General features: G+C 47.8%; 2 protein-coding genes and 2 pseudogenes across 2 annotated transcripts; 1 reads left to right on the forward strand and 3 right to left on the reverse strand.

Moving 5' to 3' along the window:
• Positions 1-5,560: 5,560 nt before the first annotated feature.
• On the forward strand, positions 5,561-31,882 carry GPR26 (G protein-coupled receptor 26). The gene is made up of 3 exons (XM_065920147.1): positions 5,561-6,228; positions 16,211-16,324; positions 31,651-31,882. Exons 1-3 carry the CDS (start codon positions 5,561-5,563, stop codon positions 31,880-31,882), a joined length of 1,014 nt encoding a protein of 337 aa, XP_065776219.1.
• A 20,398-nt stretch (positions 31,883-52,280) lies between these two features.
• LOC136157302 (polypeptide N-acetylgalactosaminyltransferase 11 pseudogene) lies at positions 52,281-67,900 on the reverse strand (annotated as a pseudogene).
• Positions 67,901-82,286: 14,386 nt separating this feature from the next.
• CPXM2 (carboxypeptidase X, M14 family member 2) lies at positions 82,287-217,884 on the reverse strand. The gene is made up of 14 exons (XM_065923497.1): positions 217,506-217,884; positions 205,882-205,980; positions 185,468-185,577; positions 162,339-162,478; positions 125,835-125,919; positions 124,702-124,852; positions 116,142-116,230; positions 106,566-106,689; positions 104,794-104,990; positions 103,496-103,675; positions 96,312-96,609; positions 90,962-91,101; positions 88,996-89,095; positions 82,287-83,626 (listed from the first exon to the last, which is right to left on the reverse strand). The coding sequence occupies exons 1-14, from the start codon at positions 217,801-217,803 to the stop codon at positions 83,373-83,375; spliced, it is 2,265 nt and encodes a 754-aa protein (XP_065779569.1). The 5' UTR covers positions 217,804-217,884; the 3' UTR covers positions 82,287-83,372.
• On the reverse strand, positions 129,948-131,212 carry LOC136158355 (L-lactate dehydrogenase B chain pseudogene; annotated as a pseudogene).
• Positions 217,885-286,789: the final 68,905 nt, after the last annotated feature.

A 286,789-nucleotide genomic window follows, 5' to 3' on the forward strand; every position in this document is an offset into this window, starting at 1 on the left:
TCACACACTTTTGTCCTCCTGGAGCCCATGCAGGTTGCAAATAAAGGAGTGGCTGCCACCACGGGCAGGTTTAATGGATTTTCAAGGCAAAGTGCAAGCCTCCCTGGCTGGCTGTGTGGGCAATGATAAGTTCAGTGGGGAGAAAAGGCCCCATACCGGGGCTAGGCAGACTCTAGCCAGACTGCAACTCCTTCTGTTTTCCCAGCTGTGGGGGCAGCTCTTGGTGTAGGTGGTGGAGCCCTGAGCTAGGTAAGGTGGGGAGGGAATTGGCATTCCAATGCCACAGGCCATGAGATCTTGGGCAAGCTACTTAGCTGGAAGACCCTGTCACCCCATCTGTAAGTGGGGTGGCAGTCCCTCTCCTATGAATGGTAAGGCCTGGCCCACAGGGGACTCTCAGACATGGTTACACATATCCATTATCACTCACTGACTTCCTACACACCCCCCAGGTGGCATGCAGCCCAAGAATCCCATTTAGAAAGGGAGGTAGAGGTGGGGAGCATGGGAGTGATGGCTGATTGGGCATCACCGGGAGAGGTGGAAGCAGGGGCATTCAATCTGTGCATTAGAACAGAGTCACGGTGATTACATACATAGACGCTGAGTCAGACGGGAACCCCTCCATAGTTCTGACACCCTGGGCAGCCACTTAACCTTTTCAACCTCAATTTCCTAATCCGTATGGCAGGGATAACTGCAGTGTCTCATACAGGGCAGCAGTGGAATTTAAATGAGATTAGGTAGGCAGAGGGTCTGGATGACAACCAGCCTCTGACAGGTGACAAGCATTCCACACATCCTGTGTCCCCTCAGGCAGAGGTGGCTCCGCTCCTCCCAGGAGATTGCCAGGAGAGACTGCCAGGTAGCTGATTTCTTCCTCCCTTCCCTGGGCCCATTTCCCACCATGCCAGGTCTGTGGGGGCTAGAACAAGCTCAGGAGTGACAAAGGCCCTGCCCAGAAAGCCAGCTCCTCTGATAACCAGCAAGAGAGCCAGAGGCTGGATGATCCCCTTGGAAATACTCTGCTCAATTGATTCTGCTTGCCCAGCTGGAGGGCTGGACCCGGAGGTGTGCAAAAACAACCTACCTGGGAAAAAACCACCAGTCTGGGAGTGGGCAGCAGCTGGCAGCACAGAGACAGCTCTGGACAGTGAGGCATGGCCCTGAGCAAAGAGAGTATCTCTGGGTCACTCCTTGACCTCCCGGGGTTCTATAGGGTCACATGAGACAGCGGGTGTGTAAGTGCTTAGAAAACACAGACCCGCTGGGAGACTCAGGGATGTGTCCCTAAAGCAGTTAGAGGTTTCAGGGCCTGGAAGCTGTCATCTGAAAGGAACTGACATTTCTGTCCTTCAGTCTGGCATTGGGCTGCCCTCTATGATTCACTACCTGCCTTTTCAGCCTTTCTACAGGCCTACCTTTGCTCTAGAGCTACAAATACACACCAGGCTTCAGTCTCTGGGCTCACATTCAGACACTTCCCTCCCCCAGAACACAGGTTTCCAGGCTTCCCCTCCATTTGCAGAAACCCAGAATCCTTCATCCCCCAAAGGGATGTGTTCTCTGTGGCTACTTCAGTGAGACCTCTCTTGGGGCATTGGTGACATTTCAGTAACAGTTTGTATAAACCTTTCCTATCTGTCTAAAGATAGTCATGGAGAGGACCACTTCAGTCTCTAACATCTCATTGGTAGTTTATGAGTCATGCATGTCTGTGTTCAAGCACATGTGTGTGATAAATACAGTGGGGAGAACATGTTTTAATGTCCCATAGATGTGGATTCCAATTCACATGATGACTCTACCTTCTTAATTAGCTTATACTGCCTTATTTATGGGGCTTCTTTGGTGGCCCAGATGGTAAAGAATCCACCTGCAAGGCAGGAGACTCAGGGATGGAACCTGGGTCTGGAAGATCCCCTGGAGAAAGGAATGGGTTTTGATGCCAACTTGGCGTGACCTTGAGCAAATTAAGGACATTTCTGGGTCTCAGCTCCTTCACCTCGTCAAGTTGGGATCATGATAACTGTGATGAAGTGTTGAGGCAGGATTCCCAATAACGTGTCTGTGCAGCTACCTCCGTGTGGAACTATACTAAACCATCAGAGCGGGTGAGACTCAGCCCTGCTGAGCCCTCCCTCGGGGCCCAGCAACAGCACTTAATGACTCATGTTAACACTGTCATGAATATCCCATCACTTCTCTCCAGCTCAGAGAAGCACGACATGCAGATCTGGCCACAGTGTAGCCCCCCGGCAGGCACACTCCAGGCCCTGAAGATTCATCTCCTGGCCAGGTGGGCCCCCATTCCTGAGGAGCGATAGAAACCCCGTATCAAAGCCTGGACACAGACAGGCATCTTGCTTCCTTGGTGAGTGTGACCTCATTGCTGGTCTGCAACTGTCAGATGTGTGTTCCGTGAAGCCCAGCCTGGGGGCTGAGGACCTGATCCTTAAGGAGACCAGCCCTCCCACAGCAGCCCCACATCTGGCCCCACCCTGGGAGAAGGAAATATTGTTCACAACCAGAAGAAAAGGAGCTTCTTTTCTTTAGGAAACTGAGTTAAAATGTTCTCAGCATCTTTCTGCCATCTTAACCTTTGCTTTTAAAAATCAGAAAGCAAATGGTTTTCAAAATGATGCGTGTGTGTGTGTGTGTGTGTGTGTGTGTGTGTGTGTGTGTTCTTTGGTTTACTGGCTGCTGTGCCTGGTTACCTCATCACCAAGATCATTTTGATGTTGCAAAGTTGAGATACTTTGAAGTTCCAGACCAAGGACACCCACTTAAGAAAGTGACTGAGGACCTCTGGAGTATGCAGAAGGGGGGCAATCTATGGAGTTAGAGATGCTGGCTTCATCCCTGACCAGTTCTGTCACTTAATCTTTCTGAGTCTCAGTAGCCTCATCTCAAAAATGTGGATGAGAAGCTTTTTTTCTTGTCATTGTAGCAGGGATGAAATGAAGTGCAATAATGTTTGGACGTGTCTTATAAACTCCACTGTGCCGTAAGAGATTTGTTAACACTTCACTCTGCACTTCCTACACACGGTGGTGACCCTCCAGCAGGAACCTCCAGGCCAGAGCATCAGGCCACTGCTGGAGGATGTACCACGTGATGAGCTGGCCTCCAACCCGCCCCCCCCCCGCCCCCGACCTGACCACTTCTCTTGGAGTTAGCTCCTCAGGGCATGGTCATGAACCACCCTCATCAGAATCACCTAAACAACTCACTAAATGCAGATTTCCAGACCAACCTCAGATGTGTGACCCAGGAATCTAACTCTTAACCAGCACCCCAAGTTTCTCAGGTGATTCTGATAAACCCTGAAGTACAAGGAGAGTAGATCCAACGGTGCTCATAGCTCCGTTGTATTTAGCTCATGCATTCATTCCACAAACAGTACCTGGTCACCTGTCTCTTGTTAGGGGCTACTTGTGGGAACAACGTCTTTGGGAGCAGGGGAGATATGCAGGTGAATATCTCACTCTGATGCCAAGTATCTAATGAAGACATAGCCAACCCTGAAGTCAGAAGGCCACGTGATGGGCCAAGCGATGAGAGATGGCTGGCTTCTGGTTCATTTCCTCCTCTGGTGGGCAAAGCGCTGAGCACACCACGTCTTGTTATTTCTTACCAGAACCCTGAGAGGTAAAGAAGGACAATGAGGCTCCTTGAGGTCCAGTAACTTGCCAGGATCCTGTGACATCAGTGGTGTGTTTGTAAAGGTTCAGCCACAGGGTAAGAGCGGGGTCCTGATCCACACACCCTCCTCCGGGGATCTTTTTTTTAAGATCTATTGATTTATTTTTGCCTGCACTGGGCCTTCGGTGCTGCACGCGGGCTTTCTCTAGCTGTGCCGAGTGGGGGCCCTTCTCCAGCGGCAGGGCACCGGCCTCCCCCTGTGGTGGCCTCTCTTGTTGCAGCTGAGAGCTCTTGAGTGCAGCTTCTGTAGTTACAGTACACCAGCCCAGCTGCCCCTTGACATGTGAGATCTTCCGGGAGCAGGGTTTGAACCTGCGTCTCCTACATTGGCAGGCAGATTCTTAGCCACTGGATCACCCGGGAAGCCCTCCTCCTGGGGTCCTGACAGAAAGACAGAAGGGCCACAGTTGGTGTACGCTTTCCCGGGGAGGAGCTGGGAGCCTGCCTGCTCAGAGTTCTCGGGGTCTCCACCAAGCCACACCAGCCACCCTCCTGCCCTTTTTCTGAAGAGTTCCTGCAGGGTGTGTCATTCAGGTCCCTCACAGACTGGAAGCAGCTGCCCCAGGAGACCCAAAGCACACAGTGTGTGGGCTGGCAGACGGCCACAGGGGAGCCTGGGCTGGGAGTGCCGAGTACCAGCCACCCCAGGGCTCTGCTGAACTAGCCTTGGACAGGCAGAGCCATCCATCCACCTGTGAGCGCTCAGGGTCAGATAAAGGCCTCTCTGGTCTAGGGGATGTCTCAGCATCATCCCAGCCGGCTTGAGGATGCAGCTGAAGCCCAGGCTGAAGGGCGGCGGGAAGACAGCACCGTGAACCAAGCGCCCCCAGGAGGGTAGCAGCTGCTCCAGGGACAGGCTGGGGAGGCCCTGGGAGACATCTGGGGCCGGGGCCTTGGTCACAGAGGTTGGAGAGAGGTGTGTTTGTTCCCTTTTTGGCAAAGGGAGCCCACCTGAGCTCCCCAGGCTCAGCCCAGAGAGGGAGAAACTTCAGCGCCGCGAAGCCCCGAGGGACAGGTGGGGCAGGACCTCCCCGTCCGCATCTGGCCGGGCAGGCGCTGGGGCTCGGACGGGTAGCCCAGCGGCATGAAGGTGCCCAGGCATCCCTCCCTTTTCTCGGGCAGACTTCCTTGACTCAGGCTGTCTTTGACACACATTCGGGGAGGATTGGGGAGTGGGGGTGGGAGACAGGAAGCTACCAAGAGCCAATCACCCCGCACCGGAGCCTTCAGGGCTGGTTCATTTCTGAGTGTGTGTGTGTGTGTGTGTGTGTGTGAGTGTGTGTGTGTGTGTGCACGCGCGCGCGCGCGCCTCAGCAGGGAATTTCTGTGATAGAAGCAGCCAGATTCTGGAGTGAGCCAGACGAGAGGAGAGGGAAGAACAAGAGGGGAGGAGAAAACTGGTGAGGGGTGCGGGAGACAGACGGAGAGAACAGCAGTGGGTGAGAAAGCACAGCAGAGGGGAGAGAGAGAAAGTGGAGAGGAAGGCAGAGAGGAAGAGCGAGGAGAGGAAGCAGCAGAGACGGGAGGCAGAGAAAGCAAGGTTGCAGGAGGGGCCGCGGAGATCGAGACGGAGCGCGGAGGGATGGGGTGAGAGGCGGCCACCGGCGCCCGCAATCCGGGATCCGAGGGCGCGCAAAGCTCCGGGTTCGGCGGCGCACGGGCGCTTGCCCGGGAGGTGGCGCCGGGCTCCGGGGTGGCCGCGCGCCCTCTCCGGGGGGCGGGGAGGGGGAGCCATGGCGGCGGGGACCGGGGGGCGCGGGGCGGCGGCGCGGCCGCCGAGGGGCTGAGCCGGCTGCGGGCTGCGCCATGGCGGCGCGGGGCGGCGGGCCCTGAGCGCCGGCGGCGGGCGCGCACCATGAACTCGTGGGACGCGGGCCTGGCGGGGCTGCTGGTGGGCACGATGGGCGTCTCGCTGCTGTCCAACGCGCTGGTGCTGCTCTGCCTGCTGCATAGCGCCGACATCCGCCGCCAGGCGCCGGCGCTCTTCACCCTGAACCTCACGTGCGGCAACCTGCTGTGCACCGTGGTCAACATGCCGCTCACGCTGGCCGGCGTCGTGGCCCAGCGGCCGCCGGCCGGGGACCGCCTATGCCGCCTGGCCGCCTTCCTCGACACCTTCCTGGCCGCCAACTCCATGCTCAGCATGGCCGCGCTCAGCATCGACCGCTGGGTGGCCGTGGTCTTCCCGCTGAGCTACCGCGCCAAGATGCGCCTCCGCGACGCCGCGCTCATGGTGGCCTACACGTGGCTGCACGCGCTCACCTTCCCGGCCGCCGCGCTCGCCCTGTCCTGGCTCGGCTTCCACCAGCTCTACGCGTCCTGCACGCTCTGCAGCCGGCGGCCCGACGAGCGCCTGCGCTTCGCCGTCTTCACGGGCGTCTTCCACGCGCTCAGCTTCCTGCTCTCCTTCGTCGTGCTCTGCTGCACATATTGCAAGGTGCTCAAGGTGGCCCGCTTCCACTGCAAGCGCATCGACGTGATCACCATGCAGACGCTCGTGCTGCTGGTGGACATCCACCCCAGGTGAGGGCGCGGGCAGGGGACTCGGTGGAGGAGGGGGGGGATCTTTGCGGGGAAACAGGGTCCTTGACTCCCCCCATGCTCCATAGTGCAGCTTTGGGCAAGCCCCTTTAACACCTAGCCTCTGTGTCCTCTTTGGAAAACTGAGGTGGGGGAATGGGGCCACGTTGTGGGTCTCAAGACAGATGCTTAGAGCATCAACCAAGCAGGACCACCCAAAAGGTGGGTGAGATATGAATGCATACGTTCCATGACTCATCGGGATGGAAACCAGAGAGAATCGGAACTTTGCTGGACTTCTTATTTTACGTGTGTAGTGTTCACTTTAAGTAGCAGCATATGGGAAGGCAGTGATCTCTGTTCACTGCTGAAGGCCTTTGCACGGCTCTCATCAGGCCCTGAGAGCCTGGCCGGGATGCTTGGGGTGCTACTAAGAGCTCTTCAGACAGCAGCGTGCCGCTCTGCTGGCTCTTTCCTTTCTCCGGTGCCTGGCACTGCCTCTGTCTCCTGCTCGTGTGTGTGTGTGTGTGTGTGTGTGTGTGTGTGTGTGTGCCCGCGAGCCAGCGAGAGAGGGAGGGAGGAAGAGAGTGAGTCCTGGGCGGCCCCTTCCTCTGTGGTCCTTAAAGGGGCCTCTGAGGGGCTCTGGGGGTGGGGGTGGGGGTGGTCCTCCTGCCCCTCCCAGACAGCGCCCTCTGGTGTCCCCTGGATTTGGAGTCCCTGCAGAGGGAGGGTGTCATCCTGAGGCTCCCATGGTGAAACCTGCCTACCCACCTCCATCCTCCCCTGGCTGCTGTTTTTCAGGAAGGCAGCTCCGGCCGGGCAGTGCGGGTTGGGGTGCCTCCCCTTCCCCGACCCCAGCAAGTCCTACCATCCCCCTACCCCCGAGCCTCTCGGGGACAGAAGGCGGAAAGACTCTTAGCTGAGCTGTTCCGAGAGCACCTTGGCTTTCCTCAGCAGGAGAGGGGAGTGAGGAGGGGAGCTGCTGCTGGGTCCCTGTTCTGTAGACTCTGCTATTTTATGTCCTGATGCTCCAGACCCTCGAAGTGGGGGTTTGGTGTCAAGATGGCATGAAAAGTGAGGCAGGCAGAGAGGATCAGTGCATGGGAGGCCAGGGGCCAGGGAGGGAGCTCGGTCCCCAGGGTGCGAATGCCTCCCCGGTCGGGGAGAAGCAAGCGCCTAGGTGAGGGGAGTCAGTCTGACCAAAGGCTCGTTCAGTTCTGAGTTATTCTGCGCATGGGCAAAAAAACAAAGACCTTGAGCTTCACTCTGTCTGAACACAGAAGAGCATGTAAGCCTATGTTCACTGTTCCCCTCAGGATGGTCCTTGCAGATTACATGCTGGCCCAGAGCTTCTAGTTGCAGAATCTTCCTCCCAGAATCATGTACACCACGTCCATGTGAAAGTCACCAGGGCGTGTGAACCATGTATGAAAGCATGTGAGCTTCTCACACACAGGCTTGCATGCTCGTGTGTCAGCTGCATGTGTAACAGACCACAGGTGTGGCGCTCATGCACCAACGCAAAGCCTCGCCCTGCCTCGCGGCACGTGGCCGTGCGTGGGTCAGTGTCACTTAAGGATCGCAGCGCTGTTCCCCTTCCCATCACCCTGGGGTGAGAGACCTCACTTAAGAAGATGCATCTTCCCTGGGACACTCACAGGGAGTGCTCTAGAAGCTGTAGGCAGTGTTTAACTTCCGGAACTTGAACGAGTGAGCCCACTCGTCGAGAACCTAACAGTGGAGGAGGGAATCAGCTGGGAAAGGAATCAGTTCTTATTTAGAACTGTACAAACCCCATCGCCTCTCTCCCTTCAACTTCCAGAACAGGAGGACGGTGGCTCCTTTTCAGCCCATTTAAGATGCTACTCAGTCATGTCCAACTCTTTGTGACCCCATGGACTGTAGCCCGCCAGGCTCCTCTGTCCATGAAAATTTCCAGGCAAGAATACTGGAGTGGGTTGCTATTTCCTCCTCTAGGGGAATCTTCCCAACCCAGGGATCGAACCTGCATCTCTTGCGTCTCCTGCATTAACAGGCAGATTCTTTACCACTGCGCCACCTGGGTCGCCTCCAATCTTGCAGATGTCTCATGGACTCCAGACCAGACACCACAGAGAGAGCTCCCAGGGGAGTCAGGAGAAGAGGCCGCTGCTCTGCTGGCCTCTGGGCCTCTCTTCCATCCTCCACACCCTCCAGGGTGATGTTCACTGCTTCTGAGCCCCAGGATGCCCCAAGGAAACCCTCTTCCCAGAGCCCTGGGGTCCTGCAGGGCCAAGGAGCAAGGACAGCCTGCAGTAGGGAGAGGAAGGGCTTTCTGGGGGTTGGGGGGATTGTCTTTTCCTGATTCCAACAGGCCCCGCTGGCGGAGGCTGGCCTGAGGTTACCGAGGAGTGGGCGGGCACGACAGCACTGTCCCTTCAGCGACCACAGCCTGCCTTTTTCTATGGGGTCCACTCCCAGGGGGAGAGCATGGGCGGTGGCCACACAGGAGGGCGCCAGCTCTCGGACAGTGGATCCGCAGGCTTCTTTCTTGGAGGCTCCAAACTCTTCCTCCCCACAAGTGAGAAACGGCAGAGCTAGCTCTGGGGTAGCGGGGGAGGAGGCTGCCCCTAGGCCCCCCAACCTCTGGCACTAAGGCTTCAGGCAGCTTCCAGGGCCAGTTGGTGCTGGGAGCTGGGGGAGTCCAGTCCCGATCAGTAGAAGTCAGGCTTGCTTGTGCAGGGTGGCGGGTCAAGGTGACTTTGGAAGATTCCCTTCAGAGCCACCACTCTGCTGGCCTCCTGGGACTTAATTTTGAGTTTCCCTGAGGCCCAGGGTGGCATTTGTCAGGAAGCTCCTGAGTGATGCCGGCTCTTCCTGCGGAGCATTTGACAGGGAGGATGATGGGCTGGATTCCTCTGCTTCAGCACCACCTCAAGGTCAGGGACTCTCTGCTCTAAGTCGAATCAGGAACCCTGAGAGACCGCCTCTACTCCTGTCTTTCTGGAGTGGGCTCTCGGGTTACTGCAGTCGTGAAGGAATTGGGAATTACTAATAGTTTTTATCCATCTGGTCTCTAACCACTCCGTCTACTGGGTTCAGGTCTCCCAGATCACAACTTGGAGCCGACTATAGTCAGATCTTGTCTCTGGTGCCCCCAGTGAGGTGGACGGGGAGCCCTGGATGGGGAGCCCTGATGGGGGGCCCTACATGGGGACCCCTGGTGTTGATGCCGCAGCCCTGCTCTCCGCGTCCAGCTGAGGGCACCACTCGCCAGCACTGGTTCATGACTTCAGACTGGACCTTTGGTGAAGCACACATTCTTGTGATCAGGGGTTACAGGGTGAGAGCTGAGCCAGAGAGCGTCAGAACTGTGCAAAGCTGGACGAAGGGCCCTCCCCATGCTGTTGATCTTGTAGATGAAAGTTTCGACCCCCAGGGAAGAGGGGGCACTTGCCATATTTAACAGACCTAGATTGTGACTCCACCCAAACCTCACACCTAGGTCTGCCCCAAGGTTTATGGATTATGTGGCGATAGTGCAAATGGAGTTTCACAAGCCATCTACATGAATATTGAGAAATTCTAAATTCAACTTCAGTTCAGTTCAGTTCAGTTGCTCAGTCATGTCTGACTCTTGGCAACCCCATGGACTGCAGCACCCCAGGCCTCTCTGGCCATCACCAACTCCCAGAGTTTACTCAAACTCATGTCCATTGAGTCGATGATGCCATCCAACCATCTCATCCTCTGTTATCCCCTTCTCCTCCTACCTTCAGTCTTTCCCAGCATCAGGGTCTTTTCAAATGAGTCGGTTCTTTGCATCAGGTGTCCAAAGTATTGGAGTTTCAGCTTCAGCATCAGTCCTTCCAATGAATATTCAGGACTGATTTCTTTTAGGATGGACTGGTTGGATCCCCTTGCTGTCCAAGGGACTCTCAAGAGTCTTCTCCAACACCACAGTTCAAAAGCATCAATTCTTCGGGGCTTACAAACTGTTAAATGAAAGATGTTGTAGCCTTCTGCCTTGAGAAGTACACATTATAATGCTTTGCAAGGCTGCGTTCAAACTGAGGGTTCTCAGGCTGCTTGGATGCGGCGGGGAGAACAGAACTGGCCTTGTGCACACAGCCAGCCTGCCTCGTCTCCCAGCCTGGGTCCCCCAGCACAGAAAGAGGCCTCTGTGTACAAGGTGGACACTGCGGATTTGCGTCCATGTGTTGGTCACAGACGCCATGTCTCTGGTCTCCAGCCAAGCACAGAGGTGGCACAGTCCACCCTTAGGAGGATGAGCCCAAGGATGATGCCTGCACACCTTCTGGAAGCAGGACCAGGGCATTTGGGCAAAAAATTCCATGTCCCTAGAGCTTGGTCTGGGCTTCCCAGGTGGTACTAGTGGTAAAGAACCAGCTTGCCCATGCAGGAGACACAAGAGACTTGGGTTCGATCCCTGGGTCGGGAAGATCCCATGGAGGAGGGTATGGCAACCCACTCCAGTACTCTTGCCTCAAGAATCCCATGGACAGAGGAGTCTGGTGGGTTACTGTCCACAGAGTTGCAACTAGTGGGGCATGACTGAAGTGACTTAGCGCGCACACACACACACACACACACACACACACACACCGAGCTTGGTCTAGGATGGAGCATGTGGGCTCTGAGTGTGCGCATCCCCTTAGCCCCAAACTCTTCATTTCCTGGGAAGACCTGGGCCCCTTAGTATACAGGGCCCAGGACAGGCCCCCACTTTTCAGATCTCAGGGCAGGATTGCTCACACCAGTCCTGACCCCAAACTCGAGGCTTTTCTCCACCATCAGCCCACCTGTTTCCTAGCCTTTTGTTTCATTTTCCTAAAAGCCAGAAGGCAAATCCAGATGTCTCTCTGAGTCCTGGGCCAGCTGCTGTCCTCTGGGGGTCAGTCAGGACCCACCCCACATGTTTTAGCCACAGTCACCTCATGTGCTAACTTTTCAGATATCCCCAGGGTTATCCATCCCTCTGCCCCGTTCCTGAAGCCTCCTGGGGAACATGTCTTTGACCCCACATGTTACCATGCTGGAGAGCCCGTCTCCTTTTGGCTCAAGGGAAGGCTGTGTCTTGTCACGGCCTTTGGGACCAACTCCTCCCCCCCCCCCAACATGCACGCGCACAGACACACACACACACACTTGCAATGTGCTTGCACTCTGGGCCAATGAACCTGGCCAAGAGAGCTTCGAGCCTCTCACCCTCTGCACTGCGTGGGAGCCCACACTCAAGCTCAGACCTTACTGGCAACAGTGTCTAGTCCCAGTGCGCGCTCTCTCGTAAATGTAGGAAGAGAATTTTTCCAGTGGGAGGGAGTATGGGGCTTCAAGGTAGTGCTGGACCATAGCCATTGTTTCACAGATCTGTGCGGGATGAACAGTCCTTAGGATCCACACGGAATGAGTGCTGACTCTGAGTCGAGCCCTGTCTTAGCTCCTTCTGGGGCATTTACTTACTTAGTTTCAATAGGATCCTGCCACACAGGCACTTGCATTGTCCCCATTTTGGAAATGAAGAGGCTGGTGCTCAAAGAGCTGTGTAACTTGCCTAAAGCCACACAACAGGTCAGTGCAAGATGCACAGATTTAAGCCCAGAGGTCTGGCTCTGGTGCTACTTGTGTGTTAGTATTAACTCAGTATTAATCAGAAAGGACTCCAGGCCATGGAAGGGTTCACAGCTTGGCATCTATTGATAAGCCTTGCTTTGACTGAAAGGCTCAAGATTCTTAAGTCTCAGCTTTAAAAAAATCTGTGCTAGAGCAGATTTCTACTATCGTCTCTTTTGATAAGGTCACTTTAAAATGATTGAGTATTAATTTTCTTAAGGGTTGCTCATTAATTCAAATGGCATACTCCCGTTACGTTTTTCTGGGTACAAGATGTTGAGCTTCGTAATGTGGGAACTCAAAGAAGGAATGTGTCTGTGGGTGCGCTGTTTAATCCTTCTCTCCTACACAGAGCTTTGCAGGAACTGATAAAATGAATTCCCCACAGGTTTTTACAATGAAGAGTGCCCTTGAGCATACTAGCCTCCGAAGGGTCTGTTTTATTCCTTGGAGAGTCCCTGAGATGTTTCTGTTTATCCTTCTGAGGACCTTCAAAGCTTTAACCAACGTCTGTCTTTAAATATTCCTCAAGGCTCAGGGGCAGGATTGTCTGGTGTGGTGGGAGGAAGAGATGCTCTTCCTGGGGAGACAGTTGGGTCCTCAGGTCCTCAGCAGGAACCCACGTCCCCCCTCAGGGGTGGGGATGGGGGGCAGAGGAAGCTGCTCCCTCCTCCAGAGCTGGGTAGCAGGTGAGTCACTTCTGTCCCTGCTAAGTGGCCTCTCTAGCTGTAGTCCTGTGAAATCCACCTCCGATAAATGAGGAACCAGGTTCCGAGAGGTTGAGTGACTTCCCTGAGGCCACACAGCTGTGAGGGCACAGCTGTGACTAGGACACATAGCCAGGGCTTGTTCACTGACCAGGGTTACTCTAAAATGTCTGAGAAATGGAAAATATGGTTGGGGGTCACACCCCGGAGGAGGGCCAGCTTCCAGGGTCACCACCAGTTTCTCTGCTGCCCCTTGATGAGTCATTTACAGTATGACCTTGATCCTCACCTTCAAGGAGATGTCCAGAATCCTATACTCCTTTCAACGGGGAGTGTACTGCGATGACTTGGGACTCCCAGCTCACACCCCCACATCTCCTGCAATTCCTACATTGATTGCACCGAGTTTTGAGAGAAGGATTTCATTATTAAAACAAGCAGTCCTGTGTTGTAAAGAAGGTACCAGACACGCCGCGAGGGTGACTGTTGTCTTGATTGGCCTGGGACTGCGAGGGCTCCCAGGATGTGTAACTTTGAGCTTGAAAACCGAGACCGTCTCAGGCATAGCAAGATGTGCTGGTCACCTCACTGCACCCAGACCTCCAGAGTAGGGACCCGTGCCTTCTCTCCATGCCCACTTGTATCTGCACAAGTCACAAGAGCCAGAGGTCTTTGCAAGAAGATGCTACAGACACCCAGGTGTAACTGGAAAGTGAAGAGATTGACGATGACTCTTGCTATGTGACTTTAGGCAATATCGCCCTTCTGTCCTCTGCCTCCTTGGTTGTATGTATGCTTCAGATTTTCTGAAAGAGATGATGTACATACATCCTCAGGGAGGTGTAATGACCTCAGTGAGTTGACAGGTGACACTCAGAGTCAGATGACCTGGGTTCAACTACTGCCATCACTTAGGGAGACCAACTATTCTGGGTTGCCGGAGACAGAGACTGGTCCTCAGATGTGAGATCCTCTGTTTGAAAACCAGAGGGTCCTGTGTGTCCCATCCAGGCTGCAGGACTTCTAGTGCTAAACCTGGGACAGTCCTGATTACCCCAGGCAGGTCGGTCACCCTTCTGCCACCTTCTCCCGATCACTGTGCAATCTTGAGAAAGTTACTTTACTTCTTTGTGCCTCAGTCTCCTTATCTGAAACAGTGAAGATTACAGTTTTATCAGTCCTCATCTTGTAGGATTGGGATTCCCTGGGGGCTCAGACAGTAAAGCGTCTGCCTGCAATGCGGGAGACCTGGGTTCAGGAAGATCCCCTGGAGAAGGAAATGGCAACCCACTCCAGTATTCTTGCCTAGAAAATTCCATGGATGGAGGAGCCTGGTGGGCTACAGTCCATGGGGTTGCAAAGAGTCGTACACGACTGAGTGACTTTACTTACTATCTTATAGAGATGTGAGTATCAAATCAATGAATGCAAATGAACCCTATCACAGTATCTAAGATGGTGCATATATTAAAGATTCAAGAAATGTGGGTGGCTATTGATATGAGTTATTAGAAATTAATTCATGAGTAATAAATTTCAGCCAGTATGAAATCTGTCTGTACTGGGCCAGACTCCAGTTCTCAGCTTTCTAAATTCCTGGAAGGATACAATCAAGGGAGAAAAAAAATTCTGCAGGAATTTTAGGGGACCAGTCCAAACCAACATGGACTTGTCCATCTGTGATCAGAAATCTGATAGAGTCTTGATTAATTAGTAAGATGTTGGTTCTTGTGGAAGGAAGTGGGGGTTGCCTTGGTGTTCATGCTGCTCACGAGTCTGGCTCATGAACGTTCTCCCCACTCCTTGCTTTCATTGAACAGACTGACCTATTTTGGTGTCAGGTCACTGCAGCCTGGCTTCCCAAGAGGCTCAGTAGTAAAGAATTTTCTTGCCAATGTAGGAGACACAGGCAATGCAAGTTCAATCCCTGGATTGGGAAGATCCCCTAGAGAAGGAAATGGTATCCCACTCCAGTATTCTTGCCTGGAGTATCCCATGGACAGAGGAGCCTTGTGGGCTACAGTCCATGAGGCCGCAAAGAGTCAGACACAACTGGGAGACTGAACATGCACGCATGCACACACTGCAGCCCCGGCCTGACTTCTGCCAAGTTATCTTCACTCCTGGATAACTCTGTCCACAGTCTTCTTCCCTGTCCACTTCCGCAATCATGTCATTTATTTTAATGTATGCCTGTGGCCAATTCATACTAATGTATGGCAGAAACCATCACAATATTGTAATTATCCTCCAATTAAAATAAATCAGTATATTTTTTAATTGTGAAGAAAAATAAGCAAACAGCAGGAACACATGGCCACGTCGGGCCCTGTAATCTGGAGGACGTGACGCCTCGCTTGTGGAGATAGCCAGCCTGGCTGTTGCTTGTTCATTTTCATGAGGCTGCAGGAAAGGGGTTGCAGCTGGTCTGAGATGTCAGTTCTCGAAAGGCGGGGAGCAGAGCGGAGTCAGGAACAGGGTGTGGTTAGAGGTGCAGGTGGGCATCTTCAGAGCTGTGTCCCCGATTCTCCAGGGACTCAATGGTCTTGTATCTTCACCGAGTTTCATCTCTGAAGGAATCAGGTAACTTCTTCAGTCACCTGATAATGTGATGTCTGTAGCCCTGGGCTGTCTGGGGCTTTGGGGTGGAATAAATAGGGCTGAAGGTGTGGAGGAAAGGAAGCCCGGGCCACACTGCACGCAAGGTCCAGGCTGCCCCAGCTGGAGGGAACCTGCCTCCAGTCACCAGACACGCATTCAAATTCTGCAACTGTGGTCTTCATTGTAAAGCAGGACAAGTAACACCCACCGGGCAGGATCAAAAGATAAAGAATTAGAGACCAGAATTAGATAAGGTAAAAGGAAGAATTAGAGATACTACCCAGGGAGTGTTTATTTGCACCTGCTCGGGCACTGTGCTAATTGCTTTTTTTGCTTCAGGCATTTAATTCTCAAAGCAGCCTTTTGCAACATTTTATCTCATTTCTCTTTTTTTTTAATTGGAGAACAATTGCTTTACACTGTTGTGTCAATCCCCTCCCCCTAGCGGCTCCCTCCCAGCCCACCCCCCAGCTCACCCCCTAGGTCATCACAGAGCACCGCTGAGGTACCCCTGTTGTCCAGAAGCTTCCCACGAGCTTATCTATTTGGCACATCGTAGTGTATACCCTACCAGGACTTCCCTTGTGGCTCAGATGGTAAAGCGCCTACATGCAATGCCGGAGACCTGGGTTCGATCCCTGGGTCAGGAAGATTCCCTGGAGAAGGAAATGGCAACCTACTCCAGTACTGTTGCCTGGAAAATCCCACGGACGGAGGAGTCTGGTAGGCTACAGTCCATGGGGTCGCAAAGAGTCAGACCCGACTGAGCGACTTCACTTTCACGTCAGTGTGTATTTGTCAGTCCTAATCTCCCAGTGGGTCCCACCCTCCCCTTGGCCCTGTGTGCAGAGCTTCATTGTGTTACTGTCCATGTTTTGCAGATGATGACCCAGTGATGTCAGACAAGGTACCCCAGGTCACGTGCTCACAGCCCAGTTGAGCGCGCGTCTCTCTGGCTCCGTGGCCAGGTTCCCGCCCTCACGGCCACCACCTGCATGCGCGATAGTGAGCCCCTGTGACTGGCTGGCCCCCCCGGGACTCACCTTTCCCCCTCTTGTGTGCAGTGTGCGGGAACGCTGTCTGGAGGAGCAGAAGAGGCGGCGGCAGCGAGCCAGCAGGAAGATCAGCACCTTCATAGGCACCTTCCTCGTATGCTTTGCGCCCTACGTGATCACCAGGTGAGCTTGGCCGGCGCACCCAGAGCTTGGGGCGGGGCTCCAGAGAGCCATGCCGGCCTGTGTGGCCTTTAGCCGTGGTGGGCCTCTCTTGGCCACATGTTTTCCAGAGGGTGGATCAGAGGATGAAAATGAACTTGACAGATGAGGGAGAAGGAGGCCATATGCTTTTGCTTTTCAGACTCAGATTCTTCTGGATTAAACTTAAGACCGAAAGGTGATGAGACTCCCCACTTGATTTCAAAGCACATCATTCTGACGTTCAGTCCCCAAACCCAGGAAGCTCTAAAGGAGGAGACAAGGGAGAAGAGATGGGGGAAAACAGCCTGCAGGGGGTGGGTTCTTACTGCCCGCTGAGTGCAGGAGAGCCCTGCCTGGAATCCCCGGCCCAGACACCCTGATCGGCAGGTGCCACCTGCCCAGGGAGCAGGGCACATGCTCCGTGCCCAGCCATAGGGGCCCACCCGTCCCACGGCTCCGGGATCTGCCGCTGTGAATCCAGGTGTTGTGGCTTGTCACGTCCTCTCCCTGTCCCCACCCCCCATGCCAGTCAAGGTTGCAGTACCATGGCCTCAGGGATGTACATTCCAGAAGCCAACCTCCTCCAACTGCAGAATTTTCCTTACATGTTGTAGCCAGGAAAAAAAAAAAAAAAAGTATTACCCACTCAGTTTTGCTCACTGGAGAGGAAACACCCCTGCACACACAAATTTATATCCAAAATGGCTTAAGTATTTGGAAAGGTGAAAATATAAAAGATTTTGATGTTCTATTGGAAAGTGGATGTTGAACCTGGGCAGTAGGAGCTGTGCAGGGTTTTGTGTGCATGTGTGTGTGTGTGAGTGAGAGAGAGAGAGAGAGAGAGAGAAAGAGAGAGCCTATGGCCCATCTCCCAGCATCCCTCAGCCTCCCCTCAGCCTCCCCTCAGCCTCCCCAGAATTCCTCAGTATCCACTAGCACCTCCAGTATCCCTTAGCATCCCCTAGCATCCCCCAGCATCCCTCAGCATCCCTAGTATCCCCCAGCATCCCCAGTATCCCTCAGCAGCCCTCAGCAGCCCCCAGCTACCCCCAGCGTCCTCCTGCATCCCCCAGAATCTCTCAGCATCCCTCAACATCCCCCAGAATCCCCCAGCATCCCTCAGCATCCCCAGTATCCCCCAGCATCCCTCAGCACCCTCAGTATCACCCAGCATCTTCCTGCATCCCCAGGTGGCTGGGACCTGGAAGGGATGCCCTTCCTCGCCACCCCCCAGAGAAGGATGGTGCTCCAGGGAGGAGAGGCTCACTGCCCAGGTCCCTCTGTCTCTCCCTGTCCGTCCTCACACTGAGCTGAAACCTGGCTCCCCATAGTTCCACCCACGCTGCCAATCCTGCTTTCTGCAGTCCAGGAGGACGTCTGTCCCAGGGGCCCTGCTGATGGGCTGGCAGTGAGCCGGGCTCCCCCTCAGCAGCGCCCGTCTTCTCTTCTCCAGACAGCACAAGCCCAGAGCATCTCTCACTGTCTTTTCTGTGGTAGCCACTCCCTCTGGGGGAAGGCTAGTGGGCTTGCCTCTTACTTTAAACGTAGGATGTTAGACTGTCTGCAGGTCTCTGGACGAGTCTGTCCTGAGCAGAGCAGATCCATCAGTTCTTCCTTCTGGAACTACCCACTAGACCTCAGCACTCCTGACAGTCCGTGTTGTGGGTGGGGGTGACCTGTGCATCATGAGATGTTGGCAGCCCCTCTGTCATCTACCACTGCCCACCGGCAGCAACTCTTCCCCCTGCTCTGAGTTTTGACAACTAGAAATGTCTCCAGACACTGACAGATCTAGGCAACCTGGGGACCAGAACCACCCCTGGGTGGGAGCCCCTGGTGTAGGTCTGCCATGTCTAGCCAGGATGTCGGAACTTGCAGAGATGCGGGTTTCTGTGGGACATGAAACCCAGGCAGAACACAGGAGAGTGGGTTTCAGTTGCTCTCTGAGGGTGGGCTGCTGAGTTTGTCCGCCTGGGCTCTGGAGTTCAAATTCTAGCTCCTCTACTTCCCGCTTGCTGTGTGACCTTGGGCCAGTGATAGTGCCTCTCTGAGCTTCCAACCTGTCATCTATAAACCAGAAGTGAGCAGTGCCTGCCCCTTAGGGTTGTTGTAAGCGTTCAAGGGCTTCATGCCTGGGGAGCGAGCGTGTGTCACAGGCTTGGTCTGGATGCATCCACCCTCCCTCCCCTACACGCACCAGCCACGGTGCCTGGCCTGGGACTGGCTGGTGTGTGAACTAAAGGGGCTTAGATAGAGGGAGGAGAGATGAATCGGGAAGGGAAGGCATGTAGACACCCCTTCTCTTAGCTCCCACAGTAAAGGGGACTTGCGGGCTAATGAGGTGAACTTGAACCTTCAGAGGACAAAAAGTAATTCAACTCCAAATTTAAGCTATTGGATTTTCCCTGGCTTAATCGCATTTCCCCACAAAATTTTCCTTTTTTCTGATTATAGCTTGCTTCCCTCTAATGGTGCCCAGGAAAAAAAAAAACAAAAAACGGTTTCAGTGAAATTGACGGTCGGTTCACAACTCAATATGTTCTCTCCAAATGGACATGGTGCATTTGGACTTTAAAAAAACACTCATAAAACTGTTCATCTTTTGTGGGGACAGATGGCAACTTACAGGGGAGGAAAAGCGATGCTTAGGAAACCTCTGCGAAACCCTCCCCCGCCCCACTGCCACCACCCCATCCAGCCACTGCCTTGACTTTCCTGTGTGCAAAGGAACCATCCTAAGCCAAGCTCAGAAAACATGCAAGTTCAGTTCAGTCACCCAGTCGTGTCTGACTCTTTGCGACCCCATGGACTGCAGCACGCCAGGCCTCCCTGTCCATCATCAACTCCCAGAGCTTACTCAAACTCACGTCCATCGAGTCAGTGATGCCATCCAACCATCTCATCCTCTGCCGTCCCCTTCTCCTGCCTTCAATCTTTCCCAGCATCAGAGTCTTTTCAAATGAGTCAGTTCTTCACATCAGGTGGCCAAAGTATTGGAGTTTGAGCTTCAGCATCAGTCCTTCCAATGAATATTCAGGACTGATTTCCTTCAGGATGGACTAGTTAGATCTCCTTGCAGTCCAAGGGACTCTCAAGAGTCTCCCCCAACACCACAGTTCAAAAGTATCAATTCTTCGGCACTCAGCTTTCTTTAGAGTCCAACTCTCACATCCATACATGACCACTGGAAAAACCAAAGCATGAAAACTTACCGTCATTTCATTTTGACGCATATTTCCCCAGCACCTTCTCTGTGCGGAGCCTGAAGGAGACCCTTTAGGGGAGGCATGGCCTGGTGAGGTTCTGCAGGAGACCCCCTGTGAGGGGCATGTGACCCTGTAGATATGGCCCTCCCACCTGGATGGACCACCACGACACGGCATCTGATCCAGAAACATCTGAGACTTCTGAGACAGGAGTGAGTGAAGTGGGCGTGGCTATGCTGGGGGAAAATCCCAGCAGAAGGGACAGCGTGGGCCAGGTCTAGAGCCCCACAGGGGAGCCACCAGCCACGGGTCCCACTGAAATACTTGAGCATGACTTGTCCAAAGTGAGATGTGCTGTAGGTATGACATGCATCCTGGGTTTCCAAGAGTTAGCACGACTACACACACATATGTATATATGAGATTCCTGGTGGCTCAGCAGCCAAGAATCTGCCTGCAATGCAGGATACACAGGTTCTATCCCTGGGTTGGGAAGATCCCCTGGAGAAGGAAATGGCATCCCACTCCAGGATTCTTGCCTGAAAAATCCCATGACCAGAGGAGCCTGGTGGGCTACAGTCCACGGGGTAGCCAGAGTTGGACACAACCAGCTACTAAACCACCAATATGTGTATAATTTAAACTTTTCACATTGATTCCTTAGTGAAATCTTGAATATATTGAATTAAATAAGGTTTGTAATTAACATTAACTTCACATGTTTCTTTTCACACCTGTGGTTCACCTTCTCTTTCTGTCGGATAGTGCTGGCCTCTAGTCAGAGAATCTGGGGTCCAGGCATGCCCGTGTTCTTATTCCCAGCTCCCTCTTCCCCTTGACTTCTGAAAAAAGTGAAGTCACTCAGTCATGTCTGACTCTTTGCAACCCCAGGGACTGTAGCCCATCAGGCTCCTCCATCCGTGGAATTTTCCAGGCAAAAATACTGGAGTGGGTTGCCATTTCCTTCTCCAGGGGATCTTCCCGACCCAGGGATCGAACCCTGGTCTCCTGCATTGCAGGCAGACGCTTTACCATCTGAGCCACCAGCGAGCTTGACCTCTCTAGATTGTTCTTTTCTGAGCAGGAGCACTTTGGTTCCTGGGATGGTCCTTCTGGCTGCACTCCCAGAGCGCTCAGAACGCCCTCCCTCCCCTCCTCCCCTGTCCAGCACCCTGTTCAGTGCGGCATCTAGATGGGCAAGAATAAACAACGGCCAAATCAGTGGCTTCCTCTGTAGATCAAAGGCATCAAGGCAGGAGTCCTCCAAGGGTCTGAATGAGGGGACGTCAGGTCCCAAGACAGGGTGATGGGGAGGGACTTTGTGGCCAGCAGATCCTTGTGGCTAATCCTCTTAAAATGACATCCATCTTGAAACCACCTTCCCCTGCCCACACCCTACCCCCACTCCCCTTCCATGATTGAAGACAGAGTCCCACGAGGGGCCTGGTCTTTGCGGTAGCAAGGGCCCCAGGCACACCCCAGGGAGAAGGGCATGTGTGAACTTGCACATCACGTGCAGGGGACCTTATGGGCTCCAGGTGTGTGCTGGGTAAGTCCAGGGTCACACCCGACCTACACCTCCAATGCCAGGGTGGTGGAACTGCTAAAACAGGTGAGGTTGGGGTAGACTGGGGGTGGGGCAGAATTTGCTCTGACCCCCACCTCCAAGGAGCCGGACCCAAACTCTCCCATCGTATACACTGAGTCAGGGCTGAGAACTGCACACTTATTGTAGGGAGATGTCAGACTCTAGGAAGGAATGCATAAAATAACCCACGCAAGGCCTTCCTCATAGTGTACCCGCCACTATCCCCAGCACTGGAATCAGGACCGCTCATATTTTTGGTGACAGTTGATTCTTCTCCTATTCTTCCCAAGCTGGTTTCTGAGTGTGGACACAATCGCCTTCATCTCAGAGGCAAAGTCAAGCTCTGTTCTGGATAGGTAGTTGATAATTTAATTTCTTGTGGGAGATGATTCCCCATGGAAGACCTAGAGCCTTGGGTTATGGAAATGGTAGTTTCTCTAGCAGTCGCTCGTCCAGGGAGAGTGAGCTGGTTGCAGGCCAACTGGGATCCACTGCACGTGACAAGCCAGCACAGTTGTTGAGATGGATTCTGAGGCCAATCCTGTGAGTGACTCGGCTAGGGTTCCAGCCAGGGTCTGCCTGGAGCCAAAGCCCACACGTGGGGCCCCTTGCCCCGAATGGAGGTGTCTCCTTCCTCCCAGAGGATGTAGGAAGACATTTGCTGCCATGACCCACTCAGAACCACAAAGCTGCAGCTTCTGTGAGGATTAAGATCAAGGTGCTCGAGTGGTACTTAAACCTCTCATTGAGCCGTCAGTACAGATACTACTATTTCCGGTAACTCCCCAAGGACAACCTCCGTCTATGCAGCCTGCCTTGCTACTCCTCTCATGAGTGGAGACATGGGCAAGCCTGTGGGTTGATGTTAGATCAGCCATGTCAAACACTGGGAGCTAGCAGAATCAGAATATCAAGAAAGAGAAGGAACTTGTGCTGTGACATCTGCCCCCAATTTGAGCTGATCAGGAAGGTCCAGCTGGCGGGGAGGGGGCTCCTTCTCCTTATCCCCAGTCTGTCCACATCTGCCTGATAACTGTCTCAGATCAGGAAGCACCATTCTTGAGTTAAGAACCACTCAAGTCTTCAAATAGATTCTCAGACTTCCCTTATTGGAGGATGTGGAGTCTCTATAACCATGCATGCGTGCTAAGTCACTTCAGTCGTGTCTGATTCTTTGTGACCCTACAGATTGTAGCCCTTTGTCCATGGGACTCTCCAGGCAAGAATACTGGAGTGGGTTCGTATCTCCTATTCCAGGGGATCTTCTTGATCCAGGTATTGAACCCTTGTCTATTATGTTTCCTGCATTGACAGGCAGTTTCTTTACCATTAGCAGTCACCTGGGAAGGCCTTTCATAACCATACCTATCACTATTCAACACCTATAGTGCAGTCAGGATATACCAGCACCTACCTGATTGTACTCTGTACAGCTCGCCTTCAAGGTGAGTGCTAGAATTGCCATTTACTGAGGGTCAACGAGGTGAGATGAGTGGCCCACGGCCATAGCAGTAGCGACTGGCAGATCCAAGGGTTCAAGGCCAGTGCCAGGCCTGTTGGCAAAAATTTAGCCCTGCAACCATGTTACATCTCCAAAGCCTGGGGACCAGGCACTGAAAATATAGAAATGTTTGTCTGCGGGCTTTTGATTCAACTTCCTAGGCCCAGGTATCTTGACGTGAACCCGAACATAGTATCCAGACTCCTGTGGGTTAAAGCAGGTAGGTGGAAAAAAAAAAACAAAAAGCAGGTAGGTGAGTGAGTCCTTTCACTAGAAGCAGCAATGTTTGCATGGAGTCACCTCTGACCTCCCACCAGGCTGACAGCGGCTTGTGTGGACCTGGAGTCGGGCCCAGAGGCCATCACTGCTGGCAGCTGGAGTCAGCAGACTTGGGTGGCCCAATGCTGACCATGCATGCATACCTCTCAGATTCCCGCATTGCACCAACCAACCAAAAAGCCCCTTGCACCTGCATTTTGGGGCATGTCAGATGACAGAGGAGTGCATTGGAAACCTCTACCCTCACTCTTTTTATTTGTCTGGCTGCGTCGGGCCTTAACTGTGGCACATGGGATCTTTCGTTGCAGTATATGGACTCTCTAGATGCAATGTGTGGTCTCAGTAGGTGCGGCACATGGGCTTAGTTGCCCTAAGGCATGGCGTGTGGGATCTTGGTTCCCCAGCCAGGGATCAAACCCACGTCCCCTGCATTGGAAGGCAGATTCTTAACCACTGGACCACTGGGGAAGTCCCCCCACCCTTACTCTTAATAGGGGTCACTGCCTTCTATTCATACACTTACACCAAAAGCCCTAGTGGGCCAAGCCTGGCTCTTTGCAGAGTGTGTGAGCAGAGTGTGAGGACCTGCAACAGATTCTCATCCAGCAGCTCGAATTACACTTTCCTGAATTGGCATGCACTTTCTAGAAGCATTTGTAAGGCTATCGTCTCCCCAGTGATATATGCTTACAAGTAATTATGATTGTCCCAGATCATCGGAGTGGGGCTTCAAGGCCTTTGTGGATCTGACAGCAGCATTACTGTGGCTTTTCAGAGTCATGGAATTATGACAGCAGAGGGCTTTAATATGCCCAGTGTTAATATTCTATTAATCAAAGGCCTTTTCCATGCTAATGTCTCATGAACATTTAAAGCTCAGCTTGTTGTTTAGTCGTGTCCAACTCTTTTCCAACTCCATAGACTGTAGCCCATGAGGCTTCTCTGTCCATGGGATTTCCTAAGTAAGAGGAGTGGAGTGGGTTGCCATTTCCTTCTCCAGGGCATCTTCCGAACCCAGGGACTGGGTCTCTTGCATTGCAGGCAGATTCTTTACCAGCTGAGCCACGAGGGAAGCCTAGCTTGTTACTTACATGTCTTCACATACACAGACCATATTCCCCAGATGTCTTTGAGAGATATCGGGGTTGCTTCCCAAAGGATGTTCTGTGGCTCGTGCTGTACTGATGCACAGCGTGTGCATGTGTGTGCATGTGTGAGTGTGTGTGTGAGTGCGTGTGTGGGAGATACGATGGAGGTGTGAAGAGGGGGCGCCAATTTACCACTTTAAATTCAAGGGTTGAAAGTGAAGGCCCTTGCTGCACCTTAGTACTGATTCAAGGGGCTGGGAGGTGCCACCTGGCACCCACGGTCCAGGGTTCAATCCTGGCTCTCCCATGCCCAGGCCACATGGCCTCGGCCTGTCACTCTGCCTCAGGTCCCGCCCTGTCGTGTGAAGGGCAAAGGACACTGTCAGGGGAGCTTGGAACCCTGTTTGTGAAAGCAGCTGTCAAAGCTCTGAGCCTCTGAGGACCCAGAGGAGGAGCTGGGCCTGGGATTACTGGTGTTGCTGGTCTTGTTCTCTCCCCCAGAATTCAGTTTATTTGCAGATTACTATCGACAACCAGAGCTGAGACACTGGTTTCTCCAGGTGGGGGGAGGTTGGAGACTGCCCGGGAGTCCTGGCAAGGGTACCTCCATCCTCCTTCCGGGACTAGGGTGGCCAGGCTGCCGGGTGGGGTGAGAGGTCCCTGTGAGTGAAGGCGGAGGGGGCGGCTTCCCGACTGTGAGCCCTCTGCTGTGACAGCCAGCCCAGAGACCTCCCTGGGACCCGGATCAGAGGGCCTTGTCCTCAGAGAGGGGAGCTGCTCCCTGGAGGGGTCCGCCTGAACAAATACAGAGCAAAGAGGGTCCAGAGGTGGGGACAGGCAGGTAGGCCAGGACCACGGGTGTCTGCTCTGGGTCACCTTGAGTCAGATAAACACCCGTCTCCACACTCAGCTTCCAACTTGGCAGCAGTGACACCCTGCAGCATCTCACAGCTCCCACCCCAGCCAGGCTGTGCCCTGGTACCCCCAGGGGCTCACAGCCATCTCTGAGCCACCCGAGATGCTCAGGAAAGCGGCCTCCTCAGTCCCCAGCCTGACCGACCGCCCAGCCTGTGTGCGCTCAGCCCAAGGGCTCCTCGGGGGAGCTGTGGCAAGGTTGTCCAGGACAGGCACGTGTGCATTCAAAGCACAGAAGCGTAAATGTTCCCCCGGCACACTGCCCGATGGCAGAGGTTTCTCGGGCACACACCTCAGGCAGGACCTGGAAAGTCACCTTGGTGTTTAATGGACAGTGGGGGCAGGGGGCAGGGAGCCCTGCTTGTGGAAGGAAAAAACCCTGCTTCCTGGAGGGGAAGGAAGGGACAGTGTCCTGCTCCGGGGGCTGCTGACCTCTGCCGATCGCAGAGTTGACCCTCGGTGCCCACGGGCTCCAGGAGCTCCAAAGGGCTTGGTGCCATGCGGGTGTTATGACCAGGGGCCCATGAACAACCAGATCTGCCTAACACCCTCTGCACACACACAGGCTCCTCAGCGGACATAGGTCTGTTTCCCAGCCCTGCCGCTGTAGCCAGCTGCTGCTCTGTGAGCAACTTCAATAGTAGAACTGTGAGGCTTCAGTTAGAGGCTGGAAGTTCAGGATCAAGGGGTCGACCAGGCGGGTCCTTCCGAGGCCGCCAGGGAGGCTCTTCCAGGCCTCCCCGCCAGCCCCCTGGAGTTTCTGATGGTTTACATGCCATCTTTAGTGTAGCTTGGCTTCATAAGCATCACCCCATCTCTGCCTTCATCTTGTGGCATTCTCTCTGCATGCATCCGTGCCCGGATTCCCCCCTTTTGTAAGAACACGGTCATCACATGGGCTTAGGGGCCCACCCTTCTCCAGCAGGACTTCATCTTAACCGATTACACTTGCAAAATACCTGGTTCCAAATAAGGTTCCACTCTGAGATGTTGCTTGGAGAAGGAAATGGCAACCCACTCCAGTATTCTTACCTAGAGAATCCTATGGACAGAGGAGCCCGGTGGGCTGCCGTCTATGGGGTCTCACAGAGTCAGATGCGACTGAAGCAACTTAGCATGCATGCATGCATTGGAGAAGGAAATGGCAACCCACTCCAGTGTTCTTGCCTGGAGAATCCCAGGGATGGCGGAGCCTGGTGGGCTGCCTTCTATGGGGTCACACAGAGTTGGGCACAACTGAAGTGACTTAGCAGCAGCAGCAGCAGTTGAGGTGTTGAGAGTTATGACTTCAGCCTGTGAATTTGGGGAGACATAGTTCAACCTACAACAGAGGGCTAGGGAGAAAGGAAACCAAGTCCCCCTTAATTAACTAACACCTGAGCCAATAACCCCTAAACTCAGGGCTCTTGGGTCAGACCTGCGGGCAGGGGCAGGACAGGGGAGCTCAATAATCCATCATGTGCAGTGGCAGAGGAGAGGCAGAGCGTGGCAGGCCACTTTGAGCACACGGTGACCCTGCTCACGAGGAAACTGCGACTGATCGGAATAATAATGTCCCTTTCCTGGAGGGGAGGGTGTTCAGAGGAGGTGACTGGGCCTGGCATGGGAAGACAGGCTGGAGCATTCCCTTTCTCAAAGGTCATCTGGAGGGGACCACATGGCCATCCCCTGCCCAGATATGAAGTTAGAAAGAAGCAATTGTAGCATCACAGAAACCCCTGCCCCTGTCCAGGCCCCTAAAGCAGTAGGGACTTGGAACTGTCAGAGCTGGAACAGAACAAAGCCAGCCATGGTAGGCACATGGCAGGGGGGTCCCCATGCACAGGAAAATCAGAAAGCAGGTCAGCAGCCACATCCGGTCACAGAAAGGAGCCTCCTAGGTTCACCTGGCCCGGGGGCCCCGTGGGAGCAGTGCCCAGGCCCAGGCTGATCTGAAGCATCCCTTTGCCTGGAGGCCTTGTGAAGGCCAGATGCTGGCTTTTCGGAATAGAAGTCCTGCGCAGTGTGGACAGGGGATGACAGAAGTGCTGGGTAGCGCAGCGCAACTTCACGGAAGGGGAGTTCTCAGGGCCGGGAGGGACCCCAGAATTCACCCTGTCCAACCAGCAATGCAGAGATTTGAATCCCAGTATGGTACCCAGGCAAGACGTGGGCTGCAGTTAGATACAACTGGCCTTCCCACTGAGGAGATGCTGGCTTGTTGCACAGTCACTCTGAGCCTTGATTTCCTCATCTGTAAAGTGGGACGAATGACACACCTTCTGCAGAGGATAACTGTAGGATTAGAGAGTGTGCACATCTCCTATTTGGCCCAAAGGAGATACTCAACTGCGAGCTGTTATTATTGAGCCAGGCATGTTCAAACTGGACATAAAATCTCTGAGAAGTAAATGCAATAGAGTTTACCTCTTAATTATCTAAATGGTGAAATTTTAAATTGTCCTCAAAAATTTTATTCTGTGAAATCTACAGAATCTGCAAATAATAATTTTTATCTTGCTGGATGGTTTGATGCTATTTGACTCTTAATAAGTTCTCTTAGGAGAGCTCAAATGCTCAGACTGAATTTATCTATATGGAGAAGACTAGACATTTTGGAAAAGCAATTTGGCATCACATAGCGACAATGTGTTGGCATTCCACTATTTCATTGTTATTATTAGGTGTGACTTCTAGACTCAGGGGTTTTGGTTCCTTTATACTCATCACTTCCCAACGTAGATTTCTTTTTTTTTTTTTTTTTTTTTTTTTTTTTTTTTTTTTTAATATTATTTTATTAGTTGGAGGCCAATCACTTTACAACATTTCAGTGGGTTTTGTCATACATTGACATGAATCAGCCATATAGTTACATGTATTCCCCATCCCGATCCCCCCTCCCACTTCCCTCCCCACCCGACTCCTCAGGGTCCTCCCAGTGCACCAGGCCCGAACACCTGACTCATGTATCCCACCTGGGCTGGTGGTCCGTTTCACCATAGATAATATACATGCTGTTCTTTCAAAACATCCCACCCTCACGTTCTCCCCCAGAGTTCAAAAGTCTGTTCTGTACTTCTGTGTCTCTTTTTCTGTTTTGCATATAGGGTTATCGCCACCATCTATCTAAATTCCGTATATATGTGTTAGTATACTGTAATGTTCTTTATCTTTCTGACTTACTTCACTCTGTATAATGGGCTCCAGTTTCATCCATCTCATTAGAACTGATTCAAATGAATTCTTTTTAACGGCTGAGTAATATTCCATGGTGTATATGTACCACAGCTTCCTTATCCATTCATCTGCTGATGGGCATCTAGGTTGCTTCCATGTCCTGGCTATTATAAACAGTGCTGCGATGAACATTGGGGTGCACGTGTCTCTTTCAGATCTGGATTCCTCAGTGTGTATGCCCAGAAGTGGTATTGCTGGGTCATATGGCAGTTCTATTTCCAGTTTTTTAAGAAATCTCCACACTGTTTTCCATAGTGGCTGTACTAGTTTGCATTCCCACCAACAGTGTAAGAGGGTTCCCTTTTCTCCACACCCTCTCCAGCATTTATTGCTTGTAGACTTTTGGATAGCAGCCATCCTGACTGGCGTGTAATGGTACCTCATTGTGGTTTTGATTTGCATTTCTCTGATGATGAGTGATGTTGAGCATCTTTTCATGTGTTTGTTAGCCATCTGTATGTCTTCTTTGGAGAAATGTCTGTTTAGTTCTTTGGCCCATTTTTTGATTGGGTCGTTTATTTTTCTGGAATTGAGCTTCAGGAGTTGTTTGTATATTTTTGAGATTAATCCTTTGTCTGTTTCCTCATTTGTTATTATTTTCTCCCAATCTGAGGGCTGTCTTTTCACCTTACTTATAGTTTCCTTTGTTGTGCAAAAGCTTTTAATTTTCATTAAGTCCCATTTGTTTATTTTTGCTTTTATTTCCAATATTCTGGGAGGTGGGTCATAGAAGATCTTGCTGTGATTTATGTCGGAGAGTGTTTTGCCTATGTTCTCCTCTAGGAGTTTTATAGTTTCTGGTCTTACATTTAGATCTTTAATCCATTTTGAGTTTATTTTTGTGTATGGTGTTAGGAAGTGTTCTAGTTTCATTCTTTTACAAGTGGTTAACCAGTTTTCCCAGCACCACTTGTTAAAGAGATTGTCTTTTTTCCATTGTATATCCTTGCCTCCTTTGTCAAAGATAAGCTGTCCATAGGTTCGTGGATTTATCTCTGGGCTTTCTATTCTGTTCCATTGATCTATATTTCTGTCTTTGTGCCAGTACCATACTGTCTTGATGACTGTGGCTTTGTAGTAGAGTCTGAAGTCAGGCAGGTTGATTCCTCCAGTTCCATTCTTCTTTCTCAAGATTACTTTGGCTATTCGAGGTTTTTTGTATTTCCATACAAATTGTGAAATTATTTGTTCTAATTCTGTGAAAAATACCGTTGGTAGCTTGATAGGGATTGCATTGAATCTATAGATTGCTTTGGGTAGAATAGCCATTTTGACAATATTGATTCTTCCAATCCATGAACACGGTATGTTTCTCCAACTGTTTGTGTCCTCTTTGATTTCTTTCATCAGTGTTTTATAGTTTTCTATGTATAGGTCTTTTGTTTCTTTAGGTAGATATACTCCTAAGTATTTTATTCTTTTTGTTGCAATGGTGAATGGTATTGTTTCCTTAATTTCTCTTTCTGTTTTTTCATTGTTAGTGTATAGGAATGCAAGGGATTTCTGTGTGTTAATTTTATATCCTGCAACTTTACTATATTCATTAATTAGCTCTAGTAATTTTCTGGTAGAGTCTTTAGGGTTTTCTATGTAGAGGATCATGTCATCTGCAAACAGCGAGAGTTTCACTTCTTCTTTTCCTATCTGGATTCCTTTTATGTCTTTTTCTGCTCTGATTGCTGTGGCCAAAACTTCCAACACTATGCCCAACGTAGATTTCTTAAAAGTACAGATTTCCCAAATGCCAACAGCTCCATTTTTTCCCCATTCAGACTCCCAAGGAGAGGAGCAGAACCGTGGCCCCATTCCCCCTCGGGGTAGGAGGGCAAGGGCAGATAGCGGTGCTGGAAACAGGATGCCAGATAGAAGGGCCTCAGAATGGAGACATCAAGGACCTGTTCAAAAAGGGATCATTGCAACAGGGAATGTCACCCCATCAGTTTCCTTCCTCCTCCTTCCTTTCATGAGCTCATCCTCATGACATAAACCCAAAGAAGACTTCAGGAAAATCACTCAAGTTGGCAGCACAGGGTTGCAGCCCAAGCTGGGTGTTTTCGGTACCTGGGTTCTCACCAGGGCAGCCCTCCACGCTGAGAGCCACCCTGCCTTCCATCCTGAAGACCCCTCCCTCACCCCGCCTCCCAGGTAGGATACAGATGCCAGATCCCAGTCTGAGCAGAGTTCGTGGATCTTCCTCCATCACGGACTTGCTGTGTGATGTTGGGCAACCTCTTTCCCTCTCTTGGCCTTGATTTATTCATTTGACAGTGGGTGGGGAGAGGGTAATTTATAATTTCCAAGCTCCCTCCCAGCTCTGTGGCCTTTCGTACCTTATATTAATGCTGGTTAATGTCAAATTTTAGCCAAAGGTTCAGGATGCATTTGGGAGAAAAGACATAATGACTTGATTTGGAGGGAATTCCCTGGTGGCTCAGATGGTAAAGAATCTCCCTGAAATGTAGGAGACTTCAGTTTGATCTCTGAGTCAGGAAGATCTCCTGGAGAAGGGAATGGTTACCCCACTCCAGTATTCTTGCCTGGAGAATTCCATGGACACTCTGCTGGGCAGGTTACAGTCCACAGGGTTGAAAAGAGTCGGACACGACTGAGCGACTGAGAATTTTACTTTCTTTCCATTTACATAGAGGAAGGATGTCACTCCCTCACAGCATGACCTTAGCACTGTTGAATGGAGTTGTTGGATGGGTCTCAGAACTGAGCCCCTTTGACACAGAAGCTGCCTCTTCCCTCACCTCCTCCTAAAGAATGAGGTCACTTTAGGGCATCTCCTACTGCTGCTATTGCCAGGGGCCCCCAGATCCCAGCCCTGGGAAGAAGCCTTTCTCACCAGCAGATTCTTCCCTGCTGTGAGACATACTTTGAGCTTTGCCGAATATTTGGAAAACTGTTTTCAGCCCTTCCTCCTAGGCAACCTCCCTTGGAAGGCAGAGCTAGGATTTTCTGAAGCAAAGAATCCATCTATTCTGGCTGCAGTGATCATAGAGATGAGCTTATCTGGCTTCTCGCTTTTCATATAAAACATTCAGGCCCCAGGAACGCAAATGACTTGCCCAGGGTCACAGAACAAGTCAGCAGGAGAGTTAGAGCCAGTGGCCAGGATGCTATGAAACTCTTAGTGCGTTTCTCAGATCAGCTTGGGTTCCCGAATCAGACAGACCTGAGTCCAAATCCCGCCTTCACAGCTTACTGGCAAAGTACATAACGTCCTTGGATGTCGATTTCCTCACCTGTAGAATGGAGATGTCTAAACTTCCAGGGTTCCATGAAATCGTGTCTAATGTGTATCACTAGCACAGTACCTGGCCTAAAAGAAGTGCCTGGTGAGTGGCCACCACTGGTAATGGTTGTTACTGCTGTCGTCCTTGTCACTGGCGGAGGCAGCCTCAGAGACTCCGAAGCTCCGACCGGAAGCTGGGGTCGGGGCTCGGGCGGGGGCGCGGGCATCGCCCGGCTGTGCGGTCATAACCCAACATGCTCCCGGTGTCTGTCCACAGGCTGGTGGAGCTGTCCTCTGCAGTACCCATCAGCTCCCACTGGGGGGTGCTGTCCAAGTGCTTGGCCTACAGCAAGGCCGCGTCCGACCCCTTCGTGTACTCCCTACTGCGACACCAGTACCGCAAGAGCTGCAGAGAGATCCTGAACAGGGTCCTCCACCGGCGATCGCTCCGCTCCTCCGGCCTCACCCGGGACTCCCACAGCCAGAACATTCTGCCGGTCTCCGAGTGAAGGACGTTGCTCCGCTGGAGAGCTTGGAAGGAGGCGGCTGGTGAGAAGAAGGGAAGGGCGGGGCTCGGGGCTTGGTGGACACGGCCAGCCGCCACCACCTCCGAGCCTAGGGATGCTGGACCCCTGGCTTGGGGCGGCTCTGAAGCCTGGTTCCTGGTGCCTGCAGGGCAGACGTTGAACTGCCCGTTTATCACCAAAGGATGACCAAGGCACGTGCTGTGTGCTCTTGCTTTTCTTTCTGAGAAGCTCCTTTGAGCTCGGAGACTCAGCAGAGACTCCCCAGGAGTCGCTCCCAGAGCAGTCATGATCAAGGACACACAGTGCTGGTGGAAGGTGGGGAAGCATGGTGTCCACCTCCTTGCTCACCCCGGGACCGTCGGGCTTCATGCAGAAAAGAAGCGGTGACCTCCATGGGGCATCAGTCACCTCGAGAGCGAGGTTGGCAGTGGCCGTTTGCCCCACGTCTGGCATGGCCACATGCAGTGGTGGCTGCTTTAATCCAAATATTATTCAGCTGGTACTAACTCAGTTATGCTCAACTAGGACCTTGGGCCCCCAAGCCCAAGGGGAAAATGTTTAACAGCCAGTGTTACCCAACTGTGGCTGACAAGCTGCGTTAGACATGGTTATATTGGATTCAACTTTTCTCTCTCTCTTCCCTCCCCCTGCCCCAAAGCTAACGTGTGTGTGTGTAGACAACCTTAGCATGAAAATGGTTTTCAATAGGCAGGTACTACATGTAATAATGTTCTTTGAAGTCTGACCCAAAGTCATCTTCTTCTGATTCACATGTCGTAACTATTGGAGCCAAGAAGAGGATGGAGGAACGTGCCTGGCAGGTCCCCAAACCCTGGTCTGTGACTTGAATTCGCAGGAAGCATTTCACCTTGTCTCACGTGTCTTGTCCAGCATGTTCTTTGAGGTGATTGGAGAAGAACTGACCTCACCAGGTTTTTAGCTTGATTTTAAGGCACTTAGTTCCATTATCCCTAGGGTTCAATATCTTAGTTTCTGTAAGTCATGAACAGACAGCAGAGGCTTCCCAAGGTGATCCAGAAAGTGCCCTGGGCCCATGATCGGAGAGTGAAATTTTTACCGAAAACCATAACTCGGAAAACTATGCCGAGCCACTAGCAACCGCCATCTTTCTTTTGTAAAAACAAGATGAGTGGTCCAGGCTCTCTGCCCATTCGTCTTTTTACCATTTCGAATGATGTGTGCATGCTAAGAGCAGTTATTTTTCCATCCTTCACTCTAACAAGCGGTTCCTCCAGGGTGGAAAGGATGGGGGCAAAAGGCCCAGAGGGCTCCTTCTCCCCTTCCTTTTCTGGGCACAGCCTGACTTTGGAGACGTGGAAAGGAGGACCCCGTTCCACAGGGGCCAGCCAGGAAAAACCTGATGCTTTTCATTGCCGAGTGGCCCCAATATCAAAAAAATAGCCAAGTGTGTGCATGTTTGAAAAAATGGCGTCTTACTGACGTTAGCTCCTCATTTAGAAAACACATCACTGAGCCTGGCCTACTCCTGTCTCGTTTCTAAGTTTCCATGGAGACCGACGCAGCCTTGGAAGCCTTGATGCCTCCCTGTCGCAGCTGGAGGTATACTCACACCTGCTTAGAGGAGCCAGAGGCACACAGCCCTTCCCAATTCTGTGTTCTGGGACATCACCCTGGTAGCTTGAAATCAGCCGTGATGGGCATATTTAAACCGTGAAAGTCAGCAAAGGCTACAAACCAGGCCCTTTTCTCCCCTGAAAACTCATTGCTGAACACCTCCCAGCACATCACTGCCCATACAGACTTGGTGTGCTGCTGAGACAAAACTGCTCTGGTCCAGCGCACATTTGGCCCCTCTGGTTTGAATCACAACAGATACTCACTGTTGTTGCGCTTTCCTAGCATCAAGCAGCTGTTCCCTCTTCACTCTCCCAACCCCGAAAGCATCAGTAAGGTTGAAGACAAGCAAAGAGCCAGGAAAATATGCACCATCGAATCCGACCGTCTCTCTTTCACACAAATACTCTTTGGGCAGTGGAGGAGTAGTGACCCAGTGGCTGAGGTCAATAGTCAGATTCAAACAATCAAATAAGTTTTCGTCAATGTCAGGTTGGAGGAATAACTGTCAACTTCTCTTCCTGCTTGCTCTGTGCAAGCAACAGATTATACTCCCAGAAGCAACTTGATCCCTTTCACCTCTTCTTTAGCTAAAAAATAAGATCTGTCACCTGTAATGTCACATATCTCGAGAAGAGGCATTTTGTAATTTATACTAAACCTTAGGACTGCCAATAAACCGACAGAACCAGTTGTTTTGGCATCATCATGACAGCCCCCCAAATATGCCAGCTGATTGGGTATTTTCATTATTAATAGGACACAGGTATCAAAACCCAAGGAGAAGTGAGAAGAAAATCACTTCATTAGTGATCAACACCCACCAACTCTGCTAGGATTACCTTTAGATAAATGTTTATATTCATCTATATACAGTCTATAAAATTTCCCCAGCTTCATTATTCCCAAGATAATTATCTACCTCATTTGGTAATTTATCAAATGTCACATGGATTTCTCAGGTAAAACACTTAGGAAGGTCCAGATCAGCATCTCTGTCAAGGGTCTGGGATGACTTCCTTGACAGCAGCCCAGCGGACGGCTTGATGTTGAAGGCCTGAGTGCTGTTGGACAGCTGGGCTCGGTGTGAAAGCGTTTTAAGAAGCCGGAGAACAGAGCCTGGAATGGAGAGGATCTCAGATCCTAAACCCACATACAGGGCTCAGTTCCTAGCGCAACAAACATGCTCTGAACTTGTAGGTTCAAACTCCACCCACGATGGCTTTCTCAGTCACTCTGCAACTCCAACTTTTCTTTATGCTGCTTCTTGAAGGAGGGGATTTCAGAGCCCTGGGACCCGCTGAGGGGTGAGGGTCATGGCTTTGGGGGTTTGTGTGTCTTATGGTCAGCCGACCCCCCAAAGATGTTCCCCTGAGAGCCTGCCTGCTTTTCCGGAGACATCGCGGCAGCCAGGGAGGAGGGGGAGTTGCCTTGACTCTTCTCACACCAACTGTACCTTCCTTCTAGGACTCAGCTTAGCCTTCTGTCACCGTGAGCAATAAACCTCTGTCCTCATGTTTGTGAAATTAGTTTCCTTTCTCATGATGCCTTTCTTTCTGAGAGAGGATGGAAAGATCAGGCCGTGCCCAGGTCCTGGTTCTGTCCTTTTACATACTTAGGTGCCCATGGATGATGTCTTTGCAGGACCGTACTGTGACCCTGTGGGTTGGGGGGGACCACGGGCTGTGCATTTTTAGAATTTACCCCAATTCAGCATCCACTAATTTACCTATGATTTTAATGAGGATGTTTTATCGGGTGCCAAAAATTCCTTGCATCCGCTCATGTCCTTTGGACCACAGGCACCAGGGGGAGGACAAAGATCCTGGATGTATTTGGGGCTCCCACTACTTTCCCGAGAGATCCACAGCATCTGGAATGAAGCCCTCAATGAGCTAGCCTGACCTCTGGCCAGCTGCCTTTGCCCTGCTGGTGGAAGGAAGAAATGTAGGGACCTCAGGCTCACTCCAGCCTCTCCAGTTGAGATGCTGCCACAAAGTCAAAGCCCTCTTTCGGCCTCCTTCCACACATACAGATCGAAGGAGCAGGCCCTGGGCATTTCTGGGAACCAGCTGTCTAGGAGAGAGGAATCCCCATGAGTGGAAATGCCTGCCTTCCCAGGTAATCTGCATCAGGAGGGAAACGTGGCTAGGACACGAGGCTTCGCTCAGCTTGACCTGGACTGATCACTGTGGTCTGCGACGTCCAGGGTAGCCGAGTTCTGGAGAGGCTGGAGAGCGGCCCACGGCAGCCACGGCTTCCAGCCCAGCACTGCAGGAATGCCCGCCTCTCAGTCTGACATTTACAGAGCACCCTCCGTGTGTCCGGCCCCGGGCTGGGTCAGGCTCTGGGGAGACCGGGATTACTCTACAGGACGGAGGCTGAGGCTGCCCTCGAGGTCTATGCACGGGGCTAGAGGCACAGAGGGAGGGCTGACATGCTTGACAGTGGGGAACGAGGGTTCGGGAAGGTTCCTAGAGGTGGTGACATTGGGCCTGAACCCGCACTGGGGAAGATCATGTGACAAGACACGAGGGAGGCGTGAAGCACGTCTGGTGTGCAGTCTAGTGGGACGAGAGCTAGCTGTGTGTCCAGGAGTGAGATCAGGTGTGTGCTGAGGAGGTGGTGAGACAGAGTGCATGTGATCTGTGACCCAGGGGAGGGTGTCGAGGTCTTGAACTTGGGAGTTCCAAAATTAGAGCTCTTTTATAAAGAAGACATGGGGGGAAATCCACATGATTTAGCTGGTGAAAAAGAGAAGGAAGAAAGAGAGAGAAGAAAGGAAGGAAGGGTGGATGGGAGGGTGGGAGATGCTGAATGCATTGCATTTCTTTTGTGGAGCATCCACGTTACACAGTGAATTGGGAGGTCAAGCAAGATTCATTCTTGGGAAACCAACCTCATTGACCAGGGTGCATCCGCTGACAATACACCTGAGTGGGAATGAAGCTATGTCTTCAGAAGGGTGTGTACACATTCCATAATGACACAGGGTCCTCGTGGGCAGGACCCATGACCCCTGGGGACAACTGGAAGAATTCACAGCAGAAACAACCAGATTTGCAAAAGTTACCCTTGTGCCAAGTAACAGTTCGGCCACCCTTCCACCCTTCACACTCATACCCATCTCTGGGGGCGGGGTGGGGGGTGTTGAATTTGTTCACGTGGTGTGTCGTGTGAATGTGTGTTTAGCACTGACGTTCCAGCATTATGCATCCACTCAGTCTTAGCAATGTGATATTGTTGTTCAGTGGCTCATTCGTGCCCGACTCTTTGCGACCCCACGGACTGCGGCACACCAGGCCTCCCTGTCCTTCACCATCTCCTGGAGTTTGCTCAAACTCATGTCCATTGAGTCGGTGATGCCATCCAACCCTTTCATCCTCTGTTGCCCCTTTCTCCTCCTGCCTTCAATCTTTCCCAGCCGTGTGATAGTTTACCACATATACCCACATGTAAGGGACTTTTGAAATAATTTAAGTTTTTGACTGAAAAGACTGTGTTCATACCTTTTGGAGCACGTGCGCTCTTAGGAACACTGACTTGGGGGCATTTCCTGTGTCCTTTCTCTTGGAGGCCTAGTGACTACAGTCAGTATCTTACTCATTGGTGTGGAACAGTGGTTGCACATGTGTGTTTTTTAATGTTTATTTATTTACATATTTAATGTTCATTTATTTATTTTTGGCTGTGCTGGGTCTTCTTTGCTTTGAGGGCTTTTTTCCTCTAGCTGTGGCGAGCGGGGCTTTTCTCCAGCTGTGGTGTGCGGGCTTCTCATTGCAATAGCTCCTCTTGTTGTGGAGCATGGTCTCTAGGCACACAGGCTTCAGTACTTGCAGCACATGAGCTCGGTAGCTGTGGCTCCCAGGCTCTGCAGCACAAGCTCAGTACTTGCAGAGCACAGGCTTAGTTGCTCCACAGCTTGTGGGATCTTCCCAGATCAGGGATGGGACCCATGTATCCTGCCTTGACAGGTGGGTTCTTTACCACTGAGCCACCAGGGCAGCCTGGCTGCACGTGTTTAATAGAAACTGAAGTTCACATTTTGAAGAGTCTAAAACCTGTACTTGGAGACAGGAATCCCACGCTGATTCCTGAAAGTCAGATTAGAGTCGTCAAGGCCTCCGAAATACCCCAGATGACTCATAGGGACTGTATTTAGGGAGTATCAGATGCTACTGCGACGGTGCACAACTGACTGATTGACCTGAGCCGGTCAAATCTCCCAGTGGGCAGATCAGAGAGATGGCTCCTGCCTGCCTCAAATACCAAACAACCAGCCCCCAGAGGTGCAGTCCACCATGGCCCAGCATTCAAGCCGTGGACGCCAAATCTTTGCTTGGATTATCAGTAACCAAAGCCCATGCTGTATTCAAATGCCAAGTTCCCTTGCAGGTTGAAATCATTCCAAACCTCAACGACCCTATTTTACAAATGTGTAAACATACTTCCTCAAGTGTGGAACATCTGAAGGACATTTAAGGAGTTCAGTGTCTCGCCAGCCCCATCAGGATTTCTTCAGGGGAAACCGTGCAAGTCCAGGGACAAATAAAAGAGCTGCCTTGCCATACCCTCATTACCACACGGGCAATTTTTATAAACACTGGGATAGGCCAGTCTGTAATTTCTTAGGCTAGCTTGCGAGAAGGAATTCAGACCTTTGCCATTTGGATGTTCATTGTCGGTTGTGGTGAGGCAGCTCCTTGGAGGACATAAATCTGTCACTCTGCCGTTATGTCGTATGGAGCAGATGCCAATGGGACATTTCAGCCACCCTATTCCCCAGTGGCTCTGCCTGCAATTCAGGAGACCCAGGTTCTATCCCCAGGTGGGAAAGATCCCCTGGAGAAGGAAATGGAAGCCCACTCCAGTATTCTCGCCTGGAAAATCCCATAGACAGAGGAGCCTGATGGTCTACAGTCCATGGGGTGGCAAAGAGTTGGACATGATTTAGCAACTAAAAACCACTGCCTGGTCTGAACACCCATCCTCCCTAATGGAGCATGGCCATCTCCCACACGCAGGTTCATCCCACCCCGTGTCCAGATGGGAGCCACCACCTTCCTGCAGTAGACTGGCTAGACGCTGCCCTTTGAACCCTGGTAGCTCCAAGTTATGAGTGCACCCAAGTTGAATTCTTTTCTTTCCTTCACTTTTCATGTGTGTGTGAGTCACTCGGTCGTGTCTGACTCTGTGACCCCATGGACTGTAACCCGTCAGGCTCCCCTGTCCTTGAAATTCTCCAGGCAAGAATACTAGAGTGGGCAGCCCTTTCCTTCTCCAGGGGGCCTTCCCCACCCAGGGGTCGAACCCGGGTCTCCTGCATTGTAGGCAGATGCTTTACCAACTGAGCTACTAGACTTCTCTATTTGGGAGGAGGCGGGGGTTGTGCAGAGTGAGGGGGGGGGGGGGCTTACACTATCCATAGCTTGAGGGGGGGCGTCCAGAGAACAGAAGGGAGCCTGTACTCAGGAAACCTAAGGTAGGTGCCAGCTAGTTCAGCATTCCACATGGAAATGTACTGTATCTTTAGATGCTTCAAAAATACTTTTGGAAACTGGGATTTAGAAAAACTAAAGATATTTTATTTTAAGGGGACAGAGGGAGCTGCAAATGCCTGGCTCCTGTACGATGTTCTGTCTCTGAAGTCGGACCCACAGGAAAAGGGGTGGACATCTGTGTGCTTATGCTGGACCAAACATGCCCGTCACCGTGTGCCCACGTGACTCTGCTTCCCTGCGGGCGTGCATATGGGCAACTGTTCACCAACAGCTGCAACCCGAACATAAAACAAACGAAGCAAATTGTTACCGTCCTCTGTAGTGTTTGTCTCCATCGGAGTTTTAGCTTTATTTTCTCCTAATTTATTAAACAGAAGTTTAGCTCCATTGAGAATAATTGCCAGAAGCCCTCCCCATGTGGCGCTGTTAACCTTTCATGCGGTACTCTTGCCGACAGTTGTTTTCTGTTGCGGTGGGACTCAGGATTGGAGGCTCCAAGGCCAGTGTTGCCTGCCCTGCTTACAACGGCTTGTGTTTAGTGCATACCTAGCAAAAGCTGTAATAAATTTTTATGAGAGAATTGAGAGTTCCTACAGGGGAAAATATGTATTGAGATTCTGTCCAATAAAGCCTCCTGTTATAAAATCTCATCCACACTTTGTTGACCTGGTGTGAACATAGTTTTTATTACACACAAGTAAATTGTCAGAAATGGCGATTTCATAATTTCATGGCGGGAAATGTTTATATTTCTTTCTATTTTTCTATCTTCTATTCTGCATCCTCTTTTGTCTCCCACTGTCTGCCACCACCTCAGATGCCCCTCGCCCTCACACAGCCTCCCAGGGATAGCGCTCATCCTTTGGGACCGTTTCGTACCTGCCCAAGCCCCCAGCAGCTACCGCTCCCGGACACAGCTGCCCAGGGACTGACTGCCTGACCTTGGGAGACCTGTCCCCCAACCTCCCAAATATTCAATACCAGGCAACCTTGGCCACTTTTGACTCAGTTACTTAAGCTTTGCTTGATAACTTTTTGCTGCTCAGATTCCAGAAGGAGAGCAGGAAGGACCTCGGAAGGGAAGAAGCCCCACATCTGATGATCGCCTGCAGTGTGCTGGGCCCTGTGCCAGGCACCTGCCACACGCTGACTGTGTGTCCCCCGCCCCCCAGAATTCATGGGGGGCTTCCCTGGTAGCTCAGATGGCAAAGAATCTGCCTACAATGCAAGAGTACCCGAGTTCAATCCCTGGGTCGAGAAGACCCCCTGGAGAAGGGGATGGGTACCCACTCCAGTAGAACACCCATTCTTGCCTGGAGAGGTCCATGGACGCACAGCAGAGGGGCCAGAAGTCACATGTTGAGCCTAATCCACGGAGTGAGGCCACGAGGAGGTGATGAGGGTGCAGTCCTCTTGAATGGGATTGATACCTTTACAAATAAGACCCCAGGGGCCTCTCTTGACCCTCAGCCACTGGGGGACACTAATGTGAACTAGAAGACACTTTCTGTGAACTAGAGAAGCAAGCTGTCACCAGACACTGAATCTGTTGGTGCCTTGATCTTGGACTTCCTAGCCTCCAGAACAATGAGAGATTTTACTGTGTTTCCTAGGGCGGCGTAATTCTTACCCCTATATTTCACTTGAGGAACTGTGGTGGTTAATTTAATGTGTCCACTTGACTGGATCATATCCAGATATTTAGCTAAACATTATTTTCTGGTCAAGAAACTCCTTGCAATGTGGGAGACCCCGCTTCAATTTCTGGGTCAGGCAGATCCCCTGGAGAAGGAACTGGCAACCCACTCCAGTATTCTTGCCTGGAAAATCCCATGGACAGAGGAGCCTGGCGGACCACAGCCTGGCAAAGAGTTGGACACCACTGAGCAACTACATGATGCGATCGTTCTCTGGGTGAGCCTGAGAGTGTTTCTGGATGAAATTAACATTTGGCTGGGTGGGCTCGGTCAGTTGGTTTACCCTCCTCTGTGGGTGGGTCATCGTTCAATCCATTGAGGGTCTGGGCTCTGCTGTGCTTAGTAGCTCGGTCGTGTTTGATTCTTTGCAACCCCACGGACTGTATGTAGCCCGCCAGGCTCCTCTGTCCATGAGGATTCTCCAGGGAAGAATACTGGAGTGGGATGCCATGCCCTCCTCCAGGGGATCTTCCCAACCCAGGGATCGAACTCAGGTCTCCCGCATTGCAGGAGGATTCTTTACCATCTGAGCCATCAGGAAAGCCCATTGAGGGCCTAAATAGATCAAAAAGGAAGAAAGAGAAATTTGCTCCTTCCTGCCTGATCACTTGAGCTGAGACATGGATCTCCTCCTGCCCTCAGCACCCCCTGGTTCTCAGGACTCTGGACCTGAACTGAATTACACCGCCATTCTTCCTGCTGGCAGATAGCACAGTGTGGGGACTTTCCAGCCTCCATAATCGCAGGAGCCAATTCCTTATAATAAGTTTCCTTTCATACATAACAAAGATATGTGTGCGATTCTGTTTCTCTAGAGAATTTTTTCTCATAATGGTTGGTGGATGCCACTGTGGGCAGTGGTGATATTGCCAATGGAAAGGAAAACTTGAATAAAAATGACTATTTACACAAGTCACATTGGTCTTGACCTCTGGCTTATTTGATTTGACCTTGTACAAGGCTTTTTCCTCTCTCAGCTCTAAATTCCCAGGAGGCGCTGGTGGTGAAGAATCCCCCTGCCAATGCAGGAGATGTTAGAGATTGGAGTTCAATCCCAGTGTTGGACACAACTGAAGCGACTCAGCATGCACACACACATGGTATAAGGTTAGACATATGTCGTGGGAAAGCTTAGAGTCCAAAGATAGACCCCCATATAGATGGTCCACTGGTTCCAACAAAGGTGCTAAGAGGGATCAACAGGGAAGGGAGAGTCTTTTCATCAAATGGTGCTCAAAGATCTGAACATTCCCATGCCAAAAGAAATAATAAACTTTGACCCATACTCCATCCTGTGCACTGTGCATGCATGCAAAGTCATGTCCAACTCTTTGCGACCCCATGGACTGTAGCCTGCCAGGCTTCTCTGTCCATGGGATTCTCCAGGCAAGAATATTGGAGTTGGTTGCCATGCCCTCCTCCAGGGGATCTTCCTGAAACAGGGATTGAACTCTCATCTCTTGTCTCCCGCTTTGGCAGGCAAATTCTTTACCTCTGGCTCCACCTGGGAAGCCCTGAAACATGTTATTGACCCAAACATAAAGACTAAAAATGTAAAACTTCCAGGAGAAAATGTAGGAGAGAATCTTTGTGACTTTGGGGCCAAAGATGTCTTTGATAGAATACGAAAGGCATGACCATAAAATAAAAATCTGATGAATGGTCTGCATCAGAACACCATTAAGAAGATGAAAAGAAGCTACAGAATGGGGAAAATATTTGTAATATATGTGTCTAGCAAAAAAAAAAAAAAAATTGCATCCAGATTGTATAAGACAACCCCATAAGAAAGGGCAAAAGAGTTAGACTCCTCCAAAGAAGTCTTTCATAGCTCACAGACACAAAAAGACGTTCAACGTTATTAGCCACCAAGACAGTGCAAATTAAAACCACAATGAGATGCCAGCACACGGAATGGCTGAAATTAGACACCGAGAATACCAAGTATTGGGGAGAAGAGAAAACAAATGGGACTCCCATACCTAATTGCTGGGAACGCAAAATGATGCAAGCTCTTTGGAAAACAGTTTGGTCATTTCTTATAAAGGTAAACGTATACTTATCATATAACCCAGTAACTCCACACCTGGATTCTTTCCTAGGATAGGTGAAAACACATGTCTGCAGAAAGACAGGTACAGTAGTGTTCACAGTAAATTTGTGATAATCCAAAACTTGATACAACCACACATTCATCAACAGGCGGAGAAGCAGTTGGGGCATATGCTGTAGGATTCCACGTATGTGAAACGGTTGACTTAAAAAAGACAAAACTAGTCTGTAGTGACAAAAAGTGGATCGATATTTACTTAGGTTTGGGGCAGTGGACACAATAAAGAGGCACAAAGAAGCATTTTGGGAGAGATAAAGATGCTGTGTATTTAATTGCAGTGGCAATTCTAAAGTTTATTGTCTTAACTGATCAAACTGCATGCTTCTAATGAGTGCATTTTACATAACAACGTGAACATGTTTAACACAGCTGAACTGAACACTTAAAAATGGTTAACATGGTAATGCTTATGTTATTTGTTTTTTGCCACAATTTTTAAAAAGTGAGCACATGGTTAAAAAAGATGCATTTTATTTCATATAAATTAAAGCTGAATAATGTCAATTTAACAAGTGAAGCTGTGTATCTCTAAGATCTATTCTAGCTCCTGGAAATCTTGACAAATACTCAGAATTATTATTTTTTTAACCATAATGAGAATTCTTCACTTTTCCACAGTGCCCCATCTTCAGAGTCATCTTAAGATGTCTTCAGAAGTGGTCTTTAAAGTTTAACGTACCGTGGACTTGTTAGCAACCTGTGAACCCTGTGGGCTCTTCCAAATAACATTTTTTAAAGGGAATGAACACATAAAATTTTGAAAGAAAACAATCATATTAAAATTTTGCCAAAATGTTTTAATATATGTTTGCAGTATAGTTTTATATATGCTTTGCTATTAACACATTAAATAACAAGGAGTAGTGACAATCTCAGAATTTACTATCATTTCAAGAGATGAGCCCAAACAAGATTCGGAATATCTGTGTTGCGGTTGTTCAGTCGCTCAGTTGTGTCCGACTCTTTGCGACCCCATGGACTGCAGCACGCCAGGCTTCCCTGTCCTTCATTGTCTTCCAGGGTTTGCTCAAACTCATGTCCATCGAGTCGGTGATGCCATCCAACCACCTCGTCCTCTATTGTCCCCTTCTCTTCCTGCCTTCAATCTTTCCCAGCATTGGGATCTTTTCCAATGAGCTGACTCTTCGCATCGGGTGGCCAAAGCATTGGAGCTTCGGCTTCAGTATCAGTCCTTCCAATGAATATTCAGGGTTGATTTCCTTTGGGACTGACTGGTTTTATCTCCTTGGAATATCTGTATCAACTATAAAGTGATGTGAAGTTACCTGTGATTTCCATTGGTGATAAAGTTATAGGCTGATTAATACCCCCTATTATGTAATCCTCATTTGTAACTGAAGGTAATGCTAAAATCTTAGTGAAAACGAGGACATTTTCACCCAAATTCATAGAGTGGATTCTATCTGTGAAATGCAATTGGGGAGATGGGCAATAAGGGCGTGAGGAGGGTCCATCTAGAAGTCTCATGGAGGGCTGGTTTAACCTCCCTTCTCCTTTAAGTAGCTTCTCTGAAATGGGGTACAATGAGGGGGTCTCATGGATTCTCCCCACTCTGGAGTGCTCAGCTCCTGGAGAAACTGGCGAGCGCTGGCCGAAGGATGGGTTGGCTGAGTTCAGAGTGGTGTGAACTGGTGTCCAGGCTCTCTTGGAGGCAGGCTGAACCCACGGCAGACCCTTCCTCCCGCCTCTCACTCGCTCCAGCGCCCCCAGGTGGGTTGCATCACAATGGCAGGACAGGACCACCCCCAGAGGCCCCCCACCCCCGACAGCCGCCCCTCTGGCTCTTGCTGCCTCGAAGGTGGCCTCCACCCAGGGCCCCCAGCTTTGCCTTCAAAGTGGTTTGCTTTTTTGCCCTGAAAAATTCCCCAAGGAAAAGAAACACCAAGTGGTGGTTACCTGCTGAAATTCCTGATAGGTTTACCTGGACCGAGGCCCAGGGAGGGGAGTGGACCCAGGTTGGGTCACGCGGAAGCAGGTGAAGGGGCTGGGAGCTGATTCAGGCTCAGGCTCTTTTCTCCCCTGAGACGCGGGGTGTGAGGGAGGCCCGGCATCACACGGGGCCCCAGGTACCCTGTCTCTGACACCCAGGTGGTTAGAGGTAGGGCGGGCCTCGGAGATCACCGCATATACCTTATAGATGGGAGAAAGGGAAGGAGGAGAAAGGAGGTGGCGCCGGACTGCACTACCAGCTGGAGCTGACAAAACACTACTTTGGTCCTCGGTTAGTGGTTCCCAAGCCTGACCAGGTACCAGAATCCCCTGCAGCAATCATTCTAAACACAACTCCTGCGACCAGTCCCAAACCTCTGCCCAGGGGCCCAGCGTCTGTCTTGTTGCTAAGCAACCCAGGCTCTCCAGTGTGTGGCCAGGATCAGGGACCATAGCCCTGAGCCATTCCCCGGAGTGCCCTTGAAGGGGCAGGGCGGGACCTCTGGACCCTGCACTGGGCTCTCATGGCGTGCTGGGCAGACGGAGGGCAGGAGAATGTTCTTCCCTTGGGGCGGGAGAACAGATCTCAGATAGGTGTTAGTTCAAGGAGAACCGTAAGCCTTGAGCCAGTCTTTCCTTTTCATTGGGAAAATCCAGACCTAAGGGATGCGGGGCAAGGGAGGGGATGGCAGGGAGACTTCCTTAGGTAAAGCATCATTTTAGCTCTCCGATTCTCTCTGTTAGGTCCAAAGAAGGTCAGAGACTGCATCTTACTCATTTCTGTATCCCAAGTCCCCAGCCCAGAGCCAGGTACACAGAAGGCACTAAATAAATGCTCCTGCAATTGAATTTCCATTATCAGCTGTACTGTGTGAGAGGCGCTTTCACGACAGATTTTTTTTTCTGTCACCTCTTGAGTTTCCACAGGCACTGGGAGCTGCTCAGAATGCTGCATTCCAAGTCAAAATACTCATTATGACACATGCTGTTTGCAGTTTCCACAATCCCAGTCATTACCCCATAATGTGAGGAGGAAAACAAGCCACTCTTGGAAACGCAGCCATGTGGCCTAGGTCAGAGCCTTGCTGCCACAGGCAGTGACCTTTCTGGGCGCTTCTCTGTTGACCACGACCTGGCCACTGGATCTTCTGCCGGACAAGAGCCAGTTATGTAACTGACCTTGCCAGTTACATCTTGGGCAAGGTCAAGAAGCCCAAGGACCCCAGGGGCGAGAATCACCACCCTCTAACCCTCCATATGCTAATTGCAGCCTGTTTATTTGCAACGCTGGGGAAGCTTTCAGTCGTCAGGAGTGACATAGAAATTCCTCTCTTTGAACTTTTCCCTGTTTATCTCATTAAAAAAAAAGTAGCCGCACAGTACAGAAGTTTGCTCCTCGTCTCATTAGCTGCCTTCTTGTAATTGCAGGTTTTTAAGCAAGCTCAAGGCAGAGCCTCTGATGGAAATTAAACTCAAAGAGAAAGAGAACAAGAAAAACGCGTAGGAGTTGGATAATTGCATGCCTGTGTCTCTAGCGGTGGGCCCAGGCAAACAGAGGAGCAGATGGGGTCTAAATTGAAGGAAAAATGGAAATGAAGCTCGACTCGAATGGTGATCTGAGCAAGTCCTGAGAACTGTTCTGGGCAAGCCTCTAGCTCTCAAGCTAGAGTTCGGTTTACCTGTTGATTGATTGGCTCTGACTTTCCCCCCACCCCTGGGCCTCCTCTCTCTCCTCTTGGCTGGGAGAGGGTTCTGGCACCTGCTCCCAGGGCTGCAGGTCACCAGACACAAGCCAGGGAACACTTGGCCTGCACTTTCCCTCCCTGCCTCTCCCGTCAGCTGCACTCACTTTCATCCAATCAGCTGCAAATCTAACCAGGGCATTTGAGGGCTCCGGACTCTCATAAAGCAGGTGCTAGATTTTTTTTTTTTTTAACCTGGAATCCTGCTTAGCTTGTCCTCCAGCATGGGCAAGAGGAAAAGTCATGGACTTTGGTATCAGAATGACCCGATATGGAATCCACTCATTGCCATCTTTGGGACTTAACCCTAACCATCAGTAAAACAGTGATGACAACCCCCAAACTGTTAGAGCAAATGTGCTATCTCTGGGAAGAGATGGCACACAGTAGGCACTCCATGCATGTCAGCTTCCTTATCGTTGTTGTTCAGTAAGTCATGTCCAACTCTGCCACCCCATGGGCTGCAGCACCCCAGGCTTTCCTGTCCTTCAGTACCTCCTGGGGTTTGCTGAAACTCATGTCCATTGAGTCAGTGATGTCAGCCAACCATCTCATCTTTGTTGCTCTCTTCTCACCCTGCCCTCAGTCTTTCCCAGCATCAGGGTCTTTTCCAGTGAGTCAGTTTTTCGAATCAGGTGGCCAAAGTATTGGAGCTTCAGCCTCAGCATCAGTCCTTCTAATGAATATTCAGGGTTGATTTCCTTTAGGATTCACTGGTTTGATCTCCTTGCTGTCTAAGAGACTCTCAAGACTCTTCTCCAACACCACAGTTCAAAGCATCAATTCTTCAGGGCTCAGCCTTCTTTATGGTCCAACTCTCACATCCATACGTGACTACCAGAAAAACCGTAGCTTTGAATATATGGACCTTTCTCGGTTAAGTAATGTCTCTGCTTTTTAATACACTGCCTCCGTTTGTCACAGCTTTTCTTCTGAGGAACAAGTGTCTTTTAATTTCATGGCTACGTACTCAGCCTCCAATTTCCAAGAACTCCACAATGTCCTCTGAAGTGAAGGTCAGATTTTTGGGGAGTTTGGGAATTGCTAGCTTTTCAGGGTTGTCTCTCTGGAAGAGACAGAGTGGCTCAGTCAGAGGAGACCTGTGGGTTTGAGTCCCAGGTGACCTTGGTCATGGTCCCGATCCTTTTGGGTCTCCATCTCCCTGCTGCCATCCCAGATGTGATAACACCGTTCCAGGCCAGAACTGCTCAGCTGACAAGGCTGAGTTCCGGGGAGTTAAGGTGTAAGAACAAGCTCTATAAACTGATAAAAGGAGACCTTTACCAGTAAAGTAAATCTTTAAAGTAAATGGCATCTTTAAAGTAAAGTAAATCTTTAAAGTAGGTGGTATTTAAGTAAATCTTTACTGGTAAAAGGAGATCAAATTGGTCTTTTATGGGAACAGGCAGCTCTGGAAACCCACAGAGGAACAGAGTTCTCAAGAACTTTTATTGGAGACTCCATGTGGGCTGGTGGCATGACCTTGGTGCAGCTGGTGTGGGAAGAGCTACAGCTTCGGAGCCTGAAGAATCTCGCTGACACGCACCTGCCGTGTGACTTCAGGCACATTCCTTACCTGACAGTGGCGAACAGAAATACCTTGTGGTGATGGATGTAAACGCTCTTTATAAACTGCCAAGCACCGATCCACCTGTTAGTTGTTCTGTCTTCTTCACTCTAGCTCCAAGGATACTCAGCTCAACACCATGTACTGGTTGGTACTTAGTTTAAAATCCCAGTAGAAGGGAGGATACCCAGCCCCTCCCTGAAAGCCCATTTATGTCCAAACAGTCTTTGAAGCAATTAACCTCTACAAGATGGTATTTAACGCAGATCAGGGTCTGAGAATAATGGCTCTCTAAAGATAATCCCTGGAGCCCGTGAATATGTTACTTTATGTGGCACAAGGGACTTTGCATATATAATTGAGCTGGGGATCTTAAGACAGGAATATTATCCTGGATTACTTAGACAAGCCTAATGTAATCATAGGGTCCCTAAAAGATGGAGAGAAGTCAGAAGCGGGAGAGTCAGGAGAGGACAAAGGAAGCAGGGATCAGAGCCAGAGAGAGACTGAAAAGGCTGTGCCGCTGGCTTTGAGTGGAGGAAGGAGCCCTGGGAGGCAGGCAGCCCCGGAAAGCTGGAGAAGGCAAGTGGGTTGGTTCTCCCCTAGGACACCCAGAAAGAATGAGTGCTGCCATCTCGATTTTAGCCCATTGAGGCTCATTTTCGACTTTGCAGCAACACATCTAGAAGACAAGAACTCTGTGTTGCTTTAAGGGGCCAAATTTGTGTAACTGGTTACACCCGCAAAAAGAAAAAAATACACAGGTAAATGGAGACTTCCGCAGCTTGGATACGAAAACCCCAAAGCCCAGGCCCCACGAGGGAGAAGCCTGTCAGCAGCTTGTCTGCGGAACAGAGCGGAGTGACCAAGCGTCATCGGTGCGGCTCTGGTCACAGTGGCAGCTTTAGTGTCGAAGATTTTTATTCTTTTTGTGACCAGTAGAGTAACTGGCATGAGAGAGAGCATGTTTTACCCTCACGGAGGTCACTGGGTCACACAGAAACAGTGGGTTCATTCAGGGAAAGACAGTTCCAAGACGGCATTACAAACTGGCTTATCTCCTAACCGCGAGAGACAGCAGGCATCACGGACTTTGCTGAGGAGCAAACTGGTGCCGCTTCGCTGGGGGGCACTTTGGTGATGTGTATTAACATTTTAAATGCACTTATCTTTCATTCAAAAGAGCAATTGCATTGCTCTAAACTTATCACACAGATAACCCGTACAAAGAGGGACATGCAATGCAAGGACATTCATGGTTGTTTCGCTTGCAGTACCAAAAGATGAGAAGCTACATAGAGTCCATCAGCAGGGGACTGGTTTAATGAAATGTGGTTTTAAAAGAGTCAGGTGGGGCTTTAAATTCTGATGTGAAATCATCTCCAAAATTTATTATTAGGTTTAAGAAAAGCAAGGTGCAGAATAGTATATGTAATACTTCTGCCTAAAAGAAATAATGTGTATACTTTGCAAGTGAGTAGAATTCTCTTGAAAAGCTAGGAAGCGGTAACATGACTGTCTCTTTGGGGAGGATTCCAGAGCCTGGAGTTCTGACTTATTTGCCCTTCATCTTACTTTTATACTCTCACGTGCCTTCACAATATATTAAAGAAAAAGAAGATTAAAGGGAAGGACACAGAGGTCTCCGACACCAGCTCATGGGTGGGGCTGTTAAAAGAACTGGAATGTGTGCTCTGCGCGGAGGGCAAGGCTGAACCTGTGGAGAAGATCTGGTCTTTGAAATAAGGAAGAATTTTCCAACATCGGAGCAGCCTGAAGGAGAACCAGGTTGCCTCGGTGAGGAACGAGTTCTCTGTGGCTGCTGGGCTGAAGAAGCTCAGGCTACAGGAATCTTTCCTTTTTTAATAAAAAAATTTTTATTAATGTATTTTTGGCTGCTCTGCATCTTCACTGCTTCCTGTGGGCTTTCTCTAGTCGCGGCGAGCGGGGGCTACTGTCGTGGGGAGCGGGCTGCTCACTGCAGTAGCTTCTCTTGTGGACCACGGGCTCTAGGGCCCTCGGGCTTAGGTGTCCCGCGGCATGTGGGATCATCCCAGGCCAGGGACTGAACCCGTGTCCCCTGCACTAGCAGGCAGATTCTTAACCACTGGACCGCCGGGGAAGTCCCTGCAGGAATTTTTCTTGCGGGGCTGCAACAGGGCCTCAGGTTTTGGAAGACTTCGTATAGTGCAGGAAATTTCATCTAGTTCCATACTATTATTTTTAGTAATAAAAGCCACTTCCTTGGTGGCTCAGCTGGAAAAGAATTTGCCTGTAATGCAGGTGACCAAGGTTCAATCCCTGAGTTGGGAAGATCCCCTGGAGAAGGGAAAGGCTACCCACTCCAGGATTCTTGCCTGAAAATCCCATGGACAGCAGAGCCTGGCGGGCTACAGTCCATGGGGTTGCAAAGAGTAGGACATGACTGAGCGACTATTTATTTTAGTAATAAAAAGGATCCTTTAAATGTAGCTGGTCCTATAATTCACCAAATAATTTGTAAGAGTTAACTGCCTCTTAAATATAATCTTATAAACGATGCCTTCTGGAGTTGAAGGTAATATGGATGCTGCTGCTACTAAGACGCTTCAGTCATGTCCAACTCTGTGTGACCCCATAGACAGCAGCCTACCAGGCTCCCCCATCCCTGGGATTCTCCAGGCAAGAAGACTGGAGTGGGTTGCCATTGCCTTCTCCGAATGTGGATGCAATCTGTTTAAAATTATCTATTTAGAACATGATGATAGAAGTGAAAAAATGTCTCCTATGAAGTCTTCTAAGAAAGGAAATCATAACAATTTCTCATCAGATAAATGCCCTTCCATTATTAAAATGGATTTAAATAAAGAAGCATAAATAGATTTGAATAAGCATGTCAGTTTCCTGGGTTTTGTCCTTCTCTACAAACTTGACTCTTTATTGAGTTAAAATTGTATTCTGGTTTTCTGTCATAAGCAAAAAGGTTCCGTAACAGCAGCTCAGAAGTGACCTTAATGTTTTGGTGAAGCCTACTTCTTCACCTCCCGGTGGTCGCTCTGCGCTCCAGTCCCCAGTGTATCTGCTGTCTTGCCTCCACTAAACTTCTCAGGCACCTCTGTCCAAGGAGAACATGTGTGATGAATCCCCATTCCAGTCACCGTGTCCACTTTAACCCTCCAAATGCCACCATTGTCAGGAGATGCCAACACAGGTCGACATAGCAACACAGTATTTGTGACTCAGTGGATCAACCACTCTCAGGCACTGTCCAGCTAATACCTGGAACAGCCGATTACTCTTCCCCAAGTCAATTGCTGGGTTCCTCCTGACCCATGACACTTCATGAGCCTCTTGATGAACGTGTTTCTGCCACATCCAGGCAAGGGAGATTATTTAAAACCAATCTATGCTCTTCATTATAAATTCAGATCCGACTTGGGTCACCATAGCCACACCCCTTAAGCACTCCTAGGCCTCCCTCCTGACTTAGGCAGCGCTGGGTCACCAGACACTTACTGATCTGGAGGTGATGGAGCCTTTCTCATTGAATAGCTTTGAGCGGTTTAAGCCTTCTATTGGTAAAATTGGGTTGCAAGGGTTTAGCATGGGGCTCAGATATATGTATCTCTTGGTAAACATTATCCAAATATCATTGAAGTGATTTACAACCCAACTTCCTCCCCAGTTCAACATGCTTATTGATATTTCCAAAGCTTTTGGACCCCAGGTCAGGTCTTATGGAAAAGTACTACTTCTCATATTCATCCAGCTAAACATGAGCCAGTCTCCTCATGCATGTCACGATATCCTGACCTTCAGGAGAACTGTATGGTCGCCTTTTTCCAAACATGTGTCCAACTTTCGAGCGAGGGATGAAGAAGAGTTGATCTCCACCATCCAAATCCAGCATGGTATTTCTAAATTTTCTTCTTCCCAGATATTTGTGCCATTGTCACTGTCCAGTTCAATGAAATAGTTTCTGTTCAAGGAAAACAATTGTCCAGCAACTGTAGGTGCTTTCATTGGTAAAGTAGCTCCCGCTGATCCTCCGAGCTTGGAAAAGGGAATAAGATCCCATTTGAAGGGCAGCCCCCAGTTGAATCCTCCCCACAACACAGGGGATTGAACTGAGGTGAGGGTCAACACTGATGGTGTTGGTCACCAGGCACCCAGTCCTCCTGGACGACAGACAGCAAGGACTCAGTCACATCACAGCTGCTCTGACCCTTTCATCCTCAGATCAATCCCCCATGCTTTGCATTTATTACTTCAATTTTTCCAGGGAGTTAGTTTTGAATATATTCATCTAGTTCTTCATCCAAATCACTGTTCACAAGAAAAGCTTCCTAAAGAAGCTGGGCTGGCATGTGGTCTAGGAGGTTGTGGATGGCCCGGAGCCAGGCATACAGAATTCATTGTAGAAACAAATAACACCACCAGCCGCTCACACATCCATTGACTCAGACTTGTCTTTACACGTTGTGTTCCTCGTGTGTGGCACATCTCTGCAATGGCCAAGCCCTTACTCAGAAGCTTACTGAAGGCATGCTTCTGATAACCCAGGTCTCTCAACGCCTGATCACCTTCATTAAAAATTGTACCCAATGAAGAAGAGAATTTCACATCATCTTTCTTCTGGATCTTCAATGTGGTTATTTATGACATAATCAACTTTGTTTGCTTTGAATTGTTATTCTAATATTCAACTTGGACCTCGAGTTAAGCAGGGATAGAATTTGGTGTGGGGGGTGGGGGTTGGTGCAGAGTGATCCATGGGAGCCAGACACCTTGATAAACCCATTCTTAAGTGGCTGAGTCACTTCACTGAAGTTGAAATAAACTAAAAGCAAAACCATCCAGGTCGCAGTTATAAAAGGCGATCTACACGGTGACCCTTCCCTCTGCAGACCCAGCGTAGCTGAAGGGCCTCTTTCAACGTCCTGGAGCAGAATCTGCTGGAGCCGTAAACTGGTGCTGGAGGCTGGGCCTGGACTGGCAAGGCAGTGAGAAACTCTGGGGATGCAGTCTTAGGCTGGGGGTTGGGGGGCGGGATCACACTTCTGCGGTTTCACCCCGAGAAGCCTGGCTCCAAACTGACATCATATGAGGAATTTTACATCTCCTTGATGCCTCCCGCCTACCAAGACCAACTGAATCAGAGCCTGGAGTCTGGGCTTCATTCTGGCCACATCCACACCTGTCCCATGCGGAGCTCAGATTGTCCAAAACTTCGGTCTGATCATCTCACAGCCATTCCAGAATGTTCCAATGGTTTCCCACTGTACTTAGGACAAAGACCATGTCCTTGTGAAGGCCTGAAACCCCTCTGAGTTCTGTTCTCCACTGGTCTTTTTCATTCATTCATTCATTTTTGACTGTGCTGGGTCTTCCGGGTTTGCGTGGACTTTCTCAAGTTGCGGCAAGCAAGGGCTACTTTTTGTTGTGGTGCCCAGGCTTCTCATTGCGGTGCCTTCTCCTGTCGTGAAGCACAGGCTCTAGAGCTTGTGCTTAGTAGTTGTGGCGTACGACCTTAGTTACCCCAGAGCATGTGGAATTTTCCCAGACTAGGGACTGAACCCGTGTCCCCTGCATTGGCAGACAGATTCTTAATCACTGCACTTCCAGAGAAGTCCATCTCCACTCATCTTGCCCTGTCATTCACTCACGTGGATGCAATCCAGCTGCCTGCCACCATGAACTTATCAGAAGCATCGCTAACACATTTACTGTGCCTCTAGACTGCCCCTGGTTATTATTTTTCAGTTTGATTAAAAACACAGGTGCACATATTACTTCTTTCGGGTGTTATCTAGGGGCAGAGACAGCCACTTATCCCATTACAGAAATCATGTACCAAGAATAATGATCGTGTCTCAGAGGACTCTAACTACATCACTTCAATAAAGTCAAAGCATTTACATTGCTCTTAAGGAAATCGGGTGTGAACAAGAATGACTGACTTGTTAGGGGAGGTGCCAGCTCTGGAAGGAAACTCTGCCAACCATGATGAAGAGCACAGGGGTGGGAATGATGGGTCTACAATAAATATGCCAAGTCTGAGATTCAGAGGGGACTTGGGTGGACAAGTCCAGTGCGCAGTTGGTTGGATGCTCTTTTGAAGAAGTGGGGAGGGTTCTAGGATAGAGACAAGGCTTCAGAAGCATCACGATTTAGGAGGTTGTTCAAACTATTTGAGTGACAAGGTCACCCAGCAAATGGGTGTTCAGTGGATGTTCAGTGGATGTTTCTGGGGCAGGTGGAGGCAAACAGAGAGAAGATGCAGAGAAAAGACCATGGGAGCCTAAACCAGGGAGTGGAGAAGTTTAGAGAAAGACAATGTGGCTAAAAAAAAAAAAAAAAAGATGAGTAGGATGAAGCCGTCTCAATAACCCAGGCTGGAGGAATGAGGAGTCTGCAGAGACTGGCTCAGGTACCATCTGAGGAGCAGGATGAGGTGGAGGTCAGAGAACAGAAGGCAGAGCTGAGAGCAGAGCCCCGACAGTTGAAGCGGCTGCGCCCCTCTGCATGTTAAATAAAGCTAAAAAAATAATAAAGACTAGTGTCCCTGCTTTCCAGCTCCTCTCTGGCCCACAGGCTTCTTTTTCCAACCTCATAGCGTGTGAGGTGCATGCGTGTGCTGGGCTGAAGTCACTTGGCTTTCAGATTCTTGCCTTTCATCTATTTAAAGCAAAAAAAAAAAAAGAATGTAAAGGCATCCAATATCAGCCAGGGTTCTCCGAGGAAATAAAACCAAGTATATGAAGAGATTTATTTTAAGAAGTTAGAGCATGTGATCACGGGGGCTAGCAAGTTTGAGCTTCACAGGGCTGGCAGGCCAGAAACGCAGGCAGGAGGAGTCACAGTCCTGAGATGGAATTTCTTCCTCTTCGGGAAACCTCAGTGTTTGTTCTTCAAGCCTCCGGCTGATTGGATGAGCAACCTTTGCCCTTACTGAGGGCAATTATCTCCTTTATCTGCGGTCGTCTGAGCATAGATGTGAACCGCATCCACTTCCCAGCAACACCTAGGTTAGTGTTTAATTAAATATCTGGCTGATGAAGACAAACCATCTCACTTCCTAAATCATGAAAACTGCCGGTCTCCTGCTCCAGGCAGACTTCTGGTGAATTGTAGCATTTGTTTAATAAAATACTGGAAAATGGAAGGGCGTGAGGGTCCTCCTGGTGTGTGTGTGTGTGTGTGTGTGTGTGTTTGTGTGTGTGTGTGTGTGTGTGTTCAGTCGCTCAGTCATGTCTGACTCTTTGTGGCTCCATGGACTGTAGCCTGCCAGTCTCCTCTGTCCATGGAATTTTCCAGGCAAGAATACCGGCATGGGTTGCCATTTCCTACTCCACGGAATCTTCCTAACCTAGGGATCCAACCCACATCTCTTGTGTCTCCTGCATTGGCAGGCAGATTCTTTACCTCTAGCACCAATAAGGTCCCTCAAATAAGATGTGAAAAACCAAAAGAAGCTGAAATTCAATTTTTCAGACTATGTTTTTCATCTCCTTCAGGATTCCACCCCCCACTCCCCACCTCCACCCCACATAGCCTGTAAGATACAACGAACCATCTTATTTATCCTGCAGAGTAGCCACAGAGTGACTTCTCTGGGCGTGTTAGCAAGGAGGCACCTTTACAACCACAAACCATCGGGAGCTGATCACTCCCACTCTCTGCTCTTCCAGTGTATTTAACAAGACTAAATAGGTCCTCTGAGCTGGCTCGTTTTTCCCACCTTTCTTCTCCTGTCAACCTGTCAGCAACATGAGCGGATGAAAATTTAGGGTCTAACCTCTACCATCATGAGGATAGTGAGGTCTCCTGAAACACCCACACAGCCACCTCTGAGCATTCCTCTTCCTCCCAACAGAATATGGCTGACCCAAAGTGAATCCGATTGCGGGATTCTGGCACTCAACCTGGTCTGCAGTTTGAGTACTTGTTTTAGGTCAAGATGGAGAGCCCAGGAAGCTGAAAGGGCATCTCTGGGATTCAGGTGGCACTAGTGGTGAAGAATCTGCTTCTTTTCTCCTCTAAACTGCAGGAGACATAAGAGATGCAGGTTTGATCCCTGGGTCAGGAAGATCCCCTGGAGGAGGGTATGACAGCCCACTCTAGTATTCTTGCCTGGAGAATCCCACGGACAGAGTAGTCTGGTGGGCTGTGGTCCTTAGGATTGCAGTCAGATACAGCTGAAGCAACTTAGCATGCATGCATGCAGATAAATAAAAACGGGAAGCTTACCACCCAGGGCTGGGGCGAGGGTGAGGCTAGTGAGGTGCTGGGGGCCACAGGAATTTAAGGAGGTGCTCATTTTCAAATCCACAACAATTTTGCATTAACACTTCAAAGTGAATGGTTCCTGCAAATGTACACCCTAGGTGCCTCACTCTAGTACTGGCCCTGATACCAGCAGAACATCCCCACTGAGGAACTGCTCATGGATATGCAGGTTTGGGACTAGTCCCCAGAGTCAAGTTTGGAATTATCACTCCAGGTGATCCTGGGGCCTGGTCAGGCTTGGGAACCACTATCCTAGGACCAAAGTGTGTGTTGTCACCTCCAGCTGCTGGTGTTGGCAGCTGCTGTGGGTCACGGTTAGGATATTGACCTTTATTCCATATATGCAAAGATGAAACCACTGAGGGCCCTGTGGAAGAAGAGAATCATGTGGTGTGACTTGGGTTTGAAAAGAATCACTCTGGCTGTTTGGATTGAGAAATAGATGGAGGTGGGGCAGAAGTAGCAAGCATGGTCTATAGCAGATATGGCTAGACATGAAGTGATATTTGTCCATCAGATCTGGAATTGTTTGGAAAAGAAGCACCAATGAGGTGAACCTGGGAGTGGTCTGAGGGTGAGAGAGAAAGAGGGAATCAGGTTGGATGACTCCAGGATTTTTCGCCAGAGCAACCAGAAGGACAGACTCTCCACTGACCTGGTGTGGGGAAAGATGTAGGAGAGGCAGGGGGTGAGGCAAGGTCAGGACCTCGGCTGGCTGAGTCTGAGATGCCCAGGTCACTCCTAAGTGGGGATGTCCCACAGACAGAGGAGTAGACGGTCTGAGTTCAGGGGAGTGGTCTGGACATAGACACCAATTTTGGAGGCATTGACGGCGTGAGATGAGCAGAATTGGAGAAGGGAAGGAGTCTAAGATCTGAGTCCTGCCCCCTATAGGCCCCAATCTCAATGATGAATCTGTGATCCAATAACAATGCATGGATATTGGTGGGGGCTTTTAAAATCACTCAAAGATTGTTCACATCCACTGTCTTAGCAGATGCTGGGTGATGCTTTTTATGTGGCTGCACATAAAAAGCCTCCACAGTCCAGTTCTAAGCCACGTCCCCAGCCCCCTGGGGCCAACCTTGTCAAGCCTCCTCCAGCCTGATCCTGCCATCCCATCCCTCCCCATCCTCTACATACTCTCCTTCCTCTCTTTGAAGAGTTCTTCCCATTTCTCCAGCTGACAAGTCCACCTCACTCAGGAACCAGATCACAAGTCCCCTCCTACATTAACAGAGTTTTAGGGGCTACAAGTATCAGGAAACAGCCCCAATCTAGGTTGGGGAAAGAAGTGGGGACATGATGGGCTTCAGTTTCTAAACCACAGCAGGGAAGAGGCCAGGCCAGGATGTGGGACTGTGTGGTCAGCAACTCTGAGGAGGGGTAAGGCCTATGGAAAGTCACATGCCCCATTCCCTACTTATTTGAAGCAAAATAGGGAGTTCGACAGGTCTCTTCAAAATGCACCAGACTTTCCCGGCCCGGGCAGGGGGGCGGCTCTATTCTCTGGCTCTGTAGCCCTTTGCAGCTTGCTCGCTCCGATTCCTGGCTTGTTGTCAGCCTCCCGGTGTAGACTGTGAGTTTGTGGAGGGACAATGTTGCATTTACTGAGCAGCGTGTGGATCAGTGGCCAGAAAGCAATAGGTGCTCAGTAAAGAGACTGCGGTGAAGGAGACACAGACTCTGAGATGGAGCGGATGTCCCAGAGATACACAGACTCTCATCTCTGCTCCCAAACCACATGCATCCAGGTTCCGGGAGACCAAAGTCACAGCTCCTAACTTTGCCTCTGGAAGACCAAGTGCTTGTCCAAGCTGTCTGCATCCACATAACTGAAACTGTGACCTTAAAGATTAAGAAATGCCAGCTACCCAGTAATCCAGCCAGCCTTCAGCAGTGGAACCTCATTAATAGGAGAATTTGTGGTCCACTGTCCTGGAGATTTCTCGTACATCATCCATGGCATGCATGATGACTTTTCATTGTGATTTCCAAGAGTCATGTGTCTCTCAAGAGGCAGTCACTTGTGCACTTGTGGATATAGAATTTCATGTCTCTAATATACAAGCATTTGTATTTACCTACACAGGCACACATCCCTCAAAACAGAAGATGCATAAGAACAAGAACTGCCAGTCTCCTGATTGCATGGGAAGGTACTGAGTCTTCCGAAGCTACCTCTGTCTGGACCGCCGTCTCCATGGAAACCTTGAAACCAGACAGGACTAGGCCAGGCTGAGTTATTTGTCTCCTAAATAAGGAGCCACAGCAGAGTCCAGGCCCTGCGGCTAAGAGTTAATAAGATGACAACCTTTCAAATAGACAAGCACTACACTTCTCTGCCTCTAAATACTGGGCTGCATAGAGCAGAGACAGTCCTTCAAATAGAGCCAAATGCACTTCTGCGTGAATATAATCTGTGCTAGGACCAAATTCAGGCTGGTGTCTTCAGAGACAGGAATATCAATTCATATGATATAGATACTGTTCAATAGCACTAACAGAAATAAAATAATAATAGCCATCCATAGTTGAGCACTTACTCTGTGTCAGGCACTGGATGTAATGATTTACCTAAAATTATCTCCTGTAATCCACACAAGGATAGACGTCGCTATGGTTACATAAACACCCTCAGGGTTCCCAGTCCAGTGGTCCCCTCCCTCTGCTGGGGTCTCCGGACATCCAGTTGTAGCTGACTATTGCTTGGATCTGCTCTGCCCCGCACCATTGCCCTTTTTCTGGTAACCACACTTTGGTCTTCCTTGGAAAAGGCACTTCCCTGCCCTCTGTCTGGGTTGACAGGCAGAGCTGACTGCCTCCCAGTTCCAGGGCTGGATGTGCGACCCAGATCTGGTTGGCCAGCACCTTCCTTGACTATGATCATACCAGTTCATGGATACTTGGCCTGAGTCAATCCTGTGAGGATGTAGCTTTGGAACTGCTAGACACCTGTTCAGGTTGTTTATCACTATATAACAAGCCACCCCAAAACTTTGTGGCTTAAATCAACAATTATTATCTCTCAGGATTTTGTGGCTCTGCTGGGATCATCAGGGAGGTACTTCTGTACCACGTGATGATGTCTGGGCGGTACTCACCTGAGGGCTCTTTTTTACCCCCCAGGGCTGGGGCAAGGGTGAGGCAAGCGAGGTGCCAGGTGTTCAATCTCTCAGTGGTGTTCGACTTTTTGTGACCCCATGGACTGCAGCACGATAGGCTTCCCTGTCCATTACCATCTCCCGGAGTTTGCTCAAACTCATGTCCATCGAGTCAGTGATGCCATCCAACCATCTCATCCTCTGTCATCTCCTTCTCCTCCTGCCTTCAATCTTTCCCAGCATCAGGGTCTTTTTCAATGAGTCGGCTCTTCACATCAGATGGCCAAAGTATTGGAGCTTCAATTTCAGCATCAGTTCTTCAAATGAATATTCAGGGTTGATTTCCTTTCAGATTTACTGGTTTCATCTCCTTGCAGTCCAAGGGACTGTCAAGAGTCTTCCCCAGCACCTTATTTCGAAAGCATCATTTCTTCGGCATTGTCTAGGTTGGTTGGTCATAGCTTTTCTTCCAAGGAGCAAGCGTCTTTTAATTTCTTGATCGCAGTCACCATCCCCAGTGGGTTTGGAGCCCAAGAAAACAAAGTCTCTTTCACCTTCATCAAGAGACTCTTTACTGAGCTAGAACATCCAAGATGGTGTTGATGTCGACTATTAGTAGAGAGATTTCTGTAGGAAAAGGGAAGCAGGAACGTGGGGGCACAGTGAAGAGTCCCCAGTTCTCTGGTTGGACTGCCTGCACCGGAACCACTGGAGTGGGACAGTGGAGTGTGTGGTGAGGAGCTCTAGCTATGGGCAGGCTCTCCTGCAGGCATTTAGGTCCAGTCCAGGGCATGCAAGGAGTGGGTGTCTTTGGGGGATACTCAACAACAGCCTATCCTGCTTGGGGACCCCAAGTTATGTCCATTTGCCCCAGGGAACTCTGGCCCAGCCAGTATTCTTTCTCCAGTCTTCCTGGACTGTAGCTTTTGGCTGAAAACTAATATGGCACCCGTACTGTTTGTTGATCATCCCATACCACCTCAGCCTCGAGCTCTCACCTGTGGATCAGCTGGTTCTAAAGCACAGGTAAAGACACATCTCCCTGCTCTAGGATATCTGACTCCAGGAATTTTTCAACACTGCCAAGACATTTCCATGGAGATGATGCAAAGTCGTGCCCCTGGTTTCTAAAACTGAATTTACCCTTGGTCAGGTTCAGGGTCAGGAGATGAGAAATCAGCAGGAGGGTGGGGAAGACAGGATGACCTATGGTGCCTCTCAGGACTGTGCTTTTATCCTTCCCAAGACCCTCAAATGATGTCTTCATTCAGGCTCTCCTGTACCCTGATCCACAGTCAGAACCATCTTGACATTGCAAAGTACAGTTTACAGAAAAATTCCTCATTAAAAAAGCAGACCCACAGCCTGAGTTTTGATGGCAGAAAGGTACTATTACAGGTTCAAGCATTCTTCTCTTCCTCTGATTGTCTCAGATAGTCAGGAAAGACACTCCATGGGCCATGCAAAAGCTCATCAATAGATTGAGAGGATTTGGAAAATATAAGCTAACAAGGTGCCACTGTGAATTGAAGTGGAAGCAAGATCAAAACCAAGGAAATATGTCATCTGAGCCTGTTCCTTCCTCATCCAGTTTTCCCCAAGACCCTGCTGCCCTCTTCTCCCTGAAATGGCATGTCCTTCAGGGACCTTAAATGTCAAAGGGGAAGGGGCCTTCCCAGGATCACAGTGGGGCTAGAAGAGAGAAGAGTAAGCCTGGGATGCCTGGCCTCAGATGCTGTTCCTGTAACACCAACACGGGGGCTATTCTAATTCAGAGAGTGGTTAACCTGGGGGCTTATACTACATGCATTCCCCCACCCACCCCCACACAGCACAGGCATGATGTACACCCTTCAGGAAGGGAGACCCATTTCCTCGTGTGAAATCTCAGGAATCAGACTCAAAGACAATCTTAGTGCCTGAAGGGAACACAAGAGGCTCAGTGATAGAAGACCGCTTCATCAACATCACCTGTAAGAACCTGATGCAGCCATGACCAGGTCACGGTGTTCCTCTCCCAGACAAGCTCAGGGTCAACAGAGTGGACATACCTTCCATCGGGAACACAGTGGTCAACACAGCTGCAAGGATCCCAGTCTTCACGGGGCCCATAGGCTGCTTCTGCAGGCCAGCCATCCTCTTTTTCTGGGAACAGGACTCGGTTTCCCTTTGTAGAACCACGCTCTCCCCCAGTTCTTTAATCATGTTCTTAGGATGAGTGCGATCCCCTCCCCCGGCCCTGGAGGTGGTGGACGTGTGACCTAGGCCTGGCCACCTGGAGCATCGTATCCCCTGTGCCAAAGGCACTGGGTCCAACTTGGGCACGCCCCTGTGAACTTTTATATTTGTGTTTATACGTGTGTCTGCTCTCGGTGCCTGCTAATATTTGATCTTGGAGCCTGGTTTCTGACACAGAGCTCTTAAATCCCTTGGGATTTCCAGGGTGATAGAAATATCTTTCATTTTTTACGAGACATCTCTGGGTGGGCTTCTGGATGGGGTTGGTCACCAGAAAGAAGAAACTATGATTAGAAACTTAGGGCTTTCAGCCCCAAACCTCCACAGAGGGGAGAGGGATTGGGAATGGAGTTAATGATTGATCATGCCTACTTGAGGAAGCCTCCATGGAAATCCTAGAGAGCTTCTGGCCAGTGAGCACATCCATGTACCGGGAGGGTAGGGCACGCCAACTTCGCAGGGACCAGAACTCATGTGCTGGGAACACTTCCAGACCTCTCCTTATGTATCTCTTCATCCCGCTGTTTATCTGTGTCCCTTATCAGGTGGTTTATAATGCAACAAACTGGTAAGTGTAACTAAATGGTTCCTTGAGTCCTGTGAGCTATGCTAGCAAATTGTCAAATCCAAGGAGGAGACTGTGGGAGCCCCAATTTGTAGCCAGCCCATCAGAAATACAGATGATAACCTGGGATCTGTGAGTGGCCTTTGAAACAGGGGTAGTTTTGTGGGACTGAGCCCTTAGTTCCAAGTAGATAGTGTCTGAACTGAGTAGGACATCTAGCTGGTGTCAGAATTGATTGGCATGGGAAAAAAACCCACATCTGGTGTCAGAAGTATGTAGTAGGAAGGTAAAGGAAAACAATGTGTTTTTCCTCGACACAGGTCAAATTTGAAGAATTGTGGGCAATCCAAATGCTTTCTTGGAGTTACTAGGGAAAGGATCTCTCCTCTCTTGGTGTTAATCTGGCCAAATGAAGGTCTAGCATTGCTAAGGCTCATCTCTGACAAAACATATTGAGAACCCTCCCCCCATGAAGCAACTTCAAAGAAAATCAGAGACAACATATGAAGATTGGTTCCTCATGATCTGCACCCAGATCCAGCTATATGCGATGTCCCACTCACTCCTTGAGTTTCAGTTGCATTGGTTAAGGCATTCCTTTGTATCTTAAGCCCATTTCAATTGCTCTTCTATCACAGGCAATTGAAAGAGCCCTAACATCTCTCATGGGGATGGCCCTATGTACCCCCTTCAAATGGAGATACCCTTGAGAAGAAAAGTCAAGGAACAAATCAAATCCTTTTCCTCCACTGGACCTCCACGTACACTCAGACCACTGCCAGCTGATAGTTGTCTCTTCTTCTCCATCCCCATAACTAATGCTACTTCCCTTCCCCCGTCTGCACCTCACCTCAACCCCCAATATCCCAAGTCCTTTTCCTTTGTCAGCCCATTTTGGGGAGCCATTCCTCTCTGGGTCCTTTTCCCTCAGAGTCATTTCTGGTGCCAGGAACCCCGACTCTGGGAGAACCCTCTCACCTAATCTCCTGACCCCAGAGGATCGCTTATCCTTCCTGTATGCTTGCCAGGAGAGAAGAATCATGCGAAAGCAACATGTAGCATCTTACTGGGGCTTCCCTGGTATGGCTCAGCAGTAAAGAATCCACCTGCAATGCCGGAGACCCAGGTTCAGTCCCTGATTGGGGAAGATCCCCTGGATGAGGGCAGGGCTACCCATTCCAGTACTCTTGCCTAGAGAATCCCATGGACAGAGGAGCCTGGCAGGCTGCAGTCCATGGGGTCGTAAAGAGACACAACTGAAGTGACTAAGCAGCAAAAGCATTTTATTGAACTTTTTTAGGACAGAAAAGCGATATATATGTACACACAGCTTTTCCTTTAGTGGATTGGTAGACAGTGGGGGTTATAAACAACTTTAGAAGACAAAAGTGCCTTTATTTGAATTGCTTGAAGGCAATGTTATTGTTCCCCCAAAAGGTTAATACAAATCACCTTAAAAGTGATCTTGGTAACCTCACCTCCTCTTAGAGATCATATTTCCCACTGACAGTGTTTTGGGGACTGGCTTAGGCTGTAATTGAGTTAAATGCTTTGAAAAGATTGAATCAGACTCTAAAGTTCAAACAAAGATGCCTCTTGTTTTCCAGAGTTACTGATAGGATCTTAGAGGCCTAGGTTCTATGCACTAGTTTTTTGGGGTTGGGATGGGGAGGAGGAAAGGAAAAGAAACAAAAATTTAACAAGCTGAGTCAAATCAGAAGTCATAAACTCATCCCCACAAACCCCAGCCATTATTTTTATTTAAACTAGTGACCAACATGTAAATCCCATAAAATCTCAATTTTGGACTTTTCTTAAAAATCTAGCCGAGTTGGTAGCTCTGGGTAGTCTTGGTGGTGGTGCTGTTCAGTCGCTCAGTCGTGTCCGACTCTTTGAGACCCCATAGACTGCAGCACGCCAGGCTTCCCCGTCCTTCACCATCTCCCAGAGTTTGCTCAAACTCACGTCCATTGAGTCGGTGATGCCATCCAACTGTCTCATCCTCTGTCTTCCCCTTTTCCTCCTGCCTTCAATCTTTCCCAGCATCAGTAACTTTTCCTGTGATCTAGCTCTTCTCATCAGGTGGCCAAAGTATTGGAGCTTCAGCTTTAGCATCAGTCCTTCTAATGAATATTCAGGACTGATTTCCTTTAGGATAGACTGGTTGGATCTCCTTGCAGTCCAAGGGACTCTCAAGAATCTTCTCCAACACCACAGTTCAAAAGCATCAGTTCTTCAGCTCTCAGCCTTTTTTTGTGGCCCCATCTCACATCTGTACATGATTACTAGAAAAACCGTAGCTTTGAATATAGGGACTATTGTTGGCAAAGTTATGTTTCTGCTTTTGAATACTCTAAGTTTGTCACAGCTCTTCTTCCAAGGCGCAAGTGTCTTTTAATTTCAAGGCTGCAGTCACTGTCCGCAGTGATTTTGGAGCCCAAGAAAATAAAATCTGCCACTGCTTCTACTTTTGCCCATCTATTTGCCGTGAAGTCATGGGGCCAGATGCCATGATCTTAATTTTTTGAATGTTGAGTTTTAAGCCTTCTTTTTCACTCTCCTCTTTCACCCTCATCAAGAGGCTCTTTTGGTTCTCTTCCATTAGTGTGATGGCTGGTAATTCTGGACTGGGTATGCATGATGCATGTGTCCTGTTCCTAGCCTGGCATATTTAGCTGCTGCCCTGTCCTGCATCTCAGGAAAGCAAGATAGCACCTCTCCTCACGAAGCACCACCCCTGACCTGGGAAGCCAGCCAGTTAAGGCACACAGATCCCATGCAGAATGACCGCAGCCTTGGCGCTGGCAGCAGAAGGGTAGCAGCTATTCTAGCATGGTCCTGCCTCCCCCTGAATCTCTTAGTCTCTTGAGAGTCTCCCCAGCCTCTCTCTAGGTTTGTCTCCTCCACCCTACTCCCCCTGCATGTGCTAGTGTGGCCACACGCTTGGGTTTGAGAAGGTGGGCCTGCATGGGGTCGGTTAACCCCAGCCTGTCAGGAGAGGGTCTGAGGCTGGCTCAGATAACTCTTCCTGAAGAAGGGCTCCAATTAGAAGACAGAGATTGGGAAGTCTTTCTTTTGGGAAAAAAGATTGGCGTCAGTCTTTATTGATGTTTGTTACAACACTGTTACTGTTTTATGTTTTGGGTTTTTTTGGCCCTGAGTCATGTGGGATCCCAGCTCCCTGACCAGGGATCGAACCCACACCCCCTGGCTTGGAAGGTGAAGTCTTAACCACTGGACCACCAGGGCAGTCCTAATTCAAATCAGTCTCTTGAAAGTCTTCAGGAAAGGCAGCCCCGATGACCCTGCGGGGCCGCCTCCAATCAGACGATGGGATGGCTGCATTTCTGGAGGTGGCTCAGTGGTGCAGGTTGTCCCCAGGGGCTGGGCTTACAGGGCGCGTTCCGAGGTTGGCGCTGACTTTTGCTGCCTCTGTGCCTGTGTCTCAGCTTGGATAAGAGCAAGACGGTGCCTCCTCTCGCAAACCACTGCCTGCTCCGGGAACCTGCTAAAATGGGCAGTGATTCACCTTTCAAGGAATGTATGAGAATTTGTAGAAATGACTCTCTGACCTGGCCTTGCACTAATACCTAGCTCTCCAGGGGCTTTGGGGTTCAGGAGGCCCACTCCTCAATGCATGAAGGCTGGAAACTGTCGAGCAGTGCCCATTAAAGGACACCCCTAGAAGAACCTCCCATTTCTCTCGCCTACAGTTATTTTTCTATTGCCTGATAAATGTTACATCCAGAGCTCATGTCAGGAACAAGAATGTAAATCAGCCTCTGGCATTTATGCTGAGTGGGATGATTGATAGTCAGTAACTTAAATGTGTAAGCTGATAGCATTAATTTTTCAGTAGATTAACGCATCCCCAGGAAAACACATAATTTCTTTGCAGGGCACTGCTACTTCCTTCCCACAGAAAGTACATTTCTTTTTCATAAGGGTGTGATGCGTGCTCAGTTGTGTCTGACCCTCTGGACTGTAGCTCGCCAGACTCCTCTCTCCTTGGGATTTTTTAGGCAAGAATATGGGAGCGGGTTGCCATTTCCTCCTCCAGGGGATCTTCCCTGAGTAGGTTGGAGATGTGTACTCAGTTGTGTCTGACTCTTTGGACTTCACAAGGGTATTAGGGTATAAAGAGTACATGATCTATGGGATGCAAAGATACTTGAACAGACAAGGACTAACCCTTTATCCATTAAGAAGGCTTGAGATTTACCGGCCTCCTGTCTGCCTCTAGAAATTCACTTATTTGGATGAAGATGTTTACATCCTACAGACCTCTTTGTCCTTCCTGGATGGCTTTAACCTGCGCAGTAGCTGAGCACCTCAGTCCATTTGACAAGGAATTACCATACCTGACTTTCTGTACCTGTGAGCTCAAGGATAGTCTTCAAACCAGAGCACACTCGCCAGGACACCCAGCAGAACACTTGGAAAGAACCATTTCCATGAAGACAGAAAGCAACATTTGGCTGAGGAGAGCTCTCTGCAGGGGGGCACCCACTTTGCCCTGTCCCTAACTTTAAACCAGGTACCCCCATGTCCTACTCATCTCTGGCCCAAGCCCACCTTTCAAATCTGTTGATCACACAGTTCCTTGCCTAATGTTGGCTCTGTCCATAGATCAAAGAAGTAGAAATGAAGACCAAGTAGTTAACAGATGACCAGATTTCTCCGCCAGCTTCCCCTTCAGTAATCTTTAGAATAAACTGTGTGAACAAAACAGCCTCGAAAGAGAAATCACAAGAAGTCAACAAGCCTGTCCACAAGCCTGCACAGAGTGGGAGATGGTGATGGCTCTGACCCCCATCTCCGTGGTTAACTGACGTGACTCCCCTGTTTCCTTCTGAAAACGATCATGACTGAGCAGGATCTTCGGAGGTGGTTTCTGAGGGACACTAAATCCATAGTCTCCCCAGATTGCCGACATTTGGATTAAAAGCAATTTTCCTTTCTACCAACATCTCTCTCTCTCGCTCTTTGATTTTCGAGTGGCGAGCAGCCAGACCTGATTTGGTGACGTTTCCGCTCCTGCTGTACCCCTGGGCTTCAGCACAGTGCTTGGTGAACAGTAGGCTCCAGTCCATCTGTTGAGCAAATGAGCTGATGACTAGAAATGTTCAGTCCAGCTCCAGTTCACTTGCTACTCTCCGATGGATTACTATGTATCTTACATCCTGAACGCCTGCTGCATGTGGATGAAAGAAAAATTTATATTCTATCCTTCTGACTCATAGACAACCAGCAGTCTAGGATTCCTTGTAACCAGCAACATATCAGACAAATGAGGGGGCAGAGATCACTGGGGTCCTCACTAGTGCAGGGCGTGGCGGTGCTCAGTTCAGAGCATCACGCCCTCATCCTCACCTGGACAAGTCAGTTTCCTGGTCCCACCTCTCACATGTACTTCTCTCAGGGATGCATTCAGTGACCAGCACCCTTAGGTCCGTTCATCTGTCACCTGAGCTTCACACTTACTTCCTGCCAGCAGTGCCCCGCTCAAGGCTCTGTGCCTTATGTCTCACACTCAGGCCCTTCTCTGATACCCAGGAGCCCACCAGGCTCACACCAGCTCCAGCCTCCTGTCGTTCTCATAGATGATAGCGGCCGGCATCTGCCTGCTTCTCAGGATGCTGGGAGCATGAACAGCCATCGCCAACAACAGCAGCCTTACCTTGGCATCTCCTTTCTGCATCACTTACCCAGCTCCTTCACCTCTGTTTCCTGGGAGCAACCCCTAAAAAACTCCCTGCACCCAAATTCTTGCCTTAGACTTTACTTTCATGGAGCCCCAAGCCACGGCATACAGTTAGACAAAATATCTCACTGTGGACTTTTTCTGTTCCCATCTTGCAAAGCTTTTAATTATCTATCCTTTTACTACATGCTATTCCCTCAAAATTTCTGCTTCTCAATAAACTGAAAAGAGCTTAAGCAAGTTCCTGACCATTCCCAGGCTTCATTTCCCCCTCAGTATAATGAAAATAATCACACCAGTCTTCCCATTTCACTGCTGTCTTATGGGACAGCGCTGGGAAGCTGATGCTTGCAATGCTTACAAAGGGACCAGATTCACCAAAATTAGGTTTGCAATTAGATCCTAAAGCTTATCCTGCAATTTCTTAATTGAAAAGAAAAAAACATTTTTATCTTTCTTAATACCTAAAGAGTTTTTCCACTTCATTTATTTTTTTAAAAAGATTTTTTGCTTGTTTGTGTTTTTTGTTTTTGTGTTTACTAAGTAAGTACTGTTTAATCTTTGTGGAGGAACCAATCTGATATCGGCAGCTAAATGTCTATGCAACCAGCCCAACGATACTAAGGACCCAAGGCTTTCCTGCTGTCCTGTCCTAAGCACAGTACCGTTTATTTCGCCTTCTTTCGCTATCTCCTTCTGAGATGTTCCTAAAGTCAAGATGGGCTACATGCATTCTTTTCTTTCCTTTTAAGGGAGTTGAAGCAGAAGATCAACAAAAGCCCACGACACACTTGTAAACTGAAGGAGCCACTCTCTGAAATGTTTCCATTACTTCTCAGCAAGAAGAGTGTTCTTGCTCTCCTGCATTTCTTGGAAACATCTGTGTGGTCTCTGCTGAGCTCCCCATGGGCCTGAAGCACCCCCAAGGCTCTGCTGAAAACCCAGCCCAGCATCTGAGGCCTGGTACCATCCTCTCTGCCTCCTCTTTGCCACCATCAGCTTCTCTTCCTTGCAAATTGCTTTCCCTCTCTCAGGTCGGATCCTTTTCTAGCTCCTCAAATACAGCACACCGGTGTCTGTCTGGCCTGTTGCACGAACTGTCCTCTCTCCCTGGAGAGACCTACCCTTTTTCTTCTTCTCTTGGTCTGTCAGTGGGACCGGTTCATCTTCCAAATCCATATATCATTCTCTGAAGGCTTTCCGTTCAGTTCAGTTCAGTCGCTCAGTTGTGTCCGACCATGGGGTCACTTTGCGACCCCATGGACTGCAGCACGCCAGGCGTCCCTGTCCATCACCAACTCCCGGAGTTTACTCAAACTCATGTACATTGAATTGAAGGCTTTCAATCCTAGACAAACATTCCCATGAGCCAAGCAAACATGTTTGGGTTGCCTCTTTGTAGTAAAAGGGCTCGGGGTGGGTAGAAGCCTTGCACATCTGCCACTGCACAGCCCTTACTAGCTGGCCAAGCAACCAAGTCGACCCTAAGGTGCTCTGACCTCCTTGCCTCATTTCTATGTATGCATGCATAGTTGCTCAGTCATGTCTGACTCTTTGTGACCCATGAAATGTAGCCCGACAGGCTCCTCAGCCTGTGGGGATTCTCCAGGCAAGAATACTGGAGTAGGTTGCTATTTCTTCCTCCAGAGGATCTTCCTGACCCAGGGACGGAAACTGCATCTCCTATGTCTTCTGCATTGCAGGTGGATTCTTTACCAATTGAACCCCAGGAGAAGTTCCCATCATTTGCATAATGGAACCAATAACAACTTCCCCCGGGGCATTGCTGGGAGGTTCAAATAAAACAATGGCTGTACAAGTCCTCTGTAAACTACCAAATGCCATGTAAATATATATATATATATTTTTTTTTTACCCTGTATTCACCTGATGCAAAGAGCCGATTGGAAAAGACGGTGATGCTGGGAAATATTAAAGACAGGAGGAGAAGCGGGTGATAGAGGATGAGATGGTTAGATAGCATCACAGGCTCAAAGAACATGAGTGTGAGCAAACCCTGGAAGACTGAAGGACAGAGAAGCCTGGTGTGCTGCAGTCCATGGGGTCGCGAGAAGTTGGACACAACTGAGACACTGAACAATAATGACACTGACTCCAATAATGACAACTCTTCAAAAAGAAGAAAACCCTGAAGGTAATAGAGCTGATTCTTAGGAAGTGATTTCCATAAAGCTGAGGGTCCCTCATTTCCTGCGAGCCTGTTCCTTCTGAGAGAGCCTCAGGCAGGATGCTTGTTTCACCTCCTTTGGGATCACTAAAGGGACTCTGCATGTTCATCGTTGCTGACCCATTATGTGGGTGAGAACACTGAGTCTGAGCAGGATCAAGTGACTTTCTGAGTCATATGATAGTGAATGACAGTCTGAAATCAAATCCACTTTTCTCCCCTCCAATGTCCAAGCTCTCTCCTGTGCAATCAGTGAAGACCACCTACATGAGAACTAGCAGGGGCTAATTTTTTTCAGAGATGGCTCTAGCAGGGAGGCAGCCACCACCGTTTGCATTTTGGGAGAGATTCAAAGGCAGGCAGAGGAGTAGAAAGCTTTCTAGTGAAACAGGGAAGACTCCAGGTGTGCCCTCATGGGAGGCTGTTGGCCTGGGGAGGCTGGAGGTGAACTAAAGAGAAGCAAGCGGTGTATGGGATCGGTTAGGGGGCATCCCAGGTGTCTCAGAGGTAAAGAATCCTCCTGCCAATGCAGGAGACGTGGGTTTGATCACTGGGTGGGGAAGATCTTCTGGAGGAGGAAATGGCAACCCACTCTAGTATTCTTGCCTGGGAAATCCCACAGACGGAGGAGCCTGGTGGGCTACAGTCCATGGGATTGCAAAACATCGGACATGACTTAATGACTGACCACACAGGGAACATACTGGACTGTCTCTGGTTAGCTCTACCTTAGAAGCAGAGATAGAAATTAGGGAAGGTGTCAGTGATTCATCAAGCCCTGGCCATTATGGGTTGATCATTTACAGGGGTTTTTGTTTGGTTCCCTGAATTATTACAAGCAATAGCATTCTGACTTCCTGCAAATCTGACTTAGAGAGAGCAGGCTGATTTCCTGGGCTGGTTGCTGCAGATTGAGTCAGATCCAACGTTTACATGTGCTCTGACTGCTGCGCCTTCATGCATTCAGTTTCTCATGGCCCCCTACCACCTGACTCAAAACTCGACCTTTATAACAGGACACATTTCTAACTAGGGTTTTAGGAGAACACATATAATTGAATCTCTGTTAAAGTAACTGAGCAAGCAAGCAAGCACCCTAGGTTGACCCTTGAAACTGAAAGTGTTAGTCACTCAGTCCTGCCTGACTCTTTGTGACCCCGTGGACTGTAGCCCACGGGGCTTCTCTGTCCATGGGATTTCCCAGGCAAAAATCCTGGAGGAGGTAGCCATTCCTGCTGCCAAGGGGTCTTCCTGACCCAGCCATCAAACCCCAGTCTCCCACACTGCAGGCAGATTCTTTACTGTCTGAGCCACCGGGGAAGCCTTCCTTTCTGTGAACCAAAAGAAATATTTTGAAAATTCTTTATTTATTGATCAGCTAGAAGGTGTGAAGCAGTGTTTTGAAATAGTATGTTTGTATTCTCTGCACTGGCAAAATGATCCAAGGTCACTGATACAGATTCACCGTGCTGAGAGTTCCCACTCAAATGGGTGACCGCAGTAGCATCCACGGCTCCATCAAGGTCGGCGACGTGAAGCATTTTTACACTCCAGAGTCCTTAACAATGGCTGCTGAGTTAGGGGGTGGTGCCCAGCGACAGCTTGAGAAACATCAAAAATAGCAAGCAATTCGGTGAGGTTGTCCACAAAGGACCTTGGCGCATAATGGAACATCTGAACAGAGGAGCTGAAAATACCCCCAGCAACACAGTTATTCTTTTTAGTCACCATTTAGCATTTTGGCTTTTGGTTTCTGAAGTTCTGAGGCAGACTAAATTAGAAAAATATATGCAAAAATGTTCCTGAGTTCAGCGTTGCTGAAGGGTTGGAGATGCTAACTTTCCCATCAGAGAGACTTGAACTTGAGCCTTGCGTCAGTTAGGATAAAGGTCAGCTGCATATAACCTAAAGCCCCCTGATAAAGCAGGCTGAAACGAGGTAGGTGGGAAATGTCCAGAGGAAGACGGCTGGGGGCTGATACGGTGGCACTTCAGCATCCCCAGGCCCCAGGCTCTGCCATCCTCAGGGCTGGGTTTCTGTCTTTGAGGCCCGTATCCAAGGTGGTTGCTAGAGTGCCAGCCTTCATGTCTCTATTCCAGGCTGACAGAAAGAGGAAGAAAAAAACAAAAAGGCAAGCCCTCCCTTTTAATTGCACATCCTGGAATGCTCATTTACATCTCATTATCCAGAGCTTACAAACATGGTACCACTCCTACTCTCAAGGACAATTTAGAAATGTAGCCTTTTCCTTGTTCATATTATTAACCATTGAAAATGCCCTTTAAAGAAAAAAGAAAATGGCCTTTGAATACACTCAGGGTTCAGTTACTGAACATGAGGGAGATACTAAGTAAACACTTGGGTTGGGTTTTCCAGAAGCAGCTTCAGAAATGTGGATTTCTGTGAAAGGGGTTCATCGGGAAGTGAGTCCAGGAAAACGAGGTAAGAGCGTGGAGACCTTGGATCAAGAACGAAGTGCTCTAAGCAAGGACATGAGGAATGGAGTATTCCTGCCGTATCGGTAAACAAGGATGTCGCAGTCATCCTGATTACGGCCCTCCAAATGTGAATTTCTGAGACCCAAGGAAACCAGGAAGGAAAACAATACCTGTGACCCAGCAGCCACTGGGCTGCAGTCACCCCCTTTGTTGAGCACCGAGGTAAACGCAGGAAACGGGCCCCAGAGAGCTGAGATGCGCGTGAACGAAATTATTTCAGCGAGCCCAGACTCTTGCATCTTCCCATACACAGAAAAGCACTAAATTCCTTAACTTGGGATACCTGGTTTTCTTTAAATAACAATAATCTTTTGATGTTCTGACTACCTGCCCTTTGTTGTAAGATTTCTATTTAACCTGGCTCCTCCCCTTGCCTCCTAGGAAGAATTCTCTCAGAGCTACTTGAGATGCTGTCTCCTGGGCTGAAGTCCTAAAAATTTCTGCTGAATAAAACATAACTCTCAACTTTTAGGTTGCAGCTATATTTCTACATGGACAAACATGTTATAAGCCAAGCGCTGTCAAGAGTGAGCTTGACCAGCCCCTCTGGGACTCCTGGGGAGAATATACATTCAACTCAAGGATCAGGCAGTTGGAGTACATACCCACTCACACCTACCACACACTGGGGAGGCGATACCCAGGGGAGAAATGTCCTCACTATTCTGGCTCTGCAAAGACAAGCAAAGTGAGCCCGAAAGCTGGAGGGTAGCCCCAAACCTAGAAAGACCATTGCTGGCTGTAGGAAGTAAGATCTCACGTATAGTCTTTCATTTGTCATCTGTATATTTTGAACCCAAATCAATTAAGAATTGTACATCTGCTTCCCTGGTGGCTCCTCTAGTGAAGAATCTACCTGCAATGTGGGAGATGTGGGTTCAATCCCTAGGTTGGGAAGATCCCCTGGAGAAGAAAAAGACTACCCACTCCAGTATTCAGGCCTGGAGAATTCCATGGTCTGTATAGTCCATGGGGTCACGAAGAGTCAGACATGACTGAGTGACTTTCACTTTCACTTTCTTTTCAAGAAAGACAACAGCAATTTTCTACTTGAACCTGTGTGTTGTGATGAACAGTGGCTAAGATGGTAGTGTTGAAGCTGTCAGCCTTCTATGGGTACCTATGTCCGTGTCTGTAGCTCAGAAAGGACTTTACCTTTAAATGTGTATTGGATATTTTCCTATCTTCAGAAGCTGTTAATAAGTAAAATTACAAAGTCTCTGAAATGAAAGGAGCAAGGATCTGATTGGTTTATAGAGATAAACACTTACATAAATTATTTCATATAATTATCAGAAAATAAGGATCTTAAACGTATAATTCTTTAATATGCTGGCTAAAGTTAACTTAGAAACAATTTAGGAATCCATACAACAAAGGTAAATCTTTGGCAAATGATACTAATTTAATGATTTTGACTTAATAAAGAATACTATGTCTTCTCTAATTGATTAATGCTATGTATAATAGGGGACTTTTATTCTAAAGGGTGTTTTTTCTTAGACTTATTCTCTTCTACTTATCAAAGATGCTAACATTATCCCTAGTTAATATTTCAGGCTCTGAAAAATGTGAAGTTGGTGTTCAACTAAATTGAATCATTATTCTGTCAAACTCTATATTTCAACAGCAATTGTGTTTTGTAGTATGTCAGCATGAAGATAATTTCCAATATCTTTAAGTAACTTAAACCCTGGGACTGACACTAAATTGCATTAACTAAAGGATAATCATTGGATGCCTAGATCATTTCTAAGCAAGATGAATGCTGAAATGATTACTAAGCACAGTTTTGCATTGATAGAACTCTGCTTCTTATTTTTACATTCATTGGGCTATATTAATGAACATGAACATTTTTGCTACTTTTAGAGATTCTTTAAGGAAGGTATGTGGCTACAGAAAGTTGTTATATTGATACATAAGCTCTGCTAGTTGCTAAAATGAGAAGGTTCTCAGTTTACCACCCCACAGGTTTGCTGGATAAAAAAGAAGTTGCTTACCTTGGTTATAATGGACACACTCAGTTAAGACTATACCAGAAGCAACAGTGATAAGGGGAATACACCTGTGTACATGCTCTTATTTTTCAAGGACAAGAGTAGATTTGCCCTAAAGCAACCTGTCCTCTAGTGGAGTGTCAGTTTATTCCAGGATATGGAGGAGCTAATGAAAGATAAACTTACAAAGTGAATTTTATTTGCTTTATTTTTTAACAGCGGAATTCAGAAACTTACTGAGTCTCCCTATTTTGAATGGCTCTATAGTTGTTTGCATGGGTTTTGTAGGAACCTGGTCTCTTTCTTACTAGGATATAATTGGAAAAATTACTTATGCAACCAAGGTCTTGTCTGGAATGTCATATGAGAAAATGATTCTTATTTAATCTGTGATGACCTTTTTTTTTTTTTTTGTAACAGCCTTATTGAATATAATCTATACCATACAATTCATTAAAGTGTGCAATTAGATGACTTTTCAGGTGTGTGCAGTCATTACCACGATCAATTTTAAAATGTGTTCACAACCCTCTAAAGAAATTCCACACCCCTCAGCCATTACCTCCACCCAACCTCCTGATCCCTGCAGCTCTAGGCAACCACTAATCCACTTTGTCTTTATGGATTTGCTTATTCCAGACAGTTCATGTAAATGAAATTGTACAACATGTGGTCTTTCGTGACTAATGTTTTTTCACTTGGCATAATGCTTTCCAAGTTCATCCACGTTGCAGCATGGATCAGTACTTCATGCCCTTTTATGACTGAACAATGTTCCATTGTTAGTACTAGGTCACATTTCATTTATCCACTTAGCCGTTGATGGACATTTGGCTTGTCTCCACTTTCTAGCTACTATGAATTATGCTGCTGTGAATGTTCCCACACAAGTTTTATGCTGACAAGTTTTCATTTCTCTTGAGTATTTACCTACGAGTAGAATTGCTGGATCATATGGTAACTCTGTGTTGAGCATTTTAAGAATTCTGCCAGACTGTTTCCTAAAGCAGCTTCACTTTTCTCTAAAAATAGTCCTTTTTTGTTTCTAGGTCTTTTTGATGCTGAAACTTCCAAACATTTTAGATACATTAACACTGATTGAATCTCCACAGTATCTGTAAGCAGCAGGGATGACTAAACCCGTTTAAGCGGTGGGAGATCTCAGAGAGATAAGGAAGCTAGTTAAGTGCCACTCAGATGGCCAGAGCGAGGATTACACTTAAGCCCGTTCCCCCAAAGCCCCATCCCTTCCCTCTCTATTTCATTGCCCCCCTTCCAAGAGGGGCCATGACCCATGGGAGGGCTCTTTCTTTCCTCTGTAGGCCTGGGGGTACCAGCAGAACTTTCTCCATGGGGTTCAAAGTTCCCCCCTTTCTTCTTGCCCTGAAGAATCCCCCTGGCCCTGTGCAGTGTGTTCTGATGGAAACTACTGAAGGCACAGAACCAGAATCTGATGTCCTGGAGTCTCTGGACTTCCCAGAGCTTGACGGGGACAACGCCCGAAGGACAGTGGCCTTTGCTGTGTCCCCGTCTGGGAAGCCTGACAGCTAGAGCACGTGTCTGGAGAGAAAGGTGAGGCAGAGTCAGACAGGACACTGCAACTCTCGGTGAAAATTCCTTGAAAGCTGACGCCGTGCACTAAGTATTCTCCACGGCCAGATCTGCTTCTGTAGCTCTGGGAGTGTCTGTCGCGTCAGCTCAGCTCTTTCGTCAGTGCTCTGCTAACGCAGATTCCCAGAGCAAATTAAGGAGGAGTAGATCAAGATGGTTGCTTTCATAGTAGTGATTAACTTATTAAAAATAAAAAGCAATCAAAGTAGATGATCCAGCTTATACTTATTTATTCCGAGCCTCAGTCTCAGTTTCCTCATTTGCAGAATAGCAATGATACTTATCTCTAGGTGCAGCTATGAGGATTAAGGAGAAGGAAATGGCAACCCACTCCATATTCTTGCCTGGAAAATCCCCATGGACAGAGTCACACACAGTCCATGGGGTTGCAGAGTCAGACACGGCTGAGCAACTAACACTTTATACTTGACTAGGATTAAAAGTCATACTGCATGGCGCCGGGGACATAATACCTGAATAAAAATACTTAGCTTCTTCTCTGCCTCTTAAGTGGCATTAGTGGTAAAGAACCTGCCTGCCAATGCAGGAGACATAAGAGACGTGGTTTCGATCCCTGGGTCGGGAAGTTCTCCTGGAGAAGGAAATGGCAACCCATTCCAATATTCTTGCCTGGAAAATCCCATAGATAGAGGAGCCTGGTGGGCTACAGTCCGTGGGGTTGCAGAGAGTCGGACACGACCAAAGCAATTCGGCATGACCTAGCCCTGCCCCTTAATGCCTGCCGTGTGCCAGGCGCCAGCCTAAATGCCCCCCAAGGTGGACCCTCCCTACAGACGTGTGAGGGAGGCCCTGTTATTATACACAGTCTACAGATGAGAAGACTGAGTCACAGAGGTAATTATCACTTACCCACGGTTGTGCAGAGAGTAAGAGGCGGGCCGGGACTACAACCCTGATCTCCTGGCTCCAAAGGAAGACGCTTTTAAACATTTTGCTCTAAAATGAGTCAGAGGTGAGTGAGAGGGGCTTGAAGGGGGCTCTGGAAAGAGGTCCTCCCACAGATAATGACCAATGGACCAGATGCAGACAGGGTCCACTAACAAAGGCGGTGAGGAGCGTGAGTGGAGCCCGCGTCCCGTCTCCAGCAGGTTTGTTCTCATGATAGAAGAGGCAACAAGGTGATGAGCGCCAGGGTGATGCTCACCTCCGGCAGATGAGGAAGCTGCGAAGGACACAGAGCCGCACCCCCAGTGAGCATCACTAACTGAATATCAAAACGGGGCCGGGAGTGAGGGCAGCATCCAGCTGTCAGGCCTTCTGACGTGGACGGAGGCTCCCACGGCAAGGAGCACCCCGCGTCAAGCCCAGCAGCTTCTTCGGGGCTGCGCCGCACGTGCCACTGGCTTCTCCCCAGCGGTTTCCCAGACAAGCTGATCAGACCAGGGTTCCCATCTTCCGTCCTCTGATTTCCCAAGCTCACCCAGACTCCGTCACTTTCTTTGCTCCTAAGAAAGGCCGTGAGGCACAGGGCTGAGGCTGCTCCGGGAGGGAATCAGGGTGTTCCCGGAGGGCCGTGGGGGGGGGGGGGGGGAGGGCCGTGGGGGGGGCGGATCAGGGTGTCCCCGGAGGGCCGCGGGGAGAATCAGGGCGTTCCTGGAGGGCGGCGGGGAGGGTCAGGGTGCCCCCGGAGGGCCGCGGGGAGGGTCAGGGCGCCCCCGGAGGGCCGCGGGGAGGGTCAGGGCGTCCCCGGAGGGCCCCGGGGGGAATCAGGGCGCCCCCGGAGGGCGGCGGGGAGAGTCAGGGTGTTCCCGGAGGGCGGCGGGGAGGGTCAGGGTGTTCCCGGAGGGCCGCGAGGGGAGGGGATCAGGGTGTCCCCGGAGGGCCGCGGGGAGAATCAGGGCGTTCCCGGAGGGGGGCGGGGAGGGTCAGGGTGTTCCCGGAGGGCGGCGGGGAGGATCAGGGTGTTCCCGGAGGGCGGCGGGGAGGGTCAGGGTGTCCCCGGAGGGCGGCGGGGAGGATCAGGGTGTCCCCAGAGGGCGGCGGGGAGGGTCAGGGTGTCCCCGGAGGGCGGCGGGGAGGATCAGGGTGTTCCCGGAGGGCAGCGGGGGGGGGGGGGGGGATCAGGGTGTTCCGGGAGGGTAGTGGGGGAAATCAGGGTGTCCCCGGAGGGCGGCGGGGAGGATCAGGGTGTTCCCGGAGGGCGGCGGGGAGGGCGTTGCTCCAAGAGTCCGGCCTCTGCCGGGAACTGACACACAGCCCAGGGTACTTTGTGCCTCTCCCTGTACCTCGGTTTTCCCATTTCTAAACCCAGGGGGACGGGACTATTTAAGGATGGAAGCCTGGAGCGTCAGTACTGTCACCCCTTCCCAGACCCAGAGCAGACATAGCTAATCAATTGTCGCATCGCTTCCCACTGAGCCAGGGCTCTGCTGCAGAATCTTTCTCAACACAGGGCTCCAAGCAGCTACTTACTGATGGATCAGAATTGGCTTGCAAGGGGACACGTGGTTTCCACCCCGGGAAACCTCATTCATCTTGAGGTGCCCCTCGACTCGAAAGACCTATCATTCTCCTCTACACACACCAGCAGGCACTGGAGACTCCATCCCATGGGTTCCACTGCTCTGATTTTCTTTTCTAATTTTTTCTGGACACCTTGTGTCTTGGCTAGGAACTTGGAGCTATGTCTGTGTGGCAGGGGATAGATGGACAGAAGAAGAACTCCCATAGCCTCAGGAGAGGTTGCTCTTGGTACCCAGAGCTCAGCTACAGAATCTGGCTGTGGGGAGCTTGTCTCTGGCCAGCTTTCAGGTTAGTCCTTCTAGGTGCGGCTTTGTGGGTAGCAGTGACCCCAACCACTGTGACTCCCCCATTGGGCATGGGGGTGTCAACACGAAGTGGGGTGGGAATGTGAGCTTCTCCAGGCTGGGCGGTGACCACCAGGGCCAATTCTGAACCTGCAAATCTGTGCTACTTTTCTGGCCCAGCCACCCAAAGAACACGTAAATATTAATAAAACATCCTTTATGCTACATTGTGACTTAGACATTAACAAAATGTTGTATCTTTAAAGTTGTTCATTTGGGATTAATAGATGTAAGTCTGTATTTATAGAATGGATAGACAACAAGGTCCTACTGTAGAGCCCAGAGAACTATATTCATTATCCTATGATAAACCTCAATGGAAAAGAATATTTAAAAAGAATGTATATATATATATATATATATATATATAGATAGATAGATAGATATGTATGTATGTATATAACTGAATCACTTTACTGCACAGCAGGAATTAACATAAGCATTGTTTATCAACTATACATGGACTATATACAGTCCGTGCAATTTTCCGGGCCAGAATACTGGAGTGAGTAGCCTTTCCCCTCTCCAGGGGATCTTCCCAACTCAGGGATCAAACCCAGGTCTCCCACATTGCAGGCAGACTCTTTACCAGCTAAGCCACCAAGGAAGCCCATATATATATATGTGTGTGTGTGTGTGTGTGTGTGTATATATATATACATATAAAACTGAATCACTTTACTGCACAGCAGAAATTAACATAGCATTGTAAATTAACTATACTTCAGTAAAAAAAATACTGGAAAAAAAGTTGTTCTTAATGTCCTTGTTACACAAAGACTGGATAAGTCTCAGGGTTTCCTGTTAAAGTCATTGAAACTGAGATGCGATCCCTGAAGGATCCTGATCTGAGCAGCTCCTTAAATGCCCTTTCACCAAAAACACAGGTGACATTAAAAACAGCAGGGCTGCAGTGGTCACCTGGGCCCTGAGTGGGAGAGTAAGGATAAGCAGAGGATTTTCTGCCAGAAGCAGATGTTTTGTGTTGATTTTACTCTAACGAAAGATGTCCAGATGGAAAGCAAAACCTTCTACAAATCTTTCAGACATGTTTCTATTCAGTCAAGTCTTAACACTTACCTATAAAAGCGAAGACTCTTGAAGAGGTAATAACATACTGAATAAATCCATGTTACAACTTTTCAATTTCTGAAATCACATCTTCTTAACCTTTAAGGGAATCTTACAAAGCAGCGCAAGGACTTCCCTGGTGGTCCAATGGTTAAGACTCCATGCCTCCAGGGCAGGTAACACGGGTCTGATCCCTTGAGGGGTAACTAAGACCCTGCGTGCTGTGCTGTGTGGCCAAAAACATACAACCAAATATCAGCTCATGCACAAGGCTAGTTCAGTTCCACACGTATTTACTGAGCGCGCGCTGTGAGGAGGAAGCCGAGTCAGCCACATGGGGCAGAGACCCAGGGTGATGACATCATTCTTGTCCTTGGGGAGATTCTGGGACAACAGCCAGGAAAATCAGCCATGAGACAAGTCCTGGTAGAAAGGGTTGGACAACCAGAGGCCCTGAGGGCCCTGCCGATCTGTCCCAACACGTCCATGTTGTGAGAGTAAGGAAGGCTTCCTGTAGGAGGTGGCATTTGAAAACTGCTTTGAGAGGAGCAGGAAGGTTTCCAGCTGTGGGGAGAGACAGGGATGCAGAGGCCCAAGGCCACCTCTCAGCAAGGTCCAGGAGGGGTAATTCTGGCTGGAAAGCAGGAGAGAAGTCCAGTTGGAGAGAAGCCCCAGGAACTAGGTGAAGGAATATGGTCTGGGCTTGAAGGCTCAGCGAGGAGAAGCTGCTGAATTATTACGGAGCCAACGGGGAGCCCACCAAAGGGGCTGGGTAGAGGGGCAGCTCCAACACACCAGAGCATCAGGATCTGGAATGTCACCTCTCCCCAGAGATCAGGGGACACCACAGCCCCACGGGCCCTCACAGTCCACAAGCCCAAGGGCTTACTCCATAGGAGCAGAGGAGAGAATAGAGAGGCTGCCCTGCCCGAGATCACATACTAAAGGGCAGTGCCAGGCCTGGAAGCCACAGCTCCAGCCTGCAAACCAGACACCTGTGGATGGGCTAAGTTTGAAGATACGCTTGCAGAGGGCTGAGAATTGCTGAACACGGCAGATGGTGACCCACAGCCCCACGGGTTACAGAGCTAGACGCTGGCAATGAGAGTCATCTCGGTGCCAAGTGCAGGGACCAGGCTTCCCAGCAGGATGCGGCAGGGACCTGCCGATCCACCGTCTGCCGATGCCCTTGGAATGCTAATCTTTCTGAACTGCAGGGCTGGTTGATCATTTCAAGGGCTTTCTATTGTCAACCTGTCACAACTAACGCTGCAAGGGGAAGGGTTTTCTACAACAGGCTTCATGGAGAGCTACGTGGTGAATAGCTATATGACTACAGAAAGTTACATTCATTCTAATTATGTAACTAGAAATGCTTTCCCCAAGTTGTATGAGTCACATTTCAAGTACCCAAAGGCCACGTGTGGCTAATTGCTGCTGCGTTAGGTACCACAGAATCAGACAGCTCCATCACCGCAGAGGGTTCTAGTGAACAGCAGGGGTCAGCTAACAATGCCCCAGACTGCGGTCAAACCCAGCTGCAACATGCTTTTATTTTTGGCCTCCTTGTAGGATCTTAGTTCCCCCACCAGGGATTGAACCCGGTCCACTGCCGTGAAAGCATAGCGTCCTACCCTTACTGGACTGCCAGGGAAGTCTCTGCCACATGTTTTAATGAAGTTTTACTGGAACACGCCCACGCCCGCTTGATTTACGTATGGTGTAAGTCTGCTTTTGTACTAGAATAGCAGAGTTGAGTACTGTGACAGAGACTTTATGGCCTGCAAAGCCTAAAATATTTACGATCTGATCCTTTATAAGGCTGCCGATCTCTTGTGTAGATTCTCAAAAAGTGACATGAGACTCTTTTCTGGGAAGGCGCTCCCTGGCAGCTCCAAGAGTTACTTAGTGGGTCCCAAGTGTCAGGATGACTTCACCCCAGCACAGGCGCCCCCATCCCCACCCCGGGGCAGGAGACAGGGGACACAGAGCTGGCTGCACCTCTACGGGCCCTGAACCGGGTACAGGCTGCCCCTCTAGACCAGGCACCTTCTCCAGGGTGACCAAGTGCAGAGAGAGGAGGTGGGGCACGGCGTCTGGGTGACTGCAAGTCTACCCGAGAAAACCACACGACTAGAAGGATCTCAGCACTTGCTTTATTTTTCTCTTCTTCCCAGGTCAGTGAGGCAGCAACATTAATAAAAAGCGAGACAAACTGTGCTCTTGCGTGGAGATTCAATAACCCCTCCCACACCAACGCTCCCTGATAATTCTAAGAGCTTTTCATCAAATGGAGTCTAATCTGGATGGCCCAGCATCCCACATACCAAAAATAACCGCCAGGGTGATGTCAGGCCAGCTTAGGAGTGCTCGTTTCCAGGAAAAGAGTGCTATATTGAACAGGGAGGGCCGGCGGTCAGCCTCTTTTGCTCTTTTCAAGTCCCAGCAGGTCAGAGAGCCAGGCTAACTGCTCTGGTTCCTTAGGGAGGCTAGCGCCTCCTTCTGTCCCTGTTCAGGGAGCCCCCAACTGAAGCAGCAGGAAGTTTGGGGGGCTCTCTGTGGGCCCGAGTGCACACCACTCGACCCAATGCACGCCTGCTGCCCACGCTCACTCCTGAATTATTTCAGCCTTTCTCTCCCTTTCTGAGCGTGATCCTTTGTTGAAAGGGGAACTAAGCTAAATTAAGAGGCAGGCTGATGCTCACTTGATAACGTCTCTATTGTCAACAGAGTGCAGGATTCATCTGCAGCAGCTCAGAATGTCCTGGGGCCAGAGAGGGTGGGTTCTTAGAATGCCTGTGAGTATCTCAGCTGGTAACATTTGGGACAGCAGAGCCCTGGGAATGCTGAGATTTTCACTGTGCAAACTGCAAATGCACCGGGGATTCTTACTGTCACGCAAACAGGAGAAGCACCCGTTTCCTTTCCTGTAGAGCCCGGAGACCCTCAACAGGCAAGCTCCTCCCTCTCTCTCTCTCTCAAGTCCCAGGTTGGCTTGTTGAATTATTTCACCTCTACCAGCCTTCCTCTGCTGCTTTGCCCAAGTTATTTGGATAAATGAGAACAAAGAAACTATCCTAAGTTCCCCCTGGGGACCAGCTTTGCAGTGCACACATACTCCCAGGCCTTCATGAATTACAGAGAAAACAACAAGGAGTGAGTCTTCTGTGGAGCTACAACCAAGGTGGTTTAATTTGCAGGGGTCCAGGGCATGACTCAAGAGTTGGGAGGTCACCCACGCTGTCGTCTCTTCCGCCCCCGCAGCTTCAACCGCCTGGCTGGCAGGCTGACGGGCTGCTTTCCGAACTTCTCCATGATCTCTCTGATCCTGGCCAGGTTGGTTTTGCTGAGCGTGAAGTCGCACTGCGTGGCCCCCATGTCATAGCCGACCATGCAGTTCTTGGTGGACGAGGTGAAACCTTCTGCCTTGGCTGTGACCACGTACTCTCCAGGGTTGAGGAGGCGCCAGTAATCCCCATCACTGGCTGTGAAAAGAAAACAGGAGAATTGAGAGCAGCGCCTTTCTAACAAAGATACCAACCAGCCCTGTTATTCCAAGACTGGGAGGGAGAGGCTTGGAGGCAGGCAGTGTGGAATTCGAGCCCCGGCAGATGCAAATTCTTAGTGCATTTTGGACGCTGAGATGTTTTCCTTTTGGGACGTTACCTTAATGGTTTTAACAGGAAGGGGACTGGGGTGTAGGCTCCCTGCAGGGTTAATACGCATGAGCAGAGATGGAGACATGATCGCTAACATTCCTTTCTCTCTGACAATACACACCATTCATTATGAACTTGAACTTCTAAACCGTATGCCCTTGCCACAGAATGCCATCTTGAAAAGCCATCTGTGCCTGGTTTCCTGGCTTCCCTTAGCATGGCTATAAATATAGACTAGTAGTATGAGGGTGGGGCTCTTCACTTCTGAAAAAGAGAAGGAAAAGGCTACAGAGGACTTGGGCCAAGTGACCTGGAAGGAGGTCCCAGATGTCTCCACCTCATTCCATGGTCTTCCATGAAAAACTGGAGCCTCAGGGGCAGGTACACATTGCAGCAGTGTCCCCTGCCTCCTCCCCACCCTCCCTCAGTGACACCATTGATCAGGCATCCAACAGGGATCTAACTGGACCCATGTCCATCATCAGCTCAAGGCTAGATTCTTGTTGAATAAAGCAGGGTCTGAGGCCAAGGCCACTCCTCCCCAGGGGACCCACACCTGCTGAGATCACTAGGACCCCTGACATTAAGGAGGCTTTGCGATAGAAAGTTCAGTTCAGTTCAGTTGCTCAGTCATGTCCTACTCTTTGCGACCCCATGGACTGCAGCACACCAGGCTTCCCTGTCCATCACCATCTCCCAGAGCCTGCTCAAACTCATGTCCATCGAGTCGGTGATGCCATCCAACCATCTCACCCTCTGTCAGCCCCTTCTCCTCCTGCCTTCAATCTTTCCCAGCATCAGGGTATTTTCCAATGAGTCAGTTCTTTGTATGGGGTGGCCAAAGTATTGGAGCTTCAGCTTCAGCATCAGTCCTTCCTATGAATACCCAGGACTGATTTCTTTTAGGATGGACTGGTTGGATCTCCTTGCAGTCCAAGGGACTCTCAAGAGTCTTCTCCAACACCATAGTTCAAAAGCATCAAGTCTTTGGCGCTCAGCTATCTTTATGGTCCAACTGTCACATCCATACATGACTACTGGAAAAGCCACAGCCTTGACTAGATGGACCAAAAAGAAAATGTCAACTTTGACGCAGTTCACAGAAGGATGAGACAAGCGCCAATCCATCGGATTGGCCAAGTCAAGCTCCGTGGTAAGTCGTGTAGCATCTGTTTCTACAGGAGTAACTGGACACCCAGGGAAGTGTCACATCTACACAAGGTCACACCGCTAGTGATCAGCTGGTCTTCCAGGGCCAGGTTTGTTTTCTCTCTTATGACAATCTCTCCTGTCTGGTCTAAAGAGAAAAGGCCAGATTTCATCAAGTGCTATGTAGGCCTGGGCAAGGTTTACTCATCTGAACGAGTCCAGAAGTCCTCTAATGGATGGACGAGAATTTGTATCTTACACACACGTAACACTTTGAAGTACCACGTTTAAACTGACATCACAAATCTCTTATTTATCTGAGACGACCCATGCAAGGCATGCAGTGAGCTCACAAAAGCACAAGATGTTGTGAAAAATGAAATACGTAGGCAGTTGTTCGCCACATGTTCACAGAGTCCGCTACCTGGTAAAGAGGCCTCAACATGACAACCCTGGGCATATAACACAGGCGGGCATCTCCCTGTCTTTCTCAGCACCTGCATCTTTCTCCAGTGAAAATGCAAGGTTCTCAACTACATAAAATGTCACTTCATGGTTTTCCAGGGACCAAGAGCCGCATCCTGCTATCTTTGTCTAGTTAATCAGGTGATCCCAACCTCCTGGGCAGGGCAGGCATTCCCTGAGACATTCCTCCAAACCCTCAGCTCCCAGGCACACCTTCCGGGGGCACCTCTGCTCCTCCAGACCTCGTGCCCCGAGTGTGAGCAGCCCCCCGGCCCCGCGCTGAGCCCTGGGCTCCATACGGCCTGTGCTTCCTCTTTCGCACTCAACCCTGGGTTTCAACAGTGCGTCCTCCAAGCATGCCAGCTGGATTGAGCAGGAAGCAGACAAGCAGTCACGCAAACATGAACCCAAATGCCCTATTCCTGCGAGAAGTTCAACACCTTACGTCTCACCTACTGTGGGTACTTTCTCCCCACAAACGCTGGGGTGGATTAGTTAAGGTCAGGAACCAGCCACCTGCCAACAGCTGCCTACCCCTGATGAAGGCCCCTGGAGGTGAGACCTCTCAGTGGGAGCGTCCACCTCGAGGACACACGGGAGGTCAGTTTAAAACCCCCCCGGGGAAGGGGCAGCCCAAGTTCTCACCAAGGGAGGTGCTCAGGGGGCCAGAGGAGTGAAAGAAATCCATAAAGAATACATGCTTGTCAGCACTACTAATTCAGATTTATAAGATGGCTTTGTGATTCTTTTTCTCCCAGCAACAGCAGAAGGCTCCCTCTCACACCCTCCTCGATCCCCCTGTCTTTGGTGTGCCAGCCTTTCTATCATAGTGCCCTGCCGGGTATGTGTTTGGGGGCAGCATTCTGCGGGGCTGCATGGGGAGCTGGCACTGCCCGGCATGGGTGGATGGAAGCTGGGTCCTAACGGAGGGCCATTCATTAGCAGGTTGGGTTAGTGTCACCCGAACAAAAGACAGTCACGTGGCAATCTGAGCCAGGTGTAGGGCAGCACATTTACACACATTTAAAAAGCATCCTTACCAACTTCACCCCCTGTGGAATTCCATTTCATATGCCTGCTTATTTTATGCAAAATCCCTCCTGGAATAAAACTTGTCAGATCACATAAGCCTCAGACAGAAATCAAGGCAGATTCAGAGCTTATGTGGAGCACGGGAGGACCCTGAAACCAACAGAATGAAGAACCGTCCGTGACACACGGGATTCCTCTGTAATGAGAAGGTGCTGGGAGATTACTTTGGGGAATAAATGGAAGGCGAGCTGAGTTTCCCATTAGCTCATCAAAACTCTCCTTGATGACAAGGGCTTGAAATTCCAAGCTCATCAAGCAGAGTTTTCTCTGCTGTCTTGTGGGGCCCCGCGGGCATTTTATCTCCCACTCTGTTTAAAACTCTCCTTTTCTCACATTGCCTACAAGGCGCTAATGGTCCAAGGATTGCTCCATGCTCTTTAACGAATCAGTCTTTTATAGGAGCCCATTAATAATGTTTAAAATACAAGTCCTGGGCAGAACCAGATCAGGCAGCCCATTTGATCCATAAGGATTACCCGTCCCTTGCCTGTCTGGCCCATGACAAGTTTACAATCTGCATCTGTGGAATGAAGGAATGAGTAAGTGAATGACTTGATGGATCGGTGTGTGCCTGTCTATGTGGGGCTCGGTTCAGTTCAGTTCAGCTCAGTGGGGCTCCTGTGGACCAAGCGCCATGCAGCCCAGTGGGCAGCCTCAAGGTCAGTAGATGTAAGATGCTGGGGGACAAGTGGTGCGATGCTTGGGAAGTAACGGCTGCATGAAGAAACAGGTTAACTGCCTTGAGAGAAGGTAAATCAGGGCATCACTCCGTAGTCCACTGCTTCATGGCATTTCAGATGCGTGTCACCCATTGGCACTATAATTGTCCTTCTCTGTCAGGCACATGAGCGGGGAGCCTGGCATCGAAGAATACCTGGGGCAGGGTGACACTCTTTACATGGACTGAATCCCAGCCTCTCCCTGCCCAGAGCCTCTGCTTCCCTGCAGGTCAAACGGGATCGTTTCAGGGAGGACAGTGTCCCCACATGTGTGATCAGCTAGTGGGGGAAAAGGCCCCTTCTCTCCTTCGGGAGGAACAGCGTGGACAAGGGAAGGGCACGCCATGGAGAATCTCAACCCCTGGCTCCGTGCCCGTTCAGCCTCTCCCTGTGTGTCTGGGAAACCCCACGTCATGACCAGGGCGGCTGGCTGCCTGGGCGCAGGGTAAGCTCTCAGACCACCAGGCTCAGGTCAGGCCAAGTCCGTGTCACGTCTCATCTCCCCCAGTTCAAGGGTGTTTGCGATTGAAGAAGTCTTTTCTTTATGACAAGCATGATTTCCTCCCTCTTGCTGATGGTGTGTCCGTTCCCTACACCTGGGCAGGACCTGCCCTGGGTCCAGTGATGCCATCATACCCCCTAACCCCCCAGTGGCCCACATCCTACTACCCAGGACCTGCGAATTGATCTCATTTGGAAAAGGGGTTTTTGCAGATGTAATTCAGGCTCTCGAGATGAGATCAGCCTGGATTACATGAGTAGGTCCTAAATCCAATGATGTGTCCTCAGAAGAGACAGAAGAGGAGGAGCCAGGAGGCAGAGACTGGAGTGACACAGCCAAGGAAGCGCAGGAGGACCCAAAGCTACCAGGAGCTGGAAGAGCCAAGGGAGGACCCTCCCGGGGCTCCAGGGAATCAGCCCCACCGACACCAGGACTGCAGACTCCTGGCCTCCATAACAGAGAGAGGATGTATTTCTGTTTCTTTAAAGCCTCACCATTTGTGGTCCTTTGTCATGGCAACCACGGGAAGCCAATGCAGGACCCAGTGCCCTGCTCATTGCCGCTGACAGCAAAGCGTTGACCTCGCAGACTCAGTGCCCTCTAAAGTCACCCCCACCCCTACGAAAACCTCCGCGTGTCGGTTTGAACATGCCTGTGGGCACGCAATCTCCAGCAGAACTCTTGCTGACAATCTGACTTAGGCATTCAAGCAATTCTCTGCTACGTGCATTTGTCATTGCCTCATGGCGCCAACATCGTCCATCAAAAATCAAGGTCTCTGTTTCACATTTCCCCCTGAATGTATCAAGTGCCATCCCAGGTGATGGGAGTTCTGGGGCCCAAGGGAAAGCCTGGGCATATTTTCACCTCATTTTCTGATCAGCAGAGAAGAAGGCAGCTTGTGGGCAGGTGCCTGGTGTCTGCAGGCTGCCCTCCCACCAGCTCGGGAGCTCTGGAACCAGCAGGGACATAGCACGCAGCTGCTCACACACCTCAACCCAAGCCCCACCCGCCTCCTGAACCTTTAGTGGGTCCTCCAGCCTCTCTGAGCATCTGACTTCCACCTGAATGAGGGACAGAAAGAAGGCAGAAAGCATAGGCTAAACACCTGGCTTATAGGGTCTCCCACGGAAAGTTAGAGGAAAGAGGATAAGGTAGACCAGAGGATGAAGTTTCCGGACCTCACCTTGTGGTTCTAACGCAAGCCAAACACTTCAAGAACCTGGGTATTTCCTCCCGAGAAACAGTTTACAGACACTCGCAGTTACCTGTTCGGATGTCATGGTTAACGCCTTCCACGGAGATAACAGCATTTGGAATTCCTTTTCCGTGCAAATCCCTCACCAGGCCTTTGATGCCCCGATGGACCTACTCGGTGAACATGAAGGGAAACAGAGGAGCTCACAGACCATCCGGCACAGCGAACGGGGCTATAAACCCACCGCCAGCCCAGGGCTGCCCAGAACCCCCTCAGAGCCGCGTCTGGCTCAAAAGCTCCCCGACTCTGTGTGGATTTGGGGTGAAATTTCTGTATCCCTTTCAGATCCATCTACTGGAGACTCTTCCACCAGAGTTAAAATGTTCCAGAGGTTGAGAAAATATGAGGATCTGAGATGGTTCATTAAAAAACACATCCCGTAAAAATGGAACTTAATTTTTACAGGCACATTTATTTTGACTTTCCTGGACTCTACAGACTTAAAAAATAGACTCTAAGACTCAAACAGGACAGTAAAGACTCAAAGAGGTTCCTGTAATGTACAGTTCAGTCCCCAGGGCCCTCCCGTTGATGAGCTGCATCATGTGATACACACCGATTGGGTTTCTCCATCTGAAGATCCAAGGTGACATACCATCACTTCCAATGACACTCTTTACACGTACTGCTACGTCTGGGCATTTTATTCATAGGAGGCTCTTTGACTAAACTGGGGTCATCACGTTAGAATGACTAGGGTTTTCTTTCTCTGTGTATATAAGATGAAAAAGGAGCCTTCCCCCACAGAATTCCAGAGTGGGGATGAAAAGTGTGCTCATGGCTTCCCAAGAAAGGAAAACAGGTTCACAGCCTTCTCTGCCAGGAAGGTGCACTGTGGGCTGCACTGACCCTCCCAGGACCCTCATGGATCAGACTTGGATGCTATTGATATAACCTGGTGCCAACCTCTGCCACCCATGTGGAGGTGCCAGGTATCAGGAAGGTGGCGGCCCAAGCCCTTGGCTAAGATGTTTTTTCTGACTCATCTATAGCCACCCATGGAAGAAGGACAACCTCTCAGTACAGCCTCAGCATCTTACTTCCTAATGAATGGGAGTCATGGTAGAGTCATCTGAAGTTCAACATTCATTTTTCTCTCTCTGGTTTCTGTGAGTCTATTCCTTAGTGGAGAATGGATGTTACTTGGCTAGCTTTAGTACCAAACGAAAGCTAGTTTGCCCAATACTACGAGACAGGTGTGTCGTTGTGAACAGAAGAAAAGAAAGGTGTGTGAAGGTCCTAGCATACACAGCAAGGCTTCCTTACTGGCTACAAGCAGATGCTCACCAGCTCCAAGCAGAACCTAGCTGGCATGATTCAGAACTGTTCCCAGGTAGCACTCAGTTACCTGCAGCAGTTAGCCCTCAGCCTCTGAGCTGATGCTATGGGTTGAACTGTGTCCCCCACAAATCCGTATGTTGAAGTCCCCACCCCACCAGTACCTTAGAAGTGGACTGCTTTTGCAGATAGCATCTTTAAAAAACTGATGGCCCCAGACGAGTGGGCTTTATCGTCTGACATCTTTAAAAGAGGAGGGAACCTGGACACACCAGGAGTGTGCACACGCAGAGGAAAGAGCATGTGAGGACACAGTGAGAAGGTGGCCACCTGCAAGCCAAGGAGAGAGGCTTCGGAATGAAACCAACCTGCCGACACACCCATTTTGGACTTCCAGCCTTCTCTTGCTTCCCAGCCTGTGTGTTTTGTGATGTTAGACCCAGCAGATGAATACAGGAAGCCTGGGCATGCTGGCTGGACACAAATCACCCCTCCCAATGGAGCAGCAATCTGGAGCCCCTGAAGTAGTCTCACACACACAAACCAGCGGGAGCGACTGGCGTTGACACAGAACTCAGACACAACACCGCAGTCGCCAGCCCAGGATGATGGGACGAGCTTTGACCTCAGGCTTTTGGCCATCTCAAAGGCTTCGCTCCCTAGCGAGCCCCCATCCCCGCCGAGTGCCCACGTCCTACCTGCTCCATGAACACGATCAAGGATTCCCGATTGTTCTCCCACTCCTCGGGCAGCTGGCTCTCGTGTGGATATTTATCACAGCCCACGTAGATGGACAGCTCGAAGCAGTTTGTGTGAAGGTAGCTGAAATCGTTGAGACCTGCCAAGCCAACCAGGTAACATTTTAGCTTCCCGGTGCTCAGAGAGGCATGAGAGACAGCAAGAACATCAAGCACACGACTCCGCGGATTTCATTTGAACAAGGAGGCATCAAGTATCTACACTACACAAAACATTAATTAGAGCAACTGCCGGGGAACAGAAAGGGGGATGGGGTGGGTGTTGAGAGAGAGACAAGATGCAGCTGGAACAGTTTAGGGGGAAGACAGGCATATGCAGAACATCACTGAGGAAAGGGGGACTGAGATAAGTGTCTTCTAGATAAAATCATCTTCATTTTATTGAAATCAGTTTAATACTACTTTTAGGATAGAGGTATCACTTCTTTTTCCTGTTTAACTTTGTTGTAATCATTTTAGTTATTTTTTGGCTGTGCTGGATATCTGTTGCTGTGTGGGCTTTTCTGTAGTTGCAGCAAACGGGCTACTCTCCAGCTGTGATGCGCAGGCTTCTCATTGCAGTGGCTTCTCTTGTTGCCAAGCACAGGCTCCAGGGCGCAAGGGCTTTAGTAGTTGTGGCTCCCAGGCTCCAGACACAGGCTCTATAGCTGTGGCCCATGGGCTTAACTGCTCCACAGCAAGTGGGATATTCCTGGATCAGGGATCAAACTCGTGTCTCCTGCATTGGCAGACGGATTCTTTACCACTGAGCCGCCAGAGAAGCCCCACTTTTTTTTATCTTGTTAAATTCTTGTTGTCTCTTTTTCTTTTGTTTCTGTTGCTTTTTATTTTGCTATTTTTAAAGGTATCATTAATAATGTGTATTTTTAGTGTTTAAATTTAGCTCAGTCGTTATGCTGCTCTCAGCTACAGCTCTGTAACTGTGGAATGAAACCTATAGTTGTCTATTCTACCTCATGAACATAGCTATCCATCTCACCATTTACTGAGTTCCTACATAAGCCAGAACCTGTCTTTAGCACTCTGCAGCCAAGCTCACTTACTCTTCATCACAAACCAGCAGAGAGGTAAGTCCCAATTTCACAAACAAGAGAATTGAGGCAGAGAATGGTCCAGGAATGCATTAGGGAATGTATTCAGAATCACACATCTGGACAGAGCTGGGGTTTGAACCCTAACTGCCTAGAACTTGCTCACCCCTGCTCAGAGACTGTAGAACAAATGCCCTCTCCACTCAGCTGGAGAGTAGACAGCCGCATACATCCTGACATGCCTACAACAAGACTTGGTCTCTGTGTTCATTTCTTAGGGCTGATGGTACCAAGGACCACCAACTGGGTGGTCTAAAGCAACAGAAACTTATCCTCTCATAGTTCTAGAGGCCAGGAGTCCAGAATCAAGGTTTTGGCAAGGCCACACTCCCTCCAAAGGCTCTTCCTGTTTCTTTCAGTTCCTGATGGCCCTTGGTGTTTCTTGGCTTGTGGCCACACCACTCCCGTCTCTGCCTCTGTCTTCACGGGGCCTTCTCAGTGTCTGTGTCTTCTCCTTGTCTGTCCCTTATAAGGACATCTGTCACTGATTTTAGGGTCCATCTGGGCAACCCACGATGACCTCATCTTGAGATCCTTAATGACATCTACAAAGACCCATTTTCCAAATAAGGTCACATACACAAGTTCCAGAGATTAGGAAGTGGACATATCTTTTTGGGGCCCCATCCCACTAAAGTACCCAACATTTGCAAATGAACAAATGAATGTCAGATGGCATGAAGTTCAGGGGATCTCTGCCCAACAATTTCAGCTTTGGGCAACAGGGTGATTAGCAAGAGCACAGTGCTACTGTGTCCTAAGTGACAGCCAGAAGGATTCCCCCTGCAGAAGGTGCCTCCACTGAGCCTTCCCTGGGTTCTGAGAGTCAAGGCCGCAGAGAGCAGGAGTCGGCAGGACTGGTTCCTCTGTGGACGGGAGTAAAAGGTCCTCCTGTGCTTCCACCAGCCTCACCTGTCCCATCTTCCCTCCCTCCTTGGAGTGCTCAATGGAGCATCCTAAAGCACAAAAGTCTGTATAAAAATCACATCACAGCTTTGGGTGTTAGCAGCACTTCTGTATCAACCTGCTGCCTGATTGGTCGAGTCACAGAGAAAATGGTGCAAAACATACGGCCTCTCTCTCTCTCTCTACCAGATTCCAGATTTGAACCATTCACGTGTCAGCAGCCATTGACCTTTGATCACATTTGTGATAAAATATGGAAAGTAACAGCAGGGGGATAAACAGGCTGGAACAATGTCAAGTTCATGGAAAATCCCTTGCAGGGCCTGGTCTGGCTGAATGAGGTTGGTCGAAATGCCAGGCCAGCTCATTCAGTGGAACCTGAGACATGGAATCCCAGACAGTGCAGGGTGGCCTGTGGACCGCGCCCACGGAGCAGCAAGACAGACAGGTCCTCCTGAATCGTAGGACTGCTCCAAGCACGCGCGCGCGCGCACACACACACACACACTCCTCATTACCCCAACCGTTAGACCCTGTTAGTACTAAAATAAATGTGATATTTAAAACTCTGAGGCGGGCCTCCCATTTTGCAGTAAGTGCATGCACGCATGCATGCATGTTTAGTCATTTTGCTTGTTTCCAATTCTTTGTGACCCTAGGAACTGTAGCCTGCCTGCAGGCCTCCTCTGTCCTCTCCTGGGGATGCTCCAGGCAAGAATACTGGCATGGGCTGTCATGCCCTCCTCCAGGGGATCTTCTCAACCCAGGGATTGAACCCACGTCTCTGATGTCTCTTCCAAAGTCAGGCGGGTTCTTTACCACTTGTACCACCTGGGATGCCCCTTTGCAATAAGTGTCTATCTTTAATAGCACCGGAAGTGCTCAAAGAATTGGCAAAATGATGAGAAACCAGGAGAATGGTGGAAAAGCCTGAGTCAGGCTATGGTTAACACCGAATTCCAGTCCTTTAGTGAATGTGGTGCAGCAGAGAATCCTGGGTGAGAAATGGCTTCAAAAGTGAAACGTGTGGGCAGAAGGTGTGGGGCGACCCTGATAGCACTTCCCAAGACTCAGGTTCTGGCTGGGGATGGCGAGACCTCCTCTATGTTCTCCCTGGGCCTGGCATCCTGCTCTAGTCACGGCTTCAATACGGGAACACAGGACATCACATTCCTTAGAGCACCGTGTGCCCAGAGCTGTCACATCTGCCTTCCTCATCGGGGAGAGGACGCCGGACGGCAGCTGACACAAAGAAGGGCTCAGATCTCTTTGGAGCTGAAACACACACACAGCAAACGATGTGCCTTTTGAGCAGGACTAGACCCTCTCCCCAGCGGCCCACTCCCACTAGCTAAGACCTGTCGGTCACCGCTAATGAGCCAGCAAGACCCGAACACAAAGGAGGAGTGGAGAGGCGGGGGGAGGAAAGGAAATTAGAAATCGCATCTCATTAGTCTACAAAGAAATGAATCTGCAGGCTTCATCACACCGCCTGCAGGAAGAATGATTAAAAAGGCTCAAGCCACCACATGGCTCTGCCACAAAAGTCCCCGGCATAATGGAAAATATAATGGATAGAAACAAATCAAATGCTGCCCATGTGATTAGATAACAACCGACTTCTCAGAACGGTGCTATTGACCTGCTGCTGACAAATTCCGCAGTGTCCGAACCTAATTTAGTCACAGCGGCCACAAAAACTAAGCAGATACTCCTCATAAAGATTATTGTAGGTTTTTAGGGCTAGAACTGAACAAGCAAGCATGCTTTTGGCTATTAGGATATTTTTCTTGATAGACAGGGCTAGGGGTATTGATAGCTGATAATTAGGGTTTTTTTTTGTTTTTTTTTTTTTTACTTTGAACAGAGCAAAGCCATGATGGAGAAAAATAAAACAAGTCTGCTTGGTTTGTAACCAAGGAAAAAATGGCAAGCTTTCTGCATGTTTTAGTTTCTTAAAATGGCCAAGGGAACAAATATGCCTACTCTTTTAAAAAAATTTTCCCCCAGAGTGGAAACATACCTGAAAAGTTTGTGAAGGCTGAATCTCTAGCAAAGGAAAAATAATATTAAAGTGAATCAGTAGAGTAAAACAGAGAACAGGGATATGCTCATAAAAGAGGTTTCATGGTGAGCACGCTCCTAGAAGTGGGGGAGAGGAGGGGTGGGAATTTATAATAGTGCTGCTGACAAGCAAGACACAGAACATACATCCACCATCCCCGTCATCCTCGCAACAGTCCCAGGGTGGCCATCATCATCGTCCTTATTATCGCCATTAACATCAAGCCCATTTTACAAATGGAAAATACGGGAATTCAGAGAGGCAAAGTATCTTGTCCAGAGCCACACAGCATTTACGTGATGAACTAGAATTTGAACTGAGGTCTATCTGACATGGAGTAGTTTGACCAACCTTCACAAAGTCAAGAAAATAAGCAATGAACAATGAACATTACGTTTGGGGTCATGGCATCCCAATGCAGAGACACCTTAGGGAATGTGATGTCTTCAACTCTCCTCACTCGAGAACTCTAGGCCAGGAGCAGCCCTGACCCAGGAAACAAAGGGCTGATCCTGAAACTTGGACCATGAGGTCCTCTGGCTGCTGCAAAAGAATCCCTGAAGTCTCTGCTGGGCTTCCTCTCTGTCCTTAGTGGATGCTGGGGACAGGACATCACATTCCCTGCATCACAACACTGGGACTTTGACCAGACGCCCTGGTGGGACGAGGGTGGGGGGTCGGCCTCCAGTGAATGAGAGATTTGAAAAAGTCTTGAGCATGCTCCCCCGCCCTCTCCTTCCAAGGGCTGGCAGCACGGGGCGTCTCCCACGGTGGGAACGGCTCCGGGTACAGCGCGCTGGCTGCAAAGCACAAGTGTGCTCTCTGCCCCTTCGCTGGGTTTGCTTTTCTGGCCAATAATTCCCCTAAGACTACGCTTACCAACTCTGACCCTGTAACATCCAGACAGCTCGGCGGCTAAGAGTAGACCACAGGGTCAGACAGATCCCAGTTCTGCTCCTTGGGAGCTTGGACAGATCCCTTTCCCATCTCAAAGCCCCGGCTACCTCTTCTATAACAAGGGGAGTAAGCCACATCCACTCGAAGATTACTGTGAAGGTGCAAGAAGAGCCTAGGCAGGGTGCTCGCACCTCATACATGGTTAATTACGGTAGCTACTCTGCTGAGAACAAGGACAGATGGAGAGCTGGACCACAGGGTCCCCCCACCTCCACCCAGCGGCCCACTGTCACTGGGCCCCACGATGACAGCAGGACCATCAGAGACTTACTTCCGGCCACAGTGTGCCAGGAAGCCCCATTGACGGTGCCGTCCTCCTTCTGGAAGTCCTCCGTGTGGCACACCCTCCTCCTGGCGTCCGTCATGAGGCGGTGCGTGGAGGCGTAGGAGTAGGCCAGCCAGCGGAAGACGTGGTCGTCGGGCGTGGGGGTATGCTCCTGGGTCTTCCACAGGGACCTCACCATGTCGTAGGGGTAGGCCACCACCAGCTCGCCCCCCTGCAGGTTGCCACCCAGCACGAAGGGGATTTTCTCCATCCAGGCTATGACCGCCCTGGTCTCCACGGCCACCTGTGAACACGCCCATTTAGCACATTTGAGAAATAAGAGCAGAAGGAAACTGCCTTCTCTCCTGAGCTTTCCAAACAGGGACATAGTTGGAAAAGCAGTCATTTTTTGGCATCATCGGAGCAAAATTTAGAACCTCAAAATTTGTCTAGGGAAAACTGGCCATTGTGGAAGTAATGGATAAAAAGAGAAATTTCTTATTGGAGGAATACTCCAGTTAGTACACAAAGAGGGGATGACAGAATTAAAGGATCAGCACTTGGCAACTTCACTGAATTCATGGGTCAGTCAATGAATTAATGTTCATCAACGACTCGATGGACATGAGTTTGAGTAAGTTCCGGGGGCTGGTGATGGACAGGGAAGCCGGGCGTGCTGCAGTCCACGGGGTCGCAAATAGTCAGACACGACTGAGCGACTGAAGTGAAGTGAATGGTAACAAACAGCATAGAGAGAGGGAAGCAAACACAATTCTCTCCTGATGAAAGAACACACACCTAAAAATCCATCCACCCTGCGTGTGAGGAAGCCTCTAGTGCAGGGGTCAGCACTTCTTCTATTAAGGGCCAGATAGGAAATATTTTAGGCTTTGAGGGCCCTGAAGTTCTTGTTGCAACTACTCAAGTCTGCCAGAAGCAAGTATTCAACTCTACCCCTGGAGCAGTGTGGTACCTTGGACAACACCCAGATGATGACCATGGCTGTGTTCCAGTGAAACACCATACAGAAACAGGCCTGGGCGGGATGAGACCTACGTTACCAACCCCTCTCTAGTCTACATGGCTGAGTGGTCTGAATCTCACTGCTAACTTATAAGAAACACAGAGAAATATGCTACATTACATCACGAGAATACAGTTAGCAGCATCCAGACAGTAGAAAATGCTAGAAGACAATCTAGTTGCTTATATTATGGCTGTTACAAGATAAACAACAATAGAATTACAAGAAAAAAGGGAGAAAGTGATACAGGAGAAAAGTACAGTTTAAAGAAGGGTTGAAAGGCTTATAAACTAATCAGAATGAATGGGTTTTAATTAGATCCCAGTTAAAACAGACTATAAGAGAGAGCAATGGAAAATGATTATAGGAGAAATGCAAACACTGATTGGATATTTTATAATACTAAGAGATAGTTTATTTTGATATGATAATAGTAATTTATGGCTTTAAAAGAGAGTCAGATCTTTTAAGGATACTTAATGAAATATTTACAGATGAAATGACATGATGTCTGGAATTTTCTTCAATAGTCTTGGGGAGGAGGAGAAAGTGACTGAATATGTAGACGAAATGTGAATTTATATGTGTTCATGTTGAGATGGGTACATGGATGGGATTCTCTACAGCTCCCTCTCTAGTTTTGTATGCTGAACTTTTTATGCCTAAAAATTTAAAAGAAAAAAGGAAGGAAAGAGGGTGAATGGCAGGAAGGGAAGGAAGGAAGGAGAGAAGAAAGCAAGGAAACAAAAGCTAAAACTGGAAAACTTGATATGGTCAAATACTGATCAATGAATCAAATATTTGTCATAAGTTACTGATATCTCTGAAGATAATTCCAGTAGAAAAAAAAACTAATAATGGAAAAGAAATAAACATTGGAAATGGTCTAACTGTGCTGTATAGCAAATTGATTAAGGAATGAAAGTAACCTGAAGGATTCATTAAGCTTTGTTTTTATTCCTAAACACATCAGGGCCTTGAGTTGGATGAAGCATAGAATTCAGCTCACAATGCAGGATCATTATGGATCCATGTTTCGTCCTCTTCTTTCATATTTTGATATAATAAACACCTGTGAACCTACCATCCATCCCAATGGTCAGCTTTTATTGACCGTTTCTGCACACATCTGTGATTCCCATCCTCCTGCTTCTCACTCAGAGGTAATCACTATACCCTAAACAACATGATTCTGAGTCTCTTTTGTTTAACTCCATACATGTATGCATAAGGGTTCGATCCCTGGGTCAGGGAAGATCCCCTGGAGGAGGAAATGGCAACCCACTCCAGTATTCTTGCCTGGAAAATCCCATGGACAGAGGAGCCTGGTGGGCTACAGTCCATGGGGTCGCGGAGAGCTGAACATGACTGAGCGAATGCGCATGCACACACATATGTATTACTTGGCTTTATTTTCTTTTGATCTAAAAAAAGGGTGGGTAACATACTGTTGTCTTCTGTAAATTTCCCCTCTTAACATGTTTGTAAGACTAATCTGTGTTGCATAAAGTTATATTGTTCAGTCTTTTCACTTCAATATGAAGGTTTCAATCATTTATCTGTTCTTGTTATGACGGGCATGTAGAAAATTTTCTGGGTGTGCTGCAGTGAACAGCGCTGCTCTTAACGTGCGCCATCTTCCGGTGGGCTGCGCGAAGATATGCTTAGTCGCTCAGTCAAGTCCGACTCTGTGACCCACGGACTGCTCTGTCCGTGGGGACTCGCCAGGCAAGAATACTGCAGTGGGTTACCACGCCCTCCTCCAAGGGGTCTTCCCAACCCGAGGATCGAGTCCAGATCTCCTATACCTGTGCCGAAATTTATATTGCATAAATGGCCACAAGTATAGCTGCAGTCATAGATACATACATATTTCACTTTACAAAATAATCAAGTTATTTTCCAAAGTTACTGTGCTAATTTAAGCTCTCACTATGAGTAAGAGATTCACTGTCCTGTATCTTCCCCAACGCTTGGCTACTGTTAATTTTCCCAATCAATGGATATCAAATGTTCTCTTATCTGCACTTCCTTAGCATTAGTAATGCCGAACATCTTTCTTTGTTTTCTGACCATATGTTTCCTCCTCCATGAATTGCCTCTGCGTATCTTTTACCCATTTTTCTGTTGTTTCTATTTTTCTCATTTGTTTTTCTTTATTCTTTTAAAAATTCTAGTTTTTTTCCAATTAAATAATTTTCAAATAACACCTCAGTTTTTAATTCGCTCTTATGATAGTTTTGAAAATCTTCTGATGAATGGGCTTCCTTATTTTGATGTAGTTGCATTTACCAATTTTTTACAATAAATGCCATTTAAAACTGTTCTCCTCACCCTGAAGAATCATTGTAAATGTTAAATTTTATCAAATGCTTCTTTCTGCAGACAAATTATTGGTTTTTTCTATCATGTCATTGATTTCTGCTCTTTTTAATCAAAATCTTTCTACATTTTAGGGGGTTTCTTCTGTTACTCTTTTGCTTACTTCTTAAGTTAGTTGATGTTCAATCGTTCTTCTTTTGACATGTAATCATTCAAAAGTATAAATTTCTGAAAGCATTTTTTGCTGTTCTCCACAAATTTTGAAGCTCCAATACTTTGGCCACCTGATGCGAACAGCTGACTCAATGGAAAAGACCCTGATGCTGGGAAAGACTGAAGGCTAAAGGAGAAGAGGGCAGCAGAGATGGTTGGATGGCATCACCGACTCAATACTTATGAGTTTGAGCAAACTCCGGAAGATGGTGAAGGACAGGGAAGCCTGGTGTGCTGCTGTCCATGGGGTTGCAAAGAGTCAGACACAACTGAGGGACTGAACAACAGCCACCGATTTTGATATTTAGTGTTCTCATTATCATTAATTTCTACTTATTTTTAGTTGCCAATGTGAAGTTTTTCTTTGACCCATTACTGAGAAGTTTATTTTTTTTTTAATTTTCTAAATACTTAGAGATCTTTTCATACTGTCTGCTAGTTTAATTGTATGGTGGTGAAAGAGTCATAGTCTGCCTGGCTCTCATTTTCTGAACTTTGCTGAGGTTTCCTTTATAGGCCAGAGTGCCATCAATTTTCGAAAATGCTCCAGGGATTATTTAGAACAATAAATACTCCTCCTACTTGTAGAATTCTTACAGTTTCCTATGTCAAGGTTGTTAATTGTTATTCAAATCTCTATCTATCTCAGGGAGTCTGGTGGGCTAGAGTCCACAAAGAATCGGACACAACTGAAGGGACAACGCTTCCATCATCATCACTTTGTCTATCACACCTGTCCATAACTGAGAAAGGTGTTGGTGATGGCAGGGTTGTGAGATTCTCCCTGTGTTTCTAAAGAACAAGCTCAAAAACTAAATTCTGATCTTAATGCAAAGACTGAAATTCATGGACTTCCCATCACTGTGCTAAAATAATCTTCTCTTAGCACCTCAAGGCTAAGAAAGCTGGCAACCATGCTCCGATTTTGGTCCAAGGGTTCCCAAATTATAACATCACTTGAATCCTCAGCTTTGCCAGATGTCACTAGTGTGTTAGCTTAAAAAAGAAAACTTCTAGGATGGAATTAGCACGTGAGAAAGGATTCAGAAGACTTAGAGGGTCCAAGTCCTTTATCCCCCATAAGCCGTCCTTGGGCATCCTAACTAAACCATTACGTACTTCCCTGTCTGTCCCCATCATTTGCTTCTTGAGAGACCGGATGACACCATCCTGCGCAACACTGAATGAGGCAACCAGGCTGGCTCTCCTCCAGGAAGTGGTACCCACGTGTGATGTGAACTGGAGCTCTGACAAAGAACTGGAGAGCTGCCTTCTATCTATCCATCATTTCTCCCTTGATTCCTCAAGAACAGAAGACAATTAATAATTATTTTTGAGACTTCAAATGTGCTTGCCTAAAATATAGCATTCACCAGCCTTCACTTTGGTGCACTGATATCATGTTTTGACTAAATCGTGGCCAATAAGATTTAAACAAAGTATTATGTAGGAAATCTAGGAATGCCTCTTAAAGTTCATTGACTTATCTGCTGCTGCTGCTAAGTCACTTCAGTCGTGTCCAACTCTGTGCGAGCCCATAGATGGCAGCCCACCAGGCTCCACCGTCCCTGGGATTCTCCAGGCAAGACTGGAGTGGGTTGACTTATCTGAGAGGAGGACTTTTTTTTTCAACCTTTTCTCTACTCTTCCTCTGAAGGCATGACAGCTGAGGTTCCATGATGGAACTGCCATGTTGGATTATGACCTTGAGAATGAAAGTCCAACTGCTAACATGTGGAAGAAGAAAGACGACTTCTGGGTTCCTGATGATCACGGGGCTCCCATTTGCCTGGCCCTAAACCATTTGCCCCCAGGGTCCTTTTATGTGAAAAAAGAAAAAAAAAAAGTCTACCTCGTTGTTGTTGTTCAGTTGCTATGTCATGTCTAACTCTTTGTGATCCAATGGACTGTAAGATGCCCACCTTCCCTGTCCTTCACCATCTCCCAGAGTTTGTTCAAACCCATGTCCATTGAGTCAGTGATGCCATTCAACCATCTCATCCTCTGTCATCCCCTTCTCTTCCTGCCCTCAATCTTTAACAGCATCAGGGGCTTTTCCAACGTGTCAGCTCTTTGCATCAGGTAGCCAAAGTATTGGAGCTTCAGCTTCAGTGTCAGTCCTTCCAATGAATATTCAGGGTTGATTTCCTTTAGAGTTGACTGGTTTGATCTCCTTGTAGTCCAAGGGATTCAAGACTCTTCTCCAGCGCCACAGGTTGAAAGCATCAATTCTTCAGCACTCAGCTTTCTTTATGGTCCAATTCTCACATGCTTACATGACTACTGGAAAAGCCATAGCTTGGACTATGTGGACCTTCGTCGGCAAAGTGATGTCTCTGCTTTTTAATATGCTGTCTAGTTTTGTCATAGCTTTTCTTCCAAGGAGCAAGTGTCTTTTAATTTCATAGCTGCAGTCACCATCAGCAATGATTTTGGAGTCCAAGAAAATAAAGTCTGTCACTGTTTCCACTTTTTCCCTTCCTAATTGCCATGAAGTGATAGGACTGAATGCCATGATCTTCAGTTCAGTTCAGTTCAGTCACTCAGTCATGTCTGACTCTGCGACCCCATGGACTGTAGTATGCCAGGCCTCTTGTCCATCATCAACTCCCAGAGTTTACTCAAACTCATGCCCACTGAGTCGGTGATGCCATCCAACCATTTCATCCTCTCTTATCCCCTTCTCCTCCTGCCTTCAACCCTTCCCAGCATCAGGGTCTTTTCCAATGAGTCAGTTCTTCACATCAGGTAGCCAAAGTATTGGAGTTTCAGCCTCAGCATCAGTCCTTCCAATGAATATTCAGAACTGATTTCCCTTAGGGTAGACTGGCCATGATCTTAGTGCTTTGAATTTGAGTTTTAAGCCAGTTTTTTCACTTTCCTCTTCCACCTTCATCAACAGGCTCTTTAGTTCCTCTTCATTTTCTTTCATTAGAGTGGTATCATCTGTGTATCTGAGGTTGTTGATATTTCTACCTCTTTAAGCTACTTTTTCTGTTGGTATAGCCAAACCTAATACTCACGTATATAGCAATCAAGGCAGACCTTTTTAAAGAGCATATAGGGCCAAAGACTAAGGGTAGAAGAGAATTTACAGTGAGTAGAGGAGACAGTAAGAGGCATGGGAAATTTTGTGAAGATTATTTATTCTATAAAATACTACTTGCTAACTAGACCTAAGAAATTTGGGGGAAATATTTCCCATCCAAATGCATTTTTCTTTCCAAAGAAGCACCATGAGTAATAAATCCATAGGGATTCATGAAATAAAAATAAGATATCTCAAGCAATCAGTGAGGTCTAAGGACAATGTCACTGAAATTTCACAGCACTGCCAAACGTAAGGATAATAATGACATTAATGAACATGCACAATTCAAGTGAAGGGTTTTTCTATTTTTTGAAAGTACTGCAAAGGAATCTAATTAAATGACTTCTCTTCTGGGAAGAATCTCCTCACATTTCAATTTAATAGGTAGTTATTATCTAGCACACTTCCCTAGTTTTGGAGAAGACCTGAAAGGAAAAAAATGATTTTGTCTTGTTCTTAAATGCTACATCCTCTGCCAGCAGCAGTGGGTGTTTACTTTGGCCTCCTCTGCTTTACAGATGATGGGGTATTTTTACTCACCGTGGCATTTTCAGACAGAAACCACTCAGGGATGGCGATATAGTGATTGGGAACTTTCCTTGGGATGTTCTGTCGGTCCTCTGCCTCCCAGAGCAGCGTGTTTAAGTCAGGAAAGTTGTTGTTGATGTCAATTCCGTCATGGGTCCAACGGCCCAGGGACCAGCCTCCCAGCTCGGAACCCTGGGAGAAAATTCAGAATGTGAGGGACCCACAGACCTCTGGATTCTCCTGTCTCTCACACACAAGACCACTCCATCTCTATCTCCATCTGGGGTATGCCTCGAAGCCTCCAAACACCCTCTGACATAAAGATGACATCCAAGGGAGACTATTTGGCTAATAATCTGTTAATGTTTGGTGGGTAATGGATAATGTAGTCATTATTATTCTTATTCCCACTCTATGTAGTCATTATTATTCCCACTCCGAAGAGGGAATGTACAGAGTCACCCTGCCACAGAGCAGTCCTCAGAAAAGACTTAGTTCTCTCCTGCCTCCTCTGCCATCACCTCTTCTACACTGGTTGAATGAAACTCCAAGTAGTAATAAGTTTAAGACTCTGTCACTGCAAAAATCAAGAGCTGCCATATTAATATGTTCACCTGGCAATTCTGGCTCATGATTTAGCAACACAAATCTCTAACCATTTGCACCAATAAACACAAGCAAAAATCTGCACTGTAAATATGTATTTGATGGGTACCATTGTTTGAAGTATAGTTTGCCATTTTATTCCCAGATACTGTGATATATAATTATGAATACATGATACAACATTATACTAACTCTACACAATTGTGTAATCTCTACACAATTCTATACATATATATGTTCCATATATAACTATAACCTATAAATTCTATGTTATAACCAGAACATAAAATATAAACCATGTATCAGGGTAATAAAAAGAGCTGTCCTCAGAAAACTGATGAGAGGATTTATAGGTGATCATCAAGGCTAGAATGTGCTTCGATTAAGTGTTCAATCAATGTTAGGTGTTATTATTATTCTGTCCTGTTGGTCCCACTGTATATATAACAACATTTTTTTTCGCATCCTTTTATTCAGTCTGTCAGTGTGTTCACCTTTCAGGGTCCCCATAATGCTCAATCAGTGCAATGCATCTTTCATTAACCTTGTGGGTTCCCCCGTCTCAGCAGAAAGACACTGGAAAAGAAAGCTGGTGATGTGGAATTCAGGTCAACTCCTGGCTCAGTGCATTTTGTGTGTGTGTGTGTGTGTGTGTGTGTGCAGGGGGGCAGCTGCTGTACTGGGGGAGGGAAGCCATCCATTACCCCCTCGTAGGCCTTCTCGTAGCCGTCGGGGTTCAGGGAGGGGAGTATGTGGATCCGGGTCTCCTCCACCAGGCGGATGATGCGCAAGTTCCCCGCCAAGTACTCCTGGCACAGAAACTGCATCAGCAAAAGCATCAGCTCCCGGCCCAGCACCTCGTTGCCGTGGGCCCCCGCGATGTAGTGGAACTCGGGCTCACCTTTACTCAAAGATGGGAAAAAACAGGCGATCATATCGGATGCTTACAGCAACACAGTCCTCAGCACACTGTATTAGGAAAGAAATCTCTGCATAACAGAAATGTGCAATTTTATCTCTTCTTGCACATCAACTTGCACATCTTCTTGCACATAACTTGCACATCAAGTTATATGAGTACAATTTTTATTAGTTCCCAGAGAGGTATATGAGAAAATGTGTAGAAAAACCTTAGATGGTAACAGCCAAAAAGTAAGACTGTTTATTCTTATTTGGCAAGAATAGACAAAATAACACAGGGTTTAGGGTTTAAAAGTTACAAATTAAACACAAATCGTAGCAATTATTTGGGGAGGTAATTCTTTTTCTTAAAAGGACTTTGTATTTAATTTTATAAAGATACCAAGATGGACAAATGCAATCAGAAAACAGTGTCATGGGAAGGCTGCAATGACACGGTTTTGTAAAGGGGGGCTGTCTTTGACCTTGTTCTTTTCAAAGCTCAGCTTTTTCACTGTTGGATTTATCATTGCTGGGCGTGAGCTGACAGCACTCCTGCCTCCCTCACTGGTCAAGCTACTGCTTTGGAGGAAATGTGACTTTACCCACAGATAAAGCCCTCACCCTTTAAAAGACATTCCTGAGAGAAACTCCTGGAATACTGATGAACATTCAAGTCAAGAGAATCAGACAAATCTCTACATTAAATCCATTTCCAGCAGACTTCTAAAGGGTTCACAATTTTAGCAAAAAGAAAAATCTCTCACCCATCCCCACTCCCACCCTACATCACCTAACCTGTAGGAGAACAGTTTTGGGAGGGATTAAATGAGAGGTGGTTAAAAACAGGAAATGCTTGAAAATAGGATGGAAATTTAAAAGAAGATTAAGGGAACCACCTCTAACTCCAACCCTTAACGACCAGAGAATCCAGAATTTTCTCCAGAAAAAGGAGTCTGTCTTAAGCATCTCAGTCATTTTCCTTTTTGGTTAGTGTGACTGGTCTCAGAGAAGAACAGAATTAAGTGTGGTCCATTTGGAGAAAAGTCGGGTACTTTTAGCTTAAATAATTTGACAGCCTACATCATACAATGTGGGGTGAAAGTGAAAGTGTTAGTCACTTAGTCGTGTGTGACTCTTTGCGATCCCATGGACTGTAACCCACCAGACTCCTTTGTCCATGGAATTCTCTAGGCAAGAATACTGGAGTGGGTTGTCACTCCCTTCTCCAGAGAATCTTCCCGACCCAGGGATCTAACCTGGGTCTCCTGCATTGCAGGTAGACTCTTTATAGCCCGAGCCACGAGGTAAGCCCCAAAGTGAAAGTGTTAATCACTCAGTGGTGTCTGACTCTTCGCAACCCCATGGACTGTAGCATCCCAGGCTCCTCTGTCCATGGAATTCTCCAGGCAAGAGTATACTACACAGAACCAAATTTGGCAGAACCTGTCTGTGAGAGTGGGGGCGTGGCCAGCTCCCGCCCTGTTTCATGAATGTTCTCAGAGTGACCTTTGCCTCGTTCTTTAAGAAAACACCAGACACAAAGGGCCAGGGCACTGCAGACGAGCAGCCTCACCAACTTCGTGCTCCCCAGGGTGGTCGGAGATCTCCACGGCGTACAGTTTCAGGCCCTGGTGGCTCTTGCCAATGTTGTAAATCCTCGTGATGTTGGGGCACATTTCATTCACGACCTTCATCAACTGCAAAATAAGATGGATTCACAGCTCTGAGCCATGATGGCCATGCACCGAAGCGGGCAGAGCTCTCAAGGAGACAGCCCCCTCCCACGGCCCCCTGCACACTCCCACCCTCCCACACACCAGTGCTCTGGAATGTTCCCCTTCTGCTTCCTCTGCCCTGTCTCCCAGCACCTCTGGCTTGTGTTTATCACCTCCCTGAGTTACGGTATCACCTCCCTGGGTGGTGGTATCACCTCCCTTGGTGGCTTCATTACCTAAAGACTGAGCCTTTTCTCTCTATGGTCGTGGTGGTGGTGGTTTAGTCCCCAAGTCCTGTCCGACTCTTTTCAACCCCACGGACTGTAACCTGCCAGGTTCCTCTGACCATGGGATTTCCCGGGCAAGAATCCTGGAGTGGGCAGCCACAGCCTAGCCTAAATAAGTATTTATTACTGAATATCATTTTTTCTTATACTTTAATGAGCGCTTATGACGTCAGGCTGCTCTGCCCTCCCGGAGCCCATAGTGCGGCAGCAGACAGAGTCGGACCATCGCCGCTTCACTGGTGCCAATTAAGGGGCACGAGGTAATGGGAGCAATGCCGTGAGAGGGTGGGGGACACAGGCTTCCATGGAAAAGCCAAATAGACACACGGCGTTTCCTGAATTTTGCTTTGATAGTTGAGCTCGACAGACAAGCTCCCATAGGAGGGGATGAGGGTCTAATCACAGGGGCGAAGAACAGAGGCACATCCACCAGAGGCTGCCGTGCCTCCATCTCTGAGCGGGTACCTGTGGGTGAGCTGGTAAGTCGCCCTGACTGTGTGAAACCTCTGTGCCATCCCCAAGGGAAAGAAGCTCTGATTCAAAGGACATTCCTGCTTCCCCGTGGTGGCATCAGGAGGGTACACGAGTGTTACAGACCAAGAGGGAAGCTCGGGTGCCTTGCAAGCAGTGAGCAAGGGCATCCCAGCCTGGGCGTGTACCTACCAGGGAGAACTCCATCCTTGATCAAGCTGAGCAGGAGCTGGGCTAGCGGTGATAGAGCAAGGGCACGGCTCACAGAGGGGCAGTGTGGGCCTGGACGAACTTGATGCATCTTTCAAATCAGCCAAATGATCTATAGTCCGTCCTGGTAAATAGTACCTAAACAAGTCTTCTGCAAACGTTATAGTAGGTTGAAAGCTATGAGAACTGGAAAATTGGTATCAGGTAGAACTTCTATCGGAGTTGTAGTGACATCATACCAGGTTTGCCTGTCTTGCATTCTGCAATTTCTTTGCAATTCTTGCAATCTCCTTGCATTTCTTGCCTTTCCTGCATTCTGCACTGATGTGTGGAGGGCAGTCATGGGGCATTGGGGGGCATCCCTAAAGGAATGGAGGATTCATTGCTGCTGGAGCTTGGTTCTCATAACACACCTACAAGGTGTTACCATTCAGCCCTGGTCAGGCATTCAAGGTCTAATTTTCTCACTGCTCCTGCGAGGGGGAAACATGCTTTGATTTATGATAACCCACTTTGTGTTATAACATCTAGGTGAGAGAAAGAGAAAGACGACTGTATAGGACTGTTCTCCAACCATGGCAGAGATGGAAACCCACCATCCACGGAGAAACCACATGCAAGCAAGGTTGATGTAGCTTCACATCTCTCACTGTGAGGAATACACACCACGGGGCTGAAGTGGAGCCACAGAGGAGTAGCACCAAGTTTTAATAAGAGACTCGGTACTGATGTCATTAGTCACAGCAAGTTCTATTTCTCTACTGAGTCTTACCATGACAAACACCAGTGAAGTAGATAATCAAAGGGGCCTGAACCCATTCTACAGATGTGGAGACTGAGGCTCAGAGAGACCGTTGAGGGGTTTTCCCAAGGTCACCCACCTAGAACCAGGTGGAGCCAGGGCTTTGGACTCGTGGGTTCTTATCTGTTCACGCTGTCATTGTTGTTGTTCAGTCCCCCAGTCCTGTCCAACTCTTTGTGACCCCTTGCACTGCAGCATGCCAGGCTTCCCTGTCCTCCACCATCTTCCAGAGCTTGCTCAAACTCATGTCCATTGAAGTTAGTGATGCCATCCAACCATCTTGTCCTCTGTCATTCCCTTCTCCTCCCGCCTTCAATCTTTCCCAGCATCAGACTCTTTTCCAGTGAGTTGGTTCTTCGCATCAGGCCAATGTACTGGAGCTTCAACTTCAGCATCAGTCCTTCAAATGGATATTCAGGGTTGATTTCCTTTAGGATCAACTAGTTGGATCTCCTTGCAATCCAAATGTCTCTCAAGAGTCTTCTCCAACACCACAGTTCAAAAGCATCAATTCTTTGGTGCTCAGCCTTCTTCACATCCAACTCTCACATCCATACATGACCACTGGAAAAACCATAGCTTTGACCATATGGATTTTTGTTGGCAAAGTAATGTCTCTTCTTTTTAATACACTGTCTAGGTTGGCCATTGCTTTTCTTCCAAGAAGCAAGTGTCTTTTAATTTCATGGCTGCAGTCACCATCCATAGTGATTCTGGAACCCAAATAAATAAAGTCTGTCACTGTTTCCATTGTTTCCTCATCTATTTACCATGAAATGATGGGACCGGATGCCATGATCTTTTTGAATGTTGAGTTTATGCCAGCTTTTTCATTCTCCTCTTTCACCTTCATCAAGAGGCTCTTCAGTTCCTCTTTGCTTTCTGCCATTAGGGTGGTGTCATCTGCATATCTGAGGTTATTGATACTTCTCCCAGCAATCTTGATACCAGTTTGTGCTTCATCTAGTTCAGCATTTCACATGATGTACTCTGCATATAAGTTAAATAAGCAGGGTGACAATATACAGCCTTGACGTACTCCTTTTCCTATTTGGAACCAGTCTGTTGTCCATGTCCGGTTCTAACTGTTGCTTCTTGACCTGCATACAGGTTTCTCAGGAGACAGGTCAGGTGGTCTGGTATTTCTATCTCTTTAAGAATGTTCCACAGTTTATTGTGATCCACACAGTCAGAGTCTTTAGCATAGTCAATGAAGCAGAGTAGATATTTTTCTGGAACTGTCTTGCTTTTTCAGTGATCCAGCAGATGTTGGCAATTTGATCTCTCATCCCTCTGTCTTTTCTAAATCCAACTTGAACATCTTAAATTTCTCAGTTCATGTGCTGTTGAAGCCTAGCTTGGAGGATTTTGAGCATTACTTTGCTAGCACTCTGTTCATGAAGGTGTAGTAAAGCGATCAAAATCAGCTCTGCCACCTCTTCTGTCTACTTTATAAGGGGCTGTTCTGGAGGATGGCCCCAGCACAAGAGCTATCAGATTGGGTCTCGCATACCTGTCCCTGCTGACCGCAGAGACATTCTCTGCTTCCAGTGTGGACCTCCCCAAATCCCGGCCAGCCGGTGGTCCTCTGTCCTGCGTTCAGATCAATGACCGGTTCTGCAGACACAGAGCCACCCGGCCCACCCTTACCTAAGTGATCAGCACAGAGCCTGGCTGTCATTTAATGGCTACCCTCCTTCCTGTTTCAAAGAGCTGCCTGAAAACTGGGCCTCCCTGTGCTGGAGATGACGACCTTGACAGTGAAAAAAAAAAAAAAGACAAACAGCATCTTCCCTTGGATGAGCAGTCAGCCAAGAACACGGCATCTCAGGATGGGATGACTCTCGACCATGAGTCATCAGAGTCACCTCTTCATCCTCCACCCACCACTGCAGTAATTTTATACCAGTCAGGTTTTCCTCTCGGTGTTGTGATATCACAAGTATCTTTTCCACACACAGGAATGAGAATACGGGCATTTGGAGACTCCCTTTAGGGAGAGTGAGTGAAAGTCGCTCATTGTGCCCGACTCTGTGCAACCCCATGGACTGTAGCCCACCAGGCTCCTCTGTCCATGGGATTCTCCAGGCAAGAATACAGGAGTGGGTTGCCATTTCCTTCTTCAGGGGATCTTCCCAACGCAGGGATCGAACCCAGCTCTCCTGCATTGCAGGCAGATTCGTCACCATCTGAGCCACCAAGCCTGGTGGGCCCCTGCAGTGCCAGGAAGCGTTTCTCTGAGGGCCACAGGCACCATCTAAGACTCAACTGGTGATCCATCTTGTTTATTCCCAAAAAGAGTCAAAAAGGACATCCTGGAGTTTGAGTCTTACTGGTAAATGTTTGGGTCTTAAAGTTTAAAGTGAAAGAGACAGAATTTTCTTGATGGCCTTAAAAGCATGCAACCTCAACAAGGGTGGCATCACCCCAAAGGAAGTGAAAATTGGTTCTCCGGGGGCTAAAAATCTTAGCTCTTACAAGCTTTATGACCCTCCAAAGTGCAATCTTACCCAACAAAATCTTATTCCTTAGTTTTTAATATAATGGGTAATCAGGAAAAGTGTCTACAAAGGGCCAGTAGGGAAACATCATCCTCGAGAGAAGTGGGTTTTGTAAGATGCTCAGTGTCCTCAAGACTGTTTCCTCATCTCTGAATAGATCACATCCTGGGACTGACTGAATCCCCCGCCTCCGTTGCTTCCCTCTGATCCTGAAGGAGACAGAAGAAAGAGCCCCTTTCCTGGTGATTCAGTGTCTAGGGATACGTCAGAGGAAATTTTCACAAAGAGCATAAGTTACATGTATGATGACACTGGTCGTAGCATGTTTCATCCTCTCTCACTCTTCATTACAAGCGGGGTGCGATCCCGAAGCTCCAGAGCAGGAAGGTAGCTGAGAAAACCCTGATTCACCCTGCAGCATTGCAGGGACAATTACAAAGCCAGCATGAGACATGGCTAATGATCCCACATGATGTGAGGCAGTCTGGGCAAAGTGGTTAACCATCCTCTGATCAAAATCGCATGAATTCTGTGAACACAGAAACACAAACCCTGGAGAGAAATGGAGTGGGGATGAAAGCCACGGGTTCATGGAGGATTAACCTTGAGACTTTGGATTTGTATTTGATATGGATCCAATGTTGTTTATCCAATGGATTTAAAAAACAAACAAAGAAACGAGAAGAGAAAAAGTTCTCTTCTATCATCTTAACTCATTTGCTGTATCCGGATCAAGTGAAAAGGAGTTCCAAAGTGAGGGAGAGGAAGAGAGCCGAGGTAGGAAGTGTCCCGTGGGCGCGAAGCTGGGCTGGTCTGCGTCTGCAAGCCTGTGGGCCTGCCCTGGCTTGCTGCCACCATCGCCACCCCCACGGTCAAGAGCTCAGCGGTCCCACAGCCTGCTGCCCAGGACCAGCCTTAGCTCCCTGGAAATCAAAACCACTAGCTGGCTGCCTCCCAACCCAGGTCTCTCCTTTCTACTGCCTCACACCCTCCTTATCAGCCAACTGACCAGAACTTTCTGAGCATTTGGGCCTTGACAGCACCAAGCCTCCAACCAAAGTCAAATCTTTTTTTTTTTTTTAATTGGAGGCTAATTACTTTACAATACTGCAGTGGTTTTACCCACACATTGACATGAATCAGCCACGGGTGTACATGTGTTCCCCAAAGCTTTACCCCAAACCACTACTTTTCCTCCCATTACGTACGGTCTCCCAGTCCCTGGGAAGCACACCAGACCCGGCTCTCTCCCCGTCTCATTGAGGAACCCTAGAACTTGCCAGCCCCCCTCCGAAACACCTCCCCACCCCATCTTCTTCAGGCCCAGCAGGTTCCCCTCCTGCCACAGGGCCAGAGTTCACCAGCCTACTGTCCATGGAGCTTTCATATGGATCTCCCCAAAGCCAACTCTGCTCCCAGAAACAGCCTCCTGTTTCTCAGACTCAGGACCAGAGCCTCTCCCAGCACTGCCAGCTGTCCCAGAAACCAAAAGAGGGTTGGTGGGGTGCCAACCCTCCCACCTCCACGGTCCTGCTCCCCTGTCCTCGATGCTCGGGCCCCCCTCCTTCTGTCTCTTCCTGCCACAGGCCCTAGACCACAGCTGACCTCACCTGCAACCCCATCCCTTCCCAACCACGGCCAACTACGCCAGCCACCTCTCCCTCCTGTCCCCCAAAAATGTCCCTGCAACAACAACGAATCCAGCACACTTTATGGATTTAAGATGATTGAGTGTCTGCCCTCACGGTCCCAAATGAAGGTGAAAGGTAAATGTCCATGCAGACACAGAGATGACTAAGTGATTATAAATGGTTACACGAGGTGTGAAGTCCTTTCAGTGCTCAGAACAATTAACTCACTCTGCCTCACAATATCAGTGTTTGCATGACTGCCTCCAGCCTCCGCATCCCCTCTCCCCCTCCAGCCCCCCAGGGGCCCTCTTGTGGGGAGCACAGTGTCTTATAAGCCAGTGCTCTAGAAAGAATTACATTCTCATGATTTTCCCCTCCAATGCAACAGCTGTTCTGTTTTCTCTTTTCAATCCCTGCTCCTGTGTCTGCTTCTCATTTTTATGTTTTTTGTAAATGTCTCTCTGAGTACTGGTATAAACTAACACTGTCCCCCCGCTTGAAGTAGAAAGATTTCTGCAGTCGTTCAGCAGACTCCATACAGGGTATTGCTAAAAGTGCTGGCTTCTCTCCCATCCCCAGGAGCCAGGAATCCAAATGGCAAGCCACTTCTGGCCTGAACACTTCGGGATTGATAGATGCCCCCCCCACCAGGACAGTTTCCAGTTGTGGGGTCCGGGGACCTCGGAGTGGTCACCCACTGTCCCCTGCAGGGGTCGGTTGCCTTCCCAGGTTCCTCTTAGCTCTGATATCTACCAAATGATGGGGACCAGAGTCCCTAGGGTAATGAAGCACATCCATTAGCTCTTTCATATGAGAAGAGCCCTCATTCTCCACGTGGGACGACTGTTTAAAGATACCAGACTCTCTGTGCAGTGAGCTCGTTTTACAATGCATTTAGATAGGTTGCTTTTGACATTAACTGTACCAGGTGAGTTGATATTTGCCTAATTTCTGGACACAAAGATGTCCTGAGATGCCCACTGAGCAAAGCTGAGAAACGCTTCATAAAATGGAAGGGTGAGCGGAGTCACATCAACACCCAAAGATGGAGAGCTGCAGGGATGACTCATAGACTCAAGTCCGAGCATATTAGCTTCGCTTCTGCAGAGCCAGACAGCAAGACAATCTCTTTAGCACGTCCCACCTCCACATCTGTGCTGACAGGTGTCTGGAAGCTGTGTGTGAGGATCTCAGATTAAATGACATCAGGACGAACCCGGGTTTGCTGATTCCCTGCGTTGAGGCAGAGGGCCCATGTGGCGCAGCCTAATTGCTCGGACCTCAGGGAAGTCTCCTGCTGCCGCGCGGTGGCTGGCTCCCTCCCTTGGCACCTCTGAGCCCTGGCTTTGAGCCACGTTCTCTTGGCCTTTGGTGAACGCTTGTTCGTTAAACACCTTTGTGGGTCTATTTCTCTGCTCTGTCTCTTCCGGCAGATTCTTCGATATCTAAGGACTTCTCCAGGTGCCAGCACTTCCCTGGGCTTTCTAGCACAAGGCTGGGGGAATTCTGAACAGGGGTTTCAGATAAAGCATTACCACACCCAGTGTGCAAATGCTGTCAGCAGCTCAGGAGTACCTGGATTGTTTTTTTTTTTTAAATTATGGTGGAGATGTTTATTTTTTAATTACTTTTCTATTTTATGATTTATTTATTTTTAATTGGGGGATAATTGCCTTACGATGCTGTGTTGGTTTCTGCGGACATCAACATGAATCAGCCACAGGTATACACATGTCCCCTTCCTCTTGGACCTCCCTCCCACCTCCCACAACATCCCATCCCTCTAGGCGGTCACGGAGCACCAGGCTGGGGCTCCCTGCACTATACAGCAACTTCCCACCACCTGTCTATTTCACACGTGGTAACGTAGATATTTCAATGCTACTCTCTCAACTTGTCCCACCCTCTTCTCCACTGTGTCCATACGTCTGTACTCTGTGGAGTCTCTATTCCTGCCTTGCAAGTAGATTCATCAGGACCGTTTTTCTAGATTCCAAATATACTTATCATATAGTATGTGAGATTTGCTTCCCTCTTTCTGACTTACTTCCAGAGTACCTGGTTTCTGTATTTATGTTTGAGGACAGTCTCATCTGTAAAGTCTTTTCCTCCTAACAGTACTAAAGCGCTAACAGCAATAAAGGAATCAGTCAGCTGTTCTGAAAGCTGCCTGGATATTAGAACCGCAAGCAGAGCTTTCATTAAAACTTTAGATCCCCAGTCCCTTTTCCTAAGGATTCTACTTCAATTGGCCTGAGGCACGTTTCAAGTGTAGATATTTTTTCAGATTTCTTCCAGTGATTCTAATACTGAGAATCAAAGAATCTGAATAACAAGGGGGTGTTATATATTCCCTCAGTGACTCAGTTTCTCCATCAGTAAGATGAAGACAACAATAGTCTTGCATTCCCAGAGTGGTTAGAGAGGCGGACCAGGTTAACACAGGTAAATTCCCAATGTGGGAAAACAGATGTAGGTACTATGTGAGAGCTTCCTGCTCTTACCATCACTCGTGTTGTTCTAGATTCTCTTTCTTCTTCCACTCTGCACATGACTGGTGTCCTTGAATCAGTGCTACCTCTCAAGCCCACAGTGATTCTTCAGAACTACAGTATTTTTTTAATTAAAGTTTACTTGATTTACAATGGCATGCTAGTTTCAGGAGTACAACAAAGTGATTCAGTTTTTCATACATATATATATATATATAATGTATATGTTATTTTCCATTATAGATCATTACAAGATATTGACTGTAACTCCTTGTGCTATACAGTAAATCCTGTTGCTTATCTGTTTCATATACAGTAGTTTGTATCTGTTAATTCCACATTCCTAACGTATACTTCCAACCCTCCCTTTCCCCTTTAGTAACCACAGTTTGTTCTCTATGTCTGTGAGTCTGTTTCTATTTTGCATATAAAATCGTTTGTGTTATTTTTTAGATTCCATATATAAGTGGTGTCATAACATTTGCCTTTCTCTGCCTGACGTACTTCAGTAAGGATAATTTTTTCTTAATTCATCCATGTTGCTGCAAATGGTAATGCTCATTCTTTTTTTATGGCTAATATTCCATTGTACATATATATATACTACATCGTTTAAAGCCAATCATCTGTTGATGAACACATGGCAATGAACATTGGGACACATGAATCTTTTCAAATTAAACTGTTCATTTTTTCTGAGTATACACCCAGGAATGGGATTGTGGGGTCATACGGTATAGCTCTATTTTTAGTTTTTGAAGGAAACTTCATACTGTTTTCCTGAGTGGCTGCACCACTTTACGCTTCCACCAACAGCGTAGGAGGAAGAACTACAGTACTGAATCAGAAACTTTGGGTTCGAATTCTGCTTCAATCGCCTGCTGGAAAGAGAGGCCTCCTCTGGGCTCCTCAGGCCCAACAAGGCATTCTTAACCTCAAAACCACAAGATTTAGTGTGACCTCAACGAACCATAAAAACACAAAAACCTATATGCTCCTGGGCACAAGACAGATTTCCCTCTGACAAACCTGAGTCTTACCTGACGCATCTCCTTATAGTTGTGGTGCTTAAAATCTAGGTCATCGGTGGTGGTCATTTCATTCCGTCGGTGATAATAGTTATTCGGATCTAGGGACAGAAATATGGTTTTGAATTCATGCACATCATTCCTTTACTTATGGTGGTTCTGTTAGGGGCCTGATTCATGTGGGGACATAGCCCAACCTCCACTTTCTAGCATTCGCACAGAGGTGAAAGAGCCAAATTTCAAGAAGCATTTTAAGAGTGAGAACTAACCTAGTGGGGAAAAGCACAGACCTGGAGCCAGAATGCCTGGGTTCCAATCTCTGCTCTTCTACTCGTGAGCTGCGAGACCTTGGATAAGTCACTAGAGCAGTTTTTCCTTAATGTCTTCACCCATAAACAGGGGAACAGTGGTACCTCTCTCACTGATTCATTGTTAGTATTTGTTGTTCAACAGCTCAGTCGTGTCTGACTCATTGTGACCCCACGGACTGCAGCAGGTCAGGCTTCCCTGTCCTTCACCATCTCCCAGAGCTTGCTCAAACTCCTGTCTATTGAGTTGGTGATGCCATTGTTATTTTATTAACAATGTTAATAAATTGCTATTAACAATTTATTATAATATAATTATATGTATTATATATAATATATTAATAATATAAAATTATTAGTATTAGTGTCTGGCAAACTGACAGATTAAATGAAGGAAGGGATAGTGAATGAATAAAGGAATTCATGAATGAACACCACAACTGCATGGAGATTTTTGGAAGTGTGGTGGACACTATCAGTTGCTCACCCAACATGCACACCGCTTCCATCCTTCCTAACAGGAGTCCTGTGTTGTTGGGAATCCCTGCTTCTCCACTTCTAGGAAACTGACTTCATGCCCTCAGCTGCAGGGGTACAACATGACTGGTCTAAGTCAATCAGTTAGTGGTCACTCTTACTAGTCCACACTGAAGGCAAGACCTTTCATGGCACAGAGGAGAGAGTGAGAAGAGAACCTCAATAGTTACTGAGTGAACCAACCCTAGATCCCCATCAACCTCCCCTGGGACTTTCAGTCATGTGAGATAAAGAACTGCCTGAACTCTTAAGCTGGGGGGGCTGGGTTTCTGTTGCTGAAGCCAAAGCACCCTAACAGGCGTGATCAGGACATATTAAGAGTGGTGACCTCTGGGGACTGGGGAGGAGACATCTATTCTTGACTTGATTCTCTTCTGTATACACTGACTTCTTTCTTTAATTCTTATAAGCTGATACTGTTTATATAAGTCCAGAAGACAAAGAACACTCAGAATAAATGAGGGAAGAGGGAGCAGGAAGAACTAGAAGAAGGATAAGCGGGGAAGGACCATCCCACGGGCCCTGAGGACTCCCTCTTGACCTGACAAAAAGCTGCGAGGCCTCCAGAGCCTCAGCCAGGCTGACGACCTGCACCTCCATCTCCATGCAGCCAGGAATCATGATCAACTTAGGTCTCCTTGCAATATAGAGAGCACATGGTACTTTAGACAGGTCAACCTTGAACTCAGGAACCACGTGAACAAAGCTGGAACCATAGCAGGCATCTGATCCAAGTGGCTCCAAGGACAATTTGCAGGTGGTGGCCATGGCGGGTGATGGAGGGAGGAACACTTGCGCCCAGTGGGGTCAGGAACGGAGAGTCTCAGTTCGTGCCACCAAACAAGGCCACAGACCAGCAACACCAGCTGCTTGCAAGAACCAGCCAAACCTACTGAATCAGAATCCACATTTTTGAAAAATCCAGAAGCTTGAGAAGCACCGTGCTAAAGTACTGAGCATACTGCCAGCAATATTACACACCCTGAGGTCACCTGAGCCGGCTCCCTGTCTGCATCCCACGGCCACAGGGTGTAACTGCCACGTGGAACCAGCCCCGGGGTTCCCTTAAAGACTGGCTTCACCCTGGAGAACTGCGGCCACGTGCAACAGGTTGAAAAACACATACTGACCCGAAGGCCGAAAAGGTGGCTTTTAATAATCACAAAAGGGTTTCCAGTAACACTATTAGAAGCAAATAATGTACGCAGGGGTAGGGGTGGGGGCAAGCTGGTATTCTGTTCAGAAAAGAAGCAAAAGCAACTCGGGTTTAGCACAAGGCCCCAGTTCTGTTCCAAGCTCTCTCCTTTGGGAAGGGCAGACTGACTGCATTCTCCGGCAAGCCACTTGTCCTTTGATTTCCAAACCTGTCGGTTTCAAAGTCAAGCACATTTTTCACAAGACTTGACACTGAATGTACCCACAAGCTGATTACTCAGAGCTATTCACCAACCTCCAAGTCCCCAGAACCTCTTTCTAGAACTCATCTGGCAAGGCCCCTTTTGTCTTCAAACACAAGTTATGCCTTCAAGGTTCTTAAAAAGGATTGAAAGAAAGCTCAGAACTGTACATATGAAATACCTCCATGTTTTGTAACTTCCTTCCCTGAGATTAACCAATTTGTCTGAGGATACAGGTCCAAGTTCCAGAACTGTCTCAGAACCCCAGGTGAGCATTTTTCACAACCTTCCACCTTCCACCTTTTGTACAAATACTTCTCTACTTCTCCGCTTATTCTGATTGGATGAAGTTTTACTGAGACCCTCCTAGGAGCTCAACACTGTAGGTAATAAGTGAGAACCAAGCCCAGCCACCCCATCCTGGGGTCCAGAGTCTGCAGGCATGCCCCGTTATTCAGCCAAACCCACTGTCCTCTTTTTTCTTCTGTGGATAAAAGAATCCCTATCTCCTGTGTGAAATCTATTCCAGATGCTTCTGATGGAACAGACTCGCCCAGCACTCACAGGGATGGACATTGACCCAGGTCCAGCCAGTGAAAGTACACATGTTCTGGCCACAGCCACTGACTCAGAGATGATCCCAGGATACAAGCTGGGCTCATAAGATGACTTTCCTCCCAGAGCCAAAGGAGGAGGGCCTCCTGCCAGAGTCAACTCACATGGTGGATGAGCTCGGGGTGTTAGTGGCCAAGCTCCCTGACTGCAAGCTGGTGAGGAGGGAAGCCCTGACTGCATCAAGAAGACCCCGAGATTGTCGATCCTTTCTTGCCTGAAGCCAGAGTCACATCTACCTCTGGAACTCTTATTACTGTGAACTAAAACTTTCCTTTTCTCCCCCTCCTACTTCAGCGAATTTGAGCAGCACTTCCGATGTTTGAAGCAGAAATCCTGATTCAGTCTGCAAGACCTTACTCTCACAGAGGGCGCTTTGGAGAATCAGCCTCCTGATTCCTTTTATGTGGCTGGCTTCATGCATCAGATGTACTGAAAGCCAGCTGATTCCTTCTGGAACACCTTAGTTACGGGAATAGACTCCAGACGGAGAGTGTGGAGTCTACTAACTGCTCCCCGCCTCACTTTTCTTACTCGACGACTCAAAATTCTGCTCCATCCCAACAGGTCTACTCATTCAGCCCATTTAGGGTAGAGTGCTGTCCCCACCCCAAAGAGATATGTTGGTCCTAACCCCCAGGACCTACCTAAGAACGCGACCTTACTTGGAGAGAGGGGTTTTACAGGGCTAATCAGGTATAAATGAGGTGCTTAGGGTGGGCCCTATTCCATCAGGACTGTGTCTATCCAAAGCGGAAAGGTGAACACAGACAGAAGCACTCAGGGGACACCATGTGATGACACAGGCGGAAACGGGGGTGAGGCACCCACAAGCTGGGGAGCATCAAAAATTAGACAGCAGACCACCAGCAGCCCACGGGAGAGGCAAGAACAGACGCTGCCTCACGTTCTCTGCGGAAAGGTGAACACAGACAGAAGCACTCAGGGGACACCATGTGACGACGCAGGCGGAAACGGGGGTGAGGCACCCACAAGCTGGGGAGCATCAAAAATTAGACAGCAGACCACCAGCAGCCCACGGGAGAGGCAAGGACAGACGCTGCCTCACGGTCTCTCAAAGAAACCACCCTGCTACACCTTGATCTTGGACTTCTCACCTCCAGAACTGTGAGATGGTAACTCTGTTATCCGAAGCCACCCAGTTTTTGGTGCTGAGTTACGGCAGCCCTGGAAATGACTCCACACCCTGAATATCCCTGGCTCCTCGCTGACGTGGACATGCTATTCTCCTCCCAAATCCAGCACCAGCTCACTTCACTGGATGGTCATAATTGCAGACCAAACCCCATTAGCGGACATCCAAGGGAACACCCCGGCTCTTGGGCCATTCCGCTCAGCTGCTTGCTGCTCTGGGGGCTGGGATCGTGCTTGATGGGAGGGAGTTCTCAACTGGGAGAGGAAAGGGCTACCTTTGCTGGACCAGGGGCTCACTGCTATCTACAGTCCCTGAGCTCATGATACACTTTACCAGAACAGGTGAATCCATAGACACTGCAGATTAGAGGTTACCCAGAGATGTAGGAAGGGAATTTGAAAGTGATTTGAAAGTGGGTTCAGGGTGTTTTGGGGTCCATGACAAAGTTCTGAAACCAGAGAGAGCCAGCAATCACACCATCTTGTGAATACACAAAGTGGCACTGAACTGTATGCTTTAACATGTTTAATTCCATGTTATGTTAGTTTCACCTCATTTAAAAAGGAAAACAACGGCTGACCTCAAAGTGCTCTCTGAGGACTAACGGGACACCAGAAATGCGGCCACCACAGCCCTTTTCCTTCCCTGACACGAGGCCGCCCCTCACCCAAGGAAATGCCCACTACTAAAGCCTTATGGGCTTCCCTGTCTGCAAGGCAGGAGACCTGGGTTCAATGCCTAGGTGGGGAAGATCCCCTGGAGGAGGGCATGGCAACCCACTCCAGTATCTTGCCTGGAGAATCCCATGGACAGACGAGCCTGGCGGGCTACAGTCCATGGGGTCACACAGAGTCGGACACGACTGAGTGACTTAAAGCTTTCACTTTCACTTACGGCCTTATGATCACCCTAAGCCCTGACACCCCAGCAGAGACTCCTGAGCACAGATGACCTGGCACCAGTGCAAACGGTGCCAAACCCCTTCCGAAAGGGGCTTGGCTCCCTAATGAGAAGAAGCTGCACTTGTCCAAGTGACTGTTCTCAGGACAATGTCGCTCCAAGAGGAATAAGGGGAGACATGGACCCCTGGCAGAGCCTGTTTTGATTGTAGGTCATTACTGTCAGTGAAAGCATCAAACCCACAGCTCCACGTGGCTCCAAGGAGAGAGCAGCCCATCGTTCGTGTATCTTCTACCCCATCTCATGTAACCCGACCTCGCCGCATCTGCACAGAGCCATCATTCATGCTTACCTTCTGCCCCGCCTCATACAACCCCACCTCACAGCATCTCCACCAGGCTGCTCACCCGAGTCCAGGAAATCCTCTGATTAACCGTGTTCAAGAGTATACTTGAGTAGCATGACATATATTCACACTCTTGTAGAAACAGATCTCTAGAACATTCTCATCTTACAAAACTGAAACTATAACCATTACACAACCCTCTCCTTTTTCTATGAGTTTTGAGCTTTTTTGCTGTTGCTGTTGTTCAGTCAGTCATGTCCGACTCTTTGCGACCCCTTGGGCTGTAGCATGCCAGGCTTCCCTGTCCATCACCATCTCCTGGAGTTTGCTCAAATTCAAGTCCATTGAATCGGTGATGCCATCCAACCATCTCATCCTCTGTTGTCCCCTTCTCCTCCTGCCTTCAATCCTTCCCAGCATCAGGGTCTTTGCTAAAGAATTGGTCATGTATAAGGTAGTTCATGTTCTAGTTCAAAAATTTCTAAAAACATTATTCATGAAGACTTAAAAAGCTTCTTCCCCTTCCTCTGCCCCAACCTGAGGGTTCACAGGAAGACAGTGAGGACAGAACAAAAAGAAGCAGAAGCAAAGGTAAATGAATTTTTCATGAACAAGAGTTGCAGGAAGAACAGACGCTGGGCAGTTGCATTACCAGCACCAGTCACGCTGGGCTGAGTGACTGACTTGGTTGGGTCACCCCTGGCTTCATTAACTTGCACAAAGGAACCGTGTCGACAGCAAAGCAAGTGAGCAAGACTCCCCTTCCCGCATGGACGTTGGGGACCCCCGAGCCACCCCAGGACCTCAGATGTGACCACCAGGTGGCATGTACAAAGGCCAGCTCCCCTCTGGGCAGACTGCTAAGTAACTTTTAGAAGAAAAACAGCCCTAAATATCGGGTTGGAAAATAGAACCACTCCAAGGCCATTCTTGAAACCCGTCCAGATTTCACACTGTAACTCTGTCTTTGTGTTTAAATTGCCCCCAGGACCTGTCTTCAAATACACACACACCAAGAATAACTTCACAGGAAAATATTTATTTCATGAGACTCTCACAGGCTGCCCTTTGCCCTTAACCAACCACAGATGAATCCCTGCCCTCAGAGAGAAACCATGACCCTGCTCTTTAAAGCAAGCAGAGTGAGGCCGCGCTGAGCAACCAGGCCCAAAGCCGGCCGCACAGTCCCCCGCCTGGGTCTGTGTCTGTAGACACAGCGAGCTCAGCAAAGCCCAGCGGGACCCTGGCGGCAGCGGGCGGGCCCTGTGATCGCCACCCCAGGATGAATGAGCCACAGAAGGGGGCCCGGGTCCCACACTGGGAGGCCTTCACGTTTTCTCTGGACCAGTCTTGAAAACACACACTGCTTTCCCACCAGCAATCCCACCTCTCGTTGTTGTTCGATTGCTCAGTTGGGTCTGACTCTGCGAACCCATGGACTGCAGCACGCCAGGCTTCCCTGTCCATCACCATCTCCCAGAGCTTGCTCAAACTCATGTCCATTGAGTCGGTGATGCCATCTCACCATCTCATCCTCTGTTGTTCCCTTCTCCTCCTGCCTTCAATCTTTCCCAGCATTAGGGTCTTTTGTACCATCATCTAATTTAAGCAATAATCCCATAATTCACCCAATAATTTTGGACATGCACAATGACACAGAAATGAAGATGTCCACTGTGAAGTTCTTTAGAATCAAACTGATTTTCCGACTATATTTCCAATTTTCCAATCAAACAACTGAATTTCCAACTATAAGAGGCAGTTTGAAAACCTGAGATATGGTGGATAAAAACACCCACCAAGATAGATGGTCTCTAATAGTGTTAGTGACATGAAAAAAGTTTGTAATCTAATAAGTACAAATAAGGAACAAAGAATCTGTCTGGTGGGAGGGTTAGTAGATGGCACGTGAGCAGACTTGTCTTTCTCAATATAGAGTTTGTTCTGAGTAAATTCATACTTGACAAAGCAAGATCATGGATAGCAGAGGGTTGAGGGAAAAGCAATAAATGATGTGAAACAACTCCGAAAACTCAGTAAGTATAAGTTCACGGTGTAGGAGTGGGATGGCTACAGAAATAGCATGATGGGTATAGAGGCACTTGAGAGCATCAGGGCTGGTGGTACCCTCCTCCTGGCAGGGGGAACCCAGAGACAGTAAGGCGTGCGTTTCAGATAAGACAAGAATGCTGAGACTTCCCTGGAGGAGGAAGTATAGTAGAGATAACCCAAAGCTGTGCTTCTTGTTTGCTGTGGCCTGACTGTGGGTGGACAGGAGGGGGAAATTCCTAGAGGCTCTGGTGAAAGGCCTTAGGAATGTCCTGGAGGCCAGCTTCCTGCCCCTGGAGATGTCTGGTGAGGATGAAGAAGCTGCCACAAAAGTCTCCAGTAGAGGTAGTGGTGTCAGTAGCTCAGCTGTGTCCGATCCTCTGTGATCCCAAGGACTCTAGCCCGCCAGGCTCCTCTGTCCATGGGATTTTCCAGGCAAGGATACTGGAGTGGGTTGCCATGCCCTTCTTCAGGGGATCTTCCTGACCCAGGGATCAAACCTGGATCTCCTGCATCGCAGGCAGATTCTCAACATCTGAGACACCAGGGAAGCCCACAAAAGGCTCCATACAGGCACAAATCCCTAGGTTCTGAAAGGCCGACAGAACTGCAAACCAGACCAGATAGGCTTGTCCAGAGCAGACACCAGCAAAGGTCCACATGCAAAAAGTGCATGTTAATTCAAGCCCTTTTTTTCCTTCTACCCTGGGGTTACACCCAATTCCATCATGTGAAAACACGGCAAGGGGAACACAGCCTAAAGGAACAAGCACCCAAAGATACAGGCATCCAAGTGAAGGTATTTAAACAAAAAGAGACTTCACCACGTAAACTGAAAAAGACTATATGCATGATCAAGTTTGAAATCAACTTCTGCCACGTCCTCTAACCAGTGTGGCAAGAGCACTCAAAGGCAACTAAACATGTTACCAAAAATTTTTATGTAATTTTTTGCCTGCTTCTGAGCAGCAGTGCTGGGTGAAGTTTCAACCTTGAAATAAGCATCATCTTAAAGTCCCAGTGGACAAAACCACAGCTGGTATGTCACCTTAATACCCCAAATGGTCATGGTGTTTCTGAGTGGGGTTCTGGGAGATTTTCATTTTCTTTTTGTTTACCTATGTTTTCTAAATATATTGCAATAGATGTGGTAATTTTCTTAGATGAGAAAAAGACTGTGGGGCTTATTTTTATTCACCTTGCTGGCGAAGCACCTGTCTTCCACCGGCGTTCCCTCCCTGCAGGAAGCACAGAAGGGCGGACCCACCTGGCAATGGGCAGCCAAGGATCTCCATCCTCATGCAGATGCTCCCGTTATCGAACCAGGACTGGGGGTTTATGCGGATGTAGCGTGCCACCATGGGGACGGGCAGCTCGTTCAATACAGGGATCTCCTTTTCACTGTTTCCTTCAAATATCTATTTATGCACAAGGGGGAAAAGGAGACTCTTTTAGAGCTTGATTATCAAGTCATGAAAGAGTCAGTAATTCACTCAGTCCACAAGATCTCATTAAGGCACACCTAAATGTGAGGCTGGCATTTGGGGCGGGGGGGTGGGGGTCAGATGGGGAGGAGAAACGGATCAGGCCTGGACCCTGCCCTCAGCAAGCACCCATCTAATGCGGGTGGAGCAGGGAGGAGGAGGAGGGTTAAACTTAGATATCATAGGAGCAATCTATTAGCGTCATGGCAGAGAGACAGACACAGAACTTTGGGATTTCGGAAGAAGGAAAAACCAGGTGAAGCTTTGGGGATGAGGTGCTGTTTGAACTGGCCTTGAAGGAAAACTCGAGATGCAGGAATGGGAGGGATTCTAGAGGAAAGGAAGTGATGGCTGGAGGAGCCCAGGTACTGGATTCAGGGGAAGAGCAACTGTCTCACTTCTCCTGGAACACAGAGGAGTGGGTGCAAGGTGGGGGCTGAGAATGGGAAAGAAGGTCAAAACAGAGGCTGCAGCAGACTGTGGACGGTACTGAGCACCGTGATAGGAACTTGAGAACCCGAGAGAGAGGGTGACAGGGTCAGAACTGGCTAACCTGGAGGGAGGCAGGGAGCTGAAAGACCAGGTAATGAAAGTAAGCTCAGGAACTGTTATAACCGAAGAGCCGTGTGGGCACCAACATAACCCACATGCCACTGATCTTCCAGGGCTGACCTGTGACCTGCGGAAGATACCACATCCCAGCAACTCTGACTTTTACACGAGCCCTGAATGTGGACCACGTGGTTCTGAGCTTCAGGGCATGGATATCGGGTCATCATCCATGAGACTGGATGGTTAGTTTGAGTTGGGACAGAATCAGCCAACATCCAGGTGCAAACACTGGCTGGGTGTCCACTGCCTCTCTCTTGAGAGCCCTGACAGCCAGATCCCCAGGGCGTGGTTAGAGGGGACTCACCATGTCTCCAGATCCATTCTTAACAGTGACCCACGTATGGCTGTCATTGCTCACCATGACCTTATAGGAGGTCACCCAGTCACTCCTAAGAAAAAATAAAACATCATTGGGACTATGCACTTCAAAAGGTTTCCCTCCTCCACACAGAGGTACATCAAAGGGCAAATTGGGTCCCAGAGGTGGACAGCGTGGGGTCACACCCTGGCCCAGCCCTCACCCTCCCTATGGCCTTAGCTAGTTCAGAGACCCATCTATGCTACAGTTTATTCATCCACAAAATGGGAATCACAAAAGCACCAAGCTTAAAATATTAATGTAAGCGGTAAATGGTTTCATACCCTTTAAACACTTAGGATAATGCTTGGCCCCCAATAAACATTAAAATTTTGTCACGCACATAAAGATTCACAAATACTTGCATGTTTGTTTATATTGAACACTGACGTCACACACGGTAGTAGAGTTCCACACGGAAAAGGAATCTCAGTAAACGTGGAAAAGTCAGTCTAGAAACCATTTGGAAAACTGATTTGGGAACGTAACAAAGGAGATCCCACCAACCACAAACACAGCAGCCTGAGTCTCTGAGAGATAGTAGGTTTCTCCTTGGCTGTCAGAGCCGGGCAGACAATTCCCTGACCCCACCCTCAGCAATAATCCAGAGATATCCGGGCCCCAGGCCAGACCCCTGTCACCACATCCTACTGCACAGAAATTACTGAGGGAAAAAGAGCCAAAATTTGACTTCCCAGCATGGAGGTCAATGTGGTAGGCTAGGCAAAAAAAAAAAAGAAAAAAAAAGCCTTCTTCCCCCCTCTGCCTCAGTTTTTTATAACATTATTTGTTAAAGCAATGGAGAAAAGTCTTCCCGAGCATCTTCCTTTTTAAATTTTCTAAAATATTGGAACTAAAAGCACCAGTGGACTAATCTCTTAGAACATTCCACCAGCTGAAGCATTCGGAATCCTTGTTTTCTGACTGCGGAATCTCCTTGGACTCAGGATCCAGATAGATTGCAAGAAAGTTCCCCTGCCAGGCTCCTTTGTCCATGGGATTCTCCAGGCAAGAATACTGGAGTGGGTTGCCATTCCCTTCTCCAGGGGATCTTTCTGACCCAGGGATCGAACCCTGTTCTCCTGCTCTTCTTTACCATCTGAGCTACCAGGGAAACCCAAAAGTTATTATTCTTTTATACAAGCTTGGGAACTAACCTTCAGCTGAACCTTCTCCCTTCTTCTTTCGCCTGCCCACCAGCTTTGTGTGAGTACCTGCTGGAAGCCAGGATTTATCAAGTAACACGCTCCTCCTAGGGAGGTTAAGGACTTGGGCCCATGCCTGTGTGTGAAGGCCTAATAAGCAAACCTTCTGAAAGGCACTTCGGCAAGTGCTCAGATCCTTTGCACTGGAAAATTATCTTCACCCCAAATAGCAACCTGTTTCCCACATTCAAATCTTTTCCCAATGGCTTGCATCCTTAGTTCCTTTGCCATCTGTTTTTCTGCTGATCATGCCCCATGGTGACCCCGCCAGGCAGGCGGCAGAGAGGAGGGGTGTATCCTGCACAGTGGAGATGAATTTAGGAAGCCTCTCAAAAGAAGCTGGGCTTCCCAGGTCACACAGTCGTCAAGAATCTGCCTGCCAATGCAGGAGACGCAAGAAACACGTGCTCGATCCCTGGGTCAGGAAGATCTCCTGGAGTAGGAAATGGCAACCCACTCCAGTATTCTTGCCTGGGAAATCCTATGGACAGAGGAGCCTGGTGGGTACAGTCCATGGGGTTGCAAAGAGTCAGACACAACTGAGCATGCTCAAAAGAAGCACATAAACAAAAAGAGAGGGATGGAAAGAAAAATTCAAACAAGTTCTCCAAAGGAAAGGGGAGTGAGAAAAAAAAGAATGAAAACCAAATAATAATTTCTCAAACTTAATAAAAAACAAACACGAACCAATTCAACACTTGCGTCCGAAGGGTGATCAATGCTTATGTGGTTCAGCCCTCTCTTCTGACCTGCACACCTACATCATGTCCTCCTGCCTATCTGACCTCTCCACTTAGCATCTCAGCCACGTCTCAAACTGAACCTGCACCCAAACCAACTGATTCACTTCGTCCACTCTGTACCCCAACCTGGGAGCCCTTGCCTCAGGAAAAATACTGCCATCCACCCAGGGCAACAAAATCCCAGAGTCCTCCTTGGTTCCCCACCCTCCCTTTCTCCCTGATAGTGAATTCATCACCAGGTTTTGTCAATTTTTACCTCCCAGAGCTTTCTAGAACCTCCCACGTCCCCCAGCAGCACTGCCACCATCCAGTCTGTTCTCTCCAGCCAGGACTACTGCAGTTGCCTCCAAACAGTCTTCTGAAATTTAAACTGCCCTTCAATCTATCCTGCAGTCAGAGGCTTACTTTTCTTAATGAAATATTATCACATCACCCCCTGCTTAAAATATCACTCTTATCTTAGCATTAAGACCAAATTCTTCATCATATTCTACAAAACCCTTGCTTACCTCTTGTTTTCCATGCTCTTTCTTCCAATTCCTGATACTGATTACACTCTCTCTTGCCTCAGGGCCTTTGCACACACTGTTGCATTTGCCTGGACTCCTCCTGTCCTGTCCCCTGTTTACCTTTAAACTATTAGGATTCAGTTCAAAATACGAATTTCAGTTGTGATTTCTTCTTTGACCATGAACTATTTAAGAGTACAATTTAAAATTTCCAGGTACTAGAGGTTTTCCGGTTATCTATTTACTGCTGGTTTCTAGTTTAATTTCATTGTGAACAGAGAACATACTTTGAATCATGGTGATCCTTTGTTGAGACTTCCTTTATGGCTCAGCATGTAGGCAGCTTTGGCTAACGTTCCACGTGCACTAAAACTCACTGCAATTCTGTGACTGCTGCATGCAATGTTCCACACATATAATTTTGCACAAATGCTGGGCTCTCCTGGTGGCTCAGTGGTAAAGAATCTGCCTGCAATGCAGGAGAGGCATGAGACATGGGTTTGATCCCCAGGCCAGGAAGATCTCCTGGAGGAGGGCATGGTAACCCACTCCAACATTCCTGCCTAGAGAATATTACGGACAGAGGCGCCTGCTGGGCTACAGTCTCTAGGGTCGCCAAGAGCAGGACACGACTGAAGCAACTGAGCTTAACTGATTAACTGTGTTGTTCCGGTCTTCTGCATCCTTGATTTTTTATATGCTTTTTCTAACAGTTATAGAAAGAAGTATGTAAAAAAGAATGCCAAACTGACTGTGAGTTTATTTGTTTCTGCTAGTTCTCTCAACTTTTGCTATATATACTATGAAGCTATGTTGTTGAGTGCATACAGACTTGAGATTGTGATATATTTTTTGCAGATTGACTTTTATGATTATGAAATATCCTTTTTTAATTTCTACCAATGCCTCTTGCCTTACAGCTATTTTGTGTGATAGTAGGATAGCTAACCATGCTTTGTTTTGGTTAAGATTGATATTTTTCCTAATCCTTTACTTTTAACCTCTGACACAGTTTAAATTTAAACTATTTAAACTGTGTCTCTGTCTCTCATGGATTTTTTTCTTAGGTACAGTATGATAATATTATTCTTCTATTGGATAATATAGTTCATTTAAATTTAATTAGTATTATATTTAGATTTATATTTACCACCTTATTATTTCTTTTCTATTTGACCCATCTATTTCATTTTCCTTTTTGAATTTTCATTTTATGATCAAATATTCTTATTATTCTATTTTTTTTCTTTATTAACTGACTAGTTGAATATTCACACTATTCTTCTCACAACTAGCCTAGAGATTACACATGTATCCTTGAAATAGTAGTCTTATTCAAATTTTAATGTCTAATACTTTCATGATAATACTAGAACCATGCAATAATTTAAGTCCATTAATCCCTCGGCCTTTTGCATGACTTTGGAATTTATTTTTAATTCTATAAATTCTTTAAATTTTCTAAGATACTTACTACTACTGCTTTGTATGGTAAATAATTATAAACCTACTTATTTAACCTTCCTGCTAGCCTTCATTTATTTTTGCATTTTCATATTTCCATCTGGGACAATATTCTTTCTGCTTGAAGAACATTCTTTGATACTCATTTTTTTTTTTTTTTTTAACGCTAGCTAGGTGGTTTATTTTATTTGTTCAAGGACTCATCTTGCAAGCTTTAATAGCAAGCATGGGCTTTGATTCTGGGAGCCCAGATTCACAGACTTAGGAAGACAAAAGCGAATTGTGCTCCATATACATGGACGCAAACTAAAGGCTTGTGGTTAATCAAATTGTAGTTTTAACTTTCTACAGCCTCGCAGCCAGAAGTCACAGGTCCTTTGGGTCCTTTTGGATGCCCCAGAGGGTATCTGCACTCTTCTTGAGTTGGGCAACCTCTTCATCCTTCAGCTTCTGGCTGATAACGCTGGTTAACCCCCGAGCATTCAGGACACATGGAAGGCTCAGGAAGACTTCATTCTCAATGCCATACATGCCCTTCACCATTGATGACACTGGGTGAATCCTGGATAGATTTTTCAACATGGATTCAATAAGATCAGCCACACTTAACCCAATAGCCCAGTTGGTATATCCTTTTAGCTTGATGACTTCATAGGCACTCTCAACCACCATCTTATGCACTTCCTTCCAATTTTCACTATCATTGTCTGTTCCCATTTCTGGATTCAGTTCCTGGGGAGAAACACCTGCCACATTCACTCCGCTCCAAACAGCCACGCTTGAGTCACCATGTTCTCCCAAAATCCATCCGTGGCAGCTGCTGGGATGAATGCCAAGTTTTTCAGCCATAAGATAGCGAAATCTAGCAGAATCCAGATTACATCCACTCCCAATCCCACGGTGCCTGGGTAATCCACTTAGTTTCTAGGTAACATATGTGAGAATATCCACTGGGTTGGAAACCACAATGATGATGCAGTCAGGACTGTACTTGATGATCTGAGGAATGATGAACTTGAAGACGTTAACGTTTCTTTGCACCAAATTCAGGCGACTCTCCCCCTCTTGCTGGCGAACTCCTGCAGTTACCACCACGCTCTTGGAATTGGCAGTGACAAAGTAATCTTTGTCTGCCACAATTTTTGGTGTCTGAAGGAATAAGCTCCCATGCTGCAGGTCCATCATTTCTCCTTTGAGTTTATCTTCCAAAACATCCACAAGAGCAAACTCATCAGTCAGAGACTTTCCCAGAATGCTCATGGCACATGCCATACCAACTTGTCCAACACCCACTACAGTGATCTTGTTGTTTGGGATCGTTCCCTCTTCTTCTGCAACTGGTGCAATCAGTTTGTCCTTAAGCGTTGCCATTGTGCCCAGGGGAAAGAAAGTTCTCCAGACAGTGGTGAGGGCTGCACGAAGAAGACGAGGTCAGCAGCGTGAGTCTCCTCGGCGTAGGATCAGCAAGGAGGGAGCTGACACTTTTTTAAAGCTGATAAGTTGGCAATAAGTTTTTAGGTTTTTATTGTCTTAATAGGCTTTGTCTCACCTTCATTTATGAATGACATTTTTTTCTGGGAATTCTAGATTGACATTTTATTTTCTTTCAGTACTTTAAAAAATTTGGTTTCATTAGCTTCTGAGGCATCGTTTCATTTATACACACACATTTTGAAACTATTGCTGTGACATTTAGTAAAAGTACAGTGAGAGCGGGAGTAGAGAAATGAGCACGAACCATTTTAGCTTAAATCCATCTTTGTTGTTTACTAACTACATACACTTGACAAGCTGCTTAATCTTTCCAAAAATAATCAGGCTACCTACCAGGAAGTTTTATATATATATATATTCGCTTATACATTGAGAGATGCTATAGCACATTGATTAAGGCCTCAGGCTTTGAGGTCAAGAAGCCCAAACTAAACTCCTAGTCCTAAAAAAAAAAAAAACTCCTAGTCCTTCCACTTAGCAACTGGGACCTTCATGAGAGTCGTGACCTCTGAGCTCCAGCTGCAAGGCAACTGTAAGATCATTCTACGCCTTTGCACAGTGAGTAAGGGATGAATGAGATAATGCATGTAGAGCCAGAGCACAGTGCCTGGAACATAATAATTGCTCCATAAATCTGAGTTTTTCGCATGAACAATAAATCATAATTAATATACTACCAAATACCATACCAGCATCTAGGACTAGCAGTTGAACTGTAAACATAACTCAGATGCTCCCTTCAGACACTTTCAGAGAACCACTGATATCCAAGCCTAACCCTTCAGGCCCTAGTAATGATAACAATCGGGGCTGTCACAGCTATAAAGAAATTAAGAATTAATTACTTTTGAATTAAATTTAAGAAGGTCGATAATCCAGGGTGATAGAGAGATTTGCCAATCAGTAATGCTGGGGTGGGATTGAATTGTGTCTGAAAGTTCTATCTGCCTGAAAAGATTAAGGCAACGTGGAATGTGTTAAGTCCTGTTCCTAACCCTGCAGCTACTACGCTGCAAATACCATTCAATCAGCCTCTGAACTGCAAAGACAAAGCATACACGATCTATTTACTCAAGATGTTTACAGGTTAATGAGGGATCTGTTTACTCGAGATGTTTACAGGTTAATGAGGGCGAGGGGCAAGGAAACTAGAAATTTCAAGAGACTGATTAAGTGCTGTGATGAGGTGAGTGCAGGAGGCTGTGCAGGACAGAGAAAGGGCATGCAGCCCAGAGGAATGAAGGAGGCAGGGGGTAGGCTAATGAATGCAACATTCTCCTTATCGAAGGAAAAAGTCACGTATTTCATTCTTTGTGACAGACACATCCACTGTGATTAGGACCCAGCTTCAAAAATCAGAGCTATAATGCCCAGTGTTTCCTGGTCTCCTAATCCTTGGGGAAGACTTGAAATTCACAGCACTTTGTGGCTTTTTTCCAGTTCCCTCAGAGAGATTTTCCACATCACAAAACCACCTTGACATTTAATTCTCTGTGACTGGAGAGTTCAACTAAAAGCAAAGCAGCCCAAGTAAAAAAGGGTTTAATGTCAAAGACTTCCCAACTGCAGAAAGATTGAGAGGCCACGCTGACTCTCCTTTGGGCTCCAGCCACCTCCCTCACTTAAAACAAAAACAGAAAAAAAAAAAAAAAATGCCCCCTCCCCCCAAATCCTATCCTTATATGAGATTCCCACCAAACCAGCCTTACTTCAGATGAGGAAACAGGAGGTGGGCTTACAAAAGAAAAAAAAAAAAAAAAAAACTGGAACACATTCAGATAATTAACTTGATGTTAATCTGGCTGAAACAAAAGCCAAGAAAGTCCATCATCTAAATACTTACACAGCTTTCTACTTCATTACAACTAGATGCTGGTTACATTAAAACAACTGAATGTTTTAAAACATCAGAGTGCTAGAAAGCAAGTCAAGGAAATCTCCAAGGGGGAAAACAAAAACAAAAAAAGATCTGTGAACCGAAAAAAAAAAAAAAAAACCATGAACAGTGAGCAAAGAAAAAGAGCAGAGTTGCCCCAGAGAAAAATGCATATAGCAGTGCTGGAATCAAAACAGCCTGGGGACAACAAAAGACAGGAAAGCTGATTCAGGGACTTTTTCCTGGGCTCTCAAAAGGGGCTGAAATGGCTTCAAAACATTAGCATCCACCTGGTTCCCCAAAGAAGCACCCATGAATCCTCTCTAAAGAAAAGAATCTTCAAGTCAGGTTCTCAACAATTTCAATAAGTTCCACTATACAAACACTCACAATTAAAATAAAAAATCATTAAACATACAAGAAAACATCCTCCATGGGAAAGAAGTAGCAGAAGCAAGAAGCAAAAAATTCAGATCCCAAAGAATTTATCAATCTACAAAGAAAACTCAAAAGAAGCTAGAAAAGTTACTAGACTTGATAAGAGAGTTCAGCAAGATGACTGGACATAAGGCAACTATACAAAAATTGACCACAGTTTTATACATCGGCAGCCAAAAATAAAGTACATAGAAATAAAACAAAAGATTTACAGGACATGTATGGAGAAAACTTTATTGAAAGACATTTTAAAAGACATAAATAAGTGGAGATTTATATACTATTCCCATGAAGAGAAAAGTATGTCAATTTTAAGCAAAACATCCCAATAGCATATTAAAGAAACTTTGACAAACTGATACTAAAACTTACATGGAAGAAAATAATCAAGACACTTCACAGGAAAAAGAAACAGGGTGAGCAGTAATTGCCCTATTAAGATACTAGGACTTATTTTAAAGTTTTAGTAATTAAGACACATTATAAATAGAACAAAATTGAGAGCCCAGAAACAAACCCACGCACATATAAACTTGACAGAGATGTCTTATTTCAATGGGAAATGTGAAAGTGAAAGTCACTCATTTGTGTCTAACTCTTTGCAATCCCATGGACTATACCGTCCATGGAATTCTCCAGGCCAGAATACTGGAGTGGGCAGCCTTTCCCTTCTGCAGGGGATCTTTCCAACACAGGGATCGAACCCAGGTCTCCCTCATTGCAGGCAGATTCTTTACCAAGTGAGCTATCAGGGAAGCAATGGGAAATAAACTATTACAAAACCTGTCTGAAGGCAACTGGATATTAATATAAAAAGAAGTTGAAACTGGACTGATATTTCACATCTTTTACAAAAATCATAACCAGAAGTATCAACTACTAAATGTGAGAAGCGAAACTTAAAAAAATTAAAGAACATATGGGAGAATCACTTTGTAACCATGAGGCATGAAAGGATTTTCTACATGACACAATATAATCATAAAATACAAACAAATTGAACTAACTAAAAATAAAAAATTTTCACTTTTCAAGAGACATCATAAAGAAACCAGTAATAGAAACCTTAAGCTGGGAGAATATATTTTGAGCACATTTAATTAACAAAAGGATTAGTATTCAGGATATATATTTTTTAACTCTATAAAGCAATGAGACAAAGGAAAAACACAACATAAACAGCAAGAAACATGGAAGGTATTTCACAGTAACGGTAACAAAAAGGCAAGTAAAAATGGGAAAAGAAGCTCAACCCTATTAGTGATTAGGGAAAAGAAAGTTAGGACGACAAGGGAAGATACTGCTTCATACTGAAAAGACAATGTTTGTATTGAAAATTTAGGAGAACAGCAATACCAAATGCTGGTGAGAATGTGGAACAACAAGAACTCTAAAACATGTCTGGAGAAGGAGAGGCTACTTGGACAAGCACTCTGGAAAATGACTCGTCATTATTCCACTAAACTCAACATTTACATACTTTCCACCTCAGCAGTTCTACTCCAAGTACATACCACGAAGATCCCGTTGTACATGTGCTCCAAGAGATATATACAAGAATGTTAACAGCAATGTTATTTTTAAGACCAAAAAAATGTATAATAAAATAATAAAAAATTGAAAAGGGATCAATCCAATCTCCATGAAGGAGAGCAGATAAATGGTGGCATATGGTCAATCCTAAAGAAGATAAACCCTGAATATTCATCGGAAGGACTGATGCTGAAGCTTCAATACTTTAGCCACATGATGTGAAGAGATGACTTATTGGAAACGTCAGTCATCATTTTCCTGATGCTGGAAAAGACTGAACACAAAAGGAGAAAGGGTGGCAGAGGATGAGATGGCTGGAGAGCATCGCCGACTCAGTGGACGTGAATTTCAGTGAACTCTAGGAGATGGTGGAGGACAGAAAAGCCTGGCCTGCTGCAGTCCATGGGGTCACAAAGAGTCAAACATGACTTAGTGACTGAGCAACAACAACCAATTTACAAGGTCAAACACAGAACAAATTAACGAACTACAATTATAGGCAACATGAATGATCCTCTGAAGCATAATTTTGGGGGGAAGACAAGTTAAAAAAGCTAAATAAAGTACAAAATCATTCTTATAAATCTCAAAAAAAGGAAAATTTTTGCATGTGTGATAAGATTGTTTTTAAAAGGCAAGGGGATAATAGATAAATAATAAAGAGAACAGTTTTACTTCTGGGAAGAAGCATCTAGGCAGGATGAGGAAATAGTTTATGTTGAAACATAAATAGTTTAAACAGTATTAGCAATGTTCCAGCTCCTCAGCTGTGCAGTGGGTTTGTGACTGTTGGTTTTATTATGATGAAAATGAAATGTTAGTCGCTCAGTCGTGTCTGACTGTTTGTGATCCCACAGATTGTAGCCCATCAGGTTCCTCTGTCCATGGGATTCTCTAGGCAAGAATACTGGAGTGGGTTGCCATTCCCTCCTCCAGAGGATCTTCCTGACCCAAGGATCGAACCCAGGTGTCCCATACTTCAGGCAGATTATTTACTGTCTGAGCTACCAGGGAAGTCTTTTATTATGATACTTACTACCTTAAGTAATATGGGCTTCCCAGGTGGCGCTAGTGGTAAAGAACCCGCCTACCAAGAGACATGCATTCAATCCCTGAGTCGGGAAGATCCCCTGGAGGAGGGCATGACAACCCACTCCAGTATTCTTGCCTGGAAAATCCCATGGACAGAGGAGCCTCGTGGGTCACCATTGAAAGGGTCACACAGAGTCAGACACGACGGAAGCAACTGAGCATGCACACATTTAAGTGTATATTACAGAAAGGCTTTTGTATCCATCAAACACTACACAATGAGAAAGACAAAATATTTATCTGAATGTCGTGGGCTAAGCTTCTGCACAGGGAAAAGGTCCAATCATCTCTTGGGACAGGATGTATGTGAAGATGCTACATTCACTCTTAAAAACATATTTTAAGGAAAAAACAAAAATACTTGCCCTGGTAACTTCCTATAAGGGGCGTCCCTGGTGGCTCAGTGGTAAAGAATCCACCTGCCAATGTAGGAGATGCAAGATCCCCTGGAGAAGGAAATGGCAGCCCACTCCAGTATTCTTGCCTGGGAAATCCCATGGACAGAGGAGCTTGGGCTACAGTCCATAGGATCAAGAGTCGAATACAACTTAGCAGCTAAACCATCACCACCAACTTCTTATAAATATACAATTTTCCCCTTCTTTGAAAGAGCAACTATACTAACATTTCCTAATAATAACTCATACGCCCCCAGCCTTCAGTTTACAAACTGTTTCCATACACATGACCTTACTGTATCTCAGAAGAACAAGTCAAGTGTCTCATCAAGGATGTGGCTGCGACCTGGGAGGAAAGGGTCAGATTTTGTTCATTCCTGCTTCTTCATCCTGGAAGCTCTAGTCTCCCAGTCTTTGGTTTTCATCAAATTCCTCCTTTCCCTTGACTCTGGGTACAGAATTTTAGTATCCCCAGATCAGTCACCAACCTGATCTTACCTGATCTCATGAATCCTTCCCAACATCTTTCACTGTGCTTCTGAGCAACAGACAACGCAGTCAGAGAGCAGATTTGCATCATCACTATCCTCTAACAACTGTCATTTGTGAAGACCAAATGAGCTCGTGTATAGATATGCATCAACGCTGGTACTCAGGAACATAGCAGATGTACTGGAAATATAATCCCATCCTCTTTCAAACCTCCTGATAAAAATAATAGGACCAGACAAGGAAAATTAAGTAACAAATTGGAACAGATATGTCTGGATGATGGACTGTAAGTAATAGGATATAAAGCTTTCCCAGTAGTCTGGAATTTTGGTTTCTGCCCAGAGCAGGCCATGTCTCTCCAGCTTGCAAAGCTCTGTATTCTGGCCAGTACAAACATGCCCACTCACACGCATGCATAACACACACACACACACACACACACACACACACACACACACACACACACACACACACACATCTAGTAGACCCACAGTTATCACATGAATCAAAGGATCAGTGTTCATTACAGAATGTCTGCTCCCAAGTCCTCCTGCTTTGGGCTTTATGCTCACTGGACTCTCATTTTGACCTCTAGACTTTGAGAGCTATGTCAGTTTCCTATGGCTGCTGTAATAAATTACCACATTTACTGTCTTAAGACCACAGAAATATATTATTGCACAGTTCTGCAAAATATAGGCCTAAGGTCAAGGTGTTAGCAGGGCTGGTTCCTGTCTGGAGGCTCCAGGGAAGGACTTTTGTTTCCTCGCCTGTTTCAGGTCTTAGAGGCGCCCACTTTCCTCTGCTGATGGTCCTCTTGCTCCATCTTTGAAGCCAGTGGTGTTGCATCTCTGTAACCAGTCTTCTACTGTAGTCACGTCTTCTCTGGGCACAGTTGGAAAAGGTTGAAGGCAGGCAGGAGGAGAAGGAGATGACAGAGGATGAGATGGTTGGATGGCATCACCGACTCGATGGACATGAGTTTGAGTAAACTCCGGGAGTTGGTGATGGACAGGGAGGCCTGGCGCACTGCAGTCCATGGGGCTGCAAAGAGTTGGACACGACTGAGCAACTGAACTGAGCTGAACTGAATCCATATTTTGATTGGGCCACGTGAACAGTCCAGAACACTTGCTCCATCTCGAAGTCCTTGACTTAATCACATCTACAAAGTTCCTTTTGCCATGAAAGATAAGAGATTCACAGGTCCCAGGATCAGAACATGGACATCTGGTGGGGGTGACACCTGCTCACCACAAGGGCCCCACGTGGATTCTAGCTCCGTTCTTAGACTCATTCTAATCCTTTCTCTCCTTCCCCAGGATAAAACAATGGTTCCCTAGCTGCAGTCAATGAATGGGAAGCTCAGGGCTTAGCCAGAAAACCACAGCCACAGAAATCTAAGTCACCCTGCCCATCTCAACACGTCAGTCTCTCTCCCAAGGTGGAATCAGAATTCAAATCAACACTCAGGAAATTCCTTCCCATCTGACAAATCAATGTTTAACTTCATGATCCACTTATCAGAGTTGAGTCTCCTGGTATTTCTCAAAACATGTGGTTCCTTCTATGGGATGTTGGAAGCCACCTGCCAGAAACACGCACGGTCTGTTTTTTACCCATCATGAGCCCAACTGGCAACAAGCAGGTCATCGTATTGGCACTGGAGGCTTCTAGAAACACTTCCAATTCCAGCTCAAGACCCAATACGCTCTTCTGAGCACTCCACCCACCACATGGGTGGACCCCCACTGCTCTGGGGAGTGCCAACAGGCCCTGGGCAGTGCAGTGCTACCAACTGTACATGTCTGGGAAGAGACCCCAGATCTGCACGGTTCTCCCAGCAGTGGTTCTCAATGGGCGGTGATTCTGCTCCCCGGGGGGCATTTGGCAAGGTCTGAGACATTCCTGAATGTTATGACTAGGGGTAGGGAGTGAAGTCGGGGGCTACTTTGGGGGGCATCAAGTGCATAGAGGAGGATGCCACTCACAGCCTAAAACACACAGGATGGACGCCCAGAGCTAAGTTATCCAGCCCAGAACGCCAAGAGTGCGGAGGCCAAGAAACCCCACTCCAAATAAGTCAAAAACAAGATGGCAATTCTCCATCTGTTTCATTCAAACTATTTTGAGATAAATGCTATTGGCAATTTCCTAACAAGGAAACTGAGATGGGGGTGGTTTTCAGGGTTCATGACATTTTAAACACCAGGATGGATACTGGCAAATAAAACTTGTTCCACATTCTCCTGCTGATTTGCCTAAATACCAGGAAGGACTCAGAAACACATACATGACCAAGGAAGAAAGTGGTGGCTGAGTGAGTTCACGGAAGGTGGCTCGGCTGCCTGACAGACACATGTGATGGACAGAAGCTGTGATGAACAGAAGATGTTCAGTGAACAGAAGCTGGTTTTCTTTCAAGCGTTCTGGAACACCCCTGAACGAGGTGACACTGTGCCTTTGCTTATCAAAACTTCTAAATGGAGGGCAGTGCTGATTTATCTAAGGCTAGATGGAGAAAGGGCTCCCGGAAGGTGGTGTCTGAGCTGAAATGTGAAGGATGAAAAGGAAGTAACAGGGTGAAGAAAAAAAAATTAATAAGAGAGATTCAACATGCAAATAATATTTTTTTAAAAGCTGACAGGAGACAATGAAGATAGAATAAAAAGGAGAAAGAAGAAGAAGGCGAAGAAGAAGAATTTCCCAGAACTGAAAAATACAAATTTCCAAACCTCAAGATCACACCAAGCGCTAGCTACAGGGAATTCCCTGGGGGTCCCACAGTGAGGAGTTGCTGTTTTCACTGCACAGGTTCAATCCCTGGTCAGGGGCTTAAAATCCCATAGGGCATGCGGTGTGGCCAAAAATTAATGAAAAAGAAATGCCAGCTACAACATGGCATAACATTGAACAGTTGTTAGCACAAGGGATATAGAAACAGCCCTAAAACTTTACTGAGAAAAAGAATTCAAAAGTGTCAAAGTATGGATATCCTCAGCTCTTTATAAAACTGAAGATAAAGACGAAATGGAAAAAATAAGGGATAAACAATATGGAGTCTGTTTTGGGGACAATGAAATGTAATAAATTAATGTTGTGATGATACCACAACTCTGAATAAGTTAAATACAATGAACTGTACACTTTTAATGAGTGAATTGTACAATATGGGAATTATCTCAGTAAACCTGTTAAAAATTGTTAGAGAAAATTGCTTCCAAACTATCTGTCAAGAGTGAGGTCAATAAAAACGCTTTTTCAGACACTTAAGGAATCCAAAATTCTATCTCCCGAGTTCCATTTCCAGAAGCTATGTACCACTAAAATAAACAGAAAAACAGAGAGTCCTGGGATCTAAGAAATAGAGAATAGAACTCAGGAAAGACAGGAAGAGAATTCCAACAAGCATGATAAAGAGACAAAAGTGATGCGATAGGCTTGACAACCAAACAAATTCAGATGCCAGCAGAGCCCACGTGGCTCCAGGAAGGATAACTTCAGGAAGAAAAACAGTGACTTGTTCTTAGTATGCACACATTCAGAGGAGCTTTTCAGATCTATCAGAAGGCTTTAGAATTAATTAGTAAGAGGTAACTAGAAAATGAAGGAAACCATGAAAAAGTAGTGATTATTACCTCCAGTAAAAGCAAAAAAGTTGCACAAGAAAGGAAATTTAATTATAGCATACCATGTGACCTAGCTATGAATAACAGCTCAACAATGATCATGATGAAAAATTTAAATGTCGATTTAGCTAAAATTGATAATATAACTGGGGCTTCCCTGATAGCTCAGCTGGTAAAGAACCCATCTGCAATGTGGGAAACATTTTAGCTAAATGTTGATTTAGCTAAAATTGATAATATAACTAACTCTTTTGGGAGGAGAGACAGAGACACACACAGACAGAGAGAGACAAAGACAGAATGAGAACATGTGCGTGCGCACACGCGCGTGTGTGTGTGTGTGTGTGTGTGTGTGTGTGTGTGTGTTAGAGCCAACTCAATAAGAGACTTAAATTCTCCCCTTTCATAGTTGAAAGTCAACACATAACAAATAATTTAAAAGAATCAAGGAAGAGTACTAAAACCATTTTGTTCAGAATACACAGGATTTAATAAAAATAAAATAGGAGAAATAGCTAAAGGGTTTGCAATAGTTGCCTTAAGACAGCCGGAACTGGGACCAAGAGGTATGGGGACATGGGCAAATATTTTTAATTGTAAGCAGGGCTAGCTGATCTTTAAATTACACAGATGATTTGTTAATTACAAAATAAACCCCCATATTTACTTCTCATTTCTGCTTCACTCCTCTGGCACTTTCTCAGTTTCTTTCCACCCAGTTCAGGGTCATTTTCTTCCAACGCAGGCATGAATTGAGGCCAATTTGTATCTCAGCTATAAACTGAAAGCAGGATTAAAAAGCTGAGTTTCTTTTTTTCTTTTTCTTTTAAGAGTTCGCATTTTACTACGTTACTCTGGAGAGAAAGTCAGTGGAATCTGACGTGAGGAAAATTGGAAAGCACTTTGCCTTTTACTTCCCATCGCCCGCTTTGTGTTCTAGATGTGTTATTGCCAATTGACTACTCTGTTGGCCACACTAAATGTTATTTTTCAGACAGACTTTAAAGGAAAACTGAAGATCAGAAGGTTACTGAAAAAGGAGAAAAATAACGACTGCTTTGAAACTTAGCAAAGAGTTTGACTTTTTAACATGCTTAGAAAAATCATGGGTTCAACCTTCTCTCAACCTGAATGGGAGTTAGGGAAGAATGAAAACTCTCCCCTCCAAGTAAGAAAGGTCTCCGTGGAAAATAGGAAGAATCCTACAGGGCAGGAGAGATGGTATCAGAAAAGCAAAATCCACACAGGAGCCCTGTACGTTCTCATCTCAACTGGAGCCACGGAGAGGAAGCAGAGGAATCTGAGGACAATTCCTGACGCTGGATGGCACCTTGGAAACAAGAACTGGGCTCACAGACTCACTTGGCCACGTACTGACAGTGTCACCTCTGGCCCTTGCAGTTCTCTGCAAGAGTAAGCGGATAAATGCTGACTGCCGGGGATGCTGTAAGGAACTAAGTTAACACATACAACATGCTTACTACTGAAGCAGCTCAACACGAGGTAGATCCTTTCGCTGTGACTGTTTGAGAAAGAAACGTGACATCTTCCAGGGCTGAGGGACACGGGGCAGCAAGGACTCCGGTGCTCAACTGACTGTCATTCGATGGACTGACCGGAAGGGGCGGGGTCAATGCAGAAAGCCCTGCACCCAGAGGAATCCTGTCTTTGCCTATGTGAAAGTCTCCTTTGCTCCCAAATCAAAACTACCAAACATGGTTTGGAAACTTCTGCTGAGATGCTTGGACACCTACCAGAAGTTCCAGGAAGACCAGAAGCTTCTGGGTAGAGGACGATGACGGGAAAGCATTTGTCTTCTGGACGTACCTTGTGCCTTAACCACAATTCGGAATGGATTTCTTAAAGGGGAGAATCCACTGGGGAGGCTTCATGAGGGCCTATCACACCATGTGTTCCACACAGATATTCAATGCGTGTACATGGAAGATACTCATTAGAAAGGGAGTAGCAATAATGTATAAAAGGCCTGAGTCATCTTGGTTCATACTTGATCACTTTCTAGCATTGTCCATGGTTGTACCACCAAGTCACAGCCACCAAATGGAAGACATACCCATTCAACTGAAGGCAGAGGCCACGGAAGTTTCTAGCATGGTGTGCGATGCCCACCTTCCACTGCTCAGGTTAGCCATGTGCTCTGACTCGGAAGTGCTGAATGCACAGTTATTTACTATCTTTGTTCAGAAAGAGTATGCAAAAGATAACCACCCGGAGTCTTCGTCTCTGGTCTCACATTTCGCCAAAGTTTGCAGCTGCAAACCCCCCCTACTTGCCCTCAGATGATAAGGCCCGTGTATCCTTGTCTCCAGGAGCATAATATAGCAGCTCCCACCCTTCCAAGTGACTCCACTTTGTGGTGAAAAGTAGTGCCCTTTAAGTATCTGAACACAGGATGCAGCATGTCTTTAGCTATGCTGATATTTTTATTAGGATTGTTGTTGGTTTTAGTGATGTTCTGGTTCCAAGTTGCTTTGGTTTTGTGAGGCCAGCCCAAATAAGCTCTATTAAGTGTACAATTTTGCAAAATGTGAGGTCTTTACAGGCGGATGGGTTACCGCAGAAAGTGCTCTGCGGAGTGAGAAGGGTGCCATAGCTTCCTAACCGCTCTCAGCTGCAATTAACATGAACAACTTCTGTGATCCATCCTCTGCACCATAAAGATTCGTCTAGTACCAGTAATCACGATCATTACGGTGTAACTATGAACACCTATGGATGCTGACTGTGGACCAGACACTGCTCTCACCATGTGAATTAGTTTAATCAATGCTACGTGGTAAGTGCTATTTTCTTCTTGTTTTAGAGAAGGAAACAAGCACAAGAAGTCGTCCCTCACCACGGGCCAGATGGAAAGTGGAAAGTTCTCCTGCCTCTCCCTGGTAGGCTTATGGTCTCCTCTGCAAGCTCCCCTCTGCCTCATCTCCCCTCCACCAGGCACAGAGTTTAAGGGGCTTCCCCATTCACTTAGAGGTGGGATGAGACCCACACCCAGGTACCCTGGCTCTCTTTAACCTGCCTTTAATAGCTGAAGAAGAAAGGTGGTTAAAAGATATTAAAGGTAACAAATCAGGCAGTAGAGTTTAGGAACATTTAATAGGAAAAGGTAAATATTAAGAAAGGTAATTAGCTAAAATTGGAAGGAGTTAGAGGGTGAGGATAAGATATGAAGAATTACATAAATTTAATTATTGGTTCATAACAGGGTGTTAACAGATAGCTGGAGAAATACTATATTTGGAACATTATATAAAACTGTAATCAGCCAGAGAGCCACTAGAGCTATATTACAGAACTTAACCATCGGAGGAAACACAACTCTGTGGATATACACAAGAGACACACAATGATTCAGCAGGACTGAAACAGATGTATGGGCACAGAAGTATCAGCCAATGCAAATACAGAGAGAGCTGAGACAGCAAATGTAAAATCTGGAGGTTGAATTCACTGGGAAAAAGGCATTAAACCAGACAAAGAATGGCAATACATGATTCTAAAAGATACATATCACAATAGGCATTAAACAGTTATCCACCAAACCACAGCATCGACATTCAGTTCAGCCATTCAGTCGTGTCCAACTCTTTTTGACCCCATGGACTGCATCATGCCAAGCTTCCCTGTTCATTACCAACTCCCGGCTTACTCAAACTCAGGTGGGTGATGCCATCCAACCATCTTATCCCATTGCCCCCTTCTCCTCCCGCCTTCAATCATTCCCAGCATCAAGGTCTTTTCCAATGAGTCAGTTCTTCACATCAGGTGGCCAAAGTATTGGAGTTTCAGCTTCAGCACCAGTCCTTCCAATAAATATTCAAGACTGATTTCCTTCAGGATGGACTGGTTGGATCTCCTTGCAGTCCAAGGGACTCTCAAGAGTCTTCTCCAACACCACAGTTCAAAAGCATCAATTCTTCAGTGCTCAGCTTTCTTTATAGTCCAACTCTCACATCCATACATGACTACTGGAAAAACCATAGCTTTGACTAGATGGACCTTTGCTGGCAAAGGTCTCTGCTTTTTAATATGTTGTCTAGGTTGGTCATGACTTTTCTTCCAAGGAGCAAGCGTCTTTTAATTTCATGACTGCAGTCACCATCTGCAGTGATTTTGGAGCCCCCCAAAATAAAGTCTCTCACTGTTTTCACTGTTTCCCCATCTATTTGCCATGAAGTGATAGGACCAGATGCCATGATCTTCGTTTTCTGAATATTGAGTTTTAAGCCAACTTTTTCACTCTCCTCTTTCACTTTCATTAAGAGGCTCTTTAGTTCTCCTTTGCTTTCTGCCATATGGGTGGTGTTATCTGCGTATTGAGGTTATTGATATTTTTCCCAGCAAGCTTGATTCCAGCTTGTGCTTTATCCAGCCCAGCATTTCACATGATGTACTCTACATGTAAGTTAAATAAGCAGGGTGACAATATATAGCCTTGATGTACTCCTTTTCGTATTTGGAACCAGTCTGTTTTTCCATATGCAGTTCTAACTGCTGCTTCTTGATCTGCATACAGATTTCTCAGGAGGCACGTCAGGTGGTCTGGTATTCCTATCTCTTGAAGAATTTTCCAAACTTTGTTGTGATTCTTACAATCAAAGGCTTTGGCGTAGTCAATAAAGCAGAAGTAGATGTTTTTCTGGCACTCTATTGCTTTTTTGATGATCCAAAGGATGTTGGCAATTTTGATCTCTGGTTCCTCTGCCTTTTTTAAATCCAGCTTTAACATCTGGAAGTTCAGGGTTCACTTACTGTTGAAGCCTGGCTTGGAGAATCTTGAGCATTGCTTTGCTAGCGTGTGAGATGAGTGCAATTGTGCATCAACATTAATGAAACAAATTACTGGAGATACAAGGAGAGAGAGCGGGTGTCACTAGGCCATGGTGGATCATTAATAAGAAGGAGACTAAATACTACAATCAATAATGTGAATCTAACCACTATACATAAAGTTCCATAGTCTGGAAACAAAAATAGTCTTTTTATTCAAACATTCATGGATCTTTAAGAGAAAAACTGTCTCCAGTTTAAGTCTCAAAAGAAACTTTCAAAACATCATGAAATTAGAAAGTAGAGATGATATTCATATATAATGAGAAATGCATAAAATTTAAAATCGCAAATCCTCTTTTCTCAGGGAATTTAAATCAATCTCCTGAACAATCTTTGATGAAAGAGAAAATCAAAATTGAAACTGCAGAATGTCTAGAAATCAGTGATAAAAAACATTTTATATCAGAACCCACAAGATAAAGCAGAAACAGTAGTCAGCACAAGTTTCTCAAACTTATAAACATATCACTAAATAAGAAAGAAAAATGAACTAAGAATTCAACTCAGGAAGTTAACAGAACAATAAAACAAGTTCTTAAAAAGGGAAAGAATCAATCTAAAAAAAAATAAGGAATTTAAAAACAGAAAAATAGCCAAACTAATAAATAATTACAAGGAATGCTTGCTCTTTAAAAAAGAGAAAAGAAACAATAGGCAAATGATTGAGTAAGAAAAAGAAGAAATTCACAAATACTTTAAAATACTGAGAAAATAATAATCAATCAGAAAAAAAGTTTAAAAATCCTTAAGACAATTCTGAGCTCTGCTAGATCAAATACAAATATATTTGAAAACACAAATTTTCTAGGACAAAAGAATTTCTCAAAACTGATGTAAAAGACAAAATCTAAACAGCCTGAGTGCTATAACAAAAAGAGGGCCAGTCATCAAAGAGCTCCCTACCAGCTCCCCTGAGACCTCATGTCTAGATGTATTCAAAGCATAGAAAAGGAAGGAAATATTCCCTCATTTGGAAGATTTGATACCAAAAACCAATAACAATTGTTCACAGAAAGGAAACTGTAGCCTAACGTCACATCTGAATATCGATGCAAAACTCCTAAATAAAATATTAGCAAACAATACCATTCACAACTGCTCATGAAATTCTTATTATTAAGTGCAAATTAATAAAACCTCTATCAGGACTTGTACGCTAAAAATTATAAAGTGCTGATAAAAGAGACCAAAATAAGATCTAAATAAATGGAAAAACATTGTATTTGTAGAAGACTCAACATGGTAAAGTTGTCAATTTTCCCCAAGTTGATACACAGTTTAATGAGATTTCTATCAAATCTCAGTAAGATTCTTTTACAGATACAAGCAAGATGATTCTAACATTAATACAGGAAGGCAAAGGAACTACAATAGCTAAGACAATTTTAAAAAAGAATAAAGTGGGAAAATCCATTTACCCTATTTCAAGATAGTATATAGGTGTAGTAACCAAGACTGTACTAATTATTAGTAGAGGGACAGACACACTATGCAAGTCATGTCTTACTCTTTGCCACGTTATGGACTGTAGCTTTCCAGGCTCCTCTGTCCATGAGGATTCTCTAGGCAAGAATATTAGAGGGGCAAGAATATAGAGATCCCTCTTCCAGGGGATCTCCCCAACCTAGGGATCAAACCCTCATCTCTTATGTCTCTTGCATTGGCATTTACCACTAACACCACCTGGGAAACGCAGCCCAACAGAGCAGAGAACGCAGAAATAAATCCATACACATATGACTGACCAATCTTTAGCAAAGATGCAAAAGCAGTTCCATGGTAGAAGGACAGTCTTTTCAGCAAATAACACTGGAACAATTATTACGTATCTACAGACAATTATATGTCAATAGTTTGCAGCATGTATCATTAAACATCACTAAACCTAACACTTTATATAAAAATTAATTCCAAATGAATCACACATCTAAATGTAAAACATAAAACTACAAAACTTTAGAAGTTAATAAAGAAGAAAATCTTTGGGATCTAGACTTTAGTAAAGTGTTCTTAGACATGACACCAAAAGCACAATCCATAAAGGAAAAAAATCAGTAAACTGGACTTGATTGAAATTACAAACTTTTTCTCCAAGAAACCAGTGTGAAAGCTAGTATTTAGAAGATAAAAGAGAAGCTGCAAACTGAAAGGAAATATTTGCAAACCACATATCTGACAAAAGACATATCTAGAATGATAAAGAACTCTCAATACACCACAGTAAAAACACAAACAAGGCAATTAGAACATAGACAAACAATACGAAGAGACATTTCATTAAAGATATAGACAGCAGATATGTACATGAAAAGATGTTCAACACCATCAGCTACTAGACAAAGGCAAAGAAAGACCATGATGCGATGTCACTACACACCTATGAGAACAGCTAAAGTAACAAAATTGTAGTGACAAGACCAAATACTAGAGAGGATTCAGAGAACCTGGATCACATACATTGTTTGCCAAATGGAAAATAACACAGCCTTTCTTACAAAACTAACCGTGCAATTAACACAGAGAACTACTGGGGGGAAAACAGTTTTAAAAAACACAGGACAGCACAGTTAGAAAGGGATATGTGAGCACAAGGGAAAGGCCATTTAAGAGGAAGACACTCTGGTCTTAAGGGTGCCAGTTAGAGGGGAACACAATTACTTAAGGCATTCCCCTCTAACACATCACCCAAATTCTTTTAGGAGATAATTTGGACTTCTTGCAAAATTCATATGAAAAAAGAACATGGCAAGAACAGCCAGGAATATTCTGGAAAGATTAATAAGGAGGAGGAACTAGATCTAGGGAACAGTAAGAGGACATGCTATAGTAACGATACAGCAGTGTGGTGCTGGTACATGGAGACAGCAAAGAGACAGAATAGAAAGTCCTGAAGCAAACCCCGTGGCAGGCGAGAATTTAGAATATCATGTTGGGGCACTTTAGCTGATGCCTTAGTCGCTTGAGGCTGCTGTAACACAGCGCCATAAACTAGGGGGTGATAAACAACAAAGTTTACTTTTCACAGTGTTGGAAGCCCGAGACCGGGGGCCAGCACGGTCAGGTGAGGGCCCTCTTCTGGGTCACAGGCCTTATGCTGCGTCCTCACGTGACCGAAGGGGCTGGGGACCTTTTGGAGGTCTCTTTTATGAGAGCGCTAATCCCAACCATGAGGGCTCTGCTCGCAAGACCTAATCAGCTACCAAATGCTCCACCTATAAATACCACCACATCAGGCATGAGGACTTAAATTTGGGGAGAACGCAAATATTTAGACCACAGCAGTTGGAGGTAATATGGAAAATAATGTTGGGACATCTTAATGGCCATGTGAAGGTACAAAGAGCCTAATATGTATAACCTACATCAAAATCCATTCCACACGATTTAAAATGTCAATGTAAAATTTGCTATCCAAAAATGCTAGAAGAAAATATGGGGGAAATTACTTATACTGTGGAGAAGGAAATGGCAACACACTCCAGTATTCTGGCCTGGAGAATCCAACGGACAGAGGAGCCTGGTGGGCTACAGTCTATAGGGTCGCAAAGAGTTGGACACGACTGAGCAACTAAACCATCACCACCACCACTTATATTGTATTGTCAGAAGGGACAAGGTCTTTCTAAGCATGACATAAACCTAAGAGAATGATTACGGTAACCATATAAAAGTTCAAAATTCTGGTACCTGGGAAGGTACCCTAAGCAAAATGATAAGAAAGAGAATAACTGGGGAAAGCCTGAGTAGCTCAAATCAGTCGAAGGGCTAATATCAAGTGGATGTAAGGTAAGATCTGATGGTGCGCACTGGGAGTCTGTCACACTGGAGTTTCACGGCAAACTCTTACTAGTCAGATTCTATTCACTGAATGACTGATACTGAAGATGAAGCTCAAATACTTTGGCCACCTGATGTGAAGAAGTGACTCATTAGAAAAGACCCTGATGCTGGGAAAGACTGAAGGCAGGAGGAGAAGGGGATGACAGAGGATGAGATGGTCGGATGGCATCACTGACTCAACGGACATGAGTCTGAGCAAACTCCGGGAGATGGTGAAGGACAGGGAAGCCTGGCGTGCTGCAGTCCATGGGGTCTCAAAGAGTCGGACACGACAGCAACTGAACAAACAAAAATCAGATTCTTCTCTCTCTCCACCTCACAAGAGACAGAATCTCCCCAAACCTTGAAAACAACCACCAAGAGCTTCAGCACACATCTTCTGGTAAATGAGCATCCATCAACTAATTCACTCCGTTGTGAACAGCACTGGATGCTATCCACTTTCTTGTGTGAAACTATCACTTGCTCAGTCATGTCTGACTTTGCGACCCCATGAACTGTAGCCCGCCAGGTTCCTCTGTCCATGGGATTCTCCAGGCAAGAATACTGGAGTGGGTTGCCGTGCCCTCCTCCAGGGGATCTTCCCAACCCAGAGATCAAACCCAGGTCTCCTGCATTGCAGGCAGATTCTTTACCGTCTGAGCCAGGGAAGGCCAAATCCCAAGTAGGGGAAGCACTGTTAAATCCCTTTTCTCTCCTAGTTTTTATGCCAATTTTCTGTTGGAAGCTGGCAGCTTCCTCTTCCTGTCCATCATCTCTTTGACAGACCTTAGCAGCCTCAAATCCTGGCTGTGGCCCAGTTGTAACTCTGGGCAAGACCACTATTCCCCAGAGGTCTAACCTTGCCTTTGTGACTTCCAGAAACAATATGGGAGGAAAAGGTTTATCTGGGGGTCTACAGCAAGCGTGGGCACACCCAACACTCAAGAACGTGAGTGATACTGACTCTTTTCTCTTTCTCTCTCTCCTCCTCTGTCTGCTGGAACCACAGTCACAGTTAAATGGTTCTGCCACATTCTCAGGGCAGACAAATGTTAGACACTGAGAAACCAGCCCATTGATTTATTAGATTTTTTTTTCACTTCAGACTGGTTACCATGGCTATTTAAGAATCCAGATCATTGGAGGGAATGTTATAAACTTAGAAATATTATCTATTTTCCATTACCTCCAGTAAAAATTGTCTACCAGGGAAAGAGGGGGGTGGGGAAATGCCACTTTGGGGGCCAAGTTCAATAAATTTGGGTAAAGAGGGAGGTAGTTCCTAGTTAAGCCCACTGCAGAGAACTAAAAGAAAGAAAAAAAGAAAGGTGTTTAAATTCCTCCAAATCTGAAAGAGACGCTTGAGAGATCGAGAAGAAAGGAACCAAAGAAACAGCCCACAGGAAACCCAAAGAACGCAGAGAGGAGGACTGGCCCCGATTCTGCTGTGATATCATGAGTGGAGCGTGACGCTGCCTGGCAGGCACGGTCGGCAGCTGGAGGTCTCCACCACGGCCTCACACCACAGACAGCATGGGGCCAGGGGCAGCCAGGGCACGGGAGGGCTCTCGTGGGCTGTGGCTACTTCTGCCCTGGTGGATCTACTAGTTTTCTAGGACCACTGTAATTTTCTGCCAACTCGGTGGTTTGCACAGCACAGATTTATCAGCTTACGGTTCTGGAGGTCAGAAGTCCTGCAATCGAGGTGCTCAGCAGGCCTGCATTTCTTCTGGAAACTCTAGGAGAGACTGTTTCCCTGCATTTTCCAGCTTCCGGAGGCGCCCACGCTCCCTGCCCGTGGTCCCTTCCTCCATCTTCACAGCAAGCAACAGGGGGTCCTGCTCACTCACGCTGCCAGCGATCTGGTTCTCTCTTCCCCTCACTGCCCCACATTTAAGGACCATTAAGTGTCAGCTACCCTCATAGCTCAGCTGGTAAAGAATCTGCCTGCAATGCAGGAGACCCAGGTTCAATTCCTGGATCGGGAAGATTTGCTGAAGAAGGGATAGGCTACCCACTCCAGTATTCTTGAGCTTCCCTTGTGGGTCAGCTGGTAAAGAATTCTCCTGCAATGCAGGAGACCTGGGTTTGGTCCCTGGGTTGGGAAGGTCCCCTGGAGAAGGGAAAGGCTACCCACTCCAGTATTCTGGCCTGAAGAATTCCTTGGGCTGTATAGTTCATGGGGTCGCAAAGAGTCAGACACGACTGAGCGACTTTCACTTTCACTTTTATAAGCACACTGGGCCCACCTGGATAATCCAGGGTCATAGAGAGATCAGCTAAGTAGTTACCGTGATTCCATCTGCAACCTTGAGTCCCATTTGCTATAAAAACCTAACATATTCAAGGTTTGGGGGACTTGGTCTTCAATATGGAGGAAGAAGAGATCCCTTCCTCTTTAAAAAAAGAATAACATAATCATATTTTATGACTGCGTGTGTGTGTTAGTTGCTCAGTCATGTCCAAATCTTTGCGACCCCATGGATTGTAGCCCGCCAGGCTCCTCTGTCCACGGGATTCTCCAGGCAAGAATAGTGGAGTGGGCTGCCATGCCCTCCTCCAGGGGATCTTCCTGACCCAGGGATCGACCCGCATCTCCCACATTGCAGGCAGAGATACTTTACCATCTGAGCCACCTACTGTATTGATATAAAGATGAATGCATTAACATATTAAAACATTTTCTTTGACCTGAAAGTTCATTTACTTTCTCCAGATTATAAAAGAAGTTCAAGCCTTTGCCGAGTCCCTAAGGGTCACAAGGTCCCAGGCACGGTGCCTGCTGTGTCTGACAGCTAGGCCAGCCTTAGGGGCAGTCATACAATGTCCCTTGATAAAGTGCTCAGATGAAGTACACCTGAGCCATTCACAGGGCCTGAGGCCTGATGAAAACTGTGATAACAGGGGAAGGAGGCAGTAGAAGGGACAAGCATGTCCACAAGCTCCCCAAGCCTCAGTTTACTCATCCATAAAATGGGGACGAGAAAGGGATCCTCCAGGCAGAGTCACCGAGACACCACGCGAGGTCAGCCCCAGTCTAGGAGCTTCATTTAAAGGAATTTCCTGCTTGCAGACCAGAAGTGTCCAACAAAATACGAATGAGTCACAGGAGGAATTTCACAAAGTGTCCAGTTCTCCTCAGCTGCGATGGGATTCGTTCAGTTCTGAAGTCTTTCCTGGCACCCTCGGGGGCACTGGGTCTCTGGAGGTTCAACTCTGGATGGCTGGGGGCTGGGGGCTCAGAGACGGGGAGGGGTGCCATGAGGCCACTTCATAAATAACAGCAGCCACGGCTCCTTGAGCATCTGCTGGGTCCAGAATGTGCCAGGACTTTCCATCTGCGTCTCACTGAAGGCTCAAAATAAGCTCTTCTCACCGGCCAGGAAACTTGAGGCTTGGAAGGCTAAGAAGACCACCAGGAACACCCAGCCACTCAGGTTCCCCCCCAACATTAACATCCCTAAGACCACACAGAGGGAGCGAGGGCCATCGTGGACAGGAGAGACAGCAAAGGCGCTGACTAGAGAGGAGAAAGGGGGATGGCGGCTGGGGTGGAGGGGAGCGTGAGAGCAGGAGCCCCCCACCAGAGAAGGGAAGGGATCCTAAGACACTTGTCAGGCACTCTCCGCGTGCCAAGGAGGGTCTTTACAGCTGACACACACTGAAGTGATGTGAAAGTCGCGTGGTCATGTGGGACTTTTTGCAACCCCATGGACTATATAGTCCATGGAATTCTCCAGCCAGAATGCTGGAATGGGTAGCCTTTCCCTTCTTCAGGGATCTTCCCAACCCAGGGATCAAACCCATGTCTCCCGCATTGCAGGCAGATTCTTTACCAGCTGAGCCACAAGGGAGGCCCAAGAAGACTGGAGTGGGTAGCCTATCCCTTCTCCAGCAGATCTTCCTGACCCAGTAATGGAGTTGGGGTCTCCTGCACTGCAGGTGGATTCTTTACCAATGAAGGAAGCCCACATTAGCTCATTTAATCCCCACAGCGATCCTATGTGCCAGGCACTACTATCATCTCCATTTTCCAGATAAAGAAACTGAAGCACAGAAAGACTCAGAAACACACCCAAGGCCATGCAGTCGGGAGCCTAGAATCCAAGTCTCACTGGAGAATCTGCACTTTGATCTGTTCGGCTACACCAGGTGACCACCGAGACACCTGAACAGGAGGGACACCAAAGGCACACGAGAGCTGCATCCCCACAGGGTGTGGCTTATTTTCTCCTGGTGGTCTGTGCACTAAAGAGGCCCCTACGGTGGGCCTCTTTTTCAGTGGTCATGTATGGATGTGAGAGGTGGACTATAAAGAAAGCTGAGTGCTGAAGAATTGATGCTTTTGAGCTGTGTTGTTGGAGAAGACTCTTGAGAGTCCCTTGGACTGCAAGGAGGTCCAACCAGTCCATCCTAAAGGAGATCAGTCCTGGCTGTTCACTGGAAGGACTGATGCTGAAGCTGAAACTCCAATACTTTGGCCACCTGATGCGAAGAGCTGGCTCATTTGAAAAGACCCTGATGCTGGGAAATATGGAAGGCGGGAGGAGAGGGGAGGACAGAGGACGAGATGGATCGATGCCATCACCGACTCCATGGACATGAGTTTGAGTAAACTCCGGGAGTTGGTGATAGACAGGGAGGCCTGGTGTGCTGTAGTTCATGGTGTCACAGAGTCGGACACAACTGAGCGACTGAACTGAACTGACCTGAATGGTGGGCAGACCCTGTGTTAGGATGCGGGGTGCTGGCCAGCCTCAGAAGAGGGGAGAATCAGGACAGGCTGTTTTGAACGATGGAATGAGGCAGCGCAGGCAGGGTGTACCTTCGGGCAGGGGGGACGGCAGGTGCAAAGGCCTTAAGGCAGGTGCATGCTGGCTTATCTGCAGAACAAAGATGAGGCGCCTGGGCTAGAAATGAAGAAGCAAAGGGAAGGAGGTCAAACGGGCGGGGGGAGTCAGTTCGCACAGGCCCTGTGGGTGCAGGTCTGTGAGAGCATTATGTGAGTCCAGGTGGGGAGGGTGCCCCCTCAAGGGGACCCTGACCACCAGGAACAGATGAGGAAAAAGGTGAGTGCACCCAGAAACCTCCCAGAGGGCTTCCCAGGAAGTGAGAGCCAGCGGACAAGGGCCCTGGAATAAACCATGGTGGAAGCTTCATCTCCAGGAAGGAGTTCTAGCGCTGTTTCCTTGTCAGAGGTTTTACCTTCTGAACGGATTCCTTAGTCACCTGGCAAGTATGAGCCATTGAGCACAAGAGAGAGGTTTACTCAGCTCCAAATAACCCTCCCTGCATGGTGGGAACGTAACACCAGTGGAGATACGATGGCATGCTGGCCTTCTACTTGAGCTCGGAGATGTTTTCATCGAAACCCTCCATTTTAGCCAAACTCAGCAGTTCAGAAACTGGCGGTTTTCAGAGGTTAGAGAGGAGTTTGGAAACTTCTGTCTCCCAGCCCCCACAGGTGCCAAACATTTCATTTTGCCAGGGAGGGAGGAGACACAAAGGGACACGTCCTGAAAACACACACGAGCTCTCTCCCGAGAAGATGTGCCGTGTGTGCCGTGCTAAGCTCTGTCCGACTCTCTGCGAGCAGATGAGCAGGTGATTCACAAAGCGCAGTGGCCGCCCCGTGAGCCCTGCCTCCAGGGGCTCCGCGCTCCAGGCCCAGCCCGGCGCCCCTTCCCTCTGCACCCTGGCGCGCTGCTGCAGGGCTGGGGCCCAGACTGCCAAGGCTCAGTCCTCCGGGAGTGGAAAACCAGATGAAGCTGAAGAAACAGGGAGGGGCCGGGTGAATACTTCTCACTGTGGAAACCAGAGGTCCAGCCCCTGGGCAGAACCCCAGGCCAAGGAAGCTCTTGGGAAGGTTCCATCCCTCTCCTTGGTCTCTGGATGAACGTCCTCCAGCGGCCTCTGCACTGGCCTCTGTTCCTCCTCACCTTCATTTTCCTTCCCTCACAGACCCCGCTGCCTCCTCAGCTGCCTCCCCATCCCCACTCCTGATCTAGGGTCCAGCGCGTCCTGGAGATTCTCCCAACACGAACAGCCCTGAGCAGCCAAGCCTGCGACCTCAAGATTCCCGGAAGTCTGCTCCTCTCCAACCCCCGTCCCTGACCCCAGTCATCACCTCGACTGCCCCCGTGGAGGCCCCAGATGGTTGGTGTCCTCCCCTTCCAAATTTCTGTCTTTTCTGAAACCTCATCTCCCCCAGGGGCTCTGTGAACTTGATCTTAACTTCCAGGGAATCGGGCCTCTGGCTTGGGCTCCTTCCTGACCAGCCCTGGATCTCAACCTCATAACCCTTCACTCCTAACACACTGTGTCCTACCGGGTCCTGAGCTGGCCTGGTCCCAGGACTTCAGCTGCACTGTCGCCAACTCCACCACCCTCTAGTGGAGAAAGCATCAGTGGTGCCCAATGCATGTGTGCGGGCTTCCCTGGTGGTTCAGACGGTAAAGAATCTGCCTGCCATGCAGGAGACCCAGGTTCAATACCTGGGTCGGGAAGATTCCCCGGAGAAGGGAATGGGCTACCCACTCCAGTATTCTTGCCTGGAGAATTCCATGGATAGAAGAGCCTGGCAGGCTACAGTCCATGGGGTCACAAAGAGTCAGACACAACTGAGTGACTAACACTGGGGAAATGCATGAGTGCATGCATGCTCAGTTGTGTCCGACTCTTTGCAACCCTATTATGGGCTGTAGCCCACCAGGCTCCTCCGTCCATGGGATTCTCCAAGCAAGAATACTGGAGAGGGTTGCCATTCTCTTCTCCAGGGGATCTTCCTGACCCTGGGATCGAACTCATGTCTCCTGAGTCTCCTGTATAGTCAGGCACACTCTACTGCTGAGTCCATTACAATTCCCTGAGCTCGGGAGGCCAGCCAAGCCCTTTCTCTAATGGGACAGCAAAGCTCCCTGTCCTTAAATCTCCAACCCCTGAATCTGCCTCACGCACTGTCTGCAGAGGACCCGCCTCCTACATCATCAAGAATAGAAAATGCTCCGGTGTGAAGGCTCTGAACCCACTTCAGCACTTACTCCCCAACTCCCCAACTCTACTCTCTCGGGACGGGTGGACCCCCTCCTTCCAGCTGAGCCTCTGCACCCTCATCAGCCCCACCGCTCAGCACCACCTGCACCCCTGGGGCACCCGCTCCATCGGCCACCTGTCCCTCCCAGGACCAGGGTGTGTCCAGGAAAAGAGCAGGCGAGAGGCCTTTCCTTGACCTTGTCTTCATCTGGCTTGGGTACCCCATCTGCTCATTTTCTCCACCCTCAGAATTCGCGAAGGGGAAGCTCACATTCAGAATCTCAGCCAAGATTCTGCACCAATAGACTGAAAGCCAGCTTCTTCGGGCTGCGGCTATCTTTCCTGCCATCTCTGGGTTCTCAGCCATAAGCCATTCATCCTGCTTAATTAGCCGAACTGCTTTTAAAAAATTCAGCCAACCAGACAAACTTTCCCCAGCACTCACCTTACAAACCCATCAATCAAACGGCTGCTTCTCTTTAAGGACACATTTACAGACTCTCAAGAGAGGATGAGAATTGTCCTGTTTATGAAATAATTAAAGTTTAAACCATTTGGTTATTTTAAATTGCCTGCATTTCGCCCAAGTCATTAGACGCATCTATTCACCTCAGGCAGAACAATTAACTTTTCAGTCACCATATTGGTTATAACTGCGACACTCACACATCTAATATACTTTCTGAAATCAGCAAAAGAAAAATTGGCCTTTTCTAGCATACTAACGTTCCACTAAACTGCAATGCAATGGGAAAGAATCATTTGTATTGGTGAAAAATGTAAATTATTCAGTATCATGGAAACAATTATGTTTTATTACTTTCAAATAGCATGAATTATTTGAAAATTATTAAAACTAGAATCATAGAGTTTTTCGTCAACTTGGTTATGAGCTAGTCCCGGATTGTGGCTAAGCATTACCATCTCCTGTATTGCCCTTCACATCTGAATCACGTGAGAACGGCATCCCTCTTCCCATCCTACGGTGTGGACTCTGCCAGTTCTAGTGGATCTGTCAACATGTCGGGTTCTTCCAGGCTGAGAGCTCCCTGAAGGCAGGCCACTTCTTGTACAGAGTGTTCAGTTCAGAGTGCTCAATAAAGAGATGAGTGAATTCGTAAGCACATAAAGAGGAGGTCAGGAACAAATAAGATGATGGATGTCCATGTTAAAATACCAACCACAGAAGTTTTATGAATGAAAAATATTCAGTGTTCTGACATTAATACTCCAAGCTCCAGGAGTTGGTGATGGACAGGGATGCCTGGCGTGCTACAGTCCATGGGGTCACAAAGAGTCGGACATGACTGAGCAACTGAACTGAACTGATTAATACTCCAAAGTGCTTGTGCATTCTGACAATCAGAAAGGCACTATTTACAAATAACAACATCCGTTTGGCCAACCCAAAGGAGCCATCACCCCATTTTCCTTCCATTTCTAAAACATCACCAACCAAAATGCAGCACTCTTGAGATTAGCGGATGTTCTTCCCATTTAACTTGAAGAAATCAGACTCTAACTCCAACTCTGCCATTGCCTGTTTTGGTCTGAAATCCACATCCACCTGTTACCCGGCTGGAGTCAGGAAGGATCAGTCAGCGCTTGGAAGAGCTGGTAGGATTGTAACCTGCAGAGAGGCTCCCTGTGTAGCATGCTTGTTACACAGCAATCCTTGGATAGATACATCCTCCAAGGATGCGCCTGGGAGGGGGCGAAGGGAGGGCCAGGCAGGCAATGCTTCCCACTACCAGATTGACAGGAAGCAGCCTCACCTGCCTGTATTTTTTTTTTCCCCTTTTTGGTTTATTTATTTATTTAAAGTTGCCCTGGGTCTTTGTCGCTGTTCTCAGGCCTTCTCTAGCTGCGCCGAGTGGGGGCTACTCTCTAGATGAGGTGCACAGGCTTCTCACTGCAGTGGTTTCTGTCACTGCCGAGCACCGGCTCTAGGGTTCTCAGGCTTCAGTACTTGGGGTGCATGGGCTTAGTTGCCCCGAGGCATGTGGGATCTTCCGGAACCAGGGACTGAACCCAGATTCCTGCATTGGCAGGCACGTTCTTTACCACTGGACCAAGGGAGAAGTTCTGTCTGTATTTTCTAAATGTTTGCAAGAAAGACTTTATATGAAGGAAGATCTGTGACTAAAAATAAGCTTGAAAGCCACTGTCTGAGATAAACCCAAGAAGGTGCAAAAGGAAGAAAGCCCCATCTATTGAGCACTTACTATGTGCTGGGTAATTTTGAAACATCATTAACATACGTGCATTTAACTTTCACCGCATCTTTATGAGCTACACAGTAGTTAACTCATTTTATAGAAGAGTATATTGGTGTTCAAAGAAGAAAAATCTCATAACCAGAAAGAGTCAGCCATGCTGTAATTCCAAAGCCACGCTGTTTCACATGCCTTCATCTCTGAAAATCCTCGTCACTCCTCAACTAGACTTTTCACATCCCCTCCCCTCTCCCCTTACAATTTAAGCCCGCTCTCAGCCATTTACACTCATAAATTAATTAACGCATCAGTATTCGGTGTGAATGGCTTTTTGCTAATTTGTTACTTCCTTACAATATTCATTAAGAATCATTCATTGAGCGTCTACCGGATGCCTGGTACTAGGCCAGGTCCCAGAGACACAGACTATCAAAGCATTGCCTCTATTGTGTCCATAGACTAGTGGGGAGAAATATGGAAACCAATAAACAGAAACATTAAAAGTCATGCCATAGATGGCCACAAGGGAACAACTCAAGGACAGCCTGGGAGAGGGAAAGAAAGACAACTACTGCCTTCTTTACTGTGGGGATTTGGTGGTTTCTGTTGTTGGCAAGTTTTCTGCTCATAATAGAACACAGCCAATGCCTCCAGCATTATTCTTGCCTCTGGGAAAAGGGGCTCAGATACCAAAATGTACTCTTGACCATTTCCTCCTCACTCCGTAGTGCATAGTTCTATTCCAGGAGGTAAGATAAACTGAAACTCATTGGATTTCCTTTCATTGTCCTTGACTTGAAATACATTTAGACATTAAAAAACTGACTCTTGAAAGCAATCCTATCCCTTACCTCCCTGTCCCTTAGCCTCCTGTCCCGGGCTAAGTCAAAGAAAGATATTGTTCTACTGTAATTTCTTATTCACTCCAAGCCCTCTTGTGTTTCCAGCTGAAATAGAATGTGAGTAGCATTCCTACCCAGCTCTTTCTTTCTGATCCAATAATAACCCAACTACTGCATCTCTAATGATAGTGATTAGACAGGCTAATATCCAAGCATTAAGGTAGAGCCCTTTCTCTCATCCCTACGGATCATCTCAAATCAGTCGTTCTTTCTGAGTTTCTATTCTCCCTGAGCAATTCGACTTTGCTCCTTCTAAATTCCTTGCCTTTTAAGAATCTACACAGTGAAAACAATTGTTATGGTAATAAGCCACGGATGAGCAAAACACACACCACAGAGCAAACATCAGCAGAAATGAACACATACAGAAGTGCTCCTGGAAAGTAAAGTGAATAAAACGTGATACACGAAGTAGCACAAATACTTAACCCAACATCGTCAAAGTGCACAAATTATCCCTGCTCTAGAAATTTATTTGAAGGAAGTAATTCAAAGGAAGAAAAAAAGTATGTAAATGCTCTCCTGCAAAATGATAGATGATAGTGGAAAATTGAGATGGTGAGTGAGGCATAGCTGAGTAAATTATAGGCTATTAACCATGATCATTATGAAATCTGAGTCACAACATGAACAAGTTATGGATACATTTTAAATTAAAAATAATAATCGCATAGGTAATATGATTACAAACATATAGAAAAGTTCTGTTTGCCTAAGGACAGTGGAATCACCAGTAATGTTTTTAAACGTTGTTAGTGGTTACAGTCTTGTCTTTACAATAAAAAAAGGATTCAGACGAAAACAGGATGAGTCATTGCCTGACAACTGTCATCTAATAAGAAAGTCCCCTTTACAGTGACAATGACAGGCATTTAAATGTGAGCACAGATGCCAGGTCCCCTTCTCTTATCCTGGTTTATTTATCAATGTTGCCCTTTCTAGGAGTTCAAATTAATCTAATCAACCAGTGATAGATTTTATATGGCCGCCAACTGTCTCTTTCTCTCAGTTTATTTGCTCAGTCCTGTCTGATTCTTTGTGATCCTGTCCATGGGATTTTTTCAGGCAAGAATACTGGAGTGGGTTTGCCATTTCCTCCTCCAGGGGATCTTCCCGACCCAGGGATTGAACTCGCGTCTCCTGTGTCTCCTGCATCGCAGATGGATTTTTTCACCTGCTGAGCCATCAGGGAAGCCTGGATGCCGACCAGTAACCAATAAAACCAAAAGGGGTCAAGACACGGGATTTGGGTGTGCAGACCGAGCAGGCCAGGAGGATGCTCGGCTGACTAGGTGCACAGTTTCCTGATGTCTAAGTGTGGGGTGTTTGCGCTCCTGGCTTCTCAGCACAGAGACAGATGCCAGAGGAACTAAAAAGTTCTTGTTTAAATTCAGAAAACGCCCAAGGCTCTGCAGTCCCTCCTGACTCTCGCCCAGCCCCCAGTCTCCACACGTTTGCTCTGGACACAATCTGAGCCACAGAACCACCTCACAGATACTGGCCTGCCTCTGTCTCTACCAACAGCCCTGGGATGAAGTGAAAGGTTTTGTTTTGTTTGTATAGATTTTTTTTTTGCTTACTGTAGCAGAATATACATAACACAAAATGTATAATTTTAACCCTTTGGAAGCGTGCAATTCTGTGACACCATCACCACCATCCATCTCCAGAACTTTTCATCATCCTCAACTCAACTCTGCACCCATTAGATAATAACGCCATGCCCCTCCCCTCCAGACCCTGGTAACCACTGTTCCTTCTCCTTTCTGTCTCTATGATTTTACCTGCTTTAGGAACCTCATGGAAGTGCCATCATGCAGTGTTTTGTCCTTTTATGTCTGGCTTATTGCCTTAAGAATAATGTCTTCAAAGTTCATCCATATTCTAGTGTGTGTTAAATTCCCTTCCTTTTGAAAGCTGAATAGTATTCTGTTGTATATATCCACCATGAGACTGGGTTTCCCCGGTGGCTCAGGGGTAAAGAATCTGCCTGCAATGCAGGAGACACTGGAGATGCACGTTTGATCCCTGGGTCAGGAAGATCCCCTGGAAGAGGGCATGGCTACCCACTCCAGTATTCTTGCTGGGAAAATCCCATGGACAGAGGAGCCTGGTGGGCCACAAAGAGTTGGACACAACTGAAGTGATCGACCACAGCACAGTACCACGAGATGAAGCACTGGAAGGGGCTACAGCCCACCTCTTTGGGGATTACTGTTCTTACTGACCCAGCCTTGATCTCAAGCTCCGTTCTGAGCAGTGGGATTCCATCTTATTCTCACTGGTTCATCCTTCAATTCTCCTCCTCTAGAAGTTCTTTATTCGGGAACTTGCATATGTTTCCTCTTTCTCCCCAGGATCGGGGAGACTCATTCCTTCTACCCCACGACAGTGGGTGGAGCCAGCGACCTGTGGCTCACTGCTTGGGCGCACTGAACACTTGTCAGCACGCCTGTCAGGGCGCCAGTAACTCACCCCACATCCAAGAAGGCCGCTACCTGCCAAAGAGGACCTTTGCCTCCCCAGTCTAACCTGCGCATCCCTCTCTCTGCTCCTGTGCTGGGGAAGCTGTGGATCAAAAGATGCACCTTCCCAAGGTGTCTACAGCAAGGCCAGCCTCCCATCTTCCCTGTGACTTTCTTCCCTTCTATTGCTGGTCACCAGATTCTTCTCTGTGACTTTCCTGACTCTGTCTGAACCCTAGAACTCCAGATTCACAGCCCAGAGCCTAAGCACGGGCCCAGCCATACTTACAGCCAGAGAGAGTTCCTCCCTTGAGTGATGACACCCGTGAACTTGGTCAGTCGTCTGGCGTCCACTTCAATCCACTGATGGAGGTCATTCCTCCCCGCGCACCACGCCCCATCGTAAAAATCATTTTCATTAATACCCGCCTGAAAAGAAAGAGAGGGGTGTTCTTCAATACTACATATAAAACACAACCACCAAGGACCTCCCGTGTAGCACAGGGGACTATGCTCAGCATCTCGCTATAATCTATCAGGGAGAGGAATCTGAAAAAGCTATACCCGAAAAGATGGAGCTGTACACCTGAAACTAACACAACATTGCCAATCAACTACGCTTGGAAAATGGAGATGGACATGGCAACCCACTCCAGTATTCTTGCCAGGAGGAATCTCAAGGACAGAGGAGCCTGGCAGGCTACAGTCCACAGGGTCGTAAAGAGTCAGACACGACTGAACACACACAGAGACACTTTAAAAAGAAAAAAAAAGGGGGGAGGGCATTTTTCAGAAGGACCCAGAATATACTCAAAGAAAATTTAGCCAAGTTTTTTTGTGACATTTCGAGGAAGGTGGGTGGGAGGGATAGAAGAGAATGAGGAAGTAGATAAAGAAAAAAGTCACTGTGCCCTGAACTCTTAATTCTAAATCATAAAAATGAGCTGCTTGTTATTAACAAGTTGGAAATATTTCAATATGACAAGTACTCCTCTTGCCCAGTGTGAAAAATGAAATTTAATGAGTTCTCCTGTTACTCATTCATCCAATAGACACAGACCATCTCCTACGTACCAGCCTACACACACCAGGTGCTGGGAGCACAAAGGTGAATCGTTCCCTCCTGGAACCTCAAGATCCAGGCAGGAAGAAAGACATGAAAATAGATAAGTGGGAATACAACAGGCAGGTGTTATTTCAGGAATAGGAACAAACTGCTTTGGGAGTTTTCAAGGACAGCACAGCTAACTTGAGCTGGGAAGTCTATGGACAGAAAGGCCCCAGGCAGAGGTGGTATTCGAACCGGATGTTGAAGGTTTATCTAGTGAAATTTACTTATTAGCATTTAAGTCATTTGATGGACCTGAGTATCAGCTGCTTTTGCCACCAGGGATTCTCCTGATTTGAATTTACAACATGGGTGAATTTCTGCTCTAGAATTTTCCCTGTATTATCACCATTTGAAGAGACAACTCCCTGATGTTTAAAAAAAAAAAATGGCAAATGAGTCAGGGGAAACTTCCTAATTTACTAAGACACTTTCTGCATTAACCTCAGTTTCCCATGCCTATTTCACAATTACATAATCATATGAGAAAAAGTCTGAATGATACTCAAGAGATGAAAATGACAGGCCAGTCCATCTTCCCTGCCTCTGAGCACTTTTCAGCTCAAATTTTGCGTCAGCTTTATTTTAATGGCCAACAGTGATGTGAAATCCAGAGCCCAGCTATAGCAGAGGAACAGCTTGGCAAGGGGTCCTATTGACAGAACTCATCCAGCACTGCACTGGCTAACATAAGCCTTGTAGCAGGACCAACACAGGGTATGCATTCCCAGTCCACTCCTGGAACAATCCTGAAAGAGCTTTGAGAGCAACTGTTGGAATACTAATGTACCGTGGTCTTCTCTCGCCTGGGAAATTCCATGAACAGAGGAGCCTGGCAGGCTATATCCATGGGGTCAAAGAGAGTCAGACACCACTGAGGGACTGAGCACCAGATGGTCTTCTAAAAGCACACCCATCTCAAATGAAGGTGAAAAAAGGGCTGTTAGTCAACATTCTCCAGAAACCCACACTCTCAGTTAACCAGCACTTCTGTGTCTGAAGGCACACAGGGTGTCTATAAGGACCTAGAGGTGTTGCAAGATTTTGCCTTCCAGAACCACCAAAAAAAAGCTAAATTTTGCAAGTGTGCATGACTGGTTTTACCTGCACTTCAGTGAGTTTTGGTAAAGCAATGCCGACTCTTAAGTACAATGTCTCATTTCTCAGGACTGCTGGTCATCAGGGAGATCACCAACTCCATCTGAAGGCTATAATTACACAATTGCTCCCTTTCTTCATCTACGGCACTTATCCCCCCAAAGGAAGAGGCCTGCAACCCATTAATGACTTACAGTATCACAATTCATCTTCTTTCAAGAAACCATAAAACACACTGAGCTTTTGTTGCGATTCCTCTTTTCTCGTAAACCATCCATGAGACTGGTGCTTAGAACAGTTTCATTTATTTATTGAAATTAACCTTCACCTTGCCTCTGCTATTTGCCAAGCAGTGGTCCAGGCAGTAGCAATACAAAGGTAGACAAACACGGGGTCAGACCTGCCTTCCCGGAACTCAGAATAGGCAGACAGACTAAAGTCCCCTCACGGCATCTTCTGGTGTTAGCATCTCAAGATCAACCACTGCACAGCGGGCTGATTAAGAGCTTGTGCTCTGAAGTCCTAGCTGAGTGTGAATCTCAGTTCTGCAACCTTCATAGTGTACAAGTTCAGGCAATTTGCCTAAATGCTCTGTGCCTCGGTTTCCCCATTTGTTCAAGTGAGAGCGATGCTCACTTCCCCCGTAGGATGCTGACTGTGCTTTCAACAGGGGCCGGCACTTGGTTAACACGGAAGCCAAAAGAGCTGAACACTCAGTTAACACTAGTTGTCAGTACTTCTGGGCTTCCCTGCTGGCTCAGTGGTAAAGAATCCACCTGCCAAGCAGGAGACACGGTTCGATCCCTGGGTCGGGAAGATCCCCTGGAGAAGGAAGTGGCAACCCACTCCAGTACTCTTGCCAAGATAATCCCATGGACAGAGGAGCCTGCCTGTCGCCGGCTACAGTCCATGGGGTCTCGAAGAGTCAGACACAGCTTAGCGACTAAACAACAACACATCAGTACATCTAAAACAACAAATGTTTGGTAAATCATGAAAATATGGATGCTTTACGAATTATTTCACATTTTACAAAAGTCCAGGGAATTGCAACACTATTCCAGTCAACTGGTGTCACAGTGCGTACAACATCAAATATCCAGAAGAGAGTCATAAAACCTGAAAAAAGAGGAGGTTCCCTGTCTACAGCTTTCAACAGGAGTCCGTGCTGTCCCCCACCCATGGGATATCTGGCAATGCTTGCAGCCGTGTCTGGCTGTGACAACTGGGGGCAGTGTGTGCAACTGGCAATGATAGACAGAAACCAGGGATGCTGCGAAACATCCTACAACCCATGGGACAGCCCCGGCCACATAGAGCTGCCCAGCCGCAAACGCTGATCATGCAGAGCTTAAGCATGCCAGCTCCTGGGCTAAGCAGACAAGAGAGAGCTGCCATATAGCTCGCGATGTTTACCCCTCCAAGATCACGCAGGCTCAGAGCAGCTGTCCTCATGCCGTTCAACCAAAGCCTACCGTCTGAGATCTGACATTCCAGTTTCTGTCCCTGGTTTTGCGAGTCTGGATATTCTGCTTCTGCTGCCAATCTCAGCTCTTCCTAAGCACACCAGACAGTCAATTAAGGGTAATAAGGTGTCAGGGGACTGAAGAGCCCTGCCCGAAGCTGACTCTTTGGGACATGACAGCCACCTCTGCAAAGTCCATTATAAATTTATTAAGCAAGCGTCCAGGAGAAATCAATGAAAGAGGGGTACCAAACTCAGAGATGTCACCAAATTACACCAGGGTGCCAAAAATGGTATCAGTAACATGTCTGAGAAACCAAGAAACATTCATCCTTTTCTGTTTAATGATGCAGAGAAGTACTTCATAAATTTTGGAGAAATTTCAGTTAGAAATTGTTGAAATGGAACATTTGATTCCTTAAACTTTAAGGAAGCTAGTCTTCAAAATACCACTTACATAGAATAATTGTTTCTACTAGAGTACCAAACAAATTAGGAATTAATGTAATTTTCTCAAGGCAATTTTTATATGCATCATTTTTTTCCTTAAAAATCCCTATCAAAACATCTAATAGATGAAAGATTTTGCTTAAGATAAAAGGGGGAATTATTAATTCCATAACAAAGAGAAACCCTGATACTTTACATTTACGATCAGTCAGACAGGAATTTTCTATTTCAAAATGATGGAGTAAATATGTTGGTTTTTCCAGGTTTTTCTCTTACAAGTTCCCCTAAACAAAGAAAACAAGATAAAGAAACACAACTTTGACTGCTGATAGAACTAGGAGATGTTTATAAAACTCAGATCACAATACATGAAGGTAAAAATGAGATGAAGGGCTCTTGAATAACTCAGTAAGAGAAGGAAGTGCTAACTTCCAAGGGGCACACCAATGGGAAGTGAGCCACACAGAATCTAAGAAAGCTCAGAAACTGGATTCTTAGATATCTTGGAAGGTAAGAGTGAGAGAGGGCTAAAAACAGGGAATTGTTTCAAAATGTGTATCAAAAAAAGTAGATTCCCACGTCCCCCCCACCTCCCCAACCTTCAGTTCAGTCCAGTCCTTCAGTCATGTCCAACTCTTTGCAACCTGATGGACTTCAGCACGCCAGGCCTCCCTATCCACCACCAACTCCCAGAGTTTACTCAAACTCATGTCCATCGAGTCGGTGATGCCATCCAACCATCTCATCCTCTGTCGTCCCCTTCTCCTCACGCCTTCAATCTTTCCCAGCATCAGGGTCTCTCTTCCAATGAGTCAGTTCTTCACATCAGGTGGCCAAAGTATTGGAGTTTCAGCTTCAGCATCAGTCCTTCCAATGAATATTCAGGACTGATTTCCTTTAGGATGGACTGGTTGAATCTCCTTGCAGTCCAAGGGACTCTCAAGAGTCTTCTCCAACGCCACAGCTCAAAAGCATCAATTCTTCAGTGCTCAGCTTTCTTTATAGTCCAACTCTCACATCCATACATGACTACTGGAAAAACCATAGCTTTGACTATATGGACCTTAGTTGGCAAAGTAATGTCTCTGCTTTTTAATATGCTGTCTAGGTTGGTCATAGGTTTTCTTCTAAGGAGAAGGTGTCTTTTAATTTCGTGGTTGCAGTCACCATCTGCAGTGATTTTGGAGCCCCAAAAAATCACTGTCACTGTTTCCATTGTTTCCTCAACTATTTGCCATGAAGTGATGGGACCAGATGCCATGATCTTAGTTTTCTGAATGCTGAGTTTTAAGCCACATTTTTCACTCTCTTTCACGTTCATCAAGAGGTTCTTTAGTTCTTCTTTGCTTTCTGCCATGAGGGTGGTGTTATCTGCATATCTGAGGTTATTGATATTTTTCCTGGCAATCTTCATTCCAGCTTGTGTTTCTTCCAGCCCAGCATTTCTCATGATGTACTCTGCATATAAGTTAAATAAGCAGGGTGACAATATACAGCCTTGATGTACTCCTTTCCCAATCTGGAACTAGTCTGTTGCTCCATGTCCAGTTCTAACTGTTGCTTCTTGACCTCCATACTGATTTCTCAGGAGGCAGGTCAGGTGGTCTGGTATTCCAATCTCTTGAAGAATTTTCCATAGTTTGTTGTGATTCACACAGTGAAAGGCTTTGGTGTAGTCAATAAAGTAGATTTTCTTTTGGAACTCTCTTGTTTTTTTTGATGATCCAATGGATGCTGGCAATTTGATCTCTGGCTCCTCTGCCTTTTCTAAATCCAGCTTGAATATCTGGAAGTTCACGGTTCACGTACTGTTGAAGCCTGGCTTGGAGAATTTTGAGCATTACTTTGCTAGCATGTGAGATGAGTGTAAGTGCGAGGTAATTTGAACATTTTTTTGGCATTGCCTTTCTTTGGGGTTGGAATGAAAACTGACCTTTTCCAGTCCTGAGGTCACTGCTGAGTTTTCCAAATTGCTGGCATATTGAGTGCAGCACTTTCACAGCATTATCTTTCAGGATTGAAATAGCTCATCTGGAATTCCATCACCTCCACTAGCTTTGTTCGTAGTGATGCTTCCTAAGGCCCACTTGATTTTGCATTTCAGGATGTCTGGCTCTAGGTGAGTGATCACACCATCATGATTATCTGGGTCATGAAGATCTTTTTTGTATAGTTCTTCTGTGTATTCTTGCCACCTCTTCTTAATATCTTCTGCTTCTGTTAGGTCCATATCATTTCTGTCCTTTATTGTCTCCATCTTTGCATGAAATGTTCCCTTGGTATCTCTAATTTTCTTCAAGAGATCTCTAGTCTTTCCCATTTTATTGTTTTCCTCTATTTCTTTGCACTAATCACCAAGGAAGGGTTTCTTATCTCTCCTTGCTATTCTTTGGAACTCTGCATTCAAGTGGGTATATTTTTCCTTTTCTCCTTGGCAATTTGCTTCTTTTCTTTTCACAGCTATTTGTAAGGCGTCCTCAGACAGGCATTTTGGTTTCTGCATTTCTTTTTCTTGGGGATGGTCTTGATCGCTGCCTTCTGTACAATGTCACAAACCTCCATCCATAGTTCTTCAGGTACTCTATCAGATCTAATCCCTTGAATCTATTTGTCACTTCCACTATATAATCATAAGGGATTTGATTTAGGTCATAGCTGAATGGTCTAGTGGTTTTCCCTACTTTCTTCAATTTAAGTCTGAATTTTGCAATAAGGAGTTCATGATCTGAGCCACAGTCAGTTTCCAGTTTTGCTGATGGTATAGAGTTTCTCCATCTTTGGCTGCAAAGAATATAACCAGTCTGATTTTGGCTGCAAAGAATATAACCAGACCATCTGGTGATGTCCATGTGTAGAGTTTTCTGCAGAAAATGTGATTTTTTTTCTCTTAAAAAAGGCAATCAGAGAGACTAGATTTGAAAACCCCGGACACAGAGGAGGGCAGATATGATAGATAAGTACAGAGAATTCAGTGGAAATCAATCAGCAAGCATAGTGAAGTGTGAGATGACCCACCTCTCTTCCTCCATGCAATCTAGAACTCAATGCAGCCAAGTGTAGAACAAACAAAAAATAAATAAGCTAAAAATATAATGGAGAACAAGAAAAAACCTCAAAGAAACTATAATTATGATCCCTTGAAAGAGAAGATCTTGTTCGCAAGAATCAAGAATAGGACAGTCTTAGGGAGGAAATAGTAGTACACAAGAAAGCACTCTTGGAATGTGAAAATTCCAATAACAACAAACAGTACAAGAAAAAGAAGAAGAGCAGAGGGTAAAGTCAGAGATTTCCTTCCCCCGCCCCCGCCCCCGCCTGAGGAAGAAATTGCAAAAAATTACTGTATGAAAATGTCCCAGGTCTCTATGGCTTAAGTCTCCAAAGAACTAAGAATATGGGACAAAGAATGAAATAAGAGCCACACCAAAGGATATCATTGTGAACTTCAAAATATCAGAAACAAAGAGAAGATTATAAGAACTTTCAAAGAGGAAACAATAAAACAAAGAGGGGAAGGAAAAATTGGGAGATTGGGACTGATATAAACACACCACTATATATAAAAACGGTAACTAACAAGAACTTACTATATAGCACAGGGAACTCTACTCAATAGTCTGTAATGACCTTTATGGGTTAAGAATCTTAAAAAGAGTGGATATATGTATATGTCCAGCTGGTTCAATTTGATGTATAGTAGAAGCTAACACAACATTGTAAATCAACTATACTCCAATTAAAGTTAATTTTGAAAAATAAATTTAAGATTCATCAATGTATGGCAAAACCAATACAATACTGTAAAGAAAATAAATAAATAAAACTAAAATAAATAAATAAATAAAATAAAACAAAGATAAAAGAATAAGAAGGGTACCAGAATTCTCAATAACAACATCTGAAGCTAATAGAATGGAGAGGTAACAAATCCAAGATTCTGAAAGCAAAGATTTTCCAACTTAGAATTTTATACTTAGAGTATTGATCACAAAAGACAGTTTTCAGATTCACAGATCCTCAAAAAATTTCTCTCGTACCATTTCCAGGAAGCTACTATAGGATATGCTCCACAAAAATGAAGCAGAACACCAAAAGAGGAAGATGTCAGATTGAGAAATCAAAAGTTCCAAAACAGGATGACGGTGAAGAAATCCCAAGATATAAGTGATGCGTAAATCCAGAAACACAGCAAGTCAAACGGTTCCTGAAAGGATTTCTACAGAAACACAAAAAGCAAAAGTCACACTAAACATGGTTGAACAGATCTGACCTTACAGAAAGTTACACAGACAGCTGTTTTATAGACCCAGACTATTGCAGAGTATGGGATGATTTTTAAAACATGAGCATTTCCAGGAAAACAAAAAATCATCAAAAAATTATAAAATGGGAATTAATTCTTGGCTCAAAACTACAATAATTCCTTTCCCGCCTCCGACAAGATGGCGGCGGCCGAGTAGCGCGGGGGCGGTTTGTGGCCGCAGGAAGCCCGGCCGCTGCAGCGGGCCGAGGCGGGATGCTGTTCCCAGGGAGCGCCGTTGGCCACCGGTGAGGAAGGTCAAGCACAGAGCTGCCTTCCCGAGCCCCCCGGCGCCCCCTACGTACACCCACGTCTGCTCGAAAAAAAAAAAAAAAAAAAAAAAAATACAATAATTCTTGGCTCAGTAGTAAGCAGTATTTATAGTCATAACAATGAAAACTTCAAATGTAGGTTTGTCCAAAATTTGAGATACAATTTTGTTGGAAAGATTAAATAGGGATGATTAGAAATGAGCTGAAACTGTCATCTTCTGTAATAAAGATTCAAATAATAAAGTTCAAAATTTATAAATTAGTATATCTCAATATGTGCACATTATTTAGAAATTCTAATTCAAATTCCCAAAGAAACAAGTGAAAAGGGCTGGAAGTAGTTGCCCCATTCACAGCATTTGATGGGGGTCAGGGGGTGGGGTGGAATGTGGAATGCCTCTCCAGGGACCATCGCTTTGTTTTTATTTTTGCCTTTTCCAACTTTATTAGGAGTAATCAACAGGTACAATTGTACATATTTAGAGTACAACTTGATGGTTTGATGGGTATACACATTACAGAATGATTACCAAGAGCAAGATAATTAGTATAGCCATCACCTCAAGTGTTAACTCTTCTGTTGATGTGTGTGGAGAGAATGCTTAAGATATATTTCTCAACAACTTTCAAGTATTACACAATACTGCATTATTAACTATAATAACCATGCTATATATCAGATCCTTTGAATGTACTCTTCTTATAACTGAAAGTATACACTCTTTAACCTACATTTCCCCATTTCCTCTCCTGCTTAGCCCCTGGCAACAACCATTCTATTGTTTATCTGTTATAATCCTTTAATGCTTTGATTTCTTTATACTTGCTTATAAATCTGACTGAAATAAATTTTAATGTTAAAGAGGAAAGGAAAGGAGATGCACAAATATAGATAGATGCACAAATACAGTTTAGTTCAGTCATTCAGTCGTGTCCGACTCTGCAATCCCACGGACTGCAGCACACCAGGCTTCCCTGTCTATCACCAACTCTCGGAGCTTGCTCAAACTCATGTCCATCGAGTTGGTGGTGCCATCCAACCATCTCATCCTCTGTCGTCCCCTTCTTCTCCCGCCTTCAGTCTTTCCCAGTATCAGAATCTTTTCAAATGAGTCAGTTCCTCATATCAGATGGCCAACTTCAGCCTCAGCCCTTCCAATGAATATTCAGGACTGAGTTCCTTTAGGATTGATTGCTTTGATCTCCTTGCAGTCCAAGGAACTCTCAAGAGTCTTCTCCAACGCCACAGTTCAAAAGCATGAACTCTTCAGCACTCAGTTTTCTTTATAGTCCAACTATAATAAGCTGTCTAGGTTGGTCATAGCTTTTCTTCCAAGGGGCAAGCGTCTTTCAATTCCGAAGACGAATATGGACAGATGCACAAATATGATATACAACCTACTTTTGAAACTATTCTTTAAATTTCTAGGTGTCTACATGAGCACCTACTATGTGCTAGGTGCTATGACAGTACCTATGCTAAGTACAATTTGCTCTATGGCATATATAGAAAACTGTGAATCTCAAAATCACTCTGCTGTTGTGAAATCATTGATCTGCACTGTACATACTTCATGATCATGGGCTGCCTCAGTACAGAAACATCTGGAAGCAAATTAAAAAGTTATATCCAAGTGAGTGTAACAATTTAGCAATTCAGCAATTCCCAGATAATTGACCCAGCTGCCACTTTGTAAACATAACCCGGGGCTATCTGGACTGAAACAGAATAAAGTAATAGTTCTTTTTAAATCTTTTTCAGAAAAAAAAATTTCTAAGAAACAGAGGCTGAAACTTTATAGTTACCAACAAGTTACCCCTTTTGGAGGCAGTGATTACCTAAAAATGTTAGCTGTGATATCTGATTAATACAGGTAAGTAACTACTCTCTCAAAAGAGACCATAATGCTCTCTGAATATCTACCTTTGGTAAACCTCTGTGATAAACTTGTGATAAATGCATAAAACTGCCTGGGTGCAAATCAGCTGATCCTTTGGCAAAAAGCAGAGCTTCCTGCCACTTGAGACCTTAATCATCAGTGTTGTTGTTGTTTAGTCATTAAGTTGTGTCTGACTCTTTGTGACTCCATGGACTGCAGTACACCAGGCTTCCCCATCCTTCATTATCTCTGAGTTTGCTCAAATTCATGTCCATTGAGTGGGAGATGCTATCTAACCATCTCATCCTCTGCTGCCCCTGTCTCCTTTTGCCTTTACTCTTTCCCCGCATCAGAATCTTTTCCAGTGAGTCAGCTCTTCCCATCAGGTGGCCAAAGTACTGGAGCTTCAGCTTCAGTATCAGTCCTTCCAATGAATATTCAGGACTGATTTCCTTTAGGATGGACTGGTTGGATCTCCTTGCAGTCCAAGGGACTCTCAAGAGTCTTCTCCAACACCACAGTTCACAAATATCAATTCTTCGCTGCTCAGCTTTCTCTACACTCCAACTCTCACATCTGTACATGACTACTGGAAAAACCATAGCTTTGACTATATGGACCTTTGTCGGCAAAGGAATGTCTCTGCTTTTTCAGTTTAGCTCTCAAGGTTCAGCATAGCTTCCCTTCCAAGTAAGCATCTTTTAATTTCATGGCTGTAGTCACCCTCAGCAGTGATTTTGGAACCCAAGAAAATAAAATCTGTCACTTCTTCCAATTTTTCCCCTTCCATTTGCCATGAAGTTATGGGACCGGATGCCATGATCTTAGCTTTTTTAATATTGAGCTTTAAGCCAGCTTTTTCACTCTTCTCTTTCACCTTCTTCAAGAAGCTCTTTAGTTCCTCTTCACTTTCTGTCACTAGAATGATATCATCTGCATATCTGAGGTTGTTGATATTTCTCCTGGCAATCCTGATTCCAGCTTGTGATTCATCCAGCCCAGCATTTCACATGATGTACTCTGCATAGAAGTTAAATAAGCAGGGTGACAATATACAGCCTCATACTCCTTTTTCAATTTTGCACCAGTCCACTGTTCCACATAAGGTTCTAACTCTGGCTTCTTGACACGCATACAGGTTTCTCAGGAGACAGGTAAGGTGGTCTGCTATTCCCATCTCTTTAAGAATGTTCAACAGTTTTTGTGATCCACACAGTCAAAGGCTTTTGCATAGCCAATGAAGCAGAAGCAAATATTTTTCTGGAATTCTCTTGTTTTCTCTATTATCCAAGGAATGCTGGCAGTCTGATCTCTAGTCCTCTGCCTTTTCCAAACCCAGCTTGTACATCTGGAAGTTCTTGGTTCACATATACGAGCTCATCTTCAGGTGTCATGTTTTTGCCTTTTCATAATGTTCGTGGGGTTCTTAAGGCAAGAATATAGAGCCATCCCCTCCTTCGGTGGACCACGTTTTGTCAGAACTCCCCTCTATGACCTGTCTGTCTTGAGTGGCTCTGGATGTCATGGCTCATACCTTCAGTGAATTATGCAAACCTCTTCGCCACAACAAGTCTGTGATCCATGAAGGGATAATCTTCAATAAAGCTGATTAAAAAGAAATACTCATTGCTTTTAAATCCATTTTTAAACCCCAAATCCACTTTTTAAAAATGTCTTGCACCAGCTAAGGAAAACAATAAATATCTTGAGTTTGAAATGAAAAATGATTAAAAACAAAATCTATCAGGGAGTTCCCTGACACAACCAAGAATTCACAAGCCACAACGAAAGATTCTGCATGCCACAATGAAGATCTGAGGTCCTACATCTGGTGCAGCCAAATACATAAATAAAAAATCTTAAAAATGTTACAAAGTGCACTCACGCAGGTACCCACACCCAGATCAAAATGTAGAATATGACCAGCATGCCCAAAGTTCCCACTGGTGGCCCCACCCAGGCATTACCTTTCCCCTAACATAATCATTGTTTTGACATCCATCTCCCTGGACTGGTTTTCCTATTTTCTTTTTTCTATAAATGGAACTTTCTGTGACAACTCTTTTGTGCCCGGCTCCTTTTGCTCAATGTGGTTTCTGTGAGAGTCATCCATATTATTACGGGTAGCAGTAACTTATTCCTTTTCGTTGCTGTATAGTACTCCACTGCACACATATACAAATGACTTATCCATTATGCTGTCTGATGGACATGGGGATTACTACCATATTGGGAGTTTACAAATAACAATGCTATGAACCTATCTGTACATGTTTTTGTACATGTATGAATGCATTTCTTTTAGGCGTAAGAAAGAATTTGTTAGATTAACAGGTACAAGAATGCTGAGTTCAGTAGATACTGCCAAACAGGTACCCAACGTGGTTGTGCTATTTCATGATCCCAGCACTCTATAAAAGTTTCTATTGCTCCATATCTTCACCCACACTTGATACTGTTCTTTTTTTTTTTAAGCCACATATCATTGCGATTTTAATCTGTATTTACTTGATGACTTAAGATAAACAGCACTTTCTTAGGTTTATTGGCCATGATATTGCTCCATAACCACAGCACAGCTCCAGTCACACTGGCTTTGCTTTAGTTCTTCAAATATAACATGTTCCCTCCACCACAAGGCCTTTGCACACACTGTTCCCTTCAACTGGGAATTCTCTCCTGTCCCCTCAGTCAACTCTTTGTCTGATAAACTCTTAAGTTTTAATCCTGCTTCAAATCTTGTAGCCCATCCTCAGGGAAGTGTTCCAAATCTCTAGATTGAGGCAGGTTTGTTGTGTATACAAAACCATGCTGTTATGGTTGGATTATATCCTCCAAAAACATAGGTTCACTCTCTAATCCCTGGAACCTCAGAAGGTGATCTTATTTGGGAACAGGGTTGTTGCAGATGAAATTAGCAGGTGAAGATGAGGGCCTAAACCTGATGACTGGTGTCTTTGGAAGAAGGGGAATTCTGGTTATGGAGACAGACACACAGAGATGAGAGATGATGTAGGAGGGAGACCACCTGTGACCGCAGAGGCAGACTGGAGAAATGCCACTACAAGCCAGGAACACCCATCCTGGGATGCCTGGGGACTGGCAGCTGGAAGAGGCAAGGAAGGATCCTCTACTAGTAGCTTAAGAGGGAGTTCAGACCTATAAGCACTTTGATTTCAGACTTCCAGCCTCTGGAATTGTGAGAGAATAAATTCCTGTTGCCTTACACTGTTTGTGACACTTTGCTACGGAGGCCCCCGGAGCTAATGTACCTGGTCCTCTCCTTCTGCGTATTCATCACAGGTTCCCACTGGGTGATCTCACCCATGAGATTTTTTTCAAAATAATTTCATTTCCCCATTTCATGACCCAAGGCCAAAATAACACTGGAGGAGGCATCCTGGACTCCTCTTTTTCTCTCTCGCATCCGAACCTCATTCTCCTCCTCGTCAGAAAAGCCTGCTTTCAAAATAGCCAAAACCCAACCACTTCTCACTGCCTCCACACCCCTGGCTTGGCCAAAGCCAGCATCACCGCTCATGTGGGGTGCTGAGCATCACCCCTCCCAGGCCCCCTGCTTTGACGCCTGCTCCCCTAAGTCAACACAGAGACTGGGTTACTCCTTCGCACTTGCAAAGCAGAGCATAGCATTCCTGCACCCCAAACCTTTCCACGGCCCCTCAATTGGCTCGAGAGTAAAAGTCAAAGTCCCCCCAGAGTGACGTCTGGGCTGGCGACTGCCCTCTGCAGTCTCTGGGCCCCAGCCGCCCTGCTCCCTGTTAACAGCTGATGTCCAGCCTGTTGTCACCACAAGACACTCACGTCACTCCCACTGCCGGAATGCTCCTCCCACAGCTACCCCATCCCCTGCTGATCCTTAAGCCAACCTGGCCCAAATATTACCTTCTGAAACCTGACCTTGATCACCTTTAACTATAACCTGACCCCTCCCCAGAGGTGGCCCTCCCGACCCCCTGCTGGCTATACATTTGTCATACTTATCACTTTTTGAAATACTATAAAAATCCTGTTACATTTCTTGCTTTTATGTGACTCTTTCGGCCACCTGATGACAAGAGGCGACTCATTGGAAAAGACCCTGATGCTGGGAAAGATTGAGGGCAGGAGGAGAGGGGGCGACAGAGGATGAGATGGCTGGATGGCATCACCGACTCAACGGGCACGAATCTGAGCAAACTCTGGGAGATGGTGACGGACAGGGAAGCCTGGCGTGCTGCAGTCCACGGGGTCCGACAACAGTCAGACACCACTTAGGGACTGAACAACTCCCACTCAATTGTAAGTTGTCAGATGGCGAGGATCTCTGTTTTGGTCACGAAGGCATCCCAAGGACCTAGGACAGGACCCAGCACACAGAAGGCCTTCCTTAAATATCTGCTAAAAGATTAGAGAGCGCTTCTGGTTTTGTTCACCATTGTCTCCCCAGGACGTCTGACAGCGCCTGCCTAGCACCAGCAAGGTTCCCAAGAGGCGGGGTTTTGAATGAAATGAGCGAAGATGAGAACAACTCTGCTCTGATCTGTCTTCCACGCCTCCTCTCCCCTCCCTGTCTTTCATCCTCTCTTCACACAAGTCTTCTCTGCCTGGGCAGTGTGTGCTGTGTCCACTGAAACCCTAGCTCAGAAGGGCCTGGACTCCTGGCTCCCAACCGTATGTGCCCAGGAGACAGCAGCTGGGCTCACAGCCCAGAGGGCCCATCCTCACGAGGCATCATCTGAGAAGGTACAGTGGCTTCTGCCAGCTGAACGGACATGAGGCCCCATGGGGACGACTGTTGACACTACTCAACTTCTCTGGGTCCTGCCAGGGTGGTACTAGGAGACTCAGCGATCAGGGAGATGAGTCAGAAGATGGGGGGGCAGTGCTGGAGGAGACCACAAGCTGAACCTTCCCGTGGGCACCTGAGATGCAAAGAAAGGGGCACGGAAAGCCCTTCCCTCTGCATCTCGGTTCTGAGCTTACTAAGTATCGGGTTTGGGCATGTCGCTCAGCCCCTGACTTCAGTTCCTCTTCTCTAAACCAGAGTTTCCCTCTGAGTACACTGAAGATGAAATAAAATAACGATTTAGTGCAATTTAGTAAAATAGTAAAGAAAAAATTCAGATGGCAAGTGGCACCAGGGGGTTAGTGGTTTCAGAACGGACTGAGACACTCCAGCCCGGCATCTCTGCTCCGTGGGGCTCCCTTGTCCTCCTTACCCTGCTCTGAGCCTAGTTCTTTTCACTCTACTTGCCTTCAGGATGCGACCAAGAATGACAATAGCACCTCAATCTCATTATGGTAAATTCTCACTTTGAATTTTCCGAAAGTCATGATTTAAAATATTTGGTCCTGTTATTCCCATAAAAATCCAAATACCCCAAATTCCAGCATCCTGGCATCCGGACATCGTGTCCCAGACTGTTTCTTGAAGCCAGACATAGAACAAAATCCCCTTCTGGGAACAAACATGACATTCTTGGGTTTGGATACTATACCCACTGTGACTTTTGCCTCTGCAGCACCCAGCACGTAAACAGCCCCCAGGGAGGGCTTGTTGGCTTAGAGGACAGTTCTGTGCAACCAGAAAGAAATGAGAGGCTGTCATCCGGAGAACCGGGACAGTGTGAAGGAACAGACAAGCTTTGGGCTCCGAAGACCCTGAGTGCAAATGATTCCAGCGTCAGACAGGAGTCGGGGTGCCCAGGGCGATGCCTGAGAAAACAGAGCAGCCCTGGGTGGTGTCCACAAGTTAAACGTGGTCTCCAGTTTTGGCCAGATGGGGCTTCCCACGTGGCATTAGTGGTAAAGAATCTGCCTGCCAGTACAGGAGATGTAAGAGACGTGGGTTCGATCCGTGGGTCGGGAAGCTCCCCCGGAGAAGGGCAAGGCAACCTACTCGAGTATTCTTGATGGAGAATCCCATGGACAGAGGAGCCCAGTGGGCTACAGTTCATGGGGTTGCAAAGAGTCAGACATGCCTGAAGGGACTGAGCAAGCATGCATGCATATTCGGCCAGGGTGGCCACCGGGTGCCACCAGGGCCCAAGAGGACTGGCAGACAGACATGTGGGATGTGCTCACCCTCCTGAACTTCAACACCAGGATAAAAACTGGTTCAGTGCTCTGTACTCAACTCCCCGTGGGTATATCGGGCTTCCTTCATGGCTCAGCTGGTAAAGAATCCGCCTGCAATGTGGGAGACCTGGGTTTGATCCCTGGATTGGGAAGATCCCCTGGAGAAGGGAAAGGCTACCCACTCCAGTATTCTGGCCTGGAGAATTCCAAGGACAGTCCATGGGGTCGCAAACAGTCGGACACAACTGAGTGACTTTCACTTTCACATATCTGAAGCCATGGGCATCGACCATCTTCATGGCCTATACCTCATTTCAGGTAAAAAGATGATCAGAACATTGGCAATGGGTTCTAATATCAGGATCTGGATGCTCTGTAGAATTCTTTGAATAGAATGACTTCCAAGAGGAGTTGGGTTTCATTCCAGCGGTTCTGAGAAGTGGCTCAGACAGATGCTATTATTATAACCAGACTTCCTCATGAAAGACAGCTAACACACATGAGACAAGTCATGGGCCAGAGAGAATCAAATGACGACCGGGCATCACAAAGACATCTGAAGGTGTTGATGTTCCATGTTTTTCCCTGTGACCTCAAAACATCAGCTCTTTCTTCAAAACTCTGATCAGAATGTCAACCTCTTACATTCCTGATTATTGGCAGGAATCACAATGACACCCTGAGGTCCAATCAGGCTCTCAGTATTTCATTTCTTCGGATCACATGTCAGGTTTATACTTACCATCATTTTAGAGTTTTAAGAATGAAACCGAAACCTGGCCCTTTGAAATGCAAGTGCTGCCATAAGCTGCTCAAGGCTTTGCTACCAATAAGAGTGGTGGTGGGATATATCAAAGAGTAGCGCTGTCTCTGACACCATCTTGCTGAATTTACGAGCCATGGAAAATCTCTCAGGGTCCTTAGAGGATTCTGTGGGGACAGGACAGACAATGGCTACTGTTAAATGACCCACTTGAACACAGGGCTATCTCCTAAGACCAAGCACAGGCAGACAAATGCTCCAAGTGTGATTTTAGAGGTCATTACCGAGACTTTCTCTTCGAGATCTGGGATGTTAATTTCCAATCTGCCTGTGACTGGTCCCAGAGCAGAAGAAGCCAATGATTGTTTCTAAATGAGACCACAGACAGCCTCACAAGTGAGTTAGTAGAAAAGGACCCTGGGATACTGCCAGACTAAACCTGGGTAAGACTATCCTGATGAACTGGACCCCTCCCTTGAATTCCTGAAGCTCTCTTTTGTGTCAGTATACCTGTGAAACGTACATCTGGGCTTCTCCTCTGAGCTTATATTATTAAATTGACACAAGCAAAACTCCACTTGTAAAAAGGAGAATTTAGAAGTTGAATTATAAGGTGTTTTTAATCTGTCGAAGTCTCATGCTTAAAATGAGGACAAGAGAAAGCTATAGACTGAATGCATATGTTCCCTCAACACTCATATGTGGAAAGCTAACCTCCAAGGTGATAGTTTTTGGGACCTTTGGGAAGCGATTAGGTTACAAAGGTGGAGCCCTTTTGAGTGAGATTGCTGTTGCTCAGTCACTAAGTCCTGCCCGACCTTTGCAACCCCATGGACTGCAGCACCCAGGCCTCCCGGTCCTCCACCATCTCCCGGTGTTCACCCAGGGGTTGAGATCAGTGCTTTTCTAAAAGAGACCCTGAGACACTGCCCTTCCACCTCCTAAGGACACAGAAGACAGTCATCTAGGAACCAGGAAGCAGGCTGTCACCAGACACCAAATATGCCAGGACCTTGATCTTAAACTTTCCAGCCGCCAGAACTGTGAGAAATAAACCTGTGTTGTTTATAAGTCACCTGGTGTATGGCAGGTTTTTATAGCAGCCCCCAACGAACTTATAGCTTAGTTGGTAAAGAATCCACCTGCAATGCAGGAGACCCTGGTTCGATTCCTGGGTCGGGAAGATCTACTGGAGAAGGGATAGTCTACCCACTCCAGTATTCCTGGGCTTCCCTTGTGGCTCAGCTGGTAAAGAATCTGCCTGCAATGCAGGAGACCTGGGTTCAATCCCTGGGTTGGGAAGATACCCTGGAGAAGGGAAAGGCTACCCACTCCAGTATTCTGGCCTGGAGAATTCCATGGACTGTACAGTCCACAGGGTCACAAAGAGGTGGAGACAACTTGCACTGCACTGCACTTTCCAACAAACTAACACAGGGATAGGTGTTTCTGCTGTAACATGGAAAATGCAATCCAGTGAATGCGTAAACTGCAGAAGCGAACGCTTAGTCTGCAAAATCTTGCACTCATAAAAACCAAGCTCACAGGAAAAAAATAAGGTTCAAAATCTATGCAGCTCTGTAATCAGAAGAACAAAAAAACTCAATCAACTCTAAAAAAAAAATTAGTTCTGGTAAGGAGACATGTTAAATTGCTAAGAAAAAGAAGTTAATAAACTTTAAATTTTAAAAAATTTAATAAAATTTAATATCATTTAACTCTATCATTAAATGATAGGATTTGACCTTAAAAAAACATGGTGAAAGCAGTATGATAGAACAGAGTGTAGAGAAGCATGGAAGCTGGTGGGTTGGGGGCACAACGGCTAAACGGGCAAAGGACCTGAGCAGCAAACACCCCAGGGTGGACCACATGGCCATCCTGAGCCAGGGTGGCACCGAGTGACGAGCACTATGGACAGGACTGAGTTCTTCGGAGGCTTCTGCCCACAGCTGTGTGGATGGTGCTCTGGGATCAGGGCTGGTACCCGGTCCTGTAAGACACTGATGCACTGGCCAAACTGGTACACGGACCAACGCTACCTCTGGGTCACAACGCCATCATTCACGGCAGTCACAGTGCCCTTGGCACGGCAGCAGGCATACACGTATGTGCAGACGCGGTGCCCAAACAGTGTGGGAATCTCGGACAAACGTGATTCACACAACCTGAAGAGGGCAACCACCCAGGAAATCAATGCGAGATAATGGTCAGAAGAGTGACTGGCACGTGGCTTAATAAGCATCCAGAGGGGCCTAGAACACTTGAGCTGTTGGTTTGGGCAGTTTTATGGGGTCATTGGGAGCCACAGATCCAGGTTTAAAGCAGCTTGGAGTCACATCCTTCCTCTCCTGAGAAATCTTAACCAAGTTACTCCACCGATCCGTGTAGCTGCTTTCTTAGAGACAGAGGTGATAAGAATAACAGTCCTTGTCACATGTCAAGGAATAAATGAAACAGGAAAAGTACCCAGCACAGCACCATTAACCATCAGAGTCGATTCCTAGTCTCCTTCTTGCTGGAGACCGAGGCATCTTGGGGAAATGGAAAAAACAGGAGTTTTTCTTCTCTGTTTTTACGGCCACCCAGTTCTGGTACATAAAGGGTACTTCAAAATGGTCAGGTGAGGAAATGGATCTAATGGGAAGGAAAATGGCATTTGAGAATCAAGGAGGACAATTCTCTTTCTTCCTCCTTTTAATCTTCATATTCCAAGAAGTTAGCAAAGGTGAGCATCTTGCCTAAAGCCCCTCAGCTCGTTAGCAGAAGGGCCAGGGCGCATGCCGAGCCTGCATTCTGAGTGGACCACATTCATGCTCACAGAGCCAGAGCAGCGAAGGGCTGGACTGACCTTGCTTACCTCCTGCGCTAAATGCATTTAAATATGGTTTCTAATGCCAAAACCTTGCTGTTTCTCACACATAAAATCCCATTAGCTTGACACGCCTACCAAACACTCAGATGTGAGACAAGATGTGGTTATTTTTAAACAGCACTCCACCTGCATGTGTGGGAAGATGCATTCCGGGGCACCTGTCGGGATGCAACCATGCTTCATGTGGCACTAATTCTAGAAGGTGGAACCTGCCAAAGGGGGTCCTTGCAGCTTCAGCAGAGGAGTGAGACAATCCAGTAAATGCTGTAAAACTGCTGTTGTTGTCGAGTCGCTAAGTCATGTCGGACTCTTCATGACACCATGGACTGTAGCCCACCGGCTCCCCTGTCCGTGGGATTCTCCAGGCAAGAACACAGGAGTGGGTTGCCATTTCCTTCTCCAGGGGGTCTTCCTGACCCAGGGATCAAACCTGTGCCTTCTGCATTGGCAGGCAGATTCTTTGCCACTGAGCCACCAGGGATAAATCACACTTAACTTCACTGACTATAAATCAGCCAATTTCACTGCTCAAGGAATCCAGGGAGTGCTTTGGACTCCCACGTTTCTGATGCGACAGCTAAGGCTCAAGAGACGTGAGGTAATTATGTCAAAGGTCCCAAAATCTCTAGGTGTCAAGGCCAAGACTGAACTCAGCCTGCCTGACTGGGATACACTCAACCTGTCCACTCAGCTCACTGGGAAGCACACAGCTCCCATCCTCCACCCTCACCCCAAAAATTTAGGACTAGCTGGGCCTCTCCACTTCTGACTGGAAGCGTGGATCAATGTGAATATCAAGGTCGCTTGGCCACGTCTGGCTCTTTGCAACCCCATGGACTATAGCCTTCCAGGCTTCTCTGTCCATGGGATTCTCCAGGCCAGAATAGTGGAGTGGGTGGCTGTTCCCTCCTCCAGGGGATCTTCCTGACCCAGGGATCGAACCCAGGTCTCCTGCATCACAGGCGGATTCTTTACCAGCTGAGCTATCAATGTGAACGCTTCCTCTTTAATGAAGGATGACTTCATTTCTAGAGAAGGAATCAGAGACACCAGATGACAGCTCTGAGTGATGCAGGAGGCAGCCCCACTCCCATCTGGATGCAGCCCCCTGCTCGAGTCTGATTTTATTTACTTGCTGGACTTCGGCCTGTGCAGGGTGTTGGGGGCCCTTGAGTTATTAACACTTACACCCGTTTAAATTTTGAAAGTTCACCCCCTGGTAAAACAGTGTTCCGCTGTACACAACCAAATATTTTCTTAACAGCTGTTTGGTTTTTTTTAATGGGTATTTTTAAAACAACTTTAGATTTCATAAAAGTTCGTGTTACCGAATCTGAACTGAGAAGCAGGGATGCAGCCTGACGCGGTCAAGAGGAAGGAAGAGAGCTTGGCGTCAGAACTCCACTCAGATGTCCCCCTATCAAGCCCAGGGGCTCCCTGGGAAGGCAGCTGGTCCACTCTTGCACGGCAGCCCCCTGCGGCACGTTTACAGTGACCACCGGGGGAAAAAGATGTCAGCTCTGCCACTTGGAAGCTGTGAATGCAGCCTTGGTGCACCACCCGCCCCCCCCCACTGTGGGCGTGAAAGGACCACCTCCTGCCAGGAGGCTGGCTGAGATGGTTCACGTACCAAAGGGTTTGGAAACCACACACAGTTATGCATCAGTTGGGGAAACACTGCAAAAATATTAGGGAACGACGCTCCTGGAGAAACACACAGGATGGCATGGGATCAAATGCCAAGTTGAGAAGAGGCGGATCGGCTGGAGTTGGAAGAGGAGGAAAAAGGCATCCGAGATGGGTTGGCAGAGTGATGCCCCCTCCCCGACAAAGATGTCCACATGCTCATCCTGGAAGCTGTGAATCCTCAAGGTTCTGTGACAAAGGGAAATGAAGGCTGCAGATGCAGCCAAGGTTGCTTGGGATTGGGAGATGGTCCTGGGTTATCCAGATGGGTTCAATGTACTCATAAGGGTCCTTAAAAGTTGAAAAGACCCTGATGCTGGGAAAGATTGAAGGCGGAAGGAGAAGCGGATGACAGAGGATGAGATGGTTGGTTGGCATCACCGACTGGATAGACGTGAGCCCGAGTAAACTCTGGGAGCTGGCGATGGACAGGGAGGCCTGGAGTGCTGCAGCCCATGGGGTCACAAAGAGTCAGACACGACTGAGCAATTGAACTGAACAACTGAAAAGCAGAAGAGGGAGACAGAAGAGAGAACCAGAGAGACGGCAGCCTGAGGAGGACTCGACCTGCCAGCGCTGGCTTAGAGGAAGGGATGTGTGCGTCCAGAGAAGCCGGACCAGGAAAAGAAATGATTCTCCCCGAGAGCCTCAGAGAGGAACGCAGTCCTGCCCGTACCTTGATTTGAGCCCAGTGAGATGTCTATCCTCCAGGACTCTAGGAGAATAAATCTGCAGTGCTTAATGGCTACATGTATGATGTTAGAGGAACGTGAGCATGCAATGCAGTGGATGAACCAGAGTTTACATTGCTTGGACAAAGTGGCGAGCAAGGAGGTGCAGGCAGGGGACCTGCGTGGGAAAAGGCCTGCAGCCAAGAAGTGCTCAGTGCACAAAGGGAGCCAGGAGGACCCCACCTCCCAGGAGCAGGACCTTGACAGCACTCAGGGCGAAGGTGATAGAGGCCTTTGAGCCTCGGCGGAGGCGGGGAGACCAGACATGATGAGCGCCACTAAGGGTTTGAGCTGGCAGAACATGACAGAAGGAGACACAGAAGAGGCTGGAAGAGATGTGTGTGGTGAGATGAGAAACACTAGCAGGGAGGCGAGAGAGGACCAAGGTCATTGCCTGCCCAAGGTCACAGGCGGTCAGTGTCCCCGCCTGTCCTTTCCACACAGATCACATGCAGGTGATCCAAGCTGGGCCCAGGAACCGGCAGCATCCTTTTTACTAACTAGTCTCTGGAGAAGACACGTGTCCTGAGTCTCAGGGCTCTTTCTCTATACGATGCGGATTAAGCAGCAAGCTCCTCCCTGTCGTGAGAACTAGAGCTGATTCATTTTAAATGCCAGGCACGGAGCCTGCCCCAAGCTCAATGAACCATCGCCATGTCAGTGGCCAGAGCCACTAGCGGTGCAGCCTGAATCCTCCCCTCGGTGTGGGTACCTGGATGTTGAGTCTCCCCCGATGGGCCCCCAGGCCGTAGCGCTTGGAAGTGGATGCATGGAGCTGGAAGTCTGTGATTTTTAAGGTTTCCAGACCAAGAGGTGGGCAACCTGGAAAGGACAATGCTCATTAAAAACAAGGACAGACATGGACAGAAACGAACTTTCTGATTTTGAGAAATCTGGCCACCTGCCTCTCTGTCTGTCCCCTAAGCCCCAGCTCCGTGTAGGCCCACTCACTGGTACGCCTGGTGTTTCCGGACAAACACTGTTGATTCAACCGTCCACGTTATGCCAGTTTTCTTTCTTGTCGGCATTTCCTCTCTGGGTGTCTCTGCCCTAATATTCCTCTGTCTGATGCTCTCCGTGCTACTGTCTGAGGCTGTTTCCAATTAAGGATCCTTCTGCTGAATGACTCAGCCAGGGAGCGTTATTGGTTAGAAATTTCAGAGCGATCCCGTGGCTGAGTTCTGCATATTAATCAGAACTTGATGGTTTTGGTTCAGCAACTCTGGCCTTTGTATTGTGCATATTAATGAACACAGCAATAGAAAGAGGAAGAAAAAAAAAAAACGAACCCTATTGCCTTGCATTCCTGGCAAAACTGGTAATTCTGAGAATGGCTACTCAACACAGTTTAGTCCAAGCTGCCCCTGGAATTTGACGCTGGCACGTGGGCAGATCCTGGGCCATCATTCCAGTCCACCCCACTGTCCCTGTGGATACGAGCTTTAGCAGCAGCTCTGGGGGCCTCCTGACTCCTGGGTTGCTGGTCTCACCACCCACCCTGCCATGGGGCTGGAAATGACCAAATAATGCTCTCCCCTTCACATCTGACTCTGGAGAAAGAAAAGAAACACTTGGGAGTAGAAATGAGCAAAATCTACTTCCACAAGAAGCATTGGGAGTCCCTGATGTAACAGAGGTAACTTTAAAAAGCCCCGTGGGTCACTGCTGAGATGGGAGTGCCTCCTGGGCATCCCGGGAACACCTGGGGATGCGGGGGTGTCTGTCCATCCATGACAGACCCCTGCAGGGCAAGGCCCTTCTGGTCTTGGGATGCTGAAGGAGGCTGGCAACATACTGACTGCAGGAGATGCTCTGAAGGCACCAGGTAAGGAAGTTGGCCCATGCACTGCAGTCAAAGGAATTCAGACCTGTCAGGACCTGAGGTGCTGTCGAGTCCTCCCCCTGAGTTTTCAGCAGAGGAAACTGAGGCCCCAAGACTTGAGGTGAACCATCCGTGACATCCTTGCCAGTGACAGAGTGCACCTCACATCCTAGTCTCTAGGTTCTCAGCTCCAGGCTAGGAAATGATGCCACTCTGCTCCTCGGCCCGTATCTACCAGGAGGCTGCCTGGATTGGCACAGAGAGGCAGAGTACTAGTGCCCAGCGAGGTAAAGCGCACCAGGGAGGTGACATTTCATCACCGGCTCCATGCTGCCTGAGGACTCGGAAGGCTTCAGGCGGCCCCGTGGTGGTTCTCAAGATTTGTGGCGGGTCTATTGACATCCAAAATAAGCAAAAATAAGCTGCCCCTCCCCCTTGAATTCACTCAAAACATGGAACAATAAGGGGAAAGAAAGCAATGCAGATGATTAAGAAACCCGGCCAGCAGCCAAGGCCACCTCTTGGTCCTTGATGGGATACCTATGGGACTTCAGCCGCTCAGTTGCTGCCTGGACCTGGACACAGGAGGGGATCGCTGCCAACACAGCCCCCAAGGCAGTAAGCAAACAGCCAAACAAAACCTCCAGGATCAATCGGCCATCTTCAAAGCGAACTCCAGAAGGGCAGAGGGGAGAGAAAGGAACCAAGAGGCCCCATCCCAGCCACAATTCCTGTCTTGTCCACGACTCCCCAGAGACTCGAGAGTGACAATCACCCTAACACGGGGCTTCTCCCTGGCAACTGCTGGGGCAAGGGCCATGGGAAACCCACTATCTGTCAACAATCAAAAGGACATCCTCATAAATCACACAGAGAAAGACAAATACTGTATAACATCCCTTATATACGGTAACTAACAAGAAATGATACAAAGGGACTTATTTACAAAACAGAAACAGACTCACAGACTTAGACAATGAACTTAGGTTTAACAGAGGGGAAGGGTGGGGGGAAGGGATAGGCAGGGAGTTTGAGACAGATACGTACACACGGCTGTATTTTAAATGGATAGCCAACAAGGACCTGCGGTACAGCACAGGGAACTCTGGTCAACGCTCGGTGGCAGCCTGGATGGGAGAGGAGTTTGCGGGACAGTGGACACAGGTTTATGGACGGCTGAGTCATCTGCTGTGCGCCTGAAACTATCCCCACACTGCTAATCGGCTACACTCCAATATAAAATAAACAGTTAAAAAAAAAAATCTCCAAATATTGTCCTGCCCCCCACCCCTGCCAAAAAAGGGGTATCTTCAAACAAGTGCTTAGAAAATTTACCCACCTCCCATCATAACCTCAGATTCCTGCGAAACACACTGTTGGAATAATGTGACAGACACACAGACACACACACGCCACGCAGTACAATAAGAGCCGAGTGCCCTGTGCAACGACTGCCCCCAAAAGACCCCAGTCTACTCGACCCACCACGGAACTCCATAAGCAATGCGAAGTCGAAGCAAGAGGCAAGAATTCCTTTGGCTCTAAATTCTCAAAGATACATTCGGCTCCATCCAAAGAGCTGTCAATCGTGATATCACCACCCGACAAGCAGGACTTTCCTTCATCTTTAGAAAATATTTCTGAGGAAGTCAGGGGTGCTGCCTTGAGGATCGAATAAATGGAGGCGACGCTAGTGTTTCCAAGCCTGATTTAAATCTCTGCCATCAGAAACAAGGCCAGGCAGAGCGCTGGCATCCTGGCTGGAGTGCAACATGTTGGTATTATCATCAAGATTATAATGTCGATGGAGGAGGTAATTACCAGGCTTAAAGAGTGCTTGAAATCAATGGGAAACGCACTCCCAGCTCTTCACCCCGCCCCTGTGATCTAAGGGCCCAGCCAGGCTGCACTGAAGCGGCTCTGACTGTAATTCAGCCAGGACTCCTGGGTCAGTTCGTTCCAGCAATAGCCCCTGAAGAGCCCTCCAGAAAGCTCCCTGCTCTTCCTCCAAAAACAAACACCACCCTTTGTCATCAAATCACATTTGTGTTATTTCTAAGAGGAAAAAGACTCTCATCCTGAGAAGCATGTGGGTGAGGAGAACATGGAAAAAAAAAGTGTGAAAAGAACACTTGAGGAAAATATTAATTAGAGACGGGAAATGTGTCATAATCTGAAGGGAAGAGTGACAGTCATCAGAGATGACTTGACTTCTCTCTTCCAGGCAGCACCGCTCTCTGAGAACACCCTGTGCCGAACGGGGGGGCCCTGCCTCCCGGGTCTGCGCTCCGTGCCCAGGAGGTGGGCGACGAGGGGACCCTCTGCTCATTCTACACCTCCCCTCCGACTAGTGCACATGCGCTCAATCACATCTGTCCCTAACTAAAATTATTTGCATTGCAGCCACTCTACAAAATGGACATCACCACCACGGCATGCTTCCCAGGTGGCGCTAGTGGCTGCCTGCCAATGCAAGAGACATAAGAGATGTGGGTTCGATCTCTGGGTCAGGAAGATCCCCTGGAGCAGGGCCTGGCAATCCACTCCAGTGTTCTTGCCTGGAGAATTCCACGGACAGAGGAGCCCTGCAGGTGGGTGACCGTCCATAGGGTCGCAAAGAGTCAGACACGACTGAAGTGACTTAGCATGCATGCACGATGGCATAGATTCATTATTATCAACCTGCCGATTACCACATGCATATAACAGCTCTTTAACAAATCAGAAGTGTTCGTGGCATTTAATCTGTGACCTAAAAGTTACAGGGCACAGTCAGAACAGACTGCAGAAGCTGGAATTCGGAGTCCGAAGCATCAATCCCAACACCCCACTCCCAAGCCCTCAATCTGTCTGGAGGGAAGGCTGTTATGAAAGTCAAGTCAGGAAAATGATTTTAAAAGGATAGTGACTTGGGGAGCAATGCAAGTAACCACTGTGAGTCAGAGCCTCTGCAGACACTTTGACACTAAACCTTCACAAGGGCCATGAGAGATGGCCAATACCATCCCCGTTCTACACACAAACAAAGACTCAAAGAAGCTTACAGAGTTAAGCAGCTTAAGCGGTTGGACTTCCCAGGTGGCTCAGTAGTAAAGAATCTGCCTGCCAATGCAGAAGATACTGGAGGCACAGGTTCGATCCCTGGGTTGAGAGAATCCCCTAGAGGATGTAATGGCAACCCACTCCATTATTCTTGCCTGGAAAATTCCATGCACAGAGGAGTCTGGCAAGCTACAGTCCAGGGGGTCGCAAAGAGTCAGACAGGACTAAGTGACTGAGCACATACGTGTCTGAGTTAGAATTTGAAAGTCAAGCGTGACCTAAAACGCCAGGCACAGTCTTTGCACTACCTCTCTTTCACTTGGAAACTCCAGAATGTGATACAAATGCAAGTTTCGTGATGGCATTTGGGGTCACATGCAAGGCAGGAAGTAGTGCTGAGACAGGCTTCACCAGTTGGCAGAGGGGAGCTGAGTCTGAGGCCTTCTGGCCTGCAGTGATGTCTGCTGGAAACAGAGCAAAGAATTCTCCGAGACCTCGAAGGCACTGCCAGGGGCCAGCTCACAGCCATCCTGAACTTTGCTTTCGTGGTCGCCTATAAACCGAATAGCTCTGATTTAGGACATTCCTTTCTTCGCCTTTCTGAACCTCACATTCCTTTTGATCAGTAAGTGTGTGGAGGCCCTGCCTGGTGCCCTGGAGAAAAAGTGTTTGCGGTGGCTCTTTGCCTGTCCCAGAAGTCGCTTACTTCCCAAGGGGCGCGCTTCCCCTGGAGTCTTGCAAAGGAGCTAATCCCAGCCTTATCTAATCACCCTTGGAAAGCTCCTCCCTGACTTCTGGACTCTTCCAGACAGCAGTTCTCACCCTGAGCCAACACCAGAATCTTCTGGGTTACTTCGCTCTCTAAGACAGACCTATTTGCAGGGCAGGAATAGAGACACAGATGTGGACACAGTGGGGGAAAGACAAGACAGGAAGAACTGAGAGAGTAGCGCTGATACACACACTCCCGCCTATAAAGCAGCTGCCGTACACCACAGGGAAGTCAGCGCAGTGCTCTCTGATGACCTAGAGGGGTGGAGTGGGACGCAGGCTTCAGAGGGAGGAGATCTATGGATACTTACAGCTGATTCGGGCTTCCCTGGGGGCTCAAGGATAAAGAATCTGCCTGCAGTGCAGGAGACTTGGGTTCAAACCCTGGGTTGGGAAGATCCCCTAGAGACAGGGATGGCAGCCCACTCCAGTACTCTTGCCTGGGAAATCCCATGGACAGAAGAACCTGGTGGGCTACAGTTCATGGGGCCACAAGGGTCAGACGCGACTGAGTGACTAAAGGACAGCAAACAACACCATCACGGCTGATTCATGTTGTTGCACAGCGGGAACTAACACAACACTATTACCCTCCAATTAAAAAAAAAAAATCCTATGACTTAAAAAAAAAAATCTTCTGGAGGGAAAAAAAGATGCCCAGACAGCTCCCCAGAGACTGTGATCCATGGGATGACAGAAGGGCCCAGGCCCTAATTTAAAGTTCCCAAATGAATCTTCTGATACCCTCAGAACCTGGTTGGCTGGTGTCCTTTTCCTGTCTTTTCAGTCCCTAAGTCGTGTCTGACTCTTGGTGGACCTCATGAACTGCAGCACACCAGGCTCTCCTGCTCTTCACCACCTCCCGGAGTTTGCTCAAGTCACATCCATTGAGTCAGTGATGCTATCTAACCACCTCATCCTCTGCCACCCCCTTTTCCTTTTGCCTTCAATCTTTCCCAGCATCAAGGTCTTTTCCGGTGAGTTGGTTTTCCTGTAAGGCTACACAAACCCAGGATTCTGTCTCCCAGGTCCCCGGGGACAGGTGGAGGAAACTCTCGGGGAAAGGGTATCAGCTCATGCTGGTGGAAGCCTCTCATGCTTGGAGCCTGCCCAGAGCGGCAGGCAGTATAGTGGCTCCCGCCCCGGATCAGTGGTGGCCCCACTTGCAAACCCTCCAGACACCTCCTCTTCCAACACCTACCCCTCATCCTAAAAAAGGTACAAACCACACTGAATATCACAGGGCAGAAACTGTGAGTTCTCATCACTGAATCCCAAAGCCCACTTGATATTTCCTGTGTAAATGAATGAAAGTGTATTACAATCCAACAGAACTAACAATCACTGTGTCTGCATCGTCATGGAAAATTAACAGTCTGCTCTTTACGTATCGCTTATAAAGCCAAAAAAGAAATTACTGGTTTGAAAAAGCATTTCTCAAACCGCAATCCCTTGTGTATCATCTTCATGAATTTTTCTATGCACTATTAATTACTATTACTTAATTTTTATTTATGTCAAGTAATTTTAATGGAAATATGTAATGTCAAAAGAAATTTCATTGCTACAAGATAACACAGAAAAATAAATTCATGATCTTCGTGTACATTAAAAAATAGGTTTAAACATAAAACAAAAGTAAGAAAGGAAATATTGATGATTGGTCTACATTAAATTTAAGAAGATCTGTTACTTAAGAGGCATGAGTACTGAATGAAAAAGAAAGCCAAAGAGTGCAAAAAAGGTATTTACTATGCAAATGTGTCCCCTTCATGGATCACTGCCTTGTCTTGGCGAAGGGGCTTGCATAATTCAATGAAGCTATGAGCCATGCCGTGCCCAGACCCTGATGCTGGGAAAGACTGAAGGCAAAAGGAGACAAGAACAGCAGAAGATGAGATGGTTGGATGGCATCACTGATTCAACGGACATGAACTTGGGTATACTCTGGGAGATAGACAGGGGCCTTGTGTGCTGTAGTCCACGGGGTCACAAAGAGATAGGACTTAGCGGCTGGACAACAAAAACAATGCAAATGTATAACGAAAGACTCACATCCACAATAATTTTAAGAAAAGCAAACAGACCAAAAACAAAAAACCTTATTATTGAGAAGAACAATGAGCAAAAGACCCGAAGAGGTATTCATGAAAGAAGATGTCTTAATGGTGAGTAAACAGGAATTATTAGCGTTCAGGAAAATGCAAATTAAGATGACAATGAGATACCAGTACACTCCCAACAACATGAATACAACTAGAAAGACATGACAAATCTAGACAGTGTATTAAAAAGCAAAGATATTACTTTGCCAACAAAGGTCTCTATAGTCAAAGCTACAATTTTTCCAGTAGTCTTGTATGGATGTGAGAATTGAATCATAAAGAAGGCTGAGCACTGAAGAATTGATGCTTTCTAACTCTGAACTGTGGTGTTGGAGAAGACTCTTAAGAGTCCCTTGGACCTCAAGGAGATCAAACTAGTCCATCCTGAAGGAAATCAATCCTGAATATTCATTGGAAGGACTGATGCTGAAGCTGAAGCTCCAGTACTTTAGCCACCTGATGCAAAGAGCCGACTCACTAGAAAAGACCCTGATGCTGGGAAAGATTGAAATGGGGAGGAGAAGAGGAGGACAGAGGATGAGATGGTTGGATGGCATCATCGACTCAATGGACATGAGTTTGACCAAGCTTTGGGAGATGGTGAAGGACAGGGAAGCCTGGTGTGCTGCAGTCCATGGGGTCTCAAAGAGTTGGACACGACTGAGGGTCTGAACAGCAGCAAGAAAGGCATACTATCAAATGTTGGTGCAGAAATGAAGCAACACCCCTGGCACAAGTGTTAACTGGTACAACCAATTTGGAAAACTCTCTAGGAGTACTTTCTGCAGATACTCAGGCCCTGTGCTGTATCCAGTTACTCAGCTGTGTCCAACTCTTTGTGACCGTATGGACTATAGCCTGCCAGGCTCCTCTATCCATGGGCATTCTCCAGGCAAGAATACTGAAGAGGATTGCTGTTCCCTCCACCAGGGGATCTTCCCAATGGGGGAATCAAATCCTCATCTCTTATGTCTCTTGCACTGCAGGTGGGTTCTTTACCACTAGCGCCACCAAGGAAGCAACTCTACTTCTAGGTATATACCCAACAGAAACATGTTTATGCATATGCCAAAATCTCTTGTAAGAATGATCCTAGCAGAACTATGTGTAATAGCTACAAACTGAAACAATTCAAATGCCCACTAATATGAGAATGAATAAATTGTGGGATAGTCAGTGACTAAGCCCAGCACAGCACAGTTGTGCAATAGAAAACTATAAACTAATGAAAATAAATAAGCCATAGCTCTACACAACATGGATGAATCTCATCAACAAAATACTGACTGAAAGAAATGAGCCGCAAAGAGAATGCAATGTATGATTCATACAATGCATGAACATTAGTTCAAAACAGGTAAAAGTCATCTCTGACAGTGGTTATCTTTGAGAAGGAATCTCAGAAGTTCTGATCATGTTCTATTTCTGATCTAAATGACAGTTACAATGGTGCATTCTCATTATATGGGCCTGGTGTAGGTGACAACCAGTGAGCTATGCCCTTATGAGTCCTAGACTTTTCTGTATGCATGGTACACTTCAGTAATAAGAATTTTTTAAACAAGCTTAGCTTTTTTTGACTATTACAAAATACTGTGTGCTTGCTAAGTTGCTTCAGTCATGTCCGACTCTGCAACGCTATGGACTGCAGCCCACCAGGCTCCTCTGTCCATTGGGATTCTCCAGGCAAGAGCACTGGAGTGGGTTGCCATGCCCTCCTCCAGGGGATCTTCCCGACTCAGGAATCAAACCCACGTCTCTTACATCTCCTGCATTTGCAGGTGGATTCTTTCCACTAACGCCACCTGGGAAGTTCATCACAACATACTAATACAAAAGTAAGTCTATGTATCCAGTTCAGAATTATGCTGAAAGGAGAAAATTTTAAAAAAAAGAAAAGAAAGCTGTATACTGTATGATTCCATTTATCTAACATTATTAAAAAAACAAAATTACAGCAATGGGGCACAAATCAGTGGCTGAGGAGTCAGGGACTGGGGGAGGGAGGGTGTGACGACTAAGGGGCAGCACCAGGAAGCATTAAGGTGATAGAACTGTGTGTGTACATGTGTAACTAGCAGAATCTGAACATGCTCTGTGGATTGTAGCAATACCAATGACCAGATTTTGTTATTGTACCAGTTACACAAAATGTCAGCACTGAAGATTGCATAAGACCCATTTGTTTGCAGCTTCCTGTGGGTCTACAATTATTTCAAATAAAAAGCTTTTGTAAAGTATGTCAAAAGGAAAAACCTTCTTATAATGTGTTCAGGGTTATTTACTCATAAAGTCACCAGCTGTACAGGCATCATAGACTTTGGGGAACTCTAGATTAAAATTTTGCAACCTCTCCCAAACCCATCCTAAAAAATCTATGAAGATGCAGATAAGGAAAGACCCCCAACAATGCTTCAACCTAATGCCAGAGGTGGAAGGACATCCACCACATGTGAGTGCAATGGAGACAATTGAGAAAAAAAAAAAAAATGAAGATGACCAGAGAAGAGACAGAAAAACCCTTCAACCCTCTTGCATGCCTCTATTCATGAAACCCAGGGTCTGCAGCAACTGGAAAATTGGACACCTATCTCTAAAGCCCAGACGTGGCTTTCTGAGGTGGCCAAGTGCTCACCTCGCTCCCTAGCCAAGTTTCTACAACTGTTTGGATCAGAACTCCTTAAAACACAACTGGACAGGATGTAGGGGGAGGTGTGATGGTCTGGCAGTGTGGGGACCAGAAGAACACTGATAACAGCATATGGAGGTGGTTATAATTCCCCACGAATCCCATCGGGCCGGACTGTCTATGAACCAGCAGTGAGGGGAGAAGCTGGCACCACAGAAGAGCAAAAATATGTAAAAGAGAAAAAGCTGCTAGAAAGTGGAAACTGTACCGGGGGTTTTGCATGTTGACTAGGTCAACATCTTCAGATCTGAGGAAAGGCTTAAACTGTCTTCAGGGAAGAAAATCTGACTGGATACTGCCTCATTTAAAGCTGAGTAAAGAGCAAATACTAACTTTTAGTCTGTGAAGAACAAAAATTCCATAAGAAGAACATTAAAAGAGGTACACCATCCAAAAAACTCTGAAAGAAACAATGTGATTTGATAACCAGTAAAATGTCTTCCCATAAATGGTTCATCCTAAGTGCAGTGCAAGAGACAGGGCCTGTATTTGCCAAAAAAAAAATATGCTGGGGAAAAGAACATAAAAAACTAAAATCCAAAGATATAATTAAAACATACAAAGAAAGATCTACTGTTTTTGAACTATGGTCTTTGTCAATGCAGTAGGGAAAAAATAAAGAAAAAACTTAAAAAATGGAAAAGAATAAGAAAATTGTCATTATTTAGTATATACTGATTTTTGTACCCAAATCTAAGTTAATACACAAATAAATTTATAGTTAATAAGACTTTAGCAAGGTTACCAGGTATAAAATCAACATTCAAAGATCAACTGTACTCCTGTAACACTACAAAAAAGCATTATAAAACTGAAATTAAAAGCATCACAGAAGAGCAACTATCTAAGAATAAATCTATTAAAGATGTGGAAGACCCATGTGTTGAGAGATATTTTAAAAGATCTAAGAAATAAGGAGGTATATCACATTTATGGATTAGAAAACTCAATGTAAATATGTAAATCCTCTCCAAACTGATTTTCTGGAATTAATGCAACTCGAGTTTAAATTCCAGGGAAGTTTTTAAAGAACTTGACTGAAAAGGGAAAGGGAAAGTGTTAGTCGTTCAGTCGTGTCCGACTCTTTGCCATCCCATGGATTATAGCCCGCCAGGCCCCTCTGTCCATGGGATTCTCTAGGCAAGAATATTGGACTAGGTAGCCATTCCCTTCTCCAGGGGACCTTCCTGACACAGGAACTGAATCTGGGTATCCCACATTACAGGTGATTCTTCCCTGTCTGAGCCACCAGGGAAGCCCAAAGAACTTGACTAGATGGTGCAAATATGTGTGTGCAGACACACTCAATGAATCAAGAGTTACCAAAACTATGGAAGAATAACAAAGTTCTGCTCTATCAGTTATCAAGCTTTGTTATCAAGCAATAATAATGAGATATTTTATGGATGAGTATAAAAGTGAATTAATGATAAAGAACAGAACTGAGAGCCTAAAAACAAAGCCGAGCATATACAGACTCTTGATACCCGGCACATAAGGTGGGCACTACAGAACAGTGGGGAGAGAGGGACTGTTCCCTTCAGGTACTTACAGGAAAAAAATTAAACTGAACTTCAATCTCATATCACAAACAAACAAACAAAATCCATTCCAAGTATACAAAGACCTAAATGAGAAAGAGAAAAAAGGTATAAGAAAGCGTTAGAAAGCAATATAAAGAGTAGCAACCATAGAGAAGACTGATACACTTGACTACATCATAGCTAAGAATTTTCATTTATTAAGAGTCCATAGGAACAAAAATTGAGCCACAAAAACAAAGAATACATATTTTGACTTTATAGTGACTTTCTTTTGACTATAAAGTCAAAACTCATACTTGAACGGATAAATTTCTAAGAAAAAAATTGAACAGGAACTTCACCCAAAAAGATATTTAAATGACAAATAAATATATGAAGAGATGCTCAAACTCATTAGTACTTACGAAATGTCAGTGAAATCACAAATGAATTACTATTATACACCCAGTAGATTGGACTTCACTGCTGGTTCAGCAGTAAAGAATCTGACTGCAATGTAGGAGATATGAGTTTGATCCCTGGGTTGGGAAGATCCCCCGGAGAAGGAAATGACAACCCACTCCAGTATTTTTGCCTGAAGAATCCCAGAAACAGAGGAGCCTGGCAAGCTACGTTCCTTGGGGCTGAAGAAGGGTCGGACACAACTTAGTGACTAAATAAGAACAGACTGGCAAATTTTAAAGTGTGATCACACAGTAGTTGGTTGGGAAGTGAAACCATGGCGGCCCCACACCATGCTGATGGAAAATTAGGATGAAATGACTAGTGAGGGAAACAACTGAGCATTTGTTCAACAGTCAAGGTGAACCCAGTCTTTCCACGCCTAACTGTATACACACCAGGAGAAACTCAAGCCCATGGGCACCAGGATGTGTGGGTAAGAGTTTTCATTGGCAACCCTTTTCATAAAAGAAAGAAACTGAAAACATGTCAAATGTCCTTCAGCATTAAAATGGATAAAGAAATTGCTGTGAATTCCTATGATGGAATAAAAATCAATGAACCAAACAAACGTAACACTGATAGAAAGGTACACAGTGTGATTTCACTTAGATAATTTCAAAACCAGGTCAAACACACTAATTTAGAAATACAAATATAAATAGTAAAACTATAAAGAAAGTTGAGGAAATGTTAACAAAATTGGGATGGAGGTAACCTCTAAAGTTTGAAGGGTTAAACGTTGCATAGGGAGATTGACAATGGTCAATCTGGAGCAAGGTAATGGTTACATAGGGATTGACTTTATAAATATTTGTTAATGAACATATATTTAGTGGACTTTTCCCATAAGTATGCATTATTTCACAATAAAAGTAGGAAATATTTTACACAAAGCAGTATGAGCAGAAATACCACTGCAGAAAATTATACCAGTGATAGTGATGTGGTAACAAATGTGTAAAGTACATACTGAATGGACCAAAAAAAAAAAAAAAACCCTGAAAATCCACAAAAAAGGGAGAGAGGTAACACTGAATTTTTTTTTGGTGAACGAGGGTACTATAGAAGGGACAAAACTCATTATAAGACTAAACATACTCTTATCATGTGATCCAGCAGTCACCATCCCCAGTATTTACTCAAATGAGCTGAAAATTTATGCTCATGCAAAAACCTGCACATGAATATTCATAGCAGTTTTATCCTTAATTGCCAAAACTTGGAAGCAACAGAGATGTCCTTCAACAGATGAATAAACAAATGTATATGGTACAGTCATATAGTGGAATACTATTCCATGATCAAAAGAAATGAGCTCTCAAGCAAGCCATGAAAAGACATGGAGGAACCTTAAATGTAAATTGCTAAATGAAAGAAACCACTCTTTAAAGGATACACACAGTATGAGTTCAACCACATGACATTTTGGAAAAGACAAATCTCTGGAGACACTGGTTGCCAGAGGTCTGGAGGAAGGAAGAATGAACAGGATGAACACAGGAGACTTCCGGGGCAGTGAAACTATTCCGTCATACATAGCAGTTACTTGTCATTATGCCTTCGTCCAAACCCACAGAATGTTTAACAGGAAGAGTAAACACTAATGCAAACTACAGACTTTAGCTAATAAGAAGGTGGGTGTGTGCTAAGTTGCTTCAGTGGTGTCCGACTCTGTGCGACCCTATGGACTGTGGCCCGCCAGGCTCCTCTGTCCATGGGGATTCTCCAGGCAAGCATACTGGAGTGGGTTGCCGTGTCCTCTTCCCGACAAAGGGATCAAACCCACATCTCTTAAGTGTCTCCCGCACTGGCAGGGAGGCTCTTTACCGCTAGTGTCATACTTGACTCAGTTGTAACAAATGTGCCATGTGAATGCAAGGTGTTACTAATGACGGAAGCCAGAGCAGGAGGGGAGGTACATGGGAATCCTTTCCTCTCATTTTTCTCTAAGTGTGAAAAAACTGCTCTAAAACAAACGAACAAATTTCATAATATATATTAATTTATTAAATTTTATCTTGAAAAATAAAACCTTCAATACAAACTCAAAAGAATAGAAAGCCTGATAGATCAAGAACCATGAAAGAAAATGAAGCATTATCAAAGAATTTCCTCTATGGAAAGTGTCCAGCTCAGATGAATTTACAGCCTAGTTTTTTCATACTTTCAAGGAACAGATCATTCTATGTTCCTACACGGTTCCAGGTCTTTAAAAAGATAATCTGGGTTTAAACAGGTTTTTCTAAATTGCTATAAAGCCTCTTTAATGTCACACAAAATAGATTTTTTAAGTCACAAAGTAGTCATTTAAAGAAAGTCAATACACAATAGAAGAAAAAAACAATTCTCCATGAAGACAAAACAATTTTAAATTTGTTGTTGTTATTCAGTCGCTCAGTCATGGCCAACTCTTTGCAACCCCATGGACTGCAGCACGCCAAGCTTCCCTGTCCTTCACCATCTCCTGGAGCTTGCTCACACTCATGTCCATTGAGTTGGTGATACCATCCAACCATCTCATCCTGTCACCCCCTTCTCCTCCTGTCTTCCATCTTTCCCAGCATCAGGGTCTTTTCCAATGAGCCTGTGATACAAAGAAAACCCTCAAGTTTCACACACACACACACACAATCTCCAAGCATGGTGCCTGGTAGGGGCCTCAAGTCTCACCCAACCCACGCCAGAGGCAGAGTGCTGAGGATGGTCCATTCACAACAAGTACCGCTTTGCAAAACCATCCTACTTCCATCATGGTGGGAAATGAGGCTTCCTTCCTACAGATCAAAGAGCACTTCCTGTGCAGGGCCCATCCTGCTGATGTGGACCACGGACGGTCAGCTTCAGCATACACGGACACCTGTTCTCTACCTCTGAACACTAGCTGCGACACAGTGCGGGGTGCTTGATAAACGTGTGTGATCAAAGGGCTTCCCTGGTGGCTCAGGCGGTAAAGAATCTGCCTGCAATGCTGGAAACCTGGGTTTGATTCCTGGGTCAGGAAGATCCCCTGGAAGAGGGCATGGCAACCCACTCCAGTATTCTTGCCTGGAGAATACCACGGACAGAGGAGCCTGGCGGGCCACAGTCCATGGGGTCACAGTCAGATACGACTGAGCGGCTAAGCACAGCATTCTGATCAAGAGTTGCTTCTTCCAGCACTGGGCATAGCCTTAGGTGAATCAGACACAGATCCTGCTCACAAGCATTCACAGCCTTCCAGGACAGAAGAGTCAGGCACAGGAATCACTGTGGTGTGAGAGGGGAGAGGACCAGGACCATGAGGAAGAGATACAGGAAGGCAAAATACAGGTGATCAGGACGGGCTTCCTGGAGTCAGCAGTAGCACAACTGTCAAGTTCTACGAAGTGTTCCCTTGAACAGCAAGGAGATCAAACCAGTCAGTCCTAAAGGAAATAAACCCTGACTATTCATTGGAAGGACTGTTGCTGAAGCTCCAACATTTTGGCCACCTGATGCAAAGAGCCAACTCACTGGAAAAGACTCTGATGCTGGGGAAGATTGAAGGCAAAAGGAGAAGGGGGCAACAGAGGAAGAGATGGTTGGATGGCATCACCCACTCAGTGGATATGAGTTTGAGCAAACCCTGGGAGATAGTGGAGGACAGAGGAGCCTGGTGTGCTATAGTCCATGGGGTCCCAAAGAGTGAGACATGACTGAGCTACTGAACAACAAGTTCTGAGGCAGAATCCAGCAAGCTACAGTCCTCATCAGGGCCAAATTCAGTTCCCCGTCTGGGTCTGTAGGGCCCACGAGATAAGAACTGTTTTTATATTTTTTAATGGTTATTTAAATACCGACATAATAGTCTTGACTTTGCTCGCTGGCCAATAAAGTGTGTAATATTTATGATCCTTTAAAAATATCTGCCAACTCCTATAACTAAGGCATGAAAAAAATCCCAAGACAGCAAATAAAAATCCCAGCTAATGTTTGCTGAGAGCTCACTGTGTATGCTCCACTCTGCACACATTATTTCATCTCCACAAAAAGGCTATAAAGGAGATATTATCCCCTCTTTACAGAGGAGGAAACTGGGTCATAGAGATAGTAACTAGCCTGGAGCCTCACAGCCAATGAGGGTAGAGCCTGACCCCAAAGCTGCTTCTCCATCACCAACTGAGATGCTTGCCCAATTCCCTTTGGAGGAAACACATGAGCGAGCTTTCAGCACAGGACATGTCTGAGAAACAAGCTCTTATCTGGCTGGAAAAAAGGGAGACAGAGGCCAAAAATAGGTCAAATCATGGTGGGCTCTGAATGGCAGGCAAGGAGCTATTCTGCAACCAGTGCCTGGTAAGTTCACTGTAATACTCTTCATTCAGTAGCAAAATACTGAAAACAACCTAAATGTCCACCACCTAGAGTTCAAATAAATTGTGGAACATCCATTCAATAGAACACGATGCAACTTTTTAAAAAATGAGTATCTTCTTTACTGTATCTGTCAGCTACTGTTGTGTAACAAACCGCCACAAACTCCCAGGGGCACATAGGGAGCACTTGTTTCTTAGTTGTCTTTAGATCAGCTGGGCTCAGCTGGTAGCTCCAGGCTGCAGACTGGGCCTGTATCTGCTTCACTCATCTCCTAGACTCCTTGGGCCAGTGAGCTAGATGTGTGTATTCTTCTCATGAAGATGGCAGGGCACAAGGGGAAAATGGAAACGATCAAAGTCTCTTAAGCACTCTGCCCAGAACTGCAATTTTTCAGTCCATCTTATTCTATTTGCCTTCCAAAGAACATGGACAGCCCACAATCAAGGAGCTTTCAACTTTTACAAAGGAGGCTGGAGAGTCACATGGCAAAGACTGTAGATTTACGGAGATGTGAAGACTACACCAGTAATTCAACCACTGCATATGCTGTTAAAGAACAATACCCAAGATGTATTTTGGAGACTTGCCACAGATGACACTAATCCTTAGTCATGGTGACAGCCACATACATAATCTCTCCCTTAAACTAAGGGTCTCTCACGGTGAGTCCAAAACAGGAGAGAAGGGAGCAGGGCACAAACTGTACAAGAATGACACAGCCATTGTTGCTGTTGTTCAGTCGCTAAGTCAGGCCCAACTCTTTGTGACCCCATGAATTGCAACACACCAGGCTCCTTTGTCCTCCACTGTCCCCCAGATTTTGATCAAATTCATGTCCATTGAGTTGATGATGCTATCTAACCATCTCACTCTCTGCTGCCCTCTTCTCCTTTTGCCTTCAATCTTTCCCAGCACCAGGGTCTTTTCCAATGAGCCAGCTCTTCCCATCAGGTGGCCAAAGTACTGGAGCTTGAGCGTTAATTCCTCCAACGACTATTCAGGGTCGATTTCCTTTAGGAATGAGAGGTTTGACCTCCTTGCAGTAAAAGGGACTTGCCGACAAAACCTGGTTAGAACCAACTAGGTTCAAGATGGCGGAAGATTCGACTTTCAGGGGACCTTGAAACTCATCATACGCTCCCTGTAATTTGTTGTTGTTGCTGTTTAGTTGCTAAGTTGTGTCTGACTCTTTGAGACCCCATGGACTGCCGCCCACCAGGCTCCTCTGTACATGGAATTCTCCAGCCAACAATATTGGAGTGGGTAGCCTTTCCCTTCTCCAGGAGATGTTCCTGACCCAAGGATTGAACTCACGTCTCCTACATTAGCAGGCAGGTTCTTTACCACTGAGCCACCAGGAAAGCCTGTCCCGGTAATATATTAGTTGCTAAATGACACACCCCAGGGGCCATGACACTTCTGAGGCAGACCATAAACTGCCAAAAAGTGGGGGCTGGCCCAATTCCTGGAAATCTCTGCCCCTTCTCCAAAACAGTTGGAATAATCCTCCCACTCATTAGCTTATGAAATTACCCATGCCATAAAAACTAACCACCCCATATTTTGGGGCTTCTCGCCTTCTGAGATGGCCCACACTCTGTCTGTGGAGTGTGTTCCTCCCAAAGCCCTTCTCACTTCTTGAGACAGACCACATTCTGTCTCTGAAATGTGTATCTCTAAATAAACCTACTTCTTACCTATCACTTTGTCTCTCACTTAATTCTTTCTGTGATGAGACATAAAGAACCTGAGCTTCATTAAGCCCTGAGACAGGACCTGAAAGACAGTGGGTTCAAGTCCCGATCTGGGCTGTGTGGTTTCAGATCCACATCTGACCCAAGCCCTTTGATGCCATCCACTCACATAGCTCAGTGTGTTTAATATCTGTTCTGCCCACCACCCTGGAAATGAAGCAAGCGCCATCTGTTCCACCTGCCACCTTGGACATGATGTAGATGACAACCATCCTCCCACCTCGTCATTCTGCCACATCTCCAACAAGGCCCCAGCACGACCGGAGGAGATGCTGAGAGAATGATGGACGAGGGGTCCTGTGCCTGCCCAGCTGCCCATCTGAGGCCCTGTTCTGCCCAGTTCCACCTCGAGGTGGAGCTCCTGGTCCAGACCCACGTTCCCAAAGGCTGTGCCACCTGCCCCCTGCACACGACCTCCCCTCATCACCGTCTCTCTCCCTCCTGCATCTGCACATCAGGGCCCCTGCAGCTTCTCTTCCCTCCAGGGTCTTCCTCAACTTCTCAATTTCATTTTAATAGCAGAGCATTATGAATAAAGTCCACAGGCCAAAATCACATCTAGGACATTCAGTGAATCAGAGCCAGAAAGACTGCCTTTGAGAACGGGGTCCCAGCTGTCCAGACAGGGCACTGAGGTTAAGGCCAGGGGAACAATCCTCAGTGGTCCAGAGTGGGAGATGGGGAGTGGGTGTGCGGCAGAACAGGAGGCAAGTTCAGACTTCAGTGTGTGTGTGAGTGTGTGCACGTGTGTGTGTGTGTTTGCGTGTATGAACATGCATTTGCATACAGAAATGGGCCTTGAAAAGTCTTTGTGATAAACAACAAAGCAAGATTTTTTAAAAATTCTGAGTGATCTTTCTAAACACATGGGCTTACCATATAGCATATGGAACTATATTCAGCATCATGTAATAAATCATAATGGCAAAGAATATGAAAAAGAATATATATGTGTGTATGTGTTTGTATATATAAAATTACTTTGCTGTACAAGATAAACCAAAATGACATAGCAAATCAGTTATACTTCAATTCAATAAAATGAAAAAGAAAAAATCTTTGTGAAAATGCCTTTCGAAATTATAACAACTTCCAACTCTGGTAATGAAGAAACAAGATAATTCAAACCAACCCTTGTGCTAAAGCTACTAAAAAATAAATCTGGAAAAATATTTTTTAAAATACTTTTGAAAGCATCAAAGAATGAACAAGACAAGAAAGAACTCTCTGGTCCCAGATCTGACAGAACCTAGAGACAGAATTGTGACTTGTATTCTGGAGAAACAGCTGGTGTTTTATCAGCCTGTTGGGGCCAAGGGATAAAAAGTCATGTTGAGGCCCACACAACGTGGGAGTCTCATTACCACCCACTGAGTGGAAACCCCCAAAGGACTCCACTCTCAGGACAAACCCACAGAAACACAGCCCTAGCACCCCTGGGTCCTCCACACACCCTCCTGATATGCTGGGTCCTCCCAAGGGCAATGAGCCCAGGGCTCACCCGCCCACTTTACGACAGAATAGAATTCCCATATATTAAGTGGTTGCAGAAGTTCACTGTGGTGGAACTTCTGTTTTTATTTTAGGATGTGCTGTTAGTCCTATCTATGATTTCTTTGATGGCAAACTCTTGGTTGGAAACTCAACCCCAGATCATCACAATGTGCCTAAGGGAATATATAATTCCCTTTGTGACAATCAACTCTGTTACACACTTTATGAGCTCACATGGCAGCTGAAATCAGATCCTGCCTCTATAAATGCAAATTTGTGAAATGCTCTATATATGTCAAGCAGCTGTGCTGCTAAACAGAATGCCTAGAATCAGAAAATCTGGAGTCCAAATCCTTGTTTTACAAACTGAAGGCCGCATAATGGTAGCAAACGACCCATATCACTGAGTCTCATTGTCCTCACCTGTGATACGATGATGGTAATAATAATAAGACTATCCACAATACTCAGAGGGACATCAGGAGACGTGAAGTAAGAGGCCCAGTACACAGCAACTACTGAGGGCTTAAGTGCTTAATACATGTTCAGCATTACTAATGTCAGCAGAAATGTCTTCCGAGATACCACAGAATAACAGATACAATAATGGTAATAGTAATAGTTAATAATAATAATATTAGCTATAAGTAGTGAGCCAGAGCTTGTCCATGAGTCTAGAACTAATGGCTTTGACTATCCTAAGGTAAGTAATTGAAGGACTAATATTTTTACATGACTGTAAAATGCCAGGCCTAGGATCACATGCTTTGGGAGTAAAAGACTTGACCTCTGACCCTGGAGGCTCTGGGTTTTGTTGGGTGATAAGAAATGCACACACGAGGCTGTGGGCCCACAGGAAAGGAAATGAGGTTGTCTTTGAGGAGGAGGGAGTGAGGGAAGAGCTCCAGGGAATTCAGAAATGACCTCAGTCAAGCCGACGGGGAAGGATGACTGTGGGTTACCGTATGCACAGAAGAGAAAGGATGTGCATGCTTTCATTCCTCCCCCCACGGAGGGTTCAGAAGAGGCAGAGACCCCAGGCCCACCCCCTCCACTCAGAACCCAGCTACTGTGTCCGGGCCGGAGACACAGCTGGGGCGGGAGGCACATCAGGGACCTCACTCACCCTCTTGGACAGTGTCTCGGGCCAAGGGGACGCCGTGATCATCACTGGCAGCCTTCTCAGAGTTCTTGGTTCTCACGCCTTTTCTGTTGATATTTTTACCTAAAGAAAAAAAAAAAAGAGAGAGAGAGAGATGCCTTTACTTCCCCATATGTCAGAGTCATCCCAGGATGGTGAGACTCAACCATCTTCTCCTGCAAAGCAACCATCTCCACCCTCTGCCTCCCCAGACCCTAGTGATGGCTCCTTGAACCCTGAGAGGCTGGTGGTTACAGGAAAGGAAGTGTGTTATAGTGAACGCCCAGGGAAATAAACACGGTAACCAACAATGCACACCTGCAAGCAGCTACTATTCTAAGGCTGAAAAATGTCCTGTGGGGGTACTTTTGGCCCTCCCTGGCACTCCAAGAGTGACACTACGTTTAACTGATAAAATGGATAAAATGGAGCTGGAAGTCCAGGCCTCTGAGCCTGGAGCTAGATTTCCTACCATGCTGGGCTCCTCCCACCTAATTCTCTCCAAGGTCCCAGCTGAGTACCTGGAGGGCTCTCTCTGCTCACAAACACCAGCTTCTTTTCAGCCTTCAGATCATATTTTCTGTCTACCAGAACTCGGTATGTGTTGTTTCTCCTCTGCAGCATCCTTCCATTCACTCTCTACCTATTTCACTTCCTCTGATCTCGCTTACTCCTTGGAAGGAAAGTTATGACCAACCTAGATAGCGTGTTTAAAAGCAGAGACATTACTTTGCCAACTAAGGTCCATCTAGTCAAGGCTATGGTTTTTCCAGTGGTCATGTATGGATGTGAGAGTTGGACTGTGAAGAAAGCTGAGTGCTGAAAAATTAATGCTTTTGAACTGTGGTGTTAAAGACTCTTGAGAGTCCCTTGGACTCTGGAGAGTCCCTTGGACTAGTTGGATCCAACTAGTCCATCCTAAAGGAAATCAGTCCTGGATGTTCATTGGAAGGACTGATGCTGAAGCTGAAACTCCAATACTTTGGCTACCTCATGCGAAGAGTTGACTCACTGGAAAAGACCCTGATGCTGGGAGGGGTTGGGGGCAGGAGGAGAAGGGGACGACAGAGGATGAGATGGCTGGATGGCGTCACCGACTCAATGGGCATGAGTTTGAGTAAACTCTGGGAGTTGGTGATGGACAGGGAGGCCTGGCGTGCTGCGATTCATGGGGTCACAAAGAGTCGGACACGACTGAGCAACTGAACTGAACTGACTGATCTTGCAAATCCCACTCAACCATGCCCTCCTTGAGATGGCTTTCCTGAACTCCCACCTAAATCACTGCCTCCTTTGCTGAGCTCTGATGGCACCTGTCTCTGGTCAACTTGCTTCCTTGCGGAGCCTGAGGGAGGGGTTCAGTGCATGTAATATATTGGGGGAGGGCTCTAAGGAGAAAAGGTGGGAGTAAGCAGGATGAGGCAGAGGAAGGAGGTAAGCTAGGCTGGGTCCCCAGCCAGAATCTGACTCAGCCTGACACCACGGGGCGCTCTGGAGCTGACACTGCACACAGTGTTGGCCTACCGGGAGACAAGGGGTCGCCTTTCCCAAGCTGGTTGGTCTCTGGCCACAGACTGACCTACTGGGGGTGGGAGATGTCACCTTCCAAGGGTCAAGCTCCAGACAAGGGAGCAGCTGGCAATCATCACAGCCAAGCCCCAGCAGCTGTGGGAGGGGCATGCCTGGGTGGGAAAGAGGACCTGGGGGGGTGTCAGCAGCCTCCACTACAGTTCTGCTCCCTGGTCTGGGATGACATCATCACACACGTGCAACACATGTTCTGTTCACGGGGGCAGGAACTGTGCCTGGTTTTGCTCATGCTCTCCCTCCAGAGTCTGGTTAAGCCTGTGATGAACAAATGATCATGAATGATTATGAGTCAGTGAATGACCAACAAGGAAAAATAAGGGGAGGGGAAGGTCTATGGAGAAAGATGCTTAGTTTGGACTTTAAGAAACAAGTTGAAATACCAAAACATCAAGTGGATTGTGCCAATTAATGAAGTCATTTCAGATTAAATTCTAGAGTCACCAAAAAAAAAAAAAAAAAAGATATTTATCAAGAAAACATCATCAAAAAAATCAAGGGTGCTTCATGCCTGGCCAAGGGCAATTCTCTCTCCATCGTATTCTTGGGTGATACCTGCTGGACGTATCTTTCATTGTTAATATAAACTTAAAAAAAATCACAAAATTAAGAGTCCTCCTTGGGTCAAGGAAATCAAAAAACCAAAACATTCAGAAAGGCCAGAGGAGGAAGGCTGCCAACCCGAGTGCAGCTGATGACATCAGCCTGATGTCACTTGGCATCTGTCCCATTCTCGTGGGGACGGGTGTCACGGCCAGTGATCTCCAAAGACAATTTCTTCTGAAAGAGCCTGATGGCGAACCGTCGGTAAAAATCTTGACTGTTTGGAAAATTGGGTGCCACAACTTTAGAGACAGAAGAGTCTGATTTGGCAGAAAGATAAGATGGTGGTGGGGTGGGGGCGGAGTTTTACACAATGTAAGAGGAAAAAGCCAAAGTTCTGGGGAACAACATTCCATCCAACATTTCCCAGAAGCCGGACATTCATCCCAGGCCCTCCCTCTGCCAAATCACCCCCTCCGGGGCCACGGCGGGCAACACGGAAGATGGAGTCGGAGAACGCGGTCCTGCAGACACACTCAGCCTCACTCCCCTGGGCTGGATCCTCGCCCTGCGCTCAGCTCTGGGAAGCCAAGAACGGCCCAGATGTGGGGCAGAGGTCCTGTCATCCCTGAGATCAACATGTGGGAAACAGAGTCCCCACAGGGAGTGGCAAAGAGGTAGAAATAGGCAGGGCCCCTGCCACCTTCTCTAGGAACACCTACTTCTGGGATATTTACCTACAGATGTGGTTCCAGCCCCAGGCAGCCAGGCTCTGCCACTGCACTGACCACGTGTGTCCTCGGGGCACCCACCTCTCCCCTCCTGTGCTCCATCCCCTCATCTGTGAAATAAGGAGACATGGTACCTGCCTCGCTGGAAGCCATGGGAAGGACACAGATGACATATATCCAAGAACCGGGGGCAGTGCCTGACCAGTGGTGACCAGTGAATAAAAGACAGCCTCCCTCTTCTCATTGTTCATATGTGTCCCGAGGACACACAGTCACAGGGCATCATCCCAGTGGCTGGGCAAGTAACAGCCGACACATGGCCCGTGAGTCACAATTTACAAGGCATCCTCTCAGAGATTAGGGCTTCCTCCGTGGCTCAGCGGTGAAGAATCCGCCTGCTGACTCAGGAGATGTGGGTTGGATCCCTGGATCAGGAAGATGTCCCTGGAGGAGGAAAGGGCAATCCACTCCAGTATTCTTGCCAGGACAATCCCATGGACAGAGGAGCCTGGTGGGCTACAGTCATAGGGTCGCAAACAGTCGGACACAACTGAGCAACTGAACACACATATAGGTTCTCATGGATTAGAACATTCCATCTTGGCAAATACCCATCGAGGGCAGGAAGCTTGCTGTGAGCATTACCCTACAGATGGGCACACAGAGGCTCAGAGGAGAAGAGACCCTCCCTAGGTCACTGAGAGAGCCAGGAGGCAGCAGAGTGGGAGCCCGACGCCCAGCCTAGGCCCTTGCCAACCTCTTCTTCTCTTGCAGCGAGAAAGGCAGCATATGGTCTATACAGATGAAAGGAGAGAAGTGGAAATAGTGCTCAGAGGAGGAGCCGGAGCCAAATCAACATCTCCATCTGGGCTGCGTGACAAAACCAAATTCCTTAAAAGTAGCAAACGGAATTGCCAGTGGGGGCCGCACATTCTATTCTGGTCCCTGGTGATAAATATCAAGCTTCTTGGTTGATAGGAAACTATTTTCCCCCCTCTCGATATACAAGGAGCTTACAGTAGCAGCCCCAGAAACTGAAACAATTCTTTGCTGCATATTTGCATTTTCCCCAGGAAATTCCAGCCCCAGAGCATCAGCTGTCTCTCTCTCTTCTGAAGGATGCAGCCCTGAGCCCTGAGCCCCTCACCAGAGGCTCTCATGAAGGACCCCGCCTGGGGAGGAAGGTCCTGGCCCCAAGCCACCGAGGGTTCTCGGAGCTCCCCAGAGAGGCCGCCTCGCGGCACTGGGACAGACAATAATTTCACTTTCTCAAACAACCATGGGACCAAGAAGGATCTTGCAGGAGGACATGAAAAACCCAAACTAAGCAGTTAGAAACTGGAGTTCTCTGTGTGTATTAGCAAAAAAGGGGTCATGACATGGGGTGGGGACTACCCTGCGCCCTCTTTCAGATCCCAAACCTGAGAGAGCCAAGCTCTTGGTGGGAACAGGTTTTCCAGGGATCAGGTAGAAGCCTGGGGACCAAAAGGTTGAGTGGAGGAAGGATGTGCTTGCTTTGGTTAGCTAGCAACCTGAAAGGTCTGAGCTGGAGATGGAGGCACCGGGTGCAATTTCTTAAGTTTTTTTTTTTTTAACCAAGACTGGGCCAAAGTCTATCGATCAATCAACCAACCAGCCAATCAATCCATCACAAGCGCTTCTTCCCACCCACTACCCCCAGCCCCCACTCAGCCGTGTCTTCCCTGGGAAACCAGTGAGTCAGCCCCTGGCCCCTGTGGGCCGGCCTCTTGTTCAGACGACTTGGTCTCCACCAGGGTCCCGGGGGCAGAAGGGACAGCCCCTCCCAGTCTCTAGGTAGCGAAGGCAGCCTCTACCTTCCTGACTTGCAACCAAGTAAGAAGCCCGCAGCCTTTAGAGACACCCCCAGAACAGTAGCAGGTGGGGTGTGCTGGGTCCTGCCAAGGGCACTGCGGGTATCTGCAGTCTCGGTTTGGGTTCTGCCTGGAGCCAGCCTGGGGCAAGGCCTTGTGCTGCAGGAGTGACCGGGGGAGGCGATTATTTCATGAAGAGCAAGTGAAGACAGGAAGGCAGTGAGACTCGGAGAAGGAGGTGCCAACAACCTGAGCTGCGCTGCTCGGAGTCAGGAAGCCATCAGGACTCAACGTGGCTGCGGGACCTGGAGGCCCAGCGTCGAAGCTGCCTCTCACCCGACCCTCGAGAGACCGGGAGGCTGTGCCTTGACCTTCTAACCTCACACCACCTCGGGAAGCTTCTTCTTCTTCTTCTTGCTATTGCTCCCCTGTCACAGTGACGGATTCAAGGCGTGAAGATGTCACCTGTGCCCACGAGAGGCACAGCCAGATTCTGAATCTCTCTGAATCCCGAACGAACTCTGCCAAACCCGTACACGTGCCTCTCATGAACCAAGTATTCCATAAAAGTCTGACACCTAAAGGTGTCCTGTGTGGCTCTGACCTTCCTTTGATGCCCAGATCAGTAGCCAATGGGATGCCAGTCAATTACAGACACGAGTCCTTCCCGTGGCCATTCCAAGGCACCCGGATTTTATGGGTTTCATGATCCCAGGGAAGCAACAGGAACCTCAGAAGGTAAGAGAGGGCAGAGCCACTGCTGGAGACGCCAGACCTGAGAACTCACGCTCCGTGACCACCTTGAGGACATCCAGAGAAGACCCCCACCTCAGAATTCTAGGTTTCCAGGGACTTCCCTGGTAGTCTAGTGGTTAAGGCTCTGTGCTTCCACTACAGTGGGCAAGAGTTCGATCCCTGATTGAGGAACTAAGATCCCGCACGCCATGAAGCAAGGAAAAAAAGAAAAAGAAAAAAAAAAAATCCAGATTCCAGGGCCCAGGCTACTGTTGCCATGAGACCTAAAGCACTGTCCTCCATGAGACCCCACAGTCAAGGATGCTCAGGGCACACAGGAAACACGATGGCTATCTTCAGAAGCCAGGCCTCCAAACCCAGCTTCTCCAGACATGCAGGTGTCTGCCCCTTCATCACCCACACACAAGCCCGGGTTTCTAGAACCACAGGCACGGTGGGGAGATCTGCCAGCATGAAGAGTTGACTTTGGAAAGCATGTTGGAAACAGAGGTGGTGTCTCAGGAAAGCTGCTTGCTGATGTACATGAGAAGACCTTTTCTATAAAAAGTCCTTTCCCTTGGAATTCTCTAGGAAGTTGATCTGGACCAAAAAAAAAAAAAAAAAAAAAAATTGGATTTAACTCTTCCAGAGAGAATATAATGCCATGCTGCAAAGATTTCTTGTTATTTGTTTAGGTGTGCTGATAGCCTTGTGATTGCTTTTAAAGTATGCAGGGAAACATTTACAAACACATGCTCCTAATCCTCACACTCCAGCTTGGCCCAAGAGAAGACATTTCCAACCGAAGGGCGGAGTATGCAAGAAGCCCTGAAGGGTGCTGAAGCAAAAGCTTAAAAGTGAAGCTCTTTCCAGCAACTAGCTGGCAGTCCATAACAGAAAGGACTTTGTTTACAACCAAATATGCTCATATAACAACTCTCTGATTATCGCCAGCCCCTCCCCTTCCCAGGCCGGAGTAGAACACAGGACAAAGTGCAAACTCGCCAATTCTGGGCACAGACATACAGACAAACATGGCTCGCTGCTCACTCTGCGAATTCCATGGGCTCAGGACAGAGGGCCAGAACCCTGGGTGTGATGCAGGCAAGCGTGTATTCCAATAGATGTGCATGCTCCCCAGCCCTTGAAGAAAGCAACCAACAGGTAGGAACCCAACAGTTCAAGGCTACTTCCAGCCCAATGGAAGAGGGGGAATAAAACATCTTCAAATCATCGACTGAGTCTTGTTCGTGAACTTGTTTGTTTTTCACCGCCTCTTGAGGCGGGGAGCAAGGCGGGTCAGTTATGTAACTATGGTTTACTTCTCTGATGCCTTTTTTTCTCTAAGAGGAGTATGGTTCCAAACCAAAGCCATCAGTTTGGAGATGACATGGAAAGCACACCGCACATCCACTCGCATGCCCAGACTGTGGTCCCTCATCTCACTCCTCACCCTGGGATGATGAAAATGGGGCCCAGAGACTCACTCTTTGGACCTCCAACTGCAGGGATCTAGAAAATATTGAATTTGGCAAGAGACAGTTGAAAAAATGAAATTAGAGAGAAGCAGCTTGCCAGGTCCTTGTGAGGAAGAACATTCTAGCAATCAGTACTATTTATCCAATGAACAAACAGCCTTTCAAGGTGGTGAGCACCCATCAGTGAAAACATGGGAGCCTAGAGCAGTGTTGAAGTAAATTTCCAAGCCCAAGATGGAGTTGCTTGTGCCCACAGTGCCACATTACCAAATTAAAACTTACATAAACTTCTTGGCACTAACAATCTCCTCCTGACTAGAAGTATTCAGTTAATCCCCAAATGCCAGGTCAACTCTGGGTCTTCTCACCCCAAACAAAGTTGACTGTGTCACCCCAGCCAACCAGATATTCTCTATTTTCTTCTCCTTGCTCTTTGTTCTATAAAAACTTCCCGCCTTCTGCCCCATTTTGCCATTCCCCACAAGGAGACTGCCTGCCCACCTCATGAAGTGCTAAAGTTAGTATCACCTAAATAGTCTTCTTTAATCATTTTTTTAACACCAAGTAGTCTGCTGGCAGAATCTTGCAATAAATAAGAACTTGCATGCAATGAACACTTAGGTTCCTTGAAGATCTAAAATTCTGGGATTTACTGACGTTCACAACGAGGGCCTCAGAAACTGTACAAGACTGAGTCCTACTCAGTCACAGACAAGGATTCCACAGTCCTGTATCCTGATGGGGGTGGTGGTTCCACAAATCCATAGACGTGAGACAAGGCAGAACTACACACACACACACACACACACTCACACACATCCGCATACACACAAGAGTGCACATGAAAATTGGGGAATGTCCGGTAATGTTAGCGGTAAAGAACCCGCCTGCCAATGCAAGTTAGACGTAAGAGACACAGGTTCAATCCCTGGGTAGGAAAGGTCTCCTGGAGAAGGAAATGGCAACCCACTCCAGTACTCTTGCCTGGAGACCAAGGCATGGACTGAGGAGACTGGCAGGCTGCAGTCCTTAGGGTCACACAGAGTTGGACACGACTGAAGCAACTTAGCACATCATCTGAAAGTTAAAAGTACTGTACCAATGTCATTTTTCTGTTTTGATACTGTGTACAGCAGTGTACAGCGGTGATTCTGGGCCCACCGGTGACATGTGACAATGTCTAGGATATTTTTGCTTGTCACGACTCGGAGGAGGGTGCGTGTTGCTAAACACCCTCCCATGCACAAGACAGCCTTCCCCATGAATAAACATACACACACACACACATGTCAGCCCCAAAATGGCAATACTCTCAAGGTAGAGAAATCTTGTACTGTAGTTCTAGAAGATGCTATCATTGAGGGAAGTTGGAAGAAGGATACACAGGACCTCGCTGTATTATTTTTACAATTTCCTGCCTGTCTATACTTATTTCGAAATAAAAACTTAAAAAAAGATTTAAGATTCCACTCTATTTGTTATGTAAGGGTTCTACTCCAGAATCCATCAGCCACTCATGGAAAAATGCAATACTCTCAATAAACCAAAGGATTCAGCTATCCAAACCACTTCCAGGAGAATGTTGACCTGTGAAAGCCATTGCACATTGGTGACATGAAAAAACAGCCAAGAGTCAAAGCCAAACTCACACCAAGATCAAATCCCCAGTGCCCTTGGCCCCTTAAATAAACCTTCCTATGGGATTCAGACAAGACTCCCCCTAGACCCAGAGACACAGAGCATCTACCTCCCATCTTCTCTTGAGCCCAGCCTGTATGTAAGATACAAGCTATGTGGAAAATATTTTATCACTTGGGAAGACAAAGCACATGAGAGAATTCTCAATGAGCAGTTATATACGCTCTCACATGCTTCTTCTCTAAATCTAAGCCCTCACTCCCACCTCAGTGCCTAGACAGTGCACCACCCCCCCAGTCCAAAAGCTCACAATAAACATTCCCACTGTGGCCCCTAAGATATTATAAATGCCGTCCTAAGATATTATTGCAATCTGCTTATGAAATGGTCCAACACAGAGATGAATGCTTCTATTACGTCATGTTTGTTGTTGTTTAGTTGCTCAGCCGTATCCAACTCTTTGTGACGCCATGGACTGTAGCCCACCAGACTCCTCCGTCCATGCGATTTTTCAGGCAAGAATACTGGAGTGGGTTGCCACTTCCTTCTTCAGGGGATCTTTCCAGCCCAAGGATCAGACCCACACCTCCCGCACTGGCAGGTGGATTTTCTACCACTGAGCCACCAGCAAAGGAGCAGTACCTATATCAAGCCACCCCTGAAGGGAGGCAAAATCATTTTCTCTTACTGTAATTTCATTGCACAAAACTATCACTAACTGCCCTAAGAAAAGTTATTCTTAACCAAACTCTCTGACCTCTCTGACTTCAGGTTCAGGATAGAGGGTTCCACTGGTCAAGGGCCAAAAAGATGAGGACGGGGAGAATCAGAGCTAGAAGTATTGGATCAGGGTCACACTTTGCTTGTCAGGGTTGGGGGGAGGTGGTCTAAAAAGCCCCAAACTGTGTATCAGAAACACACCCTGAAATGGCAGCAGGCCTGGTGGCTGAGTGTCTGGAGCTTGCAGGGACCTGTGTTCAGTTGGGGAATCAACGACACCGCTCTCAACACCCCTGCAACTCCCCTCCAAGCATCCGATCCCAGCGTGTTCCAGGAGGGTGGGGCCGGGCCTCTTTGCTCTCCCCTCCCCCAGGACCTCACCCGGCACCGGATGCTGAGCAGGCTCCCAGTAACGACCTAGTAACAGAATAACGAGCAGCTCAGAAGGGACCGGCCCCACCACGAGCTGACACACGAGCTTGTGTTGAAAAGCTCCTAGAACAAGTGACAGAATAAAGCCAGGCAGCCGTCGCATACGGATGAAGATGCTGGGGTCAAGAAGCTGAGTACTGAGCCCCAGAACTGCAATTCAGTGCAGTCCTCGGACTCCCAGTCAAGCCTGGGGCTTCCCCACGTCCACCCGGCCACCCCCAGTACATACCAGAACCTAACAGATGTGTCTGCCACCCACCTCGAGCCACCATGCCCAGCACCGCACTAACCATGTGGCAGATGCTAAAAAACAAAAACACATGCCAGCTTGATTCACATGACCAAACAAAAAAGCCCTTGAGTTAAAAGCACAGGAGAAGGGTCTCCAAAGCTGCCACGCCGCCAGCAAGTGACCCTGAGTAGACTGCTGACACGGTCAGAGCCTCAGTTTCCTCATCTGCAAGGTAACAAGAATATGCACCCCTCGGAGCCCAAGGAAGAATTAAATGAGATGGTTGCCCATAAATCTCCTTACAGAGTCACAGTCTACACAGTATGACTCTACACAGACTCTACCCAGAGTCTACAAATATGAATGCCTTTTCCCACTTCCATTCCTATTATTAAACCAGTGTGGTTTTTACAAATCTTAACAGGCATAATTCCCCAGAAAATATGGGGACTGCTGGCTCTGTGCAGGGCAACACAACTCACAGAAGGGCCCGCAGGTTTACAGTCACCCACAAACTCAAATCCCTGGAGAAGGAAATGGCAAGCCACTCCAGGATTTTTGCCTGGAAAATCCCCTGGGCAGAGGAGCCGGGCGGGGTACAGTCTGTGGGGTCTCAAAGAGTCAGACACGGCCGAGTGATTGATCACGCAGCACACAAAATATGGCAGGACCCCTGCCGCTTTGGCTAAGCACAAAGTTGCTGCTGCGATGGGCACCCACGATTCAGGAGTTCTGGACCCCCATCTCTGCTCCTTCCCCATGGCCTCGCTGCTATCCTCGGTGAACAGTTTAACCAAACAAAGGTGATGCCTTTCGTGCCAGGAGCTGTGTAACGGTGCCACCGCCGGCAGGAATCTCCTTTCAGGGAAGGCCGTTCCAAGGCCAGCAGGGGAACTTGGCCACAGTCCTGCTCTCACTCCTCAATCCTGAAATATTAGGACGGCAGCCCTTTGCTATTTGAGTCCAGAACATTTGTGACAATTAAGAGAAAGTCCTCTATTCACAAAGTGTAAGAAACTGAATGGAAGCTATTTCCCCAATCGGCAGGCAGAACACGGGGATGCATTTGAGAAGGGTGGGAGGGGTGGGTGGATCCCCGGGGGCCTCTGGGCTTCCTGAAGTCCAGAAGCTCTGGCCCCTCCTGGGGCTGCAGCCCAAAGCTCCCCAGCAGAAGCGCTACCATCCTAACCCCTTCCTGGGCAGAGGATCCAAGGGACCCACAGAAATCATGAAGTGGGGAGCTTGCAAGGGGACCCTCGCTGGGGAAGGGCCGGCCAGCTGAATTCTCCCCAGAAAGCCACTATGCCAAAACAGACCCCCACTGGTCCCATCACCAAATTGGAAATTCACTCTCAAGAAAACGCCCTGAGAGAAGACTGAAGTAGGCAGTAAGATCCTTTGCCCAGTAAATCTCAAACTTGGCGCTGAGGGACCGGCTCCCCAGGCAGCTGAGAAGGGGAGCTGGACAGGTTTAAGTTCTGGGGCTCCGGAAGGGACGGCGGGATGCGCGATCAGTGCCTAAGGAGGTGGGGGCCGCGATGGGGGGAGTTCGCGGGGCTCTCTCATCCCAGACACACGCAGAGGGAAGCCAGATGTCGCCGCGGACCGGCAGGCCATCGCTGGGACAGGCACACGGCCACGGGCGCCCCCTCGGGCCGCCCAGCGCCGCGAGTTAACTTACCCGGCGGAGCCAACTTCTCCCTCTTGGGGGCTTTCTTGGGCTTTGTCGTCGCCTTCTTGGGCGGCCTGGGCTGGGGTGGGCGCGGCCCCCGCTCCCCCGCCCCGGGCCCCGCGGGCAGCGGCGGCGAGAAGGGCTCGGGCTCGGGCTCCGGGCGCGCGTAGGAAGGCTCCAGGCTCCAAGTCTCCTGCACGTCGTCGTCGGGGTACTCGACGGCTGCGCCCTGGGCCCCGACCCCGGCCGGGGTCACCGCCAGGAGCGCTAGGGCCAGCGCCAGCGCGGCGGCCCCCCGGCGGGCCATGCCCGCTCCGCCCCGCGCCCCGGGCAGGGTCACGGGCGCCGGGAGCGCCGGGCGGGCGGCGGCGCGGGGCTGGGGCGCCGGGCGCTCAGCAGCACGGGGTGCGGAGGCGGCAGGCCGGCGGCGCGTGTGACCCGCCCGCCGGGCTGGGCTGGGCTGGGCCGGGCCGGGCCGGGCGGGCAGGGGCTCGCCGAGGCTCGGGGCGGGCGCAGGGGGGCGGCCCCGCCCTTCCCTCCTCCCCGCCTTTCCCGCGGACCCTGCGGTGGCTGGCCTTGGGAACCATCCATCCCGTTAACTGTCTCCAAACCTCTCCCCTTCCCCTCACCTCCCTCCGAAGCCGGCCCGGTGCTAGGAGCCTGCTTCCCCAGAGACTCCTAGGAGTGTGTCCGTCCGGACGGTCGCTCCAGCCGGCTTAGAGGTTGGGGAACCGGATGGGCCAAGGTCCTAAAGCAAACAAGCCCCGAGCCTAGCCTCCAGCTCTCCTGACCCCTGCCTCGTCCCTGGTTCCACACGAGACAGGGGTTCCCCACTGGCCAGACAAAGCTTTCCCTCCACCTGACTGTGATCTTATTTCAGGTACTGCGGGTGGTCCCCAGGTTCCTTGGGGTCAAGTTCATGAGGGCGGGGCCTAGCGTCCCTGGAAGTTCTCCTCTCAAAATGTTAAGAAACTCAGTCGTATCAGACTCTTTGCTACCCCATGGACTGTACCCCGCCCGGCTCCTCTGTCCATGGGATTTCCCAGACAAGGATACTGGAGTGGGTAGCCATTCCCTTCTCCCGGGGATCCTCTCAATCCAGGGATCGAACCCCGGTCTCTGGCATTGCTGGCAGATTCTTTACCCTCTGAGCCACCAGGTGCCCTGATCCCTCTGAGAAGTGACTCTGCCAGGTGCGGAGAGAGCTGGAGCCCTCCTAGGACTGCTGTCCTGAGAGCCACAGGGCGTATCTGGGTCATCGGGTGAGCAGATTCCTGCTCCAGGGCCCACCAGGCTGGCAGGGAACTCACTACCTTTTGAAAAAAGTACCATCCTGCCCCCAATAAAACTCTGTGTTCGCCCTCCGGGCCGGGATGTTGGGAAAGTGTGGCCTGCCCTGGCTGCCTGTTGCGGTTGTAACAAATGACTACAAGTTTAGTGGTTTAAAACAACACATACTTATTATGGGACAGGTCTGCAGGGTAGAATCTGAGTGGGCGTCCCCAGGCTAAAATCCAGGCTTCGCTTCGCAAGCTGCATTCTCTAGTGGGGCCTCCAGGGAAGAATCTTGCAGGCTCACAGGGGCGCTGGTTGAGGTCAGTTCCTGGAGGTGGACCCCTGAGGTCCCGTTCACCGGCCGGTCTTCAGTCCGGGGAGCTGCCCGAGTCCCTCCTCTTGCTGTCTCCAAGGAACTTCTGGTGGCCTCTCTCTGGGGCTCGCACATGGGTCCTGCATCTCAGAGCCGGTGCTGGCATGCTGAGTCCCTCCAGTGGCCCCAGCTCTCTCCCATTCTGCCACATCTTCCCTCCACCCAGCTGGGGAGAATTCTCTACTTTAAGGGCTCCTGTGATCGGATGGGTCCACTCATAATCCAGAATAATTTTCCTCTCTTAAGGTGGTGACCTCATCCACATTTTGCCAGGTAACCTACTCGATTCACAGAGCCCCAGGATTAGGGTAGAAGTGTCTTTGGGGGCTTTTTTCTGCTGACCCCAGGGACAGCCTGACCCTCGACCCTTGGTTGGGCTCTCACCTGCCAGTCCCTGGGAACCTGCCATTCCAGGATGCCACTGAGCTGGGTCTGGGCACCCAGGCAAGTCCTCCTCTTTTCTTTGAAGCTACACTTTTGAGCTACATGGTGGGCAGACTTGGGCTCTCCTCTGCCTCTGGCCTCCCTCATTTACCACCTTATTTTCTCTCCTTGTCCCCACATAGACCAATAACCAGATCATCCTTTTCGGCAGGTCTTCTGGGCTCCCAGGCCTAAGCCAAAGCAGAGTGGCTGGGGGGTGGGAGGTGCAGCTGAAGTGGGCCCTGCCCTATCTCTGAGGGCCAGGAGTCCCTGGACCTGGTTTGCGAACCTCTCAGAACATTCTGGAACCCAGAGCCAGCAGGGTCTCCAGAGTGAAAGAGGAAGAAGGCCTCCTTACCCTTCTCCACTCTCCAAGCTGGCCTGGGCCGAGCTGGTCCATGACCCACTTCTTGGATGCTTGCCCACCCTCCTCTGGGATCTATCTCCTGGGCTCACTCAAGGGGCTCTTTTATCTACAGCCAGGCACTTCAGACAACAAATTAGTCCACACGGAGCTTCATTGGCAAAAAGTCAGCAAGTGATACACCCAGAAGTTCCAGCTGGCTGTGCAAAGCACAAGCAAGAGAATCGCCTAGAATCCTCCAGGCAAGGTTGCCCCCTGCACCACCTCCACCAGAGACCCCAGAGCTGGCTAAATATGCAAGCCCCGCCCCAGACCCACAGGGTCTCCTGGGGGTGGGATTGTGTAGAAGTTCCTCACATGATTCTGATATAGTTAAAGCTTGAGACTAACTTTCTCCCTCCCATTCTTCAGGGAAGGAAACTGAGGCCCAGAGTCACCCACAGATGCAAAGTAAACTACAGCCAGTCAGATTAAACCCTGCTTTCCTGCGTTGATCCAACAACTAACGTCAAGCACTCTGCATCTTGATGGCCCCAAACCCACAGGTTTTGAAAACGTGTTACTTTCCTGGCACCTCTTAGGTAACTAAAATAACATACACCTACTCTGTGACATCTGGTAAACCATCAGAAAGTGTCCCACTCAAACGTGATTCTCAACACATCCCTCCATTCAGGAAATGAATCCCACTAAATGCTGTTCTCTGCGTTGTGCTTGCTTGTTTGTTTTCCATGGAGAGGCACATAATTAAAGCAAGCAGAACAAATAGAACAAGAATTGGCACTGACGCCAATTCTCTCAACACGTAGCAGCCCGCTGTACGGTTCCTGGAGCCGCCTTTGTCTTCCTCTGATTCTCCATCGCTAGGGCTGACTCGCCTGGAAATGTGCAGGGCACAGCCAGAGTTCGGCAAGTTTAGGAAGAGGGGTGGCCAAGATGACCTCATTCTCCTGTTCACCAAGTCTCGTCCTGCTTCTCAACCCCTGCCTGTCTGCCAAGGAGGAGTCCTCATGCTTCAGCTTCCCAGATGAAGACTTTGCCCCATTCATGCTCTACCTGCTAAGAGCCGACATGCCCCTAGACCTATTGCTTCTTCTGGCACATTAATCATCTCTTCCTCTGTTCCCCCTGGCAGTACCTGGTCCATTGTTCAGCATTCCATCCCAGATTACCAGAGCAATTGCTTAGCAGGTCCCCCTGCCTCTGGTCTTTGTTACTTGTTGTTCACCCCACATGGGAAGCTACCAACTTTCTCCCTGAAACATCTATTTATAATGTCGCTTTCCTATTGAGGAACCCCAAGTGCTTACCCAGCCCATGGAAGCCCAACCCCTCTGCGTACAACTCACATACTCATCTGAACTTAGTTCTCCCAGCACGCCAGCCAGCAGCAATGATAGGAGTACTCTTCATTGTCCCTGTACGAGTCAGCCCTAGAGTCTTTAAGCTCTTTATAAACTGGTAATTATTGAAATCTGCTTATTTTGCATCCTCCACAGACACAATAGAGTACAAGAAAGACAGAAAATTCTCAGTAAGTCTTTGCTGCATGACTTATCTTGGCTGAGGGCCTTTCACGGCATTGGGAAAGAGTGTTTCTTTCTGAGACCTTTCTGTTCTCAACCTAATAAAGTATTTATTTAACTTAAGTCTATGACCCTAACAAAGGGCCATTATCATCTCCCAATAGTGTAAGCAGAGCTCAGTAAAGTGCTAACTTATCTTGGATATTTGCCAAGCTGTAAGAACAACCCTTCCAGCTGGGTGTAATAGCTGGAGCAGATTTGGAAACCAAAATGGCAGCTCAGGACTCCTTCTGTTCTCTGAATCCTTCAAATGGTATTTTGTTTGATTTTTTCATTGCTTGCTTCAGCTGGAAATCTGTTATGTGTATTTCTGTTAAGCAAGGTAAGCCAATGTTTATTCATTCATTCATTCATTCATTCATTCCTGAGACTCAGGATTCTGCTAAGCCAATTTCTGTCCCACAGCATAAATCCGTACTTGTCAAATAATCCTCAAACACCTTACAGAGCTAATCATTTTTCAAATATTTATGAACCCCACAGAGAAGATTTATATGTTAAGCTGCTTGACAAGGAACAATAAGAGTGTACAGGTCCAGAGAACATTCTGTTGAAGCAAATGTTGTCAAGACGTCAATACTTTTATAGCATTTTCAAAACGAACTTTCACACCTGCTCATTTCCCTAATTATCCCCGAGACGTTTACACTCAGAGAGAACGAAAATGAAATTGTTTTGTTTTTAAGATCAGTAATTTGAAAATTTATCTGCTATATAAAGAAAAATACACGTTCAGGCACAGTCATTGCTAAAAATATAGTCTCAAGAAAGCTGTTCACAAAGAGAGATACTAAGTTGTTATGGCAACGGTGATTATAATTACAAAGCTGCGGGGCTTTTCCTGCTCATTACTCTGTTGAGATGTGGTGGTTTAAATGGCAGTGTCCTTTGTAATATCCTCAACCTCATTACTGCATAATTACCCATCTCATATTTAATTTTCAGCATGTTTGTTCTCACTCTTAGACTCTATAGATTTGGCGTCTTTTGATAAGCCTTATTCTTAGTTCATGGTTCCTCCCCCTCTTGCTGCTCCGTTTCTCTCTCCAGTACTGCCTCTGCTTTGCGATTTCATTTTTAGTTTGACCTGGGGAAACTTGCCTTGGCTTGAGATGTTCCACTTGTAAACACTAAGATGCTGCTGTCAAAACTGTTAAGAAATCATACCAACAGACACCTGGGGAGACATTGAACTCAGATTAGTCAGAGGCTGCTTGGCATCCCTGGAAATTCAGCATTTCTTGGTCACCTACTACGTACAGGATAATATGTTAGATATGACACCTCTGACCTTTGTGAGGGTTTCTCTCTGTGCATCCCCTCCCATCTCCATCCCTCTTGGTGAGTCTGTGGTCCGGTGGTCTGTTGTCTGCATCCTGCTGGAATGAGCATCCTTGCCCTCTGATTTATGATTGTTTATGGTCAGTGAGAGGTGTCAGCAGGAGATAGGAGGATGGGGGAGAGAGAAATCTAGGTACTTCTCCTCCTCCCAACTCTTCCACATCCCTCCCCACTTTGGCCCCAGGGGTGCAATTGGTGGCTGCATCTTTGTGTTGTCTGGAAGCCTCTTCTCTGCTCCTATTCTGCAGACTGATGGGCAGTAATGACTTCCTGTAGATCTAAGCCTACTCCCACTAGTCTCTGGCCCATCACATCGTCCACAATGCACTTAGGCACAGGCCCCTGGTGCTGGTCACAAAGGATTCTTGGGGTGGCTTTAAGCCACTAGCACATCTTTAGCCCCACCTTCCAGTGGAATTGCTTAGGATCTAAATTCCTCAAATTTGGAAATTCTGGAGCTACTCCTATGGTCACTTAATGCATGAAACCTTAAAGAGAAAGAGCATTAATCTCTGTGGAATCACTAATTGCATGAAAGGGAGCTCGCTGGGGTCTGTGGTTAAGATTCTGTGTTTCCACGGCAGGGGGCTTGGGTTTGATCCCTCATTGGGGAACTAAGATCCTGCATAACACACAGCCAGAGAGAAGGATGCTCAAAGTTGTTAGTAACCAGAGGAACAGAAATTTAAATGATGAGGCATCAACTGGCAACTATTAGCTGCACAGAAACGAGAAAGCTGGAGAGTGTCCAGTGCTGGTGATGAGGTTATAGGACAACCACCACCCCTCACCAGCTTGGCAGGTGGGCAAGGGGGCAGGTGACCTTCATCTGGAAGGCAGACTCATTTTCCCTAATGCATTCCTAATGAACTCATGCCCACCATACCTGTGTTATTTATTTGTCTAAGAGAAGACATTAAAGATTATGGACCCAATGGAAAAGAAAAATCTATCTGAGAACTATTTTTTTAATCCCTAAAATGCTTGTACCAACAGAGAATATTGTATTAACCAGGATGCAGATTACAGAAACAATGTCTACATTGCCATTTGAACACAGAACACCAGCTTAACTGGTTTTTTTCTTTTCCACCAAGTTGAATAAACCAATCAATTGCATGGCACCATCTTCTAGAGTCAGCCAAAATTAATGGGTTGGTAATGCCAATTAACCTTTTATTCTTCCATAACTTTCTAGTGACTTTTAGGAAGTAATAGATAAAGGAATAGGGCAATATATTAAAAAGTCTTTGTAATATATATCCTTTTGCCATGCAGAGACTGTATTATGTAAGTAACCCTGAACAACAACAAAAAAAAAACGTAGATCCTGGTCTCAAGCTACAATAACCTGATTGAGATCACAACACTGATCATATATCCAAAGCAAAGCAGAGTAGTTTTTTTTTTTTTTTATTCAGTTTAATTACATCTACCCTTAAAGGCATAATCAGGAAACATGGTTTTTTTTTAAATCTTGGCGCATTCCTTCACACTTGGGTTTCACTGTTGAGTTGACCCAAGCTGTAAATCACATGCTGAAAGGCAGAGTGCTTTAGAGGGGCTCAGGTGTAGAGCATGGAGCTCCTGGGAGCCACGAACTCTCCCTTTCCCTTCCCCTCAGCATGTTTTCTCCTCCATGTGGAAAGGAGCATAAGTTGTCACATCCACTTATAAAGTCTGTAGCTGAGAATCCATTTCTACTTCTAAGAACGTTGAAAATCTGATCCTTTGTGTATCCAGCCAAAATTGGCAGCCTCCGTAATGACCTGGATAAAATTCTTAAATCTCTTTTAAAACCAAGCTTCCAAAGTCCAGTGGATAAAACAGAAAGCCTGTTTGTTTATTGTTTCCATTCTCCATCCCAGGGGTAGGGGTGAGGGCTATTCAGTATTCAAGTGTTTAAATTTCATGTGTATAAACAGCCTCCAAACATGATTACCCATCCAGGAGAGGCCCCTCCGAGGACCTGCAGCCCGGGGCACTAATAGGTTACCCATCAGAGGCAGACCAACGTGGACCTGAGGGCCTGTCTCGTCCTGAGTCTATACCTCACTAGCTGGAGCAGGGGCCGACTGTGCCATCCTGGCCTCAGTTTATGCATCTGTGAAGTGGGAGAATCTGATCCTGACCTAATAGAGAATCGTGGTGAGACTTTAATAATATGATGCACATAACTGCTTAGCTTGACGCTTGGCACGTAGTAGGTGCTAAGGGAAGGGAAGCTGCTGCTCTTATTGTTGTGTGTATCTTGTCGTATTGGACGCGGTGCACGCGCATCACTGTCTAATGGAGAAAGGAGACCCCATACCATGCACTTCATCTTTCCTGCCACGCTCCTCCCCCTGACTTCTGCACAGATTCTGCCACTACCTGGATGCTTTCTGGCCCTTCCTTTCCTGGAAAACTGCTTGTACCTCAAGATCCCCTCCCGGGGAAGCCCTCCCTGACTGCAGGTCCTCTCCCCTCCCGCCAGGCTGGCACAGCACCCTGCACTTGGCCCCCACGACCCTCAGGCAGCTGCGAGTTTCCCACTGCCCCACGAGCTCCTCTAAGGAGAGGGCGCAGAAAGCACCCGGCTTGTCTCCCACACGCAGAAGGTGCCTGGTACTTGCTGGCTGCATGTCTGCATGAAAAGTTCTTAGCAGCGTAAAAACCCTGCTTGCTCTCTGGGGCCCCTTCAGTACCTGTCCCAGTGCCTGGCGTACTGGAGGTGCTCAGTAAGCAGTCATGCATTGAAATCGACTCTCGAAGTTCATATCACCCGAACTGCATTTTTCTCCAAGTGACCCGTCCAGCCTTCCAGTGCAGCCTGGTACCTGAGACTCCCACCTATCCTCTATCATCTTGTGGCACCTTTGTACCACCCGGCCCTCTGGTCCTCTGCTGACATGGGTGAAACCCTCCCGGGGATGGGAGCCCCATGTGAGGAAGAAAACCCTGATACTTCAGTGAGACCAGAGACCAGGGAATCCTCCTCTCTGTCTCCCAGTGATGGAGCTCAGGAGCTGGGGGACGGGCTTCACTGTGTACAGAGAGCACTCCCCAGATGTCCCGGCCACTTTAAATTTTACAAGGGATCTTGTTCTTGAAGGAGGAAAGGAGGAAAAGCCGGAGCCAAAGCAATGAAATTTTTTAACACCCAGAGATCCAAATTAAACAAGGTTTGCCAGACACAGCTACAAGTTGACAAAAATAGAAGATTTTTGGCCGCTGGCATGGGTTAGCCTGGCTGGACCTGCCCGTCTCCCATTGATTCCCACCCAGTTAGAGGAGCTTTGTGAGTCTGTCCCATCTCAGCTAAAGCAGCTCTCAGCTCCTTCTTTGGAAAAAAATTAATGAGGCTTATAAAGTGAAATGAAAATAGCATAACAATGAAAATCAGCATACAAGCTTTTCTTCTTCAGATGAAACCTTTACAGATATTAGTTGTATCAGTGAAATCCCTTTCAGCCTTTAGGTCTTGGCTAAGTGTCACTTGCTCAGAGAGCCCATCCTGGAAAATTCAGTCTCACAGAGGACTTCTCCCCTCATTTCCTGGCTCTGCATCCTTCTTTTCCTTCACGGCACCCAGAACACCTTGTCACTGTTTTCTGATGCCTCCGGTTCTTGAGTCAGTAAAAGAGAGGCTGACTGAGAGATTGGACCCTGGATCAGTGGACATAGGAGGCGTGGGTTCAATCCCTGGATCAGGAAGATCCCCTGGAAGAGGAAATGGCAACCCACTCCAGTATTCTTGCCAAGATAATCCCATGGACAGAGGAGACTGGTGGGCCACAGTCCACGGTGCTGCAAAGAGACAGACATACCTGGGTGACAGAGGACCCGCACACACACACACATATAACTGAATCTCCTTACAGTACACCTGAATCATTGTGAATCAATTATATGCTTCAGTTGAAAATGCATAAAGAAATAAGGGTGATGGGGGAGGGTTGGATTGGGAGTCTGGAATTAGCAGATGCAAACTATTATATATAGAATGGATAAACAGCAAGATCCTACTGTATATATAGCACAGGGGACTATATACAATATCCTGTCATAAACCATAGTGGAAAAGAATTTTTAAATTATAAACAAATCAAATTAAAGAAAAATAGGGCCCACCTCACAGATTTGTGGGGAGTAAATGAGTTAATTGGTGTGAAGCGCTGAGTTTAGGGTCTCACTGTGGGAAGGGCTAGATTTTGCCCTTTTCATCCCCACTGTTAGTCTCTCGGTTTTATTCACTAAGGGAGAGAGATTTCCAGGCTTCCTGGTTGCCCCCAGGTCTAATCTGCTTCTTGTCAGCCCTGCCCATCGCATCTGGCTCCTCCTGTCCACCCAGCGACCTCTCCCCGGTCCCTGTGAACCCCAGTGTCACCATCACACCCCCTCCTGCCCAGTGATGTCCCTCATTTCACCGCCACCCTGCCTCCCACCCTCAGCCTCTCCCCACTCCATCCTCCATCCATCCAGCTTTGAGACTTCTCTCCCTAAAACTTGAATTTCCCCACCTTCTCAGCCAGCAGACAGGCTGACACCCTTGGGTACTTCCCGGCCATTCACAGGACAGTCCCCAAACCCCAGGGTCCACGTGCACTAGGCCACCTCCCAACACTCCCCCTGACTCTCCACCCCACCAGCGATATCCAGATACAGAAATGAGGTCACATCATCCCCAAGGTTCCCCCCATTCCTGCTCACCCACGTCCCCCACCAGGAACCACATCACCAACTGCAGGAAGCATCCCCCAGCCAGCCCCTCCACCTGCTCCCACTCCCGACACCCACATCTCCACATTTCATTCCAGAAGTCTCCTCAGAAACGTGAAAGAAAAGGGGAACGTGGACAAGACCATGGACTAATCTCGATTAACTGTATTGAGCCTCAGTTTCCTCATCTGTAAAATGGGACAGTCATGCCTACCTAGCTCAGAATAGAGCCGAAATAAAGATGCTTCACACCCTGGAAACCCCACAGAAATGTCAGGCCAGTGCCAAGCCGAGGCTCTCTTATCCCTCCTGCCTGCCTGCAGTGGCCCTCTGCACTCCAGCAGATGTAGCAGCTCTCGTTCCAAGCAGCTAAGGATCCCGAGGGGTCTGCTGGATTGCCCCTCTCTAAACATCCCCAATATAAATCATGTCAGCCTCCCTCAGCTGTCTCTGAGCCTCTGGGCCCGTGTGCATGATAACAAAATTGCTTAAATTAAATCCAGAAACTCTAATACTTCATAAAAGTCACACTGCAAATACCCTTCCGTGGATGCCAAACCAAAAAAAATACTATTAAAGAAATACTACATTTTGCGCCACGGGCACTGAATTTCCCCCAACTTTGTTCCCCCAAGGACTGGGGCTCTTCCAAAGATAAGAAATCTCTGCAGGAAACCTCTCACGTTTCCCTCAGGATTCAATCCATTCCTGAGTATTTTCTAGAAGGAGAGCGTGAAGCAGGGTCTCAAACCAGCAAGCACCAGAATGATGAAAGGAACCCCAAATGGTGCTGGGGGGCAGAGCTAACGTGGCAGCCTCCCCTGCGATAACCAGCCCTTGTTTTCTGCTGGAAGTTTCCGACTGCCCGGCAGCTGCCGGATGGAAGTCTGCTAACCATCTGGGGCTCACCAGCAAGATTTATGAGTTTCTGCCCCTGCAAGTTCAGCACAGTGAATGTCATGCTGAGAGACACCTGTGAGAAGCCCTAGAAAGGTGTGTGTGTGTGTGTGCCTGTGTGTTCCAAACAGCTGGACTTCCGGGGGGGTGGGGGTTCCCCTCTGTGTGGAGTGTTTACAGGAGGCAGCCCAGACAAGGTTGGATACCTGTTCCCACTGCCAGAATGATTTGCTAATGCAATTAACACTCGGGCTGAAACTGAAGAAGGTGGTTCAAATCACAATGACTATTTTTAGAGGCCTCCTAATGGAAAACTCTTTTCCTTTCAAACCTTCAGCTTTTCTATCATTAGCACAGAGGCTATTATTCAAGTCAGATCTCTTCTTTCTCTTCAAATCTCTGCTTTATACAATGTTATTATCAAAATGCTCTCACTTGGGATGGACAAGACAATGAGCAAGTCACGTCGCCCAGGCGGGTGTGAGCAGGGTACCCGCAGTGTCCTCGGCCACCCCACACAGCAGAGGGAGGCCAGTGTCACCACCACAAGCCCCCTGGCCCCACCCCACGGCCCACCCTGACCCTGCCGAGGATCACGGGGTGACGTGGGGCCATCCCTGTGCACTTGTCTCTTAGGAACCCCTTGGAAGAAAAGCTATGACCAAATCAGTATATTAAAAAGCAGAGACATTACTTTGCCGACAAAGGTCCGTCTAGTCAAAGCTATGGTTTTTCCAGTGGTCATGTATGGATGTGAGAATTGGACTATAAAGAAGCTGAGCGCCAAAGAATTGATGCTTTTGAATTGTGGTGTTGGAGAAAACTCTTGAGAGTCCCTTGGACTGCAAGGAGATAAAACCAGTCAATCCTAAAGGAAATCAGTCCTGAATATTCATTGGAAGGACTGATGCTGAAACTGAAACTCCAATCCTTTGGCCACCTGATGTGAAGAGCTGACTCATTGGAAAAGACCCTGAAGCTGGGAAAGATTGAGGGCAGGAGGAGAAGGGGACGACAGAGAAGGAGATGGTTGGATGGCATCGCATCACCGACTCGATGGACATGAGTTTGAGCAAGCTCCAGGAGTCGGTGATGTACAGGGAAGCCTGGTGTGCTGAAGTCCATGGGGTCGTGACGAGTTGGACACGACTGAGCGACTGAACTGAACTGAAGCGTCCCTGAGTGCATTGACATAACCAGGAAATGAACTTTTAAATGTTCTCCCAGTGTTCCAGTGATCACCCCATAGATACTCTTCCACAGGTTCATTCATGCACTCAGAAATAGTTCGTGAGTGTTGGCTTGGTGCTGAGAGGGCTTGGACCCTGGGAGAGTTTAGGACACACCAATGTGCCCAAGAGGCACCCCCAAACCCCTCCTCACTGCCTCTAACAGTTTATGTTCTAGAGGGGAAAGGGGTAAAGTCATTAAACCAAAACATCAACAAAACATACAGCTTTGAGTAAATACTGTAAAAAGAAAAAGAAGTGAGAGAGGAAATGAGAGTTGAAGGTAGGATGGGTAATGAATAAAGGAAGAAGAGAGGGTGGAGAGGGTAAAGGAAGACCAGGTTCTCCAACAGGTAGAAAAGGACCGAGTCCAGTCTGGGATGAGATTGGGCGGGGAAGCCCTCACTGAGAAGTCTCAGGACCACCAAGTGCATCTGCCTGAGGTGCCAGGGACACTGCAGGGGGACCAGACAACCAAGTGGAGTCTTCCAGAACAGCTGGAGTCCAGCAAAATCCATCCCACCCAAATTCTGTCTCTATAAATTCAGACTGCAGTCTACACTAGGCTCAACCGTTTTTTTTAAAGAACCATCTTTTGCTAAAGTACGGAATCTGGGCTGAAGAAAGTGATTCACTGGTACCATGCCCAGAAAGCAGCGGCGTAATTTACATTCTGTGCTGCTACACTGGATAGATCGAAGCCTATGGACCTGCCACTTGCTACCTTTCCCCAGCCGTTCACTTGGTTCTTAGCGCCTTGGTCCGGGGTTGCTTGGATCTGATGAGGATTAATTGCTGGGTTATTCAAAGCTCCCAGAATATTTCTCTTCCCAATCACATGTTATTAAATCTCCGCTGACACATCCCCAAATGCAGAGGTTGATGGTCAGTCTCCGATGTCTACAGCATGACTCAAGTGGAAATCCAGTAAAAGCTCCCCATGGAACAGCTTTCAGCAAGGCATCTGATTTCATTTAGAAGCAGCCAAAGAAGGCCAAGCACAAGTGACTGATTATGCCATTCTTCTCTCCAGGCCCCCTCTTCCCGCCCCGAGCTCTCTGATCGTGGAGGGGGTGGGGGGATGTGGACCTTTCCCCTGTCCAGGGATGGTAGCACCCAGGAGGTCCATAGGGAGGTCAGTAGATAGGACCATCACAGACCCACTCTGCAGACCAGGCTGCAGTGCCTGGTGGGTCTCTGAGCTCAACCCCGCCACACCGGCCAAACCACACAACTGGGCCCCTGCCTTGGGAGAGCTCGTTTACTCCACTTCCCTCTGCGCATGCATGGCTTTGGATGTGGGGCTCCTCTTAGTGCTGACGAAGACCATGAGCTCTTACCCTCAAAGAGCCCTCCCAGTGTCATCTCAGCGTTAATCAAAACTGGCCCACTCCCCTCCCCGTAGGTTCTGGAGATTGGCCCCCTGGCCCCCAGTCCCTGCCTCACCTCAGGGACAGGCCCACAGGTGGGGGCACTCTTGCAGCCCCCCAATTCCACGGGCTTCAAAATTTTGCATCTCAGCAGGCCTCCCACTAGTGCCCACCAGATACAAGCCCCGGTTTGGCTCAGAAGAGTCGATGACGAGTGTTGGTGGAAATGACCCAGACTGTGACAGAGGCAAGGCACGGGTACCCACAGCTTCTCATCCAACGATGCTCATGCTCTGACTCACCACGGACCTTATGTTACTTTCCTGGGGTTGCCGCAATGCAGTGTCACAAACTGGGTGACTTCAAACACGTTGAGTTCACCCTCTCATGGATCCAGAAGCCAGGGTCTGCGATCAGGGTGTCCCCGGGCCACGGCCCCCCAGGCACTCCAGGGGAGGCGCCCTCTTGCCTCTTACAGTGTCTGGAGCCCCAGGTGCTCCTTGGCTGGGGCTCCGTCCCCCTAGCCTCAGCCTCTGTCTTCACATCACCATCTCACTTCTCCCTGCATCTCTGTGCTTTCACATCCCATTCTCCACGAGTCCGAATCTGTGTCTAAATCCCCCACCTCTTACAAGGACTGCATTTATTTGTGCTGGGTGGAAGCCCATGCTAATGACCTCCCCTTAACTGGATTAAAGCTACAGACACCCTATTTCCAAATAAGGTCACATTCATAGATACTGGGGGCAAGGCCTTCAGCATACCTTTTGAAGGGACACACTCCATCCCATAACAGATCTGGATGACTTTTTTTCCCTTGATATTTACCTAGCTGGGTGACTCTTTCATGTACTAATGCATTGAACAAGCATCTATTGAGCACCTACTGTGTTCCAGGCACCATGCTACTTGGTGGGGCCTCTTGGCCTCCAGGCCTCTCAGTCCAGTGGACGAGGGAGCAGAAAACGGAGGCGAAGTATAATTCAGGGATGCTCACTGCGGGCAGGGCAGCTCCTTCACCAGGCGGGGCTCCTCGCCCAGTCCTGGAGCATCGAAGCCACTTCCCAGGAAGTGATGATGGCTCTGAGAACTGGGGCAGATTCTGGCTCTCCAGTCTGAGAGATCCAGGAAGGAGTCTCAAGAGCCTAGGAATGGGAGAAGCTTAGGGTCTTTAGCTTATGATTTTTACAGTAGTCATGTATAACTGTGAGAGTGGGACTATAAAGAAAGCTGAGCGCCAAAGAATTGATGCTTTTGGAGAAGCATCTTGTGCTGTTGGAGAAGACTCTTGAGATTAAGCACTCCAAGGAGATCAAACCAGTCCATCCTAAAGGAAATCAGTCCTGAATATTCATTGGAAGGACTGATGCTGAAGCTGAAACTCCAATACTTTGGCCACCTGATGTGAAGAACTGACTCATTGGAAAACACCCTGATGCTGGGAAAGATTGAAGGTGGGAGGAGAAGGGGATGACAGAGGATGAGATGGTTTGGCATCACCGACTCAATGGACGTGAGTTTGAGTATACTTTGGGAGTTGGTGATGGACAGGGAGGCCTGGTGTGCCTCAGTCCATGAGGTCGCAGATTCCGACAGGACTGAGCGACTGAACTGAACTAGTGTCTTTAGGAATCTCAGGGGAGACAGGAAGGCTGAAACAGAGGTGGAGAGCAGGGAGGCTGCAGAGAGGCTTGGTGACAAATTCTAGTTCCGAGGTGCTCATGTTCACTGTAATAGGGCTCCCAGAGCCTCAGATAACAGGGACCACTATTGCCCACCTGCTGTGGGCAAGCTCTGCTACTGCTGCCTCCCGGGGCCCCCCACGGAGCCGTGGAGGGGTTCTCACCGCCCCTGCACACGTGAAGAAACAGGCTCATCTCTGGAGGTCCCCAAGGTGCAGCGGAGGCTGGACTCTGCGACTAAGCTCCAAAGCCCAGGTGACAGTCCCATACCTGCAGACATTTCCCCAGGGAAAAGGAGGGCCAGAATTTGTTTGTTTTCTCCTTGACACCCTCTGGGGTTTCCCTCTTTGGGGAACACTGCCTGCCAGGGGTCAGGAGCCCCAATTCAACCCAGCCTGCAAGGCATTAATTCCCTTCATGTCGGGCCCCCCGAAACAATACACCCTCACCATTCCCTCCACTTGGACCTATTGATATATTCTGTGAAAACATCCTCAATCTAGTGGACCCCCTAGTCCCTTTTGTCTCTCTAAAGTCAAATAGCAGGTTCAATCATTCTGTGGCTGTGGTTTCATCTGGCCCCACAGGTCCTAAAGGGCCCTTGTCTCTTTATCACCTTCTGTAGCTGACCCTCAGCTCTGACAAGATCAATCCACACTCAGTTGCTTGGTGGTCCAGAAATGCCCGTCTGCTTGAAGATCGCTTAGTGATGGAGGTGGTCCTAGGTTCAGCACCGGAGAGAGGAACTCTAAATCCACATGATTCTTAGACTTGTCAGCTGCTGGGCTCTCTGCCCTGAATTGATTAATGAGTATAGCGTTTGGCAGAGCCATTCTTGGAAGAATCTGGATTGGTTGTGTATATACATAAAATAAAAGATGCGCTGTGGGTATTTTTAGCTGAGCATGATGGATTGCTGTGTTTATTAAAATAGGAGCAATCAAACCCTGGCTGGTTTAAGTTATACTCAGATATGCCAAAGAACTGCTGCCTCATCTAAATGCAGGTCTCAGGATAATCTAGACAAAACTCCTTATATCTCAAGTAGCATTTGTTGAATGACGAGGCTAGAATGTATTTCCCCCACTCTTGATTCTCTTCCTAATAACCGTTTGGGTAGCACTGACTTGGAAGAAGAGCTCTGAAATTACTGCATTGTGAACATGTTTATGTGTGTAGGTGGGTATGTGCAGATGTTTAAATGAATATTTGTTTCTGCCACCTTATTCCCACAGGAGAAATTAAAGGTGGCTAACAAAGCTACACAAAATAGAACAAGTAAAAACAGACAAAGAAATCAGGACAAGTGAGATAGATAAATCAGAGATAGAAGGTGGGGAATAAAAATAGAGGGAGGAGAGAGAGTAGGTGTAAGGACAGGAAGGAAAGAAAAATGGGAGGAGGAGGAGGGGGAGAAAAGAAAAGAGGAAGTGGCGAACAAAAAGCTTCTGTTTCCATGGCGACCAGCAGCTTCAGGTCCACAGAGATAAGGCTCCGGAAGATGCCATGGACTATTTAACTGGATGCAGTGGGTACACTGCCAAGCGTCGGTCCAACCCAGGAGGCAGCATCCTCCTGGCACTGGAAGCTGGGAGCTGCCTTCAGCCCAGGCACTGCACCTCTCCCCAGCCCTGGACCACAGCTGATGGGCCTTGGGGGACCACTGCACTTTCTCTCACTTGGGGGTTTGGAGTTCAGGCAGTCGGTGTTGGCTGGTGGCTGGACCTGTGGATGAAGCGTGTAACCCTGGAGGAACTCTAAGTTTCTCTACAGGCTAAGAAGCAGGGAAAAATGGTTTTGGTCAAACTGAAGGTTGAAGCCATTGACCTTTTGCAAAATCAGGCATGGATTCCGTGTGGCTAAACCTGATCGTCCTCTTCTTAGTCACTCTCTCAGAAACATTGGACACGGAGGACCATGGCTTGCTTCCCAAACCCTCTACCACAGTGGTTTCCAGAATAACACACTTCCTCAGCTTTCCTCCCGCACCCTGACCAGGGCGCTCTGCTCTGTCTCCTCATCCTTTGCGGACACCCTAGGGCTTCCCTGGTGGCTCATATGGTAAAGAATCGGCCTGCAGTGCAGGAGACCCGGGTTCGATCCCTGAGTGGGAAAGATCCCTGGAAGAGGGCATGGCAACCCACTCCAGAATTCTTGCCTGGAGAATCCCCATGGACAGAGGAGCTTGGTGGGCTACAGTTCATGGGGTCGCAAAGAGTCAGACACGACTGAGCAACTAACATTTTCACTTTCAGGGGGTCATGCTCTTAGCCCTGGGTGGCCCCTTCTTCCTCCAGCTCTCCTCCTCTCTCTACGGAATCTCTTCCTCTCCTGTGAGTTTAAATACCACACATGACCCTGCATCCCAGGTCCGCAGTCCAGTTTGGTTTGTCCACGGCCTCCTGGATGTCTCTGCTTAGATGTCGCAACAACATCTTAAACTTCGGTCCTAACTGAGTTCCCTATTTGCTCCCCCAAACCCGTTTCCTCCTCTCAGTAAATAACACCATTCTGTTTCCAGCTGATGACTTAAGCCAGAAAACCCGGAACTCAGTTTTATTTCCACACCCGCAGGAGAGCATCATCAGTACGTCTTGTTGATTCAGCTTCCAAGATGAACCATGAGTCTGTTTTACCCTCTGACTCTCTTTCCTGACAGCTCAGTTGGTAAAGAATCCGCCTGCAACGCAGGAGACCCTGGTTCAATTCCTGGGTCGGGAAGATCCTCTGGAGAAGAGATAGGCTACCCGCTCCAGTATCTGGCCTGGAGAATTCCATGGACTGTATAGTCCATGGAGTCACAAAAAGTCAGACATGACTGAGTACCATGCTGATCTCTCAAACTGCTACTCCCATCCACGCCACCACCCTCTCCAGCCGGAGTTTGCTGGATGACCTCCTAACTGTCCTCACTTCTATTCTTACTCCCTGAAATGTGTTGCCAAGCAGCGGCCAGAGGATCAATTCACAACTGATCAATCATGTCTCTCCCCAGCTTTAACCCCTTTCAGTGACTTCACATGTACCTATAGCTGATTCTTGCTGATGTTTGACAGAAAAACCACAAAATTCTGTAAAGCAATTATCCTTCAATTTAAAAAATAAATAATCACAAAATAATAAAGTGCGACCCCCTTTCTCAGGCATTTGTGATTGGACCCGCCCTGGTCCTTCCCCCAACATCTGCTGCTCTGGACTCTTCTGCGTCCCTCCCAACCAGCTTCTTTCCCTTTCTCAAATACGAGGCAGGCCCTCCTTTGCACTAACCATTCCTCTGCCTCTGCCCTGCCTGTCCTACACCTGCTGCTTCCTCATCCATCTCAGTCTGCACGTCATCCCCCCAGGGAGACCTCCTCCCACCTCTCTATCCAAAGTAAGCCCCATCCGCTGCTCTCCATTCGGGCACCTGTCTGTTTCCTTCTTGGCACTTAGCTCAACTGGGAATTTTTATAAGCTTGTTGCCTTGTATAATGTCAGCTATCCTGGCTAGTCTGTGCCTCCCTGAGGACAGGGCCTGTGTCTGATTCACTGCACTGTCTGTGGTAGACTCTGAATGAATATGATTCTGAAAACTAAACAGGAGACAACAGGAAATGGAGAAAGTGTTCTTCAGATGTTCCAGCTCTGATTCTGATTGCTCTAGAAGCTGGCGTGCATCCCTGGTCTTGGAGCTCCACTGAAGACTTAAAGATTCTTCCAGAGAAGTCCTTCCTGGGTTTGAGCAGGTTCCTGTCCCTTAAACCAGAGCCTAACCCCTGGATCAAAGCCTATATCCATGCCTTCTGGGAGACCAGCATCAGCTCTGGAAGCTTGTGGGTTCCAGGGCACTTATCATAAGGCTTGCTCTGCCCTCAGGCTTAGACTTTGACAGGGCCGCTTAATGCTTTGGGAGGAAATGAATTACTGCAAGATGGGAGCCCATCTCAGCCACTACTCATTTCCAACCCTGGGAGCTGGAACTGCATCCCAGGGGGGAAGGGGCAAAGTGCCATTATTTGTGGGACCTGAAATGGGTGGGCTAGGTGAGTGGAGAGGAGGAGATGGAGCCCTTGGGGTCAGGGCAGTGGTCCTGGCAAGCTGTGAGCTGGCTAAGGCACTGGATTCTCCTGGGATCCGAGGTCCAGGTCTAGATTGAGACAACCAAGGCTTCAAGACAGGCAATTCAATGCAACCCCCAACACACACACACACACACACACACACACACACGCCAGCCAGGAATCACAGTCACTTCTTTCCACAGTCCCACAGGAATTTTTATCCATTGAATTTGGCCATGTATCATGAACTGCCTTAAGCTTTCTCTACCTGTTAAAACTCTGGTGTAAGTGAGGTGCGTGTGCGTGTGTGTGTGTGTGTGCACACGCGCGCAGAGGGGTGTCTGATCTCATTAACTCAGATGCTCCCCAAGGACAGAGACCTCGGGTCTCATGCCTCCCTCAGTTCAGAGCCTGGCATACAGTAGGCATCAAAGTCACTGTGGGTTTGGTCTGGCCAAGTTCTCGCAAGGGTCGTTTCCAGCTCACTGGCTCAATCTGCCTCTTCCTGCACTTTGATGGTGGAGGGACCTTTGGGGGAACCGGGAGGGAGGCGGGGAATGAAGAGGAAGAAGGATAGAAGGAAAGAGAGGAGGCTGGAGGGAAGCAAGGATGGCTGGGGGTAGGAGGCTGAGCCTGGCTTTCATGAAACTGAGTGAGGTTGGGTGGAGGCACAGACATTCAGAAAGAGCTTGAGGCAAAGAGGGAGAGTGGGGGTGGAAACACATCCATACAATCACCAGATGCCAGAATACTGGGAATTTCCTGCGTCTTCCTGGAACGTCTGCCCAGAGAAACCCATAGAAGGGGGCCTTCATTCCGTTTCTAATTAAGGATCGGCTGGCTGTGATGCGCTCAGCCACACAAAGGCAAGTTGCAGTGACGAACACATTTAATGTCATTAAAAATAATGAAATTACACAGTCATTTCTTACACCCAACCTGGACTTTCTTCAACACTTTCCTTCAAAATGAAACATTACAAAGACATCAGGGAGTTGGAGTGAGCCTGTGGACAGAAACTTCCTTTTAACTGCCACTCTTGGCAGATGGCTGTAATGGGCTTCCCAATCCATTCTAAATTTTCTCGCTATGTTATATGCATAGTGAAAAGACATAAAGCCTCCAATCTGAATGGCCCTTTCCTTTCTAACAACCAGACGTGCTCTCACTGACATCCTCTTTTTGTCCATTGAAGAGGGAAGAAGAATCACTAGCCCCTTTTTACAGAAATAGAGATTTGCAGACAGTACAGTAACACCAGTGTTCCTGGAACACTCAGTAGACCCCGGGCGCTGAGCTTTCATACATTGTCATTTACACCCCTATCAACTTCGAGGCTCAGCTGGTAAAGAATGCCTGCCATGCAGGAGACCTGGGTTCGATCCCTGGGTTGGAAGATCCCCTGGAGAAGAAAATGGCAACCCACTCCAGTTCTCTTGCCTGGAAAATTCCACGGAGGGAGGAGCCTGGGCTACAGTCCATGGGGTCGCAAAGAGCCAGACACGACTGAGCGACCTCGCTTTCACTTTCAACCTCTGAGGTCTTAGCCGGGATCCAAACCTGGACTGACTAAGAACATGTGTTTAAACACTGTGTTATATCATCTTTTCCGTAAGTTTTTGTTGATTATCTACTACGTGCCCGCTACAATGCTGGGTGCTGGGGATACAGTGATGAGTGAGAGAGGCAGGCCCCTGCACTGGAAGGGATGAGGTCATGATGGGAACACAGTTCGAACATTCAATGAACATGACAATTTCAGATGGACATCTGAGCCAGGAAGAGATTAAAACAGGGCGATGTGATCAAGAGCATGTTAGTGGGTGGGGGGAGGGGAGTAAATTAGAAAGCTGGGATTAAGTGATACACACTGCTACATATAAAATAGAAAAACAACAAGGACCTACTATATAGCACAGAGAACTATGTTCATTATCTTATAATAATCTATAATGGAAAAAGATCTGAAAAGAAATATATATGTATGTGTATATAACTGAATCACTTCGCTGTATGCCCGAAACATTATAAATCAACTCTACTTCAATTTGTGACTTCCCAGGGGGCACTAGTGGTAAAGAACCCACCTGCCAATGCAGGAGACGTAAGAGATGCACGTACGATCTCTGGGTCGGGAAGATCCCCTGGAGAGGGGCATGGAGACCCACTCCAGTATTCTTGCCTGGAGAATCCCATGGACAGACGAGCCTGGTGGGCTACAGTCTATAGGGTCACAAAGGGTTGGACACAACTAAAGTATCAAAGCATGCACGCACGCATACTTCATTTAAAAAAAAAAGAACAATGAGAAAAGAAGGCTTATGTAGCAAGTGTAGAGGAATTAGAGGTCTCCCTGAGGAGATGATATTTAAACTGAGATAAATGACAAGTATAACCCAGTTGCAGGAATATAGGGCAGAGCATTCCAGACAGAAGAAAACACAAGGATCTAAAAATGTTCATATTATTTGTAGTTCCTGCCTAAATTCTCAGTAATCCCTGCCTAAATATCTATTGTAAGACAATAATTATTTTCCCCCACTTCTTTAAACTTTGATTTTACATGAAGTAGTTTTCTCAGAGCGATTTTATACCTTTCATTTATTAGACAGTAGTCTTCTAACAAATCAAATGTTACCTTGGGGCTGGAGGGGCTTCTTTCGCGGCTCAGATGGTAAAGAATCTGCCTGCAACACAAGGGTTCCATCCTTGGGTCGGGAAGATCTCCTGGAGAAGAGAGTGGCAACCCACCACAATATTCTTGCCTGGAGAGTTCCGTGGACTGAGGAGGCTTGTGGGCTATAGTCCACGGGGTCACAAAGAGTCAGACACAACTGAAGCAACTTTGCAGGCACGCATGCGTGGAGAGGCTGAACAGTTTGAATTCTGGAGGGCAGGCCTGGAGGCTGAAAGCTCTTGGGCAGGAGCTGATGCTTCAAGAACAGTAATTCTTAATACAGAAAAAGATATTTATGGAGGCTTATTTATAATAATGAAAGCAAATAGAAATGACCTATAACCCAACAGGAGAAAATACCAAGCGCATGACACATGTGCTTGATGAAACATGATACAGTCATGAAAAATAACTTTACAGGCTTCAGTTCTGGTGGAGAGATGGTACACCCCCTCTATCTTTCCCACTAAAAACTCCAATAGAATAATTGGAAAAGCTATCAAAATAAAAACAAATAATAATAAGCAGAGCAGAGAGAGAAATCGAAGCATGGCAGTGAATGTCCTGGGGTCACCCCCTGCCCCTATATTTTCCAGCTTAGACGCTAAGGCAGCCAAACTGTGCAACAGATGTGAACAGAGTATAAATTCCAAGAGAAATCCTCTCTTTCCGGGCACAGACTCAGCAAGGCTGCCCCTGCAATGCAGAGTTTGGGGACAAAACTCCATTTTGCTCTACTTTTTTTTTTCTCCTTTTGTTCTCAGCGCTGCCCTGAACAAGCTCCAGTTGTGAAGCGGCAATCTTTTTGCATCAGAGGGCGTGGCAGCCATTCAAGCACTTAAAATTCTGAGGAAAGTGTTCTTTCTGACTGGTGGAGCATGGAAAGCGGGCCCTGCAGTTCAGAGAGTGTGTGGGAGGGATGCCTGCTAATTTGTTTTCCTAGCTGCTCTGCCCTCATGGTAGACCCAATGGTGGGAGTGCGTGAGAACACAAGGAAGTCAACAAGGTCGCCCCCTGTCCCCCATGTTTTCCTGCACAGCCCGTTGAATCGTATCTGTTTAAATGAGACTGTCTCAAGTTCCATTCCAGGATTTCTCAAGCTGCACCCTGCTGGCATCTGGCGGCAGGTATTCCTTAGTCGTGGGCCTGCCCTGGGCCCTGTAGGGTGTTGGGCAGCATTCCTGGCATGCTGCAGTCCATGGGGTCGCAAAGAGTCAGACACGACTGAGCGACTGAACAGCTGGCCTCGAACCAGCAGGTAACAGTGGCAGTTACCCTCCAGACACACATGCAGTTGTGACAACCAAAAACCTGTCCCTGCGTGTGCGCTCAGCCGTGTCCAACTCTGTGAGCCCGTGGACTGTAGCCCGCCAGGCTCCTCTGTCCATGGGATTCTCCAGGCAAGAGTACTGCAGTGGGCTGCCATTTCCCCCTCCAGGGGATCTTCCCAGCCCAGGGAATGAACCCATGTCTCCTGTGTCTCCTCTTTTACCACTGAACCACCTGGGAAGCCCCCCAAAATGCATCCAGGGTTTCTTCGCCAAATGTCCCCAGGGTGGCAGAATTCACCCTGGTTGAATCCCAGTGTTCGGCCCATTTTGCAAACCCTATGGGCAATGATTTCTGAAGTCTAAGTGAAAGAAAGTGAAAGTGAAGTCGCTCAGTCGTGTCCGACTCTTTGTGACCCCAGGGACTGTAGCCTACCAGGCTCCTCCATCCATCCACGGGATTTTCCAGGCAAGCATACTGGAATGAGTTGCCATTTCCTTCTCCAGAGGATCTTCCCCTCCCAGGGATTGAACTTGGGTCTCCCGCATTGTAGGCAGACGCTTTACCATCTGAGCCGCCAGGTGAAGATTAAGGGGTGGATCCAATTGTCTTAACTACAGGTATGGTTGCTGAGATTCACAGAGCCCAGGAATTTAAGGTCAAAAAAATGTAAGATTCAAGATTTTTGTAATGTAAAATGGGTAAACTTCTGTCTGGCTATAATGCAGTTTTCCCCATGTTAATGTGTTGCTATTCTCCAGGAACACCTGCGTTTTGGGTACTCATCATTCATTGAAACAACACTCATTACGTGATGTTTTCCAGTGCTCCTCACTCAGTACCAGCCTGATCAGTCTGTAACCATCTCTCCAGTTTGCATATGCAAATACAGAACTTTCCAGTTGGTAAACTACTTTGGCTCACTGAGGCTCACAACATTTCTGAGAGCAGAGATTAATCTCCCAGAGAAAAGGTGGCTCAGAGAGGTGAGAGGACTTTCTCAAGTGGGTGGGCCTGGGGGTGGGGAAGCTCTTCCATTGGAGATATTCCCAGCTCTAGAATGCAACAGGAACAGAGAAGGGCTCCCTTTCAAACCCCAGTGCAGACATGGATGCAGGCCAGAATCATTGGCAAGAAGTTGCTGGGAGCAAGACGTTCACAGGATGCTAACGTACCACCCCACTGATGAGTAGTCACTGAGGAAAAGGCAGTCTTAACATGGCACCCTCTCCCTGTTGCCATCTTTCCCAAGTGATGCGATCACCAGCAGGGGCACAGTCCAACACCGTGGGCTTCCCGATGCCGGCCAGGTCCTCTGACGCCTGCAACTGCACCTACTTAGCATCATTTCACCAAAGAAGCTGAGCAAAGACTTGATCAACTCCCAGTGCAGAGGAAACGTAGAAGCTGGAAGAAGACAGGCCACAAGGACACAATTAGTTAAATCAAGAATGTGGGGTGTTCTACCAGACAATTGGCCTGCACATGTTATAAAGGGAATATCTTAGAAAAGAAAAAGAATGTGGAAGGACAATTCTAGGTTTATAAAAATGAGAGACACAACAACCAAATGTAATGCATGTGTCTGAACTGGATTCTGGTTTTTATCTGTAGTCTGGTTTGTATTAAAAAAAAAAGCTATAAAACACATTCTTAGAAGAGCTGAGAAACTGAGGAACTATGAGCATAGACTGGATATTATACAGTGAAAACAATTGCTATTTTTAATGGAAAAACTACTGTGATGATCGAGGAAAGTATCTTTGTTCTCAGGAGATTTGTAGTAAAGGATTAGGATTTAGGTGTGAAATGTCTAATACTCAGAATTTATTTCCACATGATACATATAGGTGTATTGTGTACAGTAGCTATAGAGGCCCAGATACAGTCTTATAGAAAGAAAGAAATCAAATACGGCAAATGTTGAACTGAATCTAGGTGAAGGGTACAAGTTTTCAACTTTTCTGTAAGTTTGACAATTTTTGTTAAAGGTTAAGGGCTTCAGTTCCCATAGTAATTCATATATATATATATATATATATATATATATATATATATATAGCTATGGTTTTTTCCAGTAGTCATATATGCATATGAGAGTTGGACCACAAAGAAATCTGAGCTCGGAAGAATTGATGCTTTTGAACTGTGGTGTTGTTGGAGAAGACTCTTGAGAGTCCCTTGGACTCCAAGGAGATCAAACCAGTGAATCCTAAAGGAAAACAACCCTGAATATTCATTGGAAGGACTGATGCTGAAGCTGAAGCTCCAAATATTTTGGCCACCTGAAGTGAAGAAATGACTCCTTGGAAAAGACCCTGATGCTGGGAAAGATTGAAGGCAGGAGGAGAAGGGAAAAACAGAGGATGAGATGGTTGGATGGCATCACTGACTCAATGGATATGAGTTTGAGCAAACTCCGGGTGTTGATGATGGACAGGGAGGCCTGGTGTGTTGTAGTCCACGGGGTCACAAAGAGTCAGACACAACTTAGCGACTGAACAGATCACATATCCAATCAACAATGACAATGAGCACCTGCTCTGTAAGCCCAGCACTGTACTTGAGCTGGTAACCTCAAGCTCAGCTGGCAGGGCCCCTGACCTGAGGAAGCCCACCACCCACAGAAGAGTGGGAGAGAGATGTGGCCCCTGGAATCAACCTAAGCCCCCATCTGGTATTTCTTCTACCCCTTCACCCACAAAGTTTTAGCAGGGAGAGTTTGGGGGGTTCATTCACCATTTTTCTCTATTCAGTGTAATCTGTGACAGATAAAAACAGCACCTACTTTTTAAAAAATCTGAGAGGAATCAGGCTTGAATGCTTGCCTAGATCTTCGGCAAGTTTCCAGAACTCATTAAGCAGAGATTATTAGAAAGACTCTCACATGCTTATTAACTTTGTTTTCCAGTAAATCAGAGATCATCTTTGCCAGCCTTTGCTAAATCTGCACAACTTGTCGGCATTTTGATTGCTAATTAGTGTACAGAGAGTGGCTGCAACAACAATTTCACATAATAGATTGAATTTAATTGAAATGCGTAAATCTAAAAAACACTCCAATTCATAAACATCCTCTTGGAAATCTTCTGCCTGTGCCAAAATATATTTGTAAGTTGCACACAGCTCACAAAACTGGCATCTTCCCAATCTCTCTTATGCGTATTTCGAGGTAGAACTCGAGGCTTCCGCAGCACTGTGCCTCTCCACCCTCCACACTTAAGATACCTTGCTTCCATCTCCCATTTTCCTGTCTCACTCTCCCTCTAGAATGAAAGAGCTGCTCGTGCATCATTCATCCATTCAGTTATCCAATATTTACTGGCACCCTGTTAAATACCAAGGTTCTGGGAACTAGAGTGATGAACAAAACTTGGGGAATTTAGAGATAGAACCACAACAAACTGCAATAAGTTTAACATGGTCAAAATTAGCCTCCAAGATGTGTACATGAGGCAAAAATGCCTTATTTTTGTTGATTCCCGATGAAATTTATGGGGAAACATATATCTGCATAATGTTTTAAAAGTAAGGCAGGATTTCAGGGTTAAAATGGTCTCCCAAGTCCTCCACTCCTTTCTTTTGAGAAGTTACCCAGGACATGCTCTTCTCATGGCAGGTCCCAAGAGCGCCAGAGGGCAAGCCCAGCAGTGCCCCTATCATGTTTTTAGTGGTCCAAAGGCCAAGTGAAGTCATCAATCAATCCCAAACCAAGGCACAGTAAGGAGCTGGGAATGTGAGCCCAACCTTCCCATGACTACTCCTACGGTGGGTTCCCTTCCCCCTGCCTTCTGCTCTTCTTCTCTGCTCACTCCTGCTGCTCCTAAGATTTAGCCAAAGGAGCCCTCCCTGGGTCTGACAGCCCTTCCGAAGCTCCCCTGCACCCCTGACTTACCTCTTCCATAGCATTACTAGAATAATTTGTTCACATGTATATCTCTCTTCTTCAACCTGAACTCCTGTGACAGAAAATACTGACTGCCTCCAAGACAGCCATTCCCCACTCCTTCAAACCTTAAAGGACATCAGTTTTTTTTCCAGCGAAGTGGACAAAACTATTCTCTTTCCCAAATTCTTTTGCAATTCAGCTGGCCCACAGCATAGTCTGGCTTTCTGCAGGGCTTTCTTAAAGAGGACAGATGCAGCTAGCTCAACTGTCTTCTATTTTTGTCCTTTATTCTCCCCCACTTTTTATGCCTGGATTAAAAATGTGATGTCTGGAGGGGCAGCAGCTATTTTGCAACTATGAGAATGGACCCCACAAATTAAATCTGGTGTACCAGGAAGAAGATAGAGACCCAGTGGCTTCTGAGCTGTTGCATCAGCCCTGTACTGCTTGACTCTAGATTTATTGTTATGTGAGGAAAATCCCTTTACTTCCTTGAGTCATTGCTATTCAGGTGTCCTGGGTCCCAACCAAATGCACCCTAACTGATAGAGACAGGAGGGACTTACTAATATATTCTTAAACCTAGTACAAGGCCCAGCACATAATAGGAACCAATAAATGTTCATCTGTGGATAAGCACATGGGCCTTATCAAGTCCTGTCACCTTTTTTTCCTCATTCTCACCACTACTTTTTCTTGATTTTGAGGTTCCAGCCACACTCCACAGGCAGCTCCACATGTACCCCATGCGCCAGCTCAACTTTGGGGCTTGGCAAATGATGCCTGCTTTATGGAAAGAATGTTCTCTCCTGATCTCCCTTGAGGTTTCCTTGAGACTCCTTCTCTAGAAGTCTCCTATGTCCCACCCTCCAATGGTACTAAGGCAACAAAATGACCCCTGTGTCTCTGTCCTCATCCATAAAATGGGCAGCATAACAGTACCTGCCTCAAAGGATTGCTGTGAGAATTGAATGAGATCATTCTAACAGACCATCAGCTGAGCATAAACCCTCACTGCAGACACACCTAAAAACCCTTTACACACCACTGATTCATTTGCCCTTTTCCAAGATCCCATAAGTACTAGCATCATTCTCACCACACGGATGAAGGAATTGAGACACAGGCTGTGACACGCCTTGCCCAAGGTAACTCAACCTTTGAGTCTTCAAGCCAGAAAATAGAGATGAGCCATCCGTCCCCAAAGGCTTCTTTCCAGATTCCTGACCCACAGAATCTGCAAGGATTACCAAGTCATTTTTCTTTTATGCCACTAAGTTTGGGGCAGTTTATTACCCAATAGCAGTAACTAGGGCATAGGCGGGCTTCCCTGGTCGCTCAGCAGTAAAGAATTCCCCTGCAGTGCAGGAGACTGGGGTTTGATCCCTGGGTCGGGGAGATCCCCGGGAGAAGGGAATGGCTACCCACTCCAGTATTCTTGCCTGGGATATCCCATGCACAGAGGAGCCTGGAGGGCCTATGGTCCATAGGGTCGCAAAGAGACAGACATGATTGAGCGACTAATCGCACTCACCGGGCACAGGGCTGTCCCAGTAGGTGCCTGGGAAGCTCCACAAGATCCCAAGTGGAGCAGGGGGCACTCCTACAGGCAGTCTGCCGCATGGAGGCTGAGCTGGAGAATCCTCAAGAAGCCAGCAGACTGGACACCAAAAAATTCTTTGTCCCTGAACAAGTGGCTTCACACCCCCGTTGGGTCCTGTTTTGAAGTAAGTGCTCTGGCCAGAGTTCTTGTTTTTGCTCTTCCACCTTCCCCCTCCGCTTCTGGAAGTGTTCCTCTGCTTCCCACAAGCCTTATCTGCAAATGGCAACATCCTCATGACCTGCTGCCTAGGAAGATAGCTGTGGACTGCATGATAGTCCAGAGAGAGAAGAGGTCTTTCCTGGAACAAACGTGCACCACACACATGCACAGCCCACCCCCTGCCAGCTCTCACTCACACCCAATATCCTGTCTTTAAACGCCAGGAAGGGGCAAGACCTTGGGAGAGTTCAGTTCAGTTCATTCGCTCAGTCGTGTCCAACTCTTTGTGATCCCATGGACTGCAGCACCCCAGGCTTCCCTGTCCATCACCAACTCCCAGAGTTTACTCAAAGTCATGTCCTCGAGTCAGTGATGCGATCCAACCATCTCATCCTCAGTAGTCACCTTCTCCTCCCACCTTCAGTCTTATCCAGCATCAGGATCTCTTCAAACTAGTCAGTTCTTCACATCAAGTGGCCACAGTATTGGAGTTTCAGGTTCAGCATCAGTCCCTCCAATGAATATTCAGGACTGCTTTCCTTTAGGATGGAATGGTTGGATCTCCTTGCAGTCTAAGGGACTCCCAAGAGTGTTCTCCAACACCACAGTTCAAAAGCATCAATTCTTCAGCACTCAGCTTTATTTATAGTCCAACTCTCACATCCATATATGACTACTGGAAAAACCATAGCTTTGACTAGATGGACCTTTGTTGGCAAAGCAATGTCTTTGCTTTTTAATATGCTGTCTAAGTTGGTCATAGCTTTTCTTCCAAGGAGAAAGCGTCTTTTAATTTCATGGTTGCAGTCACCATCTGCAGTGATTTTGGAGCCCCCCAAAATAAAGTCTGTTACTGTTTCCACTGTTTCCCCATCTATTTGCTATGAGGTGATGGGACCAGATACCATGATCTTAGTTTTCTGAATGTTGAGCTTTAAGCCAACTTTTTCACTCTCCTTTTTCACTTTCATTAAGAGGCTCTTTAGTTCTTCACTTTCTGCCATAAGGGTGATATCATCTGCATATCTGAGGTTATTGATATTTCTCCCGGGAATCTTGATTCCAGCTTGTCTTTCTTCCAGACCAGCATTTCTCATGATGTACTCTGCATGTAAGTTACATAAGCAGGGTGACAATACACAGCCTTGGTGTACTCCTTTCCCGATTTGGAACTGGTCTGTTGTTCCACGTCCAGTTCTAATTGTTGCTTCTTGACCTGCATACAGGAGGCAGGTCAGGGAGTCTGGTATTCCCATATATGGAAGAATTTTCCACAGTTTGTCAATGATCCACACAGTCAAAGACTTTGGCGTAGTCAATGAAGCAGAAGTAGATGTTTTTCTGGAACTCTCTTGCTTTTTCAATGATCCAGTGAATGTTGGCAATTTAATCTCTGGCTCCTCTGCCTTTTCTAAATCCAGCTTGAATATCTGGAAATTCGTGGTTCACATACCACTGAAGCCTGGCTTGGAGAATTTTGAGCATTGCTTTGCCACCATGTGAGATGAGTACAATTGTGCAGTAGTTTGAACATTCTTCAGTATTGCCTTTCTTTGGGATTGGAACAAAAGCTGATCTTTTCCAGTCCTCTGGCCACTGCTGAGCTTTCCAAATTTGCTGGCATATTGAGTGCAGCACTTTCACAGCATCATCTTTCAGAATTTGAAATAGCTCATCTGGAATTCCATCATCTCCACTAGCTTTGATCATAGTGATGCTTCGTAAGGCCCACTTCTCATTCCAGGATGTCTGGCTGTAGGTGAGTGGCCACACCATCCTGGCTATCTGGGTCATGAAGATCTTTTTTGTATAGTTCTTCTGTGTATTCTTACCACCTCTTCTTAACATCTTCTGCTTCTGTTAGGTCCATACAATTTCTTTCCTTTATTGTGCCCATTTTTGCATGAAATGTTCCTTTGGTATCTCTAATTTTCTTGAAGAGATCTCTCGTCTTTCCTATTCTGTTGTTTTCCTCTATTTCTTTGCATTGATCACTGAGGAAGGCTTTCTTATCTCTCCTTGCTATTCTTTGGAACTCTGCATTCAAATGGGTATATCTTTCCTTTTCTCCTTTGCTTTTGGCTTCTCTTCTTTTCTCAGCTATTTGTAAAGCCTCCTCAAACAACCATTTTGCCTTTTTGCATTTCTTTTTCTTGAAGATGGTCTTGTTCCCTGTCTCCTGTACAATGTCACGGACCTGTGTTCATATTTCTTCAGGCACTCTATCAGATCTAATCCCTTGAGTCTATTTGTCACTTCCACTGTATAATCATAAAGGATTTGATTTAGGTCATACCTGAATGGCCTAGTGGTTTTCTCCACTTTCTTCAATTTAAGTCTGAGTTTGGCAATAAGGAGTTCATGATCTGAGCCACAGTCAGCTCCCAGTCTTCTTTTTGCTGACTGTATAGAGCTTCTTCATCTTTAGCTGCAAAGAATATAATCAATCTGATTTCAGCATTGACCATCTGGTGATGTCCACGTGTAGAATCTTCTCTTGTGTTGTTGGAAGAGGGTGTTTGCTATGACCAGTGTGTTCTCTTGGCAAAACTCTGTTAGCCTTTGACCTGCTTCACTTTGTACTCCAAGGCTAAATGTGCCTGTTACTCCAGGTATCTCTCGACTTCCTACTTTTGCAAAACAGACCTTTGGAGGGCACAAACAAAACCTCGTGTGTGCCAGGACCCAGGAGAAAGGAGCAGTTACCCCACAAGAGACTGACCCAGACTTGCTCATGAGTGTCCAGGAGGCTCTGGCGGAGGCTTGGGTCGGTGGTGACCTGCTGCAGGGCTTGAGGCATGGAGCACAGCAGTGCATGCGGGACCTTCTGAAGGAGGTCGCCACTGTCTTCATTACCTCCACCATAGTCTGGCCTCAGGTCAAACAACAGGGAGGGAACACAGCCCCGCCCATCAACAGAAAATTGGATTAAAGATTTACTGAGCATGGCCCTGCCCATTGGAACAAGACCCACTTTCTCCCTCAGTCAGTCTCTTCCTTCAGGAAGATTCCATAAGCCTCTTATCCTTCTCCATCAGAGGGCAGACAGAATGAAAACCATAATCACAGAAAACTAACCAATCTGACCACGTGGAACACAGCCTTGTCTAACTCAATGAAACTATGAGCCATGCCATGTAGGGCCACCCAAGATGGACAGATCTGACAAAATGTGGTCCCCTAGGCAAGGGAATGGCAGACCACTTCAGTATTCTTGCCTTGAGAACCCCATGAATAGCTTGAAAAGGCAAAAAGATAGGACACTGGAAGATGAACTTCCCAGGTCAGTAGGTGCCCAATATGCTACTTGAGATTAGTGGAGAAATAACTCCTGAAAGAAAGATGAGATGGAGCCAAAGCAAAAACACCACCCAGTTGTGGATGGTGATGGAAGTAAAGTCCGATGCTGTAAAGAGCAATATTGCATAGGAACCTGGAAAGTTAGGTCCATGAATCAAGGCAAATTGGAAGTGGTCAAACAGGAGATGGCAAGAGTGAACATTGACATTTTAGGAATCAGTGAACTAAAATGAACTGGAATGGGTGAATTTAACTCAGACAACCATTATATCTACTACTGTGGGCAGGAATCCCTTAGAAGAAATGGAGTAGCCATCATAGTCAACAAAAGAGTCCAAAATGCAATACTTGGATGCAATCTCAAAAATGACAGAGTGATCTCTGTTCATTTCCAAGCAAACCATTCAATATCACAGTAATCCAAGTCTTTGCCCTGACCAGTAATGCTGAAGAAGCTGAACGGTTCTTTGAAGACTTACAAGACCTTCTAGAACTAACCCCCAAAAAAGATGTCCTTCTCATTATAGAGCGCTGGAATGCCAAAGTAAGACCTTGGGACACACAGCCCCAGACGTCTGTCCTGCCTCCCCATGCGGGGGCCTCCACGGTTTGCCTGGAGCTCCGGCTGAAGCACACTTGACAAATAGTTCCACCTCTACCCTCCACATGCCGTGGTCTGACCCTAGAGGGGCTGCCTTCCCTGGAAAGCCCAGCTCAGCCCTGCTCAGCCCTTCTTTTCAGCACAGCTAACACCTTGGTCCCTTCCCACCCTGGATAAATAAAAGATGGGCTGATACATGAACTTCTTGATGACTCCATAAACTTCCTGGAAATTGGAAAAGCTCTGCCCACTTGCACACAGGGAGCCGATAAAGCAGCTCCCAGTTCTTCCCGTAAGCCTTTCATGCACCTCCCAGACCTGCTTTTGAGCTGTTGATGTGAAAGCCATCAGCTGACTCCTGACACACCATCTGAACTCCAGGCAGAGGTGCTGTCGGTGGAATGAAAACACTGGGGCATGCACGCTCTGCCAGCAGCCCCATGGCTCCAACTCGTTTATCTTGGGCCTGAAACATTCCCAAGGAACGCAGCCTTCCCTCTGCCAGGGACACGGCTGCAGGAGTGGCTGGCGGGAGGGTGCTTCCTGCCAATCCCCTCACCGGACTCTTGGAGCTCACTCAGGCTGGCAATTGTGCCTTTAGAGCAGCCTGGCCTTCTAGTGCTATCCAATCAACTGCACATGACCCAGAGATGATAAGCACTCAAACCTCTAGTTGAGGGTTGGGATTCAAAAACTCAAAACATGCTTGAGAGTTGCCATGTGCTTTTAATTTCCCTGTTGCTATAAAAGCCAGGGGGAAAATAGACATCCAAAGTGTGGGCTCCAACGACTCACTAAAAGAATGCTCCCAAAACAATTCACAATGGCATTTCCTGACATTAATTTTAATTGGATCATTTAATGTTCAATTATCACTGTCCTCTCACAACTGTGGAGCATAAGTGGCCCAGGAAGTCACCAGAGCTTGGTAATGGGCTAATAAATCTTCCTTCTGCACAACAGTAGGTCTGAGTGCAGGTGGTGGGGGAGTGGGGACTTACCCACACTGGGTTAGCCTTGATGTCCTGGTTTATGGCCCAGGCTTCTGAGGATTCAGCCATCCATGCGGACAACAACTGACCCCAAAAGTTTGCATGGACCAATGAGGCCCTCAGTTATGACTCAGTGTTTGTGCCCCTAGAAATTCATATATTGAAATCTTACCCCCCAGTATGGTGGTATTAGGAGATGGGGCCTTAAGAGGTAACTGGGATTAGATGAGCTCATGAGGGTGGGGCCCCCCTGAAGGGAGTTAGTGCCCTTATAAGGGCCACAGAAGAGCCTGCCTCCCTCCCCTGCTCTCCTCCATGTGAGAATGCAGTGAATCTGTAGCCTAGAAGAGGGCTCCCACTGAACCACACAGGCACCCCGATCTCAGACAGTCAGCATCCAACTCTGGGAGAAATAAATTCTCTGGCTTATAAACCATCCAGTCTGTGGTGTTTTGTTGTAACAGCCTGAGCAATAAGACATCAGTCAAGGAGGGTCCTGAAAACCCCAGGGGAGGAACTGATCACCACCTGGTCTGGCCAAGAGGCCAGCAGTGGGAGGGGACTAGGATGGAAGAGGGTCCCAGGTGTCTGTTTGCTACTTAACAAAGGTGACAGGGAGGGGAAGGGGGCCTTTTGAGAAATGACTCCTTGGACAGCCCAGAACGTATGGAACTTCTGTCCCTGGATGTCTGTGTATAGACTGGCATGTCCATGGACATGTCTATGCTTAGGTACTGTGTCATAGGAAATTAACCTCACTCAAAGAGAGATCTGGCTTTTCCCTTGGCTCCTAGGAGGTGACCTCTAAGCCCTTGGGACATCCTGCTAGTAAGTGACTTGGTTTACCTGGGGGTCCTTGTCCACAGTGGATAGTCTAACAGTGTGATTTATGGTGGTTTATTCTTTGGTGTCTCAGACAGTAAAGAATCTGCCCACAATGTGGGAGACCCAGGTTCAATCTCTGGGTGGGAAAGATCCCCTGGAGAAGGGTATGGAAACCCACTCCAGTATTCTTGCCTGGAAAATCCCATGGACAGAGGAGCCTGGTGGGTTATAGTTCATGGGTTCACAAAGAGTTGGACACAACTGAGCGACTAACACTTTCACTTTTCTTTGGACCTGCTTTGTCAGCTCAGCCACCAGAGGGGCTGCAGACTGAGATCAGCTATGGGCGGTCAACAAGCACACCCCTAAATACTCTGAACCCCAAGGCTCAGGTGAGCTTTCCTGGTCGGCAAAATCTCACGTGTGAAATTCACATTGTTGCCAGAAGAAGCCCATGACTCCATTGGGAGAGACCACAGGGAGATTCATGCCTGGAACTCTCCTGCACTCCACCCCAGACACCTCCTCCCTTGGCTGATTTTAACATCTCCTTTCCCTGTAATAAACCACGATCGTGAGTTTAACAGCTTTCAGCCTGTTTCAGGGCCCTTCTGGGGAATTGACAAGCTTGAGTGAGGATGTAGCTGGTGGGTTTCCTGTATTGTGAGAGAATTCTGGCTTCTTTCCTGCCCCACTACCTGGGGGAGAGCAGCCCCCAATACATAAAGAAATGATATTTCCAAAAAGAGATAAATTGGACTTCATCGAAAAGGGGCGATCATGCTTATCAGCTCTGCCCTTTGCACTCATTTGAGACAAATTGCAGTAGGCTAATTATAACAGAGTCACCCTCTACCAGTTAAACATAGTTAAGACTTTCTGCAGAAGATGGTCACAAGAGTACCGTTGAGAGGAGCACCGCCTTCCTCAGACCAGGTGCCACACCAGGAAGTCAGGCAGCCACCAGGGATGAAATTCACAAGCGTCTGATATCACATGAGAAATACTGAAGCTGAGTATCAAGAAACAAAAAATCCAGATTTAGGATTGCATGCAGAGCATAAGTCTGCATGTGTTTGTTTTATATAGCAGGACAGATGTTGATGAAGTTAGAGATGGTGTCAGTCTAGGAAGGCGCAGGTGTAACTGCCAAAGGATGGTGTCTACCACCTCTCCAGGCAGAAGCAGCAGTCACCTTGAAGCCATTTGTCTTTGTCTTTGTCTTTGTCCAGGCCTTGGTCGGCAACTGCGAGGTTAGGAGACGTCCTTGCCACGAACCCTGTCGTGTGCTGCAGGCAGGGAGTATTGCCCTGTCATGGAGCACCCTTCCGGGGGCCTCTGAGCCCCCTACTCACTTCACCTAGGCTGCAGCAACCAGCTCTCGGTGGGCTTTGAATTACCAGAGAGCCCCTCCTCCCAGCTTGCAAGTGAGCAGCCCAAGGGACACCCTTGATCGATGGGGTCAGGAGTGTCCCCCTTTGTTTGTTGGGTGGACAGTTTGAAGGCGCATTCCATGGATGTCTCAGCAGGTCTGTGGGATCAGGCCGTCAGGGCCTTGTGCGCTGGTCCCCTTAAGGATGCGTCTTTGTGCTGACTCTCCATCCTCCCCTGGGCTTTGCCGGCCACACCCTGCTCCTCGAGGTCTCATCCCCAATTGCACTTAGATGGTGTTCTCTGAGAGTTGCTTCTCTCTGGACACACAGGGCTCCGAGTACAAGGTAGACCAATTTGTACAAGGAACACAAGAGCCTCTGGAGAAGGAGGGTCTAGAACTCCAGTGCCTGTACCCTAAGTTGCAAGTGTGGAAAGTGTGGGAGAAAAAGAGATGCTTTTCTATTAGTATGAAAAGTGAAAGTGTTATACTTGCTCAGTCATGTCCAACTCTTTCCGACCCCATGGACTGTAGCCCACCAGGATCCTCTGTCCATGGAATTCTCCAGGCCAGAATACTGGAGTGGGTAGCATTCCCTTCTCCAGGGGATCTTTCCAAACTCAGGTCTCCTGCATTGCAGGCAGATTCTTTACTGTCTGTGCCACCAGGGAAGCCCCATTAATAGTATGGCAGGTAGCAAAATATACCAAGGCCCCCCCTTGGGAGTGTATAGGAGAGAGGAGGATACTGAGCTGGTGGCCCAGACTCAACAGAGCATGCAGGGCTCACATGGGGAGGGCTGGCTCTGTGAGCATCGCGAGCTATAACTGCAGGACTCTGAGAGCACAGCTCCACAAGATGATGTCTCTGGCACCTGCTGGAGTTGAGACCCATGGCAAAGTCAGGAAGATCACACGGTGAAGCCACCTTGGAGCAACGATTGTGCATTAGGTAGGAAAACTGACCAAGGAGGTGTAAATTAAAGGTCACCCTAGATGTGTGTGTTGGGAAGATCCCCTGGAGAAGGGAAAGCCTACCCACTCCAGGATTCTGGCCTGGAGAAATCTATGGACAGTCCATGGGGTTGCAAACAGCCGGACATGACTGAGCAACTTTCACTCACTGCACTAGATGTGACCTTGGAACCCAGCACTGTGGCCTGGACAAGGAATGAACAGCAAAGATATCACAGTGAGGGACGAGCAGGACCATCCAGCCTCCATCAGTGACACCACACGGCAGCAGGAGGCAAACCAGTCCACTGACCACCTGGCATCCGATCCCTCTTAACTAGCGCTGACCCAGGACTGGTTGCCTTGGGACTTAATAAGCCTCAAATGTTCTGAGCCTGTGTGGGAGGGGGTTATCCTGAGATGGATGAGCTATCAGAGGGATCAAGAAGAAAATCGAAAACTGATATTACTGCATTTGTTCTTCAAGAAACAAATGAAGAAGCCCACCGGCATCTGGGCAGCAACTATTTTGGGAGGGGTTGGCCTACCAGTGACTTACACTCCCCTACTTGGCCATGGCATCTGTTCTCACCTGACCACTTCTGCACCCAGGCCTGGGGCGTCGTAAGCATGCCTTGGGCTGCAAGAGAAGGAACTCCCAACCCACAATGGCCTAAGCAGTGATGATTCATGATCTCATGAATATCTTATCACACTGGAAGCCCCGCCTGCATCATCTCCTCCCTTCCACACTCCCAGATGGGTCAGGGGAGGCCAGGGCAGTGTTAATGGGATGCAAAGACTGCAGAAGAAGGAGTACCTCCTCCCAAGCCTCTTTCTGAGAGAGGAAGCCTTCCTAGAAAGCTTCCCTCCAAACTTCCTTGTCTCTTGTTGGCCAGACTGGCTCATGCCTGCTCCAGAACCAGTCACCGGTGGGGGCATCAGACCTCTTCTTGGGAATTAGGGTGGTTCCTGGGGTGGGATGAGGCACCTCCACTTTAGTCCTATGAAATTGAAAGTGAAAGTTGCTCACTCGTGTCCAACTCTTTGCGACCCTGTGGTCTATCAGTCCTTGGAATTCTCCAGACCAGAATCCTGGAGTGGGTAGCCGTTCCCTTCTCCAGAGGATCTTCCCAACCCAGGGATCGAACCCAGGTATCCCGCATTGCAGGTGGATTCTTTACCAGCTGAGCCACCAGGGAAGCCCAAGAAAACTGGAGTGGGTAGCCTATCCCTTCTCCAGGGGATCTTCCTGACCCAGGAATCGAACCAGCATCTCCTGCATTATAGGCGGATTCTTTACCAACTGAGCTATCATGGAAGCTTGAAACAAATTTTTTATTTTTTTTTGGCTGTGCCATGAGGCATGTGGGATCTTAATTCCCGAACTAAGGATTGAACCCATGCCCCTTGTATTGGGAGCACAGAGGCTTAACCACTAGGGATGCGGACGTGGAATGGGGGTGTTATCTGAGCGAAAGGAAGGTCGTGTCAGGAAAGGAGCAGGAGGGGACACGAGGCTAGACAACTGGTGAGACATGCGAGGGGAGCCTGTGTCTGCGTCCCAGGGCTGCTATAACCAAGCGCCACACGCTGGTCACTGAAAATGTTAGAAATTCATTCTCTCGTGGTTCTGGAGGCCAGAGGTCCAAAAGCACAGTGTCGGCAGGCCCGTGCCCACTCTGGAGGCTCTGGGGGAGGATCCTTCCTGGCCCTTTCCAGCTCCTGGTGGTGACCAGTCATCCTCGGCTTGCATATGTGTAGCTCCAGGCTTGGCTGCTGTCTCCACTGGCCTTCTCACCCCTGTGTCTGTGGCTCTGTACCCCAGCTTCCCTCACCTAATACAGTCACCAGTCACACCAGAGGTCAGGCCTACACACATTGAGTTTGACCTCATCTTGACTTGATTATACCTGTGAAGACCCTACTTCCAAATAAAGTCACATTCATGGGTTCCAGGTGGGCATGGATTTTGGTGGGAGTTGGGGTGGGGGGGGTGTCACAATGCCATGCACCACAAATCCCAAGTGAAAGAACAGATCCTGTGAACCACATGCCCAGCAGGCCTGATTTCTAATTTGGACTGTCTTGGGGAAACTAAAGAGGAGGCACGGTTCTCTGTTCTCCTGTGGGAAGCCCCTCCTAGGCATGAACCAATGCCAGGATGCATCCAAGCAGAATGGAAATGCACTGCCAATAGGAGTACTGCAAAGGAACAAAGGTCTTCACTGAATTCCTTGCCTCCAGGGAGAACCACATCTTAGGACCCTCCAAGCTTCTTTCCCACACTCTCTGAAAAGTGAAAGTCATTCAGTCGTGTCCAACTCTTTGCAACCCCATGAACTACACAGTCCATGGAATTCTCCAAGCCAGAATACTGGAGTGTGGAGCCTTTCCCTTCTTCAGGGGATCTTTCCAACTCAGGGATCAAACTCAGGTCTCCCACATTGCAGGCGAATTCTTCCCAGCTGAGCCATCAGGGAAGCCCAAGAATACTGTAGTGAGTAGCCTATCCCTTCTCCAGCAGATCTTCCCAACCCAGGGATGATCGAACCAGGGTCTCCTGCATTGCAGGCGGATTCTTTACCAACTGAGCTATGTATGCTCTTTCCTCAAGTCTCACACCCAGCCACATTTTCCCTCCGCTCTGCCCTCCTCTCCATCTTCCCACGCTCCCTCACTCTGGTCCTAGAGTCCATGGCCACCCTTCTCTCTTCCTCCACGGGACTGATCAGTCGCCTTCAGCTCATTCAGAAGTCCAGCTGTTCAAGTTCTATTCTCTAAGAAGATGACAGGAAGGGGTAAACCTGGTGTCTCTTCTCCCCATTTCAGTCAGATGAGGAAACCGCGGTTCAGAGAGGCCAAGGTCAGCTAGAAGAAGCCCAGGTTGGAATCTCTGTCAAAATTCTGAGTTCCTAGCATCACCTCGTCTCAGGGACCTGGCCTCCCTGACAAGCTGAGGACAAGTCAGGTGACCCTGAATTTCCTCCCATAGTAACTTGCGGGGCGGGGGCAGGGGCGGGGATGGGGGTCGTGCTGACATGTAAAGAGGAGAATCTGAACTTGGGTTCTAGACTCGACTCCACCCCTGCCGACCAAGGGAGCTTGGAGAGCCACGGTTCCCCTAAGAGCTTCAGACGTCCCTCCTGCGTGCGGGGAGCGAGGCCGAAGCTGAGGGGCCTCCCTGCTGTAACACAGAGAAAACTTCCTCATGGTCTACAACTTTGAGGTCTCTCCACCCCCAGATTCCCATGAGCTAGCGTGGTTCTCCGGTGTTCAAGCCCTGTCAGAAAGAAAAAAGAAAGCGAAACATTCGAATCCCGGTGTTGTGGAAGGAAGCTGCACTGGAATCCGAGCTCTATGTGTTCTTCCAAGAACCAAATGCCCTCCTTAAAGAGGGCGCTTCCCCATCCACAAAGCCTCCTGACAGTCCCTCGAAGCTAAAAATGTACAACGTATTCTTCTCTGAGCATCTGCATGGCTTGTCTGAGGAGGGAAACAAGCTTTTTGAAAGAAAGTGCCCCAGGCAATTTTTTTTGTTTTTCATGGCTCCCCTGTTTTGAACAGGCTGGTTTAATCTTTCTAAATGTAAAGCCCAGACTTCAGAAAGGATGTTGCTATTGTTCACTCAGTCATGTCCGACTTCGCGACCCCATGGACTGCAGCACGCCAGGCTTCCCTGTCCATCACTAACTTCTGGAGCTTGCTCAAACTCACATCCACTGAACCCGTGATGCCATCCAGCCATCTCACCCTCTCTCATCCCCTTCTCCTCCTGCCTTCAATCTTTCCCAGCATCAGGGTCTTTTCCAATGAGTCAGTTCTTCACATCAGGTCCCCAAAGTATTGGAACTTCAGCTTCAGCATCAGTCCTTCCAATGAATATTAAGGACTTCCTTTAAGATTGACTGGTTGGATCTCCTTGCTGTCCAAGTGACTCAGAGAGGATGAGGGAAGATCTAATCCTGAGAGCAGTAAGCCAAATGTAAATACCCCTCCATCCTTGGCCTGCAAGAACCCCACCATCCCTCTGCCCCTGCAGTTGGATGGGGCAAAAGGCTGGAGGGCAGGGAGGAGGGAGGAAGCGTTGCCTTCCTTTTAAATAGAGTTACAATTTCATCGTTCGTAGCTCAGAGAGGCATAAACACAAAATGCCAAGAAAACAAATCTCCAAAAATAGTTTCTCCACCCTCCGCACCCCACCCCCTCTTCTCTCCTTCCTCACGGTTTCTGTCACGTTAGTTACTCAGAGATCTTTTTCACTGTATCTTCGGGATCAGTCCGTCTAAGGCTGGGCCTGAGAATCTGCGTGTCTAACAAGCTCCCAAGTGGTTCCAAAGCTGCTGGTTGGGGATCACACTTGGAGTAGCAGAGGCTCAGACCATGAAAGGTACTCGATCAGGTCACAAAGCAAGAAGTCAGGGGGTGACAGACGCAGGGCTGTTTCCAGCTTAACCATCTACACACGTGGTCAATGCCTGCGATTCTCCTGGTCTCGAGATGACTGCAAACCCTCCAGGAGTGACTCCTGACAAGAGGCAGAAAGGGGCTCTTTTCCCCGTGTCTGTTCTTTTTATGAGAAAGGGGATAATCTCCCCCCAGAAACCTTCAGAAGACATCCCCTAATATCTCACTGGGCTTCTCAGATGGCTCTAGTGCAAAGAACCTGCCTGCCAATGCAGGAGATGCAAGAGATACGAGTTTGATCCCTAGGTCAGGAAGATCCCTGGAGAAGGAAATGGCAACCCACTCCAGTATTCTTGCCTGGAAAATCCCATGGACAGAGGAACCTGGCTGGCTGCAATTCATGGGGTTGCAGAATCAGACACGACTGAAATGACTTAGCACAATATTTCATTGGCAAGCACTCTGTCTCATGGCCGCCTGGGCAACAGGGAGCCTGGGAGAGTGAGCACTTGGTGAGGGGAAACGGGGGTCACCATGGCAGAGGCCTTCAGCAAGTGAGAACCGTGAAGGGCCGCTGGTGAGCAGCCGGCCATGTTCACCAGGGCCGTCTTTCAGATGCTCCAGACCACTCCTGTATTCTGTCTCAGAGGTCGGTGCAAACGGAGAGGGGTCATGCCAGGCTTCAGCACGCTCAGGCAGTGGCACTGGGATGCAGGCGGGACACAGCCCAGGTGCCCCCACCTCCCAGAGAGAGCACCAGCCCTTCCAACCCCTCTCATCAGACCGCCGTCTCATCAGACAGCAGATGACACACCCAGGCTCCCCTGTTCCCTCCTTTCTGGGAGCAAACACACATGCTTCCCTGGAAACCACAACAGAGACATAAAGCCGAGGAGTGCGTCCGCTGAGCCAGCCGCGAGTAGCGGTGCCCGGTAAACTCGCCCCGCAGACCCACAGCACACTAAGTGTTGGGAACCAAGGTAGCATTTTTCCCAGAAGTAACATGCGGCCCCTTGGAAACAAGGGTTACCATGGTGATGTTTTCTACCTGGGCCCGCCTCAGGTGAGGTTGGAAACGAGACCCTGGTGTTTTAGCCAAACCACTAAAGCATAGAGAGCAGAGCCCAGTGGGCGGGGGGCGGGTGGTTCCCGAAGTCCCCCCTCCGGGTGCCCTGGCGGGTTTGGAGCTCCTGGGTCACATAGCGGCTCTCAGCAGCGCCACGTGGAAGGAGCCCAGCTTTGGAGTGAGGCAAACCTGGATTCAGTTCTGCCCTGGCCCCTGACCTGGGTGTGACCTTGAACTACCTTGGCCTCGATTTCCATCTCAATGATGAGGGGAGAAAAGCAAGGCATTCCTAGGGGCCTGTGCTCACTCTCCCAGGCTCCCTGTCGCCCCGGCGGCCACGAGACAGAGTGCTTGCCAATGAAATGTTGTGCTAAGTCACTTCAGTCGTGTCTGACTCTGCAACCCCATGAATTGCAGCCAGCCAGGTTCCTCTGTCCATGGGATTTTCCAGGCAAGAATACTGGAGTGGGTTGCCATTTCCTTCTCCAGGGATCTTCCTGACCCAGGGATCGATCTCATAGACCCCAACTTGCAGGATTGTTGGCATGTAAACAAGACTGCATATGTGACGGGTTGAGCCAGGCGCCTGGAACGGAAGCCGCCAGAGGACCAGCGTCTGGTCTGGGGGGTGTAGAGGCCGCGGGCACAGAGGGGCTGGCATTGCGACTTCCCTCCAGCCCTGGCAGACAGGAAAATGAGATGAAGGTAAATACGGAGGACGTTCTCAATCTGCCATGAGAATCCCTATGCTGGAGACTAAAATGGTCCCAGTGTACATGACCCACACTGCCTGGGAAGCCGGGCTGGGAGCCACGTGACCGGCTCTCTGCGGGAAACGCTCAGAGACAGGGAGCTGATGGATCAGCTGACTGGCATCCCTTCCCTTCTACAGGCAGGGCTGACTGGGCCCAGCCTTGGGGCGTGGTGGTCGTGGAAGCAGAATAGGAGACTTGGAACAGAGGCTGAAGACCCTCACACCCGCAGCAGACGGGACCTCAGAGGTCCTTCACCTTCCTCTGCCTTGGGGGACCGCTTAGGTCAGAAGAGCTCAAAAGCCAGAGTCTGGAGCCTGAAGATCTCTCTTTATCTCACTTGTCTTGGGCAGAAAGCAGCGACAAGATGTGACCCTGCCATCAGCAGGGATGAGGACTCATAAGCACACACGTGGGAGGATTTGAGGGCGGACAAGACTGTGGGTGTCCTTTCTGGGTTGTCGGATTCCTAGGGGCCTGCACTTCTCATCATCTTTGAGCTAGCTGACAGCTCTGGAAGTTGTAGACAACTTAGAGAATGGAAATGATTTCTCTATACACTGACTGGTGAATTTTGTCCAGAGGAATAGCACAGACTCTTGTCCTGTGACTATCAACTGGTTTTGCAACAATATGTAAGTTTGTGTCTAGCCTCCTCAAGGCCTCCTTAGGCTTGTTCTTTTAATTTTTCTTTGAACTGGTTATAACATACTATTGATTTCCTCATTAAACGATGAGTTAAATTAATTTGACATGCCCATTTCCTGTTTTCCTAGATCTATGACTTTAACCTTCAAAAAATAATCTTTTTACAGGGGCCACAGGGTAAAGCATGGAATGCCCAAGTTCCTGGCGAGTTGAGAAATGGGTGGTCGCAAATGACAGCAGCTGCACCATAATGATCCCGTCAGGAAGTGATACCTCCAGTGGACTCTGTCTTCTCCAGCGTGGTCTCAGAAGGATTTGTCAGCTGCTCAGGCTAAGTGCAGTGGCAACCCACTCCAGTACTCTCGCCTGGAGAATCCCAGGGACGGAGGAGCCTGGTGGGCTGCAGTCCATGAGGTCCCGAAGAGTCGGACACGACTGAGCGACTTCATTTTCATTTTTCACTTTCATGCGTTGGAGAAGGAAATAACCCACTCCAGTATTCCTGCCTGGAGAATCCCAGGGACGGGGGAGCCGGGTGGGCTGCCGTCTATGGGGTCGCACAGAGTCGGACATGACTGAAGTGACTTAGCAGCGGCAGGCTAAGTGATCAGCAAGGGATAAATCTTCAGATGGCCAGCAGGCTGTGGGGAGGCCAGACGTCCCCTCGGGCTTCCCCAAGGGCAGCACTTCAGCTTCACGAAGTGCAGAGTGATGAGGTTAGGTCTGAAAAATAACAAATAGGCTTTTGAGAACATCCCAGCTGGCTGTGTGATTGGGCTTTGTGTGTGCCAATGGGCTGGAGCCAGGTTGCCAGACATTGCTGACAGCCCCGGTGGGTGGAGACCCAGGACGAGGCTGTTGGAGAGGCTGTCCAGTGCCACAGAGCCGCCTGGCCAGACAGGCACAGCCCGCCTTGGGCCTGGAGGACTTTCACCCTCCTGCTCATCTCCTCAGATGGAGGGGTTAGAGACCTGTTGACCCATGGAGCAGAAGAGCCTGAGCAGCTGATGACTTGAAAAGGTGTTTCTGTCTTAGCAGTGCAGAGGGGGCAGGTCTAATTACAGACACCCAAGGTCTTGGTCACTTGCTTTGCTTCCACCTGGGGCCATCCTGCAAGGCTCCACAGCTCATGACAGGATATGCCAGGCCCACAAGGCTCAAACATCAGGATCACTAACTTCATCCATGACGGGGCCTCGGGGCTGCGAAAGTGAAAACGTTAGACACTCAGTCGGGTCTGATTCCTTGTGACCCCATGCACTGTAGTGTCCTTTGTAGACTCTTTTGTCCATGGGATTTTCCAGGCAAAAATACTGGAGCGGGTTACCTCTTCCTCCTCCAGGGGATCTTCCCAACTCAGGGATGGAACCCACATCTCCTGTGTCTCTTGCATGGCAGACGATTCCTTACCTGCTGAGCCACTGTGAAGCCCAGGCTTGGGTGGGAAGCTGACCTGTGTTCAAACTGAAATTCTCTTCCTTCCCTGTGGTGTGACCTCAAGGGGGATGATCGATCCCACTTATTTGGTTTATAAAGCAGAATAACAACTCTGTGTCCCCTGGCAGGTTGTAGGATGACCTGAGAACATGGGAGGTGTTAATGGTTCACAGCAGACTCTACCTAGATCTTTGATGCCTGCTCCTTCCGTAGGATGGAAACACGAAGTCTTAGGTGGGCTCTCAAAGCACTTGATTTTACCATGTTTTACTTCTGGCTCTGACACAAACTCACTCGTGTCTGCTCTCTGGATATTTAAAATATGGGGACCTGAACAAGGAATGGAATTCCAGCATCCCACCTTGCCATTGTTCAGGACATGGGAAAGCTGAGATGTGTTCTAGGGAAGGACTGCAAGATTTCAACAAAATCGGTCCCGACCCTCTTTCCCTCTTGACCCCTGCCCCCCAGATCAACACAAATGTCTGGGAAGGGCAGAGCTTATTTGAGGATGGCTCCTCAGAGTTATCTGCAGAATTTTCTAAACCCTCCCCGCTGCCACTTGCCTCCAGAAAACAGAGTCTCGGCTGCATTTCCAGCCTTCTGCCTCTAAACGGAAGAAACGGCAGCACTTCTTTCTCTCATTTGGATGCCTGGCCACTGTCAGGCATCCCAGACCAGACTGTGGGCTCCCAGAGCAGGTGCGGGGACTCAGCTGTCCCGGAGAAGCCGGCCAACTGCAGGTCTGTGTAGGCGGCTGGGCCTATTATTCAAGGTGATAGAATTCTCTGGCTTGGAAACTCACTGTCTCCATGAAAAGAATCAGCCTCCACATTTCTGCCAGATGATTAAAACATTAAGTGAAAAGCACTGCTGAGAATCGCAGGGAGCCGGGGCAAGACGTGTCCTGAAATAACTCCTGGGCTGCACCTCCAAACACTCTGAACCCTGAACTTCTGGTAGGAGCATCACATTCAGGAAAGGTCTGGGAGTGCAATTCCTTTCACCCTCCTGCAAAGACCATGCTTTTTCTGGAAGACATTTCCCCCTTGACAACTATTCTAAGAATGCAAGGAGAGTTCACATTTTCTTCTAAAAATTACGCCTCCAGACTTGGAGCTCTGCTGATGCGTCTGTATCAACAGTTAAGCTGAATCTACAAGAGGTTGCTGATGTGAAAATCCAAGAGCACAAAAGTGATGGACTTGGAACTACCTATCCCCGGCCCCCAGGCCCCTCTCATGAGCTATTTCAAGTGCATTTGGAGGGATTTCATTAATTGTAACACATGCTTCTCCTTGCCTCCCAGGAACTGGGTAAGATCTGCACTTATCCTTGTGCTCCTGAAGTCCACGCCTCTGGGCGGGCAGGGAAGATGTTACGTTAATGTCCCCAAGATCATCTCTGGCCCTCAATTTACTGTCTGTGCCCCCTCCCATCTCTTCCCAAGTACACCCTCTGTTGCTTGTGGAAGGGAACAGAACTGGCAACAGGTCAGACCAGGACTCTGTAGTTTCTGCCCCGCGCCCCCCAAAACACACACACCCCACTCGTGGATGGCATTTGTATGCTTATAGATTTTTATCAGGTAATTGGAGTCAAGGAAGGAGTGCTTGGGCAGAGATAGATACCTGTTCACCATAATAGGCTCCCTTCCTCTGGGCACATGGACTACATTTCCCAGCTGCCCTTGCAGTGGGATTTGATCACATGACTTGAGTTCTAACCAATGGAAAGAGAGCAGACGTGACCCTGGCTCAGTCTAGAGATGCGATAGAATACTCTTTGACATTAAAAAGGAACAAAGGACTGACCCAAGCTATGTCAGGATGAACCTCAAAAACATTATGCTCAGTGAGAGAAGTCAGACACAGAGACCACAACTTGTATCATTTTATTTACACAAAATATTCAGAATAGGCAGGTTTAGCGAGATGCCAAGTAGATTAGTGATTACATATGGGGTGGGAATGGGCTTCCCTGGTATCTCAGTAGTAAAGTATCCACCTGCAATGCAGGACACACAGGAGACTCGGGTTCAACCCCTGGGTTGGAAAGATCCCCTGGAGAAGGAAATGGCAACCCACTCCAGTATTCTTGCCTGGGAAGTCCCAGGGACAGAGAAGCCTGATGGGCTATATCGTCCATGGGGTCACAAAAGAGTCCGACATGACTTAGCTACTGATTAACAACAGTGAGGTAGAAACATTAAATGGATACAAGAAATCCTATGTAAGGTTAATGATGGGGTTGTGAAAATGTTCTAAAGTGACCAAAAAACATTCAATGACACAGTCAATGAAATGGGCAAATTTTATGATAAATAAAATATACCTCAATGAAGTTGTGAAAAATGCAGGAAGTGAGCATGTCATTTCCGGGACTGGTCTATAAAACCTGCCCACGTGTTCTTCTCCAGACCTTTCCTCTTCACCCTTAGAGATGTGGAGAGTGATGGGGTTGGGACTGAGGAGCCTGGGTCCCTGAGTGACCACGTGGAGGACAGCCACTCCCCACCTCCACGCTGATCTGAGAGCAGGAAGTGAGCTGCTATGTATTAAATGACTACTTGTTGGATTTTGTTGTGACAGTAACTCCCTTGCATAAATTTGTACAGAAGGTCTCAAGGCAACCACACGTATTTCCATCTGAATGGCATTCTGGTTGTTTGGTCACACCAGCATGGAAACTGTGTTTCTTTGTCAGAAGTCCTTCGTTTTCCCCATATTTCACTGGGTCCTCCCTTCAACTCCACCCTTCCCTGATACCTCTTGAATCGGCCTCGGGAACTCCGGCCCCTCCTTCTCAGCCATGCAGAGCATCCCAGTCAGAAGACCCTAAGCATGGCAGATTGTTTCCAGGGCAGCCTTGGGAGAGGAAAAGGAGGTGAGGAAATCACTCCATTGGGTGCTGAAGGTGGGGGGCTGATCCCTGTGTGGAGTGAGCGGGGTTGGGAGATTCATGGTGCCAGACTCTACCAGACTCTGCTGCCTTTTTCCATCTCAAGCATCCACATTTTCCTGCAACTCTAGAATCAATATGGCATGAGGGTAGTAGGAATCATGAAACACTCTGAGTCACAAAAGAGAAAAGGCATTGAATATTAGCATGGAAGAGATACTGAAACAAAGAAATGCCTCCAAGCTACAAAGATAAATTGTATAACACAGGAACTATAACCAATATTTTATAATAATATAAATGGAATATAACCTTTAAATATTGTGAATCAATCTGTAATTTATATAATATTATACATCAACAAAAAAATTTTTAATACCTCCAAGTGTGCATTTTATCTGCAATAAGCAAAATAACTTTTTCAAGCATCATTGAAACTGTGGGGGAGAAAAATCCTGGAAAGTACCTGGGGCAAAATCAATGACGAATGGGAGCTAATTTTACCGGTCTGTTGTTCACTGAAGGTTTTCACAAGGGATGGGTGTTTTCTTTATTTGGTGCGCTGATGCTGTCGGGTTCCAAGAGCGGAGTCCACCCCCGCACTTTCTCCTAGCACCGCCGAGAGCACGCCTCACCTGGATTACCAAGGTTCTCCGACCTTGGCGCTCCTGCTTTCACGCTTGTCTCTGCCAGCCACTCTGCACAGCCACGCTTACAGCCAGTCGCTCTCTTGCTTACAGTCCTTCGGGCTGCCACTGTGGTGCAGTGCACAACCCACACCTCTGTCCCCTGAGGTCCTGGGTGTAACTCGGAGGGAGCTTCAAGGTCTTTGGGCCCCACATTGCCCCGACTTCACCCGTCACCATCTTTGACAGGAGCCTTCTGTCTAACCACTCGGAATCCCGAGTGTGTTGCCATGTGTCTCTAGACCTTTCCATACCGTTTCTTCTGCCTGGAACTCTTCCCATCTCCCTTCCTCACTCAGGGGTTTCCCATTCACCCCTCAAAGCTCTATTCAGCATCCCGTCCTCCAGAAGACCGCCTCTGTCTGCCTCACTCTGTCCTCTGTGCTCCTCGGGCCCCTGGGGACTGTCCAGTGAGCTCCCTGAGGATGGTTGTTGCATCTGGAGATGTGAGCTGGGGTGGGGGCTGTCCCTGGAGGAGCCAGAGGTGGAGTCACAGATGCTTCTGCCTCAGCTATCAAGAGGGAAATGCTGAGAGAAGCCAGAGGGAAACTGAGGCCAGAGCGAGGGCCCTGGATCAGGCAGCCTGAAAGGCAGGTCAGCCCTGGGAAAGAAGGCAGATTCTTGCTGGAAGTGTCCACTATGCCCGTCCCCTCCCCACCACACCGCTCGTTTCTGCCCAAGACTTTGCTAAACGATGCCCACCGTCCCCTGCTCACCCAGCGCCTACAGGTCACCTGTAGAAGTGCCCTGGGAGGGGTCAGGGGTGGTGAGGATTAACATGGGCAGGTCGATGCTGGCTGTTCCACTGGCCAGCGGGAAACAGGCAGGCTTAAGAGGACCCAGCAAGGTCAGGGTAATATCCCGCAACAAGAACAGGGCTGAAAGAACCAAGGTTGAGTGTGCAGTTCAATTCCTTAGAAGTGAGATGCAGAAAGAGTCTCAGCTGGAGCCGCACTATCCTCTCCTCAGACCACGGGGCACTGGCTCCCACGCTGGCAATGAACATCTCAGGGACAGCATCCTTGTTCACCTCTGAGAGATAATCAAACCGCATAATCACGGAGATTAAAAAGCTGTCATAGAGATCACCCGAGAGCAATTCCGCTGGAATGATTACGGTTCTCCAGATGGGTCTTTGGTACAAAAGGTCAGATCGTTGGCATCTCTCTAAGGAGAGAGCTCGTTTCTTCTGTATCCACACAGCAAATACCCACTTGAGGGCTCGGGCCGAGAAGGCTCTGTGCAACAAGTAATAACAGCCAGGGGAGAGGGGAAGTATGGGGAAGGCGGCCCGCAGGGGGAGCTGGCCAGGACCGTCATGACACCCTCTTCTTTAAGGGACCAGGCGCCTTATTTAATAATTTGATTTTATTATTTTTTAGTGGAATTGCTGGGTTAAAAGCTTTTGGTTCTATACTGGGTTTCTAACTTGGGTTTTTTTCTTTCTTTTTTTCCTTTAAATGAGAAACAGATTACAATGGAGGCATTTTGTTATGTATATTAAATGCAGACACATTCAGAGAAAACAAATGAAAAGGCAGACATAACACAAGTTTGTACAAGCAGTGTTCACATGCATATGCATTAGCTCATGGTCCCTTAAAATAAGCTAGTTTCTCCAGCCTTTCATTATGCAGAGAGGGGAGTATTTTCCAAACACGCTCTCAATTAAGGTGAAGTGGCCCTGGCAGAGCTCTCCTCTGACACAGTCCTTCATTACGAGCTCCTTCCTCCGGCTGCTCTCCTTTCTGCATGAGTTTACTGGTTCTTCCCCTTAGCTTTGCTGTGCCATGCTGCGCTCAGCCCTGTCTGACTCTTTGCAACACCGTGCGTGGACTGTAGCCCACCAGGCCTCTCTGCACATGGGATTGCCCAGGCAAGAATACTGGAGTGGGTTGCCATTTCCTTCTCCAGGGGATCTTCCCGATCGAGGGATCGAACAAGTGTCTCCTGCATTGGCAGGCAGATTCTTCACCACTGAGCCACCAGGGAAGCAGTTCTTCCCCTCTGATACCTTCTTTATCACCAGTTGAAAGGAAAACATAATTGTTACTTAAGCAAGTCACAAACAAGCAAACAAATATACTGACTAAATCCAAGGGATGTGGAGTTAGAAAGCCCAGGTAAAAATGTCTCTGCCACTTACTACTGGGCAAGTGATTTCACTTCTTGAGCTTCAGTTTTCTCATCTATAAAATGGGTATAAGAATATGAGGATCAAATAGAATGATGCTTGTGCAGGAATGTCAAGATAAGCATCTCATGTGTTGTTATATCCTTATAAATTGTATACACTAAATATTGGAGAAGGAAATGGCAGTCCACTCCAGTATTCTTGCCTAGAGAATCCCATGGACAGAGGAGCCTGGTGGGCTGCAGTCCATGAGGTTGCAGAGTTGGATACAACTGAATCAATTTAGCACAGCACATACATGAAATATATCACTTGCCCCAGAGAACTAAGTTTGTTGGCTGGAAATGGTCCTGGAGGTCATCTCTTCTTACAGGAGAGATTGATCTAGGGGTGCGGAGGCTCACTAGAATGCAGACAGCAAAGGGGTGGAAGCCAGTTCTTATTGAGCATTTACCATGTGTCAAGTCCGACACTCAGAATCTGGTCCTGGGGTCTCTGCCCTTTCCAGTACTCTGCGCTCCAGATAAATGGCGTGAGTCCAGACTTGCTTGACTTTGCTCCTGCCCATCAAACCGTAAAAAACATCCCACAGCCCACACCCTCTGTACACCCCCATCCTCCAGTCTGGGACATCACTGCAAGTGACACAACTCCACCATTACCATCGCCAAACAGAGGAACTGATCGTAAAAATACAGGCTGGATTATGAACTCCAGGAACTAGAGACAAGTTGAGCTCCTGGAAGAATCAGAACCAGGGCCGGGTGTGCCCTTAGGGACCCAGGTCACCTCCAATTCTCCGGGTGCATCTGTGTCATTATTTACCAGGTGCCAAGTGTGGTGCCACAAGCTTTATGTTACCTAACCCTCCTGAAAGCCAATGTTCATACTGGGAAACTGAGGCACAGAGTAGGTACTGGCTACCAAGGCTCACCAACCAATCCATCAGGGAGCTGGAATCTGAACCAGAATCTGGTGCCATTTCAGTCTGATTGGGCCGAGCAGACCAGGTGCTCCCAGCACTGGACCAATCAGTGTGGCCTGGAGGCGAGGAGACCTGGGATGCTGGAAGTAGCCCTGGCACTTCTGCCAGGGAAAGCCAGGAAGAAACCCAATGTGACCCACTGCACTGTCACCCTCTGGGATCGAGCAGGGAAAGCCGTCCTCCAGGGAAGCCACCCTCTTCCCAGCTTGGAGCCAGCCTCTTGCTCACTTTTAGAACAGTGCCTGGCACACCACCACCACCCCTCCATCCCCCGCCCCCCACCAGCTCCCTCGGGGCCCTGAGTCCCACGGGAGGGCTTCCCTGGGTGTCTCCTCATGCCCGGCAGAGAAGCCACGAGGTCTGAGAGTGTCAGAGCCATCTCAGCCCCCAGAGACTGCACAGGGCTGTACATGAGGCTGCTCAGCGCAGGAATGAAGGGAAGGAGGAAGGAAAGGTTCTCCCTCTCTGCTTCCCTTCCCTCCCACACACCCCCAGATTCTCTCTGCTCAGGCTCCAGTTTGGGGGGTGGGGGGCAGGGCGCAGTTGAAGTGGACGTAAAGGGGGCCAGCAGGCAGGATGGCTGCTCAGGGCAAGTCTGAGGCCCAAGCCGCACACCTGGTCCAGAGAGGCAGAGGGCCCACTGATGCAGGAATCAGGGAGCAGCAGGAGGAGGGGCCTAGACCTCCTCCCAGAAGGCCTGCAGCTGACCCTCTGCTTGCCCTGACCTCGCAGGGTCCTGCCCGACAAAACAAGGCCCATCCCAGCTCAGGCACTGCCGCCCCCCCTCTGCCCCGGGCCATTGACTCTTTTTCAGACCAGGTGCTCACAGAGCTCGCCAGCCCAGCCCAGATCCCCTGAGCCACGGCCAGCAGGAAGCAAGAGGACCCCCATCCACCTTTCACGGGCTCTGGTCTGCAGCCCTCAGCTCCTCCCTTGCCCTGAGGATGTTGAATTAGGCCTGGAGCCTTCCAAAGGCATGGAAATTCTTTCTTCTTTTTCCTTGAATGAAGCAAACCATGCAGAAAAGAGAAAACTTGAAATGTTTTAAGAATAATGATTGTTATTGTTGTTTAAAATAAAACATGATCATTTTTTCAAAATCTAAGCAATATATAAAAGAAGGAAAGATCTCTTCAAAGTTAAGAGAGGAAAGGAGTATAAAAGGATAAGAACTTGAGGATGCTACATTTTGATATGACAGTGTGTGTCCATGCATCATCGTTTACATGAATCAGGTCTCTAACACTTTCATTCTGTTTTATAACATCATTCCAAGAACTGTTGAGTCTTAATTCCAGAGTTGAATGAATCCTATGCTCGCCACCAATCTTTTGAGGATGATGCCTTATTTCTGAGATCTGGAGTTTGACTCCTCAGGTGTTGTTGCCATTTAGTTGCTTCAGTGGCGTCCAACTCTTTGCAACCCTGTGGACTGTAGCCCACCAGGCTCCTCTGTCCACAGGAATCCCCCCAGTATTCTTGCTTGAAAAATTCATGTACAGAGGAGGCTGGCAGGCTACAGATTGTGGGCTCGCAAAAAGTCAGACACCACGGAGCAGCTAACCCTTTCAGGCAAGAAATCTGTAGTTGGTTACATTTCCTACTCCAGGAGATCTTTCTGACCCAGGAATCAAACCTGCATCTCCTGCACTGCAGGCATATTGTCTACCTTTGAGCCACCAGGTGATTCCTCAGGGTTCTGTCCAAAAAAAGAAAAAAGGCTTTTAGGAACACTGTGCTCATACTTTAAAATGTCCTTGTCTTTACAACCCAGGGAGCTCTGGGTCACATTTCCTTTCCCTGCCAAACTCTAGATCCTGGCCACTGTTCTCAGGCACTGGATGCTGTGGGGGGATTTTCGTATTGTTTTGTCTCATTTGGCTTTTTTGTTTAGAGGATTCTGCCTTTGTCATGGTGTTCAGTAGCTACACAAGGTTATGATTCAGAATTGATCACTCTGTGCATTTTTTACTGTAATACAGTGACTTTGTTGAATAGAAGATTCGAGTCCTTCTTCTGGTGAGTTTATGTTTCATTTTCCTTTCATTTTGTTCTCTTCTTTGGAAGCACCACAATCCTTTCCCGTCCATGTAAATCACTGCCACTATCATTTTTGCATCTTTGCACAGGTTTGTTTTGCATGATTTCATCAAACGTGTATTTTCAGGTTTTTGTTGCTCTGAATGCAGTTTCCTTCTCTGTAGTGTTTTATTTTTTTCCTCCCACTTGTTTCCTAAATTTCAACTTGTCTCTCATCTCTTTCTGTCATTATGGAATCTCTTCCTTGAAATGCACACAGATGTCCTTGGAGCTCAGTTTTTCAGCCCATTGTATCTGTAGTTGCTTTGGATTGTGTGGGATTCAGTTGATCTCTCCCCATCCTTCTTTGAACAACCCCTCTTTGTTGTTGTTCAGTCCCTAAGTTGTGTCTGACTCTTTGTGACCCTATGAACTGCAGACCCTACGAACTGAAGGCTTCCCTGTTCTTCACTGTCTCCTGCAGTTTGCTCAAACTCATGTCCAGTGAGTCAATGATGCCATCCAACTGTCTCCTCCTCTGTCGTCCCCTTCTCCTCCTGCTCTAAACCTTCCCCAGTATCAGGGTCTTTTCAAATGAGTCAGCTCTTTGCATCAGAAGGCCAAAGTACTGGAGCTTCACCTTCAGCATCAGTCGTTCCAGTGAATATCCAGGATTGATTTCCTTTAGGATTGACTGATTGGATCTCCTTACAGTACAAGGGACTCACAAGAGTTTTCTCCAACACCACAATTATAATTTGAAGGCATCAAGTCTTCAGCGCTCAGTTTTCTTTATAGTCCAAATTTCACATCCCAACATGACTACTGAAAAAACCATAGTGGACTATATGGGCCTTTGTTGGCAAAGTGACGTCTCTGTTTTTTAATGTGCTATCTAACTTTAGCATAGCTTTCCTTCCAAGAAAGAGAAGATAAAGCCCTCTTTAGAAGCATATTATTCACCCGACTTTTTCTCATATCCTTTTCCTTTTTGATTGCATTCTTGCTGTATCTATGCATAAGTTTTATGTGGATTCCTTTCTGACTGTCACTCAGCTTGATGGGCTCAGCTATCTCCTGAAAAAATAGATGTGAGTAGGAAAAAAGGCATAAAAGCATCTAATCAAGTCCAGCCTTTTCCTGGAGCCATGACTCTGCCGATGACTCATGCCCGAGAAGTGTGACTGTCCACCCCGCCCACCCGCAGCTCTTCCCTGAGTTGGGAAGGTGGTCACGGATGGAAACATGGCAGGAGGGCGTGGGCTCCTCTTCCTTCTCCATCCTGGGCCTGCCCATCTTGCCTCAAGACATCAGAGGAGGCGCACACTGGGCTAGAGGGAATTACCAGTGGGAGTGGGATGGCGGAGGGTTCAGAGCTCTGCTTTGGCCACTGTCTTGACATGCTTCTTCTCACCCAAATGAAGGCATCATACTGACAGCTAAATCTGAGAATTATTTCTTTGATACTTTTCTTCTCACTACTTTCTTTGCTTTTCTCTTTCTGGTTTTCTCCTGCAGATATTAGACTTTCTAATTTGACCTGCTAATTTCCTTTTCTTTTTTCCTTTGTTTCCCCATTTTCCTTTCTTCCTCCATTTTCCTAATTTCTTTGGACCCCTCTGTAGATTGTGTAAATGTATTTCTCCCATTTTTTTTAAATCTATTTTTTTAATTGAAGGATAAAGGATAATTGCTTTACAGAATTTTGTTGTTTTCTGTCAAACCTCAACATGAATCAGTCATAGGTATTCTACCATGTTTTTAATCCCCGAGGGTCCTCCTTGGGATTCTGCACTGGATGTGCAGTGTGGTCACAGCTGCCCCAGACTCTCCTCTCTCTCTCACTCCCCACACCTGGCTTACCCTGGACCACCTCTCATCATATGATTACCGCCAAGTTCTTCATCTTCTAAGCAGTTTTCCCCATCCTGCAAATAGCCTTCCTTGGCTGTGTTGTGGGTCTAGAAATGCTCATCCAACCAAAAGCCCACTTGGGGGAGATGGACTCAGGAAGGAGGCCAGTATAAGCCCTGGAAGTGGGAGCAATTTAGACAGAGAATTCCAGGGTTCTGGGAAATAGAGCCTCAGCCAGAGGGAAGGGGGTACAGGTTCCAGATGGGCATGTCACCTTGGTTCTTGGACTCTTTGATCCTCTGGGAATGGACATGGCCAGGGAAAGACCAGGGAGGGGCGACACAGAAGAGTCAGAGTGGGCCGGCTCTCGGCCTCTCAGGACTCTGTCTGATCTCCCTTGTGTCTGGGACAAGGGAGAGGATACTCTTCCCCATCCCAAGTTCGCATAAACCAACTTTCACAAAAATTTTGTTGATCCCAATCTCACAGTTTGTCAAAGCTATGACAAAACTAGACAGCATTTTAAAAGCAGAAACATCACTTTGCCGACCAAAGTCTGCATAGTCAAAGCTATGGTTTTCCCAGCAGTCATGTCCAGATGTGAGAGCTGGACCATAATGAAAGCTGAGCTCTGAAGAATTGATACTTTTGAACTGTGGTGTTGGAGAAGACTCTTGAAAGTCCTTTCGACTGCAAGGAGATCAAACCAGTCAATCCTAAAGGAAGTCCGGAATATACATGGGAAGGACTGATGCTGAAGCTCCAATACTTTGGCTGCTTCATACGAACAGCCAACTCATTGGAAGAGACCCTGATGCTGGGGAAGATTGAAGGCAGGGGGAGAAGGGGACGACAGAGGATGAGATGGTTGGATGGCATCCCCGACTCAATGGACATGAGTTTGAGCAAACTCTGGAAAATAGTGAAGGACCGGGGAGCCTGGCGCGCTGCAGTTCATGGGCTGACAAAGAGTAGGACACGACTGAGAGACTGAATAACAACCAGGCAATATATTAACTATTGATCGTGAGTCTGATGTGGGATAAGGAGTGACACTGACCCTTCTTTAAGCAGTGGGACCATGGAGCAGGGACACAGCAGAGGACACAAGCTTGGCTCATGTGACGCGTGTCCTGCCCGATTTCCCAGCCAGTCCGACTAATGTCTCAAACAACAGCAGTCTTACAGTATCACCAAACCCCTCACAATGCATCCCCATCTACCATCACCTTGATAACACACATCTTCCAGGGGACAGAACCAGGGAAACAGGAGAGAAGCTGTGGGGTTCGCCTGTTAGGGACCCACCTTCTACTTGAACATCCCATGTTCTCCAACACAGCTATTTAATCCTGGTCTCCCACATCCAGACTCTGCTGTTTCCTTGATGCCTATAGCCTGCAAGTCAAAATCCCATGTTATAGCAACATACACTCCAGCCAGGGAGACAGTTAGCAGTCTAATAAATCATTCCCAGGCTTTAGGATTTCCAGAAGCAGTACTTTTCATTTAAAGTTAAATTGGGGGCTGACATTGGGTTGACAGCTTAAAACAAACAAAAAACAAAACAACCAAACTGCCCTCCACCCATCACCACGATCCCGTTAAAGAACGAAGGTGTCAGCCGAACAACAAAAAGAGGAATCGCATACTCTCCATGTGGAGGGTACCCCTTTAAGCTGAATCAACTCACCTTTATGAAAAACTCATTATGTTTTCTTTATTTTTCACATTTCGCCTTAGAGCAGGGAACACTTGATTCTTCATTTTTTCCACATAGTTCAGTGTTTGGAAATCACTTCTTTAATGCACGTAACAGGAAAAAATTAAAAAGCCACTACGTTAACAAAGTCATGCCAAGGCCCAGATTCCTCGGGCAGTGGTGGGAACTCATAGAAAGAGTGGAGGAGAACTAGATTTGAAAGGTCTGCCCTTGGACTTGACTTTTTCCAATTCTACTTGAATATTCAGCCTCGGTGGGCTTAGGTCACTCCCTGATACAGCCAGGTACCTCTCCTGCACCTTCTTTTCCAAGTTTGTCTCTCCCAGACGAGTCTGGTTGAAAAGCTCTTCTTGTCCCTTGCTTGCAATGCCCTCCTTTTGTACCTTCATGAATGTTTTGGAGCCCAGCTCAAGCCCTCCCCCCAAGGAGCCTCAGGGACTCCCCTCCACACAGTCAGCCTCACCTCGCTCTGCATCCCAGCTCACATCCATCACAAGAGTGTCTGCTGGTCTAGAGTTGACATCACTCATCTTTCCTCTAGAAGATGAAATGCTCAGGGGGCAGGACCTTACTCAGGTCTAGGCTGCCTTCCCCTCCCTGGGTAGACTTGGCAGAGATGGTCATGACCAAGCTCTTAAACAAGAGTCAGTGACCTTGAGCCTCAGACTGGGTTGTCGCTCAGCCTCCTCCGTACAGTAGGGGGCCAGACTGAGCCATCCTGCTTGACCCGCCTCCCCTGCTTGGAGGTGGTTCTGTCACCTTCATCCACGTCACTCCCTAATGTGTTTCTGCAGTTTCTGGTCACACTCCAGCACTGCCATTGCTGCTGATGCCGTGTCTATAAATATGACGATCCCAGATCTATATTTGAAGATTTTATGAGCCTCTTTGTAAAAACACATTAAGAGATTCAGTGTGAAATTCCTCTCCCTTTTAAAGTCTCCCCTTCCCCTGGGCTCCCATCAGTCACACCAACCGAAGGCCCCTGTTGGCTTCCGCTCTGTGATTTGCAAGTTAAAGTAAATGCTGCTTTTTTCCGGACAGAGATGGGGTGGGCCTCCCTCCCCTCTCATCCAGTCTTGCTACTGGATCGGGCTCCCAATCCCATTTTTCTTGGCACGCAAGCATCAAAGAAGCTTTCCAAAGCAAGCGTGGCTCGAAAGATAAAGCTGCACTGTGGGAATGTGATAGGATGGCCGACTCGTCTTACTTGCCTGGGATACCCCAAGTCTCAGCACTGAGAGTCTCGTCCAGGAAACTCTGGGTCCCAAAGAAAGCGGGGAAGATCTGTTGTCCGAGAAAAAAGGCTTGTTGCAGAATCATCAAATGTTAGAGTTCAGGAGAGCCTTCTGAGCGCAAGGGTTTCCGAATAACAGAGAGAAGTACAGAGTCCTTACCCAGATGAAAACTTATAGGAGGAGCACTGAACAGACAGGCTGGGGCACCTCCCGTGGACAGAGGACCGGAGCCTGTAGCCCACCTCGCCCCCACTCGGCTGCCCCGGAAGAATAAGGACCAGCTGGGACCCTAGGGCTCCTCTGATGCCATCCACCCACCACCTGGCCCCCCAAGAAGCCCGGCAGCTCCCTCTCACCCCAAACCCCAGCCCTGGGAGAGATTCTGTAGCAACGTTGGTTAACGACACAGATGAGAAACCAAACCCTCAAGAGGGAACTCTTCCCCAAGGTCACGTGGTTGGAGACAGCAGGGCGCAGACAAAGAACTCTTTCCCTTCAAAAGAGGCCCTGAGAATCACCAGCCCGTGCCTTCCCGCAGTGCCCTTGACATCTTCCCACACACCTGCTTTCTAAATCTGGAATAATCCATGTGCTCCCAACCCTACCTCCGAGACACCACCCCATAAAACCCTCACACACACACACTACTCGGGCCATGGCTGTTTAAGGGAGGCCAGCGCCCACCACTCAGGGATGCTGACTGTCCATGGCTTGGTTTGATCAGATGGAGGAACGTCCAGCACACACAATGTGGTTCTTGGGTCTCTGTTGGGTGTCCACGCTCTGTGTCTCCAAGGTTAGTGTCTACCTTCTTCCCAAGTGGCTTGGTGATAAAGAATTCGCCTGCCAATGCAGGAGACCCAGGAGAAGAGGGGATTGATCCCTGGATTGGGAAGACCCCCAGGAGAAGGAAATGGCAGCCCACTCCAATATTCCTGCTTGGAAAAATCCACGGACAGAGGTGTAGGCTACAGTCCACGGGGTCACAAAGAGTCAGACATGACGGAGCAACTGAGCAGGCATGCATGCTCCCACCTGGTACCCAAATCCTCAAGTCCTCCCTACGCGAAACCTCAGTCCAATTCTGGATCTATTCTCCCTGCATTTTAGAAGTGGCTCCTAGCCTGCCTCAAACCCGGAAACTTCCACCCTCAGATACTTGGGGTCCACTTCTTGGCCAGCCCTGCAGAACTCCATAACAAAACATTGCCTGATCTTCAGATTTCAGAAGGAAGGGGCCAGTCAGTGCTTCTCCCAGCTTTCACTATGCTGGCATTCAGCCACAGACCCTCCTGCCCCGAGGGACCCTGGCGTGGGAAGCACCCACAAAGCTTTACCTGAGGCTACTCCAGGTAAAGTGTGTCCAGGGCTGAGAACCTCAAGGGCTCTGAGCTTGGCCAGACCCTCCTCGTCTCTCCAGGGAGACGTCTCCCTGTTGCCCCCACAGGGAGTAGACGAGTCTGTTGACGTCTGCCTTGAAAGGTGCTCAGTGGTGAGAGATAAACAGAGGCGCTTTAGAATTTTCAAGAGACCATTTGAGCATTGTTGCCATTGTTTTTTAGTTGCTAAGCTGTGTCCAACTCTTTGTGATCCCATGGACTGTAGCCCACCAGGCTCCTCTGTCCATGGGATCCTCCAGGCAAGATTACTAGAGAGGGTTGCCATGCCCTCCTCCAGGGGATCGTCCCAACCCAGGCATCCAACCCGTATCTCCTGAAACTCCTGCACTACAGGCAGATTCTTCACTGCTGAGAAGCCCCCATTTGAGCATACATTGATTAAAATCAAAGATGGTTATAGGAGCCGGCCACCAAGAAGAAGAAGGGAAAAGGTTTTCATACAAAAGATGTGGACACAAAACAAGGAGACGATGTGGCCTAGGTAGTTGCCCTACTGGGGAAAGGTGAGCTAGCTGTTTGTTCCTATGTGTGTATCTTCCCAGATTCCAGTGCATTGACCTGCCTGAGGTTTCAGCTAGCTTACCTGGGTTACCAGGCATCAGAGTCACTCAGTCTATGGCCTCTTGATTTAATTACTTTTACATCAGTGACATGATCCTTCTCACTCTAACCACCCAAAAGGGCTGGACCTGTGGGCGGATGCTGTGATAAGACAACTGGAAAGAAATCTCAGAGATCTTATCATTACAACACCGTGAAACAAGTTGCAACGTGACCCCCTCCTCTGTTTGTGGATGGGAAACGCGGGTCCTAATTGGCCCAAGGACCACCACCACCCCCAGCCCCGCGCATGCTGTGAATGGCCCTGCGTACCTGTGGTCTCGCAGTCACGTGCACCGGCCGCCAGAATGGGTTCCCCTATGGAATCTGAGGGCAGAGCTGCCACTTTCACATCCCCATGTCCCCATGACATGGGGACCTCATCCACGTCCCCCATGAGCCCAGGATGTCCCTACAATAAATGACTCAAGCAGGGAAGGTAGGAATCTGTGCCTCCCTCTTGTCCCACAGCCATTTCAAACAGTGGCCTCTGTCCACCCCAGGCTTCCTTTCCGAGAAGGTCCAGCTCCCCCCACCACCACCCCCGAGGCTTCCAGATTAACCAGATGCTTCCTGTGGGCATAGGTCATTCTGGTGCTTTGCCACTTGCTGGGAAACCAGTATCACAGATGTGGACCAAGTCAACCGAGAAACAGAAGGAAGCCCCAGGGAACAAGATGGGGCCCAGGAGGCCCCAGGTGAACCAGGTTACTCCCCACCCCTACCCCAGGCCTGTTTCCTCCTTGCTAAATGGAACAGCCAGGCCAAATCATGTCCACCTCTCTGCGTCTAGCCTTCCCCTTGTAATTAACATTTCACCTGATCATATGAGTCAGAGGAAACCAAACGGAATGAAGATGATGAAACCAGAAAGGCTTGGTCCTGAAACTCACACGGTGCACACATCCTGGGATTATTCCACAATAAAAAGCCTGTTGAAACGTGGTCAGACAGAGCAGAGGCCAGCCCTTGTTGTTTAAGCAGAGAGGCAACAGGAGCTGCTTCCAGGGAACTTTGCTGGAAAGACTGGCCTGCCCAGGATGAGGTGGGGTGGGTCAGGGATCTCAGGAGTAAATACCAGCCCGGGAGATTAAAAGGGCTGCATGCAGGGTCCAGTTTGCTGCACTGTGACCCAAATGGAGGGCGGAGATGCCCACATCACAGCGTCCTCTGCCTCGTCCGTGCCCTACCCACCTCTGGCCACAGTCAAGCCCGGAAGAGCATCTCTGCGGTGTCAGGGAGGTCAGAGGGGAGGCCCAGCAGCTCCCAGTAGTGCTCAGCAGTTTTGCAAACCTCTGGGGCCTTCTGGAACCTTGTGGAATGATCCAGACCTGTATACAGTCTCAGAGTCTCCTTACGTCTCCAGCATCTGGGATGGAAACTCAACCTCTGAGCACTGAAAAGCAACAGGAGGAAAACTGCATCCCCTTCCCTTCCACAGCATACCGGGACAAGAGCTTTACAGTTTAAAATCTCCTCAAAGAAAATACGTCAGCTGCCCTGGACCGAGAATCCCAGAGATCCAGGAGCGGCACGGGTCACCTGCTCTGGCCATGGGTTGGCTCAGCCCAGGCAAAGCGGGGTGCTGCTTAGTGAGTGGGTCAGCCCTGGCTCACAGTGTCAAGTGGAAAAACAGTGTTCTACAGCTTAAGAAAATTTTATATCTATTGTGAATGAAAAGTGTTGCCTGCCTTATCAGTAAACAAAGGATGTTGCTGCCATCAAGCCCCTGCAAGCCACCCCCCACCAACAATGAGCCCCGAGAGGACTCAGGATGAGAAAGCTCCAGATAGTGGCCCCAGATGGCCAAAGTGCACATGGAAGGAATGATGTCAATGAGCCCAGACTCTTGCATCTTCACATACACAGAGAAGTGTTACATTCATTAGCTTGAGATGTCTGGTTTTCTTTTAATTAACGGTAATCTTTGGATGTTCTGACTACTTGGTCTCTCTTGTAAAAGCTCCTGTATAACCCTGCTCTTCCCTCACCTCTTTGAAGCAGTCCATCTGAGCGATCTGAGAAGCTACATCATGGGTTTAAGTCCCCAGTTTTGTCCTGCCAAATAGAACACAATTCCTAACTTTTAGGCTGTGCATTTTCTTTTCAGTTGACACTATCTATCCATCTTTCACGCATGACATAACAGGTACTCTCCTGAACGTTTCTCAAATGTTAACTGGTTTAGTCCCACTTTACAGATGAGAAAATCAAGGTGTGGGGAGCTGAGGTCCCTCGGCCACTGGTGGCAGAGGTTGAGCCCAGCCTCTACCCTCTGTGCCTGGCTGTCTGGGCAGCCCAGGGCTGGAGCTCAGGTAGGCAACGGGGCTGGCTCAGGGGTGCCAAGTGGGCTCAGGGTCTGGAGCTGGCTAAGAGCTGCAGACACAGTGGTGACTCGGCGAGCTGGCCTAGAAGGACAGCAGGGAGGAGGGGGACAGCCCTCTCTCCAGCCCCCGGCCCAGTACTCCAGCCCCCAAGGGCCAGGCCAGCCTGAACCCGTGGGTGGACTCGAGCAGGCACTGTAGGACATGGGAGGGGAAGCTGGCCGAGAACCCTCAGAGACCATCTCCTTGATGGGGAGCAAGCCGGGTCCAGGCGGGGGCCAGCGGGCCAGGAACGGGCCTTTGAAGGGAGTCAGATTCCTGCATCCATGGACTTGGCCCAGATGCAGGGAAGCAAGCCGCAGCTACTCACTCCCAGCGGCTCCAGCACATCCCCAGTTGCAGCCTGCCCTCTGCTGGGCCTATCGGGGGACGGGGAAGCAGAGTCTGCATCCTCGGGTGGCTTCTCAGAGGCCCCTCCTTGGCCCTTGTTCAGAAACTGACAATGCACAAAAGCGCAGTACAGTACGGCTTACACGTTCGTCATCATTCTAACCATTTCTTTGGGCTAGAGCTTTTAGTTTATTGCACGTGTCAATGAAACCATTACTTGAGTTGTATAAAATCTGTGAGTGGCACTTTTTTTTTTTTTTTGGGTCACAGCTGGGGGTAGAGAGGGGGCGAATGAGGAGCAGGGGATAGAGATCTGGCCTCCAGGTCAGCCCCACCCCAATGTCGAAGTCCATTCAAGCTTCCATGGAAAGAAGAGTGTCGCTCTGCCTTCAAAGTTAGAACCACTTGACATCCTGCTGGCAAATTCTTAGTCAGAGACCTTCTGATGCAAGTTGTGGCCCAGGTTCCAAAGCCATTGGCACTGAAGACCTAAGATCCCAGACTCTTGACTCAGGGCTTAGCCAACAGAGGTGACAGTCTGTTAAGGAGACAGCACATTGCTAGTGGAGAGATGTTTTTCCCCCTCTGGTAATTACATTGTTTAAGTCTGGCTCCATCTGCCCCAAGCTCTACAAACCCACTCTGATCTCACAGGACAGTTACAGAGGACCAGATGTCTAGCTCATTTGCATCTTTTCATGACCCAGACTTAATCACCAATGAAATCTCAGTCTCTCAGACTGATTTCTAATCAGCTGCTACTATCTGAGCAGCTCTGGAAGAAAGCCTAGCTTGGCATTCCCTCGGCCAGCACCCTGGGTGTTAGTTCTCTAAACCTGGACGTACCTCGAAAGTCAAGTCCTTATATATCTAAAAACAGCTAACAGAATCCCATCACCTCAGGCTTAAGTCAGGGAGGAGCCGTGTCTCAGTTCTAGAGACGCTTCTCCTTCTGTGGTCCCTGCTTCCTCCCAGCTCACGTGACACCTTAGCTTAAACTCATCCATCATCTATTCTGGTGACCAGAAAAAAACTCCAGTTCCTTTAGTGACCAGCCAGCGCCCCCTGTTCATCCAACATTTGCAGCGTCTACTGAGCCCCAGCCTGTGCCGGGTACTGACCTGGGAGCTTGGGACAGGAAATACCAGGCAGTTACAGTCAAAACTCCTCCCTTCACGGTGCTACTTAGCGAAAGTATTCTTTACTCAGTCTCATCCGATTCTTTGTGACGCCATGGGCTGCTGTCTACCAGGCTCCTCTGTCCATGTGATTATCTTGGCAAGAATACTGGAGTGGGTTGCCATTTCCTTGTCCAGGGGATCTTCCTGACACAGGGATCAAACCCCGGCCTCCTGCATTGCAGGCAGATTCTTTACTGTCTGAGCCAGCAGGGAAGCCCTGTGGGAGACAGGAAAAGAGTAAGCCAGGTTAATCAGTGAAAGGTGATCATACAGAAGATGAAAAGTGCTATGACGTAGAGAGGCAGAGGGACCTGGAATGCCAGCCTTCAGGGTGGCCTGTTGCCAGGTGATGGGACAGTTCCAGGCAGGGTGATCAGCAGTGCAGAAACCCTGGGCACTGTGGACTGGCCAGGGGCTCCGTGGGCCTGGGTGAAAGAGGGAGGGGATATGGCAGGAACTGAGGTTGCAGAGGATGAAGCAGGTCGTGCAGGGCTGGAGGACCACAGGAAGGACTCAGTGGTCATCCGGGGAGGAGATGTCTGGACACAGTTCCAGCAGAGTGACAGCCACCAGCTCACACCTGCAAGTCTCCTTCTGGCTGATTGATTGTAAAGAGACCCGGCGTGGGCGCTGAGGGCAGGCAGACCACTACCCAGCCACTGGGGAGCAGTGTGGAGATGATGAGAGGGGGTCAGAGTCTGGTCTCAGTTAAGGGATGGGCCGGAGGGGTCCCAGGCCAGAGGAGCATGGGGTGGGAGAGCTGAGGACAGCTCCTAGCCTGGGGCCCTGGCCGTGGGGAGGATGGAGATGTTGGCCCCTGGGGTGGGAAAGGGTGTGGGTGGTGGTGACGGTCAGGAGGCAGACGGGCTCTGCAGAGAAGTCTGTGCCGGACACGTGAACTGAGGTTAAAAGTCAGCCCAGGTGACATCCTGTCCTCTATCTCCCTCCCCCCGCAGTCTGGCGCCCCGCACCTCTGTCATCAACACAAATGTCCAGGTAACACCCCTCCTCCAGCTCTCTCCCCGCCCCGAGCCACCCGTCTCCCAGCTTCCGTAGCGCCCAGCAGCCCTAGACACGACCGCGGCCGCTTACACAGTGGTGTCCCGTCCGCTGAGGACAGCATCGCCTCCTCTAAGGCAGGCGCTGGTCTTACACGTCCCCGTCCCCGGGGGGCACGCAGCGGCTGAACGCAGCCGACGGGCCCGCCCTGTTCCCCGACCGCTGCTCCTCGGCCAGAGTGTCCCGGAGCTGAACGCAGGTCTCACTGCGGGGCCCGGGGACCCTAACTGAAAGGAACCTTCTTCCTGTAAGCTGCAGGCTCTGCCCGGCAGCCTTGGGGGTAGAAGACATCACCACACACTCACACAGTCACACACATTCACACAAGCATGCACTCACTCCCATACACACTCACACACACACACATGCGCACTCAGCTATGCACTCATACACACTCACTCATGCACTCATATACACTCATGCACTCACACACACCCTCACACGCACTCACACACTCTCACACACATACACACTCACATGCATTCACTCACACATACGTGCACTCATACACACTCACTCATGTACTCATATACACTCATGCACTCACACACACGCACTCACACACATACACCCTCACATGCATTCACTCACACATACACACACTCATACACACTCACTCATGTACTCATATACACTCACGCACTCACACACACCCTCACACGCACTCACACACTCTCACACACATACACACTCACATACACTCACTCACACACATACACTCACAAGATTTCGCTTTTTCTTCCTCCTCCTCCCTTTCTCAGTCCTGGCCCGAGGGTTTTAGCCCGGGAGACGGGAAAGCCTGAAAACCCAGCTCTGCCTGACTGTGTGCATTTTTTAAACACGAGGCAATATACGAAGTGTTGGTCATGAGTCTGATGAAGAGTGACACCGACACTTCTTTAGCAGGGCAACCAGTGAACAGGGTCACAGCAGAGGACATAAGCTGGGCTTGTGGGACGGGTGTCCCGTCCTGGTTCCCCAGCCAATTCAGCAAATCTCTCAAATAGTCAGGAAAACACGGCAAATGCTGAAAAACACGGTCGAATCGATGCAAATGTACGTAGATGTATTTGCGGAGTGAGATGTGGTAAGGATTTTTCCTTTCGTTCTGAATTTCAGCGTCCCATAGTCACCGCAAACCCACAACCAGGGGTGAGAACGGGGTTCTGGGCTCGCGGCAGGAGCGCCCCCTGGAGGACGCGCGGCCGCCGGCTCTCTGCTCGCAGTTCTTCCCAGGCCCCTGCGGTCCATTCTCCGCGGAGGGGCGACCAGCTCAGCCGACAAAGCGCTGCTTCATCTTTTCTGCTGCAAAGGGCATCAAAATGTTTGGGAGCTGTTTTTAAATATTTAAATAAATGTCGTCTAATTCCTAGCCTAGGAAACAGAATAAATTGTGTCGGATTTTTTCCAGAAAAAACTTTTTTTTTTTTTAAGAATAAAACAGAAAACAAACAGCAAATAAACAAACAGTGACAACAAAAAGAAATCCTTCCCAATCACATAGACAGCTTTAATTTATACCTCCTATAAAGCAAGGGCATCCCAAATCCAAAAGTTATTGCAAACTTTGTTTCCAGAGAAGTGACCTTTTGAGTCCAGACTAAAGCAAAAATAAAAGCCCTTTCTGCAAATATCTCCAATCCCAGTGCAGTGGGGATCTCCTAGGGGGAAAAATGGTAACATACCCCAAGAAAAACTCATAATGATTTTTTAAAATAACAAACTACACATGGAAACAATTCACAAGGGAACACAGCAGATTAGAAAACAAAACAGAATGATTAATCCTCCAAGCACTTATAATAACAGAGCAGTTCAAATGAAATGATAAATCATGTTTAGAATGATTAAAGACATAAAGAAGGGACAAAACCCGTATTTAAAAAAAACAAAGTTTTATGGAAAAAAAAAAAAAAGACAGACTTGAAAATGAACCAAATTGAAATTCTACAATTGAAAATGACCCAAAAATGTCATTTAAAAATGAAAAACTTAATAGTTTAGAGACCAGAGTTGGTGATGTAGAGAAGTAGAAAGATTTGGTGAGCTGAGACATAAACGGGAGGGAATTTCACAGAATGCAGTGCGGGTACAAAGAAGCAGAAAATCCTAAGGAGAGTGAGAGGTGGGGAAATGACTAAGAAGGGCCAGACTGGAACCTGTAGGGGTTCTGAGGGAACTGGGGGCACTGGAGGCGACCCTCGACATCAACTCTCCTTCCAGCTCCTGGCAGACTGCCTGTCCCATGGCTGGAGGGGGCACGTGGCGAGTTCTGGCCACTGAAACGTGAGCAGCCTGGACAGGGTCAGCTCTCAGCTGACGGGGGTGCTGGGAAGGTCACACGCTCTGGAAGGGGCAGTCCCCAGGTGGCGAGGGAGAAGCCTCCTGGTGCAACTGGGACAGAGGAGCAGGAGGATGGGGAGCCCAAGGGAGACACCTGTGAAGAAGTGGAGGGACCGTGACAAACTGGACCCTTCCAACGTGTCTTGCAGCAGCTGCTGGTAAAGTGCGGTCACTTTCTTTGCTGGTTACGCAGTGTCTCTTTGCAGGTCCTGGCAGCGTGGGCACAGCGATGCTTCTGGGCTGTGCCAAGCTTGGCTTGTCATTGACACCCTGGACACTCCCAGAGCTGTCTTGTGGACGTGTCTCAGACCTGCCTGTTGGAACCCAAGTCCAGCCCAGCCCAGCTTTGCTCCATCACGCCTCACTGCAGGAGGGAGAGCAAGCAGGGGGGAAGGAAGGCCAGGTCAAGCCAGAGGAGTACTTGCAGCCACGGGGAAGTCCAGGACTTCAGTGCGCTTACACTAAGGCAGGACAGGTATCAGCAAGAATCCCCTGGGGAAAGGGGGTCCCCCTGGACCCCTGAGCTCCACCCCCTCACATCTAGGAAGGACAAGGGTAGCAGAGCCTGCCTAGGTGGGCCTGGCTTATGGAGGTGGCCCTGCAGCCAGGAGCCTCAAGGTCCATTTTGCAAGAAGAGAGGAGAACCCAGGAAGGATGCTGTGGGGAGTGGAGATGGCAGAACAATGATGGGTGAGGTAGGAGCTCTAGGTCTGCAGGCAGAAGTTGCAAGTCCGGTCCTCCTCACCCCACTCCCACCTCTGAGGGATCTCTGGGGGCGGGAGTCAGGGCTCCCCCAGGCTCTCCTGAGCCATGCACAGTCCTGGGAGGGTGCATGAGACCCAAGTTCAGGTCCACTCAGGACAGGGTACTAGGAAGGACTGGTGGGTGGGAGGGTCAGGGTTGAGAAGGGGAGGCATCCACGTGGGAAGGAACGAGAGGGGGAGGGGCTACTAGGGGCTGTCTGACCACCAGCAGCCCCGGAGGGCGGAAGGGTCTCAGCTCAGGGCATCGGGCGCTGTGTCCTAGTGGCCCCGGATGGAGTGGATGGACCGCTGGACTGGGCGTCAGTCTGGCCCTTCCCCAGCCTCCCTTTCCCTGAAGGCACGACAGGCATGATCCTACCCGGCCTGCAGGCCTCTTGGCTGAGACAGGGGGTTGGGAAGGGCCTGGAGACCAAGAAGCATGTGTGAGCACCTCTGGGGGCCTGTAATCCCGTCTCCGCCAC

This window comes from Muntiacus reevesi, chromosome 2 (genome assembly GCF_963930625.1).
Source record: "Muntiacus reevesi chromosome 2, mMunRee1.1, whole genome shotgun sequence".
NCBI classification, from domain to species: domain Eukaryota; kingdom Metazoa; phylum Chordata; class Mammalia; order Artiodactyla; family Cervidae; genus Muntiacus; species Muntiacus reevesi.

Bases quoted from the DNA above. Each gene is read 5' to 3' on its own strand.
- GPR26 (XM_065920147.1), top strand. From the start codon at position 5,561: ATGAACTCGTGGGACGCGGGCCTGGCGGGGCTGCTGGTGGGCACGATG. The intron at 6,229-16,210 runs GTGAGGGCGCGG...TCTTGTGTGCAG, and splicing joins CTGGTGGACATCCACCCCAG to TGTGCGGGAACGCTGTCTGG. The intron at 16,325-31,650 runs GTGAGCTTGGCC...GTCTGTCCACAG, and splicing joins GCGCCCTACGTGATCACCAG to GCTGGTGGAGCTGTCCTCTG.
- CPXM2 (XM_065923497.1), bottom strand. From the start codon at position 217,803: ATGGCCCGCCGGGGGGCCGCCGCGCTGGCGCTGGCCCTAGCGCTCCTG. The intron at 162,479-185,467 runs GTACCCACACCG...CTTTCTTTTCAG, and splicing joins GGGGGAGACTCAACATCCAG to GCGGGTATTAATGAAAATGA. The intron at 103,676-104,793 runs GTAATGGATGGC...ATTTTCTCCCAG, and splicing joins ACGAGAAGGCCTACGAGGGG to GGTTCCGAGCTGGGAGGCTG.